The 288,358-nt window shown below is 45.6% G+C and overlaps 1 protein-coding gene and 1 long non-coding RNA gene across 5 annotated transcripts; one reads left to right on the forward strand and one right to left on the reverse strand.

Annotated features, from left to right (window-relative positions):
* The first annotated feature begins 5,008 nt into the window (after positions 1–5,008).
* Positions 5,009–200,300, forward strand: LOC133359160 (uncharacterized). Of its 4 annotated transcripts, XM_061577563.1 has the most exons (46): positions 5,009–5,124; positions 12,876–12,947; positions 29,279–29,345; positions 35,504–35,616; positions 46,031–46,153; positions 56,469–56,554; positions 60,262–60,472; positions 66,116–66,255; positions 74,718–74,774; positions 79,122–79,158; positions 80,565–80,678; positions 83,090–83,207; positions 90,672–90,847; positions 93,332–93,431; positions 98,508–98,695; positions 101,917–101,990; positions 119,068–119,101; positions 120,252–120,365; positions 122,458–122,575; positions 128,852–129,039; positions 129,574–129,661; positions 130,814–130,995; positions 133,260–133,342; positions 140,014–140,050; positions 143,105–143,171; positions 145,656–145,771; positions 148,596–148,706; positions 149,441–149,563; positions 151,667–151,784; positions 158,538–158,713; positions 162,236–162,323; positions 165,084–165,210; positions 167,096–167,146; positions 168,752–168,793; positions 169,249–169,279; positions 174,950–175,016; positions 180,642–180,760; positions 181,360–181,470; positions 183,436–183,499; positions 189,109–189,224; positions 189,738–189,848; positions 191,715–191,781; positions 192,673–192,788; positions 194,406–194,516; positions 196,134–196,187; positions 199,204–200,300. In XM_061577563.1, the coding sequence occupies exons 2-46, from the start codon at positions 12,938–12,940 to the stop codon at positions 199,335–199,337; spliced, it is 4,578 nt and encodes a 1,525-aa protein (XP_061433547.1). In that variant the 5' UTR covers positions 5,009–5,124; positions 12,876–12,937; the 3' UTR covers positions 199,338–200,300. The 4 variants fall into 4 exon arrangements, 3 of the variants coding, with proteins under 3 accessions (XP_061433547.1, XP_061433548.1, XP_061433549.1); XM_061577564.1 differs by lacking the exon at positions 196,134–196,187; XM_061577565.1 differs by lacking the exon at positions 149,441–149,563.
* A 29,122-nt stretch (positions 200,301–229,422) lies between these two features.
* Positions 229,423–230,202, reverse strand: LOC133359208 (uncharacterized). The gene is made up of 3 exons (XR_009757157.1): positions 230,147–230,202; positions 229,685–229,744; positions 229,423–229,491 (listed from the first exon to the last, which is right to left on the reverse strand). It is a non-coding gene; the product is annotated as an uncharacterized LOC133359208 (long non-coding RNA).
* Positions 230,203–288,358: the final 58,156 nt, after the last annotated feature.

Consider the following 288,358-nt stretch of genomic DNA (forward strand, 5'->3'; position numbering starts at 1 on the left):
TTACTTTCTAATACGTGTGTCAACACTGTCTCAGTGTCTGACATTTGAGGTTAGATCGTAGTTGTAATTCGTTGAAAGGGAAAAAAACAATCTCTCCATACAATTTGACTAGGTCGCAAGCACGCTGGCCCTGCTTTGTGGTTGTCCTTCATTATGGTTCGTATTTTCGTTCAACCAAACTACGTGACTTTTCGGTAAAATCACAGTTAGGTTAAAGAAAATAACAAAAACTACGACGTTTCGATCACAACGCAAGCGGTCGTCATCAGGAGGATGACGGGAAAAAAACCCCACTTGTGTTGCGATCGAAACGTAGTTTTTTGTTATTAACTACGTGACTTTACCGAAAGACCCAAACAATATCCCTCTATAATTGCATCACTCAGGGATTTTCTTCTGAAAGAGATAACGTATATCAGTTCTATAACCTGGCTCAATGACATTGACGTTATACACAGGCTAAGCAGAAAACAAGAAACTATCTTTATGGCGGTACCCCGGGGTACCAAATAATAAAAAAATGGCCAAAGCAATTAAATATTTTTTTTCTGGGACACTATTTTTTCGAGGAGTGGAGGGTGGGGGAGTAGAGTTAATCATTACACCCTGAGGATAGCGATTTTGTTCGGGTGTACTGTGGGAAACCGTGTTGCAAGTGTCGCTAAATGCCCTTTGAAATGAGTGAGGCTTGCTGCCTGTTTACCATAAAGTGTGCGTGTGAAACGAAAATAAGTAATATTTAAAATACTTTTTTTTAAACACACTTTAATTAAATGTACCGTACGAGTAATGGCAGAACTCCACGACTCCAGGAAGTGGCCCCGAGGCTTGCCATAACGTAAGGGACCGTGGTGATTTACAGCCAACATGAGTTGGGCGTGGACAATTAGACCCAAGCCGAAACATAACATATAAAAAAGATTGTTTAAAAAAATATTTTCATGATTTAATATAGTATTGTCATCAGTCTGACATACGTATACCAAGTTTACAGTCGATACGACATTGGGAAGTAGGTTAAAATTGAGTTACAAGATTTAAAGAAACGACAACAGACAGTGAGTTAATAGAAAGCGTGTAATAAAAAGGGATATTTTGTTCTCTTTCATTTATTTCAAGGTCGTAGCGCCATATGATGAGACGAAGAAACCATTTGGAAGTCTCACAGTAGAACTGTTATTATTTAATGCAAGATGTTTCACAAACTTGTGGCCGAACTCTCCCATGCACCCTGCGATGAGTTTCTCCCATGAAAGTCAAACCGATGTTTAAGCTTTCAATGCTGTAATATAGCCAAGGAAAGTGAAAACCAAATTAATGTCTTTTGTGTATGGGTGTGTGTGCAGCCATGAGATCGTTTTTCTCATGACATATCTATTCAGACAAATTCAATTGAACATTTTACCTGCAATTTTTTTTAATACATAAAGTCATTGGTGACTGGGCTGAGACCATCAAATGCACTTGAGAACCCACTTAAATTACAAGTCGCTGTAACCTAGATTTAAACCTATATCCCAGTGGTTCTGGTTTAGCTCCATGACCGATGAGGCACCCATCATTTAACAGTTGTACAGGATAATTTAAACTTTGAATAGTGCATCGTGTACAGCTTGTCGAGATGAGTCGATTTCCGCATCGCCGACCATCAACAAACTAAAAACGACTGCATCACGGACATTATGCGAGAGCCGAGGTTCTATGGTACCCTGGGGTACCGCCGTAAGGTTCATTATTGTTGAAGAAGGCTGTTACCCTGGATACAAACTTTTTTTAAAAAATCGTGACGCCACCCAATATGGCGAGGCTCCCCACCCATGTTCATCGCCACATCGTACAAGGGTGATTTGTTCATGTTGCTCATTAATAAGTGCTTACACCAAGGTGTTCACCAAGATTGTGATTAAACTATGAATATAAATTCATGACGATCAAATGAAAACGTGAAGGAGTTTCAGAAGTGAAAGCACAAAGTAATCAATATTGGTGGAACATGTCATATATATTTAGTAATTACTATTTATGTCATGATGTGCCAGTATTGAACACTATCAAGAACACTTAAAGAACGATGTATAATTTCCACAATTAGCAAATAAATTCCGTAAATATATTTTACTGATGTCAATAAGCATTCAATGGAGCAAAATATAGAGGCGAAATATTTTTGTAAATTGATCATGAGATGATTGGTCCATTCCAAGACGCTCGCTTCTGGCTGGACAGGTTGTACCAGGTTTGTCATCGCAGCTCGGCACAACGCAGCCAGAAGACGCTGCAATGTGATACAATAAAAGTGATCAGCAGAGTAATAATAACACATCACTACACTCTAGATTTGAAGTTTTCGTGACTGCAGGAATCCATACTCTTTGGTTCTGTCGGTAAAGTCACGTAGATATAAAATAAATTAAATCATGACATTTCAGGCGCAACACAAGTGCACGTCATCAGGTGGAAACAACCACAGCAATAAACAATTGCTAAAGTGGGCAAAAGGAGGCTGCTTGTGACACGAGGCTATATATACAATACGTAAGAGGGGGGGAGGGTGCATCTTGAACTTCGCCACTCCCCCTACCCCACACCCCCACCCTCTCTATCTCTCCTCCCTGGCTCCCCCCCTCTTACGTATACAGTACTGTATATAGCCTCCTGTCACAAGCAGCCTCCTTTTGCCCACTTTAGCAATTGTTTATTGCTGTGGTTGTTTCTACCTGACATCATTACACACCTGCTGCACGAGTCATGTGTACCAACCACAAACGTGTACGATGTTGCAACGTGCAATGCGTTCCTCTTCAAAACATAGACTACAGCAGTACCTTGATATGTAAACATTCGATATCAGTACATCAAACTTTAGATTTATTTACATTATATTGTTAATGAAAAATAAGGTAAAATAATACTTAAATACACTGATATGTATTAATAAATAATAAACGTATCCATCTACAGTACGATATAAATAAGAATCAAATTATAATAAGATATGGTTTCTTAAGCATTACGCATCGCGATGGGTTATACAAAGTTTACTTTCATCTGGGCCAACATAGCGCGCAGCAACGTACGATGTTACGGAGCTCTAGTGTTTGGTGTGCAATGCATCCTTCCGACTGCACCGAAATCAACACTGTTGAGTGTGATCAGATTTTACTGTATAGTCCACCGTTTCTCTTGTTCATGTCAGTTTTTTATTTTAATACTGTACAGTATTAAATATATTATTTTCAATATAATACGTATTTACTTATAATATGAATGGTAAGTTACGAAGTATTATTCTATGGTTCTTTCGGTAAAGTCATGTAGATAGATAAATATAATAACATTACATAATAAAAATAAAGTGAATAAAAATAATACAAATATCACGTTTCAATCGTAACACAAGTAATGACGACCGCTTGTGTTGCGATTGAAACGTTATATTTTTTATTATTTTTATTAACTTTATTTGTATTATTTTAGTGTTATTATATTTTTTTCTATCTACGTGACTTTACCGAAAGAACCATATAATATGAATTCCTGCCGTCACGAAAGTTTGAAGTCGAAGTTATGAAGTGTTTATAGAATGCTATGGTAAGTTACGAAGGCTGAGAACGCATCCTAATACTACTAATGCTATAAGTTATTCAATATACGAAGTTTCGATATATGAACGAAGCTTCAGGGACGCATCTACTTCGTATATCGAGGTGCATCGTTCGAGAACACGTAGCAGCCTCCCGCACAAAGTATTACAGCAAGAAACGGCACTCTCTTCTGTTCACATTTCTCAACCAGTGGTGGAAATTCCACTTCATCATGGTGGGAGCCGGTCTCCCTATAATATGACCACTGTTGGTTTGCCGAAAAATCGTTTGCATTTTATTGATCCTGGAGGGATAATGTGCCGAGTTGGCACTCAAGCAGGATTTAAACTCACAACCTTCTGATTATACGAGTCAAGCGCTCTAAACACAGCATGACCCACTCATTGAAATTGTCCTCACATTGTTCCTATTTATTTGTCCAGGGTGGATGAGTGTACACGTAGTGTGCAGCAGGGTGGATGAGTCTACGGCTTAGAGCCTAGTCTCACATGGTGTTGGACCAGATGACGCCAAAAGGCGCACAACTCAAAGACAATGCACCTTCAGAGTATGAGAGCTCGGGGTAAGAATTTACACCATTGGAACCTCATTTGCCAGTATAAAATATGAGACAGCATTTAAAATTTTTAAAATGCTGTTGATTCTCTCTTCAGCACACCGGTGGGCTAAAGAAGTCAATTAATTTGTCCTTTGAAAACGTGACACATTTTTTTACTGTTTGGCCGTGTCGGGTGGTGGAGGGTTACGACACATTTATAAATAACGCGATCTGACCCAAAAACCTATATTATGAATAATATTGGTCGCGAAAGCCTACGTGTTAAACATAACTCCTTTGTCAGCGGCTTTGTATTGGCTGGTGGTGATAAATGACAGCTGCATTGTGAACACCCTTCAATGACAAATGTCAAAACTTCGACGGAAAACTTTACGTTTGAATAAAAAAATTCTCCATAACCTGCGTATGCAAACGTTCATGAGACTGTTGGCATTCAAAGAGAGATATTTTTCTGACAGTTGACGCATCGTGCGGCACGGCAGAACGCAGCCCCCCCCACCCCCCGGTGCTGTCCCGGCCCCGCGACTCGACCTGGGAAGCACCTGGCCGAGAGCCACGCGGCGGAACTTCCGCCTCTGCTCCACCCCCACGCGTGGGGGTGTAGACACCGCCACGCGTGGGGGTGTAGACACCGCCACGCGTGGGGGTGTAGACACCGCCACGCGTGGGGGTGTAGACACCGCCACGCGTGGGGGTGTAGACACCGCCACGCGTGGGGGTGTAGACACCGCCACGCGTGGGGGTGTAGACACCGCCACGCGTGGGGGTGTAGACACCGCCACGCGTGGGGGTGTAGACACCGCCACGCGTGGGGGTGTAGACACCGCCACGCGTGGGGGTGTAGACACCCCCACGCGTGGCGGTGTCAGCACCTCGAGCTCGCTGCTCGAGTCAGAGCGCAGAGACTGCGGCAGGAGCGGCGGCGGCGGCACCACCGCGGAGCTGGGCTTGCAGCGAGCGGTACGTGGTGGTTGTTGTTGCTGTTGCTGTGCCGCATTCAGAGCCGTGTCAAACCCACACGGTTTACCAAGTATTCTTGTACAGGGGAAGTTGAGCTTTCAGGTCCATACGGCGTGAAGCCGTTTCAAAACGGGGGGAAAAACGTCTACAGTATTTGTTTTTCTTCCTTGTGATGTCGTTAAGATTTATAAGGGCACGGGGTGACCATTAAGGTTTGAATTGATCTGTAATAATGTAGGCACTGATAAGGGGTTGACAGGTATGGTGGTGGTGGTGCATAGCTATCAACCCACACGGTTTACCCCGTATTCTTGTACTGTACAGGGAATTTGAGCTTTCAGGTCCATGCGGTGTACAGTCGTTTCAATACGGGCACAGAAAACATGTTTGTGTGTCTTTGTGTTTCTCCCTTGTGATGGGTCTTTGTCGGATGAACGTTGAGATTTATAAGGGACACGGGGTGATCAATAAGGTCTAAATTGGTCTGTAACAAGGTAGGGCACTGATAAGGGGTTGACAGGTAATGCAGTATTGTTGTTATTAGTCTCGCTGCTGATACGCGACTGGCGGGAGTGGCCCCCAACAGGTGGCAATCAAAGAGCCGAAAGCCAGGCGGTGGGAAGCGTTAGGAGTGACACTGTTCACTTCTACATCTTCTCTGCCTCACGTTTATTGTTCTCACGATTATTGTCGTCGGGATGACGATGGTCACCATCAGGGTGGTGATGCTGTATCTGCGACCGAGGCTCCCTGACGAGAAGACAGCGTTGGAGCGGCGCCGCTGCAGTGATTAAGCGCAACAGCCATGCCAACTCGCGCCTGAGTTCTATTCCAGCCACTCCACACCAAGCCATCACCACACCAAGACAAATGCGTCTTGGTGTGGTGATGGCTACATCATCTCCCCCTCGAACGCCGTTCATTAGTCTCGTCAAGGCTATACGATGAATCGTTGACTGCGTAGGCATGTTTGTCACGTTTATCTGTAGTATTCGTGTTTATTGTAACTGGGTTTTCTGTCGCTGTTTGTTTCCGTGCAGTGGCTGAGCACAGCCCCAAAAGGCTCAACGTTAAGCGGCCAGCAACACTTATCAACTTTGTAATGGACGAGATAATATACGTTTCTTGAATAGACGCTGTGGTGCAGATGCCTCCATGCCTCGGACACTGGCCATTGATCTGATGTACTCAACCACAGAGTACTGTGCCCCATTTTTTGGCAAAGAGTTACCATGTGTTTCTTGAATTGAGCAAGGATATAAGAACTAAAATATATGTGTAAACATCCCATCAGGTACACGACCTTCTGGGGGTGCTTCATTCAGAATAATTTGTACCATACAGTATCGGCAAACTCTGGACTGATCTCGACCAAGAACTGTGGGTCTTAACCTGGGGTGCACGATGCCTTTTCGGGGGGTGCAAGACGTGGCCAGATTGTTTTTTTAAAGTAAATCGTCAAAACACAAATTAAGCACGGGCACGTGAGTACAACATGTACTTCGTTTCATCAAACCTATGTATTTATTAACATTATACATTTTTTTACGATTGAGAAGCAAAGGGGGGCAAGGCTGTAGTAAAGGTCAAGAACCACTGACCTAGAGATGTCTCATCAGCAGTCAGGCCTGTGTACAAAATACATTTTCTGTGGAGGGACAGATATATGAAGTTGTAGTCTACTTTTTGATATTTGTTATATTCTCCACAACAATGCTTATTATAATTTTGTAATATATAACAATTTTGCTAAAAAGTGATAATCATTCTGTATAACACCAGGTTCAAGCAAGCCTGACTGCAAATGAGACTGTCGAAACCACCAAACATGACAACAGCGTTACAACCAGGGCTGAATTTGTGTTTTGCATACTGTAGTAATATTTGGTTTAGCACGGAACAAAAACAAACGTATTCGATGCAGCAGCCAGATTCGTGATACAGCCGTTCCAGAACAGGTCCGATTACATTTTTGCACCAAGCAGGTGATTTTACTGTGGCTAAGAATAACATTGTTAAATATGATGCGAGAAAATGTGGAATTGCCAGTGTTACGTGATTTTGTCATTGTTTTTTTTTATTATTTGAACGTGATCATGTTTTTGTCATTGCAGTGAGAATGTATTCAAGTCAGTGGTGATAGTTAAGTATCAGCCTGTTGGGTAGCTAAATGTATATTGTAATTTAAATTAGTATGATGCGTAATGTGGACTGTCATTTGCAAGGGAATGGATCGTATGTTCAGTGTAAGATAAGTAATTAATAAAGATAAAAAAAATAATGTTGGAGACCAAGCAGAGCCTTGTGGAATGCCAGTTTTCTGTGAAGTTTTAGGATTGACTACCATAAACCACCGCATGTTATTGATCAATTACAAAGCTAGAAATCCAAACTTTCAGACTTCAGTTGATGCCACAGAGTAGGATGTACATTCGTGCAGGATGCCAGCCAAAAATAATTTTAAAATGTCAGGGACTGATCATAGACCGTTATATTTTTCAACTCTTGAGCCCCAAAAATGAGTTACATATGCTAATGGGTCATCTGCAAATTCATCCTTAATGGAACCTATACTGATGGTCAATGATAAATAATGACACCAAGTGATAGAGGAGATTTAACATCGTAATGGAGCGAAGGTGAGAGGACAATGTGCATACAAAATGAATGATCCAAATTGGGGATTGGCAGGAGCCGCTCAACTTGTCAAGTCGGTACAGTGTGGGCACTATTGAGTAGAGCTTGAAAAGCCTCTCACGAACTGGTGCAAGTTCTGGAGCACACATTGTTAAGCACAATGTCTGGTATACCACAATGGGACCACAAGTTTTGGTGGCAACCAGTCAAACCGGTTGGTTTTCTGGTATAGCTTGGGTGAATTGAAACCCGGTTTTACCAGTTATGAATTGTGTGATATCACGTTGGCAGTAGTGCACAAGCACAACTCAACACATTCATAAATAACACTGCCTTAAATGGAAAACAAAATATTAAGCGGCGTTACTGACGAAGTGTTGCATTTTTTGTTATCAGTTATGATTCAATTGGTCTTGTCAGTTTTCTTTCTGGTTAAACATTTGCCAAAATGGTTCAAATTTGTATGTCACGCAATACAGTGTTAGAAAAACGTTGTCTGGCTGGTTGATCTGGGTGGATTCCTGTCCGGCTGGGTGTCGAGTTCCCAAGTGCACGTGCGTGGTGTGACGTCACCACGCATGATCGGTGAATGCTACATCATTATATTTCTCACAAAACCGCGATAGCAAAACCACTGGGATGGATGTGTTTGGTGTACAGTACGAGAACGCAAGAGAAAGGTGGATAGAGACAGGGCTCTATATAAGAATACAAGTTTTGCTGGCTTGGAGAGACGGACAGGCAGTCGCGTACAAGGGATGTGCGATTTCCTATCTTTCTTAAAATTAACTTACTTTGCAGGATACATTGGAAGTCTTATGTTTTTACTATTAATAAACGACTTCCACGACTATTCTTGTCAGGGTGCTTCTTTTATTAAATGTAGTACTGCACAGCTCCGCTCCTTCCGTCTCCGGATAATTTCCTTTCTCAGGGCAGAGCCAGGCCGCGCTGAGTAGGATAAAAGCAGCGGAGAGCGAGCGCTCTGGGCTGCCAGTTCTGGGAGTGGACTCGTCTTGTCGCTGTTGTCTTTGCCACCTTCGTGGCTGCCGCCTTCACTCGATAATTGTGGGGCCGGATAGTTGTTGGCTGTCTCGGTCGACACCGTCAGTGTAACGCGGTTAGGGTTGTGTCTAGGCTGGGCTGTACGACATCGAGAAGGAACGAGGTGAACCTGTTGAACCTAAAGATTGTTAATATAGAAGGTGCGTCCTGCAACTACCTCGTCTCCGACTTGTGCTACACTACACATGTATAGATATGTGTTTTAGAAAACTTGAAACGTTGTATGTGTTTCCTGTATTTCATCTCAGTTTAGTTGTTGGAAATCAGCCCAGGGTGAATCTGCTTAAAAAATAAGCTGGTAGACGCTGTGGTGCAGATGCCTTCATGCCTCGGACACTGGCCATTGACCTGATGTACTCAACCACAGAGTACGGTGCCCCATTTTTTGGCAAAGAGTTACCATGCGTTTCTTGAATTGAGCAAGGTTATAAGAAGTAAAATATATTTTTAAACATCCCATCAGCCACACGACCTTTTGGGGGTGCTTAATTTCAGAAGAAACTGTTCAGTACACTACAAGCAAACTGGCGTGATTTTGATATACAGTGTCTCATCAGCAGTCAGGATTGTGGCTGATGGGATGTGTAAACATATATTTTTTTCTGTGGCAGGACTGATGTATGAAGTTGTAGTCTGCTTATTTATCTTTGTTATATTCTCCATGACAATGTGAATGATAATTTTATAATGTATTATAATTTTGCGAAAAAAAATGATGATCATTCTGTATAGCACCAACATTGGTTCAAGCAAGCCTGATTGCTGTTGAGACTGTCGAAACCGGTACAGAGTTTGCTTGTCCTGAATCAGTGCTGCTGAAATTATGTTTTTTTTTGTGTGAATGCAGATGTAGGAAGGGGACATTGTGTAACATGTTGATATAAAACTTTGTGGAGAAACCAATATATGATGATAAATTGCCTGTTTATCTATTTTATGAAGGAGACGTGTTCTCATATTTATTTTATTATATTTTCCACAATGACGTCAATGAGGATTATGTATTTTGACTACTTTAAATTTTATCAGATATGGCGATATAGGAACTGGGTGCTCCACCACACATACGATAACAGCGTAACAACCTGGGCTGAATTGTGTTTTGTGTAGTCATTTTCAGCACTGAAAAAAACCCGTATTTGATGCCTCTGTGAAATAAGTACATATGTCTCTTGCTTTACTGCTCTCTGCCAATCTTTTGCGACGTTTTATTTTACCCACACTAGCTATCTTTGGCCTTTTGCAGTCTATGTGTTTTGAAGTATCTCTTATGATTTTGCATATTCCTGTCCTTGTTTGGTCTTTTAATCGTATGATTGTTTTGTTCTTGTGATATATTTGTCAAATTGAATAATGGTTTCCTTAAAGGCATTCTCTGAATTGCTGAAGGCAGAATAGATTTTGTTCGATGACATATTGTACCTTATAATGCAATTGATTGACACCCTTGCAACATTCCACGTGTTTTGTTCTGTTGCTCTTCATGATTATTTTGCTTTTATTCACCCAATGCATAGTGGTCTGAATTTATGTACTGTAGTGAGTTCTGGATCATCAATCAACATGACTGCTTTAAGTTTAATTTGAGCAAGTACAGTGAGGTTGAAAATGGGTGCTGAACCCCAGATATGACACCTGTATTCCAACTTTGGGCAAATTTGTGCATATGTTCGTTTGGAGTTAAAGACGGCTTTGGCACAGAAAATAAAACCAATATTCTCCTATGTCTCCTTAACCAAATTAGCAACATAGCCATTGCATAGTTATGCATTATCATAAATTAGTTAAATGTTAGTATTAAGATATGCAAAATTATAAACATACGAGCTAGATAGTGGCATTCATAATTCTGCAATTCACTCCAGTCACTTGCGTTTTGTTCCAACTACCTGGCGACAGGTCAAAACACTTCATTTTCTGCTCCTTCCCTCACTCTGCGTGACTTAAGAATACATTTCCATACAGTATTCTCTTTCCCTAGATTTTATCAGTGTGTTTGGTGTTTGGTATTCATACTAACTGTGTATTTTGAATCCATGACAAATTTTTGTTCATCTTGATTTAGGTTTTGATATATACCAATCGTTATATTACTTTTTTAGCCGTGGCAGTAGGGCCCATTAGGTAATTTCTCATTAATGCTAGAGTACTTTTATGCTTAGCACAGATCTTATCTGGATGCCATTCGAGTCGGTTTTATTACTCAGGTCAACAAAAAAAAACATTTTTTTCTGGCCTGGACTTTTGCAGCTGTTTTAGACTAATTTCAGGGTGCTGATTCCAAATCTGATATCAGATTTGCTTTATCACATCTTTTATGCTATTGGTATACCCCATTTCCATTGATTTTACCCGAAATTAACTCGTCACTTATGATTGCAAGTTGTTGCGAGTCAGTTGCTGCTTTAGTGTTAAAATATGGTGCTGTATTTTTTGGATAGTGTGTTTATAATATAATTTTATGTAGATATCCACAATTATTTAATATTTTTCTTCTGCAGTTTTTATTGAAAATGCAATATTTGATATCTCAAAAACCTGATGTGATAGACAAAAACTGATGCCAGATTTGGAATCAGCAACCCAAAATTACCTTAAAACCGTTGGAATACCTTATGCCAGAAAAAGTGTGTTGACCAGTGTTATCAATTATAATTGTCTTCATGTGCAGTAGTTTATGTTCATAATCCACTCTGCCACGATCATTTGTTACCTAGTTGCGAACCATTTATCAGCAGTTATCCCATAGTCTATTTGCCTTCTCTATTGCTTAGATCTAGGACAGCCCAGGTTTGGAGTTTAAACTTTTTTAGTTTTCTAGCCAAATTTGCCTGAAAAGGCTAAGCGAGCTCTGTCTACCCCGTTGTGAACTAAAAGTTATTTCCCTTAGCGACCTTACAGGTTCAACCTAGATGTTCGAGCACCTAGTTCCTGTCAGTATTTTCTGTAGGCTGTTTACCAACAAGAGGGCTTGTTTACTCAACATCTTAACACCCACAGTATTGCCAGAAATGGTAAATCATATTTTTATTCCATCACCTTGATACCGGCAAAAAGAGTCCCTTAGATACTGAAATTCTGTTTTCATCTCACAGAGGCTAGCTGATGGTGTACGAAGTACTAGACACATAGACCTGTGGAAATGTATATGCTCGACCAATTTAGCATTCAAAGTTGATAAAGGCTATAAAGTAAACATAACGTTGTCTGAAACCACAAAATACATTTTTAGAAAAGGGATAAATAAAAACACTTGACCCGTTTCAAATTACGGTATGTGATGAAGTCAGTTTTGCTGGAATCAATCCTGGGTAACTTCTAGATGTTATAGATAAGGGTCTTAGCTCGAGGAAAAATTATATAATACCTACAATGTCTCCTTCATATATCTCCACAATGAAAAACAAAAAGTGTGTTTTACAAAACCCATTGTCCTCCACCCAGTTATTCCTGGGAGTGCACAATTCCAGCAGCTTTGATTATATAAATACTGCTAGAATAATGCACTCACATATTTTGTTTAATGGCATTTGATCGAAAATATCATCAATGCAGCTGGAAGTATGCACCCCTGGAATGGGGCCGATGGGTTGTGTAAAAATACTTATTTTTTATGGGTAGGTTGTCATTGCCAAAAAAACATGTAAATTTCCTTGCAGTTTGCATGTCTCTTCGATATTTGGTAGCAGAAGTTTTACCTGAATAAGGAACCAGGGGATGGGTGTTGGTTTCAGTGCTTCAATTATGATAAGAGTGTATCTCGAAAAAATATGACCAATTGCTATTCCAGTGTAATTGCTTTTTCCCTTATTGTATCCACAAAACCTGTTATTTGCAAGGATTGGGGTTTCCAGGATTGTTTAATGTTATCTGAGGATTCTTCAAGATTTGCCCGTAGATGAATGTGGTACCAAAGAAAGTAATTGTGAAGGAGATGTCACAGCCATGGAAAATTCAAACAGCTGTGCCATCTGTCTCATTCCTCAATCACAGCTCCCACAGCTGTTCCACCCCCCTACCTCAACTGAGCTCCATCTGTGTTCCCACAGCTCTGCAAGGAGGGACCGGTTCCTTCATTGACTGTGACTCTGCAAGCTGAGCACGCAGAGCCATGGCTGAAGGTTTGTGCACGATCAAGGACACGGGGTCAGATAAGCCCTGATAGCACCTTAACCACCAGTCACGGGGTCACGGGCTCAGGCTCTTCAACACACATACACTAGCATGTGAACCTACAGCCTGTGTGTTTGGTCCTATAAACAGATATGGCCTGAGTACTCAGCCCTGAGGTATTGCCTCTACACACTGACCTTTACCTTTATGATTGTTTTTACATCCCTATAAACAGTACTAAATTGGCCAAAGAAACGAGATGCACTGCTTGCAGAAGAACAAGACTGTTTCTGGGTTGGATAGAGCACAACGGAAAATATTTGTAACCTCGTAGTACTAAGTTCAACATATGTTGAACACCACAAGAAACGGCCCCACTAGAATTGAATGTGTCCATCTGTTGCAGGTTTTCTGACATCCAGGACCTTTGTCAGTGCTAACATCATGCCTTTCTCACGGATGAGTTTTCACGAATTATAGTAGCACATGAGATATTGGCACTTAGTGCTCCCTAGCCATTGACAATTATGACATGAAGTCAGGACTTTGGGAAATGAGGCGTTAATTTACCATTAGCTTGCATGCCATACACACCCTACTTGGCCACCAATTAGGAACTGTGGATGACAGTAACCCTTGGCACCACCACTATCCTGCTGCTAAGTGGTGGGAAATTAACCAGATATCCTGCCTCATTTAACTTAGTGGACAATGTGTGCGCTAGTACCGTTCAGTTACATAACACTACATTCTACAGATTTTGGAGAAAATGCCAAAAAGGATGAATAAAAGTGAGTGCCCTGGTGAAGTTTAATAAAATCGAGCTGGGAGACAGATAATAGGAAGTAGTGTGTCAGTTTCAAGTTATTTTGTGAAAGAAACTGTTAAAGGTGGTTTTATTTTTTGCTCCCCAGCAGTATTTGTACTTGACTGAGTGTATGCACAGTATCACGGTATATTCAGAACAAAAGCCTGTACGAAACTGCAGTTACAAATGTAGCGGCATCGTTGTGCGCAGTGTGCGATTGCCACTACTTACAGCCTGTAATAACGGCCTCGAGTCAACAGGGGGCAGAAGGGAGGCTAATGGAGATGAGTGAGCCCGTTGGGCCAAGGTAACCCCCAGCGTAGCTCGGGACGGGAGGTGCAGACCCCAGACCCCCCCCCCCCCAAAAGGGGGGCTGCGGGATAACGTCACACTCCAGGCCCCTCTAGACGGTTCCAGAAGGGAGGAGTGGCTAGGGGCGGAGTGAGCCAGGAGCCGGTATAAAAGCCGGACCCCTGAACGGGACCGGCAGTTGTCATCCACTCGAAGATGAAGACACTGCCCTGAAGACAGCCCTGAAGACCTAGGAGCCAGAGTCGGACCCGAGGACCTTGGCTGGGTCAGGTCCGAGCAGCCTGGCTGATAGGACCCGAGGACCTTGGCTGGGTCGGGTCAGATAGCCTCCCTAGAACCCGATAGCGGGAGGACCCTATGGACATTAGCTCCGGATGTATAGGGCACGCCAGTGAGGAGGATATACCTCCCTAGTGTAGTGGGTGGAAGGGGCCGTAACCCTTCGTGTTCTGTATTGTTATTTGTAAAATAAATGTGTTGCCTCCAAGAGAGAAGTCTCCACCTGGTTTGTACCCACTACACAAAACTATATGGGCACACTGCTAATTGTTCATGTTGTGTATTCATAAAAAAATATGAATAATTGATTTGATGATTACATTATGGAATTAATGAGCGATTTATTGAATAAAATCTAATCTATTTTATAAAGCGCCTTTCATATTGAAGTATTTCAAAGGATTGTCTGTAAAAATAAAAACTACACTCACAAGAATAGATAACGTATAAGCGAAATAGAAAGTTGATAATAACAGTATCCATGACTACTCTCGAAATTCCAATAAAATGAAGAACTATGATGAAAGCGAATGAAAATTAGAATTATTACAGTCATCCAATCAGACAGCAACATTGGTTTTTTTATCTTAAGTTATGGGGAAAGCCTGTACAAATAGGTGATATTTAAAACGTAATTTAAAAAGTGAAACTGACTCAGAATCGCTAATGGGTCCAGCAAGGGGATTCCACAATCGCGGATCCTTTCTGCAGAAGGTTTAATCTCCCATAGAACATAGTCTTGTCTTTGGAATGATGAGTAGACCACAATCATCTGATCTAAGTTTCCGTAGTGGTCTATAAAACTAGACAAGGACTGGCGAATTTTTTTTAGGAGCCAGCCCACTAAAAGCCTTAAATGTGAGAAGCAAAATATTTAAGTCGATTCTGTACTATACAGAGAACCAGTGCAGGGATGAAAGACTAGGAGTAATATGGCTATACGATTTAGATCTGGTTGAAACCCGGGCAGCTGAGTTTTGAATATATTGTAATCTATTTAAAACACTTTTTTAAACGTCAGAAAGTAAGGTAGTTACAGTCATCCAAAGGCATGCACCAGCCTGTTGGCATCAGGAAGGGACAGCATAGGTCTTAGTCAAGCTATGTAACTTAAATGAAAAACGAGATTTTGGTAATATTACATATGTGGGCTTCAAATGTCAGACCAGTGTCTAGGATAACAGTCCCGTCTATGGCTATACTAAAACCATACAATTTACGCACTTGATGTGTAGAGCCCAATAACATAATCTATTTTATCGCAATTTAATTTAAGAAAGTTTAGGTTCATCCATGGCTTTGACTTCAGCAAGACAACGTACTCGTACGGAAACTGCTACTTTTGTTTTAGTCATAGTCTTAAGATAAATGTGTGAGTCATAAGCATAAAAGTTAACATTTAAGCCATGACGACGAAAAATTTGGCAAAGTGGTAATATATATAGGCTGAACAACAGATGCCAAAAAAGTCAGCACTGAGAGGAACCCCTGAGGACACGAAACCATGAACAGATGAGCAGTGGCCCATTGAGACAAACTGCTCTGTTGGACAAGTATGACATTAGCTAAGGGAGCAGTACCTGAGATGCTTACAGAAGTCTCAAGACCTTTTAGCAAAATGAAATGATCAACAGTATCAAAATCGGTACTAAGATCCATAAGTACCAAGATGGCGAGTGCACCAAAATCGGCAATAATAAATAAATAATTTCCAACCTTAACAAGTGCTATTTCCGTACTGTGCATCGCTATAAAGCCCGACTGAAATTGCAAAAAAATTAAATTCTGAAAGATTATATTTTATCTGCTGAGCCACTACATTAGTAGTTCTTACCCTGGGGTGCACACACCTCCTGCGGGTGTGAGATGCCCTTTCTGGGGGTGCGAGATATGGGCAGATTTTTTAAAGGTAAATCTTCGAAACACATTTGCAAGGGTACGTAAGTACAAATGCTTTGTTTCATCAAACCTATGTATTAACATGATATTTTCTTTAAGATTGAGAAACAAAGGGGTACAAGGCTGCAGTAAAGGTTAAGAACCACTGAACTACATGCTCAAAAACTTTAGACAAAAAACTTAAACTAGATATGGGTCTATAATTTTGTTAATGGAATAACAGTAGCCAATTGTAAACCACGAGGTACTACTACACGATTCACAAATTATAGACACGACCAGGGGACACATTACATTAAAAACTGAAAACACCAGAGAAGTTGGAATGGGATCTATGGAACAAGTTGTAAGGTTTTACTTTGGAGGCAAGGTCAGAGAAGTGTGATGGGGGTGGCACGGTGAAATCAGTAAAATAAAAACCAGAATAAATCGGGGGGTTGTTTACAAAAATCAAGAAACGCATTACATGTCACAATGGAACCAGGTAAGAATGATTTACAATATAATTTTAACATTTGATCACATGTAGAGAAAAGTGTTCTTTGGTTTCTATCGCCATCCTTAATGAGCATAGAAAAGAATGCATTCCTTGCCGGATTTAATGCGTCTTGATATATATGGATGTTGCTTTCAGATTTATATCTATGCTCAGGCTTTCTCCCAAATGTTTTTAAGAAGTGCAGATTATCAGTTTACCAGGGAGATCGCCGATTGGTGGAGGCAAGATGTGATTTAAGTTCTACCAAAGAGTCAAGATTATTGGAAAGTGTTGAATTATAAAGAAGAACCTTGCTCTCCAAAGAAAGAAACTGAACGTTTGAGGATATGGATGACGAATTGACTCGGCAAACTTAATTGAAATATTTTCAATTCCTATATTTAATGGTACATTTGATTCCATTCAAGTAAAGTGGTAAATAAAGTATAAAAATGGCAAAGTGACCAGATACAGCAACATTGAACAAATTTGAATTTGAAATGGGCAAGACACACATAATAACTAGATCAATGGTGTGACCAAGATTGTGAGTAGGAAAGTTTACAAGTTAGGAGAAACAAACACAATCCAGGAGAACTTAAGATTCCTTCGCAGAGGAACAGTTTGAAGAATCAACGTGAATATTCAAATCACCTAATAGTAACATCCAATTGTAAGTGGGATATAAACATGACAGCAAATCAGAAAATTCTGCTACAAATATGGCATTAGATTTTGGTGGGCAATAAATGTAAACAATGACGAAAGGCACTGTGCACGTTACCTTAAGGGCCAAGCACTCAAAGGATTTAGAAACCGGGGTATGTAATGGGGTGAAATTAAAATCGGGACGATGGATGACAGCAAGGCCGCCACCTCAACCAGATGAACGCGCCTTTTCAGCTATTCTACAATCAGAACCGGCTACTTGAACCAAAGGTCCTGGAGAAGATCAGCATAGAGAGAACATGCGAGGGGCTCATCACTCCCAATTGGCCCAGGAGGTCATGGTTCTCTGATCTATTGGTACTACACCAGGGCGCAGCATAATAAATCCCAGCGAGACCATACCTACACAGCCCGAGCGGAATCTGGTGTCAGGGTTTGCTGAAAAAAATACTAATGGCATTGCAGTTGAGAGCGCAAGGTTTTGCAGTTTAGTGCTGGATACAGACGTCCAGGGCCTGTTGTTGAAATCCATGTGTAGGAGCACATGGCAAGTGTACAATTCGTGCTGGAAGGTGTTCCAAAGATGGTGCAGTGACAGGGAGCTGAACCTTGCTCCCCTGCAAAAAAATACCTGGTGGATGCGTTTAAATCAGGCTTATCAGTGGGGGCCCTAAAAGTGAAGGCCTAAGCTATTTTGGCGCTCCACGAAGAGGTTGGGAGGAGCCCGGTAGGTTCAAACAAGGCTAGTCTCTAGACTTCTGAGGGAAATGAAGCAGAAACGTTCCCATATGCATGCGGGCATTGTATTGTGGGATCTACAGATGGCACCGAATGTATTGTGTCATCTTCTCTTTGAACCATTAACCATGTGCTAGAAGAAACTACTGCCTTTTATAAGAGTACTGGTGGCAATCATCTGGACCAGAAAAGAGAGCAAATGGCAGGCCCTAGTAGATAGTCATCCCTTCACGGTCATTTAAAAGGGAAGGACTGTGTTGAGAATGTAACCCTGTTTCGTGGCGAAGGTGCTCTCTGACTTTCAGACCAACCTGGAGATTGTCCTTCCATCTTTATATCTGCCCTTCCCACTCACCGGCAGAAGCTAGGCTCCATAGGTTGTATCCAGTAAGCACATGGGCCTTTTATTTGGAAAGATCCATAATTGCAGGAGGGTGGAGCAGTTTTTTGTCTTGTGTGATCAGCAGAATAGAGGCTGCACCAAAGTAGAGAGTCGCCTCCATGGTGCCGGACTGGATCTGGGAAGCCTATAAACAGAAGGGTCAGACGTTTGCAGGCAGGTGTAAACCTCATTCGACTAGAGCCATGGCAGTATATTGGGCCATTAGGGCAGAAGTCACTCTGAAGGATATTTGTAAGGCAGTAGTGTAGAGTTGCTAGCCACGACCATCTGGACACTTTGGTGTCCCAGGAAAACAGCTTTAGGAGAGCTGTCCTTTTAGCTCCGGTTGCCTAATAATACCCAATAGGTTGTGGATGTGGAATTGTCATTTTTACTCCCTCTGACTGGGTTCCAGTATGAGTTATAATGTACATAGTTGTAGCGTGTTGGTGACCACTGTATGAATAAACTAGATTTTATTAAGATAATACGTTTTTGCCCTTTTTTCTGGCAATAAAACTGAAACCTTTTAACGAGGAATGATGTCTGCATTAACCACAATACTTGTGGTGAAAATGCAAACAAAAAACACACAATGCATATATTATCAGAGTGTGTTTTTTTGTTTGCATTCTGACCACAAGTATTGTGATTAATGCCGACATGATTCCTAGTAAAAGGTTTCCGTTTTGTTGCCAGAAAAAAGAAGAAAAACTTATTCTTATATTTTGGTACTGGAAAAGGAGGGCTCATGATGTAGATGCTTATCCCGAGCTGTCATTACTTTGATAGTGCATTGTCTTTGAGCTGTACGCCTTTTGGCGTCCTCTGGTCTAGCACCGTTTGAGACGAAAGAAAGCTGTCCCTGGTGTGGACCAATCAGTTTCAAGGACAATGCATATATTATCAGTGTGTTTATTGTTTGCATTCTGACAACAAGTATTAAGGTTAATGCAGACATGATTCCTTGTTAAAAGGTTTCAATCTAGATTTGAATCTAGATTGGAAGTTTTCGGAACTGCAATTTATTTTATTTTATACCTACGTGACTTTACCGAAAGAGCCAAAGAGTCAAAAGGTTTCAGTTTTGTTGCCAGAAAAAAGGGAAAAACGTATTATTATATTTTGGTTCTGGCAAAGGAGGTCTCATGATGTAGATGTTATTACTTACATTAAATCCGGTTTTCACTAACACGCTCCGCGTCCTGCCTGCAATTCCCTCAAAAATTTATTTTATCGAAAAAGAGGGGGGTGGAGGTATCATTTGCATACAGTTGGTACGGATGGGCCAGTTAGTTACGTGGCATTGGCCCATGTTGTATGTTCTTGAAAAATAAATATCAAAAAAAGTTGGGTAATTTCAAAACCGCTTTTGTTACTTGCTGGTGTTAGCCTTTTTATTTGTGACCCCCCCTCCCCCCCTAAATAAATTTCCGATTCTGATAGTCACTGAAGACATGGCCTTGGTGGTCACATGGGTTGGGGGCTCGCTAAATGCAATGCATTCACTGAGTTTGCTAATTACTGGGCACTGGAATGTTGTAATGTATATAATTGGAGCATCTTATCTTATTTCAAATTATTTAGCACCTTAACCAAGGTGCTGAACAAGCAATTCACTCATTTCCAGCAGAAGTATGATGATATGAGTTGAATTGATGAGAAGGATGGTCGTACATGAGTATGTTGATGCGATAATTACATTATGGTGAAAGTGACATTGAGTGGTTAATAAAGAGCAAGGCCGTAATTATAATATATATTGGGGGGGACACATCCCCGGCCCAGGTGATAGCACTGGTACAATCCCCCCCAATATTCAAATATGCTCAAAATGTCCCCCCCAATATATTGCTATAAAAAAAAATGCTATGCTATGTAAATAAAAACAATTTGCTAAACCTTGGCCACAATATCTGGACTTGTCTTCATATAAATCAATACATAGATTTCTGTTTATATGATTGTGGTTATGGTTGTACTTTATCAATCCCTAATCTCTGCAATTACATACAATGAAACAAGAAAAGGTAAAAAAGTAAAAACAGAGCACTGTAATACAATACACTATTAGACATTGTTAAAAAAATCCCATTTGTTAGTGATTTTTAAAAATATTTTAGGCAGGAAATTAGTTTTCAAATTTAGATATTTTTCGGGGTTGGGACCCCCAGACACCCTTGAAGATTTGGTCTCCCCCAATGTTGACTCCATGATGAAGAGTATGATGAAAGTTGGGAAAGGAGATGGTGTTACTGATGGAGAAGGGAAGGGGAAGAGGAGTCTGGTTAAGCGAGGGAAAATAATGTAGGTTTAAGGGAAGAATTGCTAATGAACAGTTAAGCTGATTGACATGTAGGGCAGTTTCAGTAAAAGGGAGCGAGAAGTGAAAAATAATGGGATCGTGATTGGGCACAAGGAGGAGGGGCAACAGAGAGAGACAGCTGGGATTGTCAACGCAAATGGCAAGAAGGAGCATAGAACGTAATGAGGGAAGCAAGATATGTCTGGGCAGACTATGCAGAGATTCGTAAACGAGGGTGAGGAATTTGAAAAGGCAACGATTGTAGACGGGAAGGCAGTGTTGGTGGATGAGGAGAGGTGATGTGTGGGAGTGGTAAGGGAGCTTGAAGATGATCCAGGCAGTGGCATTTGGGAAATGTTGGAGTGGTTCTAATGCATAGGAAGGAAGACCGAGCATGAGGAGGTTGCAATAATCGAGTCGAGTGAAGATGGGGGAGTGAATTAGAAATTGTGTTGTGTGGCCATATTTGATATGAGCGAGCGGACTTTGTGAATGTTGTAGATGTGAAAATGGCAGGAACGGGTAGTGGCAGATATGTGGTCAGATAGAGAGGGAGATGAGTCAAAGATGATGCAAAGAATACGGGCAGACGATAAAGGGGTAAGATAGAAATATGGAAAGAGATTGTAGGGCAGGGAGAAGTGGAACGGGAAGCAAGGAATAAAATAATTTGGGTTTTGGAAGGATTGATATAGACAAAGTGCTGTGACATCCAACATTGGATGGCAATGAGGCAGCTAGAAATGTGAACAGCAAGGTCAGGAGTGAAAGAAGGGATGGAGAGAAAAATTTGAGTGTCATCAGCAAAGAATTGATGGAGAAGGTTGAATGATGAGAGGAATGGATTTGAGAGGAGATATGTAGAGGGAGAAAAGAAGGGGACCAAGGAAACAACCTTGGGGAACACCGACAGTGACAGTGGATGGGGGAGAAGTGACGAGGTTCGATGAGACTGCGGAGGTATGTGAGGAGAAACCAGGAAAGAGGGATACCTGAGATACCGAGAGGAAAGGGTAGAATAGATAGTAGGACGGTCAACTGTTTCGAAGGTTGCAGTAATGTCGAGTAGAATGAGAATAGAAGAAAAACCGGCATCAGCAAACTTTAGTTCTGAACTGCGAGTTCCGCCGTATCAGTACAATGGATGGGATAGAACTCGGATTGGAATTGTGGGTAGACAGAGTGAGAGGAAATGTACTGAGTAAGGTGGAAGTGAACCAGTAATTCTAGAAGTTTAGAAAAAAACGTGAAGGGAAATAGCACGATAGTTCTCAGGGGAAGAAGTATCAATGATATGTATTTTTTACGGTGAAGAATGATGATGGCGGTTTTGAAGTTTGCAAAGAAGGCACCAGAGGAAAGGGAGGAGATGGGATATGAGGAGGAGGGAATAGGGTCGTGTGGACAGGAAGTAGGGTGGGCTGTATAAATGAATTTGGAGTAAAGGATGATCAAACAGAGTTGTTTTGAGGTGCAGGTGACGAAAAGATGGGAGGAATGATACAGTGGAGGAAAGGAATGGAGAGGAGGAATGAATGGAGTCGATTTTGAAAGTGTAAAAGTTTGAAAAATCGATGTCAGACGGGAGAGAACAGAAGATAGGGGGGATGGAACCGGAGGAGAGTGGTGGAGAAGATTGTTGAGAGTTTAAAATCGTTGATGGAGACGAAGAGCAAGAGAGGAGATGAGGACCAGAAAATAATCTTGTTTACATTTTTACAAGTCGGATAATAAGTGGGATAGGACGAATGATACGAAGCCAAGTTGTCGGTCGAGGGAGACAATTTCTGAAGCCTTTCTGCTTTGTGCAAGAGGCGTCGTTTTGACCGGAGGATGGCATTGATCCAGGGTTGCGGAGGCTTGTGTGAAGGGAACTGAGGGTGAAGGGGAGCCAGGTAATTGAGGGAGGAAGAAAGTGCATTAGAGATGGAAGTGGATGCTGAGTCGGGATGTAGGAAGATATAACAGTTAGGAGAGAAGAAATGCTATCAATGCTATCTATCATTGAAAGGATGTTATCAACCAGGTAATGCCTTAACTTGTTTTTGTTATTTCCATCGTACCTGTCGGTTTCCTGCTAGCCCCCCCCCCAGCCTCACGTCCTCTTTCTGTTCTTCCACCACCTTCCCACTTCTAGCCCCGCCCACTCCCCCCCCCCAACCTCACGCCCTCTTCCCCTACCGCTCACGCGCCCCTCTCCCACTACCCCACCCCCCTCTTTCTCTCTCTCCCCTTGCCTCTTCCCCCCTCTCTTACCAACACAGTATAGGCAGCTCTCCCGTCGACTTTAGCATTTTCTTGCTGTGGTTGTCCCACCTAATGAAGTTCGCTTGTGTTGCGATCGAAATGTCGTGATTTGTTTTATTTTATTTATTTCTACCTACGTGACTTTACCGAAAGAACCAAAGAGTATGGATTCCTGCAGTCACGAAAGCTTCAAATCAAGAAAGAAATGCTAGAGTTTAAATAACTTGTTGCAGGGGAGCGGAGATTACGACAGAGGGTTGGATTGGCAGGGATAGGGGATGAGGTGGGGGAAAGATGTGGTGATGGAAAGGACGTAGTGTGTTTATAGGGGATGCTTGACAACCGGTGGAAAAAATGAGGTCAAGGATATTACCAAAGGAATGAGTAGGGGAAGATAGATGAAGGTAGAGATTGAATGAATTGACCAGGGGAAGGAGGTAGGAAGCAATAGAGGGAGTGCTGAGATTAAGATTAAAATCATCCAGAAGGGTGGTGATGGGGGGGAATTCAAGATTATCAAAGAAGGAAGAAGGTTGGCCAGGAGGATATTAGATTATGAGCAGAGATACGGAGTGGGGGGAAGATAATAAATGGAATTAGGATTCGAATGAGGGAAAGGGAGGTGAAAGGGAGAGGTTGAGGAGCCAAGACGGGCGAGTGAGAAGACTAATCCCCCCACCTTCTATAATTAGCCAAGGTGTGTGTGGTCAAAGGTGGAGGAGGAGGTGGTCAGGGCGGCAGGAGTCGCAGTGTTGAGTGGAGATATCCAGGTTTCGGTGAGAGCAAGAGCGTGTCATTGACCAATTATGAAAACCAGATTTAACGTAAGTGTAGGGGTGTTGCGGGAGAGGAAGCGGACAAACACACAGGGGTGTCTACACCCACACACAGGGGTGTCTACATCCACGTCCGCAACGGTTAACCCTGGGGGGCTGTGGGTGGTCGCTGGGATTCCCCATAGCCCCACCCCTCGGGGGAAATTGGTTTTAAAGGCGGGGAGCCAGAGGGCTCGTGGTCGAGTATACAAGCTGAACCATCTTCTTGGTTCTTTCGGTAAAGTCACGTAGAAGGGAAGTAATAGAATAATAAAAATAAAACATAATAAAATAATTCTCACGACGTTTCCGCCACAACGCAAGCAGCCGTCCTCAGGTGAAAACCATGTCTGTCGGGGAGACAGCATCTGAATGAAACAGCACACGAGCTTGGAGCATATATATAAGCTGGGTTGGAAGGGGGGGAAAGGGCGCTTCGACAAAATAATTTGCATATCAAGAGGAATTTTGCATATTTATGGGAAATGCAGGAATGTGATTGGTACTACATATGCCCGTGCATTATGCAGGACTCGCAGCATCAAAGGGAGGGGATAGGGGTAGCATTAATAAAGGGAAGGAGTGTTAATAGTATGTAGCTGCAGTAACTAAAACCAACACGTAAACAACTAAAGTATAAACTACATAGTATCATCAGTATACTAACTATACTCTACAATAAGCTGAGTTACTAACAGTAAGTAATACATTACAATTCTACGTCGTAAAAATTATATAATATGCTTCCATCTAAACTTTATTCTCTTACATCACACGAGTCTACACCGTACTATATAGACTCGTGTGATGTAAGAGAATACAGTTTAGATGGAAGCATATTATATAATTTTTACGACGTAGAATTGTAATGTATTACTATATAGACTCGTGTGATGTAAGAGAATAAAGTTTAGATGGAAGCATATTATATAATTTTTACGATGTAGAATTGTAATGTATTACTTACAGTTAGTAACTCAGCTTATTGTAGAGTATAGTTAGTATACTGATGATACTATGTAGTTTATACTTTAGTTGTTTACGTGTTGGTTTTAGTTACTGCAGCTACATACTATTAACACTCCTTCCCTTTATTAATGCTACCCCTATCCCCTCCCTTTGATGCTGCGAGTCCTGCATAATGCACGGGCATTATGTAGTACCAATCACATTCCTGCATTTCCCATAAATATGCTAAATTCCTCTTGATATGCAAATTCTTTTGTCGAAGCGCCCTTTCCCCCCCTTCCAACCCAGCTTATATATATGCTCCAAGCTCGTGTGCTGTTTCATTCAGACGCTGTCTCCCCGACAGACCTGGTTTTCACCTGAGGACGGCTGCTTGCGTTGTGGCCGAAACGTCGTGAGAATTATTTTATTATGTTTTATTTTTATTATTTTATTACTTCCCTTCTACGTGACTTTACCGAAAGAACCAAGAAGATGAATCCCTGCAGTCACGAAAGCTGAACCAGTGAAGACGGAAGACCGGCAGATAGGCCCTGGAACTCCCCTGGCTCGCTGTCCTCAGGGCCGGGCAGGGCAAGCCAGAGGCGCGGCCCTGAGAGCCTCAGAGCCGATGCTCTTATAAGAGCCGGTCTGGTCGGCTGGGTGCCATGATCCGTGCTTAACCAGAGCCGGATCAGACAGCCTCCCCTAGCACTCTTAGCGAAGGACCTAGGAGCAGACCAGCCGGGGATAGTGCTAGGGGTCTTCCCTGTTCAGGATGGGTGAAGGGGCCGTTACCCCTTCAAATGTTGTATCATTGCCCAGTGTTGAAATAAACGTTGTGCCTCAACTACGTCGCCTGTGTCACGAGTGAACCCACTACATAAGTACTAAAATCTAGTTTATTGTAAGTCAATGTGAATATCTAGTTTTAAATTACAGATCAATTAATTTGTAAACAATTCTCTTTACTTACAATGTTACAAGATATAAGAATAGTTCTAGATTTGAAGCTTTCGTGACTGCAAGGATTCATATTCTTAGGTTTTTTTTCGGTAAAGTCACGTAGGTAAAAAATTAAAATAAATAAAAGTAAAATAAAATAATAAAAATAAATAAAAAATTACGACGTTTCGGAGGCAACACAAGCCTCCGTCTTCAGGTGGAACCGTCACAGCCACGACAGCTGTATCAAGTAAAGGAGAGATTACAAGAGATACCACTCCGTATATATAATGGTTGAGGGGGGAAGGGCCAAGAACGGCACACTTTTTATTAATATGGTAAGGTGAGGCTTAAGACTAAGAATAGACTGCATAACAAAAGACGGAGCCTTTGTTATGGAGAGGTGCGGTATGTGACTACGCCTAGCCTACATAACAAAAGTGTGAAAAAGGAAAAACTAAACCTGGTTAAACAAAAACTGGCTGTCTATCAGTAACCTGTAATTGTTGTCTGTCAAATAAGATGGTCCAAATAAGTGTAGTTAAATCTTTTTTGCATGGTTAATCACGTCTTTCCAATGATTACTCAGTTTGTAACCATCATCACGGTTGAAATTATGTCTGTGTTTGTATATTTGTATGGCTTCGTGTACAAACCTTTGATGGTAGCCAGGAGGTTTGCAGAGCACCTTGGTCTCGGAAAAGACAATTTCATGAGAGCCCACAGAGTTGTAGCAATGATCGGCAACGACCGAAGAATCAGTTCTGCCGTGTTTTAGATCTGACTTGTGCTCACGGACACGATCAGAAACATGACATTTCGTTTCTCCAATGTAGCAATCACCACAACTGCAACTCAGTTTGTAGACTCCAGGATACTGTAAGTCAGGAACGACATCCTTCACAGATGGAATCAGATCACGGATTTTATGCACTGTACTGAATCGGACTTGGATCTTATGTTTGTTTAGAATTTTGGAGATCTTTTTGGTCACGCCTGCTATGTATGGTAACGTGATAGTTTTGGTCGGAGTTTCATGTGGTTGTTTCTGTATGGTGGGAGAAATAGCTTGGCGGATGGTGCGGTCAGAGTATCCGTTCATCCTGAGGGCCCGATGTACATGTCTTAATTCACCGGCCAGGTGGTGTTGGTCAGAAATGCCATGGGCTCTGTGGTATAGCGTTTTGATGAGATAATTCTTTTGAGATGGGTGGTGGTGGGAATCCTGTTTCAAGTAGGAATCTGTGTGGGTGGCTTTCCTGTAGACAGAATGTCCCTGGAATGGCACCTTCTACAAACAGAATGACGGTACCCCTATGGGCTCCCCCTTGTCACCAGTGATAGCCAACATGTTCATGGAAAAGTTTGAATCAGACGCCATCCAGACATCCACCCTGCGTCCTTCCCTGTGGAAGAGGTATGTGGATGACACTTTCGTCATCTGGCCACATGGCCTCCCAGCATTGAACCACTTCTTGGACCACATCAATTCCAGACACCCATCCATCAGATTCACCATGGAAGTGGAGAAAGATGGTAAACTACCATTCTTGGATATTCTGTTTGAGAGGAGACCTGACGGATCTTTGGGACATTCTGTCTACAGGAAAGCCACCCACACAGATTTCTACTTGAAACCGGATTCCCACCACCACCCATCTCAAAAGAATGCTCTCATCAAAGCGCTATACCACAGAGCCCATGGCATTTCTGACCAACACCACCTGGCCGGTGAATTAAGACATGTACATCGGGCCCTCAGGATGAACGGATACTCTGACCGCACCATCCGCCAAGCTGTTTCTCCCACCATACAGAAACAGCCACATGAAACTCCGACCAAAACTATCACATTACTATACATAGCAGGCGTGACCAAAAAGATCTCCAAAATTCTAAACAAACATAAGATCCAAGTCCGATTCAGTACAGTGCATAAAATCCGAGATCTGATTCCATCTGTGAAGGATGTCGTTCCTGACTTACAGTATCCTGGAGTCTACAAACTGAGTTGCAGTTGTGGTGATTGCTACATTGGAGAAACGAAACGTCATGTTTCTGATCGTGTCCGCGAGCACAAGTCAGATCTGAAACACGGCTGAACTGATTCTTCGGCCGTTGCCAATCATTGCTACAACTCTGTGGGCTCTCATGAAATTGTCTTTTCCGAGACCAAGGTGCTCTGCAAACCTCCTGGCTACCATCAAAGGTTTGTACACGAAGCCATACAAATATACAAACACAGACATAATTTCAATCGTGATGATGGTTACAAACAGAGTAATCATTGGAAAGATGTGATTAACCATGCAAAAAAGATTTAACTACACTTATTTGGACCATCTTATTTGACAGACAACTATTACAGGTTACTGATAGACAGCCAGTTTTTGTTTAACCAGGTTTAGTTTTTCTTTTTTCACACTTTTGAGATGTAGGCTAGGCGTAGTCACAAACCGCACCTCTCCATAACAAAGGCTCAGTCTTTTGTTATGCAGTCTATTCTTAGTCTTAAGCCTCACCTTACCATATTAATAAAAAGTGTGCCGTTCCTGGCCCTTCCCCCCTCAACCATTATATATACGGAGTGGTATCTCTTGTAATCGCTCATTTACTTGATACAGCTGTCGTGGCTGTGACGGTTCCACCTGAAGACGGAGGCTTGTGTTGCCTCCGAAACGTCGTGATTTTAAATTTTTATTTTATTTTACTTTTATTAATTTTAATTTTAATTTTTTACCTACGTGACTTTACCGAAAAAAAACCTAAGAATATATAAGAATAAGTTTTTTCCCCTTTTTTCTGGCAAAAAAACTGAAACCTTTTTACAAGGAATTATGTCATCATTAACCACAATACTTGTGGTCAGAATGAAAACAAAAAAAACACTGATAATATATGCATTGTCCTTGAAACTGATTGGTCCACACCAGAGAAAGCTTTCTTTTGAGCCCCGTCTCAAACGGTGCTAAACCACAAGACGCCAAAAAAGGGGAAAAACGTATTCTTATATTTTGGTACTGGCAAATTAGGTCTCATGATGATGATGATGAATTACAATGTTACGTCCATTCTCATTACAATACATTAATCAGTGAAAAATGCAACAACTGATAATGTGCACTGATTACAGTTAGTCTGAGTCCAATACAAATTACAGTGTTTTAGGAAGCATGTTACCATGTCTGCCATGGGAATAGAACATTTCCACTGCGAGCTCAGAAGACCAATTGAGGAGACCACTATCCCATGCTCCTGGAAGCCCGGAAGCATTCGTCAATATACTTCAGTGAGACCCTGTCATCCAGTTTCAGTCAATGGACTCGAGTGTGATCCCGGTAATCCGGTTTCATTCAATGGACTTGAGTATGACTCTAGCAATCCGGTTTGAGTCAGTGGCCTGGAGTGCAACCCCGGTAAGACAGTTTGACTCAATGGACTCGAGTTGTGACCCCATAAATTCAGCTTCAGTTGACTCGAGTGCTTTTCGATGCTGCTGCTGCTGCCCTGACAGATAAGAGATTCAAGAAGAAGACGGAACAAGTGCGGATTCTACTGGACGACCTGAAGAATCTCCCTAGGTGAGAGGAATGTTTCTTCACCCGTAATGTGATTCCTGGCTGTTTTACATGGAAACAAAATCAAACAAACTGACTTCATGGTAAGGAGAGTGTTATAGCGAGGACTGCAGTTTCCATTGAAACAGCAAATTAGTTCACAAGCACAGAACGGCAATTTGGTGTGTTCTCAGTGATAACCAAAAGTCACTGTGACCTATAATAGCCTTCCAAAATGTAGTCGGAGGGAACAACTGCCCCTCCCCCTTGCCCCCAAATGGGTAGAGACAGAGACATGTGGAGAGATGCAGAGACACGGGCAGTGAAGGCGACTGTGAGGCTTGAGTATTGCGTTAAGATGTGCAAGTATTAATTGTGTTGTCTCTGAGAGGTTACATTAATCAATTATATACATTTGAAAAAATTACAGATCCTGTTTTTTTTGTAATTCTCACCATAATGTCTGCTAGAGCTATATTTTTTTAATCAGCATGTTTAGAAAAATGTTCCATTATTTATAGTAGATAAAAATGTTGTATGTATTTCAACAGAAAGTGCTCAATAAACGATTAAGCTTTATTTCAATGGTGTCCTGCAACTGTACAGATATTATACAGCACGGATCTTGGTTACTGTCAAATACGGGGGAAATAAAATTCACTGAGAATGTGTAGTGAGGCAGAGTAGCTAATTATATTGTACTGGTGTCAGATTGGACACTAAAGTAGATGACAGTTTTCAAACTTCACTGTTTTAATCATATCTTATTCTTTCATATGGATTCATAGTAGCAGATTAAAGATGTAATTTTAGATTTGTTATCCACTCAATTGTCTGTTCAGGCGCAGAGTGGATTTCGTCTGTTCCTCCTTTAAAAGAGTGAAGACAGCAGCTGTTTACAATGTGGTCGATCGTTTTGGATTGATGGCCGCACTCGCGACCGCCGAATCTTTGATGCGCCATTTGTGCATCGGTTGGCTGCATCGGCCATGCCTGGTCCCGATTTGGTTGATGGTCGACCATTGGCGGCATGGAAGGTTGAAACCGGGAAGTTTGATGGTAGGGTCCTGTATGACATTTATTTTTGACGTCGGCCGCAGTCCATCTTTCGCCTTCATTTATATTTGTGGCATGGAGTGAGGCTGCTGTGATCCAGAAGGGGTGACGTGATTTCAGGCGAACAGGCAGCACTGGGTTTATGTCCAGATGTATCGCAAGGTGCGGGTTGACGAGAATTTATTTGGTACTCCCTGACGGCCACTGTTTCACGACGGATATGCGGCGGAGCAATCTGGGTGAGCACTGGGAGCCACTGGGTCGGCATCGACTTCAGCATACCTGAAATGGCACGCATTGCGATGTTTAGTTGTGTGTCGATAACTTGAGTGTGAGCACTGTGTCCCCACACAGATGAGCAATACTCTCCCATCGAATAAACGAGGGCGAGTGTGCAGTCCGTAGTGTTTGCGCATCACAGCCCCAACTGGTTCCTGCCAATCTTGATTTGAAGCTATCGTGACTGCAGGAATCCATACTCTTTGGTTCTTTTGGTAAAGTCACGTCGGTAGAAAAAATTATAGATCACGACGTTTCAACGTTTCGATCGCAACACAAGCGACCGTCTTCAGGTGTATGGTTCCTGCCAGTTTATGGATAATGTTCATGCGGGTTTTCTTCTTGTTGCTTAACCACTCAATGTGTTGCTTGAGAGTGAGACTTTGATTGAGCACCACTCAAAGGTATTTTGGGAGTGGGCCATTGGTGACGTTTTACCACAAAACGCGATCTTCAGCGTACTTTTTTCCTCTGCGGTGTTGAGATGGAATGCTGGGGATGCTGTCTTAGTTGGATGTGGCTTAAGTCGCCAGGAGTAGTAATAATCTTCCAATTTGATAATTGTTTTTTTACCCTTCTATCTGGCAACAAAACTGACACCTTTTTACAAGGAGTCATGTTTGCATAGACCGCAATACTCGCAGTCATAATACAAACAAAAGAACATAACTCTGATAATGTGCACTGTCCTTGAAGTTGATTGGTCCACACCCGAGACAGCTTTCCTTAGAGCCTAGTCTCACATGGGTTGGACCAGATGACGCCAAAAGGCGCACAACTCAAAGACAATGCACCATCAGAGTATGAGAGCTCGGGGCAAGCATCCCATAGTGTAGATGCTTGCCCTGAGCTCTCATACTCTGATGGTGCATTGTTCCCATAGTGTAGAAGCTTGCCCCGAGCTCTCATACTCTGATGGTGCATTGTCTTTGAGTTGTGCGCCTTTTGGCGTCATCTGGTCCAACCCATGTGAGACTAGGCTCTAAGGAAAGCTGCCTCGGGTGTGGACCAATCAACTTCAAGGACAGTGCACATTATCAGAGTTATGTTCTTTTGTTTGTATTATGACTGCAGGTATTGCAGTCTATGCAAACATGACTCCTTGTAAAAAGGTGTCAGTTTTGTTGCCAGATAGAAGGGTAAAAAACCAATTATCATATTTTTACTGGCAAATGAGGTTCCCATCGTGTAGATGCTTGCCCCGAGCTCTCATACTTTGATGGTGCATTGTCTTTGAGTTGTGCGCCTTTTGGCGTCATCTGGTCCAACCCATGTGAGACTAGGTTCTAAGGAAAGCTGTCTCGGGTGTGGACCAATCAACTTCAAGGACAGTGCACATTATCAGAGTTATGTTCTTTTGTTTGTATTATGACTGCAGGTATTGCGGTCTATGCAAACATGACTCCTTGTAAAAAGGTGTCAGTTTTGTTGCCAGATAAAAGGGTAAAAAAACAATTATCATATTTTTACTGGCAAATGAGGTTCCCATAGAATCTTCCAATTTCTTTAGGTCGGTGTTCAAGATGTTTTGAGCTGCGCTGAGTGTCGTCGCTTGATTGGCCAGTGCTATATTGTCTGCCTAAATGAACTTGCGGCTTAATGTGGTCGCTGGTATAATGATTAAACAGGGCTGGTGCTAATACCGACCTCTGCGGTGGGCAATTTTGTAGAGTTCGTGGAAGGTTGATCTGGTTTACGAGATAGACACGAAATTTCAGTTACTGAGCATACTGGCGATGAGGCGAACCGTTTTTTCGCACCGTGTCGTATGCAGAGGACAGGGCTATTAAAGCAGCCGCTGTTTTCTGTTTATGCTGACAGCCGGCTTCGATGTGTGATGTCAAGGCGAGGACCTGGTCACGACAGCTTTGTTGTAGATGAAAACCTGCCTGCTTAGGTGGTATGGTGGCTTCCAAGAGAGGAGAGAGGAGAGCTATCAGTACTCACTCCAGTTGCTTGTAGGCTGTACGAAGACGAGAGATTGGCTTGTAGCTGTGCAGGTTATCAGCATATTTTTTCTGGCTTGAGGAGAGCAATGACTTTTGCGTTTCTTCAAAGTCTTGGTAGCTTGCTGATTTTTGAAGAAAGTTTTGCCAGCCAGGTTCTTTTGCTGCTAAGGTGTTTTAGGAATTCCGGGTAAATTCCATATATTCCTGTGGCTTTACCTGCCTTTGTTACCGTCAGTGCGACATATATTTCTTCCAGAAGCACAGCTGCAAACAGAGGAGAGTTTTTGACACTGGTGGAAAGTGTATGTTTTTGCGAATTGTTTTACTGTGCGTTCTTGTTTTTGACTTCCGATTGTTTTTTCATTGTCAAGAAGCTGCGCCGCTTTTCCAATAGCAGTTGCCTTAGGAGTTTGATATTCTGAGGGTGCTGCTCCACCGAGTTTTCGCAGTAACACCATGCCCTGCGGCTGGAGTGCATGAAGTCAAAAGCCTCCATCATTGCTGCCTACTTTGCTCATCTGGCAGAATCTAGTAACTGCAGAAGGGCTGTGGCGATCTCTGGGTCGCCGGTGCTTTGAGGTTCTCGAAGTAGGTTTTCACTTTTCGCAGTCCAGCTAGGGGTGTATGACTTCCGATAGCCCCGCGGGATCAGATCCCTGGCAACTTTCTTCATGAGCGCGATGAACTGCTCAAAGTTTTCAGGGTTCATGGAGATGTGGTTGATGTTCTTTATCACCGCAGCCATAAAACTAGGCCAATTTGCCCGTCCAAAGTTCCAGTGGGGTCTTGGTGTGCTGGTGATTACTGGGATTTCGTGGCCAACATGGATGACCATGGGCTTGTGTTGGCTGTGCGGCAAACAAGGCAGGACTTTGCACATGATGGGCAAAGGCTTGCCATTCTTGTCTTTGATTACAAAGCACAGGTCTGGGTTATATTCCTTATTCCACCGTGCAGAGTGGGATATGCCTTGTTGCTTGGCATCAAAAACGAGGAAGAGGTTTTGTGCAGATGCCCAATGCAGGATTGTTTGCCTGCCAGGTTGTTAACTAGGTAGCCCTACATAGTGTGATGGCTATTGAAGTCGCCTATGTAGATCATGGGATGTTGCATCACTTACAATGGTGGTAGGTGCCAGGTTTTTGTTGGCGGTTTACAGATATTGTATATGCAGAGACCGGCAATTATTGTCCTAATTTGTGAAGTAGTCTGTCTGAATAGCTTTTGTTGCATCTTTTATGATAATAATATACGTATCAAACTTGATTTGAAGCTTTCTTGACTGCAGGAATTACACTTCGGTTCTTTCGGTAAAGTCACGTAGACAGAAGATAAATTAAATAATAGAATACGACGTTTCGGTTGCAACACAAGCAACCGTCATCAGGTAGAACTAAATTTGAGAGAGAGACAGAACACAGACACGGAGACCCACAGACAGACACACAAGCAGAGAGAGACAACACAGACACACAGAGAGAGACACACAACATAGACACACAGAGACCCAATGTCTCTGTGTCGAGGCCTTAAATTGAGAGGGGGGGGGGTTGGCAGAGAGAGAGGTGGGTCTGCTGGAGCAGCTGCTGGGGCAGCTGCTGGAGCAGCTGCTGGAGCAGCTGCTGGAGCAGCTGCTGGAGCAGCTGCTGGAGCAGAAGAATTCCCTAATCAAGACTTTGCACCATAGAGCCCAATGCATCTCTGACCAGGAACACATTGCCAGTGAACTCAAGCACGTACACCAAGCTCCTAAGGCTAATGGTTACTCCAACTACACAATCCGCAAAGCCATCACTCCAACCATGAAAAAGGACCCTCTTGAGGAGCCATTCAAAACTATCACCTACCCTACATTGCGGGGATCACAAAAGAGATCTCCGAAATCTTGAATAAACACAAGATCCAGGTCCGATTCAACACATTACATAAAATCCGTGATCTGGTTCCGTCTGTAAAAGATGTGATTCCGGACATACAGTACCCTGGCATTTACAAACTGAGTTGCCTCTGTGGTAGCTGTTACATTGGAGAAACCAAACGACATGTCTCTGACCGCATCCGTGAACATAATGCAGACCTAAAACACGGAAGGAACAACACCTCGGCCGTGGCAGATCACTGTTATAATTCAGTGGGCTCACATGACATTGATTTCTCCATGACAGAGGTTCTTTGCAAGCCATCTGGCTACCATGAGAGGTTCGTTAATGAGGCTATTCACATATACAAACAGCGACAATTTCAACCGAGAAGATGGATTCTGGCTCAGCAATCATTGGAAGGATTAAATCAACCATTTCGGGTCTTAATTGATTGTGTTCACGCTTACGGTGACTTTCAGACCGCATTCCATTTTCTGCTCCCCCCTCCTTTTTTCCGAATATAGATGGACTCGTCCATCTGGCAAACTGCCAAATCGCTGTCTATGGTGCTGACGTTAGGAAAAAACCGCCACTTTTTTCAAATTTTCTTTCTGTGGATTTCACACCTAATGATGATTGCTTGTGTTGCAGTCGGAACGTCGTGAGAATTTGTATTATTTTATATTAATATTCTTTTATTATTTCCCTTCTACGTGACTTTACCGAAAGAACCAAGAATATGAATAAGACTATGGCTATTCAAAGCGGCTCTGATGGACAGGCGCTGTATGGATTATTACATTGCACAGTCATAACAGGTGGTGGTAGATTGGGGAATCCTTCATCCAGTAATAGTTTGAACATGGCTGATGATGATGAATCGGTTTAGGGTGCTTAAGTCTGACTGGTCATGAAAACCATATCCAAACACACTTTTTAAAAATCACATGGTGTAGTAATGGAATTTACGTGATTTAATATGTATGATAGCAGAGGGTTGTCTTAAAAAACTCTCATCCTCAATCATGTTTTATAGGTTTGACAATTCCACCATACCAACCCTGTTGAGGATGAGCAACATCCGTGATCCATACAACGTCGAGGAGAGATCTGTCCTTGCAAAAACTTTCCACAAGGAAGGGGGGATAGGTGAGTGCTGCCCCTTACTACAAGCCACACATTCTGTCACAATAAGTATTTATGTGTGAATTATTATGTTTGTGTGTGCATCCTTGTATTCTTATGTGAACCCTTGTTTTTCTGTTTGAATCCTCGGCTGTGATTCATTAACATGGCAGCTTTTGTACACATCTCATATTTACACTGTGCACGCATTAATTTGGCATGATATTTCATGGTAATATACGTAAATAACTGGCAATGCAAATCTGTATGAGCCATGCCTCTTTTAGGTCATCTGTCAAATGTGCAGCTCCCTGATTGGTCACTTCTGTCTTTAAGCGCTTACACGCAGCCATGAGCACTTCTCTTCCTTTAAAGGGCAAAGTCTGTGAACTTCAGTTATGCTTCTTAAATTAGTAAACATGCATCAAATACTTGGATTTGCTAAAGCATGACTGCACGTGAATTAATGCATTAATCCATTAATATAAACGACATGTTCCTGAGTGATTTTGTGGCACATTATAAACATGCAAGGTTTTCAGGTACGTTATGTAAAGTGCATCAGTTTTTAGTTTTATAAGAGCATAGAAAGAACTCCTAAATACATGAAAAGATTCTACTCAGTTAACATGCATTTTAACTTTTCTGCACTGGATCACCTCAGCTACAAAACCATAATTAAAATAGCAGACTATCAACAAATATAGTAGGTTCTCTAAATCCCTCCACCCATGACCGCACACACCAGAAAAAAACCATCACATACAGCCCACTGCTAAAAATGTGGAATCTCCCCCTACCGATATAAGCACAGGAGGAAGTTACACCTCGGTATTTTGTAGCCAGTACCATGGTCGTTTTTTTTTTATTTAACTACGAGGGAGGTTCTTGCCATGCTTCTTGTAATTGTGGTTCAGGCTTAATGAAAAACATGTTGGCATAAACTACCACAAAGCCTCGGCTAAAAACAAATATGGATCATAGCAGGAAGTTGCCCCTTCCCCCCACGATGTAAGTAATAAACACAATAGCACGTGGTTTGGCACTGTAGATTTATTTGCTTGTAATGTGAGAATGTAAAATATAATGAATACAAAAAATTGCTAATGACTGCTAGTAAGTGCGTGGAAATAAACACGCAAGTGATCAAGGGACCTGCAGACTTGACAGATGGCCAATAGGAGGAATGGCTCTCACGAACATTGGCATTCCCCGCTATTGAAGCATCCAATCATGAAATAACACTTTTTAGGACTAAGTCATTGTGTGTGCAGTACACATGTAGACTTTCTTAACCAAACTGACGTTATTGTCCAGGAATAGGGGGCAATACCTCGACATAGAAGCATGGAGCACAAGATTATTGAGGTTGTGATGCACTCAGCAGATATCTTTCACCCATGCATGTATATGTTAGGGTTGCTGCAATCACTTATTTTATGATACAATATTGCATATAATGATATGATCATTACCATGATATTTTTAAAATCTACTTTGTAATTCTATTTAACTTTTTCATCGTGTTCTTTATGTGCTACAAATACATGTCATTACGTTTATAAAAAAAGCAGTTCACTAACAGAAGCCTGCTAAAGGTCTTCTAATCATTGGCGCTTCTGAGTCATTCTCTAGAAATATGACAATATAGCAAACTGAACAATATTATTGTGCCGGTTCTATTTTACCTTTTCTCTAGTATTGTCACATTGCAGCAACCATACTGCATTTTTATTGTGTGCATGTAATTGTGTATACATGAAATTATATGCATGTGTAATAACGACTTGACACGCTTCTCTTGAGATGGCACTTTATTGAAGACGCGTTCACTTGACATCAGGCGGAGACCCCACTGCAACAGCCCTGAGTCTCCCGTGCATTTCCCTTATATACCAACCGAGGCCACTCCTCCCTTCTCGTTCATTCTTGCTGACTCTGGATGCTCGCTCCACCGGCAGACTCTACCCACCTCTTCCGTCACCTGACCACACTCCTTTCTCCATCATTCCCGTAGCCACCAGTCCCGTCGCAGTTACAACTGATACACCTGTCATTACCTCCCATGGACACTGGTGCATTCGCACTGTAGGCTGATTTCCCTGTCATTACCTCCCGTGGCTACTAGTGCAATTGCACTGTAGGCTGACTCCCCTGTCATTACCTCCCGGGGCCACTAGTCCACTCACAGCGCATGTAGGCTCTTGCCATTAAATCACCCCCTCCCTCCCCTTCTTAAAAATATGGCCGTCCCGGCTAATACCAAGACTAAAAAATAATTCAACAATTACAACAGAATGAAAAACCACATCCGCATAGAAAGAACTCGTCGCTTGACCATGGAAACCAACAACAATACAATATGACGAGTAAGTGGTGCAAGCCACCTCACATGAACAACAACAACTGTAGTGGGATACGTACAAAAAAATGTTTGGCCTTGGGAATCGAAAGTCCACTTTGTGGTTTGGAGGGCTGCTGTCGCAGCCGTAAAGTACTCGACTGGGTTTTTGACGCCGGTCCACCGCATGTGGTGGATTCTTGTGGGCCTCTGAGACTCAGAAGATTGCGTTCTGTTGGCAGCACAATGCATTTGGGCGGGGATGGAAGTATGGTTTGAGGCGTGATGGGTGGACAAACCAATGACGACGCCCCGCCTGTACTCGCACGCACTGTGGCCGATTGACTTCCACAATCTCGATTGGTCCTCATCACGAGTGGTGAAACTTAGGTGATGTCCGCAGCGGCACCTGAGGACAATGCAGCCACGCTCTGTCACCGACATTCAAAGGAAGCACGTGCTCACGCCACCCTGTGCTCTTCTCATTAGCGGCTTGTGCCCTGGCAGTATTTTCCCTTTCCACAGCATGTGCCTCCGACACCCGGTCGAGCGTAACCTGCAGCAGCACGGATACGTCCCGTATTTATTTGGGACATGCAAGTCCTAGTCTGTTTGTGCCTCATTCACTGCTTGACAGAGCATAGCTGTTATCATCCTATTCAAGTGTTCTACCATCCCATCCATTTGAGGATAGTATGGGGATATTCTAATCGTTTTAGTACCCAATGCATCGCACACCTTCCGCAGCAGCTTAGATGAAAATTTTGGACCCTGGTCAGGGAGAAGCTGCTCTGGGGAACCCTTGTCCAACACGTAGCCGTGTAGGAATGCGTCAGCAATGGATGCAGCTGTCTGGTCTGGTAATGGCCAAGCCATTGGCCACCTGGTAAAATATTCCACCCCACAAGGAGAAATTTGTTACCCTTTTGTGAACAGGGAAAGGGACCCAGGATATCTAGTATGACCAATTCGTTGATACGGGACATCGTGATGGACTGCAAAGGGGGCTAAGATTTTTGCAACGGGGGCTTCTGGCGTGGACACTCCATGCAACCCACGACCAAGTGATGGATTTCGGTCGACATTCTAGGCCAATAAAAATCTCACTGCAAGGTCAAAAGTGTCTTACAGCGTCCAAGGTACAGTAGCTTAATGTGATGCACTACACGCGTCAGCATACCCCATAGGGAAGTGGAGACCACCAGGCACCGATGATGGGTGACGCCATCCCACCGCATCAAAAGTCCATCGTGGATAACGAACCGCGAGATTCCTGCCGAGGCAGGGGTATTCCGCTTTGTTTCCGTGCAATGCTGCAAAGCCAACAACGAACCATCCTCCAACTGCAGCTGTCCCCATTCTGCATGCATCAGCCCCAGTGTGCTGTCTCTATGCCCATGCACCGCGGTAGGCTCTGCTTCCCTCAGAGAAGCCACGACTGCCGGTGACACAGATGCAGATGGTTTACAGCGTGCCCCGCCCGACGCACATGCACACAGTTCCCGTGAAGCAGCCGAGATAACACATCCTCGTTATTGTGTCTTGTAGTATTTCCAACTAGCGTGAGAGCTGGCCGGCACGTTGGTCTAGCCGCAGAGAGTACTGCAGGGCCACATGGTCAGTGCGGACCACGAAGTCTCTGCCATTGAGGAAGGGCCTGTATTGCTGTATAAAACAGAACATTGGCAGCAGCTCTCTCTGGGTAACACAATACCGCTGGTCAGCCAGTGACAGAACACGACTACCATAGGCGATTACCCTCTCGACTCCATTCTTTACTTGAGACAGCACAGCCCCTATACCCAGATCATTCACGTCCATGTATAGGATGAAGGGCAGAGAAAAATGGAGCGGCAGTCACGTGGTGTGACAAACATAACCTCTTCCTCTTCTCCCCATTTGAACTTCTGGTTTTTGGCAGTCAATACATTCAAGGACTTTGCAATGGTCGCGAGTCGTGGAACGAAGTGTCGATAATAGGACTCGATCCCGAGAAAACTGTACACCTCACCCACAGACTTTGGGGTTGGCCAATCCCGCACACACGCCATTTTGTCGGGGTCTGTCGCTATTCCAGATGCGCTCACAATGTGTCCCAAATACCGTACAGAGGATTGTAATACATTACATTTAGTGGGCTTCAATTTCAAATTAGCAGAGCATACCCTCGATAACACCGTACGCGATCATTGCAAATGCTCCTCGAATGTGCGACCAAACACGATCATACCATCCAAATAAATGAGGCACGATTTCCATTGCAGTCCTGCCAGAACCAACTCCATGAGCCTCTTGAACGTGGCAGGCACCGAATGCAACCGCATAGGGAAACAATTAAACTGATACAGTCTGTGAGGCATACGGAACTCAGTTTTTGGTTTATATGACTCATCCAGGGGTAGTTGCCAAAACCCGGACAGCAAATCTAGCATAGAAAAAAACTAGCACCCAACAATGCATCCAACGAATCGTCCATTCGCAGAAGCGGGTATGCATCAGACACCGATGCCTTCTTCAGAATACGGAAGTCAACACAGAACCTTGGACTACCGTCTGACTTTTTCACCAGCACCACAGGGTACCTCAAGGACTGGTCGATGGCAAGATTATATCCGCTGCCAACATATCGTCCGCTGACTGTTTCACATGTTCCTTCTCTACCGGACTCATCTGATATGAGTTCTGGTCGAATAGGGACTTCGTCTCCCGTATCAATGTGGTGCTGCAATAGAGAAGTACGACCAATGTCGAACTTGCCCTTATCGAAAACATCTGAAAACTGCAGGAATGACTTAAATTCGCCCTGTTGTCCCTTAGACAAATTAGGATTCTCGTCACAAAGGGTTTCTGCCCATGTTTCATCTGACTCGGCTCTCTACTCCACCTCTCCCACCATATCTGTCGCTGCTGAGTCTCCCGCCTCAAAACACGCAGGCATCGCATGAGCCAACACGGTACCCACTTGTTCCTCCCACATTTAACACTTTCAGAAATGGCTCTTGGTTTGCTCTTAGGATTGTCTGCACACCCACCAGCGCAAGCCCGTGGGTCGCTCTGTTGGACGGCATCAGGAGAACTGCCGCATCTGGATCGGCCGAATGCAACCGCTTGCGGTACCGCAAGAAAACCAACATCTGCATGCCTGGTGGGATCTCTACCAATTCCCTCACCAAGCCTGAATCACGACGTTTGCATCCACTTTCCTTCCAACAGAATCCAACAAAAACAACCACTGCCCTGATGCCATCTCTATACACCTCTGATCCGTCAAAAATTTGAGTGGTATTCTATTCAAAAAGGCGGCACCCAAAAGGCATGGTACAGCCATATTTTTTAAATAAAAACGGGCCATGACATCGCAATCCCTCCAATCCTTACACACATTTCATCCTGGCCCACGATCCCCATGCTTCCTCCATTAGCCACCATACATGCCCTCACAACCGATGTCACGCAGCGGTATTTCGATGGAAGCATGCCATATATCAATTCCGACATAATGGTGCGCGATGCGACAGTGTCAATTAAGACATGCACCTCTATCCCATCAATGGAGCCGGCTTCTGCCGACGTGCCTGCGGCAGCCGCCTACCTCCTCCATTGAATGCCCGACTTGGGCCATCCGCCTAGAGTCGAAACCCACCATTCACCCACGACCGACACAACCGACACGACTGATGCGACCGACGAAGTATGCAAGATGATAATGGAGCCCGGAGGACATGACTGCCTAGATGTGTGAGGTGATGGTTTGGGCCAGGTATCTGTCATGCCGTGACTCGCCTGCCATAGTTGTGGAGTGGCCGTTGGCGAGAAGATAGATGCTGGCGACGTCATAGTCTGGGAGTCGCTCCGACATCCCTGCACGATGTGCCCCGGTTGACCGCACTTGAAGCAGGCAATGGCGGGCCCTCGTTGCAGAGCCGTCACCTTTCCCCTTGGTCACTATCTTTGAGGCCGTCGCGAAGTCTCTCCCTGGCATTGGGCCACCCGTGTACCGCCGCCGTCACCTCCTCCCCCAGCTCTGGATCCTCCTCCATTGACGTCGCTGCACTTCCCGCTGACCGGGCTGTCGAGGCCCCACCCAACATCAGATCACCCGACCATGCCACCACACGAGGCCGCCGGTTCATCCCCTCATTGTCTGCAGGCATCGGGCCGCCCACAGGGAGGTCTGCACCTCCTCCTCCACAATTGGCAACACGACCCCCATCTATTGCACCAACACCAGCATTTTCTCCATCACCAGAGAATCCAGCGCCATCTCGTTCAGCTGCGGGTACACTACCTGGCCCAGCACCATCAACGCACTGCGATAAGTGAGGGGCGTCTCAGCTTGCTCTCGCTTTCACTGCAGGAACTTCCTCCGCGTACTTGACAGGGAATCGAACACGGCCACCATTTTACCATTCGCCTCTTGTAGCATAGCCCCTACGCTCCTACGGCACAGCTCGGAACACCTCGAGGGCATCGTTGTCAAGGGCGGTAGGCAAGGCTCTCAGCGCTTCCTCTTCTGACCATCCCATGGTTTGATACGCTGCCTAGAACCTTCTGGTAAAAGCGCCCCAGTCGCCTCCTGCTGCTACGAATTATTTCCCGCACCGCCGGAGCTGTAATTTAGTTATCTTGCAAAATGGCGGCTGTCAATTGAACGGTTTCTACCACAGGGACTCCCACTATGCTCTCCGCTGCTCCTCCTCTCGCCGCAGCTGTGGCAAGTTGCACAGTGAGCTGCGAGACCACTGCTAACAGCCGGTCCAGCCATCCCGTTACCTCTTCCCATTCTTTATTTATTTGTTGCTGTCGGGCGGCCTCCTCTCTCCTCGTTACCACTGCTGCTCCCTCTTCCCCTGTGGAGCTGCTCACCCAGTCCCCGCCACCCGGGGCTGCTGCAGGGGGGTCTCTTCCCCATCCGAAGTCGTCGGTGAGTTATTCTTGCGGCCATGGCATGATAACACCCCACTTCTAACACCAGTTGTAATGACGACTTAACACGCTTCTTATGAGATGGCACTTTATTGAAGACATGTTCACTTGACATCATGCGGAGAACCCACTGCAACAGCCCCGAGTCTCCCGCGCATCTCCCTTATATACCAACCAAGGCCACTCCCCTCTTCTGGATAATTCTTGCTGACTCTGGATGCTCGCTCCACCGGCAGACTCTACTGTCCTCTTCTGCCACCTGACCATGCTCCCTTCTCGATCATTCCTGTAGCCACCGGTCCCTTCGCACTCACAACTGATACCCCTGTCATTACCTCCTGTGGCCACTAGTGCATTCGCACTGCAGACTGACTCTCCTGTCATTACCTCCTATGGCCTCTAGTGCATTTGCACTGTAGGCTGACTCCCCTGTCATTACCTCCTGTGACCACTAGTCCACTCAACCGCATGTAGGCTCTACTGTCATTACACATGTATTCTATGTGTGGGAGGAAATGTTGGAAATATACATTTACTTATATGCATTAAAAAAATATGCTACGTTGGTATTTGTATGTAGTGTGTATTAATTCATCATTAGCATTGAACTGCTGAACCTATTGCTGAACTCAAAAATAGAATATAATTGACCATTCATTTAACTATTATTTATTTATTTAATACATACTAAATTGTTGGTTTAGTCATTCGTGCATTCATTCAATTACGAATTGCAGCCCATAGCTTCATGTGTAAACCTTATTTTTTCTGTGTAAATCCATGCGTTCTTGGTGGAACCCTTGTCTTCTTGACTTCTTTCCTTCATACAGTGAGGGAAAAAGATATTTGATCCCCTGCTGATTTTGTACGTTTGCCCACTGACAAAGAAATGATCAGTCTATAATTTTAATGGTAGGTTTATTTGAACAGTGAGAGACAGGATAACAACAAAAACATCCAGAAAACGCATGTCAAAAATGTTATGAATTGATTTGCATTTTAATGAGGGAAATAAGTATTTGACCCCCTCTCAGTCAGAAAGATTTCTGGCTCGCAGGTGTCTTTTATACAGGTAACGAGCTGAGATTAGGAGCACACTCTTAAAGGGGGTGCTCCTAATCTCAGCTTGTTACCTGTATAAAAGACACCTGTTCACAGAAGCAATCAATCAATCAGATTCCAAACTCGCCACCTTGGCCAAGACCAAAGAGCTCTCCAAGGATGTCAGGGACAAGATTGTAGACCTACACAAGGCTGGAATGGGCTACAAGACCATCGCCAAGCAGCTTGGTGAGAAGGTGACAACAGTTGGTGCGATTATTCGCAAATGGAAGAAACACAAAAGAACTGTCAATCTCCCTTGGCCTGGGGCTCCATGCAAGATCTCACCTCGTGGAGTTGCAATGATCATGAGAACGGTGAGGAATCAGCCCAAAACTACACGGGAGGATCTTGTCAATGATCTCAAGGCAGCTGCGACCATAGTCGCCAAGAAAGCAGTAGGTAACACACTACGCCGTGAAGGACTGAAATCCTGCAGCGCCCACAAGGTCCCCCTGCTCAAGAAAGCACATATACATGCCCGTCTGAAGTTTGCCAATGAACATCTGAATGATTCAGAGGACAACTGGGTGAAAGTGTTGTGGTCAGATGAGGCCAAAATGGAGCTCTTTGGCATCAACTCAACTCGCCGTGTTTGGAGGAGGAGGAATGCTGCCTATGACCCCAAGAACACCATCCCCACCGTCAAACATGGAGGTGGAAACATTATGCTTTGGGGGTGTTTTTCTGCTAAGGGGACAAGACAACTTCACCGCATAAAAGGGACGATGGACGGGGCCATGTACCGTCAAGCTTGGGTGAGAACCTCCTTCCCTCAGCCAGGGCATTGAAAATGGGTCGTGGATGGGTATTCCAGCATGACAATGACCCAAAACACATGGCCAAGGCAACAAAGGAGTGGCTCAAGAAGAAGCACATTAAGGTCCTGGAGTGGCCTAGCCAGTCTCCAGACCTTAATCCCATAGAAAATCTGTGGAGGGAGCTGAAGGTTCGAGTTGCCAAACGTCATCCTCGAAACCTTAATGACTTTGAGAAGATCTGCAAAGAAGAGTGGGACAAAATCCCTCCTGAGATGTGTGCAAACCTGGTGGCCAACTACAAGAAACGTCTGACCTCTGTTATTGCCAACAAGGGTTTTGCCACCAAGTACTAAGTCATGTTTTGCAGAGGGGTCAAATACTTTTTTCCCTCATTAAAATGCCAATCAATTTATAACATTTTTGACATGCATTTTTCTGGATGTTTTTGTTGTTATTCTGTCTCTCACTGTTCAAATAAACCTACCATTAAAATTATAGACTGATCATTTCTTTGTCAGTGGGCAAACGTACAAAATCAGCAGGGGATCAATTACTTTTTTCCCTCACTGTACATCCTTGTGAAACATGCAGACAAGCGTTCACACAGGAAGACTTGTGTGGAATTTTATCTTCCTGGGTGGAATTTTATTTCCGTGTGAATTACCATGTTCTTCTGTGAACCCGGTCTTCCTTTGTAAAGCCTTGCCTTCTCATGCATCTTCTCAGATGCATTCCATTTCTTGGCTGCCAAGCCATCATTATTCTTGACCAAGGGCCATCGTCCCTCAAATCGACGATGTTCTTCCTAACCTGAATTTATTTTCTTAGCAATTTCCAGGATGTCATTAACCTGTGAATCTTGACTTAAAGCTTTCGTGACTGCCGGAATTCATACTCTTTGGGTCTTTCGGTAAAGTCACGTAGATATTATTTTATCATTATTTTTCTATCTACGTGACTTTACCAAAAGACCCAAAGAGTATAACCTGTGAATTTTATTTTATTCATTTGTGCCTGTTTTTTTTATCTCAATGCAATTATAATTATCAGTGTACATCTATTAACGCTTCTTTGCACACTTTTACTCTAAGGCAGGTTTATGCTGCTATTGCATCTGCTTATTTTCATAATCTAAAATGTCATGACAAACAGCTAAATAATAAAAGTTTAGTGATGTGGGGGCTTACATTTTACATGACGGAATGTTTATAGACATATCACATGTTAATCACAACAAAATATGCTATTGAAATAACAATATTTTACCATCTATGAAGGTTGTTGTTTGATAAGTCGCATTGTCTCACAGAGTTGTTCATGAAGTTGCTGACGTCTGTCTCCCCGGATGCCTCCAACGTCCCGGATTCTCTATGGACACCCATGGAGTGGGGCACAAAAAACGTGCTGGCTTACATTAAAAGCTCAGATCCTGGTGAGTGCCTTCCTCTGAGTCACGTGCCTCTGCAGATCCAGCAGGTTCCTGTATCACCAATCTAATGCCTTGATTCAGTCCGTGGAAAATGTGTCCATGCTGAGGAATTTTCATTTGTACAAACTCACAGCGAGCAGACTCAGTGTGCTGTTGGGTATGACATGGTTACTGATTACAGCTTATGAATGTAATGCACTTTAATAATTGTATGTACAATATATTCACAGTCGTGTGTGTGAGTAATGTCTATATCGGTGATGCTCACATAGTGAGCATGTGACTTGGTTATAGAGGAGAGGGTGAGATCGCTACCAGTGTGAGGGATTCACTTGACATGGCTTTGTACAGGTTAGGCTCACATAGTAAGCACGTGACTTTTTCATAGAGGAGAGAGTGAGACCGCTACCAGTGGGAGGGCTCCACACCTCGACAGAGCCACTCTAGAGCAGCTGATGCAGCAGAGTCCTGCAGTTCCTTGCATCACCTGGGTGAGGCTCCTATATATTTCGTGGGTTAAACGAGCACCGTTGTGAGGACACATCCTTGATGTATCCCAGATGTGGTCTCAAAATGTTAGCAAATGTCTGGAACCAACACGAACCCTTCCACTTTTGCCTACATCTAGATTTTCACAAGGTCCATCAGGATGCTGGTGACCCCAATCCCTCATAAGCCAGACCAGAGCGCGAATAGATCCACAGAGTCAAAAACTGCCTTCAAATCAATGTAAGCGACACGCAATGGGCGGTCAAACTCAGGGTGCAGTTATGCAAGTAGGTGGAGTACAGCATCCATCGTAGATCAACTGGCTGTGAATCCTGATTGCTATGGGTGATGGTGTTTTGTCAGGAGTGGTTGCAGCGTTCCTAGAATTACGTGTGCAAAAACCTTTCCCAGCACTGAAAGTAGTGATAGAGGTCTATAATTGCTGCATGCCGTACAGGATCCTTTGTACGTAAAAACAATTATACTGTCTCTCTAATTAGCAGGTATCTTGCCAGACATCCAGATATTGATGCAGAACCGATGCAGAGCACATTTCAACAGTCCTGGAGAAATACCATCTAGCCTGCTTTGCTGTTTTTAAGCTTCATGATGGCTTGCTGAAAATTGTGCGACAATCAGGCGGTGTTCAGTGTTAGAAGGTGCCTCTGCTCTACGGAAAACCCAGTATGACTTAAAGATGGCTCTGTCCTTGTTCAGGGTATGATCTATTTTATTAGTTGTGTGACTATCCTTTGAGATCCAAGTTTGTATATGGATGTTCAGTCTATGATACCATGAGTTGACAATAGTAAGGCCCTCAGATGAGCAGACAGACAGAAGTCTAGCAGTGTTGTTATTCAGAATTCCGAGGCCAAAAGGCCGTTTGACATATTCAAAGCCGCTGTGGTTGATGCCCGTAATGATATTCAAATCACCAAGGAGCATGATTGTATTATGCCTTACGATAGAAAGCAACGAGCCACCTAATTGATCATAGAAATTCTATACATAACCACTTCTGTACATAACTCCTGCCATTTAAACACAGTCACCCTCACACCCCACCATCTAGTACGGGCACAATAGAAGGCTTTTCGATGCCTGGGTGAGGGAAGGGAATCTCTATTAGTCATCCATGTTATGTATGCTGATGATTTGGTAATTGCTATCATTCTGAGAATGAGTTGGAGACTCTACAACTGAACGTGGAACATCCCACGAAGAGATGAGGCCTTACCATCAACTCCACAAAAACAAAGTACCTGCCTGGGTATATTATGTCATGTGGCATTAGCATGGTTGGCTACATACGGTGGGAAAGAAGTCCAACATACATACAGTTGTGGAGAGAGTAGAGAAGTTTCCATACCTGGGCAATGTACTTATGGCCAGCTCCAGTTTGAAAGAGGTATCACTCCAGATCAATCAAGTGGCATTTTTTCATCAGTTGCATTATGCTGTTTAGAAGCAACCTTGCGTATCGCTCCATAAAAAGATCCAGGTCTTCGCCATAGTTATGCACTGCCTTCTCTCTGCGTGTGTGGTGACTAACTCGGAGACACTAAGAGTTGGAGGCACTTCTTTATTAACAAGCACCATCGGGGTTAACACTCCACAATAAGTCCGTCTTTGGTCGGCGACGTTACTCAGTCAGGACAGTTGGTAGGCTGCCTGACTGGTGATGCCTCAAGATGGGGAAGATTGAGACGACGACAAGAAGGATGGTGAAGACAACGAGAAGAATGGTGGAGAACGACGAGAAGAATGGTGAAGACTTCAGCAGCATGATGGGGATCCCACTCCATACGACAGCCACGAGGTCCCCTACAGGGGCCATCAGCATGGCCTGGCTCTGCCCCCGGCCACGCCCCCTTTGTACAACCTACCAGCGGGTTCTTGATGCGCCCCTTCTGTGACTTTTCCCCTAGATCCCCCTCTGGTGTATAACCTGGCATGCTGACGTTAAGGCTGCCGAGCTGGAGATACCCTTCCCTGCCAGCAGCCAGCGCGATGCTGCTACATGAATATTATTCTATGTCACTACACTTGGAAAACGTAGGCCCCTTTGAAGGAACATCTGCACTGGTTTTAAACATTCAGGCTGGCCTGCTTAGGGTCCATCCTGGGTTGAACCACACTGGATCTTGTGAGGAGCTCACAGATGTTTGAAATATCTAGACATAATAAGTGAAATCCTCTGGCAGGTGAGGCTACATTGGCTGGGTCGTGTAACCTTCATGTGCAGCCAGTGCATGTGCAAGCAGTTTCTATTTGGCGGGATAGAGGGGGCTAAATGAGCATGGCATGGGCTGCAGAGGAGTTGGGCTGATGAGATACAGAAGGATGTGGAGCTGATTGGACTTGCCGATATCAAAGATAGGCATCTGTGGAGGAGGCTCATGAAGGATGCTACTGCTCAGTTGGAGGAAGTCGACACTCACAACGAGCCACCTGGCACTCCACTAAAAACGCAGCCAGTAGGCACAGTGGGGAGCACAGATAGGGCATCTGTCGGTCATCTCGGTGAGTCAATCCATGATAATTTGGTCTGTCCCTTGACCTCTAGCCACTGAACCTTCCACACTTCATGTGGCCTCAAGGTGCACCTAGCCTGGCACAAGCGCTATGGTGTTGTCACCGCTGCTTCGTGGAAAATGCTGGTTGTTGTTTCTAGTATTGTGGTGTGTTTAGTGGTAGCGCTGCATGTGTGGGAGTATCGTGGTGTGTGTAGCGGTATCATGTGTATGTTCGTGTATATAAGAGTATTTTATTTTGTATGGGTATCGTGGTGTGTGTCGGAATATCGTGGTGTATTTATGGATATTGTGTGTGTCTTAGTGTGTGTGATTGGCTGGCTGAATTACCATCTCTTGAGGAAGTACGGACGTCAATCCAGAGTCTGAGACCAGGAAAAGCATCGGTCAGAGATGATCTCACAGACTGCCCTAAATGACATAACCACTGGATGGGTTCCACATGATTGTAAGGATGCCCTAGTGGTCCCCCTTTTTTACGAAGAAGGACTGCACAGATTAACAACTACAGGGGCATCTCCATCCTCACATTGCCAGGAAAGGTCCTGGCAAGGATTATTCAGCATCACCTTGCCAGGCACGCTGATGAGAGGCTTGCAGTTGCCCCAATGTGGTTTCAGGCCAAGGCGGTCTTGCACAGATGCCATATTTTCTGTCCGCCTGCTACAGCAGAGGTGTAGGGAATTACAAAAGGACCTACATCTCTGCTTTTTTTTACCTAGTCAAGGTTTATCATACCATCAAAAGACCTGGGCTCTGGTCCCTGACTCTCTGCTCATAATCATTAAGAGCCTTCGTGATGGTGGGCAGGCCTAGGTAAAACTACGTGGTCCGGACTCAGAGCCATTCCCTGTTCACCTTGGGGTGTGACAGTGATGTCTTCTGGGTCCCACATTATTTAACATATTTTTCGACCACATAGTTCATGACGCCTTCTATGGCTGTACCGGAGGAATCTCCATCTGGTAGAGATACAATGGGAGACTGATGCATGCCTGGGTGTGGTCATTGGATGGCACCCTATTGGTCCGCCATGTTATGTATGCTGATGAGCTGGTGATTGGTGCTCATTCAGAGGAGGAGGTAGAGGTGCTGCTGCTGAACCTGGAATGTGCCACTAAGAGGTGGAGTATTACCATTAGCCTCACCAAAACCAAGTACCTGCCTGGGTAGTTTGTGCCATCAAACACTCCACCCCCTCAACTCCTCATTGGTGATGGAGCAGTTGTGGTGTAAGTGGAGAGTTTTCTATACATGGGCAGTGTGCTCATGACCAGCTCTGGTTTGACAGCAGTGGTATCACTCCTAATCAGTCCAGCGGCTTTATCTTTTAATCGGCTTTGTAACACTGTGTGGAAGCTACCTGGTCTGTCGCTCCACACAAAGCTTGGGGTCTTCTCAGCCATGGTCATGCCCTCCCGTATCTATGCTTGCAAAACATGGACCCCCCTAATGGAACATCTTTGCCAGTTAGAAACATTTAGGCTGGCTAGCTTACGATCCATCCTGGGTTTAATCAGGCTGGATTGGGTGTGGAACTCACATATCCTTGAAAGATCTGGACAAAGTCCCATCAGGGAGCTCCTCCAGCAAGGCTGCATTGGCTGTTTCATGTAGACCGCATGCCCAGCCACCGCATTCCTAAACAGCTTTTGATCAGCCGGATATAGGGGGCCAATTGGGCGTGGCACGGGCTAGAGAAGAGATGGAGTGATGTGGTACAAGAGGATGTGGAGCTGGGTGGGCTTAGCGATGACTGGTACCAGCAGTGTCAAGATCGGCCTCTGTGGAGGAGGCTCGTTAAGGATGCTACTGGGCAGTTGTTGTATATGTCGGGTTTATTATAAAAATTTCTAAAAATAATACAAATGAATTGAAGATTGAAAAAATGCGCAATTATCGGGAATCATGCCAAATTATAAAATTACGTGCATAAATTATGCTACATACGGAGATAATCGTATTAATTTATGTGAATTTATGTGATTATGCTTATGCAGGCAGTTATGATAATTAGGCTTCGCTTCGTTGTCTAGGGTCGTATTATCAATCGGGATAATGCAATTCTTCTTCTTGCTTCTTGCTTAAACATTTACTGATTATATCTTAGTGTGTTTATGCCAGGTCTCCAAATTCAAATCTCAACGCAGGATACAGTTCTTATGAATAAGATTGTTACGCATGAACTCAGGAAGGAAGCACTCAGACTCTTCTGTGTTAAACAATTTTAATTCTAAACAAAAACATAACACTCTAATATGCGAACTCTCATGCTTGGAATTATCCACAGTATCATCGGGGAAATTTCCCTCATTGAGCAGTACATTTAACCATCAATGATTGCGTTGTTTCACTGGGCGACCAAACAAATGATTAATTCCTCCGAGTACGCGAACATATACGGCGATAGGAAAAGTCCTTAAAACATGCATGCGACGATATTCATACGACAGGCAATAAAAAGCTAATTATTATATCCCGAAGGTAAAAGTACACGTCAATAGATTCATCGGCAAGATTATATAATTAACTAAATGTTTGAGACAATGGTGTGCGGCGGTGGCTAAGCTTCAATTAATTTGTGGGCAAGATTTGGTGTTCAAAAGAAAGGTTTAACACAATATTCTCCTTGTGAGCGTGTAGATTCGTAACGAAGGTTTCAAAAGTTTAGTTTGCATTGATGCATCTATTGGTAATTATAGGAGATAAAACATTTTTTAACAAAAAAATAACGACTAATGTACTTATAAACGACCGTATTCTTATCACTCTATGAGCAGCGATGCCTTCACGACCAGTTAATGGTTCATGTGTGGGTGTGTGTGATTGTCCCCTTTGATACATTTTTTGTGTTCAGCAGAGGCCGGGAGCTGTGTCGTGAGCTTGTGAGGGTGGGGGAAGGACATACAAACAGTGGCTTTTCTCCCTCGCGCGGGCGTGTCTGCAGTTAGCCGCCGGCTCTCTCTCCGCTGCTAGATGAGCTGCGTCGGTACGGTGCTCGCCATTGGCGGTGCGCGATGATTCAGTCGTCAGATCGTGCGCACAGCTCGTCCGCTGCTGGATGTCTTGGTTCCCAGCTGGTGCAGGTCGGTGTGTAGTCGAACACACGGTGCATTCGATGGCGCTCTCCTCTTTCTCACGGGCAGTCGGTCAGGCTCATTCCCCTGCTGGATGACGGGTCGACACGATGCTCGCCACTTGTCCGCTGTCAGCTGACACCCTTTGCTCGGTGGCGCTCGGTGGCGCTGCTCACTGCTCCGTTCTCTCTGGCGATGCTCGATGCTCTCGTTCGCTGGTGACCGGCACCAATGTCTGATGCTGCTGGTCCTGTGCCATGCTCACTTGGTCGATGCTTGACGCTCTCCGCCCTTTCTCTCGGCTGATTGCTCGTCAGCGCAACTCTGTCGGCTCATGCCGAACTCAGCTCTTAACGACACCTCGTTCCTTCTCTCTGCGAGACACGACACCCATGGTTGATGTCGGTGCCTGCTGGCAAGCTTCTGCCCCAGCTCCCTCGCGATACTCCCTCGCAAGACTGCGTCACAAGACTGCGTCACAAGACTGCGGAGCAAGACTGACGATTTGTGAATCGTGTTCGTACTTAGAAATGTATAATCCCTCCCCTCTCTCTTTCCCTTCTCACAAAGGACCCGAATTTCCTTCGATGTCGCTTGCTGTGGGGAGGGGAAGTGGTATGTGTGTCCGTGTGTGTGTTGATTTTATTGAGGTAATATAAGTTCATCAATGGAAGCGGCTTTCCCAGATTGCCTCCACGTGTGTCCTTTCAGCCCCTGCAATAATTAACCTGGGGGGGGAGGGGGTTCCCTTTCTTCCCCGCTCCCCTCCTTCCGTCGCGGTGGGTGTGACCTTCTTTGCCTGTGTGTGCAAATCTTGCTATCACGTGCGGCGGGAAGACAAAGGCGGTTGGGAGGCTCTTTTCCTATAGAATACATTACATCTTGGTTAGGTATGATTGACTTATTTCGCCCTTATTCTTCTGGATGACCCTTGGTCTAATACTTCATAATTAATATTTGGTTTGTGCAGTGGCGGCTCCTGCAAAATCTCTCAGAGGGGGCAAATGTCTGGATGATTGATAAGGATAAGGTCCACCCATGCAATGGATAAATTAACAGCTTAAGCATGTAAAGGCAACTTCACTTCTTTAATATTAATGAAAAATAAAGTGACTCTTACAATACATCTTGTTTGTTTCTATACTCACTATTAATACAATCCACTCAAGTTTCTTTTATTAAAGATTCCACTAGGTGGCGACAAATTATATTGTTGGATGAAACGTGCTTACGTATGATGACGTAAGCACGTTAGGGCGAGCCCTCCCGGAAGCCATAGAGAATGCATTGCAGCGCCCCCCGGTCGAAAAAAAACATCTTTGAATGTAAGTCTATGGGGCCACTCGGGGCGATTCTCAGCCGGAGTGAAATCGCCCAAAAAGAGGCGGTACTCCACAGAACGTGACATGACGCTGATTGGACTATATCCAGAGGCACAGTGACGGCTAGCGTGACTCTGTGGTTGAATGACATTGGTGGTGCGTCGCCCAATCGCCCTAATGAAGAAACCGCCCCTGGGTTTGTGTTTATTCAAGATTTGTGATTTAGCATTGGTATTACCACGTATTTTCATAGGGTTTACTAACCTTTGTTCCACCGCCTGTATCCTGGGTTTGTGCTGTTTGTTCTCGAGTTATTATTATCTGATATCCCGAGGTTAGAGAATTCGTTTTGGCTTAAGAACATCCCTGACTGCCAGAACTCTTCTTTGACGTTTTGGTCAGATCGCGTAGATATAGATAAAGATAAAAATAAATTACATTAGTATTAAAATAATGAATGAGAAATGATAATCCACTGATATAGATTGTAGCCTGGTTCTTAATTGGAGTGAGTGTGTGGGTTTATAATGTTCACTTAATCTTTGTCGCTAAGTTTGAACTTTTACCGTTGTTAGAAGAAATATGAGAAAAAGTTAACAAACGAAAAAAAAACGTCTGTTTCGTTATCCTTCGTCCGACGGGGGGGGGGACGTGTGTGGGTTGTTCTGATTTGATGACTGGCTCCTTCCTTTGCCCCGGGTTTATTATTTAATGGCATTTTACGACCTCCAGATGCTTGGTGCTTGTGTGTGTGCTGCGGTGTTAAATGTTTTGGTTTCATTATTTATTATTCAAAAAATATATATATTGGCCGAATTATTATTAATATGACTTTTGGAAAAAGGCTCATATATACAACACACCCTTCAGCATCAACGGAGGGCAGATGAGCAACGCTCACAACAATGAGTGGAGGTTCTCGCAGCTAAAACAAAACAAGTTGACACAGTAGCGGGCACAGGTGATCCATCGGCCAGTTATCTCAGTCAGTAAACCCATGGTACTTGGGACTGTCCCGTGACCTCCTGCCAGTGGGCATTCAATACTTCACGTGGCCTTAACGAGCACATGGCCTTGTGCAGGCGCCGAGGTGACGTCATCGCCACTGAGTGGTGAATGACGATTGTTGTATATAGGAGTACAGACAGTCCCCAGGTTGCGGAAGATCAGACTTATGGAAATCTGACCTTATGGAAATGCTCCCATAAATAATGTAAAAAAAACATTTCAACTTGCGGAAATGTTTGCGTTAGTTACGTAAGCGCAAGTCGTCGAGTGCGGTGAGTCAGGGGATGAATACCGCAGAGTGACGCTTAAACGCAGGGCTGGCTGCAGCTCCCTCTACAGCCCTGCCTTTAGAACCTATGACTGCTGATGTTGACCCCGATGATCATGGAGTGACTGACTTGGAGACATAAGTTCTTGGAGGCAGTTATTTAATTAACACCTCAGACTTTATACAATACACACCCTATATGGTTACACACTCTGCTGCCACTCGCTTATACGCAACTCCACACTGGTTGCTATCCTACACACAACACTAGCCATCTGACTTGATGGTGCTATACTAAGACCGTCAACTATGACCTAGTAGCGTAATTTATCAAGTGAGGATGACAGCGACGAAGGCGGCGAGACGACATCATTGATGGTGATGATTTTCAGCAGCAACGACAGGAATCCCACTCCAAACTACAGCCCCGAGGTCCCCTTTTGAGGCCCTTCTTATACTCTCAGCGTAGCCACGCTCCACCCCGGCTACACCCCCCTTCTAGAACCTACGAGCGAGCTCTCGACATGTCCCTTCCGTAACCTTTCCCCTAGATCCCTCTTGGGTCTATCACGTGGCCTGCTGTCAGTCAGGGCTACTACAATCTGCAGATCCCCTTACCTGCCAGCAGCCAGCGCTATGCTGCTTCGTGACCAATTCTATGTCACTACAATTGTAATGTTTGTCTCCTATCCTTCTTCCTCGTCTAGCAATACAATTATTCATAATTTACAACGATTTCCGGCTATGGGATTTTATCGTTCATTTTGGGGGGATATTTATCAGTTTCTGACATACGGATCGATCTCAGGAACCCAACCCTTCCGTAACCCAGGGACTGTCTATGTTGTAATGCGTGTAAGGGTATCATGGTTTGTGTAGGGGTATTGTGGTGCATTTAGGGGTATCGTGGTGTGTGTAGTGGTATTGTGGTGTGTGTAGTGGTATCGTGGTGCATGTGTAGTGAGTTCTGGAGACACTTGTAGAGGCAACCTTCGTATACAGACTAGGAACACAGCCTACGTCTAACGTGCCTGACACCGGCTATGCTCTCAGGTCCTCCGGCTATGAATTACCTAGGGGACCCGACCCAGCCAAGGTATGGGTCTCAACCACTGGCTTCCTCGGACCTGGCCCTTACAAGGACGTCAGGCCAGGAGTCCTAGGGTCTTGCCACTGGCCCACACAGAGCCTCGGCCCTTACAAGGACAGCGGGGCTAGGGGTCCCAGGGTCCTAGGCTGGCTGGTCTTTTGGCTTCTGTCTTGGATTGGCCCCGAACCTCTGGAGAGGTCCGCTTTTAATACACCTTCCCCACGAAGGGGCGGGGTCCCGGGGGATCCTGGAACACCTCGCAGACCCCTCCCGTTGGGAGGGGGCAGTGGGGGATCCCAGAACACCCCGCAGCCCCTCCTGCTTTTGGGTTGGGCAATGCAGCGACTCCCTGCTGGTACGAGGTACCGCCGCCCTTGATGGGCCCTGTCCACTACTGCAGGTACGTGTGGCCCATCTACGGCGCTACACATGTATGAGTACCATGGTGCGTGTATGGGTATTGTAGTTCATGTATTGGGTTGAGTGTAGGGATTTCTGAGTGATTATTTTCTCTCTCTCTCTGATTGCAGAGAAGACATTTGTGGACTGTGGAGGCCTCAAGTTCCTGCTGAGCCTGCTCAAGCACCACGCCTGCCAGGGCCTCGTGCTGCGCTTTGTGAGTCACGCGGGGGGGGGGGGGGGGGTGAGCCTGAGTCTGCGAGTGAGAGAGTTCGAGTTTGAGAGAGTGTGGTAATGTTTGATTAAGTTGGTGTGAGAAAGTGTGCCGGTGAGAGTGTGTGAGAGTGAGAGAATGAGTGTGTATGCGAGTGTATGTGGTACAATGGACCAACGTTTTTTTAGCGCTGTGCCTATGCCAAGTCTGTAAATAACATCACAGTCGTTCAATATGGAAAGTATAGTAACTCTAACAATATCCAATGGTAGTCAGGCTTGAATGCAAAGTTTATTTACGTACAGGAAGGCAATTTTTATCTTTATTTTTTTCCAAACATGATCAACATGTACAGAGAAAAATAGCTTGTGAATAAGAATGACACCTCGATATTTAAACTAATCAACAAGTTCAATTTGTTGAGAGTCATACGCCATAAATGTGGTAGTGGGGAGGGGTTCAATTCATTATTTTCAAGAGAGCACTATAAGTTTTGTCTTGCTGTCATTCAGAAAAAAAGTTTTAGATCATTTAGTTGCATTTGGCGAAAGTCAAAGATTGTTGCAGCTTAGTAAACAGCTAATCCTCAGATTTGCTATACACCACCACAGCAGTGTCATCAGAAAACAGATTTAGGTTGGAGTGGATCAGTGAGTCTCCTAAATTGTTGAGAGCACCGAGTATGGAGCCCTGAGGGACACCTTTGGTGACAGGGGTTTTGTTCGAGGAAAGGCTGTTTATTGAGATTACTTGTGTAGCTCTTAAACAAGTTTACCATGTAATAATGTGTCACCTGTACCAAATGCTTTAGAAAAGTCAAGAAAAAGGATGACACAGAGGTGTTTATTATTATCCAGGCTGTTGAAGATAAGATCAAGAGTGTCTAGCACCACTGATGTTGTGGTGACCTTTTCTCTATAGGCTGATTGCTTGGGGTAGATAAGTTATTATTTTGGATCAAATCAGTAATTTGTATTTTTAGTAGCCCTTCGAAGATTTGGATCATCAGTGCTTTATGAAGCAGTTGAAGAGGTTAAAAATATGGGAGATGAGTTCAGAAATGTGGTTATCCACACATGCAGGGCAAAGACAGGAAGATAATCAGCACCATCCAAGAATGAGGTTTTTAATGTAGTGTGCGTGTCAGTGATATCTAAGGCAGAGATTGGTTTTAAATCTAATTTTGGAGCATTGGTGGGGGACTTGGGGAGACTCATACCAAAGAGACAAAACCCACAAACACAGAGTGAAACAGACATGGAGGGGTGTGGAGAGAGAGGCACAGAGAGACTCAGACAGAAATACACGGAGAAATAATGTGTGATACAGAGATGCAGAAAGCATCGGATTGGCAGCAGCTCATGTGGCCAAGTATGTTCACTCCTGCTTGTGCACAATCCCCAGTGCTGACCCACAACTATAACGCAAACACAGCACGAAATGGATATTAGCTCCATTGGAGCCCAGTACAAACTTGGGTGCCAGCCATATACTAGCTGCATATTGTTCCAGGTACTAGCTTTAGTACTTCTGTAGTGGGTTCTAATCAGGCGCACACCAAGACTTGGAGGCAACACATTTATTCACAAACACAACCAACACTGCTCAACGTTCCAAGGTTAACTATGTACATTTCGGGTAACTATGTACATTATGGGTTAACTACGTAAGGTGGTGGCCACCATTTCTAACCACCTAACCACTTGAACGGCATCTCTATATGGTTGAACCAGAACAGCCGACACACCGTCGGATCGTCGTGTACGGAGACTGAAGAGCGAGGATCGAAGAAGGTGGCTTCATTCCCGGATCGAACAGCCCCGCTCCCTCTCGGGACTCGGCTTATATCTCCTGTGATGTGACCGGGTTCCGCCCCTAGACATGACCCCCTTCTCGATCCTTCGCGGAGGCTCTGGGTCCACATCACGTGGCCCGCTCACCCCTTTCTGGGGGCCCCCGTGCCCCCTCGTCTGGTCACGTGCTCTCACGGGTTCACTCAGACTGTCATGTCCTGAGCCGACCTCTGTGACATCCGGAAATCTGTCCTATAGTGAGCCCCTATGTATAGTACACCCACTGTCGCCATAGATCGGCTTATTTATGTCGTTACACTTCTTCTATCTGATGCATTGACTCAATAGCAGCTCGATAGCAGCATGGGCAGAAGCTCAATTCTGCTTCTGAATCGAGTACTGGACAAGTTTAGTCAGGTGCTGATCTGGGTAGGAGCCTATAACTATATTCTCCTACTTTCCCAAGATGGCTACTGCTGACTGGTATTGGCCTCGGCACAAGCAGTGCATATGTTGAGTAGCTACTCGCACAGCATTGCGGTGCTAGTGTGTGTCATAGCCCAGTGATGCACCAGGGATTGTTTTTGTCATGTCCACACAGCAGCCCGATGCTTGTCTGTATACTCGCCCAGTGATAACCCAGGGATTTTCTAAGGCGTGTCCATACAGCCGCCTGGTGCTAGTGTGTGAACTAGCGCAGTAATAACCCAGGCATTGTCTTGTGTTTTTACTAGCCCTGTGATAACCCAGTTATTGCCTCAGACATATCTACACAACACCGAGTATCATCTTTGTTTTATTCCATTACAAAGAAGGGCACAACGAGAGAGATGAACACGGGAGAGAGCAGAGCAGTACACGCAGCAGTACAGACATGAAGGGATAGCACAGATGTAAAGTAGAACACATATCAAGCAGCAGTGCAGACATAAAGGGCAGTATAGACATGAAATAGCTGAACCTGGAGCATGCCACTAAGAGATGAAGCCTTAACATCAGTTTCACAAACACATAGTACCTGCCTGGGTATTCTGTATCATCAAATACTCCACCCAGTCAATTACCCATGAGTGATAGCGAAATTGTGGAGATAGTGGAGAAGTTTCCATACCTGGGCAGTGTGCTTATGGCTAACTCCAGTTTAGTAGCGAAGGTCTGACTGAATAAATGTAGCAGAATTCTCTTTTCATTAGCTACACAACGCTGTGGCAACTACCTTGCATATAGTGCCATACAAAGCTCCAGGTGTTCTTGGCCCCAGTTATGCACTCTCTTCTCTATTCTGCGCTGGTTGGAAACATTCAGGCTGGCCTGCTTACGATCGATCCTGGGGTTAACCAAACTAGACTTTATGAACTCACAGATGTTTGAAATATTTGGAGACAGTCCCATGAGCGAGATCCTCTGGCAGGCAATGCTGCATTGGGTCGGTCGTGTAGCCATATACACAACAACAACGGCCATTCGCCACTAAGTGGCGGTGACGTCACCACGAAGCTTGTGCCAGGATATGTGCACCTTGAGGCCATGTACACAGCCACTTTATGCACAATTACTTTCTGTTTGGCCGGATAGAGGGGGCTAAGCAGCCACGACACGGGCAAGCAGCAGAACGGGTATGAAGCAGCAGAACATACTTGAAGGGGCAGTATAGACATGAAGTAGCAGTACAGACGTGAAGGAGCCGTATATACATGAAGAAGTAGCACAGGCACAAAGGAGCAACAGAGACATGAAGTCGCCATATATACATGAAAAATCAGTGCAGACATGAAGCAACAGTACAGACAGTGTATTGAATAGTACAAATATCATTAGAATGTGTTGTTATTTTACTGACATGTTTAATGTCAGGCTCATGTTACACTGTGCAGTAATTTTTTTGAAACCCATTTGTTTTTCTGACATCTTCTCAAGGAATCCCGCAACACGCTGAGGTTTGCTGTTACAACTTTGGCAAACCTGAGCGAGGAGGTGGAGCTGAAGTCGTGCTTCCATCAAGAGCTGGCGGCGGACGTGCTGGCCTGCTACCTGGACGTGCCCGATGCACCCTGCAAGCTCTCCGCTCTGTCTGCCCTGGCCAGGATCACCACTGAGCAGGACCTGGACATCATCTGTAATGCAAAGGGTGAGCGGATGGGCGTTAGACTGGAGAGCTGTGATTAGGCCATGTTTGGAGGAGATCATGTTTAAAGCAGTGCAAGATAAGCATGTCATTAGCATGAAATTACAAGTTAGAGTACATGTGTCAGGACACATTCGGTAAGATGTGTGTAAATATGTAGAGTGCAAATGTAGAAAGATTGTCTTAAGTTAAAACTAAGGACAATGTTGTGTTCCTTTTCACTACAAGGCTAAACAATGACTTTTATGCAATCATCATGGGACCTCCTTTGCCAGTACCAAAATATACTAATAGGGGTTTTCCCCTTTTTTTCTGGCAACAAAACTGATACCTTTTGCAAGGAATCATGCTTACATTAACCACAATACTTGCAGTCAAATGCAAACAAAAAACAATACTCTGATAATTTATGCATTGTCTTTGAAACTGATTGGTCCACACCAGAGACAGCTTTCTTTGGAGCCTCGTCTCATATGGTGTTCGACCAGATGACGCCAAAAGGCGCACAGTTCCAAGACAACGCACTACCAGAGTAATGAGGGCTCGGGGTGAGCAGCTACATCATGGGACCTCCTTTGCTAGTACCAAAATATACTAATAGGGGTTTTCCCCTTTTTTCTGGCAACAAAACTGATACCTTTTTCAAGGAATCATGCTTACATTAACCACAATACTTGCAGTCAAATGCAAACAAAAAACAATACTCTGATAATTTATGCATTGTCTTTGAAACTGATTGGTCCACACCAGAGACAGCTTTCTTTGGAGCCTCGTCTCATATGGTGTTCGACCAGATGACGCCAAAAGGCGCACAGTTCCAAGACAACGCACTACCAGAGTAATGAGGGCTCGGGGTGAGCAGCTACATCATGGGACCTCCTTTGCTAGTACCAAAATATACTAATAGGGGTTTTCCCCTTTTTTCTGGCAACAAAACTGATACCTTTTTCAAGGAATCATGCTTACATTAACCACAATACTTGCAGTCAAATGCAAACAAAAAACAATACTCTGATAATTTATGCATTGTCTTTGAAACTGATTGGTCCACACCAGAGACAGCTTTCTTTGGAGCCTCGTCTCATATGGTGTTCGACCAGATGATGCCAAAAGGCGCACAGTTCCAAGACAACGCACTACCAGAGTAATGAGGGCTCGAGGTGAGCAGCTACATCATGGGACCTCCTTTGCCAGTACCAAAATATACTAATAGGGGTTTTCCCTTTTTTTCTGGCAACAAAACTGATACCTTTTGCAAGGAATCATGCTTACATTAACCACAATACTTGCATTCAAATGCAAACACAGCAAGTAGAGCCTGAGTTCGATTCACGACTCAGGTGCCTTGCTGGTCTCCCCTGTTCTGCATTGGTATCCTGCAGGTTCTCCTCCTATAGAGAAAAAAAACATGCAGTGTGACTGGTATAGGTCAAATATCCCATTGCTTAATTTTTTCCTGAAAATTGACATTACACTTCACCATCTACCCCTTTTGCAAAAACTTGGCAGAACCCTCCTGGAAAAAAAGTTTAAATGTATTAAATATTAGATATATGTGAATGAGTGGTGTTAAATATTTGGTCTACATCAAAACACCAGAAAGGTTATTAACGAGAGGGAACCATTCGGTCAATTTTGCTCAGTCGATCAGAAAACCACAGTCGAGTTGCTGTGTATGATCCAAATAATCAAAGTTGAGTATTTGGTGGGTAGGTTTTCAAATCTGAACCATGACGGCGGCACACAATGACTTCTCTTGCGGCACACAATGACTTGTCTTGCAAAAGGCATCACATGATCTTTAGCATCACATGATCTTTAGTGTCTACTGTGTAGCAGACAACACATTGTAGTATGGTTAATACACTCATCACCATTTTATGTTGGTCAAACAAAGTGTGGAACATGAACAGTGGGAAAATGAAAACAGAGAAAGGTGGGGATCAGACTGAAGGGAAGTGTGCACTGCTCAGCTGATGTACAGGAATCAGCCACCATCTGTGCCTGCTGCTGCTCTAATGTAGTAAGTAACACTGTAACTAGGCCAGTGTTGGGTTAATAACAGAGATGATTAAGCATGGTGAACTGAAGGACATGCATGTTTGCATTGCAAAGTTCTGCATGCTGAAGCATGATGATTCTTGCTGGGCTTTATTTTCCTTGTGATTTCCAATACTGTCAACACACTCGCAAAGCACAATGTGCACACAAATAAACAAGCTGCAAGTGTACAGTGTTAGTGCATTTGCTGCTGTAGAGGCTGTTGAGCAATCACAATGCAATCTGCACAATACGTATTCACTGTTGTACAGTCAAAACACGACATTAAAAAACAAATACCAAAAAGCCCAGATGCACTCGATATGCAAAACAACAAATCATAATCACTCAATGCAAACGGGGAAAGGGTTGTTTTATTACGTGTAAAAATGTGTTGTATATGTTGGATTATGAAATTTTGATAAAAATAATAAAAATTATAACAATTTCGAAAAAGGACAAATCGCATAAATTATGTTAATGTGTGTAATTATATGCATAAATTATGATAATCACTGAGATAATCGTGGTAATTTATGCGAATGCTTGCGATTATGTTAATGTGTGCAGTTATGATAACTAGGCTTAGCTTCGTTATCCAGAGTTGTATCAATCGGGATAAAACAATTATCTTTGATTGAACATTTACTGATTATCTTAGTGTGTTTATGGTATGTTAGGTCTCCAATTTCATATCTCATCGCAGGATACAGTTCTTATGAATAAGACAGTTTTGCATGGACTTGGAAGAAACACTCGAGATACTTCTGTGTTAACAATTTTATTCTAAACAAACATGTGACATTCTAGCATGCACAGGCGAAAGCATACGTCAATACATTCATGAGCAAGATTATGCAATTAACGAAAATAAATGACTAAAACACTTATTCATGTAACTCGACGGCAGCAACTGCTTTGCACGATCAGTTGATATTGAACGCACCACCTTGAAATGGCAACCCTTTTTGAAACGCAAAGATAACTTTTGAAAGTCTTATTCGTGTGCGTGTTGTGTGTGCGTTGTCCCCTTGTAAAATTAATTAAATTTTCTTAGAGGCGGGAGTTGTGTCGTTAGCTTGTGGGGTGGGGGAGGATACAACCAGCCGCCAGAGAAGTTCCTCTCGCTTGGGCGTGGCTGCAGCGAGCCCGTGTTGCTCCCTCTCCACTGCTCGATTGAGTTGGCACGACGCTCGCCGACGTGGTGCGCGATGATTCTGTCGTCGCTGCTGGACGTCTTGTCTGTTCTCACTGGGTGTTGGTCGGTGTATGTATCAAACATATGGCGCATTCGATGGCGCTCTCTCTCTCTCTTGGTGGCAGCTCTGGAGCTCCACTGCTGGATGATTGTTGAGTCGGCACGACGCTCGTTGACGCCCGGGTCGTGCTGCTGCTGTCGCTCTCTCCTTGATCACTGCCAACTTCACACGGACACTCGCCCTTACTTCAGGCTGTGTTGGCTCAGGCTCTGGACGACGCGGCTGTGCGCGCTCACCGGCTTGGAGCGCTCTCTCTCTCTCTTGCTTTCCTTTGTTCGTGCAGCTGCCAGCTTCATACGGGCACTCGCTGATGCCTCTCCCGCCCTCACTTCAGGGGCTTCGTTGTTTAAGTTCTCTCACGAGAATTATAGCTGGAATCTCCGTCAGCTTCACTCGCAGCTCGGCGACTCAGGGTAGCGATTCTTCTTAGGTGGTGCAGACCTCAGCTTGTCGATGCACGTCGCTACCCCGCGAACATCGTCATTCTGGATGACGGAAGAGCTTCTTCGTTGTCGGCGTTGATGATGAGATGGGGCCGGAGCCCTGGTGAGAGGTGGGGGCCGGAGCCCTGGAGAGAGATGGGGGCCCTGAGCCATGGTGATCTGTGGGGGCCGGAGCCCCGGAGAGATCTCCGTTGAATGGATTTTTCCTTGGCTTATATCGGGAAAGTCCACTCAGTTTTTCTGAGTTGTTCAAAGACCAGACCATATAACTTTTTCGTTGTGGGGATGGACAAATCTGTGTCCGTGTGTGTCGCGTGCGTGTCCGTCCGTATGTGTCGCGTGTGTGTTTATTGGAGCTTTAAAGACACAGCTGTCCGTAATAATTCTGGAAGGAGGGGTGGGGTTTTCTCGCGAACGGCGCCACACACGAGTCATCAACTAAACCAGACCGACGATTCGCGTTCGTACCGAAGTTACACAATCCTAATCCACGTTTTTGATTATGAATAATATTGGTCGCGAAAGCCTACGCGTTAAGCCAGTCTTATAATCCCTTCCCTCGCTCTGGGCGTTTATCCTTGTCTCACACCGCTTCGTTTGGTTTGGAAGTTAAAACGACTCACTTTGCTGTTTAGTATTATTGTGATTTGATTGTAAGTAGCCGTGTTCACGGTATTTCATCGTGGTTTGATCTCCCTATGGGAAATGTTATTTGCTCGCGTGCGCAAATCTTGCTGTTCGTGCTGCGGGGAGACAAAGACGGCTGTGCTCCGTTGTTGGAGCACCCTGCGCGTGTGTTTATTATTTTTTTAAGAGCATCTGCTTCTGTTAATTCCTTTCTTGAGCCGTCGCCCGCTCGCCACGAACTTTTATGAGGGCCATTTCCTGGCTGTGTGCCTGCTCTGTGGTCGTTCCTCTCGGGAAGACAAAGACGGTTGTGAGCTGCTCGCTTCCCCTGGAGTGTTGCGTGTTGGTTAATTATGATAGACTTCTCCGCCCTTAACTCTCCTAGGAGATCCACTCTAATTTCGTACTTATTATTTGACTTCTTGTTATTATTTAATCTGATATCCCGGGGCTAGGGAATTTGTTTTTTTTTTGGAGCGGCCCTGACTGCCATAATTATTCTTTGATGCTTCGGCCCGTATTTGTAGAAAATTATTAACGGTAAATAATGTCAGTATTGAATTAACAAATGAGGATTCACGACCCTGGTGCAGACTGTAGTCTGGTTTCCAATTGGAGCGAGGATAGATAATGTTTGCTTAATCTTCATGGCTAAGTTGGTAACTTTGTTTAACTAACATGGTTCAAAACCCGTCTTGTTTTCTTGTTGTCAATGCTATTTTTTGTTAAGAATATAATTATATATATTTCGTGGCGCCTGGTTTTTGTATTGTAAAAGGGCCTTTTGAAGAATGGGTGTTATTCTAACCCCCGCTTGCAACTCCCCCCCTCCCCTTCTTTTGTGTGAAATTCGGGGAAGTTTTATGACATTTGATGGTTGTCTCTTTTATGCTTTCTGGCCTTTGAAGCGAGGTGTGCACGCATCTGTGGAAGTGGGGGAATGGGTTTTCCGCTCGTCTTTGTTTGCTCCCAAGTTGCCCCGTGTCTATTAAAAAAATTAGTATATATGTTGGCTGAATTATTCTTAATATTAATTTGGAAAAAAGGGGTATAGACACAACAAATGTTATGCCTCTTTTTTTTAGCAATCAGTGGCCCAATGGCTGTACACAACATCTCACGTTGCCTTCTACATCTCAGCTAATTTAACTTTTTTTCTGATTAGTTGTATTTGCTAATTTTCACATGTAAAATATGGCACATTTTGCCTAAACACTACAATTTTAATGGTGCTGTACTATTAGAGTAATTGAGTAATGTATGCTCATGGTGTGCAGGAGCCATCTCCCTGCTGACAGACATGGTGAACCGGACCTCATACAAGGACTTCATATTGCTGGAGAACATCTTGTACTCATCCAAGAGGCTGGTGGAGACTCTCACCATGATCTCCATCACAGCCGGCATCCGCAGAAAGGTGAGGCCTGGTGCGCAATGGCGCCGACTGCATGGTAATGCTCTATGGGTCCAACGTTGGGCTAAGCCAGGGGAGAGCCCTGAGAGACGTGGAGTTTCTTCCACAATAGAGCTCTGGGGAAGTATAAATGACTCAGTGACAACAAGGCAAGTCTTGGTGTCATGCAGGGTGGCAAAACACTGGTGTGAACATTATAATATAATAGACACTGATGAAGAATGACTTTAGATATAATGTTAAAGGAAATGTCTAAGTATCAATATTATAATTTTTTATCAAGAATCCAACCGTATAGTCCTCCGAGAGGTATACATGGTGAACAATCGCACAGCGGTCCAGGGGAGCACGTGAGGACTCGGAATGAGGAGGGATATATAAGGGGAGTGTGCGTGAGCGGAGGGGGAGTTGCCCGGGAACCAAGAGTGAAGACATCTCGCCGCTGCCCTCTGTTCCATGCCAGCCAACCTCAGGCACATTCTCACAGGGTGTAAAACAAGCCTCACCCAAGGACGCTACACTTGGCGTCACAACCAAGTCCTTAAAAACCTTGCGTCCGCCCTGGAGGACAAGCGAGCTGCCACCAACTCCCTACCACCCCCAGCAGCATCACACCCCTTACGGACGACCTTTGTCCGCGAAGGGGCTAAACCACCGAAGAGCGGCTCTACACCAATAGAGCGAGACCAGCTGCGCTTGGCCCGCGACTGGAAAATGCTAGCTGACATTGGCCGGCAACTTGTGTTTCCTCCGGAGATCGCAACCACCACCCTAAGACCTGACGTGGTGCTCTGGTCCCGTTCGCTCAAGAAGGTCTTCATCATTGAGCTCACAGTACCCTGGGAGGACTCAGTAGATGAGGCTTATGAGCGAAAACATCTGCGCTATGCCGATCTAGCTGCCGAAGCACGGCATCATGGCTGGAACACAGAAGTCCGACCAGTGGAGGTGGGCTGCAGAGGTTTTGTGGCAACATCTACAACCAGACTGCTTAGAGACCTGGGAATTAAGGGCCAGAGCCAGCGTCCGGCAATCAAAGCTGTATCGGAGGCGGCAGAAGGCAGCAGTCAGTGGCTCTGGATGAAGAGGAAAGACCCCAGCTGGGCCCCAAAGTGAGAGGGCCAGGAGGTATGCAGTCAACAATGCTTGACTCAGGGAGGAGGACGCCCCTGCCATGCATAGTCCCATGGGATGTTGGCTACCAACAACAAGGCAACTCCTATGACTAATTGGGAATGGGACGCAAGCGTAGGATTGATCACCCTGTCGCTGGCCGCCTTTGGGGAGGGTGTATAGTATGAAAGGCCGAAACACCCTAGGAACCAAAGGGTCACTACTGACGATGTGCTCCCCAAATTTCACCAGGCTCACTGTTCATGAACTCTTGGAAGTGCTTGCACAAAGGATAGTAACATCTCATCCTGTGTTCTTTGGAATCTGAATATCTGGACTTGTCCAGTGACTGCTGAGAAAGATCAGCTGACAACAGGGGAAAGTCCTTGTGGCGGCACGGAGAGACGGCTGACAGGAGGGAATAGACCCCACTGGGACAGTCATGGGTTAGCTTCCCATTTCTGTAGTTTCCCATGCTTCGCAGTATGTTGGAAACACCCGATTTAGCTACAGAAAGTCAACATACGAGAATACCCCTAGAGTCTGCGAGAGCGGGGGCGGAAGATGACTCATCGACTGACAACATGGTAACGACTGGACCGGAAACGACTACGAGTAATGAGAGCACAGCACAAGAGAACACCACAGCAACTGTCACAAGTTCCGCTGCAACAGCAGGCCACAAACAGATGCAGGTATGTGTCTGTGGTTGGAGGAAAGTTACATCACACCATGGGTTGAGGATCCACCAGGGGAAGAAGGGGTGTTTGGGTAAAGAGAGACAGAGGCCTCGCATTGATTACTTTCTGCGAAAGCGATCAAATCAGTCGAATGAAGCACAGCAACTGGACGCAAACCATAGTTTGCAGTGCATCAGTACCACTGTCATGGAAGACGTAAACTCAAGCACCGAAGTAACAACTGAGGTGAAACCAACAACAGGAGTGGAACTCACCCAGCCTCCGAGACCTGCAATCGAGAGGAGACTACCAGGGCACAGACCGTATGTGAAGTGGCCTGGCGCCAGTGACAAGAAGTTGTGGGAAACAGTGAATACTGACCTTACCTTGACCCTCGAGAAACTTCGAGGCACTGTGGAGAAGAAGTTGGAGAGGATGGGGGACATCATCTATGAGTACGGGGCAGAAAGCTTTGGAGTGCAAGAGGCAAAAGGCGGGAGAAAGGTTCCAACCCCACCAGTTTCCAGGAGGCAACAAGAAATCAAGCGCCTCGTTCAAGAAAGGAGACAGCTTAAGAAACAGTGGAAGAAAGCCTCGGAAGTGGAAAAGGAGGGCATAGAGGCACTTCAGGCTGACATCAAAACCCGGTTGGCATCCCTCCGTAGAGCAGAGAACCTACGGAAGCGCAGAAGGAAGAAAGAACAAACTAGAACTCGATTCTATAAAGATCCCTTCAAGTTCCTTAAAAGTCTCTTCACGAAGGAAAAAAGTGGAGTTCTAAAAACAACAAAGAAAGACCTAGAAGAGCACCTGAGAACAACAAACTTTGACTCAAAGCGACATGAACATCTGGCCATCCCATCAGATATCCCACCCATTGAACCCCCGGAACATCATATTGAGACTAGCCCTCCGACATGGAAAGAGGTGGAAAACACAGTTCGAAGGGCAAGAACAGCATCAGCCCCGGGGCCAAATAGAGTCCCGTACAAAGTGTATAAGAATGCACCAGACGTCCTGAGGTTCCTCTGGAGGCTTATGAGAACAGCTTGGCAAAAGAAGATAATACCCAAAGTGTGGCGTAGGGCAGGCGGGGTCCTGATCCCTAAGGAGAAGGATGCAGTGAACATCAGCCAATTCCGCCCAATCTCCTTACTGAATGTCGAGGGTAAAATCTTCTTTAGGATCATTGCCCAGAGGATGGCCGAGTACCTGCAAAGGAATGCGTACGTCGATACATCTGTACAGAAGGCAGGAATATCAGGGTTCTCTGGCTGCTTGGAACATTCCAGCATGATCTGGCACCAGATCCAAATGGCCAAGGTGGAGAAAAGGGACCTCCATGTAGTCTTCCTCGACCTCGCCAATGCATTTGGCTCTGTGCCCCATGAACTCCTGTGGTCTGCCTTCAGATTTTTCCACATACCGGACACCATCACAACCCTGGTGAAGTCGTACTTTCAGGATCTGCAGTTCTGCTTCACCACCTCAGAGTTCACCACCTCATGGCAATGCCTGAATGTAGGTATAATGGCGGGATGTACCATTATGAATGCCAATGGAGGTTATCATCAGATCCTCAAAATGGGTTGCTGGTGGACAGCGAGTCGACTCTGGTTTTCGCCTCCCTCCACTCAGAGCCTACATGGACGACATTACAACATTGACCACCACTGTCCCATGCACCAGGAGACTGCTCAGAAAACTCGAGGAGAACATCAGCTGGGCCCATATGAAGATTAAACCATCCAAGTCACGCAGCATCTCGATTGTGAAGGGAGTACTCTGTGACCTGAAATTCTTCATCGGAGATGACCAAATCCCAACAGTGTCTGAGCAGCCGGTAAAAAGCCTTGGAAGGTGGTATGATGCAAGCCTGAAGGACAAAGACCAGGTGCAACAGCTGCGCAAAGACATCAGTAGTAGCCTACAGTCCATCGACAACACCCAGCTACCTGGAAAGTTAAAGGCCTGGTGTCTGCAGTTTGGTCTCCTACCCCGGGTGTTGTGGCCCCTAGCAGTGTATGAGGTTCCAATCTCAACAGTGGAGAAGATGGAAAGAGGAGCCACGAGCTACTTAAAGAAGTGGCTCGGAGTTCCACGATGCCTTACCACCATAGGCCTCTATGGAGATGGTGTCCTCAAGCTGCCCCTCACCAGTCTAACCGAGGAATTCAAGTGTGCAAAAACCAGGCTCCAGATGACACTGAATGAATCTCGAGACCCAGTGGTGAGCAACAACGCGCCGACCTTGGCAACTGGGCGCAAATGGAGGCCAGGAAAAGCAGTCCAGGAGGCAACAGCAGCCCTCAGACATGCTGACATTGTGGGTCATGTTCAGCAAGGGAGAGGAGGCCTTGGGCTAACTAGCCGTGCTGCTTGAAGTAAGGCCACTGCACCAGAGCGGCGGAAGATGGTAGTGCAGGAAGTACGCCATCAGGAGGAGGCTGCAAGGTGGGCCAAGGCAGTCTCTCTTGCCAAACAAGGACAGTGGACTCGATGGGACAGTGTGCAGAAGAGGAAGATCAGCTGGAAGGATCTGTGGGCCACGGAAGCGAGGCGGTTGAGCTTCTCCATCAGAGCAACATATGACATCCTTCCAACACCAGTTAATCTTCACCAATGGTATGGTGAAGATCCGGACTGTGCCCTCTGTTCCATGCCAGCCAACCTCAGGCACATTCTCACAGGGTGTAAAACAAGCCTCACCCAAGGACGCTACACTTCGCGTCACAACCAAGTCCTTAAAAACCTTGCGTCCGCCCTGGAGGACAAGCGAGCTGCCACCAACTCCCTACCACCCCCAGCAGCATCACACCCCTTACGGACGACCTTTGTCCGCGAAGGGGCTAAACCACCGAAGAGCGGCTCTACACCAATAGAGCGAGACCAGCTGCGCTTGGCCCGCGACTGGAAAATGCTAGCTGACATTGGCCGGCAACTTGTGTTTCCTCCGGAGATCGCAACCACCACCCTAAGACCTGACGTGGTGCTCTGGTCCCGTTCGCTCAAGAAGGTCTTCATCATTGAGCTCACAGTACCCTGGGAGGACTCAGTAGATGAGGCTTATGAGCGAAAACATCTGCGCTATGCCGATCTAGCTGCCGAAGCACGGCATCATGGCTGGAACACAGAAGTCCGACCAGTGGAGGTGGGCTGCAGAGGTTTTGTGGCAACATCTACAACCAGACTGCTTAGAGACCTGGGAATTAAGGGCCAGAGCCAGCGTTCGGCAATCAAAGCTGTATCGGAGGCGGCAGAAGGCAGCAGTCAGTGGCTCTGGATGAAGAGGAAAGACCCCAGCTGGGCCCCAAAGTGAGAGGGCCAGGAGGTATGCAGTCAACAATGCTTGACTCAGGGAGGAGGACGCCCCTGCCATGCATAGTCCCATGGGATGTTGGCTACCAACAACAAGGCAACTCCTATGACTAATTGGGAATGGGACGCAAGCGTAGGATTGATCACCCTGTCGCTGGCCGCCTTTGGGGAGGGTGTATAGTATGAAAGGCCGAAACACCCTAGGAACCAAAGGGTCACTACTGACGATGCGCTCCCCAAATTTCACCAGGCTCACTGTTCATGAACTCTTGGAAGTGCTTGCACAAAGGATAGTAACATCTCATCCTGTGTTCTTTGGAATCTAACACTGTACATGAGGTGGTGACCACCTTCCTCAACTCACTAACACTCTGGAACGCGACACAGACTGGACCAGGCAGGCAACGGCCTGCCTGGCCCAGGACGACGACTCGGGACTTGACGACCGATGGTGTCTTCACTCTTCGGAATACAGTACAACCGCCTCGCTCTGCGTTCACACCACGCTTATATCTCGTCTCTGGCGTGGCCGGCTTCGCCCAGGCCACGCCTCCCTTCCCAGGCCACGCCTCCCTTCCCCCACCTCACGGGAGGTCTGGGTCCCTCCACCACGTGACCCCCCAGGCACCCTCTTGGGGCCCCCCAGCCCTCGTCCGGGCTGACACAGTAGTGACGTCTTATGTCACTACACATGCACGATCTTGGCTAACTGTGGTCTGTTTCGGAGACGGGGCAGGCTTGATTACGGCTAGTTTCCCTGTACCAAAAATACTTCAGGTCCCCAACAGGGGGCGTTGGGTCGGCGGATGTGTGTGTCGAAAAAACGGCGTTTTGTTCTCGGCTGCACCGTCAGGCTCCGTCCACAGTGGAGTGGTTGTCGATTCGGCACGCTACTCAGCTGGCTGCGGTGCCCGTGTTGGCAGGGATCGATGGGTCAGACTGTGTGCGATGGTCACGTTGCCAGATAGCGCTCGCAGCTCGTCTGCTGGGCGGCAGTGCGTCACCCCCCTTGGCACCAGACACGGTTGATTGTGCCTCGAGCTCGACCTTTGCTGGAGGGTGCTCGTCTTCTGAGTCAGTACGCTCGTGGTTAGGCGTTAGCCGCTGCGCTGCTGGTCAGTCCTCATTGCCTGTCAGGAGCAGATTGCTTCGCGCGACCACCATTGGTGTCCCCCCCCCCTTCCACAGGAGGGCTCCTGCTGTGCGCTGCTCGTCACACCTCCTCACTCACTCCCCACGCCTCCTCACTCACTCTCCAAAACTCATCAAAACTCTTATCAGAATATCAGTCGCTTGGACAACATTTCATGCATTCTCGATATTAGTGTATAACTCCAATCTCCACTTAACTTCTCACCCGTCTTATCTGATCACAATATTATATGAACACACAACTCTTATAGTTTAATACAAGTACAACTTCTCATAGTCCTCAACTCTACAAGCGACTCAAAACATAAATGTAGAATAAAACTTTCAGCGCTACTCAGTCTGTCAGCGCCGAACTTAACACTAAGCAACACATAGCCCCTCTCCTCTGCAAGACTCGACACCCATGGTTAATTTCGAAGATCATACCCCAAAGCTTGTCATTGCAAGACTGGTTTGGTGGTTCTGTCTTCGTCGTTTATATCCAAATTCTTTTGATTTTGCTCCTTCGCTCGTCATCGGTCAGTTTTTGGTCTTTTGATTTCTCTCACAAAGGAGCAGGTTTCCTTTTAATTGTGACCGTTTGTCCGGGTATGCGTGTCTGTGTGTCTGTTTTAGTTTATCTTCTTGGTTCTTTCGGTAAAGTCACGTAGAATGGAAACAATAAAAATAATAAAATAAAACATAATAAAATTATTCTCTTGACGTTTCGGCTACAACGCAAGCAGCCGTCTTCAGGTGAAGAATGAAACACTGCCAAGCTTGGAGCGTATATATAATCTGGGTTGGAGGTGGAAGAAGAGCGCCTTGACAAAATAATTTGCATATCAAGAGGAATTTTAGCATATTTATTGGAAATGCGTAGGAGGTGGGCGGGGGGGGTCAAAGTCATATTATGCCCATGCATTATGCAGGATTAGCAGCATCAAAGGGAGGTGGTAGGGGGTAGCATTAACAAAGGGAGGGGATGTTAATAGTATGTAGAAGCAACGAAACATGTCAATGGGAGAGTGGTGGAAGGAGACCCGCAGCAGAGCAAATAATCCATTCCCTGTGGAGAACACAAGATACACAGTCAATGCCAGTGAGTGGACTGCGATCTGAAAGTCACCGTAAATGTGAACAACAATCAGTTAAGATCCTAAATGGTTTATTACGTCCTTCACATCAAGGACCTTTTTTATCTGGCTGCCTGGATATCCTGAGCCAGTGATTGTCACCTCGGCCATACTTCCCCCTTCCTCTGGAGGTCATCTTTAGTCTTTTGGATGCAGATGTTTTTAATTGCTCCTAAGTATGGTGTCTGTAGCCTTGTTTATTGTCGGCTCATCCTTAGAAATTAATTCCTGCTGTAGCATGTAATGACAGCCACTGGGAAGACAAAGGCGTTTGTGCAGGCTCTGCTTATACCCCTGGAACACATTATTTTGGTCGTAGAGAATTGAAAAAATTCGTATTGTATATCTTCTAAATTATCAAAACTTCTATCATTCGTTATCAAGTGTATATGTCTAACCCAGATCTCTTGGCACTATATAGAGATTGGTGGGTGTTAATAAACATGTAAAAAGTCGTAGTAAAAAACTGAGCTACATAATCATATAACAATACATTCTATCAAGTTAACATTGAATCCTATTTTTCAAATTATTCATGAGGTGGTGGTCAATCCAGTTTTACAACTTCCCAAGCCAAGTTTGTGAATAACTAACCTCCAGATTAGAGGCCGACCGAAATTCGGTTTCGGTGCCGAAAGTTTCGGTTTCGGCCGAAACCAGAAATTCAGTTTCGGTCGGCCTCTACTCCAGATGTCTTTTGTGTGGGCAGGGGGAGGGGTGCTCCTTGGTCTTTGTTGTCTTGACGGAGGAGTTAACAGGTCTAACCCCACTGGATTTTTTTTGGAACCCGCTAAATCCAGATATATAAAAAAAAACTATTGCATTCAAAATTGGCAACATCAGTCTTAATATAATTTTCTGGAAAAAGCATATATACATCAACTGTCAGTAGCTGTCGCTCAGCACAATGCACGGCTGAGGAGTCTCTGTTGGTCTAGATATACGGGGGTGGGGGGGGGGGGCCTGACTTGTCCCGGCTCACACCACACTCGGATCTCTCTGCGTGAGAGGATGACTCATCCCTACTCACACCACACACGGATCTCTCTGCGTGAGAGAGGATGACCGATCCCTGCTTTGCCCCCAGACGCTGCAGCCGGGAGCCGAGCTGGATCAAGAGGCACTGCAGGAAATTCTCCCCAAGGTGAGACAGGTCCTAATGCTCTCTAAGAACCAGCTTTGCACCACGCGCAACATGCACACCATGCGCACCACACGCAATTCACGGGAGCGTCGCTTCACGCGTGACGCAACGGAGTGCCACCTGGCTGTGCTCCCTGCATGCGATGCATTACACTTGTCGGTGATGCATTTCTTACAAAGCAGACGTGTCATTAAGCTTGTGTGTGGGTAGGGGGCACAGCTGATGCATATATCAGTCATCTGAGTCAACCCATGCCACCTGGGTCTGTCCCATGACCTCCTGTCAGCGAGCCTTCGACACCTCATGTGACCTTAAAGTGCACCTGGATCTTGAAAAATTACTAAAAATTAGAAAATTAAATGAAGATTAAAAAAATGCGTAAACATCGGAATGTATGCTAATTTATGTAAATATGCGCACAAATTATGATAACGAGGGAGGTGATCATATTAAGTTATGCAAGTGTATGCGATTATGCTAATATTTGCAGTTATGATAATTAAGCTTAGCTTCGTTGTCTAGGGTCGTATTATCAATCGGGATAATACAATGAGTTGTATGACGTTATCCAAGTGTGATGTAATTATGCTAAATTAAGCTCGGCTTCGTTGTCTAGGGTCGTATTATCAATCGGAATAATACAATTATCCTCGTTATAACATTTACTGATTATATCTTAGTGTGTTTATGTCAGGTCTCCAAATTCAAATCTCAACGCAGGATACAGTTCTTATAATTAAGTTTATTATGCATGAACTCAGGAAGGAACCACTCAGATTCTTCTGTGTTAAGCAATTTTAATTTCTAAACAAAAACATAACACTCTAATATGCGAATACACTTATGATTGGAATTATCAACACAGTACCACTGGGGAAGTTCCCCTCATTGATCCGTACATTTAACCATCAATGATTACGTTGTCAAACTGGGAAACCGAACAATTGATTAATTCCACAGAGTAACACGAGCATATACGGCGATAGGGACTAGTCCTTAAACATGCATGCGACGATATTCATACGAAAGGCAATAAAAAGATTATTATATCCCGAAGGCAAAAGTACACGTCAATAGATTAATTGGCAAGATTCTATAATTAACGAAATGTCTTGGAACAATGGTGTGCAGCAGTGTATGCCTGCTTAGGCAAGATGCTTATCTTTTGGCTAAGGCTTCAATTAATTCGTGGGCAAGATTATGTGATCAAAAGAAAGGTTTAACACAATATTCTCCCTGTGAGCGTGTAGATTCGTAACGAAGGTTTCAAACGTTTAGTTTATATTGATTAATCTATTGGTAATTTTTGATGCGATTAAAAAGAAAAATAACGACTAATGTATTTATAAACGACCGTATTCATATCACTCATTGAGCAGCGAGGTTCTTCATTATCACTAATAGTTGACGCACCCTTGTCATTAGTCTTCTTATCATCAGTCCGGGTATGTGTTTCAGGTGCGTGTGGGGATTTGTCTCCTTGATCCTTATTGTTAGTCCGGGTATGTTTATGTATGTGAGCATGGTTTTGGTTCCCTTGGTCAATTCTTTGCGTCGAGCAGACGCCGGCGATGCGTGGTGGCGTGTGAATGTGGGCGTGTCATACGAACGGCTTCGGAGCTCCCCCTCTCGCTCGGGGCCTGTCCGCTGTTAGCTGCCGGCTCTCTCCGCTGCTGGATGAGCTGTGTCGGCACGATGCTTGTCCTTGAAGATGCTCGGTCGCTCTTGTCCCTCGTCCGCTGGCAAGCTGACACCTGTGCTCGGTGGCGGTGGCGGCGCTGCTGCGCGCTCTCTCCGGCTCCGTGTTCTCTGGCGGTGAACGATGCGCTCGCAGTAAGTTCGCTGGTGGCAGACACCCTTGCTCGATGTAGCTGGTTCTCTGTGATGCTGGCTTGGTCGATGCTTGGCGCTTTCCGCCCTTTCTCAAGGTTGATTGCTGGACGTTGCTCGTCAGCTCAACTCAAACTGCAGCGGCTCGTGGGAGCTGACACTCAGTGTAGAACGACTTTCGAGCAATACTTCTTCTGTCAGCGGTGAACTCGCACTAGGTAGCACATCGCTCCTCAGCGAGCCTCGCCATCCTTGGTTGATTGCAAAGCCCTTCTGTTGCTGGTGGTGATCTTCGGTAGCTGCTGGAGTCTTCTTCTGCTGGAGTCTTCTTCTGCTGGAGTCTTCTGAAATTGCTGGAGTCTTCTGAATTGTATTCGCACACCTCTTAAACGACCGTGAAAGCTTAGTACAATACAACTTATCACAATCCTTTACTTTGCAAGCGACTCAATACATCAGGATAAATGTAGAATAAACTTTCAGCGATACTGTCGGCCCATGCCGAACTCCGCTCTTAACAACACATCGCTACTTATCTCTGCGAGGCGACACCCATGGTTGATGTCGAGGCCATGTCCCTCTCTGAGACTCCCCGCAGCCTGCTCCCTTGCAAGACTGAATTTCACGATCTGTGTCCGTGCTTAAATGAAAATTCGCCCACCTCGGCTCGCCTTCTCACAAAGGACCGGAATTTCCTTTGATGTCACTCTGCGGTGGGGGAAGTTGGGCGTGTGTCCTGTGAGTGTGTGTTCTGATTCATTAAGCCATCTGTTAAGTCTGTGGAAAACAGATGCCCATTCTGCTACCTCGGTTTATTATTGCAATAAACTCTATGTGAGTTTCATTTCCCCCGCTTCCCCCTCTGCCCTCGTGGTGGGTGTGACATTCTTTGCCTCACAAAAGCTTTTCAAGTTGTGTCCTGTTGTACCGTTTGGAAGTTAAAACAAAAACTCATTTTACATCTTATTTTGTAGTTATGATTCTGTAAGTGACTCAAGGTATGTTTTGTAGCCGTGTTCACAGTATTTCCATCGTTGTTTGATTTATGTTTAAGGGGAGATGCTCTTTTGCCTGTGTGTGCAAATCTTGCTATCACGTGCTGCTGGGAGAACAGAGGCGGCTGGGAGGATTTTCTATGGAATACATTTATCTTGGTTATGTATGATTGACTTATTTCCCCTTTTATTCTTCTTGGCGACCCTCGGTCCAATACTTCATAATTATTATTTGGTATATTTTTATTCAAGATTTGTTATTCAGCATTGTTATTACCGAGTGTTTCTTAGGGTTTTATTAACCTTTGTTGTCTATCTGTATTCAGGGGTTTGTGCTGTTTTACTCGAGTTATGTTTTGGTGTCCTGAGGTTAGAGGTCGAAGTAAGTTTTCACTTAAGCTTTCTCGACTGCCGGAATTCATATTCCTTTTCTTTGTAAAGTCACGTCAATAGCAAGATACAAGAAACAATATGGGAGGTGAATGAGAGTAAAATAAGGTAATTAATAACTCTAAGGCCACCAATGTGGCTGCAGTCTGGTTTAAATCTGGTTGAGTGTGTTGACAGTCTATGTTATACACTTATTCTGGTCGCTAATTTTCGGATTTTTTCGTTAACTGAGATAACCTGTCTGCGTGGTTTTCGCTGCCCTGGACAAGCTGGCGACATCTGATTGGCGGCGACATCTGATTGGCGGCGGTCTTTGAAGTTGTGATGAGATATCCCCAGAATATCATTAGAGAACTCCCCCCTCTTTCCTTTGTACCAAGGTTTTTTTTGTATTACCTTTATCTCCGGCTGCCTGGTTTCTGAAAGGCAGCTGTTGTGTGGGGTGTGGGTGGTGGTTACATTTTTGTTTGTGCTCCAAGCGACCCCGCGATTGATTATTTGAAAAAATATTGGCAGAATTATTCTTAATATTGATAATGCAAAAAGGCCTATATATACAACAGATGTCACCGTCATGTTGTGGTGAATGGCGGGTATTGGTATGTGGGCAGTGGGATCCGATAAATATTAATTTAATCAAATTCATTCATGGAGCTTAAACAATGAAAATAAATAAACATTAATGGAGTTACATTGTGCCGAGCAAAGGGCATCCATTATTGTACTCTAAATATATATTCTTCCATGTACATGCTCCCCAATTTCACTAAGCCACACTGACCAGTGCGGTGCAGTATGGCCAACTTACCCCCCAGCTTGCATAGTGTGTGGAGGTCCCCCTCTGTGAGTCGATTGACAACATGGCTTACACGTGTCCACGTATATACACATTACTAATTACAATATTAATTATTTGAAAAACAGATTAAGATTTGGAGGAGGTCTTGACGGAGTTATTATGAATGAATAATCCAGGAGTGCTGGCTTTAAGCACATTTCATCAGATGCAGTGATAAAAAGGCAATGACATTGACGATGATCATCACGAGAGTGACGTGAAGACGAGTATAGCAGGCAGCGTGCGTGCATTTCTACCCCTCCACTGTCTCCCTGTCTCTCGCTGTGAGCGCAGCTGAGAGAGAAGCTGAAGGTAGAGACTGAGAGACGAGGTGAGGAGCACTCTGTGTCACTTACACTCAGCGTGTGTCACTTACACTCAGCGTGTGTCACTTACACTCGGAGTGTCATTTACACTGGGTGTGTCATTTACACTCCGTGTGTGTTACACTCCGTGTATGTCACTTACTCTCCGGAATTATCACAACTATCACAGAGCACTCACCTACAACAAAGATCCCCAGAATAGCCTCAACAGACTATTGGGGCAAGTGCTGTTAGCGTGCAGCTATGAAGGCCGGCAAGGCACACGAGGGTGTGGGTGGCCAGCACCATACCCGGCCGCCTTTGTCTCCTGAGTGGCAATGTTTACACACTGTGCCATGTCCTAATTTGAAGCTGAGTCGACCTAGAGGAGACCCAGGGCTGGTTAACTGGTGTTGACCATGACCGGAAACCGAACTTGGGTCACTGAGTTCGTAGAGCGGCACACTCACTGCTACACTACTGCTACCCACTCAGTAGTGTGTGACACAAACAACAACCGCCATTTGCCACTAAGTAACGGTAACCTCACCACGACGCTTGTGCCAGGCTATTGTGCACTTTAAGGCCACGTGAAGTATTGAAGGCTCGCTGGCAGGAGGTTACGGGACAGACCCAGGTGCTATGGGTTAATTGACTGAGGTGACTGGCAGTGTCCTTATGACCTGTTCCGGTTTGGCAGTAGAAGTCTCACTCCAGTCGAGTGGTATTACCTTTACATTAGCTGTATAACACTATGGGGAAGCTACCTGGCCTGTTGTTCCATATAAAGCTTCAGGTCTTCTCGGCCATAGTTATAACCTCTCTTATCTACAATTGCGAAGCGTGGGATTTGTAAGGAAAATCTGTGCCAGTTTGAAGCATTAAGTCTTTACTCCCTCCGTTCCATCCTAGGTATAAACACCCTGGATTGTATGAGGAGTGCACAGATCCTTGAAAGTTCTGGACACATTCCCATCCGTGAGCTCTAGCAGTCCAGGCTGCGTTCACTAGGTTATATAGCAGGCATACCCAGTCACTGCATGCCCAAGTAGCTTCTGTTTTACTAGATAGTGGGAGCTAAAGCCTGGAAAGAATGTTACCGTGCAGTTGGAAGCATTTGGCCTCCCAACAACAATGGAGGGCAGACGGGCCATACTCAGAACAATAAGCATAGCTCCAGCTGGTTAAAACAAAATAATTTGGCACAGCGGAGATCAGTCATCTCAGTCAGTCAACCCATAATACCTGGGTCTGTCCTGTGACCTATCAGTGAGCCTTTCGACACGTTACGTGGCTGAAAAATGCATCGAGCCTGGCACAAGCACTGTAGTGATTATTATTGTTGAGTGTTGTAATAGTCTTACACTGCGAATGAGTGTCTCACAGTGAGTGATGCATGAGTGTAAGAGTGGCGCTGTCTTGGTTCACACAGATTACAGGCTCGAGTGGGGAGACATCGCCTTTCCCCGGAACCGCATCTTTAGGGAATGGCCCAAGTCAGAGAACGGCAAAGTCTACGTACCCTACAAGGTGTCCCTCGCCTTCTGTGAGTGTTCCGCCTCAAGTGTTAGACACGTGCTGGTTAAAGTAATAATGGGTTAATTCCTTTTTATTCAAGCATTAACAATTAAAAAATTTGATACTTGGTTTCCTAAGATCTGCAGCTTCTTTCAAGACATACACCACCATAATCATACACACTTAACTTCTTTTTCTATGTGCAGCTGGGTGCCTCTTTTGTCTAAAACGATGCTTTCGCTATTTTGCCTCCAGACATTTTTCTATTAAAACGTTTGCATGAAATAATTTCATTTTATTATCACTCTAATGATTTAAGAAGCCACAATAAAGGTTTTTTTGGGTTAGATTGCGTCAATATAAATGTGCTGTGAAACCTGCCACCACCCGATGCAGCCAATTAGTCACGTAAACAAAATATGCCAATTAGTTACTACTTCAGCATACCAGTGTGTTGGAGAGTAAACCCACCATGGGAGACGAAGGCCTACGTGTTAAACTGCCTTAAGTAGCCACCTACATCTAAGCCATTGCTGCTGCTACAGAAACTGCAACATTCCTCTTTGGGAAAAAAGTGTTTTGGTTGTTCTTCAAATTAGCGTGAGAAAACGTTCTCAGAATTACCATTCAAATTAATCTGTAGAAAAAGTCCTTGAAAGACCTCGCACGCCCCGGTCATGAAATGCTAATTTTCCTGCTCTTTGTGCTTCATCCCTGTTCCTTGATTTTCGTGCGCCTAGTTCTTTCTGTGCCTTGTTCACACTCTTCATTAAAGACCGATACCTTTAGCTGCTTTTAAAATAAACTTTGAGCAATGATGTACCTCCCACCGCCGAGAGACTGGAAGGGGGACCAGATTGAAGGTAGAGTTCGCATGAACAGAGTGGCACTCGTTTAGAAAAAAGTGCAGCACCCAATGTGTAACGGGGTTTAAATTATGTAGAGCTGTGCTATGTGTGAATTTATAATCAATTGACCATAAACGCTTTTGGGCAAAGAGATTGCTGTGATAGGCTGTAGGCGAGTGGATAATAAGGAACATTTGTCTCTGAAGAAAAAAGTTACTCAATTACTTTGTAGGATTGGTGTGTGTACTTACATTCACCCAAAGATCAAACCATATCCCCAGAGCTTTGATTAATTGATATTTCCTTTGGAAAAGCGTTAGCAAAAATTATTTTCAATTCACAAATCATTGACCCTAGTGGAAGAGATGGAATTCTAACTCATGATTGGGATATATTCTTGCAGTTAGTGAATTAGTTATATGTATCTCACTATCACAAAAAATGCGCATCACATAGGATACAGAATCTCAGATAAAGAGGAAGTTCCAGATGTCATACTTGAAGAGGTCAACTCTGTCGATTGTAGTGTGAACAAGGGGATAGTTCCTGGACCAGATGGTATAATCATGAACATTATCAAAGAAGAGGGGCATTGCAATGACTAGAGGATATACATTTAGAACCATCATAGTGCATCAGTTATTATTGGCATGCATTCTGACATCACGCAAACTTTGACATCACAGGTCCAGTAATTATATTTTTTACGTCTGATAATTACCAATGACTTATATTAGAAGTAACATACCCTTTACACTATGGGAACCTCATTTGCCAGTAAAAATATGATAATTGGTTTTTTACCCTTCTATCTTGCCAGATAGAAGGGTAAAAAAAACAATTAACATACCCTTTATTCGGCATTTAATGTGATGTAATCACATTCCTTGATTTTCCTTTGATTACTTTATTTAAATTAACATACATACGACAAAGACGCTATCTGAGGCATCCCATCTGCTCTCAGGGACGAATAGTGAACGACCTCAGACCCTAGCGCTGTGGTAGCAAATAGAGAACATTTGTTGTAACTCTGTAATAAACATGACTCTCGATATATAGGACGTACAGCTTTACCTTCTTATATACATGTTATAATCATACAAGTAGGCCTCTAACTAAGCCTAGAGAGGCTCGAATCGGGAATCATGACGATTCCTCAAGTCGCCAGGTGGGGGACCGTGATATGAAGATTTTACACGTGCAGAGAGTCCACTTCGTGTTTTTTCATGAATCTGTGCCGCTCACTCAACACAAGTTGTTTAGAAATTAGAAAGGCCAGATACCAACGCTGTCAAATACATGCATTGGGGACTCAGTGAATGAGTCATAAGTCAATAAGTCACACATGATTGGTGCTTTCCAAAGACAATAGAAACCATGACAAGACTAAAACAATGAGGAAATCACTGCACCTCACCATCAGTGGCCCCCGGTTCCCTCCCCAGGGAGGAGGCTCCTGCTGCTGCGGTGCCGCTTGTGTTGCCATCGCTATAACAAGTGCACAGTGGCCAGCGTGATCCGTTATCTAGCTCCTCTCACACATGGCGACTTATGTGACTCTTGAGTCTCCCTGTGTCTCATCGCACAGTTGATGGCGATATCAAGAAGATCGAGGAGGCGGCGCTGGAATTTAAGAAGAAAACGTGCGTCCGGTTCATCCCTCGCTCCAACGAGACCGACTACATCTATATCCACGCGTGGGAGGGGTGAGACACAGAGACCACGGAGACTACGTAGAAAGGGACACTACAGAAACACGGACACTATAGAGACATGGCTATTACAGACACACAAACACTACAGAGACATGGACACTGCGAAGACATGGACACTGTGGAAACAAGAACACAATGTGACAGATACTTCAAAGACACTGACTCTACAGTCTACATAGATGCAGACGGTAGAGAGACTCAGACGCTGCAGAGACATGGACATTTTTCTGTCCCTTTTTGATATTTACACCCAATAATCACTAATGGCAGTAAGTGCAATGTGGAATTGATAGCCTAGTTAGGAGGTCTGGTCATATGACGCTTGATAATTTACAATATCTAACACAAACAGGTTTGGAATTGCTATCCAGATTGAGGGTCCCCTGATCACATGACTATACAGAGGCTGGTTCAGCTGTTTTAAAATGCAGAAGAGAAGTTGCAATCCTGTACCCACAATACTTGTGATTAATTCTGTAGACTCCATGAGTGTGTTAGTTCATGGCATATAACAGGTTTCAAAGACAGAGTTACACAGCATTCCACATGTGCTCTGATAATAAGGCCTACTCAGGCACAAGCATTAGCAGCTCAATTTGTTAAAGACTGAGAGATATTGTGAGTCACTCTTGAAATAGCTGCCCTGCATAAATCTTAATGGTATATCCAACGCTCCCTAGAGCAAGGATAATGAAGTATGCTTTGTTATAACCCTTTGTTTTAATTCTTGGACAGTGATATTTCAGTTCAGTCTGTACTGTACTGTATACTCGCCACAGTGGTGAAGTATGGCAAGTGTCTGCTTAGGCATTTAAAACTGCTTGATGTAATGGAGCTGTTTGCCACTGTGCATTTGATGAGGGAATTAAATGTTCAGTTAGCTCATGACTTCTGTTTTTTTATGTGTACAGTTTTACCCAGTAATGGATCCATCACCACTCAACTTTGGTGAAGGCCATGCTCATTAACCATATCAAGTTCAGAAGATCAGTCTGAGTTTAGACTGTGTTTATGAACCAGGGTTGATAGTCTGAATAGATGTATTCCATTTATGTGCATTGAGGTCAGAACACACGAAAGTAACACAGACACTACATGGACATGGACATAACAAAGCCATGGACACTACAGAGTCATAGACACATCCATGGTAAATTATTTTCTTGGCCAGTACCCTCTGCTTGTTGGACCAAGGAGTAAATGTCTACAGACCTGCCCAATTCAGGGGATTGTGAGGTAATAGAGCCCAGTGAAGTGGCCTGATGTGTAGTCTCGACCAGAGCAGCATCTCCGTAGTGGAGGTCATGTGCTCCAGAAGGACTAGGATATACCTTGTCTTGGTTACCAGTCGGGTTTGCAGCTCTTGAACCTGCTGGCTTATGAGAAGTGCCTTGTAGTGTCGAAGCTGCATCTGACCTTAGTCCATCCAGATGTTGGTTCCAAGATGATAGATAACTGAGTCATTTGGAGGAAGCAATTGGCTTGGTTCACCACCCAACCATGGTCCTTGAGCAATTTAAGGACTACATCATTCTCCAGCTAGAGTTTGAGACGTGTTGCTGCTCTGATCAGGTCACCAGAAGTTCATGAGTCGCTTGGTGAACAGCCTTGGAGCAGAGGCCAGGCCGAATAGCGATGGCCAGTACGTGTAGTGTTGCGCTAGAGCACAGAGCCACAGCTACTGGAAGTACCGCAGGTGCATGGAAACATGCAGGTAGGCATGCATTGCAAGTAAGGCATTTAGCATTCTTACATCTAGGATTACCATTGAAGTGCACATAACTTTTCTGACCATGAAACATCTGGAGTAAAACCCCAGTCCTTATTGATTGGCAGCAACATATTGAATGGCTTGAATGTTGAGAAGTAGTGACATTTCTTTGGTGAGCGTCTGAGAGAGCTCTGGATGTTCCGGCGGAGATGAATGCTTGAACTCATTGAAACGTGGGGCTCCTGGAAGTCCAGCTTATAGCCTTGTTCCCCAATGACTCAGACCCATGTGTCCGGTGTCGTACATGCCCACATAGGTATACAGTCACCTATGCATGCAGGAGACTAGGGGGACCAGCCGCTTTACTTGGCACTAACAGTGCTGCTAATGCTTGTATGCCATGGTGGTTGTCAGTTTGGCACTGTGGGTATTTGAGCTTCTCCCTTGTTCTGCCTCCGGCAAAGCTGGACGTGTAGGCTGGTTTCCTGCTGCTGTACCGGGACTGGTGTCTGGAGGCCTGCAGGGGACAAAATGACTTATGTGCCTCTGCCTTCTTGCCATCGTAAATCGTTACATCAGGTCCTTGTGAGAGTGGCTCTCCCCTTCGAATAGTACAGTACACAAGACCACCCTTGAATTGGTGGGCAGCTTTTGTCCCCTTATGTCAGATCACCCTTCTGCCCGTTACAGCAGAAGCCACCATCAGGGATGTGTTTTTGAACAAGTATCTTCTCGCGTCGAGCTAGGCCTGGTGAAACTCCTGGTCCTCCTCTATGGGCCTGAGAGAATTTCCATCGACTCGGGAATGAACTTGGCTATGAACGCCATGTACGTAGAGATGTATATGGCGGAAGCTGCAGTACAATGACCTTTATCCATGCCCCGTTCGTAGCAACAGGGTGACCTTGGTGCACCTTCACTACCATAGCCGCAACCACATGTGGTATGAAGCGAATGTATAAGGGTCCACCTTGCCCAGTGCATAATGGGCATTGAGGTTATGCCTGGTCCATGTTGCCTCGGCTGGTTTTGCCCATTCCCCGCAGATCTACTTCATCAGAGACTCTGGAAGCGGAAGAGTTGTATTTCTTGCTGGCAGACCCCTGGTAAGAATTGGCTTCGACTTGATTGGCTCGAGTTGTTTTGGTTTCAGAAGCTTGAGCTTGATCTTCCTCGTCAGTGAGCACAGGCAGTCATGTGGGAACGTCCATTTCTCAGTTCTCTCTTTGACGAATCTCGGTCCAAGGATTACTCTTACCAATGAGGAGTTATGTCGCATATTCGGTCTTTTCCAACTTGGCTCTCCTCTGAACAACTTCTTTGTCACAGCCTCCTGCATGAAGGTGTGCATCTGATGCTTGTTCAGCTGCATCTCAGGTTCCTGGAGGTTGATGCTTCCGCAAGCAAGAAATGGGATAAGTGGCACTGATCTCTATCCTGTGACATCCTGTGACAACAAGATGTTCTTGTCTGCCCTAGCAGATTGCGGGGTCTGTGGCAAACACATCAGCTGTCTGGTCTGGACCATAAGGGCCTCCATAAGGGCCTCCAGAGCTGCTCTGTCACTCTGATGAGGACGTTCTTGCCCGCATGGAATGTGCGGTCAAGTTCCCGACGAGGCTTCTGTTAGATCCATCCCCCTTGTCCACCTCTTCTCCTAGAAGAGAAGTCTCCCCCGCGATGAGATCCTCTTCCCTGGACGGCTGGTCAGAAGAACTGACAAGCGCCTCCATTACTAACCGTCTTCCATTGTTTTCATCTGGTGTGGCGGCTTGGATCTCCTAGATTCGCACAATGTGTATAAGTCTGCCCGCTGTACACCCCGAAGTTGTCCGAGCCTTTATCGACAGATTTGCTGGCTCTACGGCTGGCCTGAATAATAAAGTCGCCACGGGGAGTGGCTGACGTGTAGTGGCTCTGACAGTCCTGGTGGCACTCCAGAGAAAAATGGTGACCGCAAGTTGCCGCGCAATCTAAGCACGAGCCATGCTCTGGGCTGCAAGGCTTACATGACATGACCCTTTTTGTGGGAACGGTGACATACCAGGGGGTGCACACTTCAGAAGACTTGCCTCTCACAACCTGCTAACAGAGGGGGCCTCTTTGATGGTGAAACATTGGAGGAAAGTTGTGAGGCAATTTGTGTAGCTTAGCCCACTTGGCAGTTTTTACAGCCAATGACTTCTCTCTCGTTTATTGAAACAAGAGAGATTATCGCAGTCAGCAAGTTATTCTTATCATAATTGACTTCAAGACACGTAAAACAAAAAAGTGGATGTTGGCACTCATTTACAATGCACACCTACAGTACATAAGCGAACTTTTAGGCGACAAGTGTGTAATGGCATTAAAATAACAACAGTTAATCAAGCTATGTCACGAGTATTAGAGTTTTTTTTTTATTTGGACGTGCATCAAAAACCAGACAGTCCAAAGAGCGAAAAAAGAGGCAAGAAAGGATAGACATACAGTTTCCTAATTGTTTGAGAATCTGCATTAATATATCGTAAATATGCAACTATTAACTAGGATGGTTCTATCCTGAGCTGCAACTTGTCCCCAGGTGCAGAAAGAAGTGAAACTTATAGGGGGTGGAGAAGTGTGACGATGGCCGGGACGGGAACTTTGTGCCCACCCACGAAAGCCTTATCTGCAGCACATCCCGTAGCTGGAGGGGAATTGCTACATTTTAAGAATAACATTGGAGCATTTACCGGTATAGGATGAAGAGAAATGCCAATTTTTTCCATGTATACATCATAGCCCGTACTGGGGCTGTTCTGAGCCAGCGTGGCGTGGGTCAGGAAGCATAGGTTACTATCCTACTCCACAAGGCAAGCTATGCAACTGATATACCAATGTGTGACCTAAAGACATATAGATGACGTGGTGGAGCTGTGTTTACGTTGAACTGATGGACCTCAGGTGAATTGCACACTTAAACACGTTCCTTCGGAGTGGGCAGGTAGGAACTTGGTTGGACAGCGCATTCGTGCACGACAGACAGACAAATAATCCCTGGTGGGCAGTGTGGAACCTGTTGTTCCTACCTGTATGTATAAAAGATAACTTGACTTTAGGTAGCCAGGCAGCCAGCCCCTTTAACTATCGCCACCCCCCTCCCTTAGACCCCTCCCCTGAGCACACCCCCCCCATATCCTTAGGCCCCTCCCCTGACCCCCCCCCTTAGGACCCTCCCCTGACCACCCCTCCCTCAGGCCCCTCCGCTGACCCCCCCCCCCTCAGGCCCCTCTCCTGACTCCCTTCTTCCTTAGGCCCCTCCCCTGACCCTCCTCCCTTAGGCACCTCCCCTCTCCGGACCCGGCAGTAGGTCTCCACCAATCAAAGAGCTGTTTATGTTATATATTTATTTATGCACGACAGACAGACAGTCAGACAGACAATAAATCCCTGGTGGGCAGTGTGGAACATTGTTCCTACCTGTATTATCCCAGCTATTTGCAGGGCTTGGCCCAGAGCCAGATTCGAATATCTTGAGCCAAGCGTAGTATGGCTAGGTTCTGGCTCCGTAAGACACCAGTAGAAAACCACTTTTCCTGTGCTGGCCCCGTGCTGGCATGGCATGGATGTGCAAGTGGAAAAGGGGTATAAGGGAGACAACTGAGTTCAATAGTGATAGACACATTAGCCTTGCACTGCATATACAGGCAGACCTCGCTTAGCGCTCAAGATGCGTTCCTGGAGAATTGAGCTTGAATCTAATCGGCGTCAAAAGGGGTCATTATACCATTGTAGATATGGAGGTGCATTCCCGACAGCGTTTTCTTCTAAATGGGGTATAGATAATAGCACTCGTAATAATACAGATGTAAATATTAATTTCATGAATAAAAATAATATATACTTTAATTTTTTATTTATTATGGACTGTAATCACCAGTGCTTCCTACTGTATACCTACATGGCACAGCGGTGGGAGACGGGGTTGGAGGAGCTACTGCCGGGAAGATGGGCCAGGCTTAGACCCGTATCTACCTGACACTCACCAGCCTTAACTCACCTTAGCATTTGCATTTTAAAATCCAAAATAATATTTTTCCTTGACACTTTGGTAAAATTGACATAATTAACACTCGCAGGCCTTTTTCCAGACATTAAGGGTCGAATTTGCAACAAAAACGAAAATAAGGCAAGAGTGAGACCATGGCAGAGCAAACAAAAGTCAGTGAGCGGGGTGTGTTTAAAAAAAAAACTGGTGAGCACTTGGCTCAGACCGTACGTCGCTCTGATTGGCTGAGCGAATGTAAACAAAGATGGCGGCGGGTGCGCTTCCTTGTGAATTGCTGTGTTCTCTCGTAAGCACATTTTAGATTCTTGGATTTTGGTAAAAGTTTTATCCAGGACAAAGAGCATTATAACGAATCAGTGTTATACTGGGTAGTGCTAAGTGAGTTCTGCCTGCATATAATTTGTTCATGAAGATCTCAATTCAGAAAGCAACCATGTTCAAAAGCTGGATTTAGAAATGGTGGTTTGTATGTACCTTATACATGCCATGCAGAGAATAACTACATATCAGAAGGGAAGTTATGCAAGGAGATACACTGTTGCCAAAGTTTCTTATAGCAACAGTTGAATAATTTTTCTGAAAATTGGAAAGGAAAAATAAATATTAATCACCTCGGTTTTGTCAATAACAATATCCGCCATTCGCCACTCAGTGACGGTGACGTCACTGTGGCACCTGTGCCAGGCCAGGTGCACTTTGAGGCCACATGAAGTGTCAAAGGCTCGCTGACAGGAGGTCATGGGTTGACTGACTGAGATGACTGGTAGATGCACCAGCTGTGCCCCCTCCTGTGCCAACTTGCTGCATTTTAGCTCCCGGCGCTCCGCTCGTTGTTTTGAGTGTTGCTTCTCTGACCTCCGTTGTTGGAGGGCAACTGCCTCCAACTGGCCAGTAGGGTCCTTCACAAGCCTCCTCCATAGTTATGAGTTATTATATAGTTAGATCATTATAACAAGCAATCAGAATGAGTAACAGGAAATAGTTGAAGAGCTTAATAAATTAAGGGAAAACACGTTTAATTTGCATTGTCTGGCACCCCCTCCCTTGGTCATCCCTTTAATGTTTCATGTTGCCTAACTATCATTCCTGTATCTACAGGTCCCTTTTATTTCTTTATGACTCTGCTTCAATCCAAGGAGTTTATGCCTCGGTATAGAAACTCAAATGGCTGAACACGCGCTGACCCCTAGGGCCCTCAACATGACCTACCTTTCTCACTCATCCCTCCCGTTCCGGTGATCATTTCATCTGCTCGATTTAAATGTTCTCAATACCCGCTCCACTCAGACCGGTCCTTCACCATTTGTATAACTTGCATCTTGAACTGCTTAGCCCCAGAAACAGCCAAGGATTACCTCAGTTTCCCTCCCCGTGCCGTCGCCCTTCAGTCATTCATTCGTTTAAACATTTGTTGTCAGTGGTAGTGTCGTTTATGGTGAAGGGTTGTATTATAATATGTGTGGGTGTGTGATGATAATTATATGTATATGATAGAAGTGAGATCCTGGACTCCTGCAAGGTAATATCTCTTGTCCAATGACCATGTTGTTATAACGAAATCAACTTTATTCTAAAAATTCGTGGAAAAGATGGCACAAATAGAGTCTATCATCATGTCACTGCAAAAGCTGGTTATCTCTAAGCGGGATGATTGACATTCATTTTCTAAACTGTGGGCAAGTGGGAATGGAGTCTATTGCGGTTGTCTCTGCAGGAACTGGTCGTTCCTCGGCTGTAAGGGTAGGGACCAGGCGCTGTCCTTGGACCCCGGCAAGGTGACCAAGGGCGTTGTTCTGCACGAGTTCATGCATGCGCTCGGCTTCTACCATGAGCACAGCCGCAGCGATCGCGACAAATACATATTGGTGCTGAGTGACAACATCAAGCCAGGTACGTGGCTGCCTCTGAGTTTCTGCCAAAGAAGGTTTCACTTCGCATTGAACAAGTGGTGGCAATATTTAATTGGCTAGGAGGACACTGCCTTTTCTGTCACAGCTGATAAAGGTAGCTGCCCAATTGATATGTTAGACAGCCCTCATGGATGTGTAATGTACGACTCCGGAGACAAAAAACTGTAGAGGCACCTTCTTATTTATTACTCGCAACTTGTACTAGTACACTCGCTAGTGCATAACCCAACAATGACCACCTAGCAACGACGGCGCTGACTAGATAGCTGGCTAACGATCTAACAGCGGCAACGTCGAGTGATGACAAAGAAGGCAGTGATGACGGCAACGACGAAGATGGCAGCAACGATGAGACGACCCTAACTCCCACGGACAGGCCCGAGCTCCCTCTCTCGCCCCCTTTTATGCTTCCAGCACGGCCTGGCCACGCCCCCCTTCTCGAACCATCTCGCTGGTTCTGGGAGCTTAAAGATGGATCCCTTTCATGACCCTTGGCCCAGTTCTCTTATCCCTTCCATGAACCTTGCCCCAGTTCTTCCCCTTGGGTGAGTACATCCGCAATTGCTACTCCTGATCACCAGTCGGCGCTGCTACACTACAGATGTATCTGTTCATTTCACTCCTAAATATTGCTGTGGACAAGGTACAATTGTTGAAGCTATCATTATGCCACTTTTTAACTTATGTAACACTGCTTATATATCAGCTACTAATGAAACACTAAACAGACAAATCCCCCTTTATTATAAAGAACCCACTATTGTGACCTCTACTTAAAATCTCACATCACTTGATACAAGCATAATTCTACATTGGGCCCTGTTCATCCATACAATCCTTATTGGAAAATCTGCACTATACTGAGCTAAATCAATAATCCCACTGTCAAACCCAAGAAACCTACGACGTCCATCCAATTGTCTTTATACTATTGTAGAGGAGTAAAATACGCCGTGCAAACTGTTAACAGAGGGCAACCAAGGGCGAGCAGGTGCGCATGTGCAACATGAGATTGCACGGGCAAACCGTCACCTAATTAAGGGGAGAAGCAGGTGAAAACAGGGGTCGACCGGTTGTGCACGTTGAGACCGGAGGAGTTGCCCGGGAGACGGGAGATAAGGGGTGATTAATGGGCTGACAGACGCCAACCTGGCGAGAGCCTAAAGAGACACACGAGAGGTCTCAGATAATTGGCAGGAGGATATAAGCGGGAGGCTGTGTGAGCGAAGGGGAGTTGTTGCTGGGGACAAGAGTGAAGACATCTTGCCGCTGCCGCTCAAGCCGTCAACGGACCTCAACCCTCACAAGTCGCCGGGCGGGTGATGGTTGATCCCCCCACCCGGGACAGATGAGTGAGTAGGTCTGAGGGAGCGTAGGTGAGGGCAGCGGTGGAGTGTGTGAAGCCTCTGTGTGTGGAGACGCTTTGTACGGAGATGCTTTGTGTGGAGACGCTGTGTGCGGAGACGCTGTGTGCGGAGACGCTGTGTGCGGAGGCGCTGTGTGCGGAGTCGCTGAGAGCAGAGCGCAGGATAGCGAGGTGAAGGGTAGATAAGAGTGAGGAGAAGAAACATAAATGACCGTATAGATAGTTATAGGAGTGCCTACAACTGGTGCATAAAAAGGTTAATAAAGTGTAAGCAGGTGACTTGTTACAACGTGTCAGTCTGAGTGATTTACAAAAGAAGACACTACACTATCACAAGAACAAGAATTAGAATAGGTGACAAAACCTTTGCCGTAGTACCAACGTTTTGGAACAACCTTGTTTCCTCCCTAAATATCCTAAATCTTCCTTCAAAAAATATCCTGAAGCAAAAGATTTGTGCTGGATACAACCACATTGCCCAATGTAATTTGTAACTTTAATACTTACCCGTGCATCGAAAGTTAAATTCTGTAGTTTTCTTACCTTTCCCAAGCTCGCATTTATTGTTGAAAATCGAAAGGAACTTATATACTTTTGCAATTTGTACTTATATATTTTTATCTATTTTACATATTTATTTTTAGTGATTTTCTTACCTTTTTTATTCTTTCCACTCCAATCGTTTTTGTATTGTTTATTGTAACTTTCTGACCCACCCCTACTGGACATCTATGAAAAAGAGCTTCATAGCTAATCAGATTTCTCCACGATGAATAAAGATTCTGATTCTAATTATAGCTGTAAAACAATTCTAGCAATAAGGGTGGAGGCGATTGAGCAGAGTTAGGCAGCAGAGAGAATAAGGACAACAGGGCTTCTCGTCTGTGTCCAAACTGGTCACTCCAGCCTACAAACCTTTAGCAACTGAGCTTCACACGCAGTCCCTGAGCCTTCACTGCACAGAACCTTTCAATAGATGCTGCTTAATCATGAACACCAGTTATGTGAGAGAGAGGGTACTTATTGTTGTTGTTTTTTAAGCAAAATGTGTTGTTTAATTGAAGCATGCTCTACTTTAATGTCAATATCTGTTTTCAGAATGGAAGGATGCAATGGTGAAAACAATACTCCATGATACCAACCGTGAGACCAATACGACAACTCCGTATGACTACAGCTCCATCACCCACTACGGCATGTACGTGGTGCTTCCAGGTTTTACCTTCACAGGAATTGTGCATGAGAAATGTGTAATATTCTGTATTTTAGTGTAAATCATTTTAAATTCTCATCTGATTTTCTTATTCAATCACACAGTTCTGTTGTAACAAAGGTTAATGTGTGTAATTGGTTGAATCACAATGGAAAACAAATATTTATTTTACAGGACTTGTAACCAGGGAGTTGAACCGATATATTTTTGGGTATGGTTCTGGTTAACCCAAAACTGATTGAACTGATTGAACTGATTGCAGTTCAGTTTAACACGTAGGCTTTCGCGACCAATGTCATCCATAAGAGGTTTTGTGGCTTGACTAGTGACGAATTGACATGCTCTGTTTATGTGACAACTCTTATTAGTTGGCTGTGTTGGGTGGTGGCGGGTTTTAAAGACACATTTATATATTTACGCGATCTAACCCAAAAAAAGCCTCTTATGGATTATTGCGGTTCATTTATTTCAAAATGGGCTCGAATGGTTCGGTTCCACTTATCTGTTTTCTACAACTGGGGGGAAACTTTTATGATAGTACAAATAAACTAAATGGCAAAAGAAAGACCTCTTGGGTAGCATACATTGTAGGATACACAAGGTATTTTTTTTTAGCTAATATGCAATATATGTGTAGGACTCATACTGACGCGACAGCTTCTTTGTCTTCTTGTTTCTTTCGGTAAAGTCACGTAGAAGGGAAGTAATAAAATAATAAAAATAAAACATAATAAAAAATTCTCACGACGTTTCGGCTACAACGCAAGCAGCCGTCTTCAGGTGAAGAATGAGACACTACCAAACTAGGAGCTTATATATAAGCTGCATTGGGGGTTGAAGAGCGCCTTAACAAAAAGAATGTGCATGTGAAGAGGGATTTAGCATATTCATGGAAAATGCGTAGGCGTTGGGCGGGGGGGTGTCAAAGTCATATTATGCCCATGCATTATGCAGGATCAGCAGCAACCAAGGGGGGTGCAGGGATTAGCAGTAACACAGGAAAGGAATGTTAATGATATGTAGCTGCAGTTACTCAACAACCACGTAGAAAACTAAAGTATAAACTACATAAAAAACTAAAGTATAAACTGCATCGCACCATCAGTATACTTACTATACTCTATAATAAGCTGAGTTACTAACAGCAAGTAATACATTACAATTTTACCTCGTAAAAATTCTATAATATGCTTCCATCTAAACCTTATTCTCTTACATCACACGAGCATATACCGTACTATATACTGCCATAGATAAACCCAACATTAAATTATATACTGTATTGCTGTAAACCAACCTATATCTTATACATTTAATATCACACTATGTATTATTCTACACACCCTAATGTGTATCGAAATGGTTTATTACGTCCTTCCAATGATTGCTGAGCCAGAATCCATCTTCTCGGTTAAAATTGTCTCTGTGTTTGTATATGTGGATCGCCTCATGAACGAATCTCTCATGATAGCCAGATGGCTTGCAGAGAACCTCTGTCTTGGAGAAGTCAATATCATGTGAGCCCACTGAGTTGTAACAGTGATCTGCCACGGCTGAGGTGTTAGTCCTACCGTGTTTCAGGTCAGCTTTATGTTCACGGATGCGGTCCGAGACATGTCGTTTGGTTTCACCAATGTAACTGCTACCACAGAGGTAGCAGTTACATTGGTGAAACCAAACGACATGTCTCGGACCGCATCCGTGAACATAAAGCTGACCTGAAACACGGTAGGACTAACACCTCAGCCGTGGCAGATCACTGTTACAACTCAGTGGGCTCACATGATATTGACTTCTCCAAGACAGAGGTTCTCTGCAAGCCATCTGGCTATCATGAGAGATTCGTTCATGAGGCGATCCACATATACAAACACAGAGACAATTTTAACCGAGAAGATGGATTCTGGCTCAGCAATCATTGGAAGGACGTAATAAACCATTTCGATACACATTAGGGTGTGTAGAATAATACATAGTGTGATATTAAATGTATAAGATATAGGTTGGTTTACAGCAATACAGTATATAATTTAATGTTGGGTTTATCTATGGCAGTATATAGTACGGTATATGCTCGTGTGATGTAAGAGAATAAGGTTTAGATGGAAGCATATTATAGAATTTTTACGAGGTAAAATTGTAATGTATTACTTGCTGTTAGTAACTCAGCTTATTATAGAGTATAGTAAGTATACTGATGGTGCGATGCAGTTTATACTTTAGTTTTTTATGTAGTTTATACTTTAGTTTTCTACGTGGTTGTTGAGTAACTGCAGCTACATATCATTAACATTCCTTTCCTGTGTTACTGCTAATCCCTGCACCCCCCTTGGTTGCTGCTGATCCTGCATAATGCATGGGCATAATATGACTTTGACACCCCCCCGCCCAACGCCTACGCATTTTCCATGAATATGCTAAATCCCTCTTCACATGCACATTCTTTTTGTTAAGGCGCTCTTCAACCCCCAATGCAGCTTATATATAAGCTCCTAGTTTGGTAGTGTCTCATTCTTCACCTGAAGACGGCTGCTTGCGTTGTAGCCGAAACGTCGTGAGAATTTTTTATTATGTTTTATTTTTATTATTTTATTACTTCCCTTCTACGTGACTTTACCGAAAGAAACAAGAAGATGAATCCCTGCAGTCACGAAAGCTTTAAATCGAAATTTAGCTTCTTTGTCTTTCTCGGTTCTTTATTAGCGCGTATAGTTCACATCTCCTCCGTCGGCATCACTCAATGTCCCTCCATACTCTTCAACGCACAATTCCCCATCACGTCCCTCAATGTCCCTCCGTTCGCTCGCTCCGCTGGCTTCGCTGGCTTCGCTTGCTCTCGCTCTGCTCCTCTCCTCCAGCGACCCTCCTCTCTGCGCTCTCTCTCCAGCTCGGTCGCTCTTTGTTCTCTCTGTCGTCTCACTCCGTCGTAGCTTCTCCACCAAGATCCGCTACTCTGCTGCTATCCTATACTGTACTCGCTCCGTCCACTGCTACTCTATCTGTATTCTCTTTATCCGCTGCTACCATACTCTGTCTTCTCTTTGTTCACTGCTACCGTATACTATACTCTCTTTGTCCACTGCTACCTTATACTATACTCTCTTGTCCACTGCTAAAGTATACTATACTCTCGTCTGCTGCTCCGTCTCTTCCTCTGTCCATCTCTCGTCCCAGGCACCAACCAACTCCCGTTTCTCCCCCCTCGCTCTTTGCCTTTATCCCCAAACCAATTCCCCTTAATTAATTGGACCATCCCCCGCATCGCTACTCGCCCCCAGCCCCCAGCCTCACGTGGTGTTGTTGTTGTAGACACCCCGGCGCCAATTCCCGACACCCATAACTCTCGTCCAATCACCGGCCTGCGTCCTCGATTACCCCCGAACACCTGCAGGCCCCCCTTAATTACCCTGCCACCTTAATTGGTACAACAACAGTATGTCGCCCCGCTCCCTGTGTCCCCGTTTGCCCTCACTGTCCGCCGCGTGTCCGTATCACAATCCAACGCGTGACGCGTATTTCTCAAGTCCTACATATGTAAAGTTATGAAAACCAAACGCACTAACAGAGAAAAACGAAGGACGTGGATGAACGACGCATCCGAGGGCATACGTTGACTAATTGTGTGCTAAACATGTAATGTGCGATAAGACTCTATGCTAAGCATACGTAGGAAATTTGAGATGTTCTTCCCAGCGCTAGGAAATGTAATATGCTATGCCAGAACATTGTAATAAATACAGTACCATTGATGTGCGTTTGTGCACTAGCAATTCTGAAGCTAATTACTTACCCGTTGCATGGAATTCGGTGAGCCTGTGCCCTTGTAGGCCTCGATCTCCCTTGTGCTGTCTTTGTGTGCACTCTCTACATTCTCCCACAACTCGTGAATCTCAGCCGTCCTCTGCTTCATGGTGATGGTCACTCAAATAAAAATGTACAGTAGATTTGTTTTTAGTTACATTAAATTGTGCATATAAAAATGTTCATTATTTCATTTTGTTAAGTTATTCGGTGTAAATGTAATGTTAAGTATTCCTTATTTGTAAATGGAATTTCAATTTATTATGAAATATTAAATTTGCCGGACATACTGCATTAGCATAAAAGCTCTCCCCAGATACATCAGGCTATGAGAGATTTTTCTGTAAATTAAATGCATTTTTGACTCAACATTTAATTTAACGCATTAAATTTGTTAAATATTTTACGAACAAGTTGAATCAATGTAATTGATTTAGTAAATGTATGTCCAAAAAGAGAGGGTATTCACCAGCTGACTACGTTGCAGGCCCAGGAGTCAGCAACCAAAAGAACAAGATAATTTTTTGTTCGAATTCGGTAAAAAAAAAAACTCAATATTTCAAGAGCTGAAATGCACGTGAATAACGTCACGGAGCAGTGCTTTAAGAGCCGCATGCGGAGTTGCAGGTTGCCGAGCCCTGGGCTAGACTGATGCATTGCATGCAGAGGACTGCAGAACATTGTCGGCCACTGTGCGTTTATTAACGCAAAACTGCATTTATTTATTTAGGGTAGCCTTTCTGGTTTACCCAAAATTACAGCGTACCCAAAATTACAGCTTCCTTCAGTCTAGCTTCAAGAGGTTTAACTATTATATATCTGTGTACCTGAGCACGTGTGAATTTGACTCATTGACAAGTTAATTTGCCATAGAAAAAATACCGATGCCTCAAGGGTCTGCATGCAACAAAGTAACCGATAACATTCCACTTCTATCACTATCCCACAATTGTGCACACATGTTCTCAAGTTGTGCATGCCTTGCATGTCGGGCTTAATATCAAATCCATTGTGTACAATAGAAAACTCCTGGTATTTGCATGTGCCTGATTGTATGTTGAACTTCTTTTGTACCGTACATAGCAAACCGTGCGAAGCAGAGGTGCGGGGAAAGGAAACAAACTAAGCACAACAAGTAGTTCTAAAGAAATTAGTTTTCAATTTTAAAAAATGAGTTTTCAACTTAGATATTAGATATGTGTGCATTAGTGTGCAATGACATTGGTATTTTGTTAATGGTTCTCTTCTGTGTGCCCCCAGGACTGCTGGATCTAAAGATGAGCATAGCCCCACAATGCTACCCAGAGACACCAGCACCATGCGTCGCTTTGGTGGCGGCCACACCCTGAGTGATGGCGATGTGGAGAAGATCGAGAAAATGTTCGACTCCGAGCCAGCACCACGGGGACGAAGAGGAGCATTCTTGAATCAACAGAACGTATCTGCAGGTGCGAGAGCCACAGCCATATTGACCATTCGATAAGATGAAGCAGCTGTACTGGTAGTGGTGCATGAACACAGGGTGATAACAGTCCACTTCACTACCCCCATGGGCAGTTTTTCTCAAGATGTGAACAGGTGGCCACCGGATGCCTGAGAAATACGTGAGACTGTCGAAGCTGCATGCTGTAGGAAACACGGTGTCTCCTTGGCTGCCGTAAGCAGAGGCTGGGTGCTGAGTCTTAATGTAACATTGGCTTTCGGGTTAAGGCAATGTTCGTTGAACTAGTGTGGAAGAATCTTCAGCATGTAATTTTTTCATTTTTGGTCAACCCAGCAATCGTGATAGTGCAGTGCATGTGCCTTGATCTGATTAGATGCTATTTTGACAAGTGAGGAAATCCGGAGATTTGCGTTCTTGGTCAATAGTGGCGCCGCAATGTGATAGAGGGGGGCTAGAGCTGATGCCCCCCACCTGGCATACTGGAGGTCTAACAATAAGCTCACCCCACCACCCTCCCCTTACTTGTGGGCGTCAATGGGTTTGGCTTGGCATTGGATAAAAAATGTAACCAGATCAGATGATCAGATGACTTTGCAAGCACCCGCATATGATAGGACAAAAACTAGATTCGAAGCTTTCGTGAGTGCATGAATTACTCGTTGGTTCTTTCGGTAAAGTCACGTGGAAAGAAAATAAATTAAATAATAATAGAATACGACGTTTCGATTGCAAAACAAGCAACCATCATCAGGTGCGAATGAATGAGAAACCAAACATAGCAAACTTAGAAATATAATGCAATACAACTCAGAGAGTCGGCTACTTGTGTGTCTGTCTGTGTCTCCGTGTCTGTGTTTTGTCTCTTTCTCAAATTTAGCATTCTTTGGAAGAACGTTAATCAACCAGGTAGGATGTTGACTCTCTGAGTTGTATGGCATTATATTTCTAAGTGTGCTATGTTTGTTTTCTCATTCATTCGTACCTGATGATGGTTGCATGTGTTGCAATCGAAATGTCTTCTATTATTATAAAAATATATATTTCTACGTGACTTTACCGAAAGAACCAAAGAGTAATTCCTGCAGTCACAAAAGCTTTGAATCTAGTTTGAACCACCTCTATGGGGAGGACTTGCCGTGTTTGTTTCACACGTAACTTCTAATTTAGCCATCTGTGGAAGAACATAATCAACCAGGGTATGCGTTAACTGTGCTAACTGACTCTCTGGTTTGCATTGCATTACACTTTCTAATTTTACTAAACTTGCTTTCTCCGTGCTTGTTTGTAAGTCTATTGTCTCTCCTCCGGCCGCTATGAGCTGGAATTCCACACAACTCTCCGTACTTGTTTCTTTAGACGTCCAGTGTCGCTCCTCCGCCCGCTATGGGCAGGAATTCCACACAACTCTCTCATTGTTTTCTACCCCCCCTCTGCCCCCCCTCTCTATTTAAGGCCGCGACACAGAGGTGTTGTCTTTCTGTGTGTCTATGTGTGCGTCTCTCTCTGTGTGTCCCTCTCTGTGTGTTCTCTCTCTACTTGTGTGTCTGTCTGTGTCTCCGTGTCTGTTTTGTCTCTCTCTCAAATGTAGCATTCTTTGGAAGAACTTTAATGAACCAGGTAGGATGTTGACTGTTGTGTTAGCCGACTCTCTGAGTTGTATTATATTTCTAAGTTTGCTATGTTTTTTTCTCATTCATTCATACCTGATGATGGTTGCTTGTGTTGCAATCGAAACGTCGTATTCTATTATTAATTAATTTATTTTTTTCAACGTGACTTTACCGAAAGAACCAAAGAGTAATGATAGGACATTTATGTACTATGAAAAAGGGTCCTTGCCTGAAACGTCACATTCGATTTCTCCTTTAAGGTTGCAGTGTTATTGATGCATGTGAGTTTTTATTTAATATTTTGTGCTTGTGCACCACTGCCAATGCAGTATCACTAATTAATTTGCTAATTTGAAGCGTGTCTATTTAGCTGATTGCTCGGAGCTTATTTAATTAACGTGAAGTATGATAATGATGCTGTAATATATTCCATAATTAAATATCTACAATACACTCCAAGTGGATTTCTTAGCCGAGTGTGAGACAGTAGTTCCTGGTTCGAACAATGGAGCCGAGGGGGTGGGACACCACGAGTCTCAGAAGCAGCTTAAGTAGCACGCCTTGTAACCTGTATACATTTCATTTCAGGTTTACTTATGGGTGCAATTATGTAACAATATTGCTTTAATATTTAAATGGCCTGTAGTTCATGTTCTTGGTTCTGTCAGTAAAGTCACGTAGATAGAAAATGAAATAAAATTATCAAATTAAATAAAAAATAATAAATTGAAAATAATAAAAGCAAAAAACCCACGACGTTTCTATCGCAACACAAGCGGTCTTCATCAGGCGTGACTTTACTAAAAGAACCAAGAATATTAATTCCTGCAGTCACGAAAGTTTTCAGTAAAAATTGGACTGTAGTTGTGTAATTCACACAGAATTATTACACATTTAAACAAACTGCCAAGTCCTATATAACCTTGTGCCACGGCAGATCTCTCGCCTACTTCAGCAGTTTTTTTTCTTGCTGTGGTTGTCTCACCTGATGACGATTGCTTGTGTTGCGATCGAAACGTCGTGATCTATTATTTTTCTACCTACGTGACTTTACCGAAAGAACCAAAGAGTATCATATAAATGCAAACATTATTAACTATGAAGCTGGATATGAAGTCACATGGCATGCAAATTCGCAACATATTAATGGTGGCCCTATTTTACTTACAGACAAATTGACAAACAGGTGGATGGAGCTAATGCATCAATGTTTTCAATCTTTGTTTGATGTCATATTTTTTTTTAAGTATTTGCAAAATGTGACTGTCATTCATAAAAGCACAATGTTGACAGAATATCCGGATTAACACGTAGACTTTCGAGGACACTGACTGATAACAAGGATGCCTGACAAATTGCTCCAATATGGATGGATTAATAACGTGAAAATTATTAAAGAATATGATTGCAAACGACATTCAATGACACTGAACAATTAAATTTGCACTTAATCAGAGGCAATGTATGACCGCTAATATCAGCACTTCACTTGCTTGATAATACACCATGCTCGTGGTGGTGGCACTGAGCAAATTTTGTTTAGTATTAGGAGAGTGGAGGGGTGACTTGATTGTAATCAAGTTGTGCGTGTGTGCTCGTGTGCCCTTTTGTGCAGGAGCTGGCCCCGTGCTCAGAGACGTTGGTGTCTCGGACTACTCCCTCGTGGAAGTGGTGGAAGTCTGGAATCAGGTACCATAACTGTGGCTTTATTGTGACTTGTAAAACCACCAGGTTATTTATACATTCTAGCATTCATCATAATGTAGTAATTAGGCATTTATTTGAAATGCATGGACATAGAATCTGCACAGCCATCTGTAATGGGGTTCTTTACTCTTTAGCATAATTACATTTTGAAGGGGTGGTGACATGCCCTAGCGGTAGCGCATTCACTGCCTTTTGCAGAGGGGTTTAAAGTTTGAATCAAGTGGCCTCCCTGGTGATTACTGCAGGTATAATACCTGTGAAGTATTCGGAATGACGGCAGGAAACCACTTGACGGGTAGCACACTTTAATAAATCTTGTCTTCTCACGATAACACGTGTGGTCACTATTTCTCACAATACACACTCCACTTGACACGTGTGGTCACTACTTCTCACACTACACATTCCACTTGACACGTGTGTTTACTACGGCTCACGCTACACATTCCACTTGACACGTGTGTTTACTACGGCTCACGCTGCACGCTCACGCTACACGCTCACGGTGCACGCTCACAGCCACTCCAGCCCCGTAGCGTCCGTGGAGCCTACAGACCCACCCCAGCTTGGGCGTGGGCCACGACCTCTGGGTCCCGCGTGCCGGCCCTCACACGGACGTTCGGCCCCGGGTCCCAAGGTCCCGCCTCTGAGCCACACAGGGCCCCGGTCCTTACAAGGACAGCGGGACTAGGTGCCTCAGGGCCCTATCTCTCCCTCCTCCGTCTTCTGTCTTCACTGGTCACCAACAACTCCCCGTGCGCCTGTGCGCACCGCCTTATATAGCCTCCGCTCCCGGGAGACGGAGCGTATGCGGACCGCGACGTGAACACCCCCTTAGTTGACCAATCCCCACGCGCTGCCTCACGATCCCCTCGCTGTCAGCGCGCGTCACCGATACCCAGCCAATCACCGCCTCATAACCCATGACCCCGCGCTGACCCATGATCCTTCACCGTCAGTGCGCGTCACCAACACACACAGCCAATCACTACGCGCTGGCACACGATCCTTACCCCAGCGCGTATCACCACTACATCACCCCCTCCCACATAGCTCGCAGCCGGCCCGGCTGCTAAACAACACAACAACAACAACAATAGTAACAACAAAAAAATCCCCACCCCCCAGTGTGCCCCGTAACACAACAACAACAACACAACGACACAACACCAGACAACAACCTATGTACAAACCGACGAAGAACACAATAAAAAGTCAACAACAACATACAACACCAGACAACAAGCTATGTACAAACCGACGAACAACACAATAAAAGCAAGTCCAAGAAAAAAAACGTGTCCAGTGTCTCTGTAACTATCGATCCCCCCCTCCGCTCGCTCCTCAACCGGGGTGATAGAGCGGTCGAGCGGATGAGGAACGCAGTGACGAGACGCTCCGGCCGCATCGGCCCCTCATTCAGTTGGTCAGGAAAAGTTGCGCGACTTAGCGCGAGTCCGCCTGGCCGGTCCATCGTACGGGACGGGACGCTGACGACCGTCTGGTGGCTCCGGCAGCCCCGGAAGGCGCGGATCGGGCCTGGAAGGACCGGCCGTGTCGCGGGGATCCGGCCGCCGGTGGTCGGCAGCTGTCAGTTCCGAGCCACCTGGGAGCGGATCAGGCGGAGACATGTGAGGATCAGGCGGAGACATTTCCCCCCTCGGGTCGTCGGTCACGTCACATGCTCGGTCCTCACGACACAAAGGGAGGCCATATGGAGGCGAGAACGGTTTCAGCCGGGAGGAGTGGATGTGTAGAGGTGATACGCGCTGGGATTAGGGATCGTATGCACAGTGCGTGAGGATTGGCTGTGTAGGTGGTGACGCGCGCTGACGGTGGAGGATCAGGGGTCAGCGCGGGGTCGTGGGTTACGGGGTACTGATTGGCTGTGGACCGGTGACGTGCTGAGAGGGAGTGATCGGGTGGCAGCGCGGTGTGATTGGTGGAGGAGTGTTAACACGCGCTGGGGAAACCGGATCGTAGAGAGAGTGCGTCGTGATTGGTTCATTAAGGAGCGATGCTCATGCTGAAGTACGCATCAGCTCCGCCTCTCGTGAGCAGGGGCTATAAAAGGGGATGCACACAGGCGTAAGGGCAGTGTGTAACCAGCGAAGAATGAAGACGGAGATGAAGACCTAGAGCCCTGCGGTACCTAGCCCCGCTGTCCTAAGGGGACCGGGACTCTGTGTAACCCAGAGGCGAGTGTAGTGTGTGTAGCCATAGGTCTACACGAGTCGAGTGTATTGTGTAGCCAGAGGCATAGGGCTTACACGAGTCGAGTGTAGTGTGTGTAGCCATAGGTCTACACGAGTCGAGTGTATTGTGTAGCCAGAGGCATAGGGCTTACACGAGTCGAGTGTAGTGTGTGTAGCCAGAGGCATAGGGTCTACACGAGTCAAGTGTATCGGGTGTAGCCAGAGGCCTAGAGTTTACACGAGATTAGTGGAGTGTGTCGTCGGAAGAAGGAAGACCACACGTTGTATTGTGACACGTAAAGATTTAATAAAAGTGTGTTACCCGTCAAGAAGTTCCTGCCGTCAATTCCCATACTTCAACTGGCGTCAGAAGTGAAACGGTCCTCCAAGCATGGATACAAGGAGGAGCCGTCGGACCCACGGGATTGACCACGGGGACAACCTCGACGACGCGGGCCAGCGGGCATCAGGGGGTGAGGAAGAGGAGCTGCCCACGGGGCAGGATCCACCGACGGCGCCGGACGAGCGACGGGGGACTGACACCGTGCTTCGCGAGGCACACTCCCGTCTGGCGGAGCTGCTGCTCGCCGCCGCGTCTATCCTGGCGGAAATCAGCTCGTCGGGAGGAGCGGAGACGGCGGCCGACGTGCTACAGGGTCGCCCTGCAGATTCCCGCCAAAACGATTTGGCGATTCCCGCCATTTCATCCGCTCCAACTTTTGGCGGGAACGGCCATCACCACGTGGCAGCGGTTCTCCATGCGCGCCCGCTGACGTCACCAACGCGCGCGGCGGACCGCCATCACACACCCGCCACTGGGGCCGCCATCTTGCACACCGACGGGGGGGCAGAGAGGAAGCACGAGGAGGAGGACGACTTTATCTTTCAGCAGCGCCTTCCCACGTTGTCAGCATTCAAGGCGGAAGGCGGGGATTGGAGCCAATTTCAGCGCAGATTTTTGGCGCATCAAGAGATGTCCGCCTGGTCCGACGCTACGGCACTGCGGGCACTGCCTGCCATGCTGGACGACAACGCGCTCGCGGCCTTCACGTCCGCACGCAGGTCGGACCGCTCCACGCTCAAGGATGCGCTGGCTCTCATGGCCAAAGTCTACGGTCCTCCCTCGGCGTGCCGCCATCATTTCTACGCAAGACGGAAGGCGGACACGGAGACCGTGCTCGCCTACCGCACGGCGTTGCTCGCTCTCGCTGACGCCGCGTTCCCTCGTATGGACGAGGAGGGCCAAGATGCGATGGTTTTGGAGCAGCTGCTCAAGTTGGCGCAGGACCTGGGGGTCCCCATCAACACGGCCGACGAGACCGATATTTCTTCATTACGGGTCGCCACGAGCATGCAAGCGCACGAGGTCCTTCAACGAAAGCAGGGGGTCGTCTGCAACGCTGCCGTGGCCTCAACTCCGGGTCCGGTTGACACCGTGCCCCAAGTCGTCAGCCCACGAGAGGACGCGTTCATCGCGGGACGAGCGGGGGACTGGAGGTCGGGGGGTCGTTCGCCTCTGCGAGCGGCCCGCAAGCTGGAGCAACCGAGATCTCCGACTACTGTCATCACCTGCTATAACTGCGGCCTTCGTGGCCACGTGGCCTCCGGTTGCCGCGCCCCACGTCAGCGCGCCATGGGACCTCGGCTGGACGACGACCAAGGCCCCAAGTCATCACTGCAAACCCCGGCAAGTCGCGGCACCTCACATGCTTGGCCCGCATACTCGACACGTATGGGTCGTCGCGTTGCGACGAGGGAGAGCCGAGTAGAGTTCGGGGATTCGGTTCGGAGAGGGGGGTTCGGCCGGGACCGGGGAGACATTAAATGGTCGGAATTGGGGCACAGAATAGTGGCTGCCTCAGCGGGTTCATCCGTCGTTACCGGATCGATTGATGGGGTCGAGGTCAGGGTGTTAGTGGACACGGGGGCATCGGCGACTATTATTTCGGATCTCATTTATAATATTCTCCCGGTACAATGTCGTCCGCTTCTTCCGGTGGATGTGCCATTTTACGCCGCTAACGGGGGATCGTTGGGCATTATCGGTCAGATTAGGGCGTCCATTTGCATTGGTGATATCAAATTGTCGGGACCCGTTTTCGTTTCATCTTCCCTGGCGGTTCCTTGCCTATTGGGCACTGATTTTTTGGCGAAAATGCCCATCAAAATTCTCATTGATCAGCGTTGCATTGAACTACCATCGGGTCGCCGTATTTCATTTTTGTCGAGCCCTAATGTAATTCGGACGGCGTGCGCTACCATTCAGGCGTTAGCAACACAGACCGTGCACGTGCCCCCGGGTTCACAAATGTTGATTCCCCTCCGGTTACGGAAGCCATGGGGGAAGGAGGCCTCGGAACAGGCCATGCTTTTGGGTCCTTCTAATAGGGCTGTTGGAGGTCTCGATTTATCGGTGGCTCACACTTTGGTTGGGGCAGACAGGGATCCGTTTGTCATGGTTTTAAACGCTGGGGCGCGGCCGGCCGTCATTCAGCAGGGCACCGTGCTGGCTCACGCGGCACGGGTCCCTGCGGAGGAGAGGTTGGTTGCGCAGGCTGATCCGAGCCCCACGAATAGCGTACCAGCGAAGGAGGACCTAGATTGGATTGATATGCTGTGCGCGGACTCTGACGATTTGTCAGCGGTACAGTTGGGTGCGTTGCGCGGGTTGCTGATTGAATTTTCGGATGTCTTCAGTAAACATAAGTATGATATCGGATGCACGGACCTGCTACGCCACCACATTGAAACGGGCGATGCGGCGCCGGTCAGGCAAAATCCCTTCCGACTGAGTCCTGCTGAGAAGGAACACGTTCAGTCGGCAGTTAATGATATGCTGGAAGCCGACATTATTTCGCCTTCTTCCAGTCCTTGGGGAGCACCTATTGTGCTCGTTAAAAAGCAGGACGGGTCCCTGCGATTTTGCGTCGATTTCCGCCGCCTGAATAAGATCTCGGTGGCCGACGCGTATCCGCTCCCCAGGATGGACGAGTCTCTCGACGCATTGTCCGGTGCGCGATACTTTTCGACTCTTGATTTATTGTCCGGATTTTGGCAGTTGCCACTCGACGAGGAGTCTAAGCCTAAGACTGCATTCCGGACTCCAGGGGGCCTGTTTCAGTTTAACCGGTTACCCATGGGACTTCACTCCTCTCCTGCGACGTTTCAGCGTCTTATGGAATTGGTTTTGTCGGGCTTGCAGTGGGAGACGTGCCTCATTTACCTTGACGATGTCATTGTTTTCGGTAAAACGTTCGAAGAACACCTCCAGCGATTGAGAGGGGTGTTCTTGCGAATGCGATCGGCTAAATTAAAGTTTAAACCGGCCAAATGCCATCTTTTTCGTAAATCCGTGAGGTACTTGGGTCACATTGTCGACTCTTCGGGGATTTCTACCGACCCTGCGAAGACGGACTGTGTCAGTTCGTGGCCGACGCCCACGTCAGTGTCAGACGTGCGCAGTTTCATCGGTTTTGCTTCGTATTATCGCCGATTCGTTGAGCACTTCGCCACCATTGCAAAGCCCTTGCACGCTTTAACGGCAAAAGGAGTGAAGTTCCGGTGGGGACCGGAGGAGGAGGCTGCATTCTGCTCCCTCCGGGACGCCTTGGTAAGGGCCCCACCCTTGCGCTATCCGGACTTTGAGAGTCCCTTCTTGCTAGACACGGATGCTAGCAACACGGGCATTGGGGGAGTGCTGTCCCAAGTCGTTGGAGGGGTCGAACGGGTGGTCGCCTATGGTAGCAGGGTGTTGTCGCCGGCAGAGCAGCGCTACTGCGTCACCCGTCGTGAACTACTTGCCATTGTTTTTTTTGTACAACAATTCAGGCCATATCTCTATGGTCGTCATTTCACGGTCCGGACGGACCATGCGGCGCTCCAGTATTCATTACGGGTTGCCCAGCCCTCGGGCCAATTGTCGCGGTGGTTGGAAGTCCTCCAGGACTATCAGTTCACGACTACGTACCGTAAAGGGTTGCGACACACGAATGCCGATGCCCTGTCGCGGTTGTTGCCTTGTCACAAATGTGCGTGCTTATCGGGATCGGCGCGCTGTAAACCTCCGGTTACGGAAGGTAGGGAGGCGTTGGTTGCGACCGCGAGCACACCAATTGGGGATGGTCCCGCTACCCCAGGGGGTCAGGACTCGCTGCTCTCACTGTCGTTGATTGAGTGGGGCCGTCTCCAAATGGCGGACAGCTCCCTGCTGGCATTGCGCCGAAAGACGGAGGGTTCCGAAGGTAGCCACGACCGAACTGGCTCCTACGAGCTTAAGCAGGGCCTGTTGATGAGATGGGACAGTTTGTCCCGGCGGCATGCGATTGTGGTGCCTTCTGCTGTGAGGGGGAAGGTTGTCTTGGCCGCACACGAACGCCTCTTGCATTTGGGAGTTAACAAAACGCTTGCCCTGCTTCAGCGTGACTATTATTGGCCGGGAATGGGGGGTGACGTGGTGAATATTCTGAAGGGTTGTGTTGAGTGCGCCAGACGGAAACCACCGCCCGTGGCAGCTAATCCACCGCTGCAATCTATTCAGGTCTCGCGCACTAACGAGCTCGTTGCACTCGATATTCTGGGGCCCTTTCCGGTCACGCCTAGGGGTAATAAGTACCTGTTGGTGGGGGTCGAATATTTTACCCGGTGGCCTATGGCGTGGCCACTCGCCAACCAGTCGGCGGCGGCTGTGACGGACGCCTTTGTCCAGGGCTACGTCCTGGACAAGGGGGCTCCCGAACGCTTGCTGACTGACCAAGGGAAAAATTTTTCGAGTAAATTACTGCAAGAGGTGTGCGACCTGTTGGGTACCAAAAAGGTGCGTACCTCCCCGTACCACCCGCAGACGGACGGGATGGTGGAGAGGCTTAACAGGACATTGACCTCTATGCTGTGCCAGCAGGTGTGTGAGTCGCATGTTGATTGGGACCTGCAGGTCCCTGGGGTCCTTGCCGCGTATAGAATGGCCCCCCATGCAGCTACGGGGTTTTCCCCGTTTTATCTAATGTACGGTCGGGAAGCCGACCCGCCCATGGAAACGCAGCTGGGTCTGCCCGCACCACGAACTAATTCTAAATTGGCAGAGCATATTAAATTTAATATTCATAAACTGACAGAGGCAAGGGAGGCCGCACGGCTTAATTCGCGGGCTCGCCAAATTGCGAACGAGCGGTTGCGGGCACGGAAGGTGTCCGTGCACAATTGGGAACCAGGTGACAAGGCCTGGCTGCATTGCCCTCAGGCCCCTTTGGCCACGTCGCCTAAATTGTTGAAGCCGTGGCGGGGACCCGTGGAGGTCGTGCGGGTTGCACGCCCCCAGTGCGTTCAGATAAAATGGGGGAAACGCCGTTGGTACGTCCACCCCTCCCGACTGAAACCGTTCTCGCCTCCGTATGGACTCCCCTTGTGTCGTGAGGGCCGAGCATGTGACGTGACCGACGACCCTGAGGGGGAATTGTCCTTGCCTGCTCCTCACATGTCTCCGCCTGATCCGCTCCCAGGTGTCTCGGAACTGACTGCTGCCGACCACCGGCGGCCGGATCTTAACGGCGGGGCCGGTCCTTCCAGGCCCGATCCGTGCCGTCTAGAGCTGCCGGAGACACCGGACGGTCGCCAACGTCCCGTTCCATATGACGGACCGGCCAGACGGACTCGCGCTAGGTCGCGCTACTTTGTGTAACCTACCACGTGCGGAGTCGAGGCAGCCGGAGCGCCTCGGCACTGCGTGGGTCACAGTGACACTTGGCGCGTTCGTTTTACGGTGTTCGCTTTTATTGTGTTGTTCGTCGGGCTGTATATTGCTTCGTATTTAAGGTTGTGTTATGTTGTTGTTGTTGTGTTACGGGGCACACTGGGATGTGGAGTTCTTTATTACTGCGTTGCGTTATGTTGTGTTGTAGGTTAACAGCCGGGCCGGCTGCAAGCTATGTGGGAGGGGGTGATGTAGAGGTGATACGCGCTGGGATTAGGGATCGTATGCACAGTGCGTGAGGATTGGCTGTGTAGGTGGTGACGCGCGCTGACGGTGGAGGATCAGGGGTCAGCGCGGGGTCGTGGGTTACGGGGTACTGATTGGCTGTGGACCGGTGACGTGCTGAGAGGGAGTGATCGGGTGGCAGCGCGGTGTGATTGGTGGAGGAGTGTTAACACGCGCTGGGGAAACCGGATCGTAGAGAGAGTGCGTCGTGATTGGTTCATTAAGGAGCGATGCTCATGCTGAAGTACGCATCAGCTCCGCCTCTCGTGAGCAGGGGCTATAAAAGGGGATGCACACAGGCGTAAGGGCAGTGTGTAACCAGCGAAGAATGAAGACGGAGATGAAGACCTAGAGCCCTGCGGTACCTAGCCCCGCTGTCCTAAGGGGACCGGGACTCTGTGTAACCCAGAGGCGAGTGTAGTGTGTGTAGCCATAGGTCTACACGAGTCGAGTGTATTGTGTAGCCAGAGGCATAGGGCTTACACGAGTCGAGTGTAGTGTGTGTAGCCATAGGTCTACACGAGTCGAGTGTATTGTGTAGCCAGAGGCATAGGGCTTACACGAGTCGAGTGTAGTGTGTGTAGCCAGAGGCATAGGGTCTACACGAGTCAAGTGTATCGGGTGTAGCCAGAGGCCTAGAGTTTACACGAGATTAGTGGAGTGTGTCGTCGGAAGAAGGAAGACCACACGTTGTATTGTGACACGTAAAGATTTAATAAAAGTGTGTTACCCGTCAAGAAGTTCCTGCCGTCAATTCCCATACTTCAGATGTACCAACGGCGCTTTCCCCATTTTATCTGAACACACTGGGGGCGTGCAACCCGCACGACCTCCACGGGTCCCCGCCATGGCCTCAACAATTTAGGCGACGTAGCCAAAGGTGCCTGAGGGCAGTGCAGCCAGGCCCTATCGCCCGGTTTCCAGTCGTGCACGGACACCTTCCGTGCACGCAAACGCTCGTTGGCGATTTGGCGAGACCCTGAATTAAGCCGTGCGGCCTCCCGTGCCTCGGTCAGCTTAGCAATGTTAAATTTAATATGTTCGGCCAATTTTGAATTCGTTCGTGGCGCGGAAAGTCCCAGCTGAGTTTCCATGGGCGGGTCGGCCTCCCGACCATACATCAGATAAAATGGGGAAAATCCCGTTGCTGCATGGGGGGCCATTCTATACGCGGCGAGGACCCCCGGGACCTGCAGGTCCCAGTCAACATGTGCCTCGCACACCTGCTGGCACAGCATAGAAGTCAAAGTCCTGTGGAGTCGCTCCACCATCCCGTCCGTCTGTGGGTGGTACGGGGAGGTACGCACTTTCTTAGTACCCAAAAGGTCGCACACCTCCTGCAGCAATTTACTTGAAAAATGTTTTCCCTGGTCGGTCAGCAAGCGTTCGGGAGCCCCCTTGTCCAGAACGTAGCTCTGGACAAAGGCGTCCGTCACAGCCGCCGCCGACTGGTTGGCGAGTGGCCACGCCATAGGCCACCGGGTAAAGTATTCCACACCAATCAACAGGTACTTGTTACCCCTAGGCGAGACTGGAAAAGGCCCCAAAATATCGAGCGCAACGAGCTCGTTAGTGCGCGAGACCTGAATAGATTGCAGCAGTGGATTTGACGCCACGGGCGGTGGTTTCCGTCTGGCGCAGTCTACACACCCCTTTAGTATATTTACCACATCGCTCCCCATCCCCGGCCAATAATAGTCACGCTGAGGCAGAGCAAGCATTTTGTTTACCCCCAAATGCAAGAGGCGTTCGTGTGCGGCCAGGACAACTTTTCCCCGCATAGCGGAAAGCACCACGAGTGCGTGCCGCTGGGACAAATTGTCCCATCTCATTAGCAGGCCCTGCTTGAGCAGCCAGGAGCCAGTTCGCTTCCGGCCCTCCTCGGGACCCCCCGCCCTGCGACGCAACGCTAGCAGGGAGCTGTCAGCCATTTGGAGATGGCCCCACTCAATCAGAGACAGTGAGAGCAGCGAGTCCCCTCCCTCAGGGGTAGCGGGAACGTCACCAATCGGTGCATCCGCGGTCGCGGCCAACGCACCCACACTTACCGCAGCTGGCGGTTTACAGCGCGCCGACCCCATTAAGCACGCACATTTGGGACAAGGCGACAATCGCGACAGGGCATCCGCGTTAGTGTGGCGCAACCCCTTACGGTAAGTGGTCGTAAACTGATAGTCCTGGAGGACTTCCAACCACCGTGACAATTGGCCCGAGGGTTGGGCGACCCTCAATGAATACTGAAGCGCCGCGTGGTCCGTCCAGACCGTAAAATGACGGCCATAGAGATACGGTCTAAATTTCTGTACAAAAAAAACAATAGCCAGCAACTCACGACGGGTGACGCAGTAGCGCTGTTCCGCCGGCGACAAAACTCTGCTACCGTAGGCGACCACCCGTTCGACTCCCCCAACGACCTGTGAGGGCACCCCCCCAATGCCCGTGTTGCTAGCATCCGTATCTAGCAAGAAGGGACTTGTAAAGTCAGGATAACGCAAGGGCGGGGCACCCACCAAGGCGTCCCGGAGGGAGCAGAACGCGGCCTCCTCCTCCGGTCCCCATCGGAACTTGACTCCTTTTGCCGTTAGAGCGTGCAAGGGTTTTGCAATGGTGGCGAAATGCTCAACGAATCGGCGGTAGTAGGAAGCAAAACCGATGAAACTGCGTACGTCAGAAACCGACGTGGGCGTTGGCCATGAACTGACACAGTTCGTCTTCGCGGGATCGGTAGAGATCCCCGAAGAATCGACAATGTGGCCCAAGTATCTCACGGACTTTCGAAGAAGGTGGCATTTGGCCGGTTTAAACTTTAATTTAGCCGATCGCTCCTGCAAGAACACCCCTCTCAATCGCTGGAGGTGTTCCTCAAACGTTTTACTGAAAACAATGACATCGTCTAGGTAAATCAAGCAAGTATCCCATTGCAGACCCGACAAAACCAACGCCATAAGGCACTGAAACGTCGCGGGAGCGGAGTGAAGTCCCATGGGTAACCGGTTAAACTGGAACAGGCCCCCCGGAGTCCGAAATGCTGTCTTAGGTCTAGACTCATCGTCGAGTGGCAGCTGCCAGAATCCCGATAATAAATCAAGAGTAGAAAAATATCGCGCACCAGACAATGCATCGAGGGACTCGTCCATTCTGGGGAGCGGGTATGCGTCAGCCACGGAGATTTTATTCAGGCGACGGAAATCTACACAAAATCGCAAAGACCCGTCTTGCTTTTTAACCAGCACGATAGGTGCTCCCCAAGGACTGGAAGAAGGCGAAATAATGTCGGCCGCCAGCATATCGTTGACGGCCGACTGAACGTGTTCTTTCTCAGCAGGACTCAGCCGGAAGGGATTTTGCCTGACCGGTGCCGCATCGCCTGTTTCAATATGGTGGCGCAACAGGTCCGTGCACCCAATGTCATATTTGTGCTTACTGAACACATCAGAGAATTCTATCAGCAAAGCACGCAGCGCACCTAACTGTACCCTTGACAAATCCTTTGAGTCCGCACACAGCGAATCGACCCATTCAAGGTCCTCCCCCGATCGAATTTTCTGCGCCGGGACTGAATCAACATGCGCAACAAGGCGCTCTTCCGCAGGGACCCGTGCCGCGTGAGCAAACACAGTGCCCTGCTGAATAACGGCCGGCCGCGAACCAGCGTTTAGAACCATAACGAACGGGTCCTTGTCAGCCCGAACCAACGTGTGAGCCACCGACAAATCCAGACCTCCGACAGCCCTATTTGATGGACCCAAAAGCACGCCCTGTTCCGAGGTCTCCCCATCCAATGGTTTCCTCAACCGGAGAGGAATCAACATCTGCGAACCCGGGGGCACTTGCACGGTCTGTGTCGCCAGCGCTTGTATCGTAGCGCACGCCGTCCGAATTTCCGTAGGATTCGACAAAAAAGAAATACGGCAACCCGATGGTAGCTCAATGCAACGTTGATGGATGAGAATTTTAATGGGCATTTTAGCCAAAAAATCTGTGCCCAACAGACAAGGAACTGCTAAGGAAGAGGAAACGAAAACAGGTCCCGACAATTTAATATCCCCAATGCAAATGGACGCCCGAATCTGCCCGACAATGCCCAACGAGCCCCCATTTGCCGCGTAAAATGGCACGTCCACCGGAAGCAGAGGTCGACATTGGACGGGGAGAATGTTGTAAATGAAGTCTGATATAATAGTCGGCGACGCCCCCGTGTCCACTAACACCCTGACCTCGACCCCGTCTATGAATCCCGTAACGACCGATGAACCCGCCGACGCAGCCACTATTCTGTGACCCAACTCAGACCATTTAATGTCCCCTCGGTCCCGCACGAACCCCCCTCCCCGAACCGAATCCCCGACCCCTAATCGGCCCTCCTCCGCCGCAAAGCGACGGCCCATGTGTGTCTTGCATGTAGGCCGAGCATGTGAAGTGCCGCGACTTGCCGGGGGTAGTAGGGATGACTTGGGGCCTTGGTCGTCGTCCAGCCGAGGTCCCATGGCGCGCTGACGTGGAGCGCGGCAACCGGACGCCACGTGGCCCCGGAGGCCGCAGTTGTAACACGTGATGAGGGACGTCGGAGGTCTCGGTTGCTCCAGCTTGCGGGCCGATCGCAGAGGCGAACGACCCCCCGACCTCCAGTCCCCCGGTCGTCCAGCGGTGAACGCCTCCTCCCGTGGGCAGACGACTTGGGGCTCGGTGACCACCGGGCCCGGAGCTGAGGCCATGGCAGCAGTGCAGACGACCCCCTGTTTACGCTTGAGGACCTCGTACGCCTGTATACTTGTTGCGACCCGCAATGAAGATATGTCGACTTCGTCGGCCGTGTTGATGGGGACCCCCAGGTCCTGCGCCAACTTGAGCAGTTGCTCCAAGACCATCGCATCCTGGCCCTCCTCGTCCATACGAGGGAACGCGGCGTCGGCGAGAGCCAACAACGCCGTGCGGTAGGCGAGCGCGGTCTCCGTGTCCGCCTTCCGTCGGTCGTAAAACTGATGGCGACAAGCCGAAGGAGGTCCATAGACCTTGGCCATGAGGCCCAACGCAGACTTAAGCGTGGAGCGGTCCGACCTCTGTGCGGACCTGAAGGCCGCGAGCGCGTCGTCGTCCAACATGGCAGGCAGTGCCCGCAGCGCCGTAGCGTCAGACCAGGCCGACATTTCTTGATGCGCCAGAAACCTGCGTTGGAATGCGCCCCAGTCCCCGCCTTCCGCCTTGAAGGCTGTCAACGTGGGAAGGCGCTGCTGGAAGATGAAGTCGTCCTCTGCCACGTGGTTCCTCTCCGCCGCACCGTCGGTCTGCAAGATGGCGGCCCCTATGGCGGGTGGCTGATGGCGGTCCGTAGCGCGCGCTGATGACGTAAGCGGGCGCGCTTGGAGAACTCCCGCCACGTGTTGCTCGCCGTTCCCGCCAAAAGATGTCCGCGTGGTTGAAATGGCGGGAACTGCCAAGTCATTTTGGCGGGAATCTGCGAGGCGAGCCTGTTGAATGTCCGCCGACGTCCCCGCTCCTCCCGACGTGGTGATCTCCGCCAGGATGGACGCCGCGGCGAGTAGCAGCTCTGCCAGACGGGAGTGCGCCTCGCGGAGTCCGGCATCAGCCCCCAGCCCCTCGTCCGGCGCCCCCGGTGGGTCCTGCGGCGTCGGCATCTCCTCGTTCCTCTCCCCCTGATGCCAGCTGGCCCGAGTCGTCGAGGTTATCCTCGCGGTCAATCCCGTGAGTCCGACGAGTCTTCCTTGTATCCATGCCTGGAAGACTGTTTCACTTCTGACGCCAGTTGAAGTATTCGGAATGACGGCAGGAAACCACTTGACGGGTAGCACACTTTATTAAATCTTGTCTTCTCACGATAACACGTGTGGTCACTATTTCTCACAATACACACTCCACTTGACACGTGTGGTCACTACTTCTCACACTACACATTCCACTTGACACGTGTGTTTACTACGGCTCACGCTACACATTCCACTTGACACGTGTGTTTACTACGGCTCACGCTGCACGCTCACGCTACACGCTCACGGTGCACGCTCACAGCCACTCCAGCCCTGTAGCGTCCGTGGAGCCTACAGACCCACCCCAGCTTGGGCGTGGGCCACGACCTCTGGGTCCCGCGGGCCAGCCCTCACACGGACGTTCGGCCCCGGGTCCCAAGGTCCCGCCTCTGAGCCACACAGGGCCCCGGTCCTTACAAGGACAGCGGGATTAGGTGCCTCAGGGCCCTATCTCTCCCTCCTCCGTCTTCTGTCTTCACTGGTCACCAACAACTCCCCGTGTGCCTGTGCGCACTGCCTTATATAGCCTCCGCTCCCGGGAGACGGAGCGTATGCGGACCGCGACGTGAACACCCCCTTAGTTGACCAATCCCCACGCGCTGCCTCACGATCCCCTCGCTGTCAGCGCGCGTCACCGATACCCAGCCAATCACCGCCTCATAACCCATGACCCCGCGCTGACCCATGATCCTTCACCGTCAGCACGCGTCACCAACACACACAGCCAATCACTACGCGCTGGCACACGATCCTTACCCCAGCGCGTATCACCACTACACCTGTATGGCAACATATTCTGAAACCTAGGCTGATTATGTGCCTCATGTGGTGCCTACAGTGTAGTGTGTACACAATGAATGTCAACAGTTGATGCCTGCCTAACTTACGTGGTTATGGTGGCAACCTGAAGGTAATGTACTTTGAAGGCAATGGGTAAATCCCCCTTTCTACCTTGGGAGATAGGTTGTGAACCAAAGGCTATCGGAGTAACCATAAATAAATCGTCAGAAAGCAATGACAAACCACTGCTGCATTTGCCAAGGAAGTCATTGCCATAAATAGCAGTATTAATGGCCATAACGGAGTAGATGGGGCTTCACAGAGTGATAACACCTCGTCCGGGAGAGACTGTTATGGGCAGCAGATCACATTCGACCATTGTCCTGTGACTGAGCACAACAAAAACATTCTAAGCATAGCAACTTGGAATGTAAGAAATGTACACCAACAAATACATTTTAATGCAAGAAATTACAAGACTTGAAATACATTTTAGGACTGAGTGAAGTTAGATGGTATGTTAGTGGTTAATATACAACCAATGGAAAGTTATGAATCTATTCTGGATGGAATCTACATGGGAGAAGAGTCTGGATGCTGCGAAACAACCAGGCTACAAGCTGGTTGTCGAGCTATTTTGCACTGTCTGAGTATTGCTTGTCATATTCAGATGTAAATCACTCTTAACATGCATCTACAGCATTTTATGAGGAGATAAGGCTAAAGAACAGTGTGAATCGCAGGAGATAGAATAGATTATAATTTGACCATATGGATTTTGGGAAAGGAATGAAAGAGGAGAATATGATATAGAATGGGTTGTTAGTGACAAAATATGGTTTTAAGCACATCCCAGAAGCAATGGCGGAGCCAGGTTTTTCAGGTAGGGGGGGCAACGCCTCCAGCCATGAAAAATTATAGGAATTGTAAGTAAGGACTTGTCCCTTGCTTTTTATTCGACGCGTGTGTGGCGATGGCGCAGCCATCGATCGAGGGTTGAATTCGAACCGTGTGTGATCGGCATTGCGCTTGCTGAAGGTATGTCTTCAGGGAAGTCGTGTACTGTATATGCAACTGCGCACAATTCTGTGAGTCACTTAAAACTGATTTGCCGTTAATTATTGCCAATTATGGACTCAGACTATTGTCCTGTCATCTCATAGAGTCCCTGGCACGTAATAATATGCTACACAGTGGCAGTGGGGGTCGCAAAATGCAGATTTATTACTAATAATTAAGGATTTCGATCAGATCATTGGGGGGGAACGTGCCACCCCACCTCCCCCCACACTGGCTCCGCCAATGCCTAGAAGATTATGGGCTTTGAAGAGCCCAGGTGACCGTGGTAGGAACCAGACTGATTAATAAATATTAATTTACGGTTTTGAAATGCAATTTTTCAGTCAAACACATATCCTAGAGCAGATTATGGAAGCGACCATATTTGTGTTATAGGTAAGATGACAATGACATTTAGGAAGTCATAGATACTAACTGGGACCCCTAAAATCCATGTGCAATTATTAAAAACGGATTGAGAAATGCAGAAAAAGTGTGTAGCAGCTGTCAAAAGTAGATTGTGCTCTTAAAAATACAGATGTGCAGATAAAATAAATATAAATATATACTTGTTGAGGTGGCAAAATAAATTATAAATGAAAGGTAGAAAGAAAAGGATGGCATTAGAAGTATGTTCCTTATGGAAGAACAGAGAGGAATAACACATTGGTCCACAGATGCTTTCAAAAAATTGTAACAGGAATGTAACCCAATTTTTCTTATTGGAACAAGGTTTCTGCATTCGTTAATTCTGCATTCACGAGCGTTTTCAGGAATGTAACCCTCGCGGATCGAGAGGGTTGACTGTATATGTACATATATGCCTCCTTGTTCCCCATTATGAACATGCCTCCATCTTCTGTACTGTGTCTTGAGATGAAGTTGCAGGCAGATGCTGTACAATCACTTTTGATTTTTCTATCTGGTTTTGATTGCACTTTGTATTTAACTGAGCTGTGTACATATGTTTTATACCTCTGTTTTGATTTGCTATCATACGTTTTGCATGGCCAAATCACTCTGACAAATAAACTTGACTTAATAAAATAAGTGTTTATGTTGTTTTATACTGTGCAATTCGCTTTTTCAATACTTTTTCTCTTATAACCGAGATCTCCCTTGAAAGGAAGACTTGTCGTCTCAATGGGCTTTCACCTTGCTCAAATAGAGGTTATACCTGTTAAAAGTCTTCATCTTTGTTACATCTCAAAAGGCCCATTCTTACGGTGAATATATGTTGGTGTATGGCCTAGTAGGTGCATGACAGTCCTTGTCTTTTGATATTGCAGCTACCCAAGGAAATTAAGGAAAACAAAGTGCGAGGTATGTGTTGTTGGCTTGTTTTTTTTTTACAAATTCACAATAATTGTATTTCTTTGCGTTTGGCGATAGCATCTTACACTTACTAGTATTTACAAGCATTTATTTAATTTCTTACACATGAGCTTTATGGTAAGCTGATCCGTGTGAATTTTACTGCAAAATTCCGCAGGGGAGAGCACACAGCTTAACTAAGATTCAAACAGTGCTCTGGACATCGTTTTTTGTTTATTTTTTTAATATTAGTCACGGGTAACCTACCTTTCTCCAAATGCCAGCTTTTGGAGGTTTCACCAAAGTTCTAAGCGATGATATTCAGACGAATACCCATGTATGTTGTTTTCTGAACATTGTTGGGTAGTGGCAGGTCATGCTGCTACACAATGTTTAACACTTACAGAGAGTGCAAATTGCCACTCGGCCATGATGGAACCCTCTACATGTATTGCACAATGATTCATTGAAACCTATTTATATGCTCCAGTGACATGCATCAAATTGTGCGTGTATGAATCGATTATTTACAATCCATGTATAATTATACGCCAATGTTACATTTTACATAATATGCCTGTTACATTTAGGCTAATAGATCCAACAAAAACTGCAAATATTTGAAAAAAAATACCATTGTAATAAAAAACTACACACGAGAAGGTATTCTTGAATCGAATCGCAACCCTGAATTGAGACAATTCATTGGATGAATGTACATTGAACCGCTTTTGCACCATACATAGCCAACCATACTTATTGGCGGTGCCAGAGAAAGACAACAAAATAAACACAAAAAGCAGTTTAAACCAAATTCTTTTCAATCTAGACTTAAAAGTGCATAATTCCAGTGGCTTCCTAATATTGGAAGGAAGATTGTTCCAGATGGCTGCAGAAGCGCATCTGAAAGCGTGCGATGCAGTGAGATCACTGGGCCTAAATCATTGCTTGTTATGTCAACACCTGCCATAGGAAGCTGCTGGCACTTCAATACGCCGTGCGTAATCTGTGTAAAATTAATGCTTCATTTCTCTGCCACTCATCTCTCAGCATAGATGCCTCCCCACTGAAGCGATCCCTGGCATCCCCTATCAGTTTTGAAGTGGCCTGTTTTTGTCTGCTTGCTAGACACAGCCTTTCTTCTGCTGCTCTGCTTTAGGTGCTTTCACTGGGTGTGGAGTCAGTGACAGAGTCTCCGCAAAGAATGGCAGCCGCTGGCCCCAGGACCGGAATGGCAACGTCTACATCCCATACAAAGTGTCTTCAGACTTTTGTGAGTAATTTCGTTCATAATTATTAAACAATATGATGAATATATACAATAAGAGATTAGTATAAATATGTAAATGGAACCTGTTACGACATTACGTGATCACACTGGTTCACGACTCGACTCGTAGATAAAGCACACCTCCATCTATGCTCCCTCACAAAAGACAAACGTTGCCTATTGTGGGTTATCTCCTCACAGATGTTACCATCTTGCCTATAAACGTAATTTTTGTCTGTCTGTCTGCGCACGCCTATCCTTATAACGCTTTTAACTGAAAAATTGTTGGGTTTATATTTCAACAAATAACACAGATACAACAAGCTAAGCCTCGGACAAAAAAGCTATTTGTTTTTGCCCTTGGTCCAATGTAAACTAAGAAAATTACACTTTGTAACAATTCATGCTGATCGTAATGATAACTTTGAGTGCGCCAAAAAAAGCACGCATCTGCATATGTGCGTAAACGCCGACTCGCGGTAGCCCCTAGCAACGCAAACAAGCTTGGCGTGGGATGGAGGTTCTTCTTCGCGTTAAAAATGTCAAACAGAAAAAAATTAAGCCTCTCCAAGATGAAAACAAACACAAAGAGAGTGGCGCTGTGGCGCATAAAACAAATAGTGCGGGACAAATAACGAAGGCACCTCAGCAGCACCGGCTGAGGAAACTGAAAATCAGCATGCACGGAGACAAGCCAGAGACTGCACAGCAACTGCAGCCGCCCAAGATGAGGTAAATCCTGAACAGCGTGCATGGAGACAAGCTACAGACTGCATAGTTACTTCTGCAGAAGCACACGCTGAGGTAAATCCTAAACAGAGTGCATGGAGACAAGCTACAGACTGCATAGCCACTGCAGCAGCATGAGCTGAAAAAAACCCTGAATATCGTGCATTTCGACAAGCCAAGGACCACAGAGTCACTGCAGCAGCACGGGTTGAAGAACACGCTGAACATTCTGCATCTCGACAAGCCAGGGAACACACAGTCACTGAAGCAGCACGGACTGAGGAACCACAACATAAAAAATGGTGCGCAAGAGGCAAGTCCGTTATGCTGCTGCATCAAGAACAAGAAGAAATTACCCGTACTGGAACAGAGCAGCTTTAGATTACCAACCTGAGATCGATAATTATCAGTCCATGGTGATATTAGACTCTATGTCAATTACTTGTGAAGAATGTGGTGCTAAAAAGTGGAAAGGAGAATCCAAGGCAATGTGCTGCAGTGATGGAAAAGTCAAACTTTGCCTTATGCAGACCCCCCCTGAGCCACTGAAATCCTTGGTATCTGGCCATACCCCAGGGTCTAAACACTTTCTGACCAACATCAGGAAGTACAATTCTTGCTTTTAAATTACTTATTTTGGTGCAACAAAGGAGATAGTGGAGCCAGGATGGCTGCTTGCGTTGTGGCCGAAACGTCGTGAGAATTATTTTATTATGTTTTGTTTTTATTATTTTTATTATTTTATTACTTCCCTTCTACGTGACTTTACCGAAAGAACCAAGAAGATGAATCCCTGCAGTCACGAAAGCTTTAAATCGAAATATTACACTTCATATACATATTACCACCCTAAGAATAGTTAATAACTCCCATTTGTGTTATTATATTTGGTCTAATGAATTGCTGTTGACAGTACATGCCATTGAGGAATAGGCATCAACATGCCCTCTGTGTCAGTGCTGAGTTACAGAATCGTCAGAGGTGTTCCAGGACCTGCATTGTAACCAGCATATGTGCTGTTTTTAAAAATATTTCCTTAAACCTCTGTTTCTTTACATTTTATAGTGAATACTGATGCTTTTCCAAGCATATATCATGTTTGCATTTGTAGTTTTAATGTAATTTGAATTGTAGTTGTATTGACAAAACACAAACTGCATGTAAATTTCTACTTGTGTGTGGTGATGTAGGTTTTATAGTAAGTGGTTATGGACTTTTTAAGTTTTTGTCACACTGTAACACAGAGGCTAAAAACCTGTTGGCTACATACGACGCAAAAGAAGTTCAACATACATACAACTGCATGCACTGGAAAGGTCAAACATGTAAACACATGTAAATTATTAAGTATTGTGCTTTCTGGCAGATGACTGTGATGTGGAGACCATCACTCGGGCATTGCAGGAGTTTGGGAACAAGACCTGTGTCCATTTCAAAATGTACAGCATGGAGAAGGACTTCATTCACATCCAAGCACTGGATGGGTGAGGGTTGCTCACATTCAGCATTTAAAACAATACCACAAGTATAGGATAAACAGGAAATCACATCCATTCTCCTCTACACTCTCAGCCATCATTTAACCTGTGAGCTAAGCATGTTCGGTATTCAGAGACAGCCAAGAGCCTTGTCGGCTTGGATTTACGATGACCGTGCTCCCGGGTTGATATCACGCGGCTTTGCTAAGCTGAGCTGACCCAAGACCTAGCCCTACCCGTTGCAGTAAGCAGCACATGCTGGGATAGATCACTCACCTCACTGGGTAGGTGTATTTTTTATAACATGTGAAAACTTAGAAACATATCTACTTGTGCTCAAAGTATCCCAGGTTGAGCAGCACGAACATTACGTTTTTGTCAGAGTTTTTGTTCAACGACCGCATCCTAATCGCCACCCTGCGACTTCACCGAGATCCTTGCTTGGGTTGGTCGCAGAGTCGCGTCAGTCACTTGAGGGAGGCTTTTATCTGAAGGGTGTTAGGAGCCAGGGGCACCAGGGTCAAAGCAGGATAGACGACACCCTGCCCAGTTCGTTCAGTTCTGGCCTAGCTGAAGACCCAGCTTGCCTCTGGTCTGTAAAAAACTCATCATGAATACACGAGATTCGAGGCAGTCATGTCCAAGTCATTGTTCTTGTTCTGCTACTTACAAGGTGATGAAATATATTCCACATGGTCAAAAGTATAAACTAAAATATTCAACTTATACTATGTAATGTTGGGTGGAAATTTATATTATTTGGTGATCCTGTATTAGTAGTGGCGCACAAGAACACATTCATGAATAACACTGCCTTATTTGAAAACTATATAATGGGTGACTTATGGCATATAGAGAGGCCAGAGGGATAGGGTGAATACAAGTTGGAGACCGTACTATACACCATGTGGCCTGATAGGAATTAATGTAAATTTCAGTTATGTAATGAAAATATCAATATATCATTTATAAAACGTTCCCAGAATATGACAGGGAAACGTAATAGTGGACTTGATCGTGCATTAAACATCTTATGCATGGGATATATTAAGTGTTTTCATTTGTATTATAACAATAGATCATGGTCTAAAATACTACTTTAAATAAAGTAAAATTACACTTTAATCCATCAGCCTATGAGCTTCTAGACAAATATTTTAGAGCAGCAAGAGTTTAGGCAGGCAGATGCAACATCCTGAGTCTCATCAGCAGTGTGGCATTCTGAACAAATGTTGCTAGATGGTCTGATATCATCATTGACAGCCTTGTACACAATGCACCGTTAAACAATAAGACATGTAAAATGTTTATACTTCACTGAATGGGAACCACAGTTTTGCAGAGAACTCATGTTTATCATCACATCAGTAAACTTGGTAACATTTGTTTAACAGGCCCCACCCTGTTGATGAGATGATGAACCCAAAACCATTCCAGAATGCGCATGAAAATGCTGATGGGAGCATTAGTACAAAAATCCCGTTGGCTGATAGACCAAAAACATGTTATGATATTTTTCGATTTAAAGCTTTCGTGACTGCAGGGATTCATCTTCTTGGTTCTTTCGGTAAAGTCACGTAGAATGGAAATAATAAAATAACAAAATAAAGCATAATAAAATAATTCTCACGACGTTTCAGCCACAACGCAAGTAGCCGTCCTCAGGTGAAGACCAGGTCTGTCGGGGAGACAGCGTCTGAATGAAACAGCACCATGCTTGGAGCATATATTTAAGCTGGGTTGGAAGGGGGGGAAGGGCGCCTTGACAAAATAATTTGCATATCAAGAGAAATTTAGCATATTTATGGAAAATGCAGGTATGTGATTAGTACTACTTATGCCCGTGCATTATGCAGGATTAGCAGCATCAAAGGTAGGGGATATGGGAAATGCAGGTATGTGATTAGTACTACTTATGCCCGTGCATTATGCAGGATTAGCAGCATCAAAGGGAGGGGATAGGGGTAGCATTAATAAAGGGAAGAAGTGTTAATAGTATATAGCTGCAGTAACTAAAACCACCACGTAAACAACTAAAGTATAAACTACATAGTATCATCAGTATACTAAATATACTCTACAATAAGCTGAGTTACTAACAGTAAGTAATACATTACAATTCTACGTCGCAAAAAATATAATATGCTTCCATCTAAACGTTATTCTCTTACATCACACGAGTCTACATCGTACTATATACTGCCATAGACAAACCCAACATTAAATTATATACTGTATTGCTATAACCCACCCCAAACCTTATAGATTGTAATATTACACTATGCATTATTCTACCCACCCTAATGTATATCACACTGCTGTATATTCACTATACAATTACGATACTATATATTACTTTGTACATTGTATTAAGCATTATAATTTTATGTAAGGACAATTTGATTTCCAAATTCAACCGCCTCTCAAACAAGAGACCGGACCCACACATTGAAAAGCTAGACGTTAACAAAGTCGTAATTATCATGGGACCTCCTTTGCCAGTACCAAAATATACTAATAGGGTTTTTCCCCATTTTTTTCTGGCAACAAAACTGATACCTTTGGAAGGAATCATGCTTACATTAACCACAATACTTGCAGTCAAATGCAAACAAAAAACAATACTCTGATAGTAAAGTCACGTAGAAGGGAAGTAATCAGAGGCGTAGCTAGGGGGGGGCAGGGGGGTACATATGTCCCCGGGCACCAAGGTAAAGGGGCGCCAAAATGAGGCTTACAACGTTACATTATAACTTATTGCGGCGGGCGCGGCAGCCTGAAACTACTGCACACATCTACACCTCAACCTAAAAATTTATATATCCCGCCACATACAGCCTACATGTCATGTAATTACATTTTGGTATATGATTAAACGGGGGATGGGCGCCAATTTTATAGTTCGTCCACGGGCGCAAAATATCCTAGCTACGCCTCTGGAAGTAATACAATAATAAAAATAAAACATAATAAAATAATTCTCACGACGTTTCGGCCACAACGCAAGCAAAAAACGCTAAGATGCCAGCTAGCAACATCAGCAAAGATGAGCGTTTTGAATTAGCTCAATTAAACAAGTATAACCCGTAAAAACAAAGTTTTTCACTATAAATCCTTTATATGCGTGGCGGCTAGAGTCCTCTCGTCCTCTGGCTTGAGATGGCTGCCACCTATGGGTCAGATGATTGCATTGCACCATTAAGCAATTGGTAATTAAATATAATATTTTTGTCCTAAAAAGTGTTAAATTTTGGAAAAAAAAATTCACGAACATTAATTGTCACGCACAACGAGTCTGTGTGCAAAATGTCAGCTCGATTGGATCACGGGAAGTGGGTTAAAAAACGACCGAAAGATTTGCACGGTCCTAAGCAAGCAAGCGAACTTAATATAAAGGATTTAAAAAAAGGGATGACATTGTCATACTCTCAGCCGACAAAGGCAATGCCACTGTCATCATGGACAAAATAGAATACAACAACAAAATTCAAGAACTACTCAACGATGGCAGCTATACAAAAATAAAAAGAGACCCCACCAACAGCCTCGTCACTAAAACCAACAAAATAATTTCTGATTCAACCGCATTAATTGATCAAACCAAACAGTTCTCGTTCAAACCTTCTGCAGCCAGGCCACCGAGATTATACGGCTTGCCAAAGATACATAAAGAAGATACACCTCTTCGTCTCATTGTCTCTACTATCAACTCCCCCACCTACAAACTGGCTCGTTTTTTGTCTGAAATCCTACGGCCTTTCACTGGAAAAACCACCTCTGCGGTAATAAACTCTACTGACCTGGAATCGACAATCAAGGGAATTTCCCTGTCCCCAGATGACCTGCTTGTCAGTTTTGATGTGGTTTCCTTATTCACCAAGTTCCTGTACCTGACACCATCGCAATCATTGAAGGCTTGGTTCATCAAGGACTGAATACTGGGGTACCCCCCCTGGTGAGACACTGCTTAACAAATACATACTTCACCTGGAATGGAACTTTCTACAAACAAACTGAGGGCACCCCAATGGGCTCCCCCCTATCTCCGGTTGGAGCCAACGTTTTCATGGAGAATTTTGAGACTGACGCCATCCAGACTGCAACTCTACGCCCGACCTTATGGAAGAGGTACGTAGATGACACTTTTGTCATCTGGCCACATGGCCGGCCTGTTCTAGACTAATTTCTCGACCACATCAATTCCATACACCCAGCCATCAGATTCACCATGGAAGTCGAAAAAGATGGCAAGCTACCCTTTTTGGATGTCCTAATTAAAAGGAGACCCTATGGTTCAATGAGCCACTCTGTCTACAGGAAAGCCACCCATACGGATGCTTACCTAAAACCGGATTCCCACCACCATCCATCCCAGAAGAATTCCCTCATCAAGACTCTATACCATAGAGCCCAATGCATCTCCGACCAGGAACACAATCCTATTGAACTCAAACACGTACGCCAAGCTCTTAAGGCTAATGGTTACTCCGACTACACAATCCGCAAAGCCATCACTCTAACCATCAAGAAGGATCCTGTTGAGGAGCCTTTCAAGACCATCACCTTACCCTACACTGCTGGGGTCACAAAAAAGATCTCCAAAATCCTGATAAAACACAAGATCCAGGTCCAATTCAGCACAGTACACAAAATCCGCTATCTGGTCCCGTCTGTAAAAGATGTGGTTCCAGACATACAGTACCCTGGCGTCTACAAACTAAGTTGCCTCTGTGGTAGCAGTTACATTGGAGAAACCAAACAACATGTCTCGGACCGCATCTGTGAACATAAAGCAGACTTGAAACTTGATAGGACAAACACCTCAGCCGTGGCAGATCACTGTTACAATTCAGTGGGCTCACATGATAGAGGTTCTCTGCAAGCCATCTGGCTACCATGAGAGATTCGTTCATGAGGCGATCCACATATACAAACACAGAGACAATTTAAACCGAGAAGATGGATTCTGGCTTAGTAATTAACCATTTCGGATCTTAACTGATTGTGTTCACGTTTACGGTGACTTTCAGACCGCGTTCCACTCACTGGCATTGTATTCTCCGCAGGGAATGGATTATTTGCTCCGCTGCAAGTTTCCTCCCACACTACTCTCCCATTGACATATTTTGTTGCTTCCTCTTAGTATCTTTCACACGACGGTCAATGGTACAGTGTATAATAACAAATAGTATAAAATTTATATGCTTAATACAATGTGCAGAGTAACATATAGTATCGTAATTGTATAGTGAATATACAGCAGTGTGATATACATTAGGGTGGGTAGAATAATATATAGTGTAATATTACAATGTATAAGGTATAGGGTGGTTTATAGCAATACAGTATATAATTTAATGTTGGGTTTGTCTATGGCAGTATATAGTACGGTGTAGACTCGTGATGTAAGAGACTAAAGTTTAGATGGAAGCATATTATATTTTTTGCGACGTAGAATTGTAATGTATTACTTACTGTTAGTAACTCAGCTTATTGTAGAGTATATTTAGTATACTGATGATACTATGTAGTTTATACTTTAGTTGTTTACGTGGTGGTTTTAGTTACTGCAGCTACATACTATTAACACTTCTTCCCTTTATTAATGCTACCCCTATCCCCTCCTTTTGATGCTGCTAATCCTGCATAATGCACGGGCATAAGTAGTACTAATCACATACCTGCATTTCCCATATCCCCTCCCTTTGATGCTGCTAATCCTGCATAATGCACGGGCATAAGTAGTACTAATCACATACCTGCATATCCCATAAATATGCTAAATTCCTCTTGATATGCAAATTATTTTGTCAAGGCGCCCTTCCCCCCCTTCCAACCCAGCTTAAATATACGCTCCAAGCATGGTGCTGTTTCATTCAGACGCTGTCTCCCCGACAGACCTGGTCTTCACCTGAGGACGGCTACTTGCGTTGTGGCCGAAACGTCATGAGAATTATTTTATTATGTTTTATTTTGTTATTTCCATTCTACGTGACTTTACCGAAAGAACCAAGAAGATGTTATGATATGTTTCCTTCGTGAGACAGATCGTTGTTTCATCGATTATAAAGTGGCTGGAAATGTCTCTATTTTGAACTTATTGCGGTGCATAATTGCATCATCTGAAACCCTTGTATTGCTACATATTTTCCCATATAACTCGGATTAGCTTATTTCAACGAGTAGATTCTTCACGCAGACTCTTGTAACTAAACATGTTGACACATTCAAGCCAATGTTGCTCATATCAATAACGAGGTAACGTGATTTTCCATGTTTCAGGCCTCTAAGTAAGAGCTGGTCACTGCTGGGGAAGCAGGGGGGGGGGCAGCCGCTGTCTCTAGAGCCCGGAAAGGTGACCAAGGGTGTCGTTCTGCACGAGTTCATGCATGCGCTCGGCTTCCACCACGAACACTGCCGCAGCGACCGCGATGACCACGTCTTTGTTCTGAGTGACAACGTCAAGCCCGGTATATAGCACAAGTGTGCACACACTCAGTTCTGTTTTATTATTGTGTATAGCAATTTGTTCAGGAGCTAAATACCAATGTCAAGGGCTACCAGCCCTGAGAGCACTTCAGGAGAAAGTTTGTGTAGTTTTGCTATTCCTCCCTTGTAGGAGTGCAGACTGCAGTGGTTTCCTATATGGTCCATAGTTTTGGTTGCATGGCTTCAATCACATTCTGGCTTGTCATTCGCTCTCCATTTATAAAGGATACGTGTACGCCGGACTGTTGATGTCCTGATGTAGTCAATAATACATGTGTCTTCGAGCAATGTCAAAGCCAGAAAGTGCGATGTTTGGGTCTCGAATTAGGTGTTTATTGTGGAAGTCCACGTTGATCCTCTCTGTTCACCAGCTTCCGTCTGGTTCTGGGTGAGATTCTAATTTGGTGACATCGTGATCCTGGAAGGGGCATCGGGACTTGAGTCTGTGGTGAGGAACATTGTTGAGGTCTTGGTTGATGGTCAGGTTGTCGTTGGCAAAATGTGTTCTTTTTCAGAATGGAAATGCCAAATGGTGAAAATGGAATCAAATCCTCAGGATTTGTCAGCGCCTTATGACTACAACTCCATTCTTCACTACAGCATGTATGTATGCACCCGCACATAAGCGCACCACCGCACATCCACATTTACATCTGCGCCCACACAATAGTGCTCTTGCATTGCACGCATAATCCATACTTTCACTGTGCACATGCATGTCTTTGTATGTATGGATTGTTCTGCTATATAAACCGTAATATGCCATCAAATTCCACACCCACCTAATGACCAGACTCCGCCAGCCCCGATGTTGCACTCCTCAATCTGATGCTGGATCCCCTCCCTGAATTGAGCTGCCAATCTGAATGCAGTCTCTCCACACCCTTCAGTCGCTCACTCTGAGTCCCCTTCCCCATGCTGCTTATACAGTGATGCCCCTTATCCATTTGCCCAATGACAGTCCCCCTGCCTAATTAGTAATTGAAACTTCATAACCATTGATTCACCTTGTATGCTTTTGTTATTCTATTTAATAAGAGCCTAACTTCCGCTCGCTTAAATTGCTTGCTTTTCCATTCACTATTTAACTGGAGACTCACTCACTATCATAAATGGAAAACTCTACCAAACCCCTTCACCAGAGCCTCACACCCATTGTTTCTGTGATTGCCATCAACCTGGTGTTCTGCTCAACCTGAATCTCGGACTTTGTCTATTAGCTTATCAACAAGTTTGTCTAATATTAGAAACTATGTTATATTTGGCTGACAAGGATGGGCATTCACGCACCTCGTAACACATTCAGTGACCCTAATACACACAAGTATACAGTCTGGCGCGGCCTAACTCCGCCTTTAACCACGCCCCCTTCAGGAACTATCCAGAAGATTCCCGGCTACACTTCCCGTGTTCCCTTGGTCACCTTGGCCCCACATTCCTCACCCTGACCCATCATGTTGCTTCACCCGAGGCCGGGGTGACTCGTCCTCATATGCCCCCTTCTGCCAGCAGCCCGCACCACGCTCCCCAGTGACCAATCACGTGGCATTCACTCGCTGTACTGGCAGAGTGGCTGCTATCCCCTACTCTTGTCGGTAGGACCCATCAGCCTCTCTCTGCAAGCACCCAGTACCACGCACCCTAGTGACCCACTGTGTGGTACTGCATTGTGTGCTTGCCTCTACACCCATATTTCCTCATTCTACTGTACTTAGCGCTACACATATATGAGTACCTGTGTTTGTTCGTGTTCAGGACGGCGGGCTCGGTGGATGAGCGCAACCCGACCATCATCCCCAAGAACCCGCTCCTCATGCTGCACATGGGGCATGGCAATTCCCTGAGCCCCTGCGACGTGGCCAAGGTGCAGAAGCTGTACGGATACGAGGTGGCAGCTCAGACGCCTTCACCACCGTTGGAGAGACCCTCTGCTCCAGGTGCATTACTCATAATTAATTTTAAGGCGAAGGTTTGATCATTGTCATCTGGGACAATTAAAGATGTATTTTAAATAAATTACGCTACCCCTTTCCAAGAGTTTTCAATGCAGCGTGACTACTTGAGAGAGCAGTTTGAAATTATTTTGCATAATATTTATACCAACTGGAGGCTATTCAGTGCTGTCTGAGTTAGTCCAAAAAAGCAATGCGTATGTCTGTGTTTTATAGATCAAATAGGTCACTGAGTTGCTGCTAAAATGAGCATTGATGTGGTGCTCATCTCCAGTTTACAGCTCTTAGCCAGTGGTGGACATCCTTAATTCCCTAGCACAACCACCCTTGACTTCTCCACAAAATGGTACCTCATTTATTAACTGGAAAGATAATGGGCCGAGTCATCCATCACCCAGGATTTGAACTTGTAACTTTCCGATTGCAAGCCGCTGGCTGGCTCTATATAGGAGGACTACTGAATATTTTGATAAAATATATATATAATAGCAGACCCAGATGCAGGTGACTTAATTATAACACCAAGAATATCTGAATATTCTTTGAAGATGCCTCTTGTTTTGTTCTCAGTGAGAAATATTTGTTAGTTTTGTGCAAATCATAAAGTCCTGCTTCTTGTTGTCAATCGGCAGTCTTTAGAGTAAAAGAAGAGCAAAACCTGTTTTACAAATTGTGGAATTTTTTAAATTGACTCTACCCTTTCTGGCAATAAAACAGGGGTTAATGTGTTCAAACATAAAGGGTAAAGACTATTCTTTTTTTCACCATTTTGATTCTGACAAATGGTCCCATAGATATAACTGCTCAACCCGAGCTATTCATACTTTGATAAATCTTGACGTAAAGCTTTCGTGACTGCAGGAATTCAAATTCTTTGAGTCTTTCGGTAAAGTTACGTAGATAGGTTCAAAGAAAATAACAAAAAACTATGACATTTCAACCGCAACACAAGCGGTCGTCTTCCTGATGTCTTCCTGATGACGACCGCTTGTGTTGCGATCGAAACGTCGTAGTTTTTTGTTATTTTCTTTGAACCTATCCACGTGACTTTACCGACAGACCCAAAGAATATGATACTTTTATACTTGCATTTCCTTTAATCTCTTCGCCTTTTGACATTCTCTGGTCTAACACTGGTGAGACAAGGCCATAGAGAAGGCTGTTTGGTGTAGGCAAATCAGTTACAAAGATAATGCATAAAAAATCAGAGCTTGTGTGTTGGCATGTTTTACCACAAGTGTATGTGGTTAATCCAGACTTGATGTCTTGCAATAGGTATCTATTTGGTGTTTGAACATCTATTTCCAGACAGGGTAAAGCCTATTCTTTTATTTAATAATTTTGATCTTGAAAAAAGGTCCCATAGATATGCACACATTTCCTTTCCTTTTGATAGTGAATATTACCTAATACTATTAAAAATCTATATATATTGTATGAGGTTGGCTCTGTTAATTCCAGGATAGTCTATATTGTAAAATAAATAATAATTTACCTATGGTTTCAAGTATTTATGCAACTTGCCATCACCCTCAAATCCATGATGACTTACATTTTTAGGGAGTAAATATGCCTCTGGAGAGCAGTAAGCCTGCTTATTGCAGCTTTGACTCAAGCTCTCACCTTCCCATCCGATCCCATTCCTGTACTCGGCTTTTTGAGCCAAGACGAGAAAACGAGTGTGGAGGTGTTTCCCCTTGCCTCCTGCACAGTCTTTTAGTTTACACCGGCACATGATGCAGTTACACAGTTGACTGTCATACCCTGGGCAACTATCCCACCTAAAAAATGCATTTGTGGTAGGATAGACCTTTCATTTTTCACTGTTGTTTTAGTACAAAAAAATTGAGACTAGTCTCACTGAATCTCCAAACATTTTGTTTAAAGGGTCTTGCATTAGGATGTTTGGGCAATTTCATTTTAATTATGGTTCTATTTTTATTTACTTCGTGTTGTATGAAACTGAAGTCCTAGGAAAATGCACGTTAAGGTCTATTCATTATTATTGTAATGTAGACCCATATTACAGTGACTTTAATTTAAAAGATGGAAACCTTTGACATCTTAGTATAGATTATAAAGCAACAACTAAGTCCCCCTTAAATAAGCTGATGTAACGTGCTAATGCCTATTCAGTAATAGGAAAGTAACATGTATTCAGGCTGCTCACCGTGAGAAGTGTGATTGAATGGAGTGTGCAGCAGAGCGCACGCCCATGCTGTGACTCACTAAGAGCACTACTCACACAGCTGGCACTCGTGCCGAAATGGAGGTGGTGGCCAGGAGCCAGGACATGCCCCTGCACCGCCGCGTGGGCCTCTGGAGGAAGAAGGTGCGGTGTCAGTGGATGCTCATACAGTGGTTGTGTTAAGTTAATACTGTGTTTTGTATATTTCTGTTTCGAGTACAAACTATAATTATGTTTATATGTAACTGACAACAATTATTTCAGATGTACTATTTCAAGGAAACAGCATCTGCAGATGCTCAAAACGTAACTGTTTTGTTATCCTGCTTTGGAAAGTGCACCTCGTGATATCACTAGGCATGCAAAGGTCAAAGTGGCAAATCTAAAGACCCCAGTAAGGTAAAATCTTGCTTTACTGTTGTGTCACAATGTCTTTCACCAAGTGTGCAGCATGCAGGGCACTAAAAATAACGGTAAATGGTGAAGACCTAGTGATTGTATGTTTATTTTAAAGCTTTACCTTCCTGGGTTTATTCGAATCAAAAGGTGCTTTTAGAAGTGTGATGTGCAACAGTTGCGTCCTGTTGCTTCCACCTCTCGTAGAAGTGAGGTGACACGATGGGGAAAGTCAAACAATCGGGGTGAGGGAGACATCCCAGGGGAGAGAGTGAGGATTGGGACTCGTGAGAGTGAAGCGGAGGGAGAGGAACACTGCAACATGTAGAATGGGTTTGATTAGTTCGGTACTCACAATGCAGTCACTATATAATGCCCAGTTTATAGATGCAGCATTTACATTCTTCCAATGTCTGGTCCTTCATATTTGTAATGTCTAAGTTATACTTGTTTTATTTAGTCACTACCCTGTCAAGCCAGCATTAGGGACTGCCACATTTGCAGCCAGTTAGGTTGGGTGACAGGTATCCCTCGATTTAAGAACGTTCAGTTTATGAAATTTTGCGTTCACGAAATTTACAAATTATGGACACTTCTCGATTAACGAAATCGAATTTCCCCATGAACAAAATTCCACACGGCACATGCCACGAGATCAAACAAGAACCACCTTGAATGCTGCATCATCCATCCACAACACAAGTCACGGTATCCCTAGAGTGCAACAGTCACTCCTCCATATCACCTTTCCAGTCATTCCACAATGCAGATCATTTGGTGAGTTCCCTGAAAAAATTAATTATTTTAGTTTAATTTTGTTATTATTTATTCGTGTTTATACTTATGTTCTTGATTGTTATTTTTGTATTGTGAAAAGTGATTTAGGTATATATAGTTTAGGTTAGGAGTAGAGTTGGAATGACTGTACAAAACACATCCATAATTCTGTACATTAAATTAATGGAAAAAGCTGTTCCAATTTACGAAATTTCGTTTTACGCTGTGTTTTTGGAAGAACACATCCCTTTGGTAAATCGAGGGATACCTGTATGTCATTAGTCGCCAGCTGCAGAAACATATGATTACAATTCAGATTGGGAGTACAAATTGGGTTAATAATTCATATTTTAAATGTTGGATTTTGAATTAGATGTTTTGGGCCCAAATTGTTTTTATTTTCCTTTTGCATTATTCAACATTTTACATTTTAATCATTTGACCTTTCTTTTTCCATTAGATTTTTTTAGGAATTAAAAAATAATAATATTTACCTAATCCAGGGAAGCCCCACCGAGACTCAGGAATTGTTTTTAAGAAGGGCCCTGCATTGTGATGTTTGGGTGATTTAATTTTAATAAGGAGTTATTTTTCTTCTTGGTTCTTTCGGTAAAGTCACGTAGAAGGGAAGTAATAAAATAATAAAAATTAAACATAATAAAATAATTCTCACGACGTTTCGGCTACAACGCAATTATTTTATTATGTTTTATTTTTATTATTTTATTACTTCCCTTCTACGTGACTTTACCGAAAGAACCAAGAAGATGAATCCCTGCAGTCACGAAAGCTTTAAATCGAAAGGAGTTATTTTCTTAGTGTTGCAGGAAACTGAAGTCTCTAGAAAAATCTCACCTTGCTTAAGAGCAAAATATACATAAAGGTCCACACAAGCCTTCTACGAACCCACTTGCTTTGTTGCCATTTGTTCTCTACCACTTTTCAGCCTTGCACATCTGGGTGTTTCAGGGCAATGTGTGTGACCCAAAGCGATGAATCACAGGCATGCACCATACATGCCCAGCTTTAACGTTTCCATAGTCGGTGGCGTGAAGCTCTCACTTCTGCACTCACAGACAAAGATCCCAATATAGCTTTTACAGGCTGTTGGAGAAGTGCTGTTAGCGAGCACCTATGAAGGCCAACATGGCACACGAAGGAATTTGCTGACTGTCACAAGTGGCCACGTTTGCCAGCAATTGGGATAGTTCTGCATCTTTACATAGATGTGGGTCTCCTGATCCCTCAGGTCTTTTGGGATATCATTATTTTTCTTTGCGTGGTTCTCAGTTACTTAATATAAGACATGGGTGAACCATGAGGGTAGTCAGCTGGCATTGCTCACAACACACCACAGTGGTAGCATCTGCCAGCACCACAAAGAGATGGGGGTTGTTTTGCACTCACACAAACACATCCATGCATGCACACACACTCGCGTACCCATATACGGCCACTTGTTTGTCAGTGTGATAAAATAATTTACGTCACTTGCAAAAACGTATAATTAGCGTTACGTAATGCCTTGGTGTCACTTGCCTTAAATGTTGTTTCCCACGGACAGTTTTGGATTGTTCATGTTAATCCTAAAATTGGAAAAACACCCCTTATACACAGCTATTGCTGCGTTTATATTCTGACAACATGATATAACCCCGTTATATTGAGATTTACAGATTAGATATTATCAAATACATGACGATTCAAATGCAAAGAGATAGTGTCATTGCATGTTTTTTTTTTACTTGATGAAGCACAACACAAGCCCTGATTAATTATCTATCCCCTAATGTGACAATATTTCAAAATATGATTTAGACAACTTAATGCCATACTTCTCTCTCGAGAAACGGTGCCTTAATGCGGCGAGAGAGTTTGTGTACGTCTGAGAAGCTGATCGCTATACCGTTGAGAGCCTAGTGCTCTCAGAAGGGTCACCCAAGGAGGGAAGACTTCAGTGGAGACGTCAGACAAAACCCGTTTCGAAAGGTCCCCACATGACCTTTTCAAATAAATTGTGATCCAAGAAAGCAACGGGAAACTACTTGGATTATTTCTCCCTTGAAAACTTCAATGATGACAAGCAAAATCAACAAAGGCCCTGAGTATCGGCGTCCTTTAAATAGGACAGGGGTGCTAAGAATCTCCGAGCTTGTGTCAAAGAACCCTTCCAAAGTAGCAACTTGGAACGTTAGAAGTTTACTTCAAGCAGGGAAACTAGCCAATGTCATACAAGAAATGGATCGACTTAAAATCAACATAATCGGTCTAAGCGAAACTAAATGGCCTGGAACAAAAAAGTTTATATCAAGCGAACACCACATCTTCTGCTCCGGAGGAGAAGAAAACACCAAACAAACATACGGTGTCGCCTTTATAGTACACAAGAAATTAGCGAATAAAGTCAACAACTTTACCCCAGTATCAGAACGAATAGCACTACTACAATTAGCAGGCAACAAAGTCAACGTGAACATTCTACAGGTTTATGCTCCAACAGCAGATAAACAAGATCATGAAATCGAATCGTTCTATGAGCAACTAACCAACACGCTGAAGCCGCTGAAGAAGCAAGACATCACTATAATCCTCGGCGACTTCAACGCCAAGGTTGGCCACGGTCGAATGCAGAACATTGTCGGAGAACACGGACTAGGAACAAGGAATGAACGAGGCGACAGACTGGTTCAATTCTGCCAAGAAGAACGTTTCAGTATTGCTAACACGTGGTTCCAATTACCACCTCGACGACTGTACACGTGGACCTCGCCGCAAGACTCCGACAACAACATCGTCAGGAACCAATTCGATTATATCCTAATTAACATCAGGTTTAAGTCCAGTGTGATTACAGCAAAAACCTACCCTGGAGCCGATATATCGTCAGATCATAACCCAGTAACAGCTACAATAAGACTCAAATTGCGATCAATACAATGTACAAAGACGAGACGAGCAGACCTGGAGAAACTGAAGAACAGCGCCGATAAAAGACAAGTACAGCAACATCTCAACGATAGCATCCGCTCAATAACAACAGAAACAGCAGATGTTCAGGAGTACTGGCGCTCGTTCAAACAATGCATCACAGAAACAACAGAAGTCATGCTGGGACATCAGCCACCGAAAAAGAAACAACGATGGATGACACATTATATTCTCGATTTAATGAGCAAACGAAGAATGTACAAAAATAACGACTTGGAGAAGTACAAACAAATGCAACAGAAGATCAGAGAAGCAATCCGACAGGCAAAAGAAAAGTGGATGGAAGAACAATGCGCCAAGATTGAAGAACTAATTAAAAAACATGACAATTTTACTCTGCACAAGAAGCTCAAAGAAGCTGGTAACATCTACAGACCAGCCCCAACAGCTACCTTGTATGCGGACAATAACCAACCAATCCTAAATAAACAAGAAAAAATGGACACCTGGACAAACTATATACACAAGCTCTATGGCGCCACGAGAACACCTGCAGAAAAAGACCAACAGATGTCGAAAGACGCTCTACACATTTTAACATCAGAAGTAGAACATGCAATCAAAACAGCTAAGTCAGGCAAATCGTGCGGGCCCGACACAATCCATGTAGAATTGCTCAAACTATTAGACAGCAACAACATACGACAACTGACTAATTGGTACAATCAAATATACAATGGCAATAAAATTCCATCCGACTGGCTACAATCCATCTTTGTGGCCATACCAAAGAAAGCAACAAGCCGGAAATGCGAGGACTACAGACTGATAAGCTTGATGAGCCACGTGCTGAAAGTCTTCCTGAAGGTGATCCAACAGCGCATACGCTCCACATGCGAAAATGCATTGAAGAACACACAGTTTGGCTTCTGTAAAGGACTAGGCACAAGAGAAGCAATCTTCTGTCTACAGATACTACTACAGCGATGCTACGAACATCAGAAAGAAGTGTACATCTGCTTCATAGTTTACGAGAAAGCCTTTGACTCAGTCGACCACGACCGACTAGCAGCTCTATTAAAACAACTGGGACTAGATAAAGACGACATCAACTTCATCATTGCTCTTTATTGGAAGCAAACAGCCCAACTCCGATATGACAACGAATTGACAGACCCAACACCAATACAAAAAGGTGTACGACAGGGCTGCCCACTTTCACCCAGTCTTTTCAACATCTACTCGGAGCAGATTTTTGATCGAACACTAGCAGATAAAAACATTGGTATTAAAGTCAATGGACAATACATCAACAACATCAGGTATGCTGACGACACTGCACTGCTGGCCGATTCAGAACAAGACCTACAACAAATCTTGGACGAGGTTGCCACAGAGAGTCCGATATGGGGCTTACGAATTAATAAAAAGAAAACAAAGGTTATGAAGGTCAGCCGAACTACAAGCGAAATAACAATCAAGCTGGGCAGCGAAAAATTGGAACAAGTACACTGATTTAAATACCTTGGTGTAATCATTGACGATCAGTTGAACCATGAAGTCGAAATCAAGAGCAGAATTGAACAAGCAAGGCAAGCATTTATTAAATGGAAAACACTCCTTGCAGACCGCAACTTGAGTACATCACTGAAACTGCGCACACTGAAATGCTACATCTGGTCAATTTTGCTGTACGGAGTAGAGACGTGGACACTGACAACAACAGCAACAAAAAGGCTCGAAGCTTTCGAGATGTGGCTGTATCGAAGAATGCTGAAAATCCCATGGACAGCCAAAACCACCAATACACAAGTTATGCAAGATATGGGCACTGACAGGCAACTGCTGAAGACCATCATTAGCAGGAAGTGTTACTACCTAGGCCACATTGCCCGAAACGACCACAAATACCAGCTATTAAAGCAAATCCTGGAAGGAAAAATCGAAGGGAAAAAACGACCAGGACGGCCAAAAACGACATGGCTTAGTAACATCAAAACATGGCTACAATTAACAACAGCACAAACTCTACACGCCGTGCTAGACCGGGACCAATATCATCGTGAAGTCGCACACGCCGTTAGGCAGCACTAAAGAAGAAGAATGCCATACTTGGATTTACCTACCTGTAAAAGCACAGTAATGGCATTTACAGCTTGGGGCAATAGGCCTTGGAAAATATATTGCTCCTCCAATGATACTTATACTCCCCAAATTAATAATATTAAATGCAGCAATTACCTTTGTATACTATAATTTATCTCCAATGTATAATACGTCTTCCCTCAAAGACTGCTTAAATTTAAATCCACGAGCATCCATCTGCCTACAGTCTGATTAAGGGGCATTGTATACGTTATAATTGTTTTGTATAATTATAGTTTCATGACCTAAAAGAGCTGCCTAGTAAGGTGAAAGGGTAAGGAGAACATTAACCTCACCGATGGCCACATCTGCACAATGACCCCAGGGATCCTTAAAGATCAGGGGTTCCTGTGCAGTTGCACTGCTCACATGTGCCTTGATCTGAGCGTCTCACCAGATATGCACCTCCTTTATACTGTGGGTCCCTCAGCAGACAGAGTAACTCCATGTGACCTTTCACTTACCAATAATTGCTCAATTCAGTCGTAAATTCATGGATTATAATATGTATACAATTTGTGCATTGAAAATGTGCTCTTCATTTTATCTTCTATTCTTTAAATCTACAGACTGAAGAAGAAATAAATGAAGAAAAAAAAGAAAAAGGTACACATTGTCTTTGTCTATTAAACAACAACAATGATTACTACACTGCTTGTCTACCCAGGAAAGCCTCACCAAGTCTCGTGACTCTTTTTCGATTGGGAGCAGTGATTGCCAAGTATATTCCGGTTTGATTAAGTTTAATCACAACATAAGTACGAACCATAGCAACAAACGAATGGTGGGTTTTCATGTTATACTCTATAGTAAAAAGTTCCTAGACAGATGCCAGAGTGGTTAAATAATTACAAGTTTATAGTTGAATTCCTAGTTGGGGTTGACTTGGCTACATAGCCATTTGGGGTCAATAAAATGAGTGCCACATCATTGTAATTCATTAGACGCCACCTTGTGTAAAGACAAGCCCTCACCATGGGGCCATCGATGTGGACAAGCCTCATTATATGCTCAGTTCAGTGTAACTTGAGGGATGTCTCGATTAATTTCAACGAATTGTTGGTTACAGGTTTGCAGTGGAATTCAGTATATGTATATACAGTATGTAAATCACGGACAGTTATTTAAGGTGCACTGAAATCAAATATATGATAGAAATATGAGGATGAGATCAGGTGTAAAGTGTTTTTAGAAAACTGAACTTGATAATGAAAAGCAACATACCAGTGTGCCTCAAGAAGAATGTGGTTAACCAGTGTGTACTACCTGGGGTAATATGTGGCAGAAACATTTACATTGGCAAAATGGAATAAAGACTGAAAAATATGCAGATAATTTATGGAGAGTTGTATGCTTAGAATTAAACTGAGAGGCAACATGATAAACTCATAGATTATAAAATATGCACACATTAGATACTTCATGTTGACTGTCCAGAAAAGTGAATGGTTTTGAGCAGGATACATCACCAGAATGGATGATAGAGTGGCAGCCTAAGGAGGGAACACACTGAGAGATTATCCGCAATGGAGATTGAGGGATGAAATTGGCTCCTGTGCAGGCGCGAGAGATGGAGGCGGCTTTGGGAAGTCTTCATCCAGAAGTAAATTGAATGATGATGATCTTAGGATTATGGAAAAATCATGGATTGGCATGACCCCATCAATATTATGAGTTGTGCAAAAGAGGGCTGAAGATAAAAAGAATGTCAACGTGTACAGAATGTGTATGTTGGTGTTGGTGAGGTCTGGAGGAAGTATTCTGGACCGTTTGGAGTTTGGTGGTAAGCCATTAACTGAGGTTGGCAAGGAGCACATTGTGGTAGTTGAACCGTAGCATAGTCCTGGAAAGGGTACTGGCAATGATGGGGTGAGGAAGTGATGGATACAGGAAATGTTGTGCACGTAGAGATAGGAGGCCGCGTGTTGAAAGATATGAGAGGAAAATGGCCGAAACGTCGTGAGAATTATTTTATGTTTTATTTTTATTATTTTTATTATTTTATTACTTCCCTTCTACGTGACTTTACCGAAAGAACCAAGAAGATGAATCCCTGCAGTCACGAAAGCTTTAAATCGAAATTTACTCTTAGGTTCTTTCGGTAAAGTCACGTAGGTAGAAAAAAATATATCACGACGTTTCAATCCCAACACAAGCGGTCGTCCTCAGGCAGAAACAATAATCCAGCAGTAGAACTGCTGAACCAGCGAGAGAGCTGTTACAACAAGGTTATATATGTGACGATGGGCAAGCAAGCGGGGTCTGAGCTGGAAAGGAATTCCATCCCCGGATGCAAGCACGTCAGTTGTGTTAATGGGGGAGATTAGCACGATATTGATGGGAGAGATTAGGCAGGGAGATTAGGGGGATTAGCAAGTTAACGTCATGTCTATGTGTAACACAAGCTGCAGCGCTGCCAACTGCGCTGTGAGGCAAGCGCGTCTACGAAAGAGAGCCACCGCAACGGTGGTCGCATCAGTGAGACACAGCCAGAACCATCGACACACCGAGGCTAAGGGAGCAGAGGTGGCCATGTTAGTGAGACCCCAGCCCGTTAATGCAGAGGCACCTAACAGGGCAATGCAACTCAGAGAGTCAGAGATAACAGCCAAACGCAGGGAAGAATGGAAGCGCCACAATCAAGATTTGTATTGGAATTTACAAAAACACATGTTTTTTAAGCACATTGGCATTAGCATTGTATGAGTTATGTTAAAGTATGTTCTTGATTGTTGCTGCATTAGGATGGAATTTGTCACTTATAGATGTTCATTGTATCCTAAAATATTATATTGCAGAACTATATCAAGGGCATATATATATATATATGCTGTTAATTAATTAATTAATTGGTTCCGGTTTTTTTAAAGCATTATACATTTCCATAATAAAGATCGATTTTACAAATAACCTTATATTGAATCAATGACAAGTATCCAAATGACAAAGTGAATGGGAAATCGTGTTACGTTTTTGCAGCATGATGCGAAGAAGACACACATTTGAATTGCATTATTAATTTGAATAATAATTATATTGAGAAAATTATAATTAGATATTTTATTATTACTGTAATACAGTGCATAGCATTATACAATAACATTTACTTTATGTATCAATATTTGCTATGAATTAAAGACTGAGGTGTGAGTACATTGCAATAGCCCTAAGGTTTGATTTAGTCACCGAGAATGTTTATAATATGAATGTGCCACATAAATCCCCAGATATTGATACATATGCATTAGCACTTATTTTGTGTGTGTTTAGTTTGTTGTCCTTTCCTGCACCTCTTATTAGCACGGTTGGCTACATAGGGTGCGAAAGAAGTTCAACATACATACATGCCTCCTCTCCATTAGCACATACCAGATATACATCAGTGGAATACCATGCACTACAAAGTACTGATAAGTTTTGTTCCATGATGGAAGCTTGGGTGCCACCAATGTCAGCCCAAAGATTATTATGCATTTGTAAATGAGCTTTCAGTTTGTGGGACCTGACAGAAAGTTGTCAGAAGAAACGTCAGTTTCCTCTGCTGCTTTTGCCAGCACATTATTTAGTGTGCTCTGCATCAGTTGCCAATCGTACTTTCTCACCGAACATTCTGTATTCTGCTGTCAGCTGCCTAACAGCTACCTTTTTCAATATCTGCAGAAAATAATTTGGAGATGAAAGTGAAGACTGTTGAAAGAATGATAGAAAATACGATCAGCGTGACCAGGTGAGAACTTGCCCTCTGGTGCAGAGTAAGTAGGACGTCACCCTGCTTGCTATTGCAGTTTAAATGACTTTATGTCGTGTACATTCATCTGGGAATTGTTTATCTATTTCTTCCCAACACCTCTGACTTCGTTGTAATTGTTTTTTTTTATCTATGAGGTGTGGTCAGAGTTATAATGCAAGATGGTAAAGTATTAACATACTTGACTCATTACAATGATCTACTACATTGATTTGGTGCAAAAATGGGATTCAAAGTAAAGATCTCTTTGGACATGCGCCATACAGCCAGACTACAATAACACAAGGGACAGTTTCCAAGTTTCCTACAACTGTTATCATAGTGCAGCTGTGGTGTCATTAGAGAGGACTGTGGTGTCACTAGAGATGACTGTGGTGGTACAATCAAAGTTCATGCGACTTGGACCTCAAGGGAGCTTCGCGACAGGGTCAGACATCCATGCATGCACAGGCTATGCATTTATGTGTAGTGACATAAAAAGGGAGGGGCTGCTGGGGGCTCTGGGACCCTGGGCGGTCCAGACGCTTAAGCCTCTTGACGCCAGGCGTGGGTTCCTGGCCGGCCCAGGCGCTTAAGCCTCTTGGCGCCACCAACGGGGGGGGGCTGTGTGTGCTCTGTGGGATATCTGGGGGGCACACGGCCCCACCCCTCGTTGGGGACTAGGCATAAAAGGGGAGCTCCCTGGACGATCAGGGCCAGTCGTAGCTCAACACCCAAGACCAGCCATCTGAGGACCCTGGGACGCTGTGAGAGCCAGTGGTGGGACTCTGGAACTCCCGACTCTACGACCTTGTGAGGGCGAGTTCCAGAGCGTAGCCAGAGTAGTGTATCTAGGCTGTGTACCTAGGCTCTGTACCTGGGATAAGTTACAGAGTATCAGGACTGTTGGACTGTTGGAGTGCTGTTGGATTGTAATTAAGAAGTTACCTCTACAAGTGTCTCCGGAACCCGTTACATATGTACTCAATTTCACTCCACCATAGTTATATGGGAGATATACAAGATAGATAGTGATAGAGCAAAGTTAAATATAGTGAACATAGAAGTATCCACAATAGATGAGATGCATTCATATGGGGTATGATAGAGATAATATTAGATGCATTCCAAAATACATAAAAGGTAGAATGTATTGGATAGTCAGATGATATATAAGATAACAAGAGATGTATTCAGACAACATGAGAGGAGAGAGATCTTAATCGCATGCAGATTTGATACCTGTAATTTGGTTAATTAACTTGGCTCAGGTAATATTCAGCTTTGCATTTTTGGCGAGATTCTAAATGTGAAAATGGCTGAATATCAGCCATGTTGGATTCACAGCAGAGGTGTGGACTCGAGTCATGTGACTTGGACTCGAGTCAGACTCGAGTCATGAATTTGATGACTTCAGACTCGACTTGGACTTGCATAACAATGACTTTGTCCCACCTCTGAGGTGTGGACTCGAGTCATGTGACTTGGACTCGAGTCAGACTCGAGTCATGAATTTGATGACTTCAGACTCGACTTGGACTTGCATAACAATGACTTTGTCCCACCTCTGAGGTGTGGACTCGAGTCATGTGACTTGGACTCGAGTCAGACTCGAGTCATGAATTTGATGACTTCAGACTCGACTTGGACTTGCATAACAATGACTTTGTCCCACCTCTGATTCACAGCACCCCTAATAGTGAATAATTAGACATCTCATTGTGTCTCCACATGAAGTAAAAGTCTGGACTTTCAGAGCAATATCTTCCAGGAGCATCTGTATAAACAAGAAGACTGTAGACTGGATTAGACCTTCAGGGTGTCATCAGCTGGCAGGCTTGTTAAATAATAAACACTGCTGGGTTGCCAGATATGATTGGTGAGTTATTTTTCTACATAATGCTGCCCTAATTGACAGAGGTGTGGACTCGAGTCATGTGACTTGGACTCGAGTCAGACTCGAGTCATGAATTTGATGACTTCAGACTCGACTTGGACTTGCATAACAATGACTTTGTCCCACCTCTGAGGTGTGGACTCGAGTCATGTGACTTGGACTCGAGTCAGACTCGAGTCATGAATTTGATTACTTCAGACTCGACTTGGACTTGCATAACAATGACTTTGTCCCACCTCTGCTAATTGACAAAAAAGTGGTACTTTATATAAATTCACTCCGTCTTATGGACAGAGAGCTCTTGCCAGCAACATCAGGTAACCAAGCACTTCTATTTTAATCAAACATGACTGCTGATGAGATCTTGAGGCCATACCTGGTTCAGAGTTTGATAACTTAAACAGATTGTGTTGGAAGTCCCATAGGTTGATGGATTATACAAATATTTAAAATTCACGTGGATAAATAAATGCAGATATGTTTATTCATTACTTTTTTTTATTAATTGCTCATGTACATTCATGTTTACAAAAATTAACAAATGTTTTGCAAAACATAATGCTGCATGTGGTTTGCTTTGTTCACAGCTTTGACGAATCTACAATCACAAGTCTAGAGTGCCTTCATGAAATGCTGTCAGCTGATGGTCCAGAGGAGGAGACTGCTGCTCTGCACCTGGCTTTCAAAGGGAATGGGGGCCCTGGTATGAATTGAATTGTACCACTTGTGGAAGGGTTAAACGTTTCCCTGGGTTTGAATGCAAGAGGGTTGCCAATTTGAACAACACCTTGTGGTCTAGTCGATGTTACTTCAGACTTGCCTGCTGTCATTCCATATGATATAAATCTTATGAGCAGAGGGATGTCTCATTGGCACCCTTATTATTTCAATGTTGGATGTTAAATTGAGATGGGACTTCATAATAAATAAGGCAAAGGAGAATATTATAAATTTGGCAATTTCTATCATATATTTTAAATTATTATACGTATCGTATGTCCTCGTTTAAGGCGGTAGATGCATTCCTGAAAGTTCCGCATGAAAAAAAAGCGCATTAAGCGAAAACAATTTCCCCATAAATGGAACAATAAAGTTTGGCGAGATACGATGAACAACGCACACACAGAAGGTGTAGGGACAATAACTGAGGGTACAGCACCGCATACTGTATAATTCAGCGTACTGTCAAAGACAAAGATCCCCATTATAGCCTGTAATAGATTGTGGGGGCAAGTACTGTTAGTAAGCACACAAAGGCTGGCACGGCACACCAGGGGGTGGGTAGCCAACACCATACCTTAGTGGATATGTTTATACATAGCACCAGGTACTCATTGAACCTAGGGGAGGCCCAGGACCAGTTCAGTTAATTGTCACTGCAGTTGACTGTGAGCAGGAAATGAACCCCGGTTACGCAGGTTCGTAGCGCAGCGCACTAAACACTGCACTACCGCTCCCCACACCACTCAGCCGCGTAGCTCAAGAAAGTAGTACGCCTTTGACAACTCAGAAACTGCATTATAATGTGCACGTTCCGCGTTGTGCGAAAAGTGTTCCCGGATGGAAGAACCGTGTTATTGAGAAAACGCATTGTGTGAACACCACACGTCAAGCAAGGACTTACCGTACTCATTATTTTTGTTGGTTTTCTTATAACATCATGATTAACAGGACATCGTTAAAATACTCGTTGAAGGTATTCTTATTTCTTTAAGCAGACGTGCCTCTGCTGAGACCTGCTCTGAGTTCATGACGTAGTTGCCTCAGACTGAGGCAACAGGTGCAGCTCTTCACACTGCTGTTGCCCCTTAGTGGAGGTGTAACAGACAACCTTTATGTGCAGTTGTGAGGGCAGCTGGGTGTGACTGCCGTTGATGAAGGTCGAAACTTTTTCAGATTTTCAGGCTGGGGCTGAAACTGGTTGGGTTTTTGTGCTATCCCTGTCCATCGCCTGGGCCAGCACTTCTCTTTTCAGAGACCTCAGAAACATGAACAACCACATCAGGGGATCTCAACTGGGGTTTGAGGAAGCATGGGGGTTGCGACAGGCTACCAGTGTCTTCGTGTACATGTCATACCTGTAAACTCATACGTTTTACTTGCATTATTGTACAAGGAAATTGAGTTTTCAGATCCACACGGCATACAGCCGTTTCAATACGGGCACATTTTTTTTTAGTTTCTCCCTTGTGATGGAACTTTGTCGGATGAACGTTGTGATTTATAAGGGTACGGGGTGACCAATACAGTTTGAATTGGTCTGTAATAAGGTAGGCACTGATAAGGGGTTGACAGGTATGACACGTACACTAAAATCCAGCAGAGTGTCTCTGTACTTTAGTACCATCTCTCCCTGCTGGTCAAGTAGCAAGCTGCTCTATATAATTTTCTTGCTTAAACACAAAGACTAATAACGCAGGGTGCAGTAACACGCAGTTGCAGCTCTTTTGGACGACTGCAAACACCAGAGGGGTGAGGACCCATGGTGCGGATCAGGGTTTCCCAAACTCCATTCCTCATTCTAGATTTGAAGCTTTCGTGACTGCAAGGATTCATATTCTTAGGTTTTTTCGGTAAAGTCACGTAGGTAAAACATCAAAATTAATAAAAAATAAAATAAAATAAAGATCACGACGTTTCGGAGGCAACACAAGTCTCCGTCATCAGGTGGGACCGTCACAGCCAGATTAGCTGCATCAAGTGAGGCAATGATTCAAGATGTAATCCCTTAAAAGCGAGTTGGGGGGGGGAGGAGAGGGGGGGGGGAGTTCATTAGAATGTGGTAGCCAATGAATGGAACGTATCCGGAGGGAGGGGGGCGGGGCCAAAAGGGTGGGCGACAGCGTGGAAGCGATTGTGCGCAAGAGACAAACTGCTGCACACGCCAACGAATTGGGCAGAGAGGGGGAGGGGGAGGCCTGAAACAATGACACAAAAGAACGGAAATGCCATTGTTTATACCAATGCTGGCTGAACAATGAAGAGATTACTGTTAAACACTCGGTAAAGTAAAGTAAAATAGTGCCTGTCAGATAAGATGGTTCAAAAAAGTGTAATTGAGTCTTTTTTGCGTGGTTAATAACATCTTTCCAATGATTACTAAGTTTGTACCCATTCCTCATGCCCCACCAAGGAACCTCTTCCTGAGTTTACTGACAAACCTAATTTCAAATACAAAATAAATTATTAATGCTGCACTTATCTGATACTTCCTAAACATGTATCCACTTAAGAGAGAATGCCATATCAAATTAAAATACAGAAAGTGTATGTGTTTATTTATCTGCTTGTGTGTGTATACCACATGTTGTGTATACCATGTATTCTTATAGACAGCTCTGGTTTAGCAACAGATGTATCACTCATAATCAGTCGAGCAGCATTATCTGTGTGAAGGCTGCCTGGCTTGTCTTTTGACATGGTGTCTCCCATAAAGGTTTTTCAAGTTATAATGTTTTTAATTCCAACTTGAGTAAATGTGGACTGTGCAGAAGTGTCTTAACCCAATTTCTGTTATTTATCTGCAGAGCTGCTCATTAAGATCATGGATTCTCCCAAACCTCGCGACTTAAGAATCCCACTTCTGGATCTCCTCACCAAGATCTCCAGTGCCATGGCGATTCATGATTCAGGGATGGGTAAGAGTTCGTTATTAGTTCTTGGTACTAAACTAAATGATGCAACATTACTATCCCATCTGCAAGTCACATACTCTGTCAAGGGTTAAATACCTTCTGTGAATGTAGTATATGACGAGCTGTTCAGTACAAATTTTGTATGGTAAGGTGTATGGTCCACAAAGTATATAAAAAATATATTTAGACCACATTGTATAAGGAAAGGTGTTAGAGCCCTCATATTGTGACTTAGAATCATGAATGTATGAATTTTGAGGCAGGTTGGTTAGGAATGCCTTGGGGATCATCGAGTGTCACAGTGAGAACTGCCACTCGTCACCTTCTGTTGACCGCTTTTTGTATAAAATCATAAGCAGAATATGGAAAGCAACGTTTGTGGGGGATAATAGCCATTTTATATACTTTTGAGGCATAAGAAATTAGAAAATAATACTACCCAGGAATAAACATGTTTTACATAGTGTGATATGAGTTGTCCCCTAGGAAATTATGTATCACACACTCTCATAGGGCCACCTGGCTGAATTAAGGTATATAATATACCTCAAAATGCAAGCCACACGTTTTTGTCATTATTTTCAAAGATAGTCATGCATACTAGGTATATCGGACACTTTCTTAATTATCTTTTAATGAATACGGTACGATATTTATTTTCTTAAGGGCTTACCACTAACACATATGCAAAAGAGACAGTGCCTATGAAACACTCATGTTTTTACTTCTCTGTTTAGTTGGTGGAGTTATCTTACTGAAGGCTGGGGACATTGCTGGAGATCCCACAGAGAAAACTGTGGAATGGCCCAAACACCAGGATGGCAACGTGTACATCCCATTCAACATCTCTATTGCTTTCAGTGAGTGCAAATCTATCACACTTGAGATTACATGATCTCACAAGGTTTTTTAGCTGAGTTATATTGCCGAGTTAGGATCGTATATATACCATGAGATTGCAAGTCTGAGTAGAAGGAGTGTCAAGCTCCATGTGGGCCTGTCAAAATTTTAATTCAGGAGTGCTCGCCTGTATATACCTAAGGGTGAAGCAATGATTGTTTTACTGTTCTGTCAAGCGGGCCACTTTCCCTTATGTCCAGTCATATTCACAACGTGCAAGTGTATAATGTTACGCACACAGGATGTCACGTGCATGTGACATTGCACACTCAAATTCCAATGAAATTGCCATGTGCAGTACATTGCAATCAATTCTTTAGTTTGCAGCGGCAGCGTCCACAATTCCGGGAGGCAAAATGAGGAAGAGTTTTTGGGATGAATGTCACACGGTGGCTTGTTTGGCTCCTTTGCAGAGATGATCCTTTTGTAAACATAGTATCGGTCAAAATAATACCTATGCTTATGTACCCTGGAGGCTTCTACAACCACTAGGCCTACTTAAATATTCTTAATAATGTATATGTTAAACATCCTGCTGCTATTTACTTTTTGAAAGATGCTTGTCATGAAATATAATCCGGTAATCAAAAGCAGTGCCAGGATGCCCACACACGAGGATTACGTTTAAACATTCTCCTTCACAAAATGCGTATGTTTAAAAATCAAAGTGGGCAATCCTTTGAATGAAGCAAGCGACTGGCTTGATTACTTGTGAGGGACATATGGATGGCAAAATGTGGGACGGCGGGGGTATGAAACGAACGAGAGAGATAATTAAATAAGATAGAGCAAACAAGATGGACAATGCAAAAGGCAGACCGATGAAGCGAGATACACGGCCCTGTGTGTGCGTGTCTGTGTTTGAAAGTTGTGGGGAACGGTAGTGCAGCGGTTAGTGCACTACACTATGAACCAGGGTACCTGAGTGCAATTCCCGCTCATGGCCAACACCTGTGATGATTATCTGAACCGGTCCTGGGCCTCCCCTAGGTCAATTCAGCCTCAAATGAGTACCTTGTGCGGTGTGTAAACATTGCCACTCGGGAGACAAAGGCGGCCGGGCCTGGTGTTGGCCACCGATCCCCTCGTGTGCCGTGCCGGCATTCATAGGTGCTCTCTAACAGCACTTGCCCCAATACGGGGGATCTTTGTCTTCGTGTGTTGGAATGTTATGGGTAGCGGTAGTTGAGTGGTTAGCGCTCTTTGCTACGAACCCAGCAACTCGAGTTTGATTTCTGCTCATGGCTAAAACCAGCTATTATTACCTGCACGAGTCCTGCACTTCTGCGAGGTCGACTCAGCCTTAAATAAGTGCCTGTTGTGGTTTTTCATGGTGCTGACCACCTTTTTTCCCGTCCCGGACATCATAGGTGCTAACTCACAGGACTTTCCCAAAATGTCTGTTGAGGCTATATGGAGGATCCTTGTATTTGTGTTGGAACGTACCATGCAGTGACTGACAAGCACTGTGCAGGTTGAATGTTCCTGATTACCAGTGCTGTAGTAGTATACAACCGGACAAGACTATGCACTCTGTGACTTAATGGACAATCAAGTAACCCTCGTGTGAGGAGCTGGTGGGGCGGGCCAAATGCATTTTTTGCAAATTGCTTGTGATTGTCTGGGGCTTACCGGATATTTCCCTGATACACAATGCCTTTCCCCCATTCTGGCTCTGTGGGAGGCGTTTAAATTGGCCAATGGGAAGCCGACACTTATCCTTTTTTCTAGATTTGAAGTTTTCGAGACTGCAAGGATTCGTATTTTTTGGTTCTTTCGGTAAAATCTTTACCGAAAGAACCAAAGAATAATTATCCTTTTGTTTGTTTCCTCGACCTACATGTTTCCTGCTTAGCGATTTTCATTCAATCGGTTCTATCTGAAGTGATTCAAAAGTTAAGTATAGTGACTTCAATTAGCCATTTATTTTGTACTTTACAAAAATTGTATAATATAAAAAAATTATGTTTCATCCCCTATAGCCCAGCCACCACTGTGTCATACTACTTTACATGTATTCAATTACATAAACTGGCTCAATACCATATTTTGTCTATTTATAGATTCTCGAGACAAGAATGAGATGGACGAAGCCTTCGGAGAATTCCAAGAGAAGACGTGTGTCCGCTTTGTTGCAAGAAAACAGGAGCTGGATTACATTAACTTCCAGGCACTGGGCGGGTGAGCACCGATCAATGTTCACACTTCATAATGGAGCTGGCTTCACAGTTCATAGGGCCTATGTGTTAGCCTTGTCAGAACACCGAGCCAACAATCGCGAAACGCTTTCTTTAGATATCACCTGAGAGCTCCACTGAAACTGTGCTTCTCCATTTCAAAGCTCTCTGATTTTCTCGACTGCACTCCCAACACAAAATGTTAAGGCCTCAACGAAGACTCCTTCTCCGCGTTCTTCTTAAATCGTGAACCTAAGTGTGCCAGCAGCCTTTACGGGCTTCTCCTCGACTCAGGTTTCCTTCTTACCTCACATTCATCAGCTCTCTAAGACCTCATATCTGTGCAACAACTCCCATGTACGTCAGTGGTTTGCCTTAAGTGGTGAAGTGGTAAACATAAGTGGGTAAACTGGGTTATGATTCACAAATGAGTGAATAAACTTAACTTGCCTTTAAATTTCGATTTAAAGCTTTCGTGACTGCAGGGATTCATCTTCTTGGTTCTTTCGGTAAAGTCACGTAGAAGGGAAGTAATAAAATAATAAAAATAAAACATAATAAAACAATTCTCACGACGTTTCGGCCACAACGCAAGCAGCCGTCCTCAGGTGAAAAAACCAGGTCCGTCGAGGCGACAGAGTCTGAATGAAACAGCACAAGAGCTTGGAGCATATATATAAGCTGGGCGCCTTGACAAAGGAATTTGCATATCAAGAGGAATTTAGCATATTTATGGGAAATGCAGGAATGTGATTAGTACTACATATGAATGTGCATTATGCAGGATTAACAGCATCAAAGGGAGCTGCAGGTACTGCTGCCGCTGCAGTTGCTGCTGCTGCTGCAGTTTCTGCTGCTGCTGCTGCAGTTTCTGCTGCTGCTGCTGCTGCAGTTTCTTCTGCTGCTGCAGTTTCTGCTGCTGCTGCAGTTTCTGCTGCTGCTGCAGTTTCTGCTGCTGCTGCTGCAGTTGCTGCTGCTGCAGTTGCTGCTGCTACTGCAGTTGCTGCCTTATCCATTTTAATATAACACTATGTATTATTTTACCCACCCTAATGTGTATCACACTGCTATATATTTACTATATAATTACGACACCATACATTACTCTGCACACTGCACCATGCCAGTGAGTGGAACACGGTCTGAAAGTCACCGTAAACGTGAACCCAATCAGTTAAGATCCGAAATGGTTTATTATGTCCTTCCAATGATTGCTAAGCCAGAATCCATCTTCTCGGTTAAAATTGTATCTGTGTTTGTATATGTGGATCGCCTCATGAACGAATCTCTCATGATAGCCAGATGGCTTGCAGAGAACCTCTGTCTTGGAGAAGTCAATGTCATGTGAGCCCACTGAATTGTAACAGTGATCTGCCACGGCTGAGGTGTTTGTCCTACCGTGTTTCAGGTCTGCTTTATGTTCACGGATGCGGTCCGAGACATGTCGTTTGGTTTCCCCAATGTAACTGCTACCACAGAGGCAACTTAGTTTGTAGACGCCAGGGTACTGTATGTCTGGAACCACATCTTTTACAGACGGTACCAGATCACGGATTTTATGTACTGTGTTGAATCGGACCTGAATCTTGTGTTTAATCAGGATTTTGGAGATCTTTTTTGTGACCCCAGCAATGTAGGGTAAGGTGATGGTCTTGAAAGGCTCCTCAACAGGATCCTTCTTGATGGTTGTAGTGATGGCTTTGCGGATTGTGTAGTCGGAGTAACCATTAGCCTTAAGAGCTTGGCGTACGTGTTTGAGTTCACTGCCAATGTGTTCCTGGTCGGAAATGCATTGGGCTCTATGATATAGAGTCTTGATGAGGGAATTCTTCTGGGATGGATGGTGGTGGGAATCCGGTTTTAGGTAAGCATCCGTATGGGTGGCTTTCCTGTAGACAGAGTGGCTCATTGAACCATCAGGTCTCCTTTTGATTAGGACATCCAAAAAGGGTAGCTTGCCATCTTTTTCGACTTCCATGGTGAATCTGATGGCTGGGTGTATGGAATTGATGTGGTCGAGAAATTGGTCTAGAGCAGGCCGGCCATGTGGCCAGATGACAAAAGTGTCATCTACGTACCTCTTCCATAAGGTCGGGCGTAGAGTGGCAATCTGGATGGCGTCCGTCTCAAATTTCTCCATGAAGAAGTTGGCTACAACCGGAGATAGTGGGGAGCCCATTGGGGTGCCCTCAGTTTGCTTGTAGAAAGTTCCATTCCAGGTGAAGTATGTATTGGTTAAGCAGTGTCTCACCAGGGGGGGTACCCCAGAATTCAGTCCTTGATGAACCAAGTCTTCAATGATTGCGATGGTGTCTGGTACAGGAACCTTGGTGAATAAGGAAACCACATCAAAACTGACAAGCAGGTCGTCTGGGGACAGGGCAATCCCCTTGATTGTCGATACCAGGTCAGTAGAGTTTAGTACCGCAGAGGTGGTTTTTCCAGTGAAAGGCCGTAGGATTTCAGACAAAAAACGAGCCAATTTATAGGTGGGGGAGTTGATAGTAGAGACAATGGGACGAAGAGGTGTATCTTCTTTATGTATCTTTGGCAAGCCGTATAATCTTGGTGGCCTGGCTGCAGAAGGTTTCAACGAGAACTGTTTGGTCTGATCAATTAATGCGGTTGAATCAGAAATGATTTTGTTGGTTTTAGTGACGAGGCTGTTGGTGGGGTCTCTTTTTATTTTTGTATAGCTGCCATCGTTGAGTAGTTCTTGAATTTTGTTGTTGTATTGACCGTTTTAACTAAACTTTGCAGTCACACCTAGACACATACCAGTTAATGATATAATTGCTCGAGTAGATGCAGCTCTCAAGGGCTTGAGTCACATCGCTGCAGACGTAGCAAGATCTGAAATCTCTGCAACCCTCAAAAACGCTAAGATGCCAGCTAGCAACATCAGCAAAGATGAGCGTTTTGAATTAGCTCAATTAAAAAAGAGGGATGACATTGTCATCCTCTCAGCCGACAAAGGCAATGCCACTGTCATCATGTACAAAATAGAATACAACAACAAAATTCAAGAACTACTCAACGATGGCAGCTATACAAAAATAAAAAGAGACCCCACCAACAGCCTCGTCACTAAAACCAACAAAATAATTTCTGATTCAACCGCATTAATTGATCAGACCAAACAGTTCTCGTTGAAACCTTCTGCAGCCAGGCCACCAAGATTATACGGCTTGCCAAAGATACATAAAGAAGATACACCTCTTCGTCCCATTGTCTCTACTATCAACTCCCCCACCTATAAATTGGCTCGTTTTTTGTCTGAAATCCTACGGCCTTTCACTGGAAAAACCACCTCTGCGGTACTAAACTCTACTGACCTGGTATCGACAATCAAGGGGATTGCCCTGTCCCCAGACGACCTGCTTGTCAGTTTTGATGTGGTTTCCTTATTCACCAAAGTTCCTGTACCAGACACCATCGCAATCATTGAAGACTTGGTTCATCAAGGACTGAATTCTGGGGTACCCCCCCTGGTGAGACTGCTTAACCAATACATACTTCACCTGGAATGGAACTTTCTACAAGCAAACTGAGGGCACCCCAATGGGCTCCTCACTATCTCCGGTTGTAGCCAACTTCTTCATGGAGAAATTTGAGACGGACGCCATCCAGACTGCCACCTTACGCCCGACCTTATGGAAGAGGTACGTAGATGACACTTTTGTCATCTGGCCACATGGCTGGCCTGCTCTAGACCAATTTCTCGACCACATCAATTCCATACACCCAGCCATCAGATTCACCATGGAAGTCGAAAAAGATGGCAAGCTACCCTTTTTGGATGTCCTAATCAAAAGGAGACCTGATGGCTCAATGAGCCACTCTGTCTACAGGAAAGCCACCCATACGGATGCTTACCTAAAACCGGATTCCCACCACCATCCATCCCAGAAGAATTCCCTCATCAAGACTCTATATCATAGAGCCCAATGCATTTCCGACCAGGAACACATTGGCAGTGAACTCAAACACGTACGCCAAGCTCTTAAGGCTAATGGTTACTCCGACTACACAATCCGCAAAGCCATCACTCCAACCATCAAGAAGGATCCTGTTGAAGAGCCTTTCAAGACCATCACCTTACCCTACATTGCTGGGGTCACAAAAAAGATCTCCAAAATCCTGATTAAACACAAGATCCAGGTCCGATTCAACACAGTACATAAAATCCGTGATCTGGTACCGTCTGTAAAAGATGTGGTTCCAGACATACAGTACCCTGGCGTCTACAAACTAAGTTGCCTCTGTGGTAGCAGTTACATTGGGGAAACCAAACGACATGTCTCGGACCGCATCCGTGAACATAAAGCAGACCTGAAACACGGTAGGACAAACACCTCAGCCGTGGCAGATCACTGTTACAATTCAGTGGGCTCACATGACATTGACTTCTCCAAGACAGAGGTTCTCTGCAAGCCATCTGGCTATCATGAGAGATTCGTTCATGAGGCGATCCACATATACAAACACAGAGACAATTTTAACCGAGAAGATGGATTCTGGCTTAGCAATCATTGGAAGGACGTAATAAACCATTTCGGATCTTAACTGATTGGGTTCACGTTTACGGTGACTTTCAGACCGCGTTCCACTCACTGGCATGGTGCAGTGTGCAGAGTAATGTATGGTGTCGTAATTATATAGTAAATATATAGCAGTGTGATACACATTAGGGTGGGTAAAATAATACATAGTGTTATATTAAAATGGATAAGGCAGCAACTGCAGTAGCAGCAGCAACTGCAGCAGCAGCAACTGCAGCAGCAGCAGAAACTGCAGCGGCAGCAGAAACTGCAGCGGCAGCAGAAACTGCAGCGGCAGCAGAAACTGCAGCGGCAGCAGCAACTGCAGCGGCAGCAGTACCTGCAGCTCCCTTTGATGCTGTTAATCCTGCATAATGCACATGCATATGTAGTACTAATCACATTCCTGCATTTCCCATAAATATGCTAAATTCCTCTTGATATGCAAATTCCTTTGTCAAGGCGCCCAGCTTATATATATGCTTCAAGCTCTTGTGCTGTTTCATTCAGACTCTGTCGCCTCGACGGACCTGGTTTTTTCACCTGAGGACGGCTGCTTGCGTTGTGGCTGAAACGTCGTGAGAATTGTTTTATTATATTTTATTTTTATTATTTTATTACTTCCCTTCTACGTGACTTTACCGAAAGAACCAAGAAGGTTAACTTGCCTTTGTTTACCATCCACTGCACTACTGTCTCAACAATGTCTCATGTATGTGACTTGGCCCTTTTTTATTGGATTAACAAACTTAAAACTGTGCCTTGACCGTGAAGAACATGATCTAGGTTTTACTAATATTGTAAATAAATAAATTTACCTTAACATTGGTTTGTCTAGTCTTCATTTTTTGCATCTGTCTCTTAGTGCTGATCATGTATGATAGCACATAAAAACTGAACAGTTTCCTTTTGCTGAATATATATGTTTGAAGGTGATCTCTGCTGCGATACAAAAGTTGAGTCAATTTATTTTACTTTGTTCAAAAATGACAAAGCAAATTATTTTTCCCTTTCAAAAGTAAGATCTTGTTTATCAGACTTTATCAAATGTTTTTGATCTTCATTGACCTCACGAAAATATAGATAAGCGCTATATCCTTGGTTCATTCATCACTTAGATTACTTTAATCAACAGAGAAACGAAACCTGAACCCTAGCATGAACAAATCTAAATAGGTGCAAGTGCTAAATTGCAATAGATAAGCTTTTTCATTACTTAAAATACATTTTCATTGAGTTACAGTTCTAAATGCATTGATCACAGATTTAATTAAATCATCAGTACATTTAGAATTCACACCATTCTTATAGCAGATATAGTCTGCTTCCCCTACGTCGACTCAGCCTCAAATGAGTACCTGGTGCGATGTATAAACATCGCCACTCAGGAGACAGAGGTTGCTGGGTGTGCTGCTGACCCCCCACCCCCTCTTGTGCCGTGCCGGCCTTCACAAGTGCTCACGAATAGCATTTGCCCCAACATTCTGTTCAGGCTATACGGGGGATCTTTGTTTTTTTTTGGGCTGATTCTGTTATGTTCAGTCTGTGCGAGTGTCTCCCCACCACGCTCTTACACTTAGATGCGGCGTCTGAATATTCATGAGCACACCACACATAAATAAACAAGAGCATGCTCCATGTCGCATCATTTTTGTTAAAAGTTTTTTCAAACATTAAATAACCATATAAAGTACATAGCAAACACACAACAGATAAGACAGCTCGTAATGCAACAAACCAGAATAAGAAGTAAAAACAAACATGGAATAAAATGATCATCTGACTGCTTATGAATTGGATGATTAGTTAAAGTGGGCTTGGACTTGGCCAGTTCCGTGAGATGGCACTGCTGTAATGTAACACTCTCGGCTCTTAAACAGGCATTGTTTCACTTTGAACTAGCTTACAGTAGTGGTGTGAACAGGGGCTGTTTTTACGTGCAAAAATAACATTGTAACTGGTATTGCCCAAATATTCCATTGCTGAAAAATAATGTGCCAGTTATTCAATTGAGGTGACTATACACAGCAACATTGCCTCCTGCTGTTAAAATTTGGCAGGACCTTCCTGATCTGAGTATTGATACTCAACGAGGTTTTCCTTGGTAAACAAGTTTAACAATAACAATTGATGCAGTGTAATGAATATCTGCATGTTTGGGATGGCCACGTGTGCCAGAATGTTTGATTGACTCATCCCGGGTACTGTGTGAGCAGGAGCTGGTCGTTCCTGGGCAAGAAGGGAGGGGCTCAGTCCGTGTCCCTGGAGCCCGGGAAGGTGGACAGGGGCACGGTTCTGCACGAGTTGATGCACGCGCTCGGCTTCCACCACGAGCACTGCCGCAGCGATCGCGATGACCACGTCCACATCCATGAGGACAACATCAAGGAGAGTGCGTTGTTTATCTTTAACATGTTTATAAGGAGCAGTATTTTATTTCATGAACTGATGTTTATATGTTTACGTAGATGCACCACATTTGAGGATTCATTTACATGGGTTAAGTTACATACATTTTATAAGGATAAAAAAAGGTCAGTTGAGCAGTGAACTCAGTAGCCTGCAGGTAGGCATTTAGTGATTGTGCGAGGGATTTATTTAAACTTCGCATCACTGACTGGCTCTCTCATAAACTGCAGTAGACATAGTGGTATGCATGGCACGCAAGGGAATCCGCGTGTTTACTCACATAAGCGTAATTTTGTTGACATCACCCATGGTGTTGATGCACTTTCACCGTCTGTGATCACATCGGAATTATGTCCCACAAACGGAGTCGTCTGTAAAAAGAGAAAGGAATTGCAAGCTTCATGGTCGGTGCTGCAAGTCCAATGCAGTTTTGTCATTCCCGACTGCCTGACTGCTGCAGGTGCTGCATGAGTACCGAGTAGTATTGTGCCACAGCAGAGCTTTTGTCACATCACTTACTGCGTAATCCAGACTATACTGTGGGGAGCTTTGAGTGTTATATTCCTCATTAAGTAGATTTTTGAGTACTACCCCAAAAGCATGAATAATAACCTCAAGCCCTGGCCTACTGATGGTATCATAGGCCTTGACCAGGTCAATAAAGTAGTGATTATAGGTCCAGTTCAAATTCCCTACACCTCCGATGTAGCAGACAGACATAGAATATGGTGTTTGTGCAGGGCTGCTCTGTTATGAAACCACATTGGGGCTCCGCAAGCCTCTCCTCAGCGTGCCTGGCAAGGCAATGTTGAATCGTCCTTGCCAGGACCTCTCCCGGCACACTGAGGAGATAGATGCCCCCATACTTGTTAAAATCAGTGCGCTATTTTTTATTTTAAAAAGTGGACCACCAGGGCCTCCTATGATATTGAACACATCCTATGGTCCAGAAAGTGGTAATTATATCATATCCTTCAGCCTGCACAAAATTGCTACCCTCCCTCAGCAGTTCATTTAGGAAGTCATCTCTGCCTGCCACTTTTCCGTGTCTCAGGATCTGGATCACTTTTCATAGTTCAACAGATGGCACATCAGCCAGCCACTCACAGGGGGTGGGTACTTCCTCCAATATTTGAGGCACAGTACCCCCAGGAGGGTCAACCCCATCTTACCCCATGATGCTATCTGGGCTGATGGGTTTCCCATCCCCGAAGACCTCACAGATATACTCAGCAAACCTACAGACATGTTCTTGGGGGTCAGACATCGTATAACCATTATTTCCCTAAAGGACTATAATATGTGTGATGCTTGAAGTTGGTTTCTGGATGCAATTAAACAGTGATTTGTGATCGCAAGCTGCTGAGTCAGTTTCCATCTCCTCAGCGACCTGCAACCATCAATTATCCTTTCAGTGCCACACGGCTCTCTGAATCTCCAACCGAAGGCTGTGGTAAGCGTCCTCATTCTCAGATATGGGATGTTGCAGATGGTAAGAGTGGGGCTGCTGCTTTACCTTTGCGAGCTGGAACACCGCCTCCATCGGCCAAGGTGTTTGAGAAAGGGCAGGACTGCTGATCTAATTGAGCCATAGCAGCTGCATTAGCCAGCACTGAACCTTACCCATTTTCCTCTGCATGAAGGGGAGGGGGGACGATATCAACCCCAACTGAAAGTGATGAGGTTGAATGGCGTCCTATGTTCATGCCCAGCGCAATAGTGAAATAATCGCATGCGTATTTTACAGATAACAAGTAGATGGTCAGTTGGCAGATCCTCTCCATGATAGGTGCTGTTGTCAAGGATATGGGCCTGAATTTGCTATTACATAACGATATATAGTCCAGCAGATAGGTGATTGTACCAATACCGGAACAGCGTGTTTGTAATTACGAGTACATGAGCTGCACAGAAGTATAGCAGCCTCCTACCATTGTTATTCAACTGATCTGGGCCATCTGCCAAAGTATTATTGTCATGACTCACCACAATAAAATTATTCTCCTGATGGCCCACTTTAGCCAACACATTGGATAGGAAGTCATCGAAAGCATGTGACTCGACAGTCTTTCCTGCATCCACGGATATTAATCTTCAGTGAGGACATAAGCCACCAACCACCATTCATCATCTCTCGATGTGGAGGCAAGCCAACAATATTCTAGAACTCGCAGCTTTCCACATCTAAACTAAAACTAAACTTTTTTTATTTTACCATGTAAAGCCCACTGAGCAAGAAAAATTTTTTTTTTCAGAAAGCGACCTGGCTACGAATGATAGCGCCACGAAGTGGCTTATGTGAAAATTATAGCAGCCAAATACTCTAAACACATGTTTTTAAATGCGGCGTTAAAACTGGAGGATCTGGAGAAAAATCCAGGTTACCACAGGGAGAACATGCAAACTCCAAATATACAGGCGTCAGGGTCGGGATCGAACCCACAACCATCCTCTATACCAGGCGAGATAGTTAACATCTCGCCACTGTGGCACCTCCTATGCTCCTCATGGCTATGCTCCTGTAGTGACATAAGAAGGGAGGGGCTGCTGGGGGCTCTGGGATCCCAGGCGAGTCCAGACGCTTAAGCCTCTGGGCGCCAGGCGCTGGGTTCCCAGCGGGTCCAGGACTGTTGGAGTACTGTTGGAGTGTTGTATTGTAATAAAGAAGTTACCTCTACAAGTGTCTCCGGAACCCATTACACTCCCACACTTCGTTTATTATAGTGTCCTGCCTCAAGTGGAGGACTTACTTCTAACTGGAGCCAGTACTGGTTCACTGGACCTCCTGTATTCCACAGAGGTGTCAACAGATGATTAGTCTTTTTTGTGGAGGAACCCCAGTTGGTGGGTGGGGTGGGGGTAATTCAGTCTCCTGGCTCTGCATATGAGGTTTGGCGAGGATATGTCATATTTGCCCGTCCCCTGTAGGCCTCCGGCACATGCTTAGGCTGGTGTTTTGTATTTCTTTCATTTCGTAATAAGTTAATAGATGGAGGGCCTTCCACCCCCTCACACCTATCCAGCACCCCCGCGTTTAGCACTGTTGTGGATATAAGCATGACATGAGGGTAAACAGCTGACTAGCATCAGCCTTTCGACCTTTCCGCAAATGGCATTTCTCAAAACACGTCAGTGTTCCCATGTGACAACATCGAGGAGGTGTGGGTTGTTTTGCTAAACCCAGCATCCGTGTCTATGTGAACTCCTGGTTGGAGGGATGGAATGTTATGCAAGTGGCTAGGGTTTTTGTCTTGGAATTGCTGTAGTTTCCCCTTTCCACACATCTATGCTATGATTGGCTAGGCACATGGTGTATGTGTGTGTCACATCCATCCCACTGGATGGCAGAGTGCTCAGTCGCAATCATTAATTACCTGCCAGGTATGTAAATCTGGGCCAATATGGTATTCATGATGTCCTTAGAATTATCTGCCTAATACCTATCCTCCTCAAATGTCCAGCTCTAGTAATGCCACTAAATAAATTTTTATTTTTTATTTTTCAGGTGATCTGTGCCAATTTAAACGTCTTGAATTAAGTGAGCGTGACTACGGACTGCCTTATGACTACATCTCCATTACACACAACAGCAGGTAAGCGTCGACATAAGCAGCCACTACAAGATTGGCGTGTCATATTCAGTTGGCCAGAAACCAAGAGAAAGGCTCTTAAGACACTTTATTCTATAATGCATGTGAGACCTGGTAACCATGCAAGCTTTTTTTTGCCTTTAACTCTTATGAAATTCGATCTATAACACTGCCACAGAGGGCCCACTCTTGTGAGTTATTTCACAGTGTGTGTTTGTGTCCTCTACACAAATACAACATATCTGATGTAGACTTTAAACAAGACTTGGAGCAAGCATATGATTGCCTTTAGAGAGGACTATGGGAACTTTTAGATTGCTTTCACATCCTGGGTAAATAAAGCAGACCGCCTAAGAGCATATACTGCGAGATACAGTCCTGTATCTGGGTTGAAAGACAGACGTTAAAGTGGTTTTGAGTAAGGACCGCAGTTGGGTCGGGGTGTATTTTACCACCAGCTTTGTTTAATGTCATGATCAACTTTTGTTTTCAGTACAACCACAACTTGTAGATGGCAGAACACGCAGAGATCACAGTGTGCTTTTTGCACCGAGGAGACTTGCAGCATGCAGGCTTTTTGTGCTCCAAGGTTTGCTCGTGAGGCCCTTGGATGTGGCATTACAGCTCTTGGCTGTTTTAGGCAATAAGGGTGAAAATTGGGATCTGAGTGTGAGCTTCCAAAAAACAAAGTGCATGGCAATGGTTAGGAATGTGTATCTTGAAACTTGATCACAGCTGTCAAGAAATGAGAGAGTGAATATAGATGAGGACTTGATGTGTTTAGGTAGTATTTATGCATAAGACAGGTAGGTGGTTGCGATGACGTTAATATTTATTATGGTAAAGCTACCAAACATCCCACTGTGGTTGAGACAGCTTTGGTTTCAGAAAGGATGTCCCGGTATCCCGAAGCTTATTTGACATTAGCGATTTTGTCCCAGCTTCAATTGGTTGACCAATCAGGGATGGTTAAACAGAACAGCAGTGGATAGAAATGGATGAGGTTGGCATGTGGCTGGGGCCTATGGGCAGTGGGAAGGGCCAACAAAGAGAACAAGGAGGTTCACTGTGTGAATTGGGCTCGTGATTGGGTGGGCATAATTGTGTAAAAGTTGGCGAGGATAACATGAGACGGCTGCCAGCTCAAGTCCATTTTGAGTCTCCCAGAAACTGGTAGCCTTATGTATTGCCGAAGATTTTTGACAGACAATATAAACCACTTTGGAAGAGTAAAGCGGCCAACTTTAGTGTTAAGAGACAGGTGCTTGAGGCACCAGCAATATCCTTCTTACTGTGTTGGTCATAGAGTTGTATATTAACAAAGTGACAAGAACAAAAGCTTTTGATGTTAGAACACACGTGCTTGCCTTATCTGCCACCATACAGAATATTTCCCATATTTGGTCTCCCCATGGACTTTACCACTGAAATGTAAATAAATGGAATTCTTCATTATTATTTATTGTCCTTCATCAATATTCATGCTAAGCGGGTGGTGCCTTTCCACCGACATCATTGTGCAACATACACTTCACATTTTCACACCATCTTCTTAAAACTTTGATAACATGTTAAACTATAACCTGTATTCATCTATTTTCTGTGCTTGTAATATACATTGATTATGTTTGATGTAATCTTGCCAGAATCCCCTAGAAATGTTGATGTGAATTTCAAAGGTTAATTCTGGTTCAATAACAATTTTTATTATCATCGTTAGCCAATACACCCACACTTGATGAAAACCTCCCCACACGTTGACCACGGCCCCCACGGTCCCCACGGCCCAAACTGCCCCCAGGGCCCCCACGGCCCCACTGCCCCCATGGCCCTGCTATGCCACAGTCCGTCTCACTCCTGTGCCTGCACATCTAATGGTGGTTGTAATGTTAGATATGTTCTTGCCTTTGGCTGCCATTCCATCACCACTAATATTAATAAACACTATTTATAGCATGCACGTATTGCATAAATCAGATGCATTTCTCATAGGCCATCGTCCGTTTTAGCTATGGGTCATTCCCAATCCCACTTCTTTGTGTTAATAGTCAGTATGATGTCTTTAATGTGTGTGTTCTTTGATCCATGTGTTATACTTTAAATGTCCCTGTCCCATCATGCATTGCTACATGATGTGTTTGTTTCATTTTCTTTTTTTAGTCTTCTATCTATATTTCATGGCAGGTCATGTGTAATGATTGCAAACTTAACGATTTTTATACATTGCGAAGTTGCTTTCTATAATCTAAACTGACTCGGTCCTGCTCTTAATCAACATTCCATCATTGTGTTCCTGGTCAGCCTTCATTAATTACCATCTAGAGACTTCTGCTCTGTTGTCCAGTGTTGTGTCCCTCTATCAATTATTACATTTTGTTCATAAAACTTTACTTGACAGTTGTTTATTTATTACTTGAGCTCAAGTTTACAGCCTCTTTTGGATCACAAGATTTGCAATTGTTCCCTTAGCTATGTGATATATTTACTTTCTCTCAGTGTAATTCCAGGAATGCATCTCCCCATGCTGCTTTGTGCAATTATCATATTTTGTTTAATGTTCTTAGTCATTTTCCTAGTTGCTGATCCCAATGCCAAGTAGCTAGCACTATGTACTGCTTGATTTAAATATATAAAAGAATACATGTAGCAAAAAGGCAATAAACAATAATGCAATAACTATTTTTCAATCTTAGACAATTTTTCTCATCTAATGAGTGTTATTACTGTTACTGATTTCCTCCTCTGCTTGCTTGCCGTATAAAGGCACGCATCATCAATCGATGGAGTCAGCCCCACGATTGTGCCGGTTCAAGACAAGAAAACTCCGATCGGTCAGAGGGACTTCCTCAGCCCACTCGATGTTCTTAAAATACAGCGCATGTTCCAAGGCGTGAGTTTTCTTGGATAATTCTGTGGTTGTACTTTGCAGTAATCAAGCTTCACAACGTATTTCTTTTTTTAAAAAAAGAACAGGCATATGGATGCTAATATGCAAGGGAGTATTGTTGCTTACACTCTATACCATAATTTATTGGAATTAAATACTAACATATGACATAGCCTTAGCCACTATGTGTAAAATGTGTTGCTTAATTTCACTTCCATAAACATTTATTAAACATGTGAGCTTTCGCGAATAATATTATGAATACAAATATATTTTTGGGACAAATTGCATCAGTAAAATGTGTGCCATGAACTCTCCTCCACCCAACACAGTCAATAATGTCGTCTCGTGAAATAATGTGCCAATGTATTATTGCTTCAGCACTCACATTGTGTAAAGGCACGCAGTAATAAATTGGCATGTTTGTTCAAGGGACAACTTTATTATTTGTAGTGTGTTCAGTAGTGGAGGGTTTACTACACACATTCTATTTGTGCGATATGACCCAAACATATATTATGAATCACATTTATTCAATAGACGTTCTGCCTCTAAGATATGAGATATACACTGTATGGATGAATATAGGGTGTAGACTAAATATTATATGAAAATAGAGTGTAGACTACTCTAGACATGGACTAGTTTGCCTAACTCAGCTTGAACAACTAATTAATGTGTGATTCATAGTTATAGCTGTTAACATGATATGGCAAAAGGGTGAGCATGTAGATCCTTTAACACCACATATGTGATAATATTCAGGATTTCCAGGAGAGGTGATTTTTAACAAAGGTTAGTGGGACCTCGCCTGGATCATGAATTAAGGCACATTGGGCGTGCCTTGTAATTACAGCATTTAATGACATTGAGAGAGCCCTCAATGACTCTGTGGAGGGATAGAGAGTCGACTAGTGTGCATCTTATAGAAGAGAGTGGGTATGAGTGAGGGAAAGAGCACGAAATAAAAACATGTCAATGCTAGAGTGGTTTAACAAGTTGATTAGAGACTTACGTGGTCTGTTTTATTCAAGGATGCTAGGAATGATTAGCAAAGTAGGAGTCAATTGAACACTACTGAAATGTGTGTGTTTTTATTATTATTATATATTTCATATAATTTAAATGAAAGCTGGCCAGGCCCACATTACAGAGAAATGCAGATAACGCGTGCTTTGGTAGTTGGTGTCGGGTGGTGGAGGGTTAATGACAGAAATGCTTTTTTATAAAACTGCCACGTTGCCTGACCCAAAAACTAGCGTGTCATTGTGTCTGAAAACCTGCGTTTTAAGTTAACACTCGATCTGTTTGCCTGATACACATTGAACATTTTTGTCCTAAAATGAATTTGCACAAAAACACTTAATTAACTGGAAATTGTTAATGTATTCCAAAATTACTTACTGTTAAAATAAAATTGTATTGAAGATTGGACCTCCAATATATTAAATATTAGTTATGTCATCACATATAACGTCAAATTGATATAAAGCATGTGAATGTGAGTTTACATGTGTCTAATTGTTGAAAATTCCTAAATCAAATGGTGGAGCGGTGGCACAGTGGCTAGCGCACTGTGCTATGTAATCCGGCGACCCAAGATTGACTCTGTGACCACGGCCAATATTGGTGACGAGTAATATCTGAAAGTCCTGAGGCCTCCATCTTCACCAACCCACACTAACAAGTTTTGTTGCAAGAAAAAAGGGGAAAACCCCTATTATTATATTTTGGTACTGGCAAAGGAGGTCTAATGAAGTACGGTGAGGTATGGTCAATTAACCCCCATGACTGACACGATGTGGGAAGCTGTAAGTTATCTTTATTTACATATTATTATTATGTGACGTGAATGAAAATGTAATTAATGATTTTCACTTCCTTGAAGCCCGTGGCAGCCAGCGGTAGAGATGAAGCGCTGGAGAAGGCCTTGGCCGAGGTGAGTTGGCGCTGCCTGGGGCCTGGGAGAGAGAAGCGGGGCTCCTCGTGGAAGTTAAACTGCTCTTGCCTCATCACACCGTGGTTATGCTCATTATTACACGGCATCTTAACTCACCACATCACACTGTCCTATTTTCGTGAAACATTGGTCATGAAAACAGAATAGGCTTTACCCTTTCTGGCAAAAATAAGGTGTTAAGATGTTCAAACATCAAATAGACACACATTGCAAGGCAAACATTCTGCATTGTGGTAAAACATGCAAAAATTATGATTTGATAATGTATGCATTAGATATAACTGCTCAACCCGATTTGCCAACATGATAAAGCTCTCAATTACGTGGAAAAATACTGAGCTGAGGAACATCACTTCAGCTAGACACAACTGCCAACGGAGATACTTTTACTGCTATGACATCACTTTATCCTTAATGGAACATAGTGGTGCTTGATATTGTATGCATTTTATGAATGCCTTGTGTGTGTTAATTGGTGCCTGCATAAACCATCACGTGAACTCTGGTCATCCTCGCAGCACCTTTTTGGCGAGCTATCGAACAAATACTGTCACTGCATCGCGCACTTTCAAATGTGCTTCTGCGGCCATCTGGAACTCTCTTCCTTCTGATATAAGGACGCGACTGGAACTATGCACTTTTAAATATAGATTGAAAACTCATTTCTTTAGAACTGCTTTTTATGTTTAATTTGTTGTCCTTCCCCCACACCTCCGATTAGCACGGTTGGCTACGTACGGTACGGAAGAAGTTCATTATATATACAATCTATGTAGTTCGTTTTATTGATACTTCACTGTTTTTTGGGAGGGGGGAAGCTAATTTCTGAGTAAACTCCATGAGGTATGCTGTTATTGCTTCGGAAATTTGTAGAACATGAATGATCACTCTTTTTGAATAGAAGAATAATTGAAGCACAGTTCAATGACTGAGATTTACATTTTCGTGTAAAAATGTGGTTACCATATCTGCAGATGTTGGTCCAATGACTGATTGTGATTTTTTGATGCTGTCCTTTTTTCATACTATTTACTTTCTGTGTGACACACATTCAGCCTCTCGCAAGTTAAGATCGTAATAAATACATGTAAAAAGAAAATAGTTTAAGTTCGACCGGTTGCAAAAATGTAACAGCTACACTCAGGTTGCATGATGAAACACATTGCATGTTAAGTCAATATACAGACCTTGCCAAAGTTACTCACTGCGACATTAGAAGATGTTTTCTGAAAATGTTATAAGAAAAATCGAGGAATGAACATGGATGAAAAAAGTGTTGTCCATATCTAAGTTATTGACGACATAGCCATTATCACTCCCAATGGGAATGAACGACAGGAACTTATTGAAGAAAGTCACAAGACTACAAAGTTGTCCAACAAGTCATGAGCAATGTGCTAATCAAATGAGATATCTATCAATGTATTCTTCTATTACAAAATGTAATAACACTGAATTGAAAACTTAAACTAGCATTTATTGTTATATTGTGAGAACAGAGATGGTTTTTGCTTCAATTGAGACACCGTATTGTGAAACGAATGTGAATGTGCTGAGGTAATCATGTAATTGTCTTTGTTTTAGACGGTTGATCTTATGCAGTCCATGGATGAAACTCCTTCAGAGGTGTGTGCTTTAGTTAAAACTTAACTGAGGTATATTACAATTGGTTTCGTGATAAACTATTAAAAAGCAGTTGATGTGTAGTCGGTGAACAGGTCAAGTATGTTAACACTAAACTGTCAGACTGTTACAGCAGTAATGTGATTGTCTTGTAAATAGTGTACATGTCGTGAGTGATATTGAATTAGTGCTATTTTCACAGCTGATGCACTCTTCTGTATAGCAGATAATATACACAATGAAGCATACAGCGTATAAATTGAGTGACAAGGGGAGTATAACTTGTCTGTATTCTACATTATATTGCTAATGTATAACAGTTGCATGATAACATTGGACTTAAATAATTAAACATGTTCACCAGGGGGTTTTATGTGTGTTGCATTCAGCACGCACGGCTTCACAGCTAGATTATGTTTATGCCCGGTGTTATCGCTGAATCTTAATTTCCTCCTCAGCTTCTGCGGTTTCTGGCAGAAGACATGCGAGGTATGGATTTGATGCAGCCTCTGTGCAAATGTGCAAGGAGACTATTATTTAAATATTGCAATTAATGTTTAATTTCATTCGTCTACAATTTTGTAGACGTCGTCTGCTTCAGAGATGAAATGTGCTGTTTATTATGGATTTTGAGGTGCTGAATTCAAATATGACAATTAAAACAAGTGATTGGCTACTGTTCCAAAGATATCAATGTTTTAACATTTTACTTCTATGTATATTGTGTAGATCGTAGAGTTTTACTAATAAAGTGTAAACCTAGGCCTTTTCATGTGTTTATGGTTGCTTTACATGATAACATGTCACCTGTCCTATTCATGTAACACTTTAAAAATCAGCAAAAGGGTTATATAAATACAATGTATTATGAAACAAAAGGCTACAAACTATTGCTGTAATGCTGTAATCATAGCAGGTACCACCACAGCAGTATGCACTGCTGTAATAGCAGGTACCACCACAGCAGTATGCACTGCTGTAATCATAGCAGGTACCACCACAGCAGTATTCACTGCTGTAATCATAGCAGGTACCACCACAGCAGTATGCACTGCTGTAATCATAGCAGGTACCACCACAGTCAGTATGCACTGCTGTAGTCATAGCAGGTACCACCACAGTCAGACATACAAGCAGACAGACATCACAAGGACACACGGAGAGAGAACACATATCGGCATAAAGAGAGAGGTCGTTTCTGTGACGGGGCCTTAAATATAGAGAAGGGGGGCGGGGGCGGAGAGAGGGAGGGGGCAGAGAAAAAATTAGCATATCAATGAGTGGACGACAACGTGATGCTGCAAGTAAGATGACGACGCGGCACGGCACGCAAGCTTGAAAATCAGGAGAAAGAAACACTACAATTAAATAACCTAGTAAAATATCGAAATGTAATGTAATGCAACACAGAGAGTCGGTCAACACACAACACATAGCCCGGTTTATTACGTATTTCAAAGATTGCTAAGTTAGAATTTAAGTGTGAAAATTCCAAAGATAGGACCCAGGCAGAGAGAACAGACAGCGGTAAGCAAGATGACGAGGTGGTCCGGTACGCAAGCTTGAAAATTAGGAGAAAGGCACACTAGTCAGTATACACTGCTATAACCATAGCACGTACCACCACAGTATGTACTGCTGTCGTGAAAGCAGGTTCCACCACAGTATGCACTGTTGTAATCATAGCAGGTACCACCACAGTCAGTATGCACTGCTGTAGTCATAGCAGGTACCACCACAGTCAGACATACAAGCAGACAGACATCACAAGGACACACGGAGAGAGAACACATATCGGCATAAAGAGAGAGGTCGTTTCTGTGACGGGGCCTTAAATATAGAGAAGGGGGGCGGGGGCGGAGAGAGGGAGGGGGCAGAGAAAAAATTAGCATATCAATGAGTGGACGACAACGTGATGCTGCAAGTAAGATGACGACGCGGCACGGCACGCAAGCTTGAAAATCAGGAGAAAGAAACACTACAATTAAATAACCTAGTAAAATATCGAAATGTAATGTAATGCAACACAGAGAGTCGGTCAACACACAACACATAGCCCGGTTGATTACGTATTTCAAAGATTGCTAAGTTAGAATTTAAGTGTGAAAATTCCAAAGATAGGACCCAGGCAGAGAGAACAGACAGCGGTAAGCAAGATGACGAGGTGGTCCGGTACGCAAGCTTGAAAATTAGGAGAAAGGCACACTAGTCAGTATACACTGCTATAACCATAGCACGTACCACCACAGTATGTACTGCTGTCGTGAAAGCAGGTTCCACCACAGTATGCACTGTTGTAATCATAGCAGGTACCACCACAGTCAGTATGCACAGCTGTAGTGAAAGCAGGTACCACCAAAGTCGGTATGTACTGCTGTAGTCATAGCAGGTGCCACCACTGTCAGTATGTACTGCTGTAGTCATAACAGGTGCGACCACAGTATGTACTGCTGTAGACAACAGGTACCACCACAATATGCACTGCTGTAATAGCAGGTAGGACCACAATATGCACTGCTGTAATAATAGCAGGTACCACCACAGTAGTATGCACTGCTGTGATCATAGCATGTACCACCACAGCCAGTATGTACTGCTGTGATCATAGCAGGTACCACCTCAGTCGGTATGCACTGCAGTAGTGATAGTAGATACTGCTATCGAGTTGGTAGATACTGCTATATAGAGTTAGTAGATACTAAAACAGTCAGTATATATCACTACAGTCAGTCAATACTGCTACAGTCAGTATATACTACTATACAGTCAGTACATACTTCGACGGTGAGTAGCTACTAGAGTCAGTAGATACTACTATAGAGTGAGTAGATAATGCTATAGAGTTAGTAGTTACTACTATAGTCAGTGGATACTACTATAGTCAGTGGATACTACTATACAGTTAGTTCTTACTACTGTAATGCGTGCCGACTTGCCTGTTTCGGTGGATCCTTGGGCGGCTTGGCCGGTAATGAGGCCTCCTGTTGTGGCGGACCCGGGATGCGGGCCCAGCAGTCCTTCGCGTAGTGGCCCTTCCGTCCGCAGCGGAAGCAATCGGCGTCGTTGCGCCGAAGCGCAGGCCTTGCATCGCGCCGCCCGCGTATCGGCGGTGCAGCACGAGAGGCCGGTCCACCGCGGCCTGACCATGGCACCGAGGCGGCCGTCAGCTCCTGAGGGCCCCGCTCATCCGGCACGTATACCGACTTCGTAGGGTCCCAACCCAGAGCGCCACCCTCCGCGACGGGCCCCCCTGTCCACGCCGTGACCTGTTTCCATCGTCGTAGGTTGAATTGTGCATCCAGACATTTCGCCGCCGCCCGGGAGGTGAGCTTCTCATGCCCGCACACCGGCATGGGAATCCCAAGATCCCGCGACAGCTCGAGCATCTTGCCCAAGATGAGAGGCTCGAGCAGGTCAGGTGTTGTATCTGGATACGCGGCCATAGCCAAATCAAGCACTGCACCCCTGTACGCCACAGGCGACTCCTCGGGCGCTCGTTGTCGTTGAGCGAATCGCCGATGCGCGTCGTCAGGTGGCTCGTAGGCGTCGGCCATTTCTTGAAAAACTCCATATAATGTCCTCTTCTTCTCGGCCTTAATGGAGCGAAAAAAACGAACAGATTCGTCGTCCAGAAGAGTCGGCAACACTTCCAAGGCCTCAGCATCGGTCCATCTCGCAGAACGGACCGCCGCTAAAAATCTGCAGGCGAAAGCGCTCCAGTCGCCCCCAATGGCGAATTCCTTGACCGTGGTGAGATGGCGACTCCGACTTCGCTTCACTCCGCCCTCCGCCGATGGTTCCTCCGGAGGCAAATTCAAAATGGCGTCGAATCGCGGCGTGGTCAAGATGGCGGATTCCCGCCGCGGCACGCGCAAGATGGCGGCCTCCTGCCGCGTGGCCCATGGCGCCGGGAGTGAAGAACCCGTGGCGGCCTGTGGAGCACTCTCCGCTCTCTCCGTCGCCGTGCTTGGGGTGACGAGATGACACAATTGGCCCAGGGCGTCCTTGAGAGTCTCCAGTTGCTCAGCCACCTGCAGCCATCGCCGATCAGCGTCTGATGGTGTCGGCGGCCCTGACACTGTGGCTACATCTTCCACTCCCGTCCCCGCACTCGTTTCAGCAGGGCTCTCCTCCACCACCCTGGCAGGATCCATGTTTGGAGGGAAGTCTTCGTCTTCGGACGAAGAAGCCGATGCCGGCGCTGGAACATTTTTCTTTCTCACTTGTTTCGACATGCCGTTGCACTTCCGACACCAATGTAATAAAGGACTCGACCACGATGTCTGGCTTGGTGTCCTTTATTCGGTTCTTCTCTCTTAACCCGCACGGCTGTCCTTCTATAAGACTCTATACTGACACTGATACTGCTCTCCTGCAGTTTCTCCCCTCGTCGTTCTCTCAGCCTCTCTCTCCTCTCGTCGCTCTCGTAGCCTCTTCCTCACACACAGCCTCGCCGGCTGTGTTCCCCGCAGCTCCTCGTCCGCCTTCTCTCCAGCCGCCCCACCGCTGTCTTCTCTCGCAGCTCCGCTGGCTGCTCCCTTAGCTGGCCACCGCTGGCCGCCGCTGCCACCCCTTGGCTTTGCCCACGTGGCCTTACTCTGGTCCAGTCCCACTCGTTCTGCCTTCCTCTTCCGGTCTCCTCCCTTAAGAACCTTAACCTTTCCTCCCACGTCACCTAACTCCACCTCTCCGTGACGTCACATCCGGGAGGTCGCCCGCGCCCGCATTACACTACTATAGAGTCGGTAGATACTACTGTAGGCCCAGTAGATAGTACTACGTTCAGTCGTTACTACAATCAGTAAATAATACTCCAACAGTCAGTAGCTACTACTGGCTCAGTAGATACTACTGTACAGTCAGTAGATACAACTACAGAGTCAATAGATACTACTTCCTCTGTTGTATGTAGGGTGTGTAGGTATATATACCTACACGGGGGTAGAGATAATTTTTTGAGGGGGGGTGTCCACAATTTTCGGAAACCTTTTACATCAACTATTTACCCCACAATTTCTACAACTTTTTGGACTTTTGCAAGCTTCTTATAATTTTGTTGGTGGAGAAATGTACAAACGGCCCACCGGGCTTTCACAATACCTTAGTATCTGTGTGTGTATATGTAAGGTTTTTAAGAGAAGTTTTGAAAGATATTTTTCACCCAGGCAACGCCGGGTACTTACCGCTAGTGTATATATAAGTGCATAGTTTAGTCCTTAGTGTCTACGCGGCGCTTTTTGGCTTGTCTCTTGTATTCATTCAATTGACCATCTCTTGTCACTGTCCATCAATAGTCTGCAAGCATTGATGGGCTCCATTTTCCCTGATAGCGTTTCTCCATTGTTGCAATGTACTGGTGAAATCGCTCGCAATGCTCGTCGCTCATTGCTCCACAGTTCGGAGGGAAAACATCTAGATGAGAGTGCAAAAAAAATATCTTTAGTGACATGTGGCAACCAAGGCTTTTGTGTGCCTTGAGGTTTTCCACCAACTCCCTGTAGTGGTCTGCCTTGTCATTTCCGAGCAAATTTGTGGCCACGGACTGGAAGGCTTTCCATGCCGTCTTTTCCTTGCCACGCGGTGCACTGTCAAATGCATCATCTCGAAAAAATTCACGCATATGAGGTCCAACAAAGACACCTTCCATTATCTTAGCTTCACTTAACCATGGAAATTTTCCACAGAGGTACTTGAAAGCCGCTTGTGTTTTGTCCATAGCTTTGGCAACGTTCTTTATCAGACCCAGCTTGCTGTGTAAGGGTGGTAACAAAATCTTCCTTGATTCAACGAGTTGTGGATGCTGAACACTTTTTCTCACAGGCTCCAATGACTGTCGGAGTGGCCAATCTATCTTGATGTAGTAGGAATCTCTCACACGACTATCCCATTGGGAGAGAAAACAGCAGTACTTTGTGTATCCAGTCTGCAGACCAAGCAAGAGAGCAACAACCTTTAAATCGCCACAAAGCTGCCACTCTCAAACAATGAACTGTGATAACAAACATCAGCCACACGCTCTGTGATATGGCTACATTTGCCCTCGTCCCCCCATCTCCACCCCCAAAGCCCATGTGTCTCCTTTATGACCCTAATTATGACAACTAAGGCCGTTTCATCTGGGTTCTTGTTGTCTTGCTCATATTTGTCTTGTGTTAATAGGACCAGAATTGAAAAAGAAAGTAGATGAAGTTTTGAACATTGTAAAGGAATTGAAAAATCTGCCCAGGTAAGATGGTGCTGTTAATATAGACATGTTGGTTTCTCCACGGGAAGGGGTTTCACACTGTTGTAAGGGATGTCAGGCGAAGGATTCCCACCAAAAAGAAGGGGACAGTGGGACGGTGACAGTGGAAGGGGGAGGAGCAGGCGAGGAGATATAAAAGGGAGACCTGGTGGGGAAAAGGGGGAGAACGGGCAGGAAATTGACAGAGAAGGCTGGGGACAAGTGTGGACTGCGGGAAGCAATCAAAGACGACGAACCCCCTGTCACGCACATACACTATGCGAGTGTAACCCTATTTATGCTGTTTTGACACAGACAGAGTCGTGAGTGTGAAGTACATATTCCATAGTTGAAATGCTCTCTTTAACATGCAATAACGTTTTGTGATAAACACACTCGCATCGCCCGTGCATTTGCAAAGGGTTACACACCTGCGGTGGGTGGGGGAGGCATTGCATCTGCACAACACAAGGACAACGTGAGATGTGGGTGACGTCATCACACACTTTCCCTTGCGCCAGCCAACCAGAAAAACCTCTTCTACTATACATGTAGTTATGCTTAAATATTCTAAACTATGTGTGGTGGGTTAAATTCAGGGGCCCACTGTACTTTGGAGGCAAAAATATGTATTATCTAAAGACAACGGGCAACTCTTAACATTAACAAGATAACGACATAGGGTGGTAACCACCATTCATAACTTAGCTAACACATGGGGATACTACATTTCTTGACCGGAGACCGAGAATCGTAGATGGTGGCTTCATCACAGAGTTGACACAGCAGAACAGCACAGAACAGCCCAGCTCTCTGCCAACACCCCGCTTATAACCACTCAGGCGTGGCTGGCCCTGCCCCAGGCCACGCCCGCTTCCGGATCCTTCAGAAAGGTCCGAACCCCAACCACGTGACTCCCCTGGGGCCCCTGGCACCCTTTTATCTGGTCACGTGTCCTGTTGGGTTCACGCAGTGTGTCACGGCCTGACATCAACCCCCGTGACACCTTCAGCTTGTCTTCAGCTTGTCTTCCCTGAAACGCCCCCTTCCCTTGTTCCAGTCCCGTTTCTGGAATGTCCCCTCTGTATTTCCCTCAGCAAATTCCTGTCATTCCCCTCTAACGGATCCCTACTGTCGCCTCTAGGTTCCACTTTGTTTCCCGCCTATTCTCCTTTAACCCCTTTTCTCCAATCACTTTAAAAGCCTTCGTCCCGACCAACCCCTGTGGAAACCACTTACGTCCAATCGGGGACCTTGGTTTATTCTCATATAGCGTTTGGCTGCACATAGGCTTGGGGTTATTTTCCGGTCATTACATATACTTATGTACTAGCTGTACTACCCGGCTTCGCCCGGGACTTGTATCCACCACGGCCGGCCGCCTTTGTCTCCCCAGTGGCGATGTTAATACGCCACAGCAGTTACTCGTTTGAGGCAGAGTCGACCTAGGGGAGGTTCAAATAATGGTCACCGGTGGTGGCCGTGAGCGGGAATCGAACTGGGTTCGCCGGGTTGGTAGCGCAGCGTAGCGTTAAGCACTACACCCACCGATCGTCACACACCACACACGCACAGACACACACACAGACACACGCAGACACACACAGACAGACACACACAGACACACAGACAGCACGCTAAGCAGTAGACTACCGCTCCCCACACACCACACACGCACACACACAGACACACACACAGACACACACACAGACACACACATACAGACACAGACAGCACGCTAAGCACTACACTACCGTTCCCCCTACACAACACACGCGCGCGCGTCCATAGGTACACATACACGCGCTTGCTGCAGACACACACGACTTTCAGGGAGCGGCAATGCTGCGCAAGGAACGCCTTAGACCTGCAACACATTTGTGTAATGCGAGCGTAAACACACAAACACATACAAACACATACACAATACACACACACATACATGCAGACACACAGACACACACATAACACACATACATGCAGACACACAGACACACACATAACACACATACATACACACACATACATACACAGAAACACATGCACACGCGTACATACACACATACATACAGACACGCAGACATACACATAAAGACATACAAAAAAACGCACATACATACACACACACATACACACAAACACATACACACACATACATACACACATACATACAGACACACAGACATACACATAAACACATACACACATAGACATGACCCGGCTTCGCCCGGGACTTGGATCCACGATGCCCGGCCGCCTTTGTCTCCCCAGTGACGATGTTCACACACGACAGCAGTTACGCGTTTGAGGCTGAGTCGACCTAGGGGAGGCCCAGGTCCGTTTCAAATAATCGTCAGCGGTGGTGGGCGTGAGTTGGAATCGAACTGGGGGCGCTCAACCAGCTTAATGACTATTTGTACAAAGAACATATAAAGAATCGATTATAATAAGCAGGCAACAGTCCACATTATAGACTGCCAGTACACGCACTCAGCTTCATAAGCAGGCTATAGTGTACATGATAGAGTGGCAGTACGCTCACCGAGCTTAATAAGCAGGCTACAGTCTACATGATAGACTGGCAGTACGCCGACCCAGCTTAATGACTATTTGTACAGTGAACATTTAAGTAATCGATTGTTGGCGCGTTGGGTTTAAAAGTAATATTAATTGCACACATTGTGGTGGGGGTGGAGTGAAGAGTACGAAAAACTTTGATGAATTTACCTCAGAGTGGCGTGGTGGGTGTTGAGGCCTAGTAGCGTGCAGAGCCTGCGGCCTCGCCAAAATTGGGCACCTGGCAGAGGCAGGGTACGGGTGGCGTTCCTTCCCCCCCCCCTCAGCGCTCCAACAATACTGTGTAATGGCTATTATTTAATTAATTACGGAGCCTATGAAAGTGGCGAAGGCGTGGCTAGCCGTTGGCAGGGGCAACCGCCGTCCAATGAAAGTGCAGCCCTTAGCGAAGGCGTCGCTAGCCGTTGCCAGGTCCAATGAAAGCGGCGAAGGCGTCGCTAGCCGTTGGCAGGGGCAACCGGCGTCCAATGAAAGTGCGTATGGTCCGGAGACACACAGACACACAGACAGACAGATAGACAGACAGATTCGCGATTTTGAATCTGTCTGTCTATCTGTCTGTCTGTGTGTCTGTGTGTCTCCAAACCATACGCACTTTCATTGGACGCCCACCACCGCTGACGATTATTTGAAACGGACCTGGGCCTCCCCTAGGTCGACTCAGCCTCAAACGCGTAACTGCTGTCGTGTGTGAACATCGTCACTGGGGAGACAAAGGCGGCCGGGCATCGTGGATCCAAGTCCCGGGCGAAGCCGGGTCATGTCTATGTGTGTATGTGTTTATGTGTATGTCTGTGTGTCTGTATGTATGTGTGTATGTATGTGTGTGTATGTGTTTGTGTGTATGTGTGTGTGTATGTATGTGCGTTTTTTTGTATGTCTTTATGTGTATGTCTGCGTGTCTGTATGTATGTGTGTATGTACGCGTGTGCATGTGTTTCTGTGTATGTATGTGTGTGTATGTATGTGTGTTATGTGTGTGTCTGTGTGTCTGCATGTATGTGTGTGTGTATTGTGTATGTGTTTGTATGTGTTTGTGTGTTTACGCTCGCATTACACAAATGTGTTGCAGGTCTAAGGCGTTCCTTGCGCAGCATTGCCGCTCCCTGAAAGTCGTGTGTGTCTGCAGCAAGCGCGTGTATGTGTACCTATGGACGCGCGCGCGTGTGTTGTGTAGGGGGAACGGTAGTGTAGTGCTTAGCGTGCTGTCTGTGTCTGTGTGTCTGTGTGTGTGTCTGTGTGTGTGTCTGTGTGTGTGTCTGTGTGTGTGCGTGTGTGGTGTGTGGGGAGCGGTAGTCTACTGCTTAGCGTGCTGTCTGTGTGTCTGTGTGTGTGTGTGTCCGTCTGTGTGTGTCTGCGTGTGTCTGTGTGTGTGTCTGTGTGTGTGTCTGTGCGTGTGTGGTGTGTGACGATCGGTGGGTGTAGTGCTTAACGCTACGCTGCGCTACCAACCCGGCGAACCCAGTTCGATTCCCGCTCACGGCCACCACCGGTGACCATTATTTGAACCTCCCCTAGGTTGACTCTGCCTCAAACGAGTAACTGCTGTGGCGTATTAACATCGCCACTGGGGAGACAAAGGCGGCCGGCCGTGGTGGATACAAGTCCCGGGCGAAGCCGGGTAGTACAGCTAGTATAGATATCACGCTTTATTGCAAAATGTGAAAGCAGATTTTTCCAAGGGCGTAAAATTCCCTCAGGGAACATCGTTGGCTGCAGTGGCACGTCGCTATTTGTGAGCAGGCCGGAGCGCCGTCCCAGCCCGCAGAGTGTGCAGCAGAACAAGACCCCTCCATGGTCAAGACTCACAGGCCGGGTGAAGGGAACCCACCATAGATTAATGACGTCACGCTGTACAATTGTGACATTGTTTTACAAAGTTAAGCGAAACTGATATCGTGATAATCGTCACATCGTGACATTTAATGTCCTTTCGTATTATGAAAAATTATGTTGCGTAAACTCTAATGGATAGCAAACGATGCAATTTAGACTTACAATCTTCCCCAATCCAGCACACCAGAGAGTAACATCTCGTCAATCATGCCCTGTATCTCACTGAACTTTCTTCAATATAAGTGTAATCCCACGTAAATAGATCAGTGGCACACACACTTCTTCCGCCGATATTTAACAAACTAACTATTTACAACGGCGCTATGACTGATGGATTTCTATACAATACTGTCAGCCTCTATAACATACATGAGTGGAATAGCATTGGTGCAACTCTGCTATTCAACCTATCAATCAACTTCCAAGGACCTCCGCCTCAGTTTGGATCACTTGTATCATCACTACTGCTGTCCCTGCAGACACTTTCTGTATCACTTCCAACACAGCAGCTATCACAGTCGCTGCCCCTGGCTAAGCAATCATTTTCACAAACTTTATTGTGCTAACTTTTCTGTACTTTCTCGAGTGCGGGAGAGCTTATCTTGCTGCTCTTGTTCGCTCCTGGTTCTCCGGCAGTCTATAGCTCTGTGCACACTCCTGTTCTGTGTTCAGTCCCATCTTGTATAGCCCCAGAGCCCAAAAAACACTTTCGATTCGCTCATTTGCATACTCCCATGCCTTGCTATATCTCACCCAATTGGTTGTCCTACCTTCCAAATGGCTGTTTCCTTTTCTCTTATTCTCACAGCTTTACCTGATTGGACACCATTTGGATCCTTGCCATTAATCAAAATTTCTAACACGTGCGTTGCGGCACTTTGTAGCTCGTGTGCGGTAACCATTCCTCTTTCATCTTGCATTTCATTGAACGAATGACCTCCCATGCAACACCAACACCGTGCAACTGACAGCAGCACCTTCAGCTCCTCAACCATACCATGCTGCAACATCATCATTATTCGACCCACAAAACGAGGTCACAAAAGTTGCACTATGAAAAAAACTGTTAATGGTAAAATCATCCTGAGCTGTCATTTTATTTGTAGTTTCTGTGCTCTTATTGTATTAAAGTGATGAAACACAAGCATATGAAAGGTAAAGGACAGGATCTCTGTCTTTGATGCTCGTATTTCTAAATTCCAACCTCTTTTGCAGCTGTAACTACGCCATGGTTGAGCTCCTGGAAAGGCTGAAGAAAATTATGACTTTTGTTGATTCCACGTGGGAGGAGAAATTTGCCCTGAAAACAGCTTTTGTCAAGAATGGTGGCCCAGGTTTGTATTAAGAGTACCGTGTGTACGATGTATCTATGCAGTTGCATTACACGCGTTAGACCAGCATATATCTAACATTTAAGTCACAGGGGCAGTCCCCGTCTGCCCGCCTGCTCAGTACTCTACCCACATGCTGTGTTTTTAGGCCTCTTCCCTCTTATTCCGTTTAGTGGAGTAAGAATCTGCTGTGGTGTGCCACTTCCCTTGATGCCATCTTGCAGGAAATGTCGATACTTTGCATTGATGTAAATGAGTGTATGCATATGTATGGATGTTTGAAGATTTTGTTTCAAGCTCAATATTTATCCATGGAAACTGGTATTGCATTGAAAAACTATAAGCTTACTTAAAATGTTAAATTTTTCTCAGGACAAGACCATGCAACATACAATGTTCAACTATAATTCGGCTAAATGCATATAATTTGCATTATGTTTTCATTATCGTCAATAATCAATTGTTATATATATAAAAACATATGACCACATTAAATATACCTGATAACTATCGAGAGTGTATGCAATTGGAACAAACATATAAAATGGAACACACGTATTGATATTGTTCTCCTTTGATAACAAGTCTGGTACCCTGTGCAGAGATGTTTGAGAAGATCCGGACGTCTGCCTCCCGAGAGGGCTCAGGCGTGCAGCTCCAAGAGACGACAAAGTTCATTGAGGACGTGATGAAGACGTTTACGCCAGAGCAGAGTGAGTGCTAATTATGCAGAGCGTTCTCACTTTTACAAAGGGCACAGCTTACCTAGACCAGCCAGGACGAATTGCTCGAGAACTCAAACCTGTGACAACAAGCTGTCTGCGCTTGAGGCAATACGCCTCACCCTGCAGCACAAGTAAGAAACATCTGCAGGTAGTTGTAGATAAGTTTGCTCCCATGAGAGTCGACTGAGCGATAGCCACAGCACAAGCAGCTTGTAGACCTGTTATTCCAGTTGGCATCACTGCACCAAACTTAATATGCCCTGTCTTGAGGATTGTGGGTAATACAATAGTCAATTATGTATGTCTCTTTACTTGAGTGTAATATCACACTCTGTTAGACTACGTTTTTTCTGGACCATTATTTTCTAGTGGCATTTGTGTAAATAGGGAAACCCTGCACCAGTTTATGGCAGCTCTAATGAGACAAGGGGATTTGTAATTCTCCTCTTTTTATCTGTGCATGGCCACGAATTTACAGATATATTGCATGTAAGATAAATAGATTAATTGTATCTCCTATGTTAAACTACCTAAGCCTCTTGGTGAAATTTATGGGAAGAGAAACATCTGTGGCAAAGTGCACTTGGGCTACTAAGCAATCCAGGAGGTGATTTCCCTGTTATAAATAAACATGAACACTGGTCACACCGACAGCTTCTATATCATTCCCCACTCGCTCCCCTGCCCCTTCTGCAAAAGAGCAGATGCAGTGGCAAGTCCTCATCTCTGTTTTGCAGTGGAGCTCTGTAGGTTTAGCGGCCGGTACATTCACAAAACTGTCATCTAGATAACCATAGACCAAAACGCAGATACGTCCTGCCACTCCCGTGTTTTGGTAACTTAACACATGGCAGCAGTGGGACAATAGCGTAAGGAGGCTCTTGACTGTCACGGCTAAGTGTACACAGTCCTTGCATTAATCCACTATAACACCTTCATAAATTCATAAATTCAGCCAGAGGCACTACCAGAGACACTGCAGAGGCAAATCACTACTAGCTGTCATGTTAACCTATTACTCTGCTGCCGGTATCTCTCCTATGTTAAGGAACTCAATGGAGAAGTGAAATAGTGGTGGCATAGTGGTTTGCATACTGCACTATGAATCCAGTCACCTGAGCTCGATTTTATGCCATGGCGAGCACCAGCAGTTAGTGATATCTGATGCAGTCCTGGGTACCCTTCATTTACCATCCTGCACTGACCATTGTGGCAAAGTATGGTCATACAACCTCTGTAACTCAGGAAATGGTAGGGCTTAATCCACAAGAGGATAGACTAAGACCTGTACATTATTATACGACTTACACATCAGTGTCAGGAAGTGTCTGCGTTCTTTAAACCACAATATTAAGTCTGACACGTTTACTATAAAACACTGCATGCATTCATGTGTAACTGACTCCTAATATTAGCTAATTGAATTGTTTTCTTTCTAGCATTCCCTAACGCTAGTGCAACTGTGAAATAATAATGGAGAATGGATTCATAATTATTGCTAACTTGCCTGATGTTGAGGAAATTGGCATCTGCAGGGACGCCTCTACTTACGAACAAGTTAGGTTCCAGAGGTCTGTTCGTAAGTCGATTTGTTCGCAAGTCCAACTTGATTCCTGTCGATTCCAAACATGTTGTACAGCATGTACACTAAACATGGGGAATGGCTTTAAAAGTTGTATAATCTCCTGTAGATGTAGATGCCACTGGTTATTCATGTTCTTCAAATGTAGATGCCACGACCACCATCTATTGGGCAGCGGTTGAACTGACGAGACTCAGTCCGAACAGGCAAATGGACATACAGACAGGTTTGTTCCTATCTCTGAAAGTTCGTAAGTCGAGTGTTCGTAAAGGAGTCCCTGTATAAAGCTTTATGATGCAAGTAAAAGAAAATGGTAGCATCAGTTTTCTTAAACATGTGTTTATCGCAATGCCCTGTTTCTATTTCAACAGAAACAGGTGTGAAGGACAATAAAAATCTACTGAAGAAGATAACCAGCCTAAAAAAGTTATCTAAGTAAGGATCCACCCACGAAATACTCAAAAATCACACACACACTACATCTGTAAGCTGTGGTCTAAGGTATTTAAATCATCTTCCAATTTACGGCTTTTTATCTACCATTTTTTCCTGAAAGCAGCTATCAAGCCCCCTCTTTCACCAAATCAGGCTGACCAATGTGGGGAAGTATATATGTTGAACTTCTTTTGCACCGTCCGTAGCCAACCATTCTAATGGAAGGTGTGGGGGAAGGACAACAAACTAAACACACAAATCAGTTGTAAATAAATTCGTTTTCAATCTAGATTGTGGCTTGATATATACTTCTCTAGGTGGCTGGGTGGTTACTACCCACTCACTACCGAAGCACTGTACAAAAAGGCAAATGGAGATATTCCACAGCCATCTGGTAATCATTGCAGGATTTCATTACCAAAGCATTGCATTTGCCGTAATTAAGTTCTAGGACATTGTAGGCTGATGTCATTATTATCGGCCATTATCAATTTCTGCTAGTTGAAGGCCTCCCCAAGATGGAACCGTCTCTTATAGTCCTATAATGCAACATTCCACCCAGCACCTGCGCAACAGTTCATTTCTTCACCCCCTCTGCATGACAGACTTTCCTGGGCACGTTCCCATCTTTAGCTGCCCATCTGTTATTCTCACCCACTGAGTCATTTTCCCTTCGAGTAACATGTCCTGCCCAAGCCCACTGACTTTCTTAACAAGCAATGTCATATCTTTACTTTGCATATGTTTTCTAACCCATCTGTTCCTCTTTCTATCTCTCATTGTAAGTCCAAGCTTGCATCCCTTCATGCTTCACTGCGCACATTTAACTGTTGTTCCATTTTCTTTGCTACTGTTCATGTTTCTGATCCATGTCACAACAAGTAATGCTGCACTCTTATAAAACAACCTTCTTCTTTAGACACATTGGTACGTTGCTTTTTATGACCAAGTTTCACTTTACAAAAGCTGCCCCAAAGCACTCACTATCCACACACAATTAGAGAGGCCCACAGTCAGAGGGAGAGACAGGAGACCCCATTATAACCACAACTAGTCAGCTGACCAGGCCACCCCAATCCGGGATAAACATTCAGGAAAACAGGTCGTAGACGTGGGCCACATTACTACGACCAGCATTAAATTATGACGAAATCCCAAGCAAGAAACCCTCATCGTATTTAATAAATTTAACAAAATATGCGTTTTTTCACCATTAGCATGATCAAATGTCTCCTTTTAAAGATTTTGTTTACCATACCCACACACACTGTGCCTCTACGGAGATATATCTTGTTATGTGAAGAGAAGATGGCTCTGGCTGCTAGAGCACAGCAATGCATCATACTCACAATCCAGTCAGAAGTGAATGTGGATAGCATAGCAATGTGTTTTATATATCGTCTATTTAGTAGGTACAATCAGTTGAAAATCGACAACATTTAAATAATTGTATTCAGTATATGTTTGATAATCGACAACATATTTGACTGCAGCCTGTTTGTATATTCGACAATAGACTCAATTTACTTGTGACGTGTCAAGATATGCATATAAATATATTTAACAGCTTGCTTTACTTGCACAAATAATTCGATGACCTTTAATTTTCTTTGTCAACACAAACAATCAATTAGCAATCCTAGACACATTTGATCTTCACTCATTATCTTATACTTTTTGGTTACGACGTTTCGGGCATAACACAAGAGTCCGTCATCAGGTGGGAAAGCTTGATCTGCTGCTGTTGGCAGACTGTTTTGAAAGGTTTGAAATGGGCGTAGCCCAAGGGTCATAAAGAAGTGGGCGGGGCTAGTGATGTTAATGTGAGAAATTAGCATGTAACTGTAAGATAGGAGAGCGGCCTCCTCGACGAGGGCATAGAAGTGGCTATGTTAATGTGAGAGATTAGCATGTTAATGTGAAATCGGAGAGTGGTGCAATCTAAAGCAGCCTCCTCGATAAGGGCCCTGAAGTGGCTATGTTAATGTGAGAGATTAGCATGTTAATGTAAAATCTAAGAGTGGTGATCCAAAGGCATGAGAGTGCAATCCAAAGGGCATGTGAGCATGAGAGTGCAATCCAAACGACATGTGAGAAATCTAAGAGAGAGGTACAGAGAGAGAGAGACACAGAGAGTCGTTAATAACAGCAGACACAGGCAGGTAAGATGGAAACATCACAGTCAGTTAAGACTTTACCTGGTTAATAACGTCATTCCAATGATTGCTCAGTTTGTACCCATCTTCTCTGCTGAAGTTGTGTCTGTGTTTATATATCTGGATGGCTTCATGAACACATCTCTGAAGGTAGCCATTAGGTTTGCAGAGTATCTCCGTCTTGGAAAAAAACTATCTCGTGTAAGCCCACAGCGGTAAAACAATGATCAGCAACGGCAGAGGTAATTGTCCTACCGTGTTTCAGATCTGCCTTGTATTCACAAACGCGGTCCGAGACATGTCGTTTCGTTTCCCCAATGTAACTGTTACCGCAACCACAACTCAGTTTGTAGACACCAGGGTATGGCATGTCAGGAATAACATCGTTTACAGATGGGATTAAATCACGGATTTTGTGTACTGTGTTGACACGAACCTGGATCTTGTGTTTGTTTAAGATTTTGGAAATATCTTTGGTAACCCCTGCTATGTATGGTAAAGTGATGGTTTTGGTTGGATCCTCAGAAGGTTGTCTCCCCATGGCTGGAGAGACAGCTTTGCAGAATGTACTGTCCGAGTATCCGTTCATGCTGAGGGCTTGGTGTACGTGCTCCAACTCACTGGCTAGGTGGTGCTGGTCGGATATGCAACAGGCCCTATAGTGTGGTGTTTTGATGAGGGAATTCTTCTGGGCTGGATGGTGGTGGGAGTCAGGCTTTAGATATGCATCCGTGTGGGTGGCTTTCCTGTAGACCGAATGTCCCAACGAGCCATCAGGTCTCTTCTCGATCAAAACATCCAGGAATGGTAGCTTGCCATCCTTTTCCACTTCCATGGTGAATTTGATAGACGATTGTATGGAATTGATGTGGATGAGAAATTGGTTCAGTGCTGGCAGGCCATGTGGCCAGATGGCGAACGTGTCATCTACATATCTCTTCCACAAAGAAGGATGTAGGGTGGATGTCTGGATGGCATCTGTCTCAATTTTTTCCATGAAAACATTCGCTACCACTGGCGATAAGGAAGAACCCATTGGGGTACCCTCATTTTGTTTGTAGAATGTACCATTCCAGGTGAAGGCAGTGCCTTACCAAAGTTGGTACATCTGGATTCAGTCCTTGTTGGACCAAGTCTTCAATGATTGCAATGGTGTCAGGTACAGGTACATTGGCGAACGGAGAGACTACATCGAAACTGACAAGCAAATCATCTGGAGACAGTGAGATGTCCTTGATTAGAGAAACCAAGTGAGCTGAGTTAAGTACAGCTGAGGTGGACTTTCCCGTGAAAGGAAGCAGGGTCTCAGACAGAAATCGGGCCAGTTTGTAGGTGAGTGAGTTAATGACTGAGAAGATAGGATGGAGCGGGGTACCTAGTTTGTGGATTTTTGGAAGGCCATAAAATCTGGGTGGTCTAGCAGCCGAAGGTTTTAGGGAGCTCTGCTTGGTCTGATCGATTTAGTGATGATATTGTTGGTTTTTGTGGCTAGGCGGTTGGTGGGATCTCTGTTGATTTTGGTATAGCTGCCATCATTAAGAAGGTCCTAAATTGTGTTGGTGTAAGTGGTTTTATCCATGATGACAGTGGCATTGTCCTTGTCGGCTGAGAGGATGACAATGTCATCTCTGTTTTTTAATTTAGAGAGTTCAAAACGCTCGTCCTTGCTGATGTTGCTAATGGGTTTCTTAGCGTTTATGAGGATAGCAGCGATTTTAGATCTAGCAACGTCTGCCAGGATGTGTCCCAAGCCTTTGAGGGCTATGTCGACCTGGGCAATTATATCATCCACTGGGATGTGTTTAGGGGTGACTGCGAAATTCATTCAACCCTTTAGCTAGTGCCGATTTTAGACTGTCGGAAATTGGGATGTTACTGTGATTGATGACAATCTTGTTTACACCTAATTTTTTGTAACGTGTGGCTCTGGCTTCTTTATGACCCTTGGGCTACACCCATTTCAAACCTTTTAAAAATCTGCCTCAGCAGCGAATCATGCTTTCCCATCTGATGACGGACGCTTGTGTTGCGCCCGAAACGTCGTGATTTAATTTGATTTTATACCTACGTAAATTTACCGAAAGAACCAAAGAGTATGGATTCCTGCAGTCACGAAAGCTTCAAATAAATCATTATCTTATCTTACATAGAGAAATATAGCACCTTAATCCATGGCGCTTGACAACATTTATATAACTGTATATCCGTTGATAGTGGTTGAGATAAATAGTGGGGTTATTAAAAGTAGTTCGTACGATAATAAAATTATAAACTATAAAGGGTTTGAGAGTTACCCTCGATTGACATCTAGGTCTTGATGAACATTTTCTGTGTGACTCTGACTGAGATAATCTCTTTGCTCTATCCCAGTCGCGGTCACCCTCTCCGGCACGCTCCCTCCTTTGGCTGCCATTCTGTCTTGTCAAACAACATTTCCCACAATGTGTCTTGCCCAACCCTACTTTACTTTTCTTACGTCAGTATAATGTCTGTAATATGTGTGTGTTCTGTGATACACGTATTACTCCTTCAGTCGTTGTATAATCCGCAGCATGCATTTCTCCATACCTTTTTGTTGCATTTATATGTTAAAGCGTCCTCTGATCCATATACCATGGCAGGTCATGGGTGATGATTGAAAACTAATTTATTTTGGCACATTGCTATGTTGATTTTTATAATAGTTTTCAGTTTTCCAAAGCACTTAGTCCTATTGTCACATACCTCTTCAATGCATCATCTTTTTCTGGTCTGGCTTCAATAATTGCCCTCTTCGTACACTTTTGGTATTCCTATTCTTGGTTCTTACGGTAAAGTCATGTAGATAGAAAAAAAAATCGAAATACTAAAATACAATATTAATTAAATTAAATAAAAAATACAAATAAATTGAAGATAATAAAAGCAAAAAAACCCACGACGTTTCGATCGTAATACAAGTGGTCTTCATCAGACGGAGAGAAAAGAGGGGGCAAGCCTCCATATGCAACTGCTTATAAGTTTTCCAAAGTGAACGGGCGGGGGAAAGAGCTGCGCAAGCAAAACGCTAATGCAGGAGCAGAACAATGGGGGAGTTGGGAGGAGGAGAGCTTGTGTAAGAGAAGTTTTGAAATATAGTTTTCCCCCGGGCAACGCCGGGTACTTCCTGCTAGTAGTTTATATGTTCATGTTTAAAGGTAATATGTTTATGCCCTTAACCCTGTTTTCCTCATAAGCTTTAAGTATTAATATTCACGGAGTTAGTATTCGTGCCATTCTCCAGAAACGAATCCCCACGAACATTAAGGGTTTACTGTATATACAACTATACCAGCTGATCTGAAATTGGTAGACTCTCCCAAAGCAAAAAATACTCATACACCAATGACTAATGCAGTGGGGTCCTCAATTATGAGCCAGTATTTATCACTTTCTACGTTTATATTTCAATTGTGCGTGTGTTATTTTTTACAGATTTGACTTCACTGTCGTCCAGCCATTGATATACATTCTGAACATGCTGAGTGTGGAGCACACCATAAAGGAGAAAGTGGACGTTAAGGAGGCCTTCCTGCGGCAGGGAGGTGCAGGTGTGTAGACAACGTCCCCTCTGTGTGAGCGTTACTGAGACAGCTCTGCAGGGACGTGCACCGTCCTCAAGAGTTTCTCAGGAATATCGCCCCCAGCTCTCACTTCAGCTGTCGCTTCATTTATTGCTTCATCTATCGTTTCATAAATCGCTTGATCTATTACTTCATCAGTTCATGAGGACATGTTATTTCTCATGCTCGCAAAATATGCATAAAATGTATTCAACCTAATATGTAAATGACATGCAAATTATATACTAAACTGCCTTTCGACTTATACAACAAGTTAAGCAAAACTAAGAAAATAAAACAAGATTGTAATAATTAGACAGTTCGATTATTGGATCACATTATGACCCTGACATTCACATTCCACGGAGATTAATTTCTAAATACCGTCTGCATATTATACTCGTTCATACAAACGCATTCAGTTATCGTTGCTGCTGTGCGCCTGTAATACGAGCATGTTGCAGTGTTCACCGCCTTACAAGAGCCACATGTGTTTCCTAGAGCTGCTCAAGAAGATCCAGGACACTCCCACCCAAGATGACTCTGAGATCCCTCTCCAAATCGTCACTGAGATCATGTTCCAAATGCTGATGACTTACACTGTGGACGTTAGTGAGTACCTGTGCTACGTCTACACATTATGTACTCTGCTAAGTGGATCTGCACAAACACGGCCTTCATTCGACAGGGTAGCTCACCAGTCGTGTTACCATGAGTTCTGGTAATGTCATTTTTGACAGAACAATCGGTCTTGTTTCAAACTATGCTCGACTACATAATTATGTTTATGTAATGTAGTTTATTTTCCTCACCAACAAGACTTGCACATCTGCATTTGCATACCTCATACTTATATTTGAACCTAAAAATATCCAAAATTATGATTTATAAATTTTGTTCGCATATATCCGTCCATCTGTCTGGCATACAACTGAAAAAAAATCTCTTGCCGAGGACATTCCCTGGAAATTGTGTAAGTTGTGTGAATATACATAAGAAATATATACAATTTTGCTATCTTACTTTGAATTAACTTGCTGAGACAGAAAAAAAAGTTTAATTTTTTGTGGTTGTGATTATAATGTATTGATTATTGTCGTGATAATGGTTATGGTTGCAGTTATAATGTTATTATGGATGTGGTTGTAATGTGGTTGTGGTTATAATGGGGTTATGGTTTGGTTATGTTGGGTTGTGATTTGCGCCTATTGTGGTTATGATGTGGTAGTTATGGTTGTGGTTTTAATGTGTTATGGTTGTAGGTATAATGTGGATGTGTCATGGCTTTGATTGTGGTTATGTTGTGGTTTTGTGAATATAATGTGGATCTGTTTATAATGTGCCTGTCGTGGTTAAGTTGTGGTTATATTCTGGCTGTTGTGATGTTGCGGTTATGATTGTGGGTTTGAGTGTGGTTATGATTGTGGTTATGCTTGTGGTTATGATTGTGGTTATGCTTGTGGTTATGCTTGTGGTTATGATTGTGGTTATGCTTGTGGTTATGATTGTGGTTATGATTGTGGTTATGATTGTGGTTATGATTGTGGTTATGATTGCGATTCGAATGTGCGGGGAGCAGTAGTGTAGCGGTAAGCATGCTGCGCTTTAAACCTGACTTCCTGAGTTCGATTCCCACTTATGATCAAACACCAATGATGATTATCTTAAATGAGTCCTGGGCCTCTTCTAGGTCGACTCAGCCTCAAATACGTACCTGGTGCTATGTGTAAGCATGGCCACTATGGAGAAAGAGGTAGCAGGGCGTGGTGCTGGTCATCTCACTCCCTCGTGTGCCGTCATGACCTTCATAGCTGCTCGCTAACTACACTTGCCCCAACAGTCTGTGTGGGCTTAAAACGGGAAATCTTTGTTTTTGTCTTTTGTTAGAATGTTGTTTGTGGTTGTCATGCAGATGTTGATATGGTTGTGCTTATACCGCGACTGTTAAAGTTGTTTTAGTTAGAATGTGGCTATTATGATTGCGGTTGTAGTTGCAGTTATTAAGATTGTGGTTATATTGTGGATATTATTGTGCAAAATAGATGAATAGCTGGTGCTAAGAATTATATATTGTGGTGTTGATGATATTGACATTAATATTGTTGTTGATAGGTAATTGTTGATGTTTATATATTGTTGATCTTGATATGAACAATGATCATATTGTTGTTGATGTTCATACCTCATTATTGTTGATATTATTGGTTCTTGGTATGTCAAATCATTGTTTGTGTTGATGTTGTGATGTTATATTATTGTTTATGATGGTGTACTTTAGATGAAACTCAACATTAGCAATTTATCTTATTTCACTTGAAAGCTACATCATCAAGATGTCGCATGTGTCACTATGCACGGAATATATATAAGTTCTCTTATAAAATAACATGACTCCATGGGATGTTATTTTCTTCATAATTGAACTCTGTCGTCTGTGCTGGTGGTTAAACATGACAGTGTGTGTTTCGTTTTTCACAGGTGCAAAACTAGAGAAAGAGATTGAAGACATTTACACAGATTTAATTCCGCTGATGACGTTTGCCAGGTGAGGAGTCGACCACCTCAGGGTTCGTCACAGACATCGAGGGATGCCGGCAGGGTCTGGCTTGGCATCAGGCAGACACACAGATTGAACACCCCACATGACTCACGGAAAAAATGTACAACAGCTGTATGGGTCTAAAATAGTTTTTGCTTCATTGTGGTGAACCCCAGGGCATCACTATCCGTTGGAATCATGTGACTTATGCCATCCATAATTTACAAATGTGCTCAGTGATCCAAATCTAGAGCTTGTCAGCACAAATTCAGATTCTTCCATCGTCTTCCCAATTTGGATGCAACTGAGACTTTGTAACTAGTAATGAGATCGCTTATTCCTTTTGAAGGAAGCAGCATTAGATGTGTGCCCATGGGAGGTGTGTAATAATAATAATAATAGTTCAATTTGTAACGCGCGCAAATTTGCAGACGTATTGGCCGCAACTCAGAGGCGCGGAGCCAAGCTCAGAGTCGCTCAAAAGCATGATTGTAGAGGTGAGTGTAGGCAGGCGACATCCTGTGCATGGTGCACACGACTCCTGCAGCTCTAAACTGAGAGAGCCTGAGTGGCAATCCGCAGCACGCTGTGTGCATCAATAGGTGCAAGTTTAATTGTTGCTTCATTTAGTCATTGACTATGCTTCTTAGAATGCACGCCTAAAGCAGTCGTTTCATGTAAACTTGAGCTAATGCGCAAATCATCTCCAAGAGAGGAATTGCAACACATTCTATTTAACATGAATCATTTTCATTCGCTTTGGCATTTACAGTATTGATTTAAACCAACATGTATTGTTCATATGTGTTAATGGGAATGGTCATGTGTGTCAGGCAGAATAAGCTATTTGGAATCATCATGGTGGTAATAACATTGTGGGGTGGCATTTATTTACAGCTTTGACCATTCTACGGTAAAGGCCCTGCAAACTATATGGAACAAGTTGAATGCCGTCCTTTCAGTGGAGAAGAGACTTCTTGCCAAAGCGGCTTTTCTTCGTGCAGGGGGACCAGGTGTGTACCAATATTTCTCATATTTACCAATTTGTCAAATTAGACGTTTTAGAAAGACAGCTCCTAGACTGGAATCAACTTAAAAGGGTCTCTCCAGCAGGGCGTGGCACGTACAGCAAGCATACTGATGGGTAGTTAACTGTTACAGAAAAGCCATCCACAAACCATTCCAGGAATGCATCCAGCCTCTGTACAATTATTTTTGTTTATCAATATTTTTCTAGATTTCATTGCAGCCAAACGTCAGGCCCCAGTGTATCTGTTGATGCCTCTGGCATCATGTGACAGCCATGCCTTGAAAACCAGTTCACTAAGCTGCTCAAGTAAATTAGTACAGGATGCCCATTGGTTGTTTAATCACCCTAACCCCTTTCTATTTGGTGTTGTTATACTTAACTCGCCAGTGCAATGCTTAGCTCTTTCGAGCACTTAGACGTTTCCTCAGGGGAATTCAATATACAATTCACGTTTTACACTATTACAAATATCTGCATTAAATGTAAGTATATCAAGTGTAGAATTACTAAACGAGATGTTTTATCTTAATACTTAAATTGGTGTAGGCAACACGACGATTAATACTCTATTTTTGAATTAGGCCATATAATGATCTGAACAAATGTGTTGGGTGGTGGAGGGTTATGACACATTTATAAATAACGAGATCTGCCCCAAAAATCTATATTATGAAATGTGTGTTGTTAAGACACATCACCTCCTAACACAGCCAAAGGAATTGCATTGTCACGTGTATAAGCTTTAAGGTGTCAATTATTATTGTTACAACTCACTGGTGAATTGACCAACACTCCTCACTACCAAATTTAGCAATTAGATACAATGTTTCATTTGAAACTGCTTCAAACATCAACTTGACGATGCAGGAAGTCAAGATAACAATCCAGGAAGTCATAATTTCTCACTTTAAGATCATGCTTATCCCTCACATTAACATAGCCACTTCCGTGCCCTTGTTTAGGAGGCCGCTCTTCTGTCTTACAGTTACATGCTAATTTCTCACATTAACATCACTAGCCACAGCCACTTCTTTATAACCCTTGAGCTACACCCAATTCAAATCTTTTAAAACAGTCTTCCTCAGCAGCAGACTATGCTTTCCCACCTGATGACGGACGCTTATGTTGCGCCCAAAACGTCGTGATTTATTTTATTTTATACCTACGTGATTTTACCGAAAGAACCATAGAGTATGGATTCCTGCAGTCACGAAAGCTTCCAATCAAGCCATAACACTTATTGAAGAAACCAGATGAGGTGGCACAGTTACTCTTAACTCCCTGGAGTGGTGTGTTACTTCCTGAATCTTGTCTTGATGATGTTGGACATAGTTTAAAATAAAATATCATATCGAATCGCTAAATTTGGTTGGAAGTATTTTTTTTCAACTTATCGGTGAGTTGAAACAATTATGATTTATGTGTTAAACACTTGTACAAGTGATGAGTAATTTATTTGGCAGTATCTGGTGATGGACGGTTCATATAACAGATTTGGTCACATCATTGTGGCCTAACCCAAAAATGTTATAATGGCAATTAGATATTTTATCCTTTACCAAGAGCACCTTGCATAACCACGCTCTATTCCCATTTTCAGAACTGTTCAAGGAAATGCAAAAGTGCCTACAAAGTGATGCTGTGGAAAACGGACTTTTGGAAGTGATGATGGACATTTATACACTGATGATGGATTTTACTTTCACATCGAGTAAGTGATACTTGTTCTGCCTGTTGTCATCTCTGCCGGAAGGATGTATACACACCACCATGCTCCCATATTAGCCAATTTAGGCATAGGTCAGGGGATATTTAACTTCCAGATCACCATCTGCGCACTGCTTGGCAAAAAGTCGAGAGATGCATGGTTGTAGTTTTTAGTCTTGCCTTTTCAACAGTTATCTTTTTTTGAGTGAACGTGTTTTATATGACTCTGATTTTATGCATGTTTACCTTTACAGCCTTCACTCTTTGTATTCAACAATGTCCTGTATTTATTTTAATTGGTTATCATGACTGAAGTGCAGTCATAATGCCACGTAATATATGGTTGTTGTTCAAACTAGTTGAGCCATGAGTTGCTCATGTGGGTCTCCTTCAAAGCAGTCTCCGCCCCCACTCATGTGTAGTGAGTCATTTCGGAGACCCTAATAATAGGAGGCACATACTTTTATTATACACTTAAACACTTATGTTCATACACGGTATAACTACAGATGGGTCAGGACAGCCGGCACGCTGCCTGACCCATGACGCCTGACCCACGACGCCGAGGAGACGAAGACGTAGCACGGCGGGTTCCATTCCAAACGACAGCCTCAATCCCGCCTCGGGACCTCCCTTTTATGCCCCCCAGCGTGGCCTGGCTCCGCCCTCGGCCACGCCCCCTTCTGGAAACTACCAGAAGGTTATTGGCTATACCCCACGTGTCCCCTCTGACACCTTTGCCCTACATCCCTTACCTCGGCCTATCACGTGTCCTGTTGGCCGACCGGGCTGTTACGCCCTCAGATGTTCCTCTCTGCCAGCAACCAGCGCTGCTCACCCTAGTGACCCATTCCATGACATTGCATGCTCTGCTACACCCACAATTCTCCTCTCTGTCAGTAACCAGCACTATGCGCCGTAGCGACCCATTCTATGTCACTACACAGGCATCACTTCCAGCCGTCGCGTAGCTTCCAGGCTCCGTGCTGGCAGCTCCCAGCCCAAGTCTCTCAGTGGCCTCATCATATTGCTTTCATGTCCTCTGTGTCCTTATGGTGAGCTCCTTTCAAGGATAAGTTTACCTTAGGCAACACCAAGATGGCAATGAATGCTGCTAGTAAGCAGGGTGTGCGAGGGCTGCGATGTTGTAGGGAGCAAAAGAGCATTGCGCACGCTCGTCTGTGCGAGCTGCCATACTGACGTGGAGGAGGCCACGGTGCCTCCCTCTTTGGAGTGCACCGCCTGCGTTTCAGTCGGGGAGAGGATACGCGGTGGTGGGTACCAGGGACCCAACCTTGACTTGGCACAAAGCACATTGCGTTTCTCTTATTTCACCGCACACACTGAGTGGAATGAACCTCACATGTCATTAGCCAATCTGAGATGGTCAATACTTCCCAATTCCTGTTCCTACCTTACTCTAATTATGCAAAATATTCATTTACAGTGACTGACTTTATGCATTTACATAATAAGGCCGTAATACATCTATATATAGAAATTATCAAATCCATTTATTATTAACAATTCGCTACTTTAAAAATGCATGAAGAAAGCAGTAAAAATACAAATAATGTCAGGCGGGGAGAAATACTCAGTTCATTTTGTTTTGCCATTTCAGTTCAAGCACATCATGAAAATGAAGATACGTTTCCAGAACCTGAAGAAATTAAAGGTATTTTTCATGCTCTAGCTGCACTGTTCACTAGCCTTTAAGCCATTTTTATTGCAGTTACGGAACACAGTACCAACAGCCTCTATGTTGTCTAAGGGAAATTGGATAACAATTGTTAATTAGGTATCAGGTTGTTGCAAGTGATTAGAGCTATGCCACCTCCAGAAAATATTCTTGATGATATGATGTAGTCTATACTTAGATCATTCTTCAGTCGGCTCTGATAATGTAGCTGCATGACTCTGTGAACTGGCTCAGTGACAAGAACACAGCCCAGCAGCCATGCGCCGGACCCACTGGTGTCATCGGACTTCACCAAACAGGCTGCTTCCCAATGGCAATGGCGTGGGGAGGCCTAATAATTAGATTACCACCTTCATCAAGAGCCATAATCTCTACACTGCTGGATGAATAACTCTCCACGCCGTCACCATCCCACATGGTCCTGTGATGCCACAATCTTCCACGCTCCTGCATATGACCTGATACCACTCAATACTCTCAGCAAGGTTATCTCCTTTGGCTGCTGTTCTGTCACCAGTCTCGTCCAGTGTCTATAATTTGTATTTGTTCTCTGATCCACGTGTTCCTGTGTCAGTGTTATTCCAAGCATAATCATTCACATCGTTGCGGATAATATAAGTAGAAAATAGATGAGCAGATAATGTTTCCTTCATATATCTGTTTCCACTTAAAAAATACTTTTTTTCATCTAGTTTTATCTTTGTATTCTTCACACTGCAAATGATTGTGTCAAACTATAGGATCAATTTCTTAAAGAGGGGTTTATTACCTATAAAATGTAGCAGTTCACAAGCACTGATTGAAGCAAGTCTCACTTTATAGACGAGACACTATGTCAAACCAAGTTCAGCGTTTGCTTTAACTTAATCAGTGCTGTACTCCCAGAATGTCACGTGGCTTATGTGTTGTGTAAGACTTTGTTTAAGTAGAGAGACGGATATGAAGCGTACTGTTTGCTTATCTATTTTGTCTAAGCTAAATGCATTTGAGCAGATTTTTATGTATTTAATGTCCAAAAGATCTACCAAAAAACTATCCTTAGTATGAATGACATGGCAATGCATGTTCCAAATACGTTTAGCCCAGAAAACTGTATGACAAAAGCCACTGATCCAGGTTGACCAAAAGGGACTATTTTTTGCAAACATGCTATCTCCTCAAATACACAGTCTCATTGCTATCAGGAGTGAACATGAAATCAGCATGCGTGGATGTTAAGTGAATGTTTTATTGATGGAATGTGATATATAAATGGCGTAGGGAGGTCTTCATCCAGCAGTGGATTGATCGTGGCTGATAATGACGATATTGAAAGACGTAAGTGCGTATTTCGAATAAGTTATTGTTGGGGACTTTTTAACGGGTTACCGGACAGGAACCCTAATAAAGGGGCAGCTCTTTCACAGGGGCAGTGCCTCATTGTGGGGGGTACCTGCCATGGCTCCAGCATACATTTTTGCTGCCACTGGCCACATGTAGGTTGGCAAAACATATCTAGTTTAAAAAAAATGGTGTTTATTATAAATATATCCTGATATATTTTACTGAATGACACCAGAGCTAAAACAATGCATACCTTCCAAGCCAGCTCAGAACAGATTATCCCGAACAGCTTGTGCAAAGCGTGACCATTTTTGAGTTTCAGACTTCACCAGAACGGTGGTAGACATCTTCTAGTGACCGTGTACGCTTATAGCAGCAGCAGCAACCCGCTCACCCACAGAACAACAAAGCATGAGATACATCAAGGCACCGTGCTGACACCAGCAGTGCACTCTCAACAGAGGTGCTGGCATGAGGGCTGCCCTGCTGTGTTCTGGCAATGAGTTATCAGTCATGATTACAGGGTGTACAGCTGAGCTTCCTAGTGCAAGGGATCATTTGTGTAATTTCAAATTTGTAAAATTAACACATTTCATCCCAATTATGTATTTTAATAACTGGAATTCTATGTTTCATTCCAACAAATGGTTAAGTTTTTTAATGGCTTGTACTTCATAATGACTTTCACAGCATTGGCATAATTGTGCATAGCTCATATTACTCATGCTGTACAACAGTTTGACAACCACCAATCTAAAGGAATATGAGCGACCGTATAACCCCATTTCCAAGACAGGCATGGCTAGCGATAGCTGTGCCCATTGGAGAGCATGCCCACATTACCTATTGAGAGCAGTGGAAATACGTAACACGGTATAGGCTATGCTGTAAAGTTATTGCTGCGTTGTAGATATATGTAACTGTTTTCTTTCCCATGGGTGTGCAAGCGTGGTGCAGTCATACATTGTGCGTTTCACAAATTATTAAGCGTGCATTTACCGCACCGACATTGCATCCTTGACCTACGCCGCGTGCAGTAATGCTGCTGTGTGATGTGGCAGAGGCTCTTCAAGTCATGCATGTGCAGTAACAGCCGTATCTGATTTAAATGTCTACGATCAAGTCACCCTCAATGCACCCAATCTCATCGGATCTCGGACGTTTAACAGGCTTGAGCCTGGTTAGTATTCTGGTGGGAGACTACCTGGAAATATGCCAGATGATGTAGACTTGGGTTGTAAGGTGATTAGGAGATAGCAGTACATCAATAGACAGTTAAATCCATCTGTGCAGAGCTTTAGGCATTACTTCCCTGTATGTATGGGTTATCTGCAGGTATTCTGGTTTCTTCTCAAATGTTAAACAGCCATTAACAGAATTGGCTAAACATCAAAATGCAGGACTTTTCTAAAAACGTCTTAATACTCAGCTTTTCCTATGTGCATGGAGGACATTGTAGTTATTTGCTGCAAAACAAAACTGCCATCATTTTTATTATAATAGCATTTTGAAGTTATGCAGTGGAAATAAAATGTAAACATTTTGGCTGATACTTCCTGCTCACAACACACATTCGAGTGCACACCATTGTCTCCAACCAGTCTTCAAATGCACGACACGTCTGGATGTGCTGTGATTCATTAACAACAAGTACATCTCCGTTTTTCAGCTCGGAAAAGGCGTCATGTGTTTAAAGACATTCTCCGCCGAGTGCCAAGACCATCACGACGCAGGCACCACGGCGCACCCTCAAGGACGGGCACAGATGGCGTTATCGGAGGAACGCATACTCAGAGTGAATGAAACTAATTCTTGTTGACCACGCTTAATAACTATTTGCTCCTATAATGAGCCAAGAATGTGTCCCGCGTGTGACGTCACTCCACATGGACCAGCCCCCCTCATTAATAATCATGAGCAGTTAATGTCACTCCACATCGAACAGCCCCCCTCATTAATAATCATGAGCAGTTAACGTCACTCCACATCGAACAGCCCCCCTCATTAATAATCATGAACAGGTGACGTCCTCCAAATGGACACAACCCCTCCATTAATAATAATTAGCGGGTGACGTCTCTCCATATGGGGGGGCAAGGCACCTCCTCCCCCCTCCTCAGCGTTAACTTACAACCCTCACTCCAAAGGCAGAACCCTCACGTCACGCAATCTCCGTAACGCTGTTGAGACATAGAAGTAAAAGGGCGTCATGATGAACAAGGATTTATAACCTTTAAATGAAATAATTCTGTGTCACCGCGGCCGTACAAAATACACACGAATTTATGGAATGAATATCACGTCGCGGTCTGCTTTTCACTTGCAAGTTCCAGATTTACTGCAATACACCCGTCCTTTGACGGGCAAAAGGCTAGTTAATATTAATCACTTAACAGCCATTGCTTAATATTAATTACTTAAGCATTGCTATGTAGCTTTATTTGCACAATTCTCTCAGTTTTTAAACTAAACTTGTATTTACCAGGTAAAGCCCGCGGAGCTATTGCCTTCTTTTCAGAGTTGATCTAGCCACGCATCGTAGCAGCCACAATCTCAATGCACGTTTCTAAATATGAAGGGCCATACCGTAGTCCTCATATAATTATCCACATGACCGCAGGGACAACATACAATTTCTGTCAGGATCAGGATCGAATCCATGTGCTCCTGCATACCAGGCCGAGGGAAATAACATCACCACCGCGTGATTGTGCTTTCATTTGAATGAAGCCACTTATGTAATAGATATTCCAATATATTATGACACATGCAGATGTTACATGTAAATGTCCATTCAATGTGTATGCAAATACAATAAAACATGATTAATCTGTGGTGATATGGTGGACGGGTTTCGCCCATCCTAGAATCTGTGGCGTACTGTGGGAATAACTTATACGGTTCCCAAACCTATACAATTTTTTTGAGTTTCCAGCACAACTCCAAAAATCCGTGAAAATTTAACGGATGTTAGTCATGTTTAGTCACCTGGCGAAAAACTCCAAAATCCGTGTATATTTCATTTTAGGAGTTACTGAACAACAATTAATGCCACATTGCAGCGTGAGCTCACAGCATGTGCTACAGCTGCCGGGTGCTTGTAAGCCATGCAGCGAGAGTGTGTGATGCCGCCGCCGCGAAGCCGCTCGGCGGGCGCCCCATCTACGACCTCGCCACCACCAAGCGACAGGGCCGACCCCGCTTACCCCTCACCGCCCCCCACATAAACACACCCTCACACATTTCCCCCCCCCATAGAGCTCCGAGGGGAGGTCACCTGGCCGGCAGGTTTTCACCCGAAAGCCCTCGAAGGGATAATCTTCACGGTTTCCTGCGGCCAGGGAATTGGGTGACCTCCCCCGATGCTAATTCGCACCGCGGCGCTGTGACCTGGGTTGAGATTGTATGGTCACGGCGGAGGGCTGTCCAGCCACCACGGTTGAAACGCACCCCCACACACACGTATCGGCAAGGCAGGCAGGGGTCCACAGCCACGAACGAAGGGGAAGCCAAGGGGGGTGGCTGATTGGCGTGGCAGGTGTGCGCGGCGACCGCCGCCGTGCAGCAGACCGCGGCGAGCCTGTGTTACGGAAACCGCATTCGATTAGCATAGCAAAGGTGCCCGTGGACCACCGCCGGCGCCGCAATCGGCGGGGGACCCATTGTTAGGGAAACTGGGAATGCGGCTGAACGGACGCGGCGACCTGATTGGCCGAGAGGGTCCTCGGGTCGAAGTTCTTTGATGTAGGTTAAGGATAAAGGGAGGGCACAGAGGGGTAAAGTGTTCTCTTGCTCCAAAAGTCAGCCCTCGGGACGGTCTCCAGCTCGGCCACTCAAACGTCCGTGTGACGCGTCGAGGTGAGCGGCGAGGACGAGACCAACGGAGCGCCGTGCGCATCTAACCATGAGTAAGAGGTAAAAGAGTATTGGGATTGAGGCTAGAAAAACCAAACCTGCTGTGAGAGCCTATCAAATTAGATAAATCGGGTACAGACCCTTGGGCGATAGTATAGGCCTGCCTTGCCGATCTCTACTGACCCAACAGTGAATCCCAGTCGGCCGAGAATAAATCATTAATAACCCACCGCAGCCTCGTGTGGTTTGGACGAGCGGGTGAAAGCGCGTGGTGCTGTGTGTGTGTGTGTGTGCGCTCGTAATGGGGGTTTTCGGTGTTTCCAAGGTTGTACGCTCCGTTCTGTCACCGTGGAGACTTGTGCTGTGTGAGGGCTCACATCCACCGTAAATACCTGTTCCACGGCCCCTTTAAACGAGCGTTATCACCCGCTCGCGGCGGCCGCGCGTGCGAGCAACGTCATTCGCCCTCCGACCGCTGACCCCCCGTTCAGAGCGTGTGATTGCTGCACGGGGCTGTGTGAGGGGAGGCGTCGCGTTTGATTGGCGGAGAGGCAACGCAGTGTTTACAGGCGTATGGGAGCCGGCGACGAGCCATGCCTCTCTCGTGAACCCGCGGAGGTGCGACCCAGGGAGGGGAACCGTCGGGCGACAGCCCTTACTCCGCGAGCGATGAGCCCAGCGGCAGCAGCAGCTGTTCGCATAACAGCGAAGGGTCGGGAAACAGCGGGACCCCTGCAGTCGGCGCGCAGCAGGGAGAGACCTCGGGAGCCAGCGGCCTCAACAATCTCCTCGAGCTCTGCACTGAAATCTCCGCCAGGTTGGGGTCCCGCTGCTTGACCCCTCCCCTCACCCAGCGCCAGCAGCAGCCCCAGCGCGAGGGAGCGGCCCCCAGCTCACACAGCCGCTAGGACTGCGGCACCGTCTCCTACCTAGCGGTGCCATTACCCCTGCAGTAGCACCGCGCGTGAACTTCCTCACGCTCCGACGCGTTTGATCGGCAATGTAGAGTTGTAGCACCGTGAGGAAGTGATGCTGCTCAATCTCGGACGCCCTTTCTGTGAATCAACATTGGCGATGAGTCACAACGGGACATTGTGTACCTATGTACAGATGTGTGGGTACAGATACACAGTGAAGCTGCATGATCTCCCTTATCTACCTGCATACAGGTGTGTGTGTGTGAGTACAAACACACTGTAGCTTTATGATCTTCCTCATGTACCTGTGTACAGGTGCGTAGCCATAGCGAGTAATATCTAACCCTGGTCTGCCCTCCATCATTCCTTAAACCACCCACGTTGACCAGCGAGGTGAAGTACAGTATAGTCAAACAACCCCCATGATCAACATGGACTGGAGATGCCTTCTGTGGTGTCATGCTAAATTGTGTAGTTTGTGAGGAAGAAGCCACAGTCGTGTTCCACGCGTGTTATACAATTCACTGCTTGATGAAGGCCTCCCATATGCCATGTTGTCATTGGGATTTTGACTATACTTCATTCCTAGTCAGTGTGGGTTATGAAGGAGACTCAACTCATCTATATTATTCAACAGGTAATTTAAACTGAGCTAGGAGCTTGTTTATATAGGTAGGAACATCAGGTTCCACACTGCCCACCAGGGATTATTTGTCTGTCTGTCGTGCATATTTGTCTGTCGTGCACGAATGCGCTGTCCAACCAAGTTCCTACCTGCCCACTCCGAAGGAACGTGTTAGAGGCGACCGCCTTACACATGATAGCTCATCGAAGTGGTTTAAAACCCTTTTATAGCAATCTATAGCTGCCAAATAATGTACACGTGTTTCAAAATAATGTACACACGTTTCAAAATAATGTACATGCGTGTTTCTACATAATGTACACGTGTGGTTCTACATAATGTAAACGCGTGTTTCGACAATGTACACGAGTGTTTCTACATAATGTACATGTTTGCAAATAATGTATACCCGTATATTCTAAATAATGTACACGTGTGTTTCTACATAATGTACACGCGTGTTTCGACAATGTACACGTGTTTCTACATAATGTACACGCGTGTTTCGACAATGTACCCGTGTGTTTCTACATAATGTACATGTTTCCAAATAATTTATACCCGTATATTTTAAACAATGAACACGTGTGTTTTTAAATAATGTATACGTTTGTCTCTGCATAATGTACACGTGTGTTTGTACATAATATACACGTGTTTCTTTTTAATGTGCATGAGTGTTTCTATGTCACGTGTTTCTACTGAATCTACATGCGTGTTTCTACATAATGTACACGTATTTCTACATACTGTACATACGTGTTTCTCTATAATGTACACGTGTTTCTACATAATGTACATGCGTGTTTCTAAATACGGAGGGTAAAATCGGCGGACCAGGAGGACATTCCACGCGACCACCAAGAGGAGAGAACAGATCAATCTCATCAGAGCTATAAAGAGGCACACTTAGTATTAGAGCATATTGGGCAATTAGAGAAAGCCATTGACTTAAGAGAAGTGGACTTGTGCAGGACACGTTACTGGAGGGGATTATGGCCAGTGGACGAGACTAATGATGGCATGGCAGCTTAATGACGCCTGAGAAGATGTCAACCGTGGCCACAGAACAATGAATTGGGTCATGTGCGGGACCTGTATAGACTGTGGCATCACAAGACCATGATTTATGGTGACGGATTGGGGAGGTGTGCATGTTGCAGGGGATAGGTCATGGCTGATGGTGCATCTTGATACAATCCTTGAGCTTGGTGAGTCCCACACAGCACGACGTGGGTGTTGTACTCCTGTCGGTAGTGCTGTCCCCTGTCTCCTGCTGTACGCGTTCGTGTATTATGGATAAATAATTGTACACGCATCATGAGTCAGGGCAGCAGTGGTAATCTCGCAAGCCGTCAGTCATGCGGCTGCGAAGGGCCACTCTGCCACCTGTCTGTTGACATCAACAGCTGAACGCGTCGTCCACATCATGATCCCAAGAGATGTCCCGGCATTGTGGGATGAGGGCTCCGGTATGGGAGCCGGCAGCAGGGATTGGCAACGAGCACGGCAATAGAAATGGAAATCAATCAGACGACTGGACATGGGAACTGTGTGATGTGAACCTTGCCGCTGGTTTAAATGCCTCAGCAGGTCCTCAATCACTGCAGACAATGTCCTTTGAAACAACACTCACAGATGTTACTGGGCAAAGGCCCGGACTTGCCCCGTCTACTGTGTTCAAGCCCTTTTAACTGTCCACTTCTGGATGAGGGCCTTCCCATGCTGTGCGATTAGTGGAGTTATTCGACCATACCTCACCACGCTGGTAATGCGGTTTCCTAAGCAACATTTATCGAAAATAATAGCAGTTATTCAAGTGGGGTGAGGGGTGTAGACGTGGGGGGTACGAGAGCACGCCTCATCTTGGTGAGTGTGAGTAGGGTGAGGAGTGTAGACGTGGGGGTACTAGAACACGCCTCACCTTGGTGAGTGTGGGTGGGGTGAGGGTGGGTGGGGAGTGCATACGTGGGGCCATATATGTACTGCACAACAGGGGATATTGTTACTTTTGTAGTGTCGTGACGACAGCCACTACTGTAAGTGTAGATAGTTAAATGTCTCTGTGGGTCGCGCCAGCTGCAGTGCTGGAGAGGCACCGGGTGCCCCAATTGGACGCGCTAAGGGCACGTGACCGGGAGAGGGCCTCGATTGGATGAGCTAAGGGCATTAGACCGGAAGTGGTGCCCGATTGGACGAGTTAAGGACACGTGGCCAAAAGCAGTGCCTCGATTGGACGAGCTAAGGGCACGTGACCGGAAATGAGACTCGCTTGGAGGAGTTGAGGCCACGTGACCAGAAGTGGGCCTCGATTGGAGGAGTCAAGAGCCACGTGACCTGAAGCGGTGCCTCGATTGGAGAAGTTAAGGACACGTGACAGGAAGCGGGGAGCGCCGGCTTGATACATCAAGGGGAGGGGCGGGGGCAAAGCGATAAATGGCCGTCCATAAATGACGTCACACACTTAGGGGAGGGGGGTCAGACATTTGTGACGATTTGTGACGAGGGGGGGAGAGGGGGGTTGATAAATGTGACGTCACATCAAAACGCACAACTTTAAATTAACATAGAATTGTTATAATAACACTCATTTTGATTAATTTTCATTATTAACTATTTGATTATTTAAATTTGCTAAGGTCACCTTTTATTTATTCCATGAAGGAGCATTTTGCTTCTCCATAGGAGAATGGAGAAGCATACATTTTCAACATTTTTTAAAATGATTGTTAGTCAACATATTGATTCTAATGATTCTACCAGGGCTTTTCATTCTGTGGAATGAATATATGATTGTTATAATTGTACTCTCCACTTTGCTTCGTTCTACTTCAAAGTTTCAAGTTTTTTTTTACAGTTATAATTAATTTTAATATTTTGTAATTATAAGATAATTTCAACATAATATTCTGAACATCTGCAGTTTTAGTTAGTCGTTGAATATTTTCAAGTGAATTTTATGCTAAATTTAATCTTCCAAACGCCTAATTTTTAATGTGTTTTCTCCTACTACATCAGAGTGCAGCGCCACATTAAATTAGCACTACAATGACAATAGTTTAAAGCGATTTGAAGCATGTTTTATTTTCAAAATGGAAATATGGTTTTGGGGGAGGCAGAGCTTTGTGACGTCATATTTGAAGGGGGTCTGACTTTTTGTGAAGCCGTGTGACGAGGGGGGGGTCAAAATCGTTCAATATCGCGTGACGTCATTTATGGACGGCCCCTAAAGGGGGAGCGTAAGGGGGATTTGGGGTTCGTGTCGGGGATCACGAGTTAACATGCACGCACATAGTGAGCAGCCTGACAAGTTAGCACCACTTAGCAACAGAATCCGGTGTACATTGAATTGTTTAATAAACGCATTGCCTCCTACAACGGTGTGTGTGCGCCTCAGTCGACATACACTACACTTTGACCTCTTATGATCAAAGTGGCCTCGCTGCCTATAACACCTATCATGACGCGGACTGTACGTGGAGTACATACTTTTAGTACCAGTAGACACTGACTCAAGTTCAAGTTCATTTATTAGGTATAGCCCTGTGAGCCATTCAGCTCTTGAATCGGGTGCAACCGCAACAAACAAAAAAACATGAACAAAAAACATCTTAAAGTGAATATGTGACTCAAAATCGACAACGAAGTCGAGGGACACCGGATCAACATTGAGACTCAATAGTTGTTGGGAGTCTCTCGACGAGGGTTCGAGGGAGCCCCACAGCTTCTGAGAAGCACAAAGCGAGGTGCCTCGTGGGTTCGAGTCCGCTTTCTGGAGAGACCGCGAGCCGCTGTCTCCAACGCAATCAATGCAGAGACTCCCCAAGCGGAGGCGTCACAGCCCCTCCCCTCAGCACGTGGTCCCCAGCCCTTGCGTCCACGCAGCGCACCGAGACCAGGCGGCGTCCGTCTCATTACATTGCGTTGTGTGTACATAGATCGACACACTTGTGAGCACGGCTCCACTTTGGTTTCGTGGTGCTCACCCGTTTCACCAGCAGCAGCTATGGGAAGACAACACGCAGCAGCGCATTCATCGCTGCAATCAATCTAAACTCATCGCGCGTACAACCAGTCTCTAGATCACCCCTCCGAGCAAACAACACGACTGTGTTTGGCACGGTCACGATCAACAGCAAATGTGAAATAAATAAGTTTGACGTGACTCATTATTGTGACACCAGCCACAGAAGTCGCAGCAGCTACTAGAGAAGGGTTTGTGTGAAAGGACAGAGCTGAGGCACGGGGAGACACTGTGAGAGGCCGGGCAACTCGGAGTCTGCTTTTGCGAGAGCACCGCGGATTTAATTCCGCGCGCCGCACCCTGGGGCACAGCCGGCAACGTTTCTGTCTGCGGGCACGTGGCCACGTGGCGGTTCGAGCCAATCATCGCCAGCCAAGCGTGGCCCCAAACACAAACCGCGAGCATTGCAACAAATAAATAAAGTCGTGATGCAGGCTGCGTTACTATAGCAACACAGCTATTCCTTACGAAAAAATGTCTACTTCACGAGTTTTAAAATGCTTAAATGAATATAAAATATACATTTTGTAAATAGCACAAACAATTAATCCCGATTATCCACATCGTTGAAAATCGCCGCCTCACATTTTCTCGTCCTGCGCGATACAAACTGTTAAATCATGAAGTGCGATGCGCGTTGGTGATTGTTCACTTTCGTTGAGTGCTGTCGTTAAGAGGAGCGCCGTGCACAGTTTGGGTCAAGCTGAAACCAACTCTGCTTCGGATTTGATGTCACAATAACCCAAGCAGCATGCTGACCAGTGGATAGGCTGGTCCCTGTCATAGGGATGTGGAATTTTCATTGCGAGCTTAGGTCCATTACCCGAGTAGAGCTTGAGCATGCCTGTGACTGGTCGTTTGAATGGGCATGGTTCTTGTCAATGAGCTGCAGCAATGCAACATTATTATATTGGACTAGCGGTAAGTACCCGGCGTTGCTCGGGCAAAAAAGGAAGATACACACATGGACTTACACACAGACATTGATCCACACACATAGAAACATATCAACTTAGATGCACACACACACATATATATGGTTAAATCCAGGAAAGGATCGTTAGCAGGCCAGCCTAAATGTTTCTAACTGGCGAAGATGTTCCATTAGGGGGGTGCACGTTTCGCAAGCGTAGAGAAGGGAGGGAATTACCGTGGCCGAGAAGACCTGGAGCCTCATGCGGAGCGAAAGACCAGGTAGCTTCCACACAGCGTAACGCAGCCGATGAAAAGATAATGGCGCTCGACTGATTTGGAGTGAGACCTCTGCTGTTAAACCGGAGCCGGTCATGAGCACACTGGCCAGGTATGGGAATCTCGGCAATCTCTCCACTACTGCCTCATCACCAATTGTGAGTTCTGGGGTGGATTGTTCGATGGTACACAATAGCCAGGCAGGTGCTTAGCTTTGGTGGGGCTGATGGTAAGGCCCCACCTCTTAGTGGCACACTCCAGTTTCAGCAGCAGTGAGCAGCAATCACCAGAGCATCGGCATACATAACATGGTTGAGCAATAGGGAGGCATCCCTTGACCCCACCCGGGCATGGATCAGCCTCCCATTGTATGTGTACCATATGGTAATTCCTCGGGAACAGCCATTGAAGGCTTCACGAACTACGTGGTCAAAAGATATGTTAAATAATGTGGAGGCAGAGGACATCCCTATCACACCCTAAGGTGTAGAGGGAATGGCTCTGACTGACGGCCATGTAGTTTGACGCGGGGCCACTCACCATCATGAAGGTCCTTAAGGATCATGAGCAAAGTTTGAGGGACTCCGAAAGCATGAAGAACAACCCAGAGGCCAGGCCTACTGATGGTATCATAGGCCTTGAACAAGTCAATAAAGCAGATACATTCACTCACATACACACATGGACCTACAGACACGCAAAGAAATGGACTTACACTGACTGACATGGAGCCATGCACACAAAGCGACTAACACAGACAGCCATGGACTGACACGCACAGACATATCGACTCGCACAAACACATGGACTTACACACACATACATAGACTGACACACACATTGCCCTACACACACATAGACATATGGACTGTGACACACAGACATCTACTTTAGATACACACACATGGATTAACACACACACACATCGACTGACACACACGCATTGACTTACACACATCGAGTGAAACACACGTATGGACTAACACACACATGTGGTCTAACACACACACACAGCGACAGATACGCACACAAATGGACTGACACACACACACAAACACTTGTACGTACACACACACGGGGCGTTGTCCGTTAGAAAAAGACAGACACACACATGGACTTACACACAGACATGGACCCACACACATAGAAACGCATCGACTTACATGCACACAAACACATATGGACTCACACACACAGACATTGACTTTAGGCAGACGCATGTAGTTTGTGCACACGAACATTATAATAGTAAGAGTATTAGGCAACTTATTAGTTTCATAATAGTAAAGAATGAAGCAGAGTTCTTATGTGCACACAAACATTATCATTGGAATATTTGTAAACGTATTTGTTTAATAATAGTAAACAATAAACCTGAGTTCTTAGCGAAAGATTGAATAAAATTCTACTTTACATTGGCGTGATGACGCCTCATCCCGTGCAGAGCCCGCGGCCTCGCCTAGATTGGCAAGCCGAAGGAGGTGAGACATTGGCAGGCTGCAAGCTGGCCCGCTACCTCCCCCCACCATCCCCCCGCCCTCGCCAGAATAATACTATGTAACCGCTTAAATAATATGAAATTAATATCTAAGGACTTTATATGAGTAACTGCACGCATTAGGGTGGGGGGGGGGGAAGAGGACATCACACTGTGAAGAGAAATCGGCAGCGTGATGTGTATATTTATTACATGATAAACGCGTGAAATAAAATGTCCCCGTGAGCTCGAGCGAACGCGCATCAGTTGACAGGGTCCGCCCCCCCCCATGCAATTGGCGTCACTTGGAACGGTCGACGGCGCGCAATAAGTAAATAACTAATCATAGAAATGGCACAAATGTGTTAATTAAACTACTTTAAAGTTTACGGATGGGAAAACGGAATAGCCTATTCCCACCACGGGGCTTAGGGCGTGCCGCCTGTCAAATTTTGTTCCCCGTTCAGCCCACCGTCCGAGAGCCAAATCCCCCGCAAGCGCGAGCGTGCGGAGACTTTTATATATAAGACTAGCGGAAGTACCCGGCTTTGCCCGGGTGAAAAATATCTTTCTTAAAAACCTTACATATATATACACAGATACTAAATTATTGTCAAAGCCCGGTGGGCTGTTTGTACATTTTTTCACCAACAAATATATAAGAGGCTTTCACAAGTCCAAAAAGTTGTAGAAAGTGTGGGGTAAATAGTTGATGTCAAAATGTTTCCGAAAATTGTGGTCTCCCCCCCCCCTCAAAAAATATCTTTACCCCTCGTAGGTATATATACGAACAACACCTTACATACAACAGAGGAAGTGGTATCTATTGACTCTGTAGTAGTATCTACTGACTGTACCGTAGTATCTACTGAGCCAGTAGTAGCTACTGACTGTGTAGTAGTATTTAGTGACTGTAATAACTACTGACCATAGTAGTATTTACTGGGCCTACAGTAGTATCTACCGACTATATACTCGTAACGACTAACTGTATAGTATCTGCTGACTCTATAGTTGTATCCACTGACTATAGTAGTAACTACAAAATCTATAGCAGTATCTACTCACTCTATAATAGTATCTACTGACTCTAGTAGCTACTCACCGTAGCAATATGTACTGACTGTATAGTAGTATATACTGACTGTAGCAGTATTGACTGACTGTAGTGGTATATACTGACTGTTTTAGTATTTACTATAGCGGTATCTACCAACTCGATAGCAGTATCTACTATCGCTACAGCAGTGTATACCGACTGAGGTCGTACCTGCTATCACTACAGCAGTGCATACTGCTGTGTTGGTACCTGTTATGATGACAGCAGTGCATATTGTGGTGGAACCTGCTATGATTACAGCAGTGCATACTGCTGTGGTGGTATCTGCTATGATGAGAGGAGTACATATTGTGGTGGTGGTACCTGGTATGATAACAGCAGTGCATATTGACTGTACTCATCATTCACCCTCACCATTCACCACTCACAACTCACCCTTACCACTCATCCTCACCACTCACCACTCCCACTCACTATTCACCATTCACCCTCACAACTCACCACTCACCAACCTCCCTCACCAATCTCCCTCACCACTCACCCTCACCACTCACCCTCACCACTCACCCTCACCACTCACCAATCACCACTCACCCTCACCACTCACTCTCACCACTAACCCTCACCACTAACCCTCACCACTCTCACTCACCACTCTCCCTCACCACTCACTCTCACCATTCACCCTCACCATTCAGCCTCACCACTCACCCTCACCACTCACCCTCACCACTCACCGTCACAACCACCACTCACCCTCACCACTCAACTTCACCCTCACTACTCACCATTCATCCTCACCAATCACCACTGACCAATCACCACTCACCACTCTCCACTAACCCTCACCACTCAACCTCACCACTCACCCTCAAAACTAACCACTCTCTCACCACTCACCCTCACCACTCAGCACTCACCCTCACCACTCACCCTCACCACTCACCCTCACCACTCACCCCTCACCGCTCACCACTCACCCATCACCACTCACAACCGCCACTCACCCTCACCACTCATCCTCACCACTCACCCTCACAACAACCACTCACCCTCACCACTCACCCTGACCACTCATCCTCACCAATCACACCCTCACCAATCACCACTCACCCGCACTGCTCACCCTCACCACTCACGCTCACCCTCACCACTCACCCCTCACTAATCACCACTCATAACCGCCACTCACCCTCACCACTCACCACTCACCCTCAACACTCACCCTCACCACTCACCGTCACCACTCACCCTGACCACTCACCACTCATCCTCACCAATCACATCCTCACGAATCACCACTCACCCTCACTGCTCACCCTCACCGCTCACCCTCACCACTCACCCTCACCACTCACGCTCACCCTCACCACTCACCCCTCACTAATCACCACTCACAACCGCCACTCACCCTCACCACTAACCCTCACCACTCACCCTCACCACTCACTAATCACCTCTCACAACCGTCACTCACCCTCACCACTCACTCTTACCACTCACCCTCACCACGCACCCTCACAACAACCACTCACCCTCACTACTCACCCTCACCACTCATCCTCAACAATCACACCCTCACCAATCACCACTCACCCTCACTGCTCACCACTCAACCTCACCACTCACGCTCACCCTCACCATTCATCCCTCACTAATCACCACTAACAACCGCCACTCACCCTCCCCACTCACCCTCACCACTCACCCTCACCAATCACCACTCACCCTCACCACTCACTACTCACCCTCACCACTCTCCCTCACCACTCTCCCTCACCACTCTCCCTCACCACTCTCCCTCACCACTCTCCCTCACCAGTCACGCTCACCACTCACCACTCACGCTCACCACTCACCCTCACTACTCACCCTAACCACTCACCACTCACCCTCAACACTCACCCTCACCGCTCACCACTCACCCTCACCACTCACCCTGACCACTCATCCTCACCAATCACACCCTCACCAATCACCACTCACCCTCACTGCTCACCCTCACTGCCCACCCTCACCACTCACCCTAACCACTCGCGCTCACCCTCACCACTCACCCCTCACTAATCACCACTCACAACCGCCACTCACCCTCACCACTCACCACTCACCCTCACCACTCACCCTCACTACTCACCACTCATCCTCACCAATCACACCCTCAACAATCACCACTCACCCGCACCACTCACGCTCAACACTCACCCTCACCACTCATGCTCACCACTAACCCTCACCACTCACCCCTCAATAATCACCACTAACAACCGCTACTCACCCTCCCCACTCACCCTCACCCTCACCAATCACCACTCACCCTCACCACTCAACCTCACCCTCACCACTCACCCACACACCACCACTCTCCCCCTCACCACTCTCCCCCTCACCACTCTCCCCCTCACCACTCTCCCCCTCACCACTCTCCCCCTCACCACTCTCCCCCTCACCACTCTCCCCCTCACCACTCTCCCCCTCACCACTCTCCCCCTCACCACTCTCCCCCTCACCACTCTCCCCCTCACCACTCTCCCCTCACCACTCTCCCCCTCACCACTCTCCCCCTCACCACTCTCCCCCTCACCACTCTCCCCCTCACCACTCTCCCCCTCACCACTCTCCCCCTCACCACTCTCCCCCTCACCACTCTCCCCTCACCACTCTCCCCCTCACCACTCTCCCCCTCACCACTCTCTCCCTCACCACTCTCCCCCTCACCACTCTCCCCCTCACCACTCTCCCCCTCACCACTCTCCCCCTCACCACTCTCCCCCTCACCACTCTCCCCCTCACCACTCTCTCCCTCACCACTCTCCCCCTCACGACTCTCTCCCTCACCACTCTCCCCCTCACCACTCTCTCCCTCACCACTCTCCCCCTCACCACTCTCCCCCTCACCACTCTCCCCCTCACCACTCTCCCCCTCACCACTCTCCCCCTCACCACTCTCCCCCTCACCACTCTCTCCCTCACCACTCTCCCCCTCACCACTCTCCCCCTCACCACTCTCCCCCTCACCACTCTCCCCCTCACCACTCTCTCCCTCACCACTCTCCCCCTCACCACTCTCTCCCTCACCACTCTCCCCCTCACCACTCTCTCCCTCACCACTCTCCCCCCTCACCACTCTCTCCCTCACCACTCTCCCCCTCACCACTCTCTCCCTCACCACTCTCTCCCTCACCACATGTTAAGGGCGATCCTAAAGGAATCTACAACCTTCGATGATTCCTTTGCACGATTCAAAGAATCGATTCCTGGCGCATAGGAGGTTTCCATTTTTAATTACAGAGTTTTATTTTCATTGTTATGTTATGTTTGAAAGTTTTCAGGAGTTTTTAATTATATTTTAGCCCCAGTCAACGCCGGATATTTCCCATTCGTAGCAGTTTATATCAACTCTATAACCCACTAATATTAAACGGAAATAAGGCGATTCTAAATGAATCTACAACCTTCGATTCCTTTTCGCGATTCAGAGAATCGATTCTTGGCGCGGTCGGGTTTAGAGTTTTAAAGTAATTACACAGTTGTATTTTCATTGGGATGTTATGTTTTAAAGTTTTCAGAAGATTTTAAATGTATTTTTCCCCCGGGCAACGCTGGGTATATCGAGTTTATACCACAAAGTCGACGCCTGACAGACTTGCGTGTCGAGGCCTAGTACCGTGCAGAGCCTCCGGCCTCGCCTAGATTGCCCACCCGGCTGAGGGTGGGTACTGGGGCCGTTACGCCCCCCCCCCCCCCCGCGCTACAATAATACTGTCTAATCGCTATAATTTTATTATCTACCGACCCTATAATAGTAATTGCACACATTGGGGTGGAAGGGGAGTGAAGAGGACGTGAAACTTTGATGAATTTACCTCAGAGTCGCGTGTTAATGCGTGCGCATATTTGTAACGGGAATTAAAAATGGCGTCCACCCCGCAGCGAAGTTGTTGCTACCCGTTGCCAGGGGCAACCGCCGTGGTCCGCGCCGACCAGCAATATTAAATACATAAATAATTATATAACTAAATAAAGAGCAATCGCACTAAATCGATAATCGGTCCGATTTAAAGTTTAGAGACGAAAAATCGGAAATGCCTAAGTTTACCGCGGGCCGGGGGCGTGCCCACCTGCAAAATTTAATCTCGGCGAACCCCACGGTCCGAGAGCTAAATCCCCCGGAAGGGAGCGTACGCAGACGGACAAACAGACAGACAGACAGACAAAAAATGAATTATATAGGTTAGATAGCGAGCAGCTCAGATGCAATACACATCACGGTTTCTCAATGGTTAAGGCAAGAGACAAGGGGATGGCTCTCTGTCCAAAGAGACGACATTTGTTTTCACAAAATTACAAAACCCTGAAGTAATCCCTACAAAATGTGAACGCACCATTTAATAACTTTGCCAGTTTGAAGGTTTTGTAAAAAAAATTGGCAACAAAAAACATTCACAAAAGGTATTAAAGCCCCACCTCCAAGGTTTTTTGATACAATTATACAGCCCCTAACCGAGTGGAAGCTCTATTAATTTGCACATGGTTTGTAGCTTGTTGGTGCCGGGCAGCTCCACAACACACGATGATGTCACCTGTGGCAGACCCCTCAAGTTGAAATGCGTGATCTATGCTGTAGCGTTCATTCATTGTATTGATATTTCCGAGTATTAACAGATGCTGTATTTGTGCTGTGTTTTTGCATCAGTTTTACCTCGTTCATTTCATTAAATTCGTTTGGAGTCGGATGTTCACCCTGGCTCTAAAGGTTTATTGAACCAGAGGTTATCTACTCGGATAGTAGTGCAACGCAGCGCACAGCGAGGCCGAGACAAAATGTATTAAAGCCCCACCAACAAGGTTTTTTGATACAATTGTAGTTTAAGAGCGCCAGCTGTTGGACAGCAGCGGCAACTGTGTCGGACATATAGTACATATGCTGGTGAGGGTGTGCACAGTGTGTTGGCAGAGAGAAGGAACTAGGGTAAGGGTCACAGAGAACCCATCTGAGGCCCCTGGAATCTGCTAGCGGGTTCGAGAAGGGAGGCGCGGTCAGGGCGGAGCCAGGCCGCGCTGGTAGCATAACAGGAGCCGAGAGCGGTGGCTCCAGGCTGCCGGTTCAGGGAGTTGCTAATCGCTACGAAGGATATTAGTTGGCTATCTCAGTCAGCGCCGTCAGTGTTGAACGGCTATTGTTGTGTACATGCTAAGCTAAACTACTGTGGAGAGTGTGTGGACGGGACCGTGGAAGTTGTTAATAAAGAAGGTGCCTCCTAGAAAGAAACTCTGTCTATGAATTGTTGACACTACACAATGATATAGCCCCTAACAGAGTGGAAGCTCTATTGATGTACACATGGCTTGTCAGCTTGTTGCTGTCTGGCAGTCCCACAACACACGATGGTGTCACCTGTGGCAGACCCCTCAAATTGAAATGCGCGATCGAGGCCACCGTGGGGTTCCTGAGATCGACTCGATGCGGCGTGGGAATAGCGACAGTGAGGGGGAGACGGAATCACCGCGTCTGTGAGATTCGAAGTGCCGAGTGTGAAGCACGTGGCGGGCATGAGAACGGCTCCTGATGCCGCGAGAGTGCGAGCCGACTGCGAGTTGCGTGGAGCAGGAGGCCTGGTGCCCTCTACGAGGCTCTCTGGAAATCCCTCCAGTGGAGGCTGTTCCCCTACAGCACACGCATTACCAAATACACAGTTTGTATAATTTGCTCAGTTTTTTTTCGCATGTACAAAAATGTTGTTAGCTGGATAATGTTTTCCAGAATCGATGTTGATCATCATGCATCATGATATCATGATATTCCTATCATGTACAGCGATGAGTACCCTTCGCAGAGACTTGCACAGAAAACATGTTGTATTAAGCAAGGTTTATTTCTCTACTTAAACGGGTATTATAACTAAAGTACAGCTAATGCTACATGACATAATGTATGGACTTACAAATATGCAAAAAATCTAACTTATTTAAAATCGGTTATCATTCAGAACATGTTCATAAATGAGTCGCTGTAATGTGGGCTTTAGGTGGATGTTGATCAAATCGCTCTCACTAAACCGGTTTTGTTCTCCTCGAGCTCTGCACTGAAATCTCTGCCAGGTTGGGGTCGCGCTGTTTGACCCCTTCCCTCATCCAGCGCCAGCAGCCCCAGCGCGAGGGAGCGGCCCCCAGCTCACACAGCCGCTAGGACTACGGAACCATCTCCTAGCGGTGCCACTACCCCTGCAGTAGCACCACGCGTGATTTTCCTCGCGCTCCAAATATTACGCGACTCGTTTGATCGACATTGTAAAGAAGTGGCACCGTGATGCTGCTCCATGGTGCTATCTGAAGGCCCTTTCTGTAAATAAACACTGTTGGCGTTGAGGAGTCAAAACGGGACATTGTTTAGCATTCTGATTAAAGCCAGGATTGTGATTAGACCGTTAAGCCTATTAGTGATGAGGCTAAGATGACATGGAGTGTTATGACGAGGCTTAGGGATCAGGGCTCGGGTTATGACTATGGGAAAGGTTATAACGTTAATATGCTGCTAGGCAGGGTCAACTAACCCCCACGACCCGCACCCGCATAGAGAGGCCCTCATCGAGTCGTGGATTGGTACGCGTGTTTCTACATAATGTACACGTGTGTTTCTACATAATGCACACACGTGTTTCTAAATAATATACACGCGTGTTTCTACATAATGTACACGTGTTTCTAAATAATCTACACGCGTTTCTACATAATGCACACGTGTGTTTCTACATAATGCACACGTGTTTCTAAATGAAGTACATGCGTGTAGCTACGTAATGTACACGTGTGTTTCTCAACAATGTACACGTGTGTTTCTAAATACGGAGGGTAAAACCGGTGGACCAGGAGTTCATTCCACGCGACCACCACGAGGAAATAAAAGTGAAACCTCATCAGAGCTATGAAGAGGCACACTTTGTATTAGAGCATATTGGGAAATTTGAGAAAGCCGTTGACGTAAGAGAAGTGACTTGTGCAGGACACGTCACTCGAAGGGATGATGGCCGGGGGTCAATACTAATGATGGCATGGCAGGTAAAGGAGAGAACATGCCTGAGAAGATGTCTACCGTGGCCACAGAGAAATGAATTGGTTCATGTGCGGGACCTGTATAGATTGTGGCATCACAAGACCATGATATATGGTGACGGATTGGAGAGGTGTGCATGTTGCAGTGGATAGGTCATGGATGATGGTGCATCTTGATACAATCCTTGGGCTTGGTGATAGTCTCATACAGCACGACGTGGGTGTTGTACTCTTGCCTGTAGCGCTGTCTCCTGTCAGGTTCGCCACTCCGTCAGCACACTGCGCCATCGCTTGGTCGCGGTAAGGGAGCAGGTTAACGCTGTACGAGTTCGTGTATTATGGATAAATAATTGTGCACGCATCACGAGTCACGGCAGCAGTCGTCATCTCGCAAGCCATCAGTCATGAGGCCGCGAAGGGCCATGCTGCCACCTGTCTGTTGCAATCAACATCTGAACGTGTCGTCCACATCATGATCCCAACAGAGGTCTCGGCATCGTGAGATGAGGGCTCCGGTAAGGGAGCCGGCAGCAGGGATTGGCAACGAGCACCGCAATAGAAAAGGAAATAAATCAGACGACTGGGCATGGGAACTGTGTGATGTGAACCTTGCCGCTGGATTTAAATATCTCAGCAGGTCCTCATTCACTGCAGACAATGTTCTTTGAAACAACACTCACATATGTTACTGTGCAAAGACCCGGACTTGCTCCCGTCTACTGTGTTCAAGCCCTTTTGTCAGTCCACTGCTGGATGAGGGCCTTCCCACGCTGTGCAAATAGTGGAGTTATTTTACCATACCTCACCACACTGGTAATGCGGTTTCCTAAGCAACATTTATCGAAAGTAATAGCAGTTATTAATGTAAAATGTGAATTGGAAACCCGGGATACGAGGTGACTCGTGGAGGTCCATGGCCCCATCGTGAACAGCAGTGCCCCCCATTCATAGCTTCTTGGAGGGGGCTGGCGAGCCACTCAACTCCACGCTAAGGAGGTAACCACGGCCAGAGCCACTGATGCCAAGGTTTCTTCCAACCGCCTCGCGCATTCTACTTTGTACACTGCTGGAGGAAACATGACGCGTCTTACGTTTAACCTCCATAGCTTTAACATTCAAATATATATAATAGGTGACGTTTCAGAAAATTGCCCTTCTGCATAGCACATAAATCTAGCGCATCACTCGCCATTGATGTTCACCGTGACCGGAAATCAAACTTAGATGGCCGAGTTTGTAGCAAAGTGCACGAACACCTGGCATGGCACATGGATCAGAGACAGACAACAAACAAAATGGCGAAAACATGTAAGTGCTCAAAACAGCATGGGAATATTTATGCTAAGAATTACACTGACATTCACAGCAAGAGGAACGCATGCATTCACGAATATACGCAAGTTATAGACATCAAATTGACTGTGAAGAATGGTAAGTGGGTTGGACAGGATGTGCCGCTGGAAGTGATGGGTCGCTGGTGGTCGAGGCTAATGACGGAGTGGCAGCCAAGAGGTCACGCGCCCAAGAGGACACCCACCATGAGGATGGGGCCACGAGAGCAGCTCGTGTGCAGGTGCTGCTGGGTTGATGCTGCGCAGGTTGAGAGACGGTGACACTTCGGAGGGCTTTGTCCACCAGTGGATTCTTCGTGGTTCATTATGGTGACGCGCTAACACGAACGAGTCTAAGCACGGATCATTGTTACCCAGGAAAAACTCACTCAGTCACGTGCCTTTTTTCAGGAGCGTCCTGCCAAGTTTTCGCAGTTGGGGACCATCATTGCTACGTAGATTCCCAGTGTACAATTTGCGAGTAACATTTCACATTTGAAAAACTTTTCTGCCATGACGCCGGCAGGCAGTGGTCTACTCTTGCGATTGACGTCAGGTGATCTTCAACGCTCACCGTGAAGCAAACAGCGCATGTGCCGTGGTTAATAGACCCGCGGTGTTCATGAGGACGGCCGCTCGATGACAACCGTGAAACCCTGCAGCAAGTAGAGAGCGCTGCCGCCAGGCCACGTGACAGCCACATTGCTGCACGGCGCCGCGACCCGGAGCATGGAGACCGCCCCCCCCAACCCGGAAGCCCCGCCCCCCTCTCAGGGCCACGCCCCCTGGATCCTCCTCCCAGGCTCAGCCCCTCCCCCCAGCAGCGCGGCACGATGAGCCGCTCGGTGCTGCCCCATGCGCTGCTGCTCCCAACTGCAGCGAGGGCGTGGGGGCTGCTGCTACTGTTGCTGTTGCTCGGCAGCCGCGAGAGCCGCCGTCTCTGTGCGGCAAGGCCCATGCACGTGTTGGCTGCACGTGGCTCTTCGTCGTCATTGTGCGTGGCGACGGGCCCCGTGCCGCTATCGCCGGCACTGCTGGGAGAGTCGCCAAGGCTACGCGCCCAGCCGCTGTGTGGTCACTGCGGACCCTCGCAGGCGTTTACCAAACGCACCCTTGGTTTCGGGGGTCATGGCCTTCCTCAGCGTCCTTCATAGGCACGGTCAACTCAGCTGGAACGTGCCCGATCTTGCCAGATATCGGAAGCGAAGCAGCGTGGACCTTGGATCACGCTTCGACGGGCAAACACCGCGCATGGAGCAGGTGCAGGGGGCGTTGTGGGCAGCAGAGGGCAGTGTGGCAACGTCCGCTGCTCTCCTCCCTCCGCCTTTACCAACCCGCACTGATCAGCGTGGTGCAGGATGGTCAAATATGGCGACTCTCACGGCTGGCACGGCGTGGGGAGGCCTTCATTCAGCAGTGGAGTGACAACGGAATGCCCATATACACGTTCCCTTGCACTGTGCATAATTTGGAACCTGCACTCAATTTTCCTTTCATCGTCATTCAAAGGTTGCACAGCCAAGACGAATCGGCCAGAGAGCGGCCGCAGTTGTGTCCAGTTAATGCTGAGTTGTATCCACGTCACAAACAACGACCATGACATTGAAGTTCGTGTCTGATTCCCAACTCTCATATCAAACCCTCGGAGTAATGGCACGAGAGTGTCCATACTTCTGTGAGCATGAGATTTGTATGTGAACATGTTTCGTAATGGCGTTTTTAGTTTGTCAAATGTTGTACTGGACATCTGTGAAAAATAGCTGTATAGCTCATCGGATTACTCCAGTATAACTACATATTCTGATTCTGTATATACTGTACGTCTAGCTAATCAACACTATTGGTCACAACTGGACTCTGCATGATGAAGATTACTCAAGCAAGCACTGAGACAGGCTGACTCAGATGGATGAGTTTCTTATACTCTGCACAGACACAGCTGACACAGCAGGAGGAACACGCGGCTTGTTTCACTCAGCCGCGCCACACGGCTGGGACGCGGGGTGCGTGTTGGTTGAGTCGAATCTCAGCGTCTCCCAGCTCCGACGGGCGTGGGGCAGTGCCCACTCCCACTGGGGGCCCTGAGCCAGGGGTGAAAACTCCACATTCCTATTTACGAGGCCAGAATATCCATTAAAAAATTCCAGATGCCCAAAAGGTGGTGCTTATTTTATCTGCCCCTGATGGATGATGAGCTCAGCCTACCCGTGAATGTAATTGGAACGAGCAGACTGTGAGACGGCGATTCTTCCACAGAACCCCCCAGCTCTCAGTAGGGGGGTATTAGAGGACGCCTCACCTTAGTGAGTGTGGGTGGGGTGGGGTGTGTTGACGTGGGGGGTAATAGAGCACGCCTCACCTTGGTGAGTGTGGGTGGGGAGTGCATACATGGGGCCATAGAAGTATTGCACAACAGGTGATATTGTTACTTTTGTAATGTCGTGACTACAACCACCACTGTGAGTGTAGACAGTTAAATGTCTCTGTGGGTCGCGCCAGCTGCAGTGCTGGAAGAGCACCGGGTGCCCCGATTGGACGCGCTAAGGGCACGTGACCAGGAGCGGGCCTCGATTGGATGAGCTAAGGGCATTAGACTGGAAGTGGTGCCCGATTGGACGATTTAGGGGCACGTGGCCAAAAGCGGTGCCTCGATTGGACGAGCTGAGGGCACGTGACCGGAAATGAGACTCGCTTGGAGGAGTTGAGGCCACGTGACCAGAAGTGGGCCTCGATTGGAGGAGTCAAGAGCCACGTGACCTGAAGCGGTGCGTCGATTGGAGAAGTTAAGGGCACGTGGCCGGAAGCAGGGAGCGCCGGCTTGATACAGCAAGGGGAGGGGCGGCGGCCAAGCGATAAATGGCCGTCCATAAATGACGTCACGCACCTAGGGGAGGGGGGTCAGACATTTGTGACGATTTGTGACGAGGGGGGAGGGGGGGTTTGAGAAATGTGACGTCACATCAAAATGCGCAACTTTAAATAAACATAATTGTTATAACAACACTAATTTTGATTAATTTTCATTATTAACTATTTGATTTTTTAATTTACTAAGGTCACCTCTTATTTATTTCATGAAGGAGCATGGAGAAACATACATTTTCAACATTTAATGATTGTTAGTCAACATTTGATTCTAATGATTCTACCAGGGCTTTTCATTCTGTGGAATAAATATATGATTCTTCTTCTTGGTTCTTTCGGTAAAGTCACGTAGAAGGGAAATAATAAAATAATAAAAATTTAATACAATTCGTCGACGTTTCGGCCACAACGCAAGCAGCCGTCCTCAGGTGAAGAACAGGTCTGTTGGAAAGACAGCGTCTGAATGAACACCACCATGCTTGGCAGCGTATATTTAAGCTGGGTTAGAGGGGGAAGGGTGCCTTGACAAAGGAATTTGCATATCAAGAGGAATTTAGCATATTTATGGAAAATGCAGATATGGGATTAGTCACCACTTGTGGAATGTGTAGGAGGTGGGGGGGGTCCCAAAGTCATTATGCCCGTGCATTATGTAGGATTAGCAGCATCAAAGGGAAGGAGTAAGGTTAGCAGTAATAGAGGGAAGGAATTTTAATAGTAAGGAGCTGCAGCAGCTAAACCACCACGTAAAAAACTAAAATATAAACTACATCAGTATCATCAATATACTAAATACACTCTCCATAAGCTGAGCTACTAACAGTAAGTCATACATTACAATTCTATGTCGCAAAAAACATAATATGCCTCCAGCTAAACTTTTTTCTTACATCACACGGATCTACCCCGTACTATATACTGCCATAGACAAACCCAACATTAAACTATATACTGCATTACTATACACAATTCTAGACTATACATTGTAATATTACGCTATGTATTATTATACCCACCCTACTGTATACCACACAGCTGTATATTCACTATACAATTACGATACATATATTACCTTATACATTATATTAAACATTACCCTTTTATACTATTTGTTATTATACAATCTGCTATACACTATACCATTGATCGTCGCGTGAAAGGTACTAAGAGGAAGCAACGAAATATGTCAATGGGAGGAGACTTGCAGCGGAGCAAAGACTCCATTCCCTGCAGAGAATACAAAAGATATATAGTCAATGCCAGTGAGTGGACTGCGGTCTGAAAGTCACCGTAAACGTGAACACAATCAGTTAAGATCCGAAATAGTTTATTACGTCTTTCCAATGATTGCTGAGCCAGAATCCATTTTCTCGGTTGAAATTGTCTCTGTGTTTGTATATGTGGATCGCCTCATGAACGAATCTCTCATGGTAGCCAGATGGCTTGCAGAGAACCTCTGTCTTGGAGAAGTCAATGTCATGTGAGCCCACTGAATTGTAACAGTGATCTGCCACGGCTGAGGTGTTTGTCCTACCGTGTTTCAGGTCTGCTTTATGTTCACGGATGCGGTCCGAGACATGTCGTTTGGTTTCTCCAATGTAACTGCTACCACAGAGGAAACTTAGTTTGTAGACGCCAGGGTACTGTATGTCTATGGTTGACTCAGCCTATAGGCCTCGACAAGGTAAGGTAAAAGGTTAAAACAAGCCTACCTTTACCCTACCTTTTACCTTAACACAATACAATCACTCTACCCTTGCCTTTAACCCTTTAGCAAGGTTAGGTAAAAGGTAAATAAGTAACGAGCCTACCTTTACCCTACCTTTTACCCTTACCCCATACAAATTACCCAATGACAGGGTAATTACTGGGGTACTACACATGAAAAAGGTTTATAATAGGTAAATGCTAGGTGGAGCACTTTATTCATATAGACTACTCTCGATGATTCCAATTTTAAATGGAGGCCAAGGACTGCGCCACAGAGCTTTTAGCGAGCGGTAAACAAGGTATTTACCGTGCAATACTTTGCGCTACCTTTACCCTACCGGGTAATTTTTTCGCACTACCTTTACCCTACCCTTTACCTTCTCCCTTGACATGTCGACACCTTTACCCTTTACCCGGTAAAAAGGGTAAATTACCTTACCTTGCCGAGGCCTATCAGCCCATCATTGCTCAGTGTAGTTAAAATGAGTACCGCATTGTGGGACATCAACAGTCGTCGTTATAGCGAGGTACTGACCCCCACCACACAAACGAGGAATTTGTTTTCCACAAAGATAAGCACCGCTTGAAGACGGAGACTCTAATGTTTAATTGACATTCGTGGGAGGGTTGGCGACCAAAGCCCTCATGGCCTTGCTTGTGTGGGGGCTACTGCCCCCCGCTTCCTCTCTGTGAGACATGACTCTCGGCTGGCCCCTTGGCCACCTTGGTCATTCAAACACCCTCCGCGTGCCTTTGTGGGGGCTACTGCCCCCCGATTCCTCTCTGTGAGACGTAACTCTCGGCTGGCTCCATGGGCACCTTGGTCTTTCAAACACCCTCTGCTTGCCTTCCCTCAAACATTGGTAAGAACTACCCGCACGCTACTGCTCAACCCCGTGCACACGCTAAAAATAGCACGACAGCTGGGGGTTGGAGGTCGGAGGGCAGTGGCGTTGCTCGCACACGCACGGCCGCCGTGGGCGGATGATAGCACTCGTTTAACGGGCCGTGGGACAGGTGTTTGCAGTGGGTGTGAGCCCTCACGCAGCACGGGTATCCACAGCCACAGAACGGAGCGTGCATCCGCGGAAGCACCGACCACCCACGTTACGAGCGCACACACACACACAGCACTACGCACTTCCCACACGCTCGCCGAATCCACACGAGGCTGTGATTAGTTATTAACAATTTATTATCGGCGCGACTGCGAGCCACTCTCACTGAATCAGTCAGAATTGTCAAGGCAGGATTAAACTATCTCTCGATGGTCTGAACTTTAGTCTGTTAGGACTTAAACTCCTTTGGCTATTTAAGCTAAATCCCAACTCTCTCTCTCTCTCTTACTCACGGTTCGACGCTCTGGTGTGCTCGTCCTCACAGCACTTCGACCCATCACACGGACGTTCGAATAGCTGGACTGAAGAGACGACCGCCCCGATGGCTGACTCCAGAAGCAAGAGACCTTTTCCCCTTTCTGCGGCCCCTTTTATTGTTACTCACATCAAAGAAAAGCCGTCGCTGATCCGATAGCCTTCCCGGCCAATCAGATTGCTCGTCTGTCCTACAGCATTCGGCGCTCTCAGCGCCGTCCACATCCCGGTTTCCATATCAAAGGGACTGCCACTGGGCTGCTGCGCTGGCAGCCGTGCACAAGCACATTCGTCCTGCCAATCAGACGCCCACCCTGGTTTCCCGCCGCTTGTGGCTCTGCCCCCCCACCTGCCTGCCGATCCGTGTGTGGGGTGTGTGTGTTAACGGCGGTGGCTGGGCAGCCCCGTCGTGACCATGTAATTTCAACCCAAGTCACAGCGCTGCGGTGCGAGTTAGCATCAGGGGAGATCGCCCAATTCCCTGGCCGCAGAAAACCGTGAAGATTATCCCTATGAGAGGGCTTCTGGGTGAAAACCTGTCGGCCAGGTGACCTCCCCTCGGAGCTCTATGTGGGGGGAAATGTGTGGGGTGTGTTTATGTGGGGGGTGGCGAGGGGGAAGCAGCGTCGGCCCAGTCGCTTGGTGGTGGCGAGATCGTAGATGGGGCGCCCGCAGAGTGGCTTCGCGGCGGCGGCATCACACTTGCTCACACCATTGTCTGCATGCCCAGAGGTGACTGTGGTGACTCTAGGGTGTCCTCGAGATAGCATGGTGGATGATGTACCGTGTCCCACATAATAGGGGTTTCGCGATCCCCTAAAAGTGAACCAAATAGGCAAAATAATGGCGCTCCTGCAGCTCAAAAATGTCATGGGGCACGACGCTGCCTCACCTTGAGCTGCATCTCCATGCTGCGCAGCCACGCACCAAGCAGCCCCAGTCAGCCACTGAATTGCCACTGCGCACCCTGCAGAACGTGCTCGTGTTTGCTGTGGTGGTCGCACCGATGTCGTTTTCTTTTCTGTTAGGGCAACACATATCTGACTTGCGACAGACTGAGCTACAGGTGGATTTGTGTGAAGGTCACATTTGTGTAAAGGTCAGATATGTGAGCATCAATCGAAGATGATCGCTACACCGTGCACAAGCACAGCGCTGGGTGTGGTGGTTAATTGGGCAAAGTGGATAGATGACGGTCAGATATGCAAGGTTGTACTGTATATACATAAACAAACAATATAAATAACATTATAAATTATAAATGAGCACATTTGGCCTTAATGGAGAAAAAACAGGGTACCCCACACAGGATGCACTGCAGCACCCAACACCGACTCTGCAAGTCGGTTTTATGATTTATGGTCAGACGTCATGAACGCATCTGCTAATATGCAATGAACGGCGCGTGCTATTCTGGGGGTTAACACCCCCACCAAGAAAACATGTAACTTCATATATCCATTGCAAAACACACTTTTCTTAAATATTACAAACTAATAATCTGACATTGGCTGACCAATATGAATGTCCTCAAAGTGACACGTGCCGGGTAATGTGTAACAGCTGTGGTGACATGTGGGATTTTGCTGTCGAACTCGCAACATCCTCCCAATTTGTGCTTGTGGAGGGAAACGGCTGCACGTGAGAGAGAGGGGAGGAGTAGAGAGGCCGGGCGAGATGAGAGGGCACAGGGAGCGATGGTTGACAACTGATGGGGGAAGTTGGGTCACTAGGTGGCAGTGTTATTCAAGTCAACTCCACTTGGAGAAATCCTGTTAATTCACGACAATTAATGCTGCATTCTCAACGTACGTTTGTTTAATTTCTTTCGCACCGTACACGGCCAACCGCAATAATTGCAGGACAACGAGAAGTATTTAATCAGAACTGCAATGGTCTGAGACAATTAGCCTTGTGCACGAGATGCCACGTGTGGTGAATTGAGATCTCATTTTACGATCAGATCCTGCTGCTTCCTGTGCCGGCTCACATTACCATAACAGCCTCAGTTTGCTTGTAATGTTATTTGAAACATAATGCTGTTGATATAATTAAATAGATATTACTGTTGTCGATTGCATGAACAGTAGTAATTTACATTCTATAGCTGTGAGTCTTGGAATCATCTTTAGAGATGCGGTGCTTCCAATGACTGCCACGCACCGCCCATTGTTCGGGTGAATAACTTCGCGTGGAGGTGACATGACCATTAGGAGGTCAGTCGCAGACATTGACCGCGAGAGGTGGAGAGAGTTGAACACCAAAGCATCACTGGAGTCCCCACAGTGCCACGGTTAAGGGACCGGTGGCGATGATAGTGCCGATATCGGACATGGAGGCATCCGATGGCATCGTGGTTTGAGAGCTGAACTCACCATGACAGGTCGCAAGTTGAAATCCTGTTCGGGCAGGAACTGAACGAATCTATATTCCCATTGGGGTTTGTAAAATTGGTTTGTAGGAAGTCAGTCGCGGTTGTGATATTGAGAAAGTGCTCCCTGACCTGTTACTGTGGAATTTACAACACTGGCTCAGGAATACCAACAGCAATGAGTGCTGTCGTGTGAGGATGGCAACATTCTAACTCAAACTTCTTATAAAATAATAATTAGTAAATTTCGGGAACGCTTACCGAATAATATGAAAATAAAAAAATTTACGACAATAAATACAACATACGCCGGTGCCTTAACCTAAAGTTAACAACTAAAATAGTTAAACTTGAGCCTAAAACTCAAGACTGAATCATAACAAATCTTTGAAAATAAGTTAAATTTAAACAACACCAACATTCAACCGCAGTGGGAGGGAGGCACAGCGTGCTGCCAGCCGAGGCGAGTGGCTGGGACGGTGACTCAGAGAGACATCACCACCATGGGAACTTATCTCAGCTCCAGCCTCCTCCAGGAGGTGCGGTGCTCGGTGAGGTTGCTTCTGAAGGTGCTGCGCTCGGTGAGGTTGCTTTTGAAGGTGTAGTGCTCGGTGAGGTTGCTCCTGGAGGTGTGGAACTCGGTGAGGTTGCTCCTGGAGGTGCGGTGCTCGGTGAGGTTGCTCCTGAAGCCATGTTTCTCGGTGATGTTGTCACTGGAAGTGCAGGGAAAGCACCGAATGTCCCGAGCTGCTCTCAGAGCAGTACAGCCTGTCCTGTTCGTGTGTGCACATGTACGTGTCTGTGAGTGTGTGCACATGCACGTGTGTGTGTCTTTGTGACAAAGACACAGAGCGGCAGTGCAACATCTGCGCTACAGGCCAGGTGACTCAAGTTCGATTCCTGCTCATGGCCAACACCAGTGATGATCTGAATCGGTTCTGGGCCTCCCCTAGGTCGACTCAGCCTCAAAGAAGTACCTGGTGCGGTGTGTAAACATCACCACTATGGAGACAAAGGTGTGGTGCTGGCCACCCACCCTTCGTGTGCCATCCCAGCCTTCATAGGTGTTCGCTAACAGCACTTGCTCCAACAGTCTGTTAAGGCTATAGGGGGAATCTGTTTTTTGTGTGAATACATCTGAAGCGCTGGTTCTCACGTCTTCGCAAGTAGAAGATGAGCAGAACCAGTACCACCGAAACCACCAGAACGACCACCACCACTGCAACCAAAGCTCCAGCTGGTAGATACACAAATACAAATACGAGTGTCAACACGCACACGCGCACATTCACACACACACAGAGTGTCAACACACACACACACAGTGTCAACACACACAGTGTCAACACACACACACAGAGTGTCAACACACAGAATGTCAACACACACAGGGTGTCAACACACACACAGAGTGTCAACACACACACACACAGAGTGTCAACATACACACACGCATTCACACGAGCGCACCACCGTTGCGGCCAGAGTCGTTTTAAAGGGGGAGGGGCCTGGCGTAAGCCCCGTCCCACGCGCGGTCCCCGCTCAGCGCCGTGCAGCGACTCTCGCGCTGCACTCTTCACTGCAGGGGAAACCGTTCCACGCAAGCGAGGAGTGTCACATCGACCATGGCAGTGAACAGCGCTTTGTCTGTCCACTGTTGGATGAAATGATCCCTGCGCCGTCGGTAACGGGGTTGTTTAGCCATATTTCACCGCGCTGGCCACCGTTGGTTGAATTGACGGGAAATCCAGTGCCGGGTCAGATGCCGCTCGCCACTGATGTTAGCCGTGGCTGGTAATCAAACTTGCCGGGTTACGTTGCGCAGTGCGCTAACCACTGCACCGCCACTCCACCTCTATACGCGTATAATTTGGCTTTATGACACTTCAACGATTCCCACGCGAACGCTTCCACGTTCGTGCGGAGAGCACAGGGATAGATCCTGTTCGACGAATCGTGAGCATTGACGGCGCGTGTTGTGTGTACTCGTGCTTGCGTGTGCTCCAGACCGCGTGTGTGTGCGTGCGCGTTCGTACCCGGCATGCTCGCCGTGTCCAGGTGCTTGCAGGCGGCGATATCCAGGGTGCAGTTGCGGTGGTCGCACTCTGCACCGAGGGACAATAACACCAAGAAGGAGACAGCGCAAGCACGCGGTGAGGCACGGCCACCGCTCAGCCACTCACCCCGGGTTTTCACCCTGGCCCGGGTGCCGCGCTTAGGAACGTGGCTAAGGTTTTAAAAACAAATACTTGGGTGTTGTCCGTGTGTCCCGCGAGGGGCTCACGGTGCGGGACTCACCAAGTGGGTAGTCGGTGGAGACGAACGCGCACAGCGTGAGGTTGAACACCCGGTGAGACGCTACACACGAGGCACACACACACACACAGGGCACCCAGTGAGATATATCCACACACACACAGGGCACCCAGTGAGAGATATCGACACACACACAGGGCACCCAGCGAGAGATAGCCACACACAGACATATAAATATAAAAACACGAATTATTATGCAAGCATGGCGATGCATGTATCATGAGCATTAAGAGTCAGAATGAGTCGATGGATAAACGCGGTGTACCTACAGCCCTAATTAGTCTCCCTGCCCTACACAGGAATCGCGCTCTCAGTCTCCAGGGTGCTCGCAACACGGCCCAGCCTCGGCTCACGGGGGGCTAGGGGGGAGTGGAGGGGAGTGGGAGCTGTGGAGGCATGGGTGGGGGGGGGTAGCGGGGGGAAGGAAGGACCCTCCTTGCTCACCGGAGTTCTGAGCGAGCTCGTGGTGGTAGTTGTGGAAGCACTCCGTGTTGTTGAAGCAGCTGCTGAGCGCGAATTCTGCACAGTGGACGCACAGAGACGCGACTGGAAAACGCTCACACACAGAGGCACTCACAGCAATGACAGCATGCTCTCGAATAACAGGACAATTATTAAACCCAGGTAAACCTTGCTCAGTCTGGTGCTTATTATTTAGGAAAATCCTGCATTGGGATGTTAGCTAATTTCAAAACAATAATGCAATATACGTGTACACTATTTCACAGACATAAATGTCCCTGACTCTGAAGCACGGGGGTTGTTAGTGGTCAGGTGAAGTTTGGAAAGTGCTTTGATGGTTTTGGCGATGGTGGTAAGTTTGTTCAGGTTCAATAAAGAGACCAACTGTGCTCTTGACTCCTGTACAAGACACTCGAGTTGGCCAGTGGTGGCCTTTACCAAGTTATGGCAAGAGCCAGTTGCCTCTCAAGGCTTTTTTATGATGGTGGAAGTCGGGCCTGGGCAGTTGAGATGGCATGGGAACACCAACGGATGGCTCACGCTGGAGACACGACAGAGGAGGTGTGGATGGGTGGGTGAGGGTTGGTCAGCCGTGGTGGGATTGGAGGAGAGATACCCACAAGGTCGTCGGAGGCGTGCGGCCGCTTCAGCAGGGCTTCAGCTGCATTGGGAGGAAGGGAGAACCACAAGCCACGCACCGCTAGTACAGCCGCCTATGAAGGCTGACGTGTCACGTGAGTGGGTCGTATGGCTACCCAGTGCTGATGTTTACACATTGAACAACGGAGGCCCAGGACTGGTTTAGAGATTACTCCCCACTGATTGCTACCGTGGTCGAGCATCAATCTCAGGTCACCAGGTTCAGAGCATGGTGCGCTAACCACTGCACCACCACTCATCCAAACAGCCAGGCACCCCCGGTCTCACCCATACCCCGCTGTGACCCCATCTCCACTTCCACGTGCGGTGGGGCTCCCCTCCTCACACTGACACCACACAGCTCAGGCTATCACAGCGCGATGCAGTACGATACACCAGCGTCTCCTTGGGCAGTGGAACACACACCGGGAGTGCGTGCCGCTCTACTGCACGGTGCCTGACAATTTGCCTGAAACGCATGGGGAGCGATGCTTCAGGCCGTATGGGAATTGTTCAAAATCCCCTCAGTTCCTTGCAAGCCTCGCCAGAGCTCACGCAGCACACATATTGTGTTCACAGGAGCTACTGCATAGGAATGCAACCCGTGTGGTGTTTTACATTTCACAGCAGCAGATGGAGTGGCACTTATTGTTGAATCTCACAATGGCGAAGAAACACATTTTATCAACCACGATATTGTATCGACTTTTCTTATTCCTAAAGTACTTTATATAATGAACTTCAAGACTGTACTAATGACGACCCCTACGTAGCTGTGCGAGTTAACGGTTTTATTTTATGGGAGACACAATTCAGGCATTACTGGGCCACATTTTGTGACATTCACAGTGGAAAGCTCTGTAATTAAGGGTCATGGGTGTTGTTTGACCATACTTCACCACCCTGGTCATTGTAGGTTCGTGAAGGTGCCAGGACCGGTTGAGATGCCACTCGCCGCCGACGTTCGCCGTGGCGTGGGAATGGACCTCGGGCTGCAGAGTTCACATCGCGGTGGTGCGCCGATCACCGCTATGACTACGACTACGTGCTGCGCCTGTGGCTATGGACAGCAGCGGCTTCTCCCCTGCGAGGGAACGAGGATCACGCCGGATTGGCCCTGAGCGGTGCCGCTGGGCAGCCGGCACATGGAGCACACTGACTATAGCGGGGGATCAGCCCCTCAATGCGTTTACTGTTCAATTCTCGCAACGTGGTGGTCATTTTATGGGTACTGACCTGAACTGTGTTGACCCGCCCAGCTGGGACTTGAGCTGGCAAGCTTCCACTTGTGAGTGATGTCCTGTGACCGTGGCCCATATCGGAGCCCTCTACCACTCGTGAATAAGCGAAGCAGGCGATGCTGCGTGTGGGTAACTGGGCTTTCTCTAGACGCTAAATTAGCTCTCTCTCTCTCACGGCTGTTTTCTTATTTGCTTGTTTGAAATGGTCACGTCCGAAAATGGTTTGTGAATTTGACATGAGGACTTTGACGCACGAACATCGCACTCTTCAAACAGAAACTCGCCACAGGAGTTTCATGTCCTACACTAAAGACCGTGCAGTAAATCTCGATTTGAAGCTTTCGTGACTGCAAGGATTCATATTCTTAGGTTTTTTTCGGTAAAGTCACGTAGGTAAAAAATACAAAATTAAAATAATAGAAATAATAATAGAAATAAAATAATAAATCACGATGTTTCGGAAGCAACACAAGTCTCCGTCATCAGGTGGGACCGTCACAGCTAAATTTACTGTATCAAGTGAGGAATAATCCAAGAGGCAAGCTCTTAAATACAAGTTAAGGGGGAGGGGGGGGGGGCTTATCTGAATGTGGTAGCCAGGGAATGGAACAATGAGGGGGGGGGGCGACGGGGCTAAAAGAGAATCCCGAGTCTTTTAGCAGAGTCCAACGTACCGGGACGCAGGAGGATTATGCCGAAGACGCGCTGCTGCCTTCTGACAGCCCACGGGGGAGGACCGAGGGCATGCCTCCCCCAGCGCAGTACGCCGGCCATCCATCGAACACCCCGCCGCCGTCGCAGGAGACGTTACGCACGACACACGCGCGTGTCGCCGACCTCCTGCAGGCTGCAGCATCTTTTTTAAACAACCTGCATCTCGGCGGACCAGCAGATGAAATCGCCATCACGGCCTCACCATCAGCAACGCCCGCGGACGATTCAAAATTGGCTGCTGTTACGACTCGCCAATCGGCGTCCATTTCCGCGTCATTGCCTGCGCGGCAGCCACAAGCGGCCGCCACTGCCACTGCACTGGCTGCTCCCACCACACCGACTGCGGCTCGTCTACGGCTCGTCTACGAAGCCACAGTCTTTACAGCAGAGGCTGCCGGCGCTCAAGGAGTGTTCCGCTTCAGAAGGCGACTGGGCCGCCTTCCAGCGCAGGTTCACCACAAGCGCTAAAACGTCGGGGTGGTCAGAAGAGGTGGCGCTTCAAGCTCTACCATCGGCACTCGACGACGAAGCGCTGGCGGCCTTCCTCACTGCGGCGCCTGCAGATCGCGCCACCCTGCAGCAAGCGCTTCAGCAGCGATCATCCGCCACCGCGTCGTGGATAGACGGCGCAGGGAGCACGAAACTCCCCTCGCCTACCAGAGCTCCCTGCTAAAGTTGGCGAAGGCAGCGTACCCCAAGGTGGGGGAGGAGCGAATTAATACCCTCGTCATGGAGAAGATGGCAATGGACCTCCGATCTACCATACATACTATCGATTAAGCGAACATTAACTCGTTACAAGTGGCTAAACATATACAGGCCCATCTCTTCTTCCAACGCCATGCCACTCCACGGGTACTCCCTTGCTAGTCACTGTCTACGCGTTGAGAATCCCTGTGTATTGTCTATATAGACAAATGTGTCTCCTTGCTAGTCACTGTGTACTCCTTTTAAATACTGTAGCTGTGTAGTGTCTGAGTAGTTACGTGTACTCGCATGATTATCGCTGTGTACGCCTTGTTAATCCCTGTGGAGTTTCTATGTAGTCCCGTGTACTCCCTTGCTAGTCGCTGTGCGTCCCTTGATATTCCTCATATATGTTCTATATAGACACAAGTACTGCCCTGAAGCCGCTGTGTACGCCTTGTTAATCCCTGTGTAGTTTCTATGTAGATGCGTTTGCTCCTTTGCTTCTTACGAGCTGTCTACTCCTGGTTAATCCCCTTGTAATTATTATCATTAGATAATAATAAGATTGCATGCATACGGTGCTACACATTGCATGGGTGTGAGCATCGTGGTGCTTGGCAGGGTGGATTTTTCTCTAGAGCCCTCAACTCACCAACGGCCAGTTGAGAGTCCTCATCCGGGTCAAGGTGTTGACTCATCACCCTCCAAGGGCGATAAAATCGCTATCACGTGGTAGAAAGCCAACATTAGTCATCTTTGGATAGACTGTGGCCATGGCAATGATGTGGGATTCCCGCTGCTGCTACTCACAGTTGCTGGTGCAGAGGAGCAGCACTGAGATTCAGCAAGAAGACCCCGACTATTTCGTATCAATTTGTGCTTTCGTGTTATTGCATTATCACAGAAGCTTCTGTTGGACCCAAACAATAATTTCAAAGTGACCGCACAACTTAGCGATATGAGGTCACTTGCCACGGAGTGAGCTTGGATACAGTAGACAGATAAATTTATGTCTTTGCCCAGCTAAAATTGACTGAGTAAAGTACATTTCTGTAATGCGGACCTTTTCAGATGTTTAAACCAGTGACAAGGTTCACATTGCACATTTTCCATTGTCTAATTGTGTGATTTATTTCCCTTTGTAATACGCTTTGTCAGTCCATGCTACCGGCTTCCATATCCGATCCCTCACCTTGTAAGACCAGACTTAGGTCAACAGACTGCAGGTGGCAGCATTGTCCTTTACAGCCGCATGATTGAAGGCTTGCGTGATGGCGACTGCTTTCATGACTCAATGTTGTTACAATTATTTATTCACAAACACATTTACAGTCTCAGCCTGCTCCTGTACCACGACAAAGCAATGGTAGGATACAGAAAACATAGATACAAGGCAAGACTAGAGCACCAGAGCTGTAGCGTGTGAGACAGTCACCAAGCTAAAGTGATTATTATGATTTCAAGATGGGTCATCAGTCATGCATGATCACTGCTGGATGAAGGCCTCCCTAATCCGTAACCATCTCTCATGGTCTTCCAATGTAACAATCCATTTAGGTCCTGCACACAATCCAAGATCCTTGCTCCATCTCCACGATGAATGTATTCCCATGCATTTTCCAGCCAGCATCCTTTCCACTGATTTGTCCTGCCCAATCCACGTACTGTTCTTATATTCTCGAATACACATGGTCCTCTTCCTGTCTCTTCATTCATTCATTTTTTTAAATGCCTATTTCCATGTTTTCTCAATTTTCAGCATGAGATCAAATCTTCAATAACTGCCCTAGGTATTCAAACTCGAATGGGTTTTTCAGATGTATTTCTCTGTTTACCTAAATTGTACAAACTGAGTTCAGGAAAGGTTTTTCTCCCATCGACCACATACATACTATTAATTAGATTCTGGGACAGACTACTTCTAATCAAATACACTATGAAAGTGGAACTCTAGTCAAATAAATTACGAAAATAACCAAATGCATATTGAACAGGCACGCGATCATCAATGCAAAAAGGCGGATGTTTAAAGATTTGCAGATAAACCGCGTGAGGGATTAACTCGAGACGGAAACATCACTGCAATGAATACATCCTCTTAAGCACGGTATGCCCACTCAAACTTTACAACGTGCATATGAAAAGTGCACTTGCCACATACCCTAAACGCGTCAAACATTTAACAACTCATTTAAAGTAAACCCACTTGACAAAGTCCACATTTGGCACAAGGACATTAGGTGGAAAGGTAATAGCGCGACATCACGGGGTGAGGAAATGTCCGTGGTCTCCTTGGTGTTGCATGTGGACTGTGGTGGGGCCCTATCCTCACCCCTTTCACGTGTATCTGTAATAAACCATATGCTGAACGGGGATGTGTGCTGAGAAAATGAGTTGTGTTCCAGCACCAGGTGCACGACTGACTGTGTGCACATTATGGAGCCAATAACCTGAGAGATCTTATATTAAAAATTCTCAACTTATATCTCAGAAACATCCAAAGTTACCTGGTTGTCAATTAATTTTGAGACCATATCATGGACTAGTCCTTGCCCATAACTCCATTAATATTTCCCATGCAACGGCCCAAATTGTCGAAAAAATAAAAAGGAAGTATATATCAAGGGATTGTCATACACAAGAAAATAAACATTGCAATTTATATAATATTTGGGTAATTTTTTTTATTTTAAATGTTATTGGTAAATAAAAATCGCAGAAGCACAATATTTTATCTAATGTTCTTTCAGACTATGATACAGACGCAAAATGACAAATATTTGTTCAGTCACCAAATGTCAAAACTCTCCCTGTGTTGCCGGATCCCTTGAGCACCGTAAAGAACCTCAAGTAGGATCCCAAGCCCCTCTCTTCCCCTGGAATTTCTGAAATGTCCCCAATCTCCAGAAGCCTTGCCACTTCTCTTATCAAGGCTTGCTTCCTGATGAATCCAAGGACTCTAGCCACACGGTACATGGTATTTGCCCTATGAATGATAGAACATGTCCTCACTTCATGGGCCCCAGGACCCATATTTAACTAGCAACCCCAACGTCTTTTGGAGGTGACCATCTGTACATCCCGCACAGCCAGCCAGCAAAACTTTGATTTTTACATAGAACCATATATCTCTTCACCGTTCAGGTCCCTTCTCTGTACTGTAATCCACAATGTATCTAGATTTCTCACGTTGTCTGTGTCTATCAGCTTCTCTTCCCCTGCCCCCTCTGTACTGTAATCCACAATGTATCTAGATTTCTCACGTTGTCTCTGTGTCTATCAGCTTCTCTCTTCCTCTGCCCCCTCTTCTACCACTCCCTCTATTATTTTCCTCCTTCCACTGTCTTACCCACTTACCTCCCAGCTCTCTTTTTCCCACCTTTCTCACTCTTTCTCACCTCTCACCCTCGTTCTTCTCATTCCCACCTCTTCCGTTCCCATCTCAATCTCTCTTGCCGCTCCCTAATCCTCACTCTCCGTTTCACGCCCTTTCACTCTCTCCCCACTCATCTCCATTCCCCTCTATTTCTTCCTCCTCTGTTCCCCTCCCGCACCTCCCTCTGCTATCGCCTTGCGCGAGGGACGTGGCTGGGGTGGAGGGTGGTGGGGAGCGGCACGACATTCTTTGGGAATAAAAAATAACATTTCCACCATGCTCCATATACAGGCTACGTGATGCGTTCACTCTTTTATATATTTCGATTATTGAAAACACCTTCGCCACAGGTTAGATGACTATATTGTTGAAATTACAGCCAAAACTCATGCGTGGGTATGAGGTCAAAATTGGTCGAACCTTTAAGACAAGTCTGTCAGCAGTGGCATAATGCATTTGCACAGGGCGTATAACTCACCTCTGTGCCTGGGTTCTAGTACCCATTCACCTACACGCAGGTACATGAGAGCTACACGAAGTTCCTGTACCCCAGGGTACCTATACAACTCCATTCAGATACATACAAAAGTTCAAAGAATTACGCTCGGTATCCGTGCTGCACACACCTGTAGACAAATTGATTCGGGAGAGGTCATGCCCAATCGCACTGTGCTGTATCTAGTCGGACTGGCAGGGCGGCTGTGTGGGCTGGGCTTCTCAGAAACAGGCGAGGTAACAACACTGCGACTGTCGGAAAGCCCCGAACTTACCTGTGCACCCGGCTTCCCGATCAGGGGACTGTTTATAACGCATTACTTTGACCCTCAGAGCCAGTCGTGATGTTGTAAAGAACACAAGCTCGTGGGCACTGCGACCTCGTTTTGAATAAGTTCACGTCCTGCATTGGCAAACACAAAATTCCACCAATATATTCTTAAATAAATCAGTAGCAGTGTTACGGTGGAGACTGACTACCACTCTAGGAATGTGGAATTTCCACTGCTGGCTCATAGCCACAAATGAAAATCAGTGCAACCGCAGTGCTCCAATAGAGGCAATTTGACTTGGGCTTTTTGCTCTTGAGAGTTTCAACTGCATACCAAGGAACCTAAATCTGTCTTTTGCCTTGGTGACTCATGGCGACGCAAATACCCCGAAACTCGCTCTCAAGATATTTGTAATGTTTCTAATGTTAATTAATTCTGTAATGTTCGAGCATGACAAACGCATGCAATGTACGATGTGTGCACAATGGTATTAGTAAATGACATTGCGGGAGAAACTATAATTGTTACTTATTTGTCCAGGATATCCACAATGAGCCGTATAACTTTTTTTTCAGGAGAGTACTGCATTGGTTTTTTATTTTAAGATGTTTAGGAAATTGACGATGAGTGTTTATACAAGTGGGAAGACACCAGAGCATCAGGAGAAAAGCCACACGCACGAGGGGACAACACTATCCCTGTACAGATGGAAACAGATGGCGGTTAATCCACTTGCTGTACCGCCTTCTCCTGGCGAGCCAGGGTATGGCACCTCGACGCCCACGGAAAGGGAGTCTCACGACACTTGTTTGATCCACCAACCCTTACCTCCGCAGTGCTAGATTACAGGCTGTCTAACTAAGATGTCCATCATCACCATGACAGAGACACTCGTCTACATGACAGTATCTTACAGAAATATTTGTCATCCACTTTAATAATCGTGGGAAATGTTATAAATAGAATAAATATTTCTATCTTAAAAAAAAATGTTGCACGTCGAGTACCAGAAATTGTTGGAAATTAAAATATTTGATTTATGAAAACAGCCCAAACTTAACAGCGAGCCGTGGTGCAGTCTTAGAGTCGCCACATCGCATGGCTGCCGACCCCACTCAAGGGATTGTGGTGGTATCACATCGAGCCATTGGGTGGCGGTGTGGTACAGTAGGCAGCGCACATTCATGTGAGTTCAATTCCAATCCACGGCTAACATGAGTGGCGTGTGATATCTAAACCATCCCGAGGTGTCTCCTTCACAAACCGCACTGACTAGCGCGATGAAGTATAGTCAAACTCCCTACGACCACATGGCATGGGGAAGCCTTCATCCAGCAGTGGATCACGCAGATAAGACTGTGTATCTCTACAGAAAGACAAAGATCCCCCATATAGCCTTAACAGTATGTCAGGGCGAGTGCTGTTGCTAGCACCTATGGGGCCGTCCATAAATGACGTCACGCGATTTTGGACGATTTTTGACCCCCCCCCCCCCTTCGTCACACGGCGTCACAAAAAGTCAGACCCCCCCTCAAATATGACGTCACAAAGCTCTGCCCCCCCCCCCCCCCAAAAAAAAAACATGCTTCAAATCGCTTTAAACTATTGTCATTGTAGTGCGTATTTAATGTGGCGCTGCCCTCTGATGTTGTAGGAGAAAACATTTATAAAAAAAAGTCTATTTCATTAAGTAGAACGTGTTGTCTATATTTATTTAAAGTTGCGCATTTTGATGTAACGTCACAACCCCCCCCCCCCATCGTCACACATCGTCACAAATGTCTGACCCCCCCTAGGTGCGTGACGTCATTTATGGACGGCCCCTATGACGGCCAGCACGGAACATGAGGGGGTTGGTGGCCAGCACCAGGTCCGGCCGCCTTTGTCTCCCGAGGGGCGACATTTTTAGACACCGCACCAGGTGCTCATTAGATTCTGAGTTGACCTAGGGGAAGCCTAGGGCGATTTACATAATCGTCACTGATATTGACCGTGAGCAGAAATCAAACTCGGGTCGCCGGGTTTGTAGCACAGCGCACTAACCTCTACACTACCGCTCCCCCTGTGTATCTACCCACACACCTGTACACAGGCACATGAGAGAGATCATGCAGCTTGTACCCCCTAAGGATGTGCTCCTGATATTGGATACATGCAAGAAGATCCGAAAATTGGGCCGAGATACAACATTTTGGTTGATCCAAATATTTATTTCAAATTGGTCGGTCTCTCCACGTAAAAATATACATTTTAAATTACACAACCCATTTGTCCCACGGCTTCTGAGAATATATTATTTCAGCAACATTGAAAACTCTGGACCGGTTTTGACAAAGTGCATCAACAGTAGTCAGGGTTGATTTCATCAGTGCTCGTGAACTCAGAATTATTTTATATTGTGTACAGGAGAACTCCTCTTATCTGTGAGGATGTGCAGCAGAAATATTGCAGATCTTATTATCTGCGGGGAAAAAATTCGCCGATAACGCTGCAGGGCGAATATACCGCATAATTCCTTTCATCTGCCACTTGTTATAACATGACTAGTGACGTAACGTTCGGTACCCATTGGTGAGTCTGCAGGTAAAAGGGTGGATTTGTCATGCATCTCCAAACATCTCAGGTAATAGCAGATTTTAGCAGATTTTAAAAGCAACAATGCGGTGCTTCAAAACCCTACGGCTGTCTCTGTATCTCCGTGTAAGCAACGGAGACGGATATATAGAGACACATATACATACAGATACTAAGAGCCCCAATATAGCCTTAGGAACTGTCCATAAATGACGTCACGCGATTCTTAACCCCCCCTTTGTCACACGGCGCCACAAAAAGTCAGACCCCCCCCTCAAATATGACGTCACAAAGCTCTGCCCCCGCCCCCCAAAAAGCTATATGCTTTAAATCGCTTTAAACTATTGTCATTGTAGTGCGTATTTAATGTCGCGCTGCACTCTGTTGTAGGAGAAAACATTTATTAAAAAGTATATTTAATTAAGTAGAACGTCTTGTCTATTTATTTAAAGTTTCGCATTTTGATGTGACGTCACATTTCTCAAATACCCCCTCGTCACACATCGTCACAAATGTCTGACTCCCCCCACCTAGGTGCGTGACGTCATTTATGGACGGCCCCTTAACATACTGTCTGTCAGGGCAAGTGCTATCAGCAAGCACCAATGCGGGCCAGCACGGTACAAGAAGGGGTGGGTTACCAGCACCACCCTGTGCACTTTGTCTCCACAGTGGCAGTGCTTATACACCGCACCAGGTACTCATTTGAGGCTGAGTCGACCGAGGGGAGGCCCATGACCGGTTCAGATATTCATCAGTGGTGTTGGCCGTGAGCGGGAATCGAACTCGGGTCGCCGGGTTTGTAGCGCAGCTTGCTTGACCGCACACACATACATATTATGTATGATGGGTACACTATGGGTACAATCATAGATAACCATGGATAACGGTAAGACATCGGGCAATGGATAATAGGATAATAGGGCCGCGGATAAGAGGAATTCTCCTGTGTCTGGTTGTGCTGCAGGGCGGCTGTGTGGGCTGGGTTTGTCCGCAACCCGCGAGCGAACAACGCCGCGACTGTCGGAAAGCCCCGAACTTACCCAGCGCCCGGTTTCCGAGCAGTGACTCAACGCGTGCTATAAATACCCCACGCGGAATGTGCCAGCGGGCAATAAAGCAGATAGATACCCGGTAGGCGCCCGTGGGCACTGCGTGTGACATGGATCAAACCCACGCGTGTGAGGGTGATCTCTCAAAGCTCTGCGCAGATGGATTAATCCACAGGCTCAATCAACTCGGTGGACCCGATCTGTATGTGGAGTCTACTTGGTGCTGCACTTCACGAGCCTCGCAGTCCCTATTTCAGAACCCCAGGCAAGCCCTTGTGGTCTCCCACCCGAGCGCTAACCAGGCTTCAGGCTGCTTAGAATGCGAGATCCGACAAGATCGGGCGTATAAAGGTGATTGCTGGAAGACAAATGGCGATGCAAATGCTGCTGTTGAGTATAAATCTAGAAGCGCAATAGGCCGTTGGCCGAAGGGGCCGTCCATAAATGACGTCACGCACCTGGGGGGGGGGGGCGTCAGACATTTGTGACGATGTGTGACGAGGGGGGGGGGGTTGAGAAATGTGACGTCACGTAAAAATGCGCAACTTTAAATAAATATAGAATTGTTATAATAACACTCCTACAACATCAGAGTGCAGCGCCACATTAAATACGCACTACAATGACAATAGTTTAAAGCGATTTGAAGCATGTTTTATTTTCAAAATGGAAATATGGTTTTGGGGGGGGGCGAGCTTTGTGACGTCATATTTGAGGGGGATCTGACTTTTTGTGACGTCATTTATGGACGGCCCCTAAACAAAAACAATACATGTTTTGGGATTTATATATTTGCCGATGTATTTATTTTATTATCTAGAATTCTCCATGACGTGCATAACGAGCTTTAATGTGAATAGTCCATACAGCGTACAACGAAGCAATGCCCGATCTACAAATACGAAGAAGACATCACAGCGTTACACTCAACCGCTCCTTACGCGGTTATCTGGTTTGACCACCTGAATGTCAAATTGCAGTTGTTGCTCTGCATCTGTATAAGTCATAGAAAAGAAGCAGAATGGGAGTAGTGTGGTAGCAGGTGCACTCAGTAGCGCATCCATTGCCTGAAAATCAGGCATACACGGGGCTGCCTCATGTGGCTGCCATGTTCATGACTGTGGTGTCGGTGTGCGAGTAAAATGGTTCACGTATTTCACTCGCGCGTTCACGTGTCCAAGGACAATCCGACAGCCCTCGATGTTTGGTGGATTTATAAACCCGCTGTGTTGTCAGTGAATTACCTGATGATCCAATTGTGATTTTTTATTGAAGTAGCACCACACAAATGACATTATTATAAGCACGATACTCCTCTTACTTCATCCACTCAATCCATTTCCTTCATAAATCGTACGACAATTATTAGTAAGAAATTATCTATCATGCTAAATCTTTTTTTTTTCAGTTTCACCTCGTATTCAAATTGTGCTGTTGGCGTCATGAGATAGGAAGTTGACTGGAACGAGGCCTTCGGCTCGCTAGGATGGAGTTCACGCGTGTGCTGTGCTGCATTCTCCTGGCACCTCAACGCCCACGGAGAGGGATGTTCCACAATCTATGTGCGATCCACCAATCCTCACCTCTACAGTGCTGGATTATGGGCGTGCAACACCAACGTCTGGCAAATAATATACACTCGACTGGGGAAAATTCTAGATTTTATGAGGAATTTCAAGAATGATTCACAATGTTTCATGTACAAGCTACATTAAGTTTTCACTCGCGATTTTACTTTTTTAAACAATAACCACCTTCGGCACAGGTTAAACGAATATTGTTGAAATTGTAGCCACACCACATGAATTGGTATGGGGTCAAAATTGGTCGACATCCAGGTAACGTTAGACTCGCCGTGAGATAAGTCTGCAGCGTTTCTTGCCCAGAACATTTAAGACGAGGTCTGTCGGCAGAGTGGCTGCATGCATTTGCATTGGGCGTATAACTCGCCGCTGTGAGTGGGTTCTAGAACTGCACGCAGGCACATGACAGAATCCACAGAGCTACACTATGTTACTGTACCTCCGGGTACCCATACAACTCCATGCAGGTACATATGGAAGTTCAAAGAATTACGCTGGGTGTCAGTGCTGCAAACACAATTAGACATTGATAAGGGAGAGGTCATGCCCACACGCACTGTGCTGTATCTGGTCGGACTGGCAGGGCGGCTGTGTGGGCTGGGCTTCTCAGGAACAGGCGAGGTAACAACACTGCGACTGTCGGAAAGCCCCTAACTTACCTGCGCACCCGGCATCCGGATAAGGGGACTGTTTGTAACGCCTGACTATGACCCTGAGAGCCAGTCGTGGTGTTGTAAAGAACACAAACTCGTGGGCACTCCGGCTTCGTGTTGAATAGGTTCACGTCCTTGCATTGGCAAACACAAGATCCCACCAATATATATTATGAAATAAATCAGGCATGTTGGCCTGATCGGAGCGTCTCACCCAAATAATTGTAGCCTCTTATCAGCAGCAGTGTCACCATGTCAACTTACACACATGTACACAGCGACATTAGGGAGATCATGCAGCTATACCGTGCGTTTGTACCCACACACCTGTACACAGGTACATTAGGGAGATCATGCAGCTACACCGTGTGTTTCTACCCACACACCTGAAAACAGGTCAATTAGGGAGATCATGCAGCTACACCGTGTATCCGTACCCCCAGAGATATGTTCCTGATTTTGATGGATCCAAAAAAGATTCAAAAATTGGGCCGAGATACAAAATGTTGGTTGATACAAATGTTTGTTTGTTTCAGATTAATCGGTCTCTCCACAAAAACAAAATGTTTACTGAAATAATTGGCCCCACGGCATTCTAAAAACACATAATTTCAGCAACATTCACCAAGGCAAGCAAACTCTGGACAAAGTGTCTCAGACAGGCTTGATTGAATCAATGCTGGTGACTTCAGGATTATTTTCTGCTATGTATAGGATAACTCCTCTCTTCTGTGGTGATGTGAAGAAGCAAAATTGCAGTTTCTATTATCTGCAGGGTTATCCACTATTTTACTCCTCTTATGCACGGGGTAAAAATTCTCGCATAACCCTTGGACAATAGGATGGATTTTCCACAATACTCCTCTTATCCTTGCAAAAATTGTGGATAATGAGTAGTGACGTAACCTCTGGTACCCGCTGTTAACTCTGCGAGTAATAGGGTAGATTAGAGAAAAAAATCGCAGGTAATAAGCAGAAGGGACACGTATCTGCTTTAAGGACATATGTCTGTCTCTATCTCCATATAAGCAAGAGACGGATACACAAACACACACAGATAGGAAGACATAGATCCCCCATATAGCCTTAACAGAATTGTCTAGCAAGTGCTGTTAGCAAACACCTATGACGGCGGACACGGTACACCAGGGGGTAGGTGGCCATCACCACGTCCGGCCACCTTTGTCTCCCTAATGGCAATGTTTGAGTCGACCTCGGGAAGGCCCATGACCGCTTCAGTTTCGTCACTGGTGTTGGCCGTGAGCAGGAATCTAGCTCGGGTCACCGGGTTCGTAGTGCAGCGCGCTCACAGCACGCACCCAGACACACACACAATGTATGATGGGTACATTATGGGTACAATCACCGATAACCAAGGACAATAGTAAGACATTTGATAACGGATAATAGGAGTTTTCGGGGACCCTACAGCCGCCACGGGTAATAGCGCCATGGATTAGAGGAATTCTCCTGTGTCTGGTTGGACTGCAGGGTGGCTTTGTGGACTGGGTTTGTCCGGAACCTGCGTAGCAAACAACGCCGCGACTGTCGGAAAGCCCCGAACTTTACCTGTGTGCCTGGTTTCCGTGCAATGACTCAACGCATTTCATGCATTATAAATGCCCCCTGCGGAATGTACAGGCAGACAATAAAGAAGCTACCCAGGCAAGTACCCATGGGCACTGTATGTGACATGGAGAAACCCCACGCAGATGACGGGAAAATCTCAAAGCTCTGCACTGATTGATAAATCCACAGACTCAATCCAGTTAGTGGATCAGATCTGTAAATTGAGTTTACGTAGTGCTGCACTTCACAACCCCTGCAGTGCCCAATCCAGAACCCCAGGCAGGCTCTGTGGTCACCCATCCGAGGACTTACCAGGCACCAATTTGCTTGGCCTGCGAGATCCGACAAGATCAGGCATATAAAGGTGATTGCTGGAAGGCAAATGCCGATGCAAATGCTGCTGTTTAGCATCGATCTAGAAGCTCAATAGTCAGTTGGCTTATACAATAAAAATAATTATACAAATTTTTATATTGAGATATTAGGCCAATTATGTATTTTGTTGACTTGAATTCTCCAGTACGTGAACAACCAGTTTCAATGGTAATTGCGTGGTAGCAGGAGGCAGTCAGTAGGGCATCAATTGCCTTGTACACAGGGTTGCCTCATGTGGCTGCAATGTTCATGAATGTGTGCGGTGTGCGAGTAAAATGGTTCACATCGTTCACTCGCCCATTCACGTGCCCTACGACAACCCGATAGCTCGCGATGTTTGTTGTATTTATCAACCAACTGTGACGTCAGTGAATTACCTGATGATCAAATTGTGATTGTTTATTCAAGTAGCGCCACACAAATGGCTTCATCATGAGCACGATACTCCTTTTATTACTTCATCCACTCAACCTATTTCCTTCATAAATCGTACCACAATTATTAGTAAGTAATTATCTCTCATAATCAATCTCTTTTTTTCAGTTCCACCTTATTCAAATTGTGCTGTTGGCGTCATGAGATGGGACGTTGACTGGAACGAGGCCATCAGCTCGCTAGGATGGAGTCCACGTGTGTGCTGTGCTGCATGATCCTGGCACATCAACGCCCACAGAGAGGGATGTTCCACAATCTTTGTGCGATCCACCAATCCTCGGTTCCACAGTAATGAATCATAGGCTTGCGACACCACTGACTGGCAAATAATATACACTCGACTGGGAATAATTATAGCTTTTATAAGCAATTTCATGCATGATACAAAGACAGATGCACGCATTTATTTGTGCATTTGAAACAAATATTGCACCATATATCATGGACAAGCGACGTGATGTTTTCTATCATGATTTCACTTTTTTGATTATTTAAATCACCTTCGACACATGGGGTCAATGTTGGTGGACAGCCAGGTAAAGTTAGACTCGCCATGACATAAATCCGCAGCATTTCTTGCCAAGAACATTGAAGACGAGGTCTGTCGGCAGAGTGGCTGCATGCATTTGCATTGGGCGGATTTCTCACGTCTGTGAGTGGGTTCTAGAACTGCACACAGGTACATGACAGAATCCACATAGCTACACTATGTTACTGTACCCCCAGGTACCTATACAACTCCATGCAGGTACATACGAAAGTTCAAAGAAATACGTTGTGTATCCGTACTGCACACACCTTTAGGCAAATATATTCGGGAGAGGTCATGCCCACACGAACTGTGCTGTATCTGGTCGGACTGGCAGGGCGGCTGTGTGGGCTGGGCTTCTCAGGAGCAGGCGAGGTAACAACACTGCGACTGTCGGAAAGCCCCTAACTTACCTGCGCACCCGGCATCCGGATCAAGGGACTGTTTGTAACGCCTGACTTTGACCCTCAGACTCAGTCGTGGTGTTGTAAAGAACACAAACTCGTGGGCACGCCGGCTTCGTGTTGAATATGTTTACGTCCTGCATTGGCAAACACAAAATCCCACCAATATATTATTAAATAAAGCAGGCATGTTGGCATGATCGGAGCGTCTCACCCAATTATTTGTAGCCTCTTATCAGCAACAGTGTCACAATGGAAACGTACACACCTGTATAGGTACATTAGGGAGACCATGCAGCTACACCGTGTGTTTGTACCCACACACCTGTACACAGCTACATTAGGGAAATCATGCAGCTACACCGTGCGTTTGTACGTACACACCTGTACACAGGTACATTAGGGAGATCATGCAGCTACACCGTGCGTTAGTACGTACACACCTGTACACAGGTAAATTAGGGAAATCATACAGCTACACCGTGCGTTTGTACCCCAGAGATGTGTTCCTGATTTTGGATGGATCCAAAAAAGATGAAACAATTGGGCCGAGATCCAAAATGTTTGTTGATCCAAATGTTTGATTGATCGGTCTCTTCACAAAAACAAACATTCTTACAGAAATCATTGGCCCCACAGCATTTTAAGAATACATCATTTCAGCAACATTCACCAATGCAAGCAAACTCTGGACAAAGTGTCTCAGGCAGGCTTTATTGAATCAATGCTGGTGACTTGAGGAGTATTTTCTGCTATGTATAGGATAACTCCTCTCTTCTGTGGTGATGTGAAGAAGCAATCTTGCAGTTTCAATTATCTGCAGGGCTATCCACTATTTTACTCTTATGCACGGGGTAAAAATTCGCGGATAACCCTTGGATAATAGGACGGATTTTCCACATTACTCCTCTTATCCTTGCAAAAATTGTGAATAATGAGTTATGGTGTAACCTCTGGCACCCGCTGTTAACTCTGCGGAAAATATGGTAGATTTGCGAAAAAAATCGCAGGTAATATGCAGAAGAGACACGTATCTGCTTCAATGACATATGTCTGTCTCTATGTCCGTGTAAGCAACAGAGACGGATATACAGACACACACACAGATACGAAGACAAAGATCCCCCGTATAGCCTTAACACACTTTTCTAGCAAGTGATGTTAGCAAACATCTATGACGGCCAACACGGTACACCAGGGGGTAGGTGGCCAGCACCACGCCCGACCACCTTTGTCTCCCTAATGGCAATGTTTGAATCGACCTTGAGGAGGCCCATGACCGGTTCACATTTTCGTCACTGGTGTTGGCCGTGAGCAGGAATCTAGCTCGGGTCGCCGGGTTCGTAGTGTAGCGTGCGAACCGCACCCACACACACACACGATGTATGATGGGTACACTATGGGTACAGTCACAGATAAACATGGATAACAGTAAGACATCGGGCAACGGATAAGAGGATATTTCACGGACCCTACAGTGTCCACGGGTAATAGGGCCGCGGATAAGAGGAATTCTCCTGTGTCTGGTTGGACTGCAGGGCGGCTGTGTGGGCTGGGTTTGTCCGGAACCCGCGGAGCAAACAACGCCGCGACTGTCGGAAAGCCCCGAACTTTACCTGTGCGTCTGGTTTCCGTGCAGTGACTCAACGCGTTTCGTGCATTATAAATGCCCCCTGCGGAATGTACTGGCAGACAATAAAGAAGTTGCCCAGGTCAGTACCCATGGGCAGAGGTGGGACAAAGTCATTGTTATGCAAGTCCAAGTCGAGTCTGAAGTCATCAAATTCATGACTCGAGTCTGACTCGAGTCCAAGTCACATGACTCGAGTCCACACCTCTGCCCATGGGCACTGCATGTGACATGGAGAAACCCCACGCAGATGAGGGGACAATCTCAAATCTCTGCACAGATGGATCAATCCACAGACTCAATCCAGTTAGGGAACCAGATCTGTATTTTGAGTTTTCTTAGTGCTGCATTTCATAACCCTTGCCGTCTCTAAGGGGTCATCCATAAATGACGTCATGCACCTAGGTGGGGGTGTCAGACATTTGTGACGATGTGTGACGTCACGTCAAAATGTGCAACTTTAAATAAATTTAGACAACACGTTCTACTTAATTAAATATACTTTTTAATAAATGTTTTCTCCTACAACATCAGAGTTCAGCGCCACATTAAATACGCACTACAATGACTATAGTTTAAAGCGATTTGAAGCATGTTTTATTTTCTTTGAGGAGGGGGGGCAGAGCTTTGTGACGTCATATTTGAGGGGGGTCTGACTTTTTGTGACGCCGTGTGACGAAGGGGGGGGGGGGTCAAAAATCGTCCAAAATCGCGTGACGTCATTTATGGACGGCTCCTTATTCAGAACTACAGGCAAGCGCTGTGGGTCACCCATTCTGAGCGCTAACCAGGCTCCAAACTGCTTAGATTGTGAGATCTGACAAGATCAGGCGTAGAAAGGTCACTGCTGGGAGGCAAATCCCGATGCAAATGTTGCTGTTTAGCACAGAAGCTCAATGGGACATTGGACTAAATAATTATATCACATTTTTTTTTAAAGATGCTATTCGAATTATTTTTTATAATTTGCTAGAACTCTCCATTACGTGCATAAGGAGTGTTTCAATGGTAAGTGTGGTAGCAGGGGGCACTCAGGAGCGCATCAACTGCCTGAAAATTAGGCGTACACGAGGCTGCCTCATGATGTGGCTGCCGTGTTCATGACTGTGGTGTCGGTGTGCGAGTAAAATGGTTCACATCGTTCACTCGCGGGTTCACGTGTTCAAGGGCAACCCGACAGCCCGCGATGTTTGTTTGATTTATAAACCCACCGTGACGTCAGTGAATTACCTGAAAATCCAATTGTGATTGTTTATTCAAGTAACGCCACACAAATGAGACCATCATAAGCACGATAATTATCGTGTTACTTCATCCATTCACTCCATTTCCTCCATAAATCATGTAATTATTATTAGTAGTAAGTATTTCTAGATTTGAAGCTTTCGTGACTGCAAGGATTCATACTCTTAGGTTTTATCGGTAAAGTCACGTAGGTAAAAATAAATAATGAAAATAAAAATAATAAAAATATTATTATTTCTATTATTTTTATAATTTCGGTAAAGACACGTAGGTAAAAATAAATAATGAAAATAAAAATAATAGAAATATTATTTCTATTAAAATAATAGAAATATTAAAAATAAATAATGAAAATAAAAATAATAGAAATATTATTTCTATTAAAATAATAGAAATATTATTTATATCATTTTTATTTTTATTATTTATTTTTACCTACGTGACTTTACCGAAAAATCCTAAGAGTAGAAGTAAATAATTAGGTCAATTCTGTTTCAGTTCTACATCGTATTCAAATCGTGCTGCTGGCGTCATGGGCTGGGAGTTTGAGTGGGACGAGGCCATCAGCTCGCGTCGCCTGAGAGCCCAGCAGGGTCCCAGCAGCGCCCTGCCGCGGTGCAGGCCACGTGGCCACCAGCCGCCTCTCTGTGGAACCTCCCTGCACCACTCACGCCTCACGCCGCGCCTGCTGCTTGACTCTGGGCACACCGACACGGACAAAGTGCCCCCTCACCGGGCAGTGCTGCAGCTCTGTTAGCCAATGTCACCCAGTTCGTGGGGATCACTTCACGCATTTGTGTGCGGTCGAATCATGCTTAAAATTAGTACCTAGTGCGGTGTGTAAACATCGCCACTAGGGAGACAAAGGCGGCCGGGCGTGGTGCTGGCCACCCACCCCTCGTGTGCTGTGCCGACCTTCATAGGTGCTCGCTAACAGCACTTTCCCCAACAGTCTGTTAAGACTATACGGGGGATCTTTGTCTCTGTGTGTATGTTGAACTTCTTTTGCACCGTACTTAACCAACCGTGCTAATCGGAGGTGAGGGGGAAGGACAACAAACTTAAAACAAAAAATAGTTGTAAATAATATCATTTTCTTCTTTCAGAAAAGTAACGTAAATATAAAAATAATAAAAATAAAGTGAATAATAATAATAATACTGTAGCCTGGTTCTAATCGGAGTGGGTGTACTGGCAGTCTATAATGTAGACTGTAGCCTGGTTATTAAGTTGAAAAATAAAAAATAAATCCACGACGTTTCGATCGCAACACAAGCGGTCGTCATCAGGAAAAGGGGAGTTCTAAAGAAATTAGTTTTCAATCCAGATTTAAAAGTGCATAGCCCCAGTGGCTTCCTAATGTCGTAAGGAAGAGCGTTCCAGACGGCCGCAGAAGCGCATCTGAAAGCGCGCGATGCGGTGACCGTCTTTGTTCGATGGCCAGCCAAAGGCCGCTGCGAGGATGGCCGGAGTTGTCGTGATGGTGGTTTATGCCCCTAGACGAGATCACCAAGGTGGTGGTGGTGGTGGTGGTGCTTCATTTGTGGCGAGCGCTTTACAAGGTGGCCACGAGCCTCACGCGACGCGGCTCAGCCCCAGCATGGACCCTGCACAGAAGTCGCACTCGCGGCACTCGCTGTGGTGCACGCGGTCGTGGCGATTGATGCAAGGACAATGAACACAATCCAGTCCGTGTGTGGTCATCGTTTAGAAGGCACTTGTCTCTGACTAACAACAACAATAATATTACCTAGCAAAGTATTTTTATCTGTCTGTCTCTCTGTCTGTCTGCGCACGCCTTGCAACGCACTAAGCCCCCCGGACGAAAATGCGCTATTTGTTTTTACCCTCCGTCAAACGTAAACTAATAAAATCACATTTTGACTTAAAACTTTCGTGATTGCAGGAATCCATAGTCTTGGTTCTTTCGGTAAAGTCACGTAAATAGAAAATAAAAATTACATTAAAATAAAATAATAAAAGCAAAAAACCCACAACGTTTCGATCGCAACACAAGCGGTCTTCATCGAAAGAACCAAGAATAATAAAATCACACTTTATAATGATTAACATTATTACACTGATCGCGAACGCCAAAGCCCGCATCTGCGCACGCGCGGGAATCCCGCCTCGTGGTTGCCCCTGGCAACGCACGCGCGGGAATCCCGCCTCGTGGTTGCCCCTGGCAACGCACGCGCGGGAATCCCGCCTCGTGGTTGCCCCTGGCAACGCACGCGCGGGAATCCCGCCTCGTGGTTGCCCCTGGCAACGCACGCGCGGGAATCCCGCCTCGTGGTTGCCCCTGGCAACGCACGCGCGGGAATCTCGCCTCGTGGTTGCCCCTGGCAACCCACGCGCGGGAATCCCGCCTCGTGGTTGCCACTGGCAACGCACGCGGCGGCGTGAGGGAGCTTCCCCTTGGCGTCAAAAAGGCGGGAAAACAACACAGAGGCACGACGCTGAGGTACATTCTGCACGGTTTGATGTCCTCCTCTCCCCTCCACACCTCAACGTGTGCAGTTACTACTACAGAATTATTACTGGCCAAGACTAATTCGAGAATCCATTGAAATTGAGAGAAATACAAATAACTTTAATCGCTCTGACAGCTACAGGCTTAGTGCGGCCTGGAAGCGTATTGTTAAATAAAATATATAACACAATTACAATTCCTTATAAGGGAAGCAAATACCAATGAATAACAATTGAATGATTACCAATCTATTATATAATTACAATACCCTCCGTCTCAAATCACTGCAGCTGAACGAGTTACGCGATGACGTCACCGTGCTGCTGCTCTATTTAAGACCGGGAGCAAGTGGAGGGCTTCACCATTCTGGCAAATTGCCCGATGATGCTGGATGTGATTACCAGCGAAACGTCGTACTCACATTGTAAATGATGTTGATTCACTCTTCAACACACCGGTGGGCTAAAGTAGTAAACTATTTGTCCTTTGTAAACGTGACACATTTGTTACTGTTTGGCCGTGTCGGGTGGTGGAGGGTTACGACACATTTATAAATAACGTGATCTCACCCAAAAACCTTTATTATCAATAGATACTACTACAGAGACAGTAGGTACCGCGATAGAGTCAGCAGATACTACTGTAGAGTCAATAGATACTACTACAGAGACAGTAGGTACTGCTATATAGTCAGCAGATACTACTGTAGAGTCAATAGATACTATACTGTAGTCAATAGATACTACAATAACACGAGACACGACGCTGAGGTAAATTCTGAACGGTTTGATGTCCACTTCTCCCCACCTCAACGTGTGCAGTTACTACTATAGAGATAGTGGGTACAACTACAGAGTGAGCAGACACTGCAATAGAGTCACTAGACACTACTGACTATTGTGTGTAGCGTGTGTAGGTGTCTGTGCCTACAAAATAAAAATTGGCTGGGGGGGGGTAAAAAGATTTTTGGAGGGGGTTGACAATTTGTGGAAACCTTTTAGATAAACTATTTACCCCCCACTTTCTATGACTTTTTGATTCAGGACTTCTGCAAGCCTCTTTAATTTTGTTGACGGACAAATGGACAAACGGAACGCCGGGCTTTCACAATAGCTTAGTATATGTGTATGCGCAGTATTTGTCATATCTTGACTGAAAGCTTTCGTGACTGCAGGAATTCATACTCTTTGGGTCTCTCGGTAAAATCACGTAGATCGAAAAATAATAAAGAGTAGTAAAAAAAATCACAACGTTTCGATTGCAACACAAGCAATCGTCTTCAGGTGAAAAACAAAGCAGAACTGCCTAAGCAGGAGAAATATTTATCCTGCCTCAGCAGTTCTGTATTTTTTCACCTGAAGACGATTGCTTGTGTTGTGATCGAAACGTCGTGATTTTTTTAATTACTTTTTATTATTTGCCTATCTACGTGACTTTATGTTTTTAAGATACATTTTGAAATATATTTTCCCCCGGGAAACGCCGGCTACTTCCCGCTAGTATTCAATACAACGCTGCTGATGACGTTGCTGCTGATTATCATTATGAAGTTTATAATGATCGTTTTGACAAAGGTGTTGATGATGAGGATAATGCGATGATGGTGATGATTATAATTATAACGATATTGCTGCTGTTGATGTTGATAATTATGACGATGCTGCTAATTATGCTGCTGATGACAGTTTTTAAGATGTTACTGATAACTATGATACTGCTTATGACAGTCATCGCATTGCTGATGATGACAATTCTGAAAATGCTACCGAAGATGATAATTACAAAGATGGTGATGATAATTTGATGATAATTATCATCCTGCTGATTATAATCGATTCGAGGTCACTGCGTGGACGATGTACCCTCCTCGTGTTTCAGTTAAAGCGTCAAGGCGCAGCCCCGCAAGTGCTCGCTCGCACCGCTGCTCGTGGAAGGGGCTTCACTGGAGGCAGCTCGAGAGGGCGCCTGTTCGATTACTCCACGCTGACCAGATGCCCTGGAAGAGGTGAGCATACCCACACTTTACCCCACCGCACGCGACGAGCCGGTCATAGACCGGATGCAGTCTACCCAGTAGTAACGCTGCTGAGAGAAGACACGTTTTGAAATATGTTTTTCCCCCGGGGCAACGCCGGGTACTTCCTGCCAGTATAAAATAAACCCCTAGAACAGGGGTCGGCAACCTACGGCTCCGGAGCCGCATGCGGCTCTTTACGGGCTGCTTCTTGACGATGAGTACGTATGTACTCAGATGCATTGCGGCTCTTGAAATACTGAATTTTGTACCGAATTGGAAAGAAATGGCTCTTCTTGTTATTTTGGTTGCCGACCCCTGCCCTAGAACAACAACAACAACAACCCTGACGTGTCTCGTCTGGCGCGTTGGTGCTGCTGCTTGAGGAAGCGCCGCTGGCTGTGGCCACGGCGCTCCTCACCTTGGTCCTCGTGCTCAGCCTGACGATGTCTCACCACTCACTCACCACTCATACTCACCACTCACTCACCACTCACTCATACTCACCACTCACACTCACTCACCACTCACACTTACTCACCACTCACACTAACTCACCACGCACCACTCACTCACCACTGACTCACCACTCATACTCACCACTCATACTTACCACTCACTCACCACTCACACTCACTCACCACTCATACTCACCAAGCCCTTACCACTCACACTCACTCACCACCCACACTCACCTAGCCCTCACCACTCAACACTCATCATACACCACTCATAGCCCTCAGCACTCGTGGTCAGGCTGATGATGTATCACCACTCACACTCACCACTCACTCACACCACACACTCAAACTCACCACTCAAACTCACCACTCACCACTCACTCGCCTAGCTCTCACCACTCACACTCACCACCACTCACCTAACCCTCACCACTCATCTTATACTACTCACCAGACACTCACCACTCACACTCACCTAGCCCTCACCACTCACCTAGCCCTCACCACTCACACAGCCCTCACCACTCACACAGCCCTCACCACTCACACAGCCCTTACCATTCACACTCACCTAGCCCTCACCACTCACCACTCGTCGTACACCATTCATCTAGCCCTCACCACTCATACTCATCTAGCCCTCACCACTCACACTCACCTAGCCCTCACCACTCATACTTACCATTAAAACTCACCACTCACTACTCATCTTACACCACTCACCTAGCCCTCACCTCTTATTTTACACTCCTCACAAGACACTCACACTCATCACACCACTCACCAGATACCAGTCATCACGCACCAGACATTGACACCACTCACTTAACACTCACTAATCGCTTGCCACTCACCAGATACTACTCACCCCACTTACCAGATACTACACTCCTGACACCACTCACATAACACTCACCAGATACTATATTGAACCAAGTGGGCTTCAAAGCGATCCTTCATCGTGATTACCCATGCTCTATCCACTGATGAATAACAGCCTCCTCAAGCACTAACTTTCCAAATCAATTTAACAACGCACATATATGCACACCGCATGTACAACGCCTCTCAACATCATCCAGGCCACAAGCTCAGACATAACTTACATTTGTGACCATGTTGTATTTATAAACCACAACTTAAAACAATTCGAAAAAATGGCCAACCATAGTCTAGAGGTCAGCTGTCTTGCCTCACGGCAGATGTGGAGCGTACGTTCACAGGAAGTTCCTGTTTTTTTATGCTAATTTTGGTCACGTGACCAGGAAGTTACGATTTTAGATTTCCACTGTACCACGTGGGCGTCGGCCATTACACAGATAAGTCAAGATGGCGGCACGCATCACATCTCAATGAGACCACAGCCGCACTTGTCCATTGTGGGAGCTTAAGAAGCATTGTCTGTAAGTTGTTTATTTTCCTATAATATTGGCAATGCTGTTGTAATGTTGGAATGACCGTTATAGTGATGTAAATGCCTTTATGGTGCCGTTAAGTTGTAGTAAATACGAGGCCTAGTTAGTAACGAAGCTTGCGACTTTCCTTATTGTGGATGTTACTTGTGATTTAGTAGGTCGAGTCAGACTTGTGCCTATATTGCGATCCTGAGAGTAAAGATGACGAAGTATCTCATCCACAGTTTAGTGTTAAGTGTAATGCTGTACATTTGGGGTGCAGTGGGATGAATACACGATGTGCCTGTATGCAACGCACCGGCTTGTGCTTTGTCTAATTGTTCAGTGGTAATGTAGGGGCCTGGTCCATCCAGGATCTACTGTTACTGTGGTACTGTGGTGTTCATTTTGTTGGTGTTTCCGGATTATAACAGATGCTGTATCTGTTTTTTCTCACCAGTTTTACCTTGTTACAATCAATAAATGACGATTGGAGTTGGACGTTCATCCTGGCTCCGAGGGTTTATTGAACGCAAGGTTATCTACTCGACTAGCGGTGCAACGCAGCGCACAGCGAGGCCGAGATATCAGCCCTGTCCCTGCGTAAGGCTCCCCGGGGCATACGGCAGCAGTGAAGACTGATGACTGCTCCACTGATGAGTCCTCATAAAGACGAAGCCGGTCTACAGTTGTGTCTTTGTTTCACTGCTGCCTGTTGGTTGGCCATAATTTCTAAATGTTTCAGTTTGTGGTCTATTATAACAACGTGGCCACACGTGCAGTTCTTTGTGCACATTAGCAAAGTGTTATTAAACATAGCTAAACAGCTGAATATTGCATCAGACAAAACATTCCCTGTGCGTCTATCAGTGACGCCACATGCAGTGACAATCCCAAGTGTGGAGAGTAAACTCCCTAAACACTGTCAGTGGGCATTTGGGCCTCTTAAGAGTCTTGAGTAGAGTCGACCCGCACACCTGTACACAGGTACATAAGGGAGATCATGCAGCTACACTGTTTATCTGTACCTACACACCTGTACACAAGTACACAAGGGAGACCATGCAGCTTCATTGTGTATCTGTACCCACACACCTGTACACAGGTACACAGGCACCATGACCACACGCACGGTGCTGGGTGTGGTTGGGCTGCAGAGCGGCTCTGTGGGCCGAGCATCTCAGGAACCCGCGAGCGAACGACACCGCCACTGTCGGAAAGCCCCGAACTTTACCTGCGTGCTTGGGTTCCGTATCCGGGCACTGTGGGGAACGCGTTACTTTGACCCTCACACCAGTCGTGGTGTTGTAAAGTCAGAATCTGTATTTATTTAGAGTGGAGGAATCCGATGAGCTTTGAAGCTCTTTGTCACAAATGTCCAGTATGGGCGGGTCAGCAAAGTGAGCATGCCAGTGGGCACCCAGCCTCTGTGTTGAACGGGTTCACGAATTTCCACTGCTGACTCAGAGCCACCAATGAAGATGAGCGTCACACCGTGCTGGTTGAGACGAGAGACAGTTGAAGTCGTTCACTTTGACTTGTCATAGTTTGCCTCTCTTTCTGGAGAATGTGAACGGAACTTTGAGAGCATCCCAATGCGGCACAATTGTTAGCTACACAATCACGGGTATGCAGACACAGGTCGTGATACAAACAGCGAGCATCGCTACTTGCTCCATATGTTACATCAACAGGGAACCCGTTCAAAACGTGAATAAAAACGTGACTGCATCCTTTTACGAACAATTTGTAATTTACCGAAGCAAACCCAATCAGTAACAGGGAACCCGAAGTGTGATCCACACAAACTTGAGCTGCACATTACAGTATTATTTATTTAAAAAGAAATCATCTCGAAAGACATTTACCAATTTTAAAGTAAAAGTAATTATTTGAAAATTTGAGGAGTTATTAAATGCACTCGCAACCCTTACACTGGATGGTCCCTAATGAGCCACGATATCATCTCTGTACAAACATGTAACTGCTAAAATATAAAACATCCTGCACTGGGCAGTGTCAACACAGCCATCATCACACCACACACACACACACCATGTACCATACACCACACGGTGTAAACACACCCAACTTCACACCACACTACACACACCATGTACCATACACCACACAATGTAAACAGCCATCATCACACCACACTACACACACCATGTACCATACACCGCACAGTGTAAACACACCCATCATAAAACCCAACAACTTCGTCAATGATGCTTCCTTAAAATAAAATATATAATAGGCGACGTTTCGGGCAATGTCCCTTCACTGCACAAACACCACCAGACCACGTGGCCAGCCCGGGTGCTGCCCCCGCCCCGCGTCCCAGCCTGGAAAGCCCCTGGCAGGGAGCCAAGCGAAGTGAAACTTCCGCCCCCCTCGCACTTCCCCGCCTCACTGGCCGAGAGAGGCTAATTCAGTGGTGAGGATAGAAGCGGAGAGCGAGTCAGAGAGCTCAGGAGAGAGTCGCCCGCACTGAGCTCATCGCTGCGTCGCCTGCAGAGGCCGGGACAGGAGCAGCAGGAGCCGCCGCTGCTGCTGCTGCGAGAGGTGAGAGAGCTCTGAGTAGTTCCAGGTCGGGGTTGACCGAATCGTCAAACCCGGTGACCGCTTGTGCGCTGCGCGACTTTGAGATCTGCACCTGAATCGTTGGGGCAGGAAGAGCTCCACTGGCAATCTTAGCGTTGACATTCGGGAAGGTAACGCATCTCACACAACCAGTACCTCTCTCACACAACCAGTACCTCTCTCACAGCCTCGTATCGGTGATTACTCGCTCGTTGTTATTCTCGTGGTGATGTCGAAGTCAACACTGAAGCCAGGTGAGAGACGGGAGGGCTCAGAGAGCAGGACTAGCTGGGGCAGTGCATCGTCTCTGGCCGCGCTCCGCGCTCGCTCCCGTGCTAGAGAACGCGCCTCGTCCTCTCGCTTCTATCTCCGTCGCCAAGGATCGTACAAATCGCCAGGGCGATGTCTTTCAGCCTTTTCATCAACACGGGGATCTGGCTCATAGCCTATGGGTGGTCATTATGTGGTCAAAACTGCTGACAGTGCCGACTCAGTTATAACTGTGTCGCGATTGTTAACCTTGTGGCCTTTATTTATCCAATGAGACTCTTGCTGTGTTTAGTAAGAGATACCTGGGGGTGTGTGTAGTTAGGTATGGAGGCTGTTGTACAAGTTTGGTGATTTAGACGAGGTCGTTGTAATCCTGAGAGGTTCGCTGCGATGGTTTCATCTCTCATGACGTCAGGGCTGGGTCTTTAACGTCCACTCGAGAGTAGACTACGCTGGGTTGGTCGCACCTGCGGTGAGCTCGGCAAGAGCAGCGTGGAGTGGGCGGCGGAGTGGTCGAGAGGGAACTCTGCTGAGGCCCCGAGGGCGGCGCGGGGCGCGCGGTGGTCGCTTCAGTGAGGAACGGAAGCGGCAGCGGCGCCCTCGGGGCGCGTGGGCTCCACTTGGTGGGGGAAGACTCGGCCCCGTCCATACCATTGCGGAATTTCCATCACTGTTCCATGGTTGTAAACAGGAGATAAGAACCACGCCAATGCTCAGTTGAGCAGGAATCACTTGAGTTTACTGTTAATCGTAAAGTATGTAAGAGTACAGTAAACCCTCGCTTTGCGCGAGTTCTGGATTCACGAGTTTCGCATATTCGCGAGTGAATCGGTGTAAACAAATTCCCTCTTCGCGACCCGCCCGACTGCAGTGTCCGCGAGTGAACGTGTCAGACCACCGACACCAGGGAGGTGACATCTGAAACTGTCTGGGAAGATTGGCTTGCTTCCTCGGCTGCCCGCTTTGTCCGCGGTCTCACAGAGATCCCACTCTGAACAACTCGCTACCTTGCATTTTACTTCATACATCCAGTCGACTGGTTTGTACATTTTGGTAAAAGCGAGTCGACTGAGGTCCAGTAAAAAGAATGCGAATGAAATTAGGAAAATCGTTGCTGCTAGCGCTCCCAAAATGATAACAATTGTGCATTGTTGCTAAACACCGGCATCTCCAGAGGAATCGTCCTACTGAATTCCCCATCACCGCCACCTCCTTCGTGGTCAAATTATCGTCATCAAATTACCGTCATCAAAGGTTTGTAATGTATTATTTATTGCAGTAATTGTTATTCAACATTTACCATCCCCCTATGTTCACTCGTTCCAGGGTAGGTAGTGATTTATGGATATGAAAAATTGGAATGGGATTGGGATGCCCAGGAGTTATTTGGTGCATTCTCTTCAACGGTGTTTGGCACGTGGCGAAAATAAACTATAAGGCTCGGAGTAATTGCGTGAATATAAGGAGGTTCCACTAAAAAATCTGCACAGATAGATTCAATAATTAATGTCTGTACTGCCATCTCCTGGACAGTTTACAAATCAAGCCTACAACACATGGTATCCCCAGGTATTCACCCAAAATAGGAACCAGAATCAACCCTGACTGACTTCGACAATCGATGCAGGGAGGTCCGGTCATGAGTATTGGGGTTCGATGGCAGTCGCCAGACCGTGTTTCTATAGCGAGAACACGGCGCCAGCGTTCACTCAACGTGTGCATTAGGATTGATTCATTAAGCCTCCTGTGTCGAGTTCAATATAATGCACACACTCATTGCTTATTGTTGGCATTCTATTCACATTTACTCCCCTAAATTTATATTTTACCAGGTAATGCCCAGTGAGATCTTTCGCTCTTTTTCAGAAGCGACCTGACCACAAATAATAGCTCAACGAAGTGGCTTATCATGTGGAAATTTATAGCAGCCAAATACTATAAACGCATTTTTCTTAATGTGGAGGAAGAAACCGGAGGACCCGGAGAAAGAATCCACACGACCATGGGGAGAACACGAAAACTTCCAATATACAGGCGTTAGGGTTGGGATCGAGCTCACGACCTCCTGTATACCAGGCGAGTTAGCAACTCGCCACCGTGGCGCCCTTTTTTTTGCACGCTTTGATTTAACTCACTCTGTGTGTTGTTGTTGTCGTTGTATCCTCAAATCTTGTAACTCAATTTTAACCCACTTCCCAATGTGGTATCAACTGCAAACTTGGTATACTTGTGTCATACTGATGACAATACTATATTCTATCATAAAAAAAATATTTTTTTTAAACATCATTTTTTATATGTTATGTTTCGGCTTGGGTCTAATTGTCCACAGTCAACGGACGGTTGGCTGTAATTGGCCACGGTCCGTTACGTTATGGCAAGCTTCGGGGCCACTTCCTGGAGTCGTGGAGTTCTGCCATTACTAGTACATTTCATAAAAGCATGTTTTTAAAAAAGTTATTTTTAATATTACTTATTTATTCTCCATTGTACCAGAAATGTCCACCTTAAACCCCGTGAATGCTGCTTGTCGTGCGTCCTAATTTGGTTGGGCATCTGGGGGAGGGAGAGAGAGAGTGCTGGTAGGGCTGTGCGTGCTGATGGTTGGTAGAGCTGAGGGGTAAACCTGGGTTGGTAACGAGTAGCAGTGATGCGTGAGTTTATGGGCTGTGAAGGGAGGGATATCGGTCTGGGGTCAGGCAGGAGCAGATGGAGTCTTGGGAAAGGGCCTGAACTGTGAAATGACGCAAGGGAGACGATCTGTGTCACTGACCCCAACAACAGTCCGGCCTCTAATCCCAAACCTGGCTCTGGTCCCAGTCTCATGTGAACCACTGAGATGACACGTGGACAGCTGATGCTACAGTCTTCAATTATACTACACTGTGTATCTGTACCCACATATTTGTACACAAGTACATTCTGGAGTCCATGTTGGTCATGGGTGTTGTTTGACGATACTTCACCACGCTGGTCAATGTTGGTTGGTTCAGGAGCGAGGGGTTGTGGGGAGCAGGACACAGCAGGGAGTGTGGTTGGGCTGCAGGGCGCCTCTGAGTGCCGGGCTTTTCAAGAACCCGCGAGCGAACAACACCGCTACTATCGGAAAGCCCCGAACTTTACCTGCGTGCGTGAGTTCCATATGCGGGCACTGTATGGAACGCGTTACTTTGACCCTCACACCAGCCGTGGTGTTGTAAAGGAAGCAGTGTGCTGTGGGCACCCAGGATGTGTTGCATAGGTTAATGCCCTGCTTTGATAAAGTAAAGCAAAGCACCAACACCTTGTTACACAAGGCAGCCGTGGTGGCCAAATAGCGTTTCTTCTTTTGGAATTATATGTAGCCTGTTATTAGCAGTGGATTTGCTATGGAGACTGGCTCCCACCATGGGAATATGGAATTTCCACTCTTGGCTCAGGGCCGCCAATGGAGATGAGCGCCACACCGTGGCGTGAAAGAGACGTGAAGCTACAGGGCCTAGTTGTGCGTTAATTAAAATTAATTATTCAGATCCACAGTGTTGCATTGCGATACAATGTAAATACAGAATGCGTCTATACACAGCGGTGTACTGGGACAAACAATATGAAGTGACTGGTGGCAGTAGTGAACAACGCAGATCACACCGCTCTAGACCTTGGCCATCACCAGCACTGAGAGTTGTGGTCAAACATCCCCCATGGCCGACTCGGTATGGAGAGGCTTTAGTAGTAGACAGACAGATTGCGTTTATTTAGTAGTAGACAGATCTGTACCCACACACCTGTACACAGGTACATAAGGGAGATCATGCAGCTTCACTGTGTATCTGTACCCACACACCTGTACACATGTACATTGGAACTATGCCCACACGCACGGTGCTGGGTGTGTTTGGGCTGCAGGGCGGCCCTGTGTGCCGAGCGTCTCAGGGACCCGCGAGCGAACGACACCGCCACTGTCGGAAAGCCCCGAACTTTACCTGCGTGCTTGGGTTCCGTATCCGGGCACTGTATGGAACGCGTTACTTTGACCCTCACACCAGTCGTGGTGTTGTAAAGTCAGAATCAGAATCTGTATTTGTTTAGAGTGGAGGAATCCGATGAGCTTTGAAGCGCTTTGTCACACATGTCCAGTATGGGCGGGTCAGCAAAGTGAGCATGCCAGTGGGCACCCAGCCTCTGTGTTGAACGGGTCACCAATGAAGATGAGCGGTCACACCGTGCTGGTTGAGACGAGAGACAGTTGAAGTCGTTCACTTTGACTTGTCTTCGTTTGCCTCTCTCAGAATGTGAACGGAACTTTGAGAGCGTCCCTATGCGGCACAATTGTTAGCTACACAATCATAGGTATGCAGACACAGGTCGTGATGCAAACAGCGAGCATCGGTACTTGCTCCATATGTTACATAAACAGGGAACTCGTTCAAAACGTGAATAAAAACGTGACTGCATCCTTTTACGAACAATTTGTTGTAATTTACCGAAGCAAACCCAATCAGTAACAATGAACCCGAAGTGTGATCCACACAAACTTGAGCTGCACATTACAGCATTCTTTATTTTTTTTAAATCATCTCGAAAGACATTTACCAATTTCAAAGTAAAAGTAATTATTTGAAAATTTGAGTTATTAAATGCACTCACAACCCTTACACTGGATGATCCCTAATGAGCATCGATGTCATCTCTGTACAAACATGTAACTGCTGCTAAAATATCATAAAACATCCTGCACTGTGCAGTGTTAACACATCTATCATCACTCCACACACCATGCAGGCATGCACCACAGTGTAAACACACCCAGCATGACACCACACTACACACACCATGTGCCATACACCACAGAGTGTAAACACACTCATCATCACTCCACACTACACACACCATGTACCATACACCACGCAGTATAAACACACCCATCATCACTCCACACTACACACACCATGTACCATACATCACACAGTGTAAACACCCCATCATCACACCACACTACACACACCATGAACCATACACCACACAGTGTAAACACACCCATCATCACTCCACACTACACACACCATGTACCATACAGTGTAAACACTCCCAGCATCACACCACACTACACACACCATGTACCATACACCACACTGTAAACACACCCATCATCAAACCACACTACACACACCATGCACCATACACCACACAGTGTAAACACACCCAGCATCACTCCACACTACACACACCATGCACCACACAGTGTAAACACACCCATCATCACACCTCACTACACACCATGCACCATACACCACACAGTGTAAACACACCCATCATCACTCCACACTACACACACCATGTACCATACACCACACAGTGTAGACACAGCCATCACCACACCACACTACACACACCATGTACCATACACCACACAATTTAAACACAACCATCATCACACCCAATATATTGGTCATTAACGCTCCCCTATATTAAAAACAATGTTGGGCAAAGTCCCTTCACCACCAGAGCGCGTGGCGAGCTCGGGTGCTGCCCCCACCCCGCGTCTCAGCCTGGAAAGCCCCTGGCAGGGAGCCAAGCGAAGTGAAACTCCCCGCCCCACTCGCACTACCCCGCATCACTGGGCGAGAGACGCTCACTCAGCGGTGAGGAGCTGGTGAGGAGGACGAGGCGAGGGTAGAAGCAGAGAGCGAGTCATAGCTCAGGAGAGAGTCTCCCGCACTGAGCTCATCGCTGAAGCAAACCCAATCAGTAACAGAGGCCGGGACAGGAGCAGCAGGAGCCGCTGCTGCTGCTGCGAGAGGTGATAGAGCTCTGAGTAGTTCCAGGTCGGGGTTGACCGAATCGTCAAACCCGGTGGCCGCTTCTGCGTTGCACGTCTGTGCCTGAATCGTTGGGGCAGAAATAGCTCCACTGGCAATCTTAGCGTTGACATTCGGGAAGGTAACGCATCTCTCACAACCAGTACCTCTCTCACACAACCAGTACCTCTCTCTCTCACAACCAGTACCTCTCTCTCTCACAACCAGTACCTCTCTCTCTCACAACCAGTACCACTCTCTCACAACCAGTACCTCTCTCTCACAACAAGTACCTTTCTCACACAACTAGTACCTTTTTCTCACAACCAGTACCTCTCTCTCACAGCCAGTACCTCTCTCTCACACAACCAGTACCTCTCTCACACAACCAGTACCTTTTTCTCACAACCAGTACCTCTCTCTCTCACAACCAGTACCTCTCTCACAACCAGTACCTCTCTCTCACACAACCAGTAACTCTCTCACACAACCAGTACCTCTCTCACAACCAGTACCTCTCTCTCACAACCAGTACCTCTCTCTCTCACACGACCAGTACCTCTCTCTCTCACAACCAGTACCTCTCTCTCACACAACCAGTAACTCTCTCACACAACCAGTACCTCTCTCACAACCAGTACCTATCTCTCACAACCAGTACCTCTCTCTCTCACACAACCAGTACTTCTCTCTCACAACCAGTACCTCTCACACAACCAGTACCTCTCTCTCACAACCAGTAGCTCTCTCACACAACTAGTACCTCTCTCTCACAACCACTACCTTTCTCACACAAACAGTACCTCTCTCACAGCCTCGTATCGGTGATTATTCGCTCGTTGTTGTTCTCGTGGTGATGTCGAAGTCAACACTGAAGCCAGGTGAGAGACGGGAGGGCTCAGAGAGTAGGGCGAGCTGGGGCAGTGCATGATTATTTTAAAGGAAGTTAAATACTTTGTCCGCAGATGTAAACATTTGTGTTTTGTGACTCAAACTACTGTACACACAGCCCTGACTTGTATCAAACCCTAATTCAGTATAACCCTAACTCTGTCTCTAACCCTGACCATCACGCCATCTCTCACCCTAACTCTGTCTAACCCTGACCATCACACCATCTCTCACCCTAACTCTGTGTCTAACCCTGACGATCACGTCATCTCTCACCCTAACTCTGTGTCTAACCCTGACGATCACACCATCTCTCACCCTAACTCTGTCTCTAACCATGACCATCACGCCATCTCTCACCCTAACTCTGTGTCTAACCCTGACGATCACGTCATCTCTCACCCTAACTCTGTCTCTAACCCAGTCTCTATCCGTATCTCCATGTCTAAGCCGCCTTACTCAATGTAGAACCACACACTACAGTATGTAACCCTGACCCTGACTGGGACCCCGTGGAAGTGCAAGTCCCACTTTTCCACTGCTCAGTGCTTCTCGTGCCAGCACCGCGCGCTCACTGCCGCCTGTGCCACCACCACCACCACGACGACTCAGCGGAGGGGTTCGCGTGATGTGACCCCGAGCCAGGGCGGTCTCCAGCACCAACTCGCTGGGTGCTGCTGCTGCACCTGTGTAGAGCGGCAGCAGCAGCGGCGCCTGTGTAGAGCGGCTTCGTCTCCGCACCACAGGGGGGCGTCTCGCTCTGGCCGGGCTCCGTGCTCGCTCCCGTGCTAGAGAACGCGCCTCGTCTTCTCGCTTCTCTCTTCGTCGCTAAGGATCGGACAAATCGCCAGGGCGATGTCTCTCAGCCTTTTCATTAACATGGCGATCTGGCTCATAGCCTATAGGTGGTCACTGGGTGGTTAAAACTCCTGACAGTGCCGACTCAGTTAAAACTGTGTCGCGATTGTTAACCTTGTGGCCTTTATTTAACCAGTGAGACTCTTGCTGTGTTTAGTAAGAGAGACCTGGGGGTGTCTGTAGTTGGGTATAGGGGCTTTTGTACATGATTTGTGATTTAGACGAGATCTCTGTAATAATCACAGGAGTGATGTGATGCCAACACGCAGTAGTTTTCTCCCTCGAATGTCGTCAGGGCTGGGTCTTTAACGTTCACTCGAGAGCCGACCGCGTGATTTGGTCGTTCCTGACACAAACGACCGAGCGGTGCAGGAATCGAACTGCGGCCGTCTGAGACTGCAGGGCTGACGATGCTCAGGCCGGGGTCGTCCCTAACCCAGACCCCGTCTCGCGCTAGCTGCAGACGCTCTGAGGGGCTTGCTCCATGCAGTGCGACATGCCACAGCGTTGTCATTGCATTTCACTATGGACGTTATACGTTTAATAATATACAATGGTTGTGTGTCTAGGGGTGTAGTTAAGTGTAATGGTGATTGTCCCGTATTCAAAACACATCACAGAGACAAAACTCGTGTAAGGAGCCTCCTGCTGGGGATATTTGGCAAATTCCTAACGGAGCGTTGACGCGTGAGGGAGCAACCTGACAACTTGGGGGGTATCCCTTCGCATATGAGGGGCTACCACTCAGCATCCCTGGACAGTATAGGGCAGCAACCTACTTGCTGTACTACCACGCAGTCCTGGTCAGGTCATGGACCCACAGGCCCCGTGCCGTGCGAGCCTCTGTGGGCCCCAGCACGGGGAGCACTCCATTTTCGGGGCTGCGCGGCCTCAACAGAGTTACCTCTCGGCCACTCCGCCACACACTCCACACTTCTCTTGCCGAGCTCAACGCAGAAGCTGGCGGGCGGATCTAGAAGCTGAGCCGTCCAACACAGCAGCCTCTGTACTTCCGAGTTGTGAGGCAGCACCGGGTGGCTGATGTGGTAGCCATGGTGCTAGAACACTGGACTTGCATAGCCATGCTGTGGATGGGTGAGGGAGTGTGGCGTCTCTGATGTCCAAATGAGTGTTGTCTGTGGATGAGGTCAATTGGTGATTTGAGTCGATGTGGGAAATTCCCTGTTTCTATAGCAGGGTATACGATGTAAAGCGACAGATTGGTTTAACATTTAAATTTAAGTAGCATTTGCCTTGGGGAATGTGCCTCACATTGCACACGCACATGGGCTCACACCAGAGCCGGCCCTAGACCTTTGGGGGCCCTAAGCAATTTGGTTGGAGGCCCCTTTGACCGTTTTAATTAAGGCCTAAAGAAAAGCAATGACTACCTTATAACTATACTGTACACATTATATCTACTATGTTATTTTTAAATGTTTTAGTCTATTAAATTATGTTTTAATTATTCTATGTATACTGTATGTTAATTATCTTTTTTACGCTGCTGGTCCTGAGTACGTATTTCGTTCTTATGTGGCAACATGTACAGAATGACAATAAAATACCTTGAGTTCTTGAGTTGAGTTCCATGTTTGATGTCTAACAGGAAAATTATGATACCACTGAGCTGAATGGCAGTGCAGTGCAACGAACACACACTGATGAACTTGCTGAATAAAAAGACTGATAAAGTGATTTTCACTGACCATCAAAGAAACATTTTTAATTGACACCAGAGTTTAAGAGGCACAAACAACAGCCTATATATAATTTAAATGAAAGAGCAAATAGAATAACATTTAAATAAAATATTATATAAAATAATAAATAGAACATTTAAATATTTGAATTTTTCCAAATAAACTAAATTAACAATAATATCTAAAACACCACAAACAAGATTAATAGTAACAATAATAAGAATTAGGTAACATTTCAATAGAACTATTAAAATCAAAACTTGTGTATTTGTGTCCGCGCACATGCATGTATGGTCACCTTGGAAAAAAGTAAATCGCTAAAAAACACTTGACTTGTAAGTGTAAAGGTCCACCCGTCGGCCCAACGACGGAATCCAACGGTGTGGCGAAGGGATAATGCGTGTAAGACTTTTCAGCGATTCTGTGAAGTTCACTTAATTTATTAGAATTTAGATGCACTTTTAAGTTAGCGCCACGCTTAATCTGACTCCAATTTTAAATGTTTATCAAATTTAGATTGTGTTTCCTTTTAGGAACTAATCATAAATATTGATTATATATTAATTTATATAATTGATTTATCTAGAACTCTCCTATTTTCAAATATCAAACACTTTTAACTTATGATTGCAATTATGGATCCAAATCACTTGGAGAATATACTCTGGCCAGAAAGCAACCTCACGACATAATCACGTTAGCTCTGAAGATAATCAAAGGTGCAGCGTTAACTAATACATTAAAAAGGCAGCTGCAACATACTCGCTCCTATCATACAGTTTCATTTAGTCACAGACTGCACATGCTAAAATCAGTGATAGTTAGAAATCAAAAGTTCATTGCAAAGTAGTGCTCCCTGCTCCTACCATGGTTTCTTCAGTTTCTACTATACTAACGCAATCTTATGGAAATTTGACCTCCAATAATCTACAAAAAAAGAATGATTTCAGAGCAATTCAGAACAAATCAAGTGTAACATTTTATTTGTCAGGTAATAATGTATCATGCCAATTCCACAAATAAACAATTAAAAGCCGATTCAGAAATAATAAATGCATAACATCAATTGCTCCAAGATGACTCTAAGAATGAGAAATACCTGACAAAGACATACAGTGTGTGTGTGAGTGTCTTCTGAGTGCAGGACTCAGGAAGACACTGACACAGCACTGTATGGGGGTCTTCTGGCTACAGATTCCCAAATGGCTGCTTTGCACCTCGCTTTAAATACCCCAAACCAGAACAAAAGGGCAGTAAATATTTACACCCGGTTTCGGGGGAGAGGAGAAGGATTATCAGATATCTTGAAGAGTCACCACCCAAAAAGGAGAACAGAACTCTCCTAAGTTTTAATACCAAGGACTGTAGTGAAAGTGAGACCATTTTACCAATCGCACTGAGACCTTTAAAATTATACCAAACATGAACGGGAAAACCAATAGATTAATAAAGACATTCTCCGGTGCTGAAAGGAAGGTATGAAGGAGAGGGAGGAGGGAGAGGGAGGAGGGAGGAATGCACGGCGGGAAGTTTTAACATGGCAGTGTCACAGGCTCCTTCTTTGAAGTCGTCCCTCCAGGGGTGTGTTTTATTGTTTTATTGTAGGGAGTTCTCTCAATTCTTATCAAAGCAGGAAAATCACTCCTTACATAAGTAGGCCATTAACCATGTATTATTGACTAAATATAATCATAAGTTTACAATGATGCTGATCATATGTGATTTTCAAAAAAAGACATTTGTGGGAAATGCCTTCCCCTCTGAAATTCTTCAAATCTGTGATGCTATGCATCCATTTACTCATTCCTCAGAATTGTTCTCTTCTTGCCTTCCTGGATGCAAAGTCATTTATAACCTCATCATATGAGATCTGGCTGCCTATCTGGTGATTGATGCTAATCATTGCCATTCCGCTCAGGCGTTCCTGACACATGGAGGACCTCAGGAAGGTTTTTATGAGTTTAAGCTTAGAGAAGCTTCTCTCTGCAGTTGCCACTGTCACTGGAAGAGTGCAGGCTATCCTCAGTGCTACCCAAAGATTTGGGTATAACTCACACAGCCCCCTTTCATGTATATGAATAAGTAGCTCCAACGCTGTCGTGACTTTTTTGGGAAGCTCTGGAAGGCTCTGCATCTCCATGGCTAGCTCTCTCCAATCAATATCTGTCTCTTCTCCGCAGGTGAGTGTTTTTCCGAGCTGGGCACATTGCTCTTTAAGTAACTCTTCATCCAGTTTGTGGAAGTTCAGGTGCACTCCGAATTTATCTTTTACTTCCCCCATTGACTTGAATCGGTCCTCCAAAGACTGGATGCTACAGTCCACCACAACATTGAAAAATCCTGTTTCCAGTCTCTTCATTGCAGTGATCACTACCTCGTCAGCTGCCTCACAGGTAAAGTGCTTCTTTGTACTTCGCAGCCTCTTCTCTTTCAGCACTGCCTCAACATTATTGTTTTCACAGAGCTCTTTTGCAGTGGTCTGAGCATCTACAAACCCAGTTGGCCTGTAGGTCTTTAGAGATGCTTTGGTTTTATTTATGAGATTTACTGCTATGTCCAGCTGCATGTTGACGGACTGAAGGAGTTTGCTAACTGTGTTAATTTTTGATAGAATGTCATACCATACAACTGTGCAGATCTGGAACCTAAATGATCCAATTTCTTCAGCCAGGGACTGGGCCTCAATTCTAATCATAGGGTCATTTGTCTTTTCCCTCACCTCAAGCAAAGCTTCCCTGACTTTGACGGTGTGGTAGCGTAAAGGCTCAATGCTGTTAATTCGGCTTTCCCACCTTGTTTCACTCCAGGCCTTGACAGTGAGGTCCACGTGATCTTTTAAGATGGCCCACCTCTGGGACGCAGCTGCAAATAAGGTGTACAATTTCTGCACCACTCCGAAGAAGTTAGTGGCATCCACTGACCCCTTGGCTGAATCTGCCACCATCAGATTTAATGTGTGGGCTGCACAAGGTACATAGAGAGCTCGAGGATTCTTCTTCAATAGCCTGGCCTGTGTCCCTTTATTTCGGCCTTTAATGTTGGCACCATTGTCATAAGATTGTCCTCTGCAGTCCTCAAAGGGGATGTTCAGCTCCTCTAACCATCTTAGAATCAGTGTGGATAAGCTGAGTCCAGTTGATTCATGGGCTAATAGGAACCCCAGGAAGTGCTCTCTGATTTCTGGTGTGTTTTTTAGGTCGACTGTACGGATCACAACAGACATCTGCTCCTGGTGGCTGACATCTGGAGTGCAGTCCAAAATCAGGGAAAAATACTTTGACTCTTTGATTTGAACCACAATTGTACGGAGAATGGTGTCACTCATGCAAGCGATAAGCTCATTTTTTATTGTTTTCCCTAAGTATGTTGTGTGATTCGCTCCACTGTCAATGCGTCGTACATGCTCTTTTAAAACAGGATCAAATTTCGCTAGTAATTCCACTTCTTTTAGCAAGTTACCATTATTGTTGACATGTAACGTATCAACAGATCCTCTAAGACCCATGTTCCTCTCTGCTAGAGATTGTATGATTGACACAAGCCTAATGAGGACCTCTCTCCCCCTGTTTCTCTCTGCCTCTAAGAGGGACAATTTAGTTTGATCTATTGTCTCCCCTTTTCGTAGACGGACTTCTAGCTCCTTCCATGACAGCAAATTTTTAGCATGATCTGGGCTGTTTTCATGTTGCTTAAGTAATGTGCCAATATTGATCCAGTCTTGTTGACCATCTGTACTGAGCTTTGTTGATTTTTTTGAAAACAATTTACAACAAAAACAGTAGACAGCATTACTTTTCTGTGAATATGTTAACCAGCTTCTCTTTACCTTTTCACCATTTGTGAGAGATCGAAACATGAAATGATAGTGAAATCTCCTATTGTCTGATTGTCTTTTTGGAAATGTGAAGTGGTGGTCAACATGTGCTGGTCCTCTGCTAACCAGATCAATGCGTACTTTGACATCAATGACTGTTGGCCAGTTAGCTGGATCCAATGGAGGAGTAGAAAGAGAGCCAGGTGTGGTGGAAGGCATGGGGGTACTGCTCTCCACTTCAACAGGAGAAAGACCTATGGGGAAGTTTAACACAAAAAAAATTCTTAATTTTAGTAAGTTGACATATGTTGGATGTTAGTTTTATAATTGTTAATTTATTGTCGATGTAGGAGTAAACTTACCAGCATTGTCAGCTTCTTGGGTGACACCAGAGCTGGAGGTAGAGGTTGATGGGCCTGCTAATGAAAAAAATAAAATAAAATAATGAAATAAATTGACTGAATTGAAATTACCTGTGTTCTTAGCATCAAACCTAGAGAATCTTAAAATGCAAAACAATCTGCAAGAGTTTGATGCCATCTTCTTTTAAAAAAGTTACTTTAGATAAAATGTCTTTTCAACATTAGCAGCTTTGGAGGACACTCCATAATGTTGCTCAATAATCAGTCCTTAAAAACAGCTACTACATGCTCCCCTCATGACAGATTTCATTTATGAGCAAAGGACAGGACACTAAAACAAGTGGGAAATGTATCTATCTCTATAGGTTAAACTAAAACACAGAACTTACCAGCATTATCAGCTTTTTGGGTGACATGACTGTGTTGTGAACCAGGAAAAGAAGTGGTTGATGGAGCTGCAATGAAATAAAGAAAATAATTATACGTAAAGTTAGACTTAATTTTTAAAATGCAGAAGGTTATAATTTTACAGCCCCTTTATACTCACCAACAGCTGGAGCTTTGCTTACTGGCAACATATACTTTAATAGTGCCCCTGGAAAGGGGACATAAGAAGTAAATTAATGTTAGCCCTTTAGTGTAGAAGCCAAACTGGGTTTATATTCACTATGAGATCTCTTTTACCAGTGGCAAAATATAGTAGTAGGTTTTTACCCTTTTAAACAGGTACAAAACTGACACATTCAAGGCATCATGTTTGCAATAACCACAACACAAGTAGTAAAAAAAGCAAACAAAAAGAAGCAACTCTGATAATGATAATAATATGCACTGTCTTTGAAGTTGATTGGTCCACACCCGAGACGGCTTTCTTTAGAGCCTAGTCCCCATTGGTGTTGGACCAGATGACACCAGAAGGCGTACAACTCAAACACAGTGCAATATCAGAGTCTTGAGAGCTCTGGGCAAGCATTTATACTATGAGATCTCTTTTACCAGTGGCAAAATATAGTAGTAGGTTTATACTCTTTTAAACTGGTACACAACTGACACCTTTATTCAAGGCATCATGTTTGCAATAACCACAACACAAGTAGTCAAAAAAGCAAACAAAAAGAAGCAACTCTGATAATGATAATAATATGCACTGTCCTTGAAGTTGATTGGTCCACACCCGAGACGGCTTTCTTTAGAGCCTAGTCCCCATTGGTGTTGGACCAGATGACACCAGAAGGCGTACAACTCAAACACAGTGCAATATCAGAGTCTTGAGAGCTCGGGGTAAGCATTTACACTATGAGATCTCTTTTACCAGTGGCAAAATATAGTAGTAGGTTTATACTCTTTTAAACTGGTACAAAACTGACACCTTTATTCAAGACATCATGTTTGCAATAACCACAACACAAGTAGTCAAAAAAGCAAACAAAAAGAAGCAACTCTGATAATGATAATAATATGCACTGTCCTTGAAGTTGATTGGTCCACACCCGAGACGGCTTTCTTTAGAGCCTAGACCCCATTGGTGTTGGACCAGATGACACCAGAAGGCGTACAACTCAAACACAGTGCAATTTCAAAGTCTTGAGAGCTCGAGGTTAAGCATTTACACTATGAGATCTCTTTTACCAGTGGCAAAATATAGTAGTAGGTTTATACTCTTTTAAACTGGTACAAAACTGACACCTTTATTCAAGGCATCATGTTTGCAATAACCACAACACAAGTAGTCAAAAAAGCAAACAAAAAGAAGCAACTCTGATTATGATAATAATATGCACTGCCCTTGAAGTTGATTGGTCCACACCCTAGACGGCTTTCTTTAGAGCCTAGTCCCCATTGGTCTTGGACCAGATGACACCAGAAGGCGTACAACTCAAACACAGTGCAATATCAGAGTCTTGAGAGCTCGGGGTAAGCATTTACACTATGAGATCTCTTTTACCAGTGGCAAAATATAGTAGTAGGTTTATACTCTTTTAAACTGGTACAAAACTGACACCTTTATTCAAGGCATCATGTTTGCAATAACCACAACACAAGTAGTCAAAAAAGCAAACAAAAAGAAGCAACTCTGATAATGATAATAATATGCACTGTCCTTGAAGTTGATTGGTCCACACCCGAGACGGCTTTCTTTAGAGCCTACTCCCCATTGGTGTTGGACCAGATGACACCAGAAGGCGTACAACTCAAACACAGTGCAATTTCAGAGTCTTGAGAGCTCGAGGTAAGCATTTACACTATGAGATCTCTTTTACCAGTGGCAAAATATAGTAGTAGGTTTTTACCCTTTTAAACTGGTACAAAACTGACACCTTTATTCAAGGCATCATGTTTGCAATAACCACAACACAAGTAGTCAAAAAAGCAAACAAAAAGAAGCAACTCTGATAATGATAATAATATGCACTGTCCTTGAAGTTGATTGGTCCACACCCGAGACGGCTTTCTTTAGAGCCTAGTCCCCATTGGTGTTGGACCAGATGACACCAGAAGGCGTACAACTCAAACACAGTGCAATATCAGAGTCTTGAGAGCTCGAGGTAAGCATTTACACTATGAGATCTCTTTTACCAGTGGCAAAATATAGTAGTAGGTTTTTACCCTTTTAAACTGGTACAAAACTGACACCTTTATTCAACACCAATGGGGACTAGGCTCTAAAGAAAGCCGTCTCGGGTGTGGACTCTGATAACACACCGCCGCACACCATTGTCTCAATACGTTTCGTTAATTATATAATCTTGCCGATGAATCTATTGACGTGTACTTTTGCCTTTGGGGTAAAATAATTTGCTTTTATTGCCTTTCGTATGAATATCGTTGTATGCATGTTTTAAGGACTTTACCTATCGCCGTCTATGCTCGCGTTACTCGGAGGAATTAATTAATTGTTCGGTCGCCCAGTGAAACAACGCAATCATGAGGGAAATTTTCTCGATGATACAGTGGATAATTACAAGCATGAGAGTTCGCATATTAGAGTGTTACGTTTTTGTTTAGAATTAAAATTGTTTAACACAGATACCGAGTGCTTCCTTCCTGAGTTCATGCGTAATAATCTTATTTATAAGAACTGTATTCTGCGTTCGAGATTTTAATTTGGAGACCTGACATAAACACACTAAGATATAATCAGTGAATGTTTATGCAAGAATAATTGCATTATCCCGATTGATAATACGACCCTAGACAACGAAGCTAAGCCTAATTATCATAACTGCCCACATTAGCATAATCGCATTAATTAATACGATTATCTCCCTAAATAGCATAATTTTTGCGCATAATCACGCGTTTTTTAAATCTTTTTTAAATTTGTATTATTTTGATTAATTTGTATTATTTTTTATTAAGTTTTCAAAACCCGACATATACAACAGGCCATACTTCACCACGCTAGTCAGTGGGGATTGGTGAAGTGGGGGAGAGGGTGTCGGGTGTATATAGGTCCAGCACTGGTTCAACTATCACCACTTGCGTTGAGAGTGGACAGGAATCAAACGCAGGTCACCAGGTTTACATCGCACTGTGTTAACCGCTGTGCCACAGCTCCACCTGTTTATTTTACTGTGATCCACAGCTGATATGGATTGTGCATAAACGTGGCAATGTGATTGACAGCTGCCACTGCTTGCACACTCATCACTGGTATCCAAGCACTCTCAGTGTTGCCTAGAAACTTCACAGCTCATGACGCGCCATTGTGGAGGATCATGACCCACAACTCCATGCGATAATTAAAACTCCTCACCTGATTTTAATTATCATCGTTTTGAAGGAATGATCACTCTCCCGCTCCCACAGCTGTTCCTCTCTCACCGATCTCCCTCTCTGTTCCCACAGCTGTTCTTCCTTCCCTGAGCTCCGTCCCGATTCCCACAGCTGTTCCTCCCTCACTGAGCTCCGTCCCTGTTCCCACAGCTGTTCCGCTGTTCCTCACTGAGCTCCTCTGTTCCCACAGCTGTTTCCCCCTCACTGATCTCCCTCTCTGTTCCCACAGTGCCGTGAGGAGGGAACGGTTCCACCGTTGAAGGTGACACCGCGAGCTGAACACGTGGAGCCATGGCTACAGGTTCGTGCAGGAGCCGGGACCCGAGGACACACGAGCCCTGACTTCAGAACCTGGGTCATGGGGTCATGGGGTCACGGGGCTTAGCCTCCTGAATACAGTCCCATGCCTCTTATCATTGCCTAAACATGCACAGTGTGAAAAAACAGTCTGTGTGCATGGTACTATGAACACATGCCTTGCAGGTACACATTTATAGATAGAAATTGCATTTTGTACAATAGCCACGAGTTCACTCATGTAAATATGAATATGCATCACATGTTGCTATTCTCATATCACGTGAAAATTACATTTAGTTACACTCAATGTGCACATGTTTGAGCCACTACTCAATAGAATGCATGCGGGACCCTGCATGCCTTGCCTGTGATCATGGGAGCTACACGCTCGCAAGAGTCTGCATTCACAGGCATTGATGAGCGGTGTGACAGACACTGGGCGCTCTTCACACCCCACTTGACACTGAATTGTATGTGGTGCTCACAATCCATCATCGGGACTCTGAAGCTGTCCTGTGCATCCCATTGTAGGTGGAAATTTCTCTACCTCCATATAGGATGCACTCTTAGCAGGCTCAGTGGGAGATGCGCTCACGTCACTCTCCTTCAGCTCCCACGTCATGACATGTGTCAGTGATGCCACCGGGAGCTATGGCAAGAAAGAGGCCAGTTCAAGGGGGGTGCCCACGTCCCCCATGCCGCATATAGCATGTGGAGGACAATGAAGAGTGAATCTCATCCATTTACATATTTCAGCACCTGTCTCGTAATGGAGGCTGACTATGCCGCTTAGGTGATGGGATTGGAAATCAAAGGACTTGAGTGTGTCCCCAGTAATCTGGTTTTAGTCAATGGACTGGAGTGTCACCGCATTAATCAGTTTGAGTCAAGAGACTTGAGTGTGACCCCAGTAATCAGTTTGAGTCAATAGACTTGAGTGTGACCCCAATAATCAGTTTGAGTCAATGGTCTCGAGTGTGACCCCAGTAATCCGGTTTGAGTCAATAGACTTGAGTGTGACCCCAGTTATCCGGCTTCTGATGCTGCTGTGACAGACGAGAGATTCAAGAAGAAGACGGAGCAGATACGGATTCTACTGGATGATATTAAGAAGCTTTCCAGGTGAGAGGGATGTCTCCTCACCCACGTTTTAAGAAAAGTCAAGTAATCAATTATATCTCAGTTCAGTGGTTACAGTGAGGGGTGCAGTTTACATTTTAACTACAAATGATTTCACGAGCACAGAGAGAGTAGCACCTGGTAAACCCTCAGTAAGAAGCAAACGCCAGAAGCAGTGGGGCACAGCGTAAGCAGAAGCCATCTAGCACAATGCATTTGTGAGCTGGGAGAGAGTGCACAGTAGGGAGGCTGCCAGGGCTGAGGAAGAGAGAGGGAGATGGCTGATGGGGGAAGCAGAGAGATACGCAGGGAAACCGTGAGAACACCGGGGGAGATTAACATAGATGGAGATTTTGATACTGTTAGAGAGATGCAGAGAGATACACGGGCATGGTGAAAGACGGATGCATGTGGAGAGAAACGAGGAAATGGGGAGAAAAATGTGGACTGGGTGAAAATAGGGGACAGACATATAGACATTGCGAGTCACAGGGATAGCCACTGGGACATGGGGAAAGACACAGGGATATAGGGAGAAACACAGGGACATGGGAGGGAAAGTGGAGCCATGGAGGATTTACAGGGGGAATTAAGAGAGATGAGATAGACTAGAAAGATTCACAGAGAATTGAGAGAAGTGTGGACCTGTGAAGGAGACGTGTGCAGTTGAGCTATGTGAGTGTCTGTTACAAAATCCTTGCATAGGTCACAGATACTGTACAATCATAAAGTATATCACTTCCTAGGAGTTATATTAACTACAATGTAAGTATGCTATTTATTTGCATCTGTGTTATGTTTACAGTCTGACTAGAGAGAGATTTTTAAATGAGAAATACAATATGAGACCATTTATATGTATCCTGGGCAGATGTCATAGATCATAAAACACACATTATGTTAGTGGCATTTCTGAATTCTTTATTTGTGTTTTAGCATTGTTTTATAAAAAAAAAAGTGATTCTCATAAACGTTGTTTTCTAGGTTTGACAATTCTACTGTCCCAACCCTGCTAAGGATGTTTTCCACATATGACAACTACAACCCTGACCAGAGACATGTCCTTGCAACAACCTTTCACAAGGAGGGGGGTGGAGGTGGGTGTTTTTCCTCACTGCACATTACAACTTGCCCAACGTGACTTTATCAAATGCGTGTTTCGGCTATACAGTGAAATCTTGGATTGCGAGTAACTTGGTCTGCGAGTGTTTTGCAAGACGAGCAATTTTTTAAAATAAATAATAATTTGATAAACGAGCGAGGTCTTGCAATATGAGCAGTACGTACAGTATACGCTTTGTCTGCCGAGCGTCACGTGATAACAACTGAGCCAATAGTTCTTCTCTCTCTCTCGCTGCGGGATTGTGGGTAATCATCTCCCATGCTCCGTCTCAGTCGGTGTGCCTTACTCGTATAGTTAACATTCGTGCGAGCGTATACTGTTTACTACAGTACTGCATAGTGTTGTGACCACGTGTGTGTGCGTAAAGCATTTTTTTATTTTGTGTCCAAGTGTAGTGACTGTTCGTTAGTAACTGTTGCATCTGTTTAACGACAATGCAATGTCACATTTCCGCGAAATCCTCAAAAGGAGGCAAAAGCAAGTGTCATTGGATAGGTTCCTTGTTAAAGTCGCAGAAAAAGAAAAATATTCCAGTGAGCCAACAGATGGCAGTGATTCCGTTACTGACAGTGAAAGTCGTCCTACACAATAACCCTCCTCCTCTCTCTCGTCTCCCTCACACCAGCCACGATTACATTTTATTAATATATTTGATTACTTTATATTAAATGTAAATACAAATAAAAAAGGTACGGTATTTTGTATTAATCATTTTTATATGAATATTTTTGGGTTATGGAACGAATTATCTGAGTTTCCATTATTTCTTATGGGGAAATTTGCTTTGATATACAAGTGCTTTGGATTACGAGCACATTTCCGGAACGAATTATGCTTGCAATCCAAGGTTTCACTGTACACGGTTTACCTAATGAGGTCTATTTGCTGGAATGGGGTGATGTTTCGGCTATACGCAATTTTACGCTGCTAAGATTCTCATCTCTAAGTCGAAAAATGCCGTAAGAGTGCTGCATTTGTTGGACGGTGTGAATACATTGACTGTGAACAATGTATTTACCATGTATGTTTTTGCATATTTTTGTGTATGTTTGTGTAATAATGTCACACTCACATACTACGGCATAACGAAAATGTCCACACATTGCCACATGCATCTTGCTGTCCACTCGGTGAGGACGTCAGTCGGACGCCTACATGGCGAATCATTAACACACATGTGGATAACTGCATAACAGCACATTGCAGCATGCTTCTATTGACATCCTATGGACACCTAGATGGCAAATCGTTAACGTTCAAGTGACAGTATAAGGGACGAGCATCGGCCTGTAGTTCAGTGTCAGGGGTCATCGTTGGCCGTGACTGCCACAGTATGAGAAGAGTAATGGAGATGAGGGTTTTGTGATGAGATTAAATTTAAAGTGTACTAACAAGAAATGTAGAGTGATTTTGCATCCTTTAGTATAATAACAAGGGTGGAAATCTTGCAGAATAAGTTCAACTAAGTGGGAGGGGGTGATAATTTCGGACACATTAATGCAACACTATTATTCCCATAAGGTCTATTATTTGTCGAATGTGGATTTCATACTCTTTGGTTCTTTCGGTAAAGTCACGTAGATAGTAAAATAAATAAAATAATAATAAAATAATTATTAATCACGACGTTTCGATCGCAACAGAAGCGGTCGTCCTCAGGCGAAAAAATTCAGTAGCAGAACTGCTGAATTAGGAAGAAAACAGCGAGAGAGCTGTTACAATAAGGGGTTATATATGTTTGAGTTAATTGGAGAGATTATGGAGAGAGAGACTAGGGAGAGAGATTTTCATGTCAAAGTTAATGAGCTTCCGTCGCCGAATAAGAACACCGTAACGACTCGGGAGAGAGAGAGAATGACTCGGAGAGAGAGCTAGAACGACTCGGAGAGAGAGAATGACTCCTACTCTTTGGTTCTTTCGGTGAAGTCACGTAGGTAGAACAAAAGCTGCGGCGCTGGCCACTGCGCTGTGAGAGGCAAGCGTGTAAACACAAAAGAACCACTGCGACGGTGGCCGTGCCAGTGAGACACATATGTTGGAGGTGGGCAAGCAAGCGGAGCTGGAGATGAGTCCTATCCCCGCACGCAAGCACATCAGTTGTGTTAATGGGGGAGAATATGGAGAGAGAGATTAGGGAGAGAGATTAGCATGTCAAAGTTAATGGGCTTCCGGCGCCACATAAGAACACTGGCTGTACATGTGCACAGTAGCAGTGTTAATGGGAGATTTTCACTATGTTAATGGGAGATTAGGGATTGGGGAGATTAGCAAGTTAATGTCATGTCTATGTGTAACACAAGCTGCAGCGATGGCCGCTGCGCTGTGAGAGGCAAGCATGTAAACGGCCATGGTGGCTGTGCCAGTGAGGCATACAACCCATAGAACAGTAAGAGCCATCGATACATTGAGGCTAAGGGAGCAGAGGCGGCCATGTTAGTGATACCCCAGCCCATTAATGCAAAGCATCGAACAGGGTAATGCAACTCAGTCGGAGGGTAACAGCCAAACGGCAGGAAGGATGGAAGCATCACAGCAAGTTATGACTTAACCTGGTTAATAACATCCTTCCAATGATTTCTCAGCTTATATCCATTTTCTCGGTTGAAATTATCTCTGTGTTTATATATGTGTAATAAAAGTACTCCTTCACAGTGTTGATCTCCGTTGTCCTTTATTCGGGTTCTTGTCTCTCTCGCCCTTACGGCGTCCTTGCTCAGACCCATGCCACCTCCTCCGCGCACCCTGCAGCCACACCGCTGCTCCGCTCCGCAGCCACACCGCTGCTCCGCTCTGCAGCCACACCGCTGCTCAGCGTGCCCCGCACACCCTGCTAGCTCTTCGCTCCCGGCTAGCTTCCCACACTCCACTAGCTCTCACCCACTAGCTCTGCTGTGCCCACGTACGCCGCTGGCTGACGGTGCCGCGGTCTTCCACCACGTGGCAATCTCGCCACTCTCTTGCCACGGCCCAGCGTGGCCTCCTCCTGTTTCTACTCCTTCTCGACTCCCCGATCCCTTCCGGTTCTTTCCCTAAATCCTCTCCCCCACGTGACCCTGACTCCTCCTTCTCCTCACGTGACCCAGACTCCGCCCCCTCATTCCTAGCTCGCATTACATGACCCCCCCCCCCCCCCCCCCTGATGAAAAACCCAGCCATCCCCGGCTGCAACGGAACAAAATAATGCGAGCAATTTACAACCATCGGCATCACCAGACAACGGAGATTATAAGAACAGAACAACAACAAGAACAACAATTAACGATAGGAGAGGGACTTGGAACGCGTGCGGGTCGCCGTCCCGAACAGGAGGCGGCCCCCCCACAGACCGTGACCGCGACAGGGTTTTAAGAGCGGCGGGATCAGAACCGCCCGCCGCTGTTGGAGGCCCGTCAAGACCACAGTCCCGTCCCTCAGAGAGACCCGTCGCCGGGGTCTCCTGCAATCGCGTCTGTGGCGGGGTTGGAGGGGCAGCGGGGTCAAGTGTCCCCTTCGCCGTGGTTGGCCCAGCCGGAGCGGGATTCGCTGCATCGGCCTGTGTCACGGCCGGTTCGTCTGTAGAAGGCACGACAGGCGCGCTTGCAGGTTGAACAGGCAAAGTCAGAGGCGCGTCGGATGCAACAGACACCGGCAAGGCAGCATTAGGAGATGACGCATCCGTCTGTGGGGCCACGTAGGGTTTCAACCGAGACGTATGGACATACCAGCACCGCGACCCGAACCGAACACGTGCGGACTGCGAGTTAGGAACCTTAATAAGCTTAACCGGCCCCTGCCATGGTTTGTGCAGCTTAGGGGAAATCCCCGCCCGCACCTGCGGGCAGTGCAGCCAGGCCATGTCCCCCACTCGCCAGGGGGATTTCCCATCCGAGCGCATCGTTCGTTCCGGGCCTGGGTCTTGGCCGTAGCCAATCGGGCACCCTCCCGTGCATCTGCCACGCGACGAACAGCGTCCTGAATGTACTCGGGGAGAGGCTTAACAGGACCCTTCGCCCCCGTACCGAGTTGCACGTCCACCGGCGGCACATTCTCGCGGCCGTACATTAAAAAAAAAAGGTGAATACCCCGTCGATGCATGAGGCGTCATCCGGTATGCGGAGAGTACCCCAGGGATATGCAAATCCCAATCAGCCTGTTTTTCGTTAACCGTGTGACATAGCATGGCCGACAGGGTCCAATTTAGCCGTTACACCATGCCGTCCGTTTGCGGGTGGTATGGAGACGTCTGAACCTTCTTGGTTCCCAGTGCAGCACACACCTCGGCCAACAATTTTGAAGAAAAATTCCGCCCTTGGTCCGTGAGCAACCTCTCCGGCGCCCCTTTGTCCATTACATACCCGAACAGGAACGCGTCCGTGATAGACGCCGCCGACTGGTCGGGTAAGGCCCAAGCCATCGGCCAGCGGGAAAGATATTCCACCCTGACCAGCAAAAATGTATTCCCCCTAGCGAATGGCGGGAAGGGCCCCAAAATATCCAACGCCACCAACTCATTAATCCGAGACACCTGTATGGACTGCACTGGCGGCACATATGGGTGTTTAGGCGGCTTCCGCCGGGCACATTCGGGACATGCCCGAATGTGTCCGACGACATCAGTCGTCATGCCGTGCCAGAAGTAGTCCCGCTGCAACGTCAACAAGGTTTTCTGCACCCCGAGATGTAACAAAGTCTCGGAGTGCAGAGTCCGAACCAACTCGTACCGTAACGACGACGGCACCACCAGATGCCAGCGATCGTGCAACCCTTCCCTCCACATCAGCAACCCATCCCGGAGAGCGGCTCCCGGCGTCCCACCGGACAGCGGTCCCCCCGTCCCTTTCGCAGCCCGACCCCGCAAGGCCCCCAGCGACTCATCAAGCAATTGCTCGCGAATCCATACCGAGCGCGGTAGGTTCAAAACCCCATCAGCCGGTCCTGGGCATACGGGAGCCTCGGGCACCTCGACAGCTGACACAACAGGCAGAGGGGGTTTCGGAACCCGCGTACACCTATTCGTACCCGAAGCGCAAGGGGATCCCTGCGGCAATCTGGAGAGTGCGTCTGCGTTCGCGTGACGTGACCCCTTCCGATACTGAATTTCGAATGAAAATTCCTGCAGGGTTTCCAACCATCGTGCCAATTGGCCAGACGGTTGGTCAACTCTCAGGGCATATTGCAAAGCCGCATGGTCCGTGCGAACAATAAACGTACGGCCGTATAGATACGGCCGATATTGGCGGAGAAAATGCACAATAGCCAATGGTTCGCGGCGAGTAACACAGTAGCGGGTCTCTGCCGGAGAGAGCACGCAGCTACCGTAAGCTACTACGCGTTCAACGCCGCCCTTGGACTGTGACAGAACGGCCCCAATTCCGGTGTCACTCGCGTCAGTATCCAGAATAAAAGGCCGATCAAAATCCGGATAGTCCAACGTCGGTGCCGTCGCCAAACGATCGCGTAGGCACTCAAACGCCGCTTCCTCCATCGGCCCCCAGGTGAACCTCCGGCCCTTCGCCGTAAGGAGGTGCAACGGCCTAGTGATCGTAGCAAAGTTCGGAACGAACCTGCGATAATATGAAGCGAACCCAACGAACCGACGTACGTCCCCCACTGTGGCCGGAGTCGGCCAGTTACGAACGCACGCCGTCTTCTCTGGGTCCGTGGCCACCCCGTCCGCACTGACTATGTGGCCCAAATAGCGCACGGATCGTTGCAGTAGGTGACACTTCTTGGGTTTAAATTTCAAATTAGCGGAGCGCATCCTAGCAAACACCGCGTCCAATCTCTATAGATGTTCCTCAAACGTGCGGCTGAAGACGATAACATCATCTAAATATATCAAACATGTCTCCCACTGCAGACCCGTTAACACAAGCTCCATCAGCTGCTGAAAAGTGGCGGGGGCAGCATTCAAGCCCATTGGAAGGCAATTAAACTGAAACAAGCCCTGCGGCGTACGGAAAGCCGTCTTTTCCCTCGAGGACTCGTCCAGGGGAAGCTGCCAGAATCCCGAGGAGAGGTCAAGCGTAGAAAAAAACTTCGCCCCAGACAAGGCAGCGAGGGAATCATCCATACGCGGCAGGGGGTACGCGTCTGCCACCGACACTTTATTCAATTTGCGAAAATCGACACAATCGCAATTTCCCATCCTTTTTCTTCACAAGGACCACCGGCGTGCCCCACGGACTGTTGGACGGGGAAATAATGTCAGCAGCCAGCATATCCTCCACTGCGCCGCGAACATGATCCTGCTCCATCGGACTCAACCGATGCGGGTTCATCCGAATCGGAGCGGCATCCCCCGTATCAATATGGTGGGAGAGCAAGGAGGTGCGTCCCTAGTCGAAATCGTCCGAACTAAAAACGTCGAAATACCTTTCCACCAGCGCGTGAAGCGCGGACCGTTGTTCCCCGGTCAAAGACGCGTTCGTCCTCAGGCGAATACACTTTTTTTTCACCTGAGGATGAACGATTGTTATCAATCAGAGGAACAGCCCCATTTCCGATAGCCTAAAATCGGTACTAGCTAGAGGGCTGAATTTTGCAGTCACCCCCAAACACATCCCAGTGGATGATAGCATTGCCCAGGTTGATGTAGCCCTCTAAGGTTTGGGACACATCCCAGCAGACGTGGCAAGATCTGAAATCGCCACCATCCTCAAAAATTCTAAAAAACCCATTAGTAACATCAGCAGGGACGAGCGCTCTGAACTCGCTCAATTGAAAAAGAGAGATGACATTGTCATCCTCTCCGCCAACAAGGGCAATACTACTGTCATCATGTATAAAACCACATACAACAACAAAATCCAGGACCTTCTTAATGATGGCAGTTATACCAAAATCAACAAAGATCCTACCAACTGCCTGGCTACAAAAACCAACAACATCATCACTAATTCAACTTCTCTAATCGAACCGACCAACCAGCTTTACTAAAAACCTTCGAGTATTAGACCACCAAGATTTTATGGCCTTCCAAAGATCCATAAAGAAGGTACTCCACTCCGTCCTATTGTATCCACCACCAACTCATCTACAGTGAGGGAAAAAAGAATTTGATCCCCTGCTGATTTTGTACGTTTGCCCACTGACAAAGAAATGATCAGTCTATCATTTTAATAGTAGGTTTATTTGAACAGTGAGAGACAGAATAACAACAACAAAATCCAGAAAAACGCATGTTATTTTTTTATAAATTGATTTGCATTTTAATGAGGGAAATAAGTATTTGACCCCCTCTCAATCAGAAAGATTTCTGGCTCCCAGGTGTCTTTTTTACAGGTAACGAGCTGAGATTAAGAGCACACTCTTAAAGGGAGTGCTCCTAATCTCAGCTTGTTACCTGTATAAAAGACACCTGTTCACAGAAGAAATCAATCAATCAGATTCCAAACTCTCCACCATGGCCAAGACCAAAGAGCTCTCCAAGGATATCAGTGACAAGATTGTAGACCTACACAAGGCTGGAATGGGCTACAAGACCATCGCCAAGCAGCTTGGTGAGAAGGTGACAACAGTTGATGCGATTATTTGCAAATGGAAGAAACACAAAAGAACTGTCAATCTCCCTCGGCATGGGGCTCCATGCAAGATCTCACCTCATGGAGTTGCAATGATTTTGAGAATGGTGAGGAATCAGCCCAGAACTACACGGGAGGATCTTGTCAATGATCTCAAGGCAGCTGGGACCATAGTCACCAAGAAAAAGTTGGTAACACACTACGCCGTGAAGGACTGAAATCCTGCAGCGCCTGCAAGGTCCCCCTGCTCAAGAAAGCACATACATGCCCGTCTGAAGTTTGCCAATGAACATCTGAATGAATCAGAGGACAATTGGGTGAAAGTGTTGTGGTCAGATGAGACCAAAATGGAGCTCTTTGGCATCAACTCAACTCGCCGTGTTTGGAGGAGGAGGAATGCTGCCTATGACCCCAAGAACACCATCTCCCCACCGTCAAACATAGAGGTGGAAACATTATGCTTTGGGGGTGTTTTTCTGCTAAGGGGACAGGACAACTTCACCGCATCAAAGGGACGATGGACGGGGCCATGTACCATCAAATCTTGGGTGAGAACCTCCTTCCCTCAGCCAGGGCATTGAAAATTGGTCGTGGATGGGTATTCCAGCATGACAATGACCCAAAACACATGGCCAAGGCAACAAAGGAGTGGCTCAAGAAGAAGCACATTAAGGTCCTGGAGTGGCCTAGCCAGTCTTCAGACCTTAATCCCATAGAAAATATGTGGAGGGAGCTGAAGGTTCGAGTTGCCAAACGTCAGCCTCGAAACCTTAATGACTTGGAGAAGATCTGCAAAGAGGAGTGGGACAAAATCCCTCCTGAGATGTGTGCAAACCTGGTGGCCAACTACAAGAAACGTCTGACCTCTGTGATTGCCAACAAGGGTTTTGCCACCAAGTACTAAGTCATGTTTTGCAGAGGGGCCAAATACTTATTTCCCTCATTAAAATGCAAATCAATTTATAACATTTTTGACATGCGTTATTCTGGATTTTGTTGTTGTTATTCTGTCTCTCACTGTTCAAATAAACCTACCATTAAAATTATAGACTGATCATTTCTTTGTTAGTGGGCAAATGTACAAAATCAGCAGGGGATGAAATACTTTTTTCCCTCACTGTACCTACAAACTGGCCCGATTTCTGTCTGAGACCTTCCTTCCATTCATGGGCAAGACCACCTCGGCAGTACTTAACTCAGCTCACTTATTTTCTCTATTCAAGGACTTTTCACTGTCCCCAGATGACAAACTTTGGTGAGGCACTGCCTTACCAATACTTTCTTCACCTGGAATGGTACTTTCTACAAACAAAATGAAGGTACCCCTATGGGTTCCCCCTTATCACCAGTGGTAGCGAATGTTTTCATGGATAAATTTTAAACAGATGCCATCCTGACATCCACCCTATGTCCTTCCCTGTGGAAGAGATACGTAGATGACACTTTCGTCATCTGGCCACATGGCCAGCCAACACTGAACCAATTTTTCAACCACATCAATTCCATACACCCATCCATCAAATTCACCATGGAAGTGGAAAATGATGGCAAGCTACCATTCCTGGATGTTTTGATCGAGCAGAGGCCTGATGGCTCGTTGGGACATTCTGTCTACAAGAAAGCCACCCACACGGATTCCTATCGAAAGCCTGATTCCCACCAGCATCCGGCCCAGAAGAATTCCCTCATCAAAACACTACACCATAGGGCCCGCTGCATTTCCGACCAACGCCACCTAGCCAGTGAACTGGAGCACGTACACCAAGTCCTCAAGATGAATGGGTACTCGGACAAAATCCATGATTTGATCCCATCTGTGAAGGATGTCATTCCTGACATGCAATACCCTGGTGCCTACAAACTAAGTTGTGTCTGCGGCAGCAGTTACATTGGGGAAATGAAATGACATGTCTCGGACCGTGTTTGCAAACACAAGGCAGATTTGAAACATGGCAGAACCAATACCTTTGCCATGGCTGATCATTGTTAAAACGCGGTGGGCTCGCACGATATTGTTTTTTTCTAGACCAAGGTACTCTGCAAACCGTCGGGCTACCATCAAAAATTGTCCATGAAGCCACCCAGATATAAAAACACAGAGACAATTTCAACCGAGAAGATGGGTATAAGCTGAGCAATCATTGGAAGGATGTTATTAACCAGGTTAAGTCATAACTTGCTGTGATGCTTCCATCCTTCCTGCCGTTTGGCTGTTACCCTCTGACTCTGAGTTGCTTTGCCCTGTTGGATGCTTTGCATTAATGGGCTGGGGTATCACTAACATGGCTGCCTCT

This window comes from Lethenteron reissneri, chromosome 64, assembly GCF_015708825.2.
Source record: "Lethenteron reissneri isolate LAM-NWPU_2019-01 chromosome 64, ASM1570882v1, whole genome shotgun sequence".
NCBI classification, from domain to species: Eukaryota; Metazoa; Chordata; class Hyperoartia; order Petromyzontiformes; family Petromyzontidae; genus Lethenteron; species Lethenteron reissneri.

What these genes read in the sequence shown, in the direction of transcription:
- LOC133359160 (XM_061577563.1), top strand. An exon ending in AGCCTAAAAAAGTTATCTAA is followed by an intron (nt 183,500 to 189,108) that starts GTAAGGATCCAC and finishes TATTTTTTACAG; the next exon opens with ATTTGACTTCACTGTCGTCC. An exon ending in AGAACCTGAAGAAATTAAAG is followed by an intron (nt 196,188 to 199,203) that starts GTATTTTTCATG and finishes TCCGTTTTTCAG; the next exon opens with CTCGGAAAAGGCGTCATGTG.